The sequence below is a fragment of the Notamacropus eugenii genome, chromosome 1, assembly GCF_028372415.1.
Source record: "Notamacropus eugenii isolate mMacEug1 chromosome 1, mMacEug1.pri_v2, whole genome shotgun sequence".
In the NCBI taxonomy this organism is placed as follows: Eukaryota; Metazoa; Chordata; class Mammalia; order Diprotodontia; family Macropodidae; genus Notamacropus; species Notamacropus eugenii.
In genome coordinates this window covers 388304041-388575401 of record NC_092872.1, presented here as the reverse complement: position 1 = coordinate 388575401, position 271361 = coordinate 388304041, and the positions used below count along the sequence as shown (strand labels likewise).

The window sequence follows — 271361 nt, the reverse complement described above, 5'->3', positions numbered from 1 at the left end:
TCCGACCCTAAAATAAGAGAACAGAATGGACACCCACTATGGGCACTAGGCAGTGTTCTGAGTGCTTTACAAGTTTTATGCATCTATCAAATCTTTTTTTATAAGTTTTTATTGATATTGTCTGTTTCTTATGCTACCATTGTGTCCAATATATCCCTCCCCCTCTCCCTCAGGCATCTCTGACAAATAGTATTTTTTTTAAGAGAGAAAAAAAGTCAGCACGACTGATCAATACCTTGAAAAAGTCTGAAAACATGTACAGTGCGTAATACGTGTGGACCTCCCAGCTCTGGAAAAATGTAAGTTGGGAATCTTTTCTCATATCTCTTCATTCAAGTCCTATGTCAAGTCTCTTTTGAATAAGAAATCAAAATCCCTGGTTCCCTTCATGACACAGCTTCCCTCCCCACTGTTTCTAGTTCTGGCTTATCTTTTACTGAACCCTCTCAGGTCACGGACTCAACTCCTGGGGGAGTTGGAATACCCCTCTCTACACCACCCCCACTGCCACTTCCAGGTTCTCCCTCTACCTTTATCACTCAGTAACCTCACCTCCTCTGAGGTTTATGCTATTCATATTTACTCCTCCCCCCCATCAAAGTCCTTGTGGTTATTGTCTGCAGACCTTCAGGTTACTCTCTTCCTCCATACTTTCAGTACCTGGCTCACAATTTTACTCTCCTCCCCAACTCCTGTGCTTATAGTAGCGGACTTCAATCAATACACCTATTGACTCTCACTCAAACACCCTAACCACTCAGTTCCTCAGCCTACTCCACATGACCTATACTTCTACTCCATCTCAGCCACATGCAAAGGTCTTGTTGATGGAATCCTAATAAAGCTGCTCCCAGCCCTGATAGTCTAACTTTCTTATAGACCCCACTGAACAGCAGGCCTGCTGCCCCAGCTAGCCACTCACCCCCCCTCCACGTGTGCACAGACACACACACACACACACACACATTCATTATCCTAACCTCTTCATGTAGGCCTCACTGCTCACTTGAACAACAGGTGTGTCCACAAACTCATATTTCTGACAGAAACAGCAAGTGTGTCCATGTGATGGAATCCCTGCCGCTGCTTCTAGGCACTGTCCCTAGACTCATTCCTGATATTTCCCACAGAAACAGGTGTGTTTGTGCACTCAACCACAGCCACATCCATCTAGCCTTATACAGGACCACAATATTCAGCCAATCAGAAAGTAGCACCACCAGGATGCCCAAGCAGGATGTGGACTCCAAAACAATAGAAAGGACTTTCCCTAAGTAGACACCTGCGAAGTAATAGTAAAGAATTGACCTCCCCAGTTGATAAATAGTCAAAGGATACGAACAGGAAATTTTCAGAGGAAGAAATTAAAGATATCTATAATCATATGAAAAAATGCTCTAAATCACTTTTGATTAGAGAGATGCAAATCAAAACAACTCTGAGGCACCACATCACATCTATAAGACTGGCAAACATGACAGAGCAGGAAAATGATAAATGTTGAAGAGGATGTGGGAGAGTTGGAACACTAATTCATTGTTGGTGGAGCTATGAGCTCATCCAACCATTCTGGAGAGCAATTTGGAACTATGCCCAAAGGGCTACAAAAATGTGCATACCCTTTGATCCAACAGTATTGCTACTAGGACTGTATCCCCAAGAGATCATAAAAATGGGAAAGGGTCCCACATGTACAAAAATATTTATAGCAGCACTCTTTGTAGTTGCCAAAAACTGGAAATCAAGGGGATGCCCATCAATTGGGGAATGGCTGACTAAATTATGGTATATGAATGTAATGGAGTACTATTGCACCATAAGAAATGATGAACAAGAAGACTTCAGGGAGACCTGGAAGGACTTATATGATCTGATGCTGAGTGAAAGGAGCAGAACCAGGAGAACTTTGTGCACAGCAACGACCACAGTGTACGAGAGTTTTTTCTGGTAGACTTGGAACTTCATTATAACGCAAGAACTTAAAAAAAAAAATTCCCAAAGGTTTTCTAAGGCAAAATGCCTTCCACACTCAGACAAAGAACTATGGAATTCATTCGCATAATGTAGCACATCATGTTTGTGTGTGTGTGTGTGTGTGTATTATGTTTTGATTTGTTATATGATTTCTTCCATTTATTTTAGTTTGTCTTCATAGCATGACTATAGTGAAAACATATTCAATAGGAAAGTATATGTAGATCCTATATAGAATTGTATGCCGTCTTGGGGAGAGAGGGGGTTGGTGGGGGGTAGGTGTGGGGGGTATAAATCTAAGTTTTAATATAGTGATTGTAGAACATTAAAAAAAATAAATAAAATAATAAAAAAAAAGAATTGACCTAGTGAACTTATGACATAGAGAGGCTTATTATAATATCATTATTGTACATGCATATCGTACAACCCCATATGGGTTTTTCTGTATGCATTGTGAGTAATCACATGCACAATTCCACTGTGACTGGGACCCCTCCCCTATTACTTAATTCCTCAACAAACCTCTCCTGCCTTTTTAATATTCATAATTTCTGTTATGTAATTGCTTTTTAACCCTATAAAAATCCATCTTGCTTTCTCTGAAGTTGCTGGTTCCTTTTGGAATTTAGCTCGCTTCATGAAAGGCATCAATCTCAATAAATGCCTATATTTGGATTAGAGGTGGTCTGACTCTGAACTCTTTGAGACGGTTCCACCACAATCATGAAACTGCAACAGTTTTTAGTGTCTCTGGGTGGGTAGAGTTGAAACCACAACATTGCCATCACCTATAAAAGCACCACCTCCAAGTTCAAGAATTTTGAAATGTCTTGATCCGATCATAGTCTATTGACTTTCCACCTCTACCGTGGTCTTCCATTAACCTTATTTAATCCCCACCTTGATTTCCAGTACCTCAACCCTTCAGTTTTCTCCCAGGCTATCTTCCCTAGTCTATCTGCCCACTTTCTCCTCTGCTCCTCTTCACCTCTTGGGGAACCGGTTCAACCCTGTACCATCCTGTTCTCTTGAGTTCCTTGTCCCTTTAAATCACCCAATGTGCCTTGCCAAACCTTAGCCTTGGATCACTAACACCATCTGTCACCTTCATTTCTATGCATGTCCTGAATGTAGGTGGAGAAAATCATGTAACCAGTCTAACTGGGTCACTCTATATTTGTTACATAACCTCAAATGAGTCCTCTCTGCTGCTTAGGCAGTCCTACACTTCTCTTATGAACTCACTATCCCACTCTCCCTAGGGGCTCTTCTAAACCTTTTTATCCCTCCTCAGACTTCCCATGGCTTCCCCTCTCCACACTCTCTCAGCTGAAAACCTTGCTTCATATTTTGCAGAAAAAAATTGACATCATTTACCATATGCTTCCTGTTTTCTCTTCTTCATCTCATATCTCACTCTGATACTTCCTGCTACTAACACCTCCCTCACCCCTATCTCCCACCTGCAGAAACAATCTCATTCTATCCCTTCTCCTCCAACAGACCTCCCCCTGTGTAATTTCCATTCTGTTATTTATCTTCCATCCCTCACTGCCTACGGGCTCATTCCCTACTGCCGACAAACATACTCATGTCTCCCCCATCCTCAAAAAACCCTCACTGATGCCTCCATCCCCACTAGCCAGCATCCTATATCTCTTCTGCCCTTTGTGGCTAAACCCCTTGAAAAAGGTATCTACAATAGGTGCCTCCACTTTCTGTCATCTCATTTCTTCATCCCTTAAACCTCATCCTTCCACCAAAACTGCTCTCTCCAAAGTTACTAATTATCTCTCAATTGCCAAATCCAATGGATTCTTCTCAATCTTCTTCTTCCTAAACTCTGCAAACTTTGACACTGTTGATCACCCTGTTCTCCTTGATAGTCTCTTCTGAGTTTTCTGGGCACCACTCTCTCCTGGTTCTCTTATCTATCTGACCTGTCCTCAGAGCTTTTGCTGGATCCTTATCCAGGTCATGCCCTCCAAACATAGATATTCCACAGGTTTCGACCTGAGCTGCCTTCTCTTCTCCTTTCATACTACTTTACATCTCTTCACTTCCCATGGATTTAATTACCATCTCTATGGTGATGATATACACATCTTGCCCTAACCTCCCAGCTGCCTCCAATCTCGAATTTCCGCTGCTTTTCAGACATTTCAAACTGGATATCCAATAGACATCTTAACATGTATAAAACCAAACTCATTATTTTCCACTTAAACCCTCCCCACCTCCTAACTTCCCTGTTACTGTAATGGTGTCATGACAACACCATCTTTTCAATCCCTTAAGCTTGTAACCTAGGTGTTATCATTGACTCTTCTTTATCAATTCCCATCTCTAGTCTTTTGCCAAGGCCTATCAATTTCACATTTGCAATATGTCTTGAATATCCCCCTTTCTGTCCTCTGACACTGCCACCACCTTGATGCAGGTCCTCATCACCTCACAATTAGATTATTGCAATAGCCTGCTGATGGATCTGTCTGCTTCAAGTCTCTCCCCACTCCAATCTATCCTGTGTTCAGCCACCAAAATGATTTTTTCTGAAGTGCAGGTCTGACTATGTCATTCCCCCCCACCCCCAACCCCAATAAACTCCAATGATTTCAGGCACCCCCAGGATCAAATGTAAAATCTGCTTGGTATTCAAAGACCTCATAATTTACTCCCCTCCTACACACATACCTTTTCAATTTTCTCATACTTTAATCCCTGAAACATACTCTTTGATCCAGTAATGCTGACCTCCTTATTGTTTGACACTCCATCTCTCAGGTTCAGAGATGTTAAGTGTTGCTTAATATCTGGGCATTTTCTCTATCCTCCATATCCAGAATACACTCTCTCAACTCTGCCTACTGTCTTCCCTGGCTTCCTTCAAGTCTCAAATAAAGTCCCATCTTTTATAGGAATCCTTTCCTAACCCTTCTTAATTTTTGTGTCTCCTCTCTTCTAAATAGTTCCTATTTTTTTCTGTTTGCAGCTTATTTGCTTGTTGTCACCCCCTTTATATTGTAAGCTCCTTGAAAGCAAAGACTATTCTTTCCCCTTTCGTTGTAGCACAGGGCCTGGCATGGTTTTGTTTTGTTTTGTTTTGTTTTTTTCTGTTTATTTTTTCCTGGAATGTTTTTGTTGTTCAGTCATTTCAGCTGTGCTAAACGCTTCTTGACCTCATTTAAGATTTTCTTGGCAAAGGTACATTTGTAATTTTCTTATCCAGTAGCCCATTTTACAGATGAGGAAACTGAGGCAAACAAGGTTAAGTGACTTGCCTAGGGTCACATAGCTAGTAAGTGCCTGAGACCAGATTTTAACTCAGATCTTGCTATCTCCAGGCACCTAGCTGCCTTCCTGGCATATGCCAGGCACTAAATAAATGTTTGTTGACTGACTAAATTACTTACACATCTGCTGGTTGAATTATTTGGCTACTTTATTGGATACAACATTTGATTTCAGGGTGCTCTGTTCTAGAGGAAGTATCACAGATAAGCTTTGAATCTCTGATTTTGGAACAACTGCTCATTCCATTGTACTATACTGCCTCCTTTGTGTTGGGTACCATGTTAGATTTTGGACATACAAGAACAAAAATGGAACAGCTCCAGTCTTCAAAACACTTGCAGTCCATTGTTGAAGGTTGGGGATGGGGTAGGAAAGCAACATGTATAGTAGTGACTAAATATAAAATATTTCCTCAGTGATTTTGCATTGGTCACCCATCAACAAGCATCAAATACCTACCACCTACTAGGTACTGTGTTAGATGGTGAAGATACAATGATAAAGATGAAATAGTCCCTTCCCTCAGTGAACTAACATGCTCATTTATAACTTACATGTTACAGATGTGCCTAGGGTACTTAAGTTACATAGCAAGTCTATGACATTAGTGGGGCTTCAACACAGGTCATCTTCATACGAAAACAGATATTACATTTCCTAGGTTAAGCAGCCTCCCCAACTACTGAAACTGACTTATCTGCTATTGAACTTTTAAAAAGTAAAGAGAGATAGGAATATTTTCAAGCTTAATGAATATACATTATTTGTAAATAGAATTGTACATTTTTACAGTAGAATATGTGCTGCATGTCATGTACTTACGGCTTACTAGGAAGAAAAACCAAAAAAAAAAAATGGTACTAGTACCAACTCATTATTTCAGTGGTATAAGCAATTCCTGGTGAGGGGACTATTATAAATCAACAACTATTCTGCAACTTTTAGACTTAGATTATATTTTAGCACACTGAGATTTTAAGTGATTTCCCTTAGGTAAATGTCAGAAGGAGAACTTGAAACCAGATCTTACTAATTCTCATGTTGTCACTGTTCCAGTCTACTTCTTATATAATACTTAATATTTGCAAAGTGCCATACAGTAATATTCCTAAGAAATTATTTTAATTCTTCCAAGTACCCATGATTTGATCAGCATATTCTATCCACTAAAGTATATCACAACTCTTCTCCACCAAAGTAGATAGTTTTCACGAGTTTTTCTAGACAAGAAGAACATTACCTGGTGACCTGACTTCTGGTGATGAACCTTTCCAACCAATCTGTAGACAACATAAAGGCTGCCACTTGGTCAATATTCAAAACATTTCCAGGTTTGACAGAACCTGCTATTTACTTGTAGTTAGTTCACTGTCACAGCTGCCAAATCAAAGAATTGCTTCCATAGGCATAAAGCACTGAAGGAGCAATATATGTGGTTCATCTAATGATATGGTAAATAATACCATTGGCTATCACACATCTCTTTTGTCAGTTTCTCCTTCTGTCTGTGTTTAGCAAAGCTTTTTAAAAGCAAAGCTATTTTAGGAATAGAAACAATAATGTAGTGAAAAATACAATTAGAATAAGAGAACAGGGTTTATGGTACATAGGCGGGAATGCAAAGTGGATAAAAGGTCCCAAGGTACCATGCAGCTGTTAACAAGAGAGAAGTGAAGGCAATGCTGCCCTGGTTGCACTACTCCCCTAGAGCCTCTGATCATTTGTAGAAGATGCTCAGCATGTGCCTCCCTCCCACTCTTCCACTGGGAATTCCCTGTGGGAAAACACAAATAATGTGGTGGAGGAAGCTTGGGAGTTCCTCCCTAGAGTCTGGAGCAGGTTCTTGGCTCTAAGATTGAACCTTGTCAAGAAAGGTAAAAAACATTGTACAGAATCAGGTAATGAACCATGTTTACAATGATAATACCATACTTTACATATATAAAGATGATTCTACTGATCCACTATTAATAAAATGTGAAGTTTGAGTCTTTTTTCCATTAGTTGTAATGGCTCTCTTCATTTATATTCTTGTTTTCTGCTCTTCCTCTTGACCTAATGCATTTGCCAGATAGCTGGATGGGGCTAGCACACCATTTTTAATCATAAAGAAATCATTTTAAGTTCGAAATATTAATCTCATTAGAAAAATGATTACTTCCTTGAAATTATTTTCCTCTCCCAGCTACTTGGGTTTCTTTTTTTTATGCTTTAAAATATCAAATGTTTTGCCAGCAGAGATTACTCAAAGCTGAATATGGTATTTTGGCCTTGCCCAGCCATGCCAAGCAAAGATTAAACCTACATACGTAAATCCGTGCTTTCTGCCTCTAGCTGGGAAAGTAATTGGTAATTCTATTTTTGTTTGTCTCCCTAAACTTGCCTGTGTGTCTTGTGCATGGTAAGTGCATCTTAAATGTTTGTTGAATGATTTACACTCCTGCACATACTCTTCTGCCTTTTTCTAGTTGCCTCTCACCCCCCCTCTCCTCAGCTTGATATCCCATTTGAATCCATGCACCCAAATACTGTTCTTTGGAAGAACTGGAAAACTACTCCAGGTTCTAGAGAGGAATATCTAGTCACTCTTAACCACTGAATTGAATTATTCCTCATAGTTCCTGAGGGCAAAGGAGTAAAAGAATGGCACAGGCACATACTTTCCAGAAATTAGAAACATACAGTAAGATTACAATAGCTACCCGGTTAGCTGTACAAGTTATAAGCTCCTTCTCTTGGTTCAGACCTGAAACTCAGAAGAAATCCTAAATTTAACATTGTTTCAAGTACTTTTAAATCATTTTCCTCAGTTAGTTTTCAAGTCACAATTATATGCTGTTGAAACTATTTAGTGAACTCAAGGCTACTAGATTTTTAACTCTTTACTAGGTGCTCGACTCTGAGCTGAGAGCTGGGGATACAAAGAAATGCAAATACAGACCCTGCCCTCAAGGAGCTCATATTGCAATTGGAAAGGCAAGAGATCAAGCACTATGCACATGCAAGGCATATTTAGAGTAAATTGGAGGTAATCTGAGGGGGGAAGGCACCACAGTTAAGGAGGAGAGGACAAGGGAGGAGAGAAAAGGGAAGGAAAAGGAAAAATAGAGAGCGGAGTGAATGTCAGAAAAGGCTTCTTGCAGAAGGTGGAATTTGAGCTGTCTTGAAAGAAGCCAGGAGGCAGAAATGAAAAAGAACCAAGTGAAAAGAGAGAAGTATGAGGCTGAATATTGTGTGAGAAATGGCAAAAAGGCCAGTGTCACTAGTTCACAGAGTACTTGGAAGGAAGTAACTCATACTAAGACTGAAAAAAGTAGGCAGGGTCCAGGTTGTGAAGGAGTTTAAAGGCAAAACAGGTTGTTTTTTTTTTTTGACCCTAGAAGTAACAGGGAGCCTCTAAAGTTTATTGAATAGGGGAGTGGTAAGCAACATAGGTTTAAAACATTACTGTTTTAGGAAAATTAGGAAATTTATAACATCTCAGTTTCTCCAAACTTGCTATATAAAATTATGGTATTATACAATTTTAGAGCTGGAAGGAACTTTGGAGATCATATAATTCAAAGTCTGCAACCCAACTTCTCATAACAAGGTAACAACTCAGAATGAAGCACTGTTCTTTTTAAGTTGGAAATGGAAATAATTGAGTTGATGAAGATAACTGGTGGTGTTAAACTAGATCACCTAGTGGTGTTACACCAGATGACCTGATTTTAGAATGAAAATATCAAAGGAAAAAGTAAAGGGAAAATTCTTCAGTAAATAAGGCCTAAAGGCATAATTGCAAGCAAAGGCAGGCATGGGAGATAGTTTATTCTTCCTCTTTCCTCAGAGATAAGCAAGAAAGGAAAGGCTTCTGGGCTCTGTTTTTCTCTTTTATAGTGGATAGTGAAACAAGAAGCCCTTTTCCCAGATCTCCTTTATGCTCAAGTGAACAACGGTTTCTTAGCCCATCTTATTCCCTTCCCCTTTGAGCTGAGAGGTACTAGCTGCATCTGGTTAAGTTCCTAACTAGTCCTTCTTGCTATCTCTTGACCTCCTTCACAGTGAGCAGAGGAGGCCAGCACTGGGTATTCCAGACTTTCTGCTTCTATTGATGGACATGGTAGAAGGCTTCAGACTGACTCTTCTCAGGTGGGAACATGAAAGGCCCCTCTGGGTCTAGATCAGACTCCAGATCCTCTCTGGCTAAATTTGTTAGACCCTGTGTATGCAACCAGAACTTACTTATTGGAGTCTAGGTGAGCTTCACCCTGAATGAGGGGAAACTTTGAATATCTATAAGATATCTGAACCTCAGAACACCAAATATACTAGAGGACCTGAGATTTGGAGACTCATAAGTTAGGAGCTAATTACTTCTTGCATATGTGGGATGTCTTCTAATCACTTGCCATCTTAGGAAGGCTGTTTCATTGGATCCTATATTTTGCGGACCCTGCCTGATCAACTGGTTCCTTTGTCCTTGTCCTTACTGCTTCCTTTCTACCTCTCCCTTAAATCCTATCCACTTCAGGCTTATAGGTTCTTAGTTAATATTGTCCTCAGTGCTTCTATTTCATTGGCTCTCTAGATCTCCAGATATATATATATATATATATATATATATATATAGAGAGAGAGAGAGAGAGAGAGAGAGAGAGAGAGAGAGAGAGAGAGAGAGAGAGAGAGAGGTGATGATGATGATGGATGTATATGTGTGTTTGTGTGTATATACACACACACATACACAAATGTTTTCAATGTGTGCTATATATCTCTTAATCTCATACTCTTTCCATTTTCTGGTATTCAGGGAAGACTGACTTCCTGCAGAATATATAGACTGATTACCTTTTCCAATACTAGTTGCTTCTTTTCTCATGTTAATTCCTATTCCATAGCCACCTATATCCAAATACTCAAGACTAACAGGAGGAGTGGACATATTCCTTATTCTTTTCTGACACTTTTGAAGTTTATTACCATCACTCAGTAACCTCTCCTCCATTGATATGAATTCCATCCATTTATGTCAACTAGTCCTGACCCTTGTTATGTTCCACCTTCCCTCTCATCTCACCTGCATTAATCCTGTGGTTGACCAGTTTAACCATATATTTTTTTCTTTATTCTTAAATTCCATTTACCCCTTTGTTCTGTTTCATTTCAGGCCTTTGCAAACTTTAACATCCACTGGCCTCCTATAAGAGGGAAGATCTGTTCTGCCCTAATTATGCCAATTGTAGGGTAACGTACCCTCCAAGAGAATATTGACATACTGAAGAAAGAGGCGTCTATGCCAGCTTAGTTATTAGTGCATTTTATTAGAGTTAATCAGGTTAATTGGGGGAGTTTACTCAGAAGAGGCCAGTCATCCTGGGTGTCAGCAGGAGAAAGGAACATCATTTATCCTCCCACCAACCCCATGTCTGGCCAGGTATTACACAGAAACAGAACAAAGAAGGCATAGTGCCAGGGATGGCCCAGGGTCACATGCAAGTTTTCCCAAGGGATAGTTGGAGCTTCTTTTACGTTTACCTTTAATTAGGGTAATTTACATTCTTCTGTGGAGTCACAGATCATGTTCCTACTCTGGCTATCACTACACCTCCATATCATTTTCCCTTCTTTTTTCAAAGAGTTCAGCAACTTGTTCCTAATCTTTCTTTCCATCCCAACCCCTGTCCTCATACTTTGGAACTTAAACATATATGTTGCCCTCTTGAATATGTCCTCCTAATTTATGAACTTCCTCAACTCGCATGGCCTACATCTTTATTCTACCTTATTTACACACAGGAATGTTTATATTTTAGATCTTGCCATCGCTATAAATATGTTACCTCCAAGATCTTGAGTTCTGAACTTCCCCTTTCTGATCTTAACCTATCTTTCCTTCTCTCCCTTTTCCCTCACTCCTCATAAACCTATTCTTTGTTTTCACTGGAACCTCTACTTTCTCCACCCTTCTCTGTTTTCCTAGTATATCCCCCTACTCTGGCCTCACTTTCCTATCACCACAATCTTAATCTTACAGCTGACCAGTTCACCCACATATTATCATCTATCCTTAAATTCTTTTATCTTGTTCTGATTAAGCCCAGACCTTTGTAAATGCTAACCCTGAATTACCCTCACTCTCCTCCTTCTCTGTTCCTTCATTGAAGCTGAAAGCTATTTAAACAGTCAACTATGCCCATAGGTCCACTACAGATTTATGTCATTGTAGGCCAAATTATCTTCAATATGATCCTTAAAAGCTACACCCAGAATCAAAATATTCTTTATGAATCTGTTCAAATCCACAGCTCACAAATCCTCTGCTGATGTTCCCCTTTGGCAGATCAAATCAGATTATACATTAATTTATAACAAAAGGCATTGATGTAGACAGAATTTTTAAAAAAAGATTTAAAAAAAGGGAAAATCCCAGCCCTCATAAACCTAAGGAAATCAGTGCCAATGAGACAGGGAATAATCCTCCCTAGAAAACTCAATCCCAAAGCAGTCATTTGTACAGAACAGCTGTTGTGCCATGCTGTTGAGCTGCTTTCTCTGCGGCGCCTCCTCTACAGAATAATTGCTGTGTACTACTTCTCTGAAGATTACTACTATCTTCTGTTCAATACTTTTGCTAATGTTTCATCTCCCACTAGTGGGCTTGGCTAAAAGAGTGGCTCAGTGTGCTATATCTAGTCAAACTATTGCATGGTAATCTAAGGTGGATGTGTACAAGCCCCTTTTTATGGGCACATGCAAAAGAATCTGTCCAACTCCCAACTTTAAGATGTCAGTTTACTCACTCTAGTTGCACAAATAACATCAGCCATCTAGGCTTTCAACCTTTATTTACTCCTTGTTGATCACACATAAGGATATTCTCATAATATGTGGTTCATAATTCACTTGACTTCTTGCCCTCACATAGGGATCCCAATCTTTTTCCCTACTCAACATGACCTCCAAAGAATCAATATTTAAATGAAAATACATTTACTACATAGACAAAAAAAAATATATAATGACAGACCTTTGAAGGGAAGAATTTTTAAGCATCCTCTCCTCCATCTCCCATGCATATCATTGTTAAAGAGGGAAATTTGACTGACCAAACTTCAGCTCCCCTTACCCTTTTGCATGACCTGTGTTTAATGATCTCTGCTTTCTAGCTGGCAGTCAGGGATCTCTGTGGGATAATACTTTGGCTGCTGATCCTGGGAAAATTCCTACCTAGGCATTTTGTGTTATCACCTCCCTTCTCCATGTCCGTTCATTACATGTAGCCAATGTTGCTAGAAACAGAGGCAAGTCATTTACTAGGCACTTCCATGAATTGGCTCTGGAAAAACTCTTCTCTTTGAGCCAACCACATAATCAGAATGCTGAGTCTTTCCTATTCTTTTAGCTTCAACCCCAGGAATACCCATCAACAAAAAAATAACCAAATGAAATAATATTTACAAAGTGTTTAGTATGATGCCTGGCACATGGTAGACACTACATAGATACTCTTTTTTTAAATCATAAATAAGGCATAAGAAGCATGCCCTAAGGGCATAATCAACACCCAGTTAAACATTGTACCAGACCTCCCAACCTGGCAGAAATCTGATACCTATCTTTTGTGATTAGCCCAACAGGTCTTCAGCTATCAACTTCCATATCTCTTTGGTACCCAAATACTTGAAAACTGAACAGGCAAAAACCAGATTACTTGCTTCCCAGTGGGAAACACTTTTAGCAATTTGTTACATCTGCATTTCTTCTAAATCACTGCCACCAGAACTACTTCTTCCCCACAGGGAGTGGGTATAGTTCTTTGGAGGAGGTAGCTTATAGTTCTACCTATTTTAGTTCTTTGGTGCATCAGGGCCACAGCCTCATCCAGCCAAGATGGCAAAAAAAAAAAAAGTCCTTTAGGTCAAGTCTGTCTATGTGGCAACTTTGCTCCACTTCAGTGGAAACTCCTCTAGGCCTGCTTTATATTTGAGCTGGAGTGAGTAAATTCATTTTAAATATAACTATTCTCTTAGCAGCTAGTTCCAAGGTTATTCAACTAATTTGCCCTGGAACTTCACTTAGCAGCAGAGAAAGGGAGGAATTTATAAGCTTACTCCTGAATTTCTATGCCCAAGTTACTGGACTTACTCTGAACTGAGCCACCACTGCTTTATGGGAATCCTGATTCTTAATGGATAAACAAACTCACCATGGTGGCTATTCCAAACTTTCCTTTTCCCTCTGAAGTCCCCTACATGATTGCCTCCTCTCTCCCTCTCAACAAATGATCTCCCTTACTTTACTGGGAAAATAGAGATCATCTTTCCTACAAATCCCCTTTTCTCCCCTACTCCACACCTAAAACCCTCTCTCTTTCTTATTCCCTAAATCTCTATTCCTTTTTTCCTGTATCTGAGGAAAGCATAATCTTTCCCTTTGCCAATGCCAGCACTTCTTCTTGCACATTTGGTTTCATCCCCCTCACTTCTCGTCCCATAGAAGCCCTTTTGGTGATCCCCTTTCTCTCTCTTTCATTCCCAATCTCTCCTTTTCTACTAACTATTTCTCTGCTAAGTGTAAACATGCTCAGTTCTTATACTCCTTTTTTTTGTAAGGGAGATTTATTTTTTATTTTAATGTTTATTGACACCTTTTGTTTTGACATAGCTGTTTTTTTTAACTTCTAATTTATTTCTTTTAAATATTCTTTTCTTTTCAAATTTGGAATTACAAATTCTTTCCCTCTGTCCCACTCTTCCTCACTCACTGAAAAGGCAAGCAAAATGTTATCAACTGTGCACGTGAAATCATGCAGAACATTTCCATGTTAGTCATATTTCAAAAAAAAAAAGCAAACATAATAAGAAAGTGAGAAAATTATACTTCAGTTTGCACTTCAGAATTCATCAATTATCTCTCTGGAGGTAGATAGCATTTCTTCATCATGAGTCCTTTGAAATTGTCTTGAATCATACAATAAAAATAAATCTCCGTTTTAAAAAAAAGAGTGTAAGAACTGCGCATGTAAAAATTGGGGAATGGCTCTTATTTTTATAAATTTGACTCAGTTCTATATTCAGCATATATTGAAAATGAAATCTTTATCAGAGAAACTGGCTGTAAAATTGTTTTGTGTTACTTCATCATCTATAGTACCTTTTAGTAAAATATAATTTTTCTGATTATCTCTTTTAATTAGGTCTATTTTTGCTTTTGTTTTGTCTGAGATCATGATTGCTGCCTCTACCTCTTTTACTTCAGCTAAAGAATACTAGATTCTGCTTCAGCCCTTTATTTCAATACTGTAAATATCTTTCTGTTTCCAGTGTATCTCTTGTAAACTCCATATTGCTGCATTCTGGTTTCATATCTCTTCTGCCATCTCCTTCCATTTTATGGTGAGGTCATCCCATTCACATTCCTAGTTGGGATTACTGTATATTTTCTTCCATTTCCTCCAATCATCCTATCATCTGTGCGCTCTCTCTCTCTCTCTCTCTTTCTCTCTCTCTCTCTCTCTCTCTCTCTCTCTCTCTCTCTCTCTCTCTCTTTCTCCCCCCGTACTTTTTCAAAAGTCTGTTTTGCTTCTCACCACTGCTTCCCTTCATCCACCCCAACTTTATCATCCTCTCCTTTCTTTTCTCTCTTTCCCCTCCAATTTTCCTATTAAATTACATTTCTATACATAACTGAATGTGCATAAGTAATCTTTCTTTGAGCCAATTCTGATGAGAGTAAGATTCAAGTATTGCCTGCCACTACCTGCCCCTCCCTGCCATTTTCACCTCCATTGTAAAAACTCTCCATTGTGTGCCTCTTTTATGTGATTATAGTCTATGTCTCCCTTCCCTCTTCAACTAGTGCATCCCTTTCTCACACTTCCATTTTTTGTGAGGAGAGTATTCCAATACAATTAACTTATACCCATGCCCTCTGTCTATGTAAACTCCTTTAAATTGCTGTAATAATGATAAAGTTCTGAGGAGTTACATGAATCATTTTTCCATATAGAAATATAAACAGTTTAACTTTATTGAGTCCCTAATGATTACTCCTTTCATGTTTACCTTTTTATGCTTCTCTTGAGTCTCTGTTTGTATGTCAAATTTTCTATTCAACTTTGATCTTTTCATCAGGAAACTTGAAAGTCCTCTATTTCATTAAATATCCATTTTTCCCCTTGAAGGATTAATTACTCAATTTTGCTGTGTAGGTGATTTTTTATTGTAACCCTTACCAGAATATCATATTCCATGCCCTCCAATCCTTTAATATGGAAGCCACTAAATCCTATGTGACCTTGTCTGTGGCACCACAATATCTGAATTGTTTCTTTCTGGCTTCTTGAAGTATTTCCTCTTTGATCTGGGAAGTCTAAAATTTTTCTATAATAATCCTAGGAGTTTTATTTTAGGATCCCTTTAAGGAGGTGAATCAGCAGATTCTTTCAATTTCTATTCTACCCTCTGAATCTAAGATATCAGAACAACTTTCCTTGATAGTTTTTTGAAAAATTATGTCTAGGCTTTTCTTTGATTATGACTTTCAGCTAATCTAAGAATACTTAAATTACCTCTCTTCTATTCATTTTCCAGGTCAATTATTTTTCTATGAGATATTTCACATTTTTTTCTATTTTTTTGACTTTGTTTTATTGTTTCTTATTGGCTTCCATTAATTTTTAAGGAATTATTTTCTTCGGTAAGATTTTGTACCTCTTTTTCCACTTGACCAAATCTGTTTTTTAAGGAGTTCTTTTCTTCCGTGAATTTTTGTGCCTCTTTTACTCTTAGGCTAATTCTGCTTTTTAAGGTATTATTTCCTTCCATAATTTTTGTGCCTTTTTTTTTTTTTGCCAAGCTGTTCATTCTCTTTTCCTAATTAAGAAAATTATTTTATTTCTTTTCCCAATTTTTTCTACCATTCTTATCTCTTTCTTTAACTCATCCAGAAATTCTTGTTGGGCTTAGGTCTGATTAGCATATTTCTATGAGGCTTTTTTTAGTTACTATCACATTGTTGTCTTCTTCTGAGTTTACATCTTGTTCTTTCCTGTCACCATAGAGACAAACAAGAAACAATTAGTAGCTTTTCATGGCCAAATTCCTTTGTTGTTGTTGTTGTTCTTGCTGCTGCTGCTTGCTTGTTCATTTTCCTAGTCTGTTTCCTCACTTTGAAATGCATGTTAAAGTTGAGTTCTGCTCCCCTTAGAGTGGGAAAAGACTACCCTTAGCTTTGGGCTTTTTCCATACTGCTGTTTTCAGAGCTAGTTCTGGAAGTCTGCAGGTTTGGGGGCCTTCCAAGGTAGGATATGTATGATCCCTGGTCTCCTGCTCTGCACTCTGGTCTTTACCAAGGAAGGGCCCCTGGTCCCCAACAGTTGCATGTGCTAGTTTTGGTAGCTTCTGTTTTGGTACCATGACAAGGTCTCTTGCTCCATTGTAACCAAACACCAACATTCTTCTCCACCTTGAAACTGCTACCCAGAACTGTATAGGGGCAATAGAGTTGCCAGTCAGTGCCAGTTGTACCCAGTGTAATCTCTTTCTGAGCATTTGCCTGACCCCCTCATGTATCTGAGCTGAAAACTCCCAAAGCTGCTGCTGCTGCTGTAGCTACTATTGATGCTATCCAGTGTGGGGGCTCCAGACAGACCTCCACCCTGGTATTACAGACTTCTTCTGTCTACCTCTTAAGTTTTCTTAGATCTGATGTCTTTTGGTTCTGCTGCTCCAAAATTTTCTTTGAGGCATTATTTTAAAGTTGTTTGGAGGGGAATGTTACACAAGTTCAGCTGGGTGGCTGCCCCTAAGCCACCATCTTGGCTCTGCCCTCTCAGTCCAGTCTTAAAAAAAACCCAAAACCAAAAACCCTTCATTTGATGCTTTCACTTCAAACTATCATCTTATACCTCCTTTTCCTTTCAAATTCAGACTCTGAGAAAGTCTTTAAAAATCATTGGCTCAATTTCCTAACTTCTCACTTATTTCTCACCTACTTGCTATCTGACTCCTTACTACTGGACTAAATTATTCTTTCCAAAATTACCACCAGTTAATGAACTAATAAACAGTAGTGTTTTCTAAGACTTCAGACTAGTTGATCACTACGCATCTTTTGACAATGTCAGTCATTCACTCTTCCTGTGTACTGCTTTTTTAAACTAATTTTTTTTCCATTTAATGAGGATTCATTTTTTCCCTTCCTCCCACCCAATTCCCACCACCTCCCCCCAATTCAACAACAAAAACAAAAATGAAACACTCAGAAAAATTTTCACACTAAGGAAAAGTAAATTCTTTCTTCCTTGTCCAAAAAATGTACATCTCATTCTGCATCCCAAATCTACCATCTCCCTGTCAGAATAGCATACTAATATTCCTGTCTGGATAGCATGCTTCATTTCTGATCCTCTGGAAGCATGATTTGCCATCTAATTGATCAGAGTGCTCTCCAAAGTTAGCAATAACCTCTCAGTCTTTTCTCAGTTCTCATTCTCCTTGACCTTTCCACAGCCTTTGCCATTGTTGATCATCCTCTTCTCCTTATTACCCTTTTCTCTCTAGATTTTCAGGGCACCTATCTTCATCCAGATCATGCCCTCTAACTGTAAGCATCCCATAGGATTCTGTCCCTGGCCCTCTTCTTCCTCTGTATACTACAGCATTGGTGATTTTATCAAGCATCCATAATATACCCCCTTGTCTCTCCTTTGACACTGTCACTACCTTGGTGCAGATCTTTATCACCTCACACTTGGACTATTGCAATAGCCTGCTGGTGGATCTCCTGCCTCAAGTCTCTCCCCACTCTAATCCAGCCTCCATTCATCCACCAAAGTAATTTTCCTAAAGTATAGGTCTGATCATGTCACTCCACCCCCATCATCACTCAGTAAACTACAGTGTTTCCCTTTTGACTTTGGGATCAAATGCAAAATCTCATTTGGCATAACTTCCCCCCCAAAAATCCCTTTTTCAGTTTTCTTACACCTTTTCCTCACCTTCAGTCCAGTGATACTGGCCTCCTTGCTGTTCCTCAACCAAGGTACTCCATCTTCTGACTCTGGGCACTTTCTCTGGCTACACCCCCCATGCATGAATATTCTCCCTCCTCATCTCTGCTTCCTGTCTTCCTTGGCCTCCTTTTAAGTCCCAACTAAAATCTCCTGAAAGCTTTTCCCAGTCACTCTTAATTCTAGTCCATTCCTTCTCTTAATTATTTCTTATTTATCCTAAATATAGCTTGTTTGTACACATTTATTTGCTAGGGCAAGGACTATCTTTTGACTCTTTTTATATCCCCAGTGCTTACTTAGCACAGTGCCTGGCTGGCATATAGTGGGCACTTAACGTTTATTGACTGAGTTCTAAAGTCTGTCAAAGTTGTTTTTCTTTAGAATGTTTTTATCATTGTATAAATTGAAATTATCCTCCTGGTTCTACTCAGTTCATTCTGCTCAGTTCATCCAGGTCTTCCTACTTTTCTCTGAAACTGTCCATTTCACCATTTTGCATGTTGCAGTAATATTACATTACATTCATATGTCATAATTTGTTTAGCCATTCCCCAACAGGTGGGGTACCATGTTAGTTTCAAGTTTTTGCTACTATGAAAAGAGCTGCTATAAATATTTTTATACATATGGGTCCTTTTTCTCTTTCTTTGAATTCTTGGATAATTAGGCCTAGCAGTGTTATTACTGGATCAAAGGGTATGCACATTTTATCGACTTGTTTTTTTGAACATAGCTCTAAATTGCTTTTCAGAATGACTGAGTCAATTCACTATTTTTTTCTGACTACTCTTCAGTCTTTTATATTAAATCATCTTTTACTTCCAGACAACCAAATGTGGGTTTCCCCTAAGCTCTGTCCTAGATCCTTTCCTTTTCTCTTTTGGTGATCTTACCAGTTCCTATGAGTCAATTTCTATCATCTCTATGTAGATGACTTCCAGATCTATACACCTGTCTCTTGCTGAATTTTCACATCACCAATTTCCTGATGTTAATTCTGCATCTGTATGTCCCATTGGTATCTCAAACTCAATATATCTTAATAGAGAACTCCCTATCTTCCCCTAAATAAACCCTCCTCCAGACTTCCCTATTTCTACTGAAGGCACCTCTGTACTTCTAGGCAGCCAACCATTTCACAGCCTCAAAATCATACACCATTCTTCCCTCTCCCTTACCTCACTCCTATATTCAATTAATTTCCAAGTCTTTAGATTCAACTTTTACAATACCTTTCCATTCTCATGGTGACAACTTTAGTTCAGGTCCCCATTTTGTCTTGCCTAGACCATTGCCTATTAATTGGTTTCCCCTTTTCCTGTCTCTCCCTCCTCTAATCCTTCCTCCACATAGGAGCCAAATTACTTGTAAAACACAAGTCCTCGGATTATCAAACTGCTTCTGAAACTATACTTTAAATCTAATATGTAAGGAGGACATGGACTTTGACAGGATTGGTAGTTAGAAAGACCAATGACAAGGGGTATACGTATGTAAGAGTGGGACTGATTACGTCAAATCAAATCAAATCAACCTGCTGCACTCCAACACTTACTTCAAGTAAATTACAAGATTCCTGGATACCTTAAGGAAGTCTCAATCAATCTCAGTCATAGGTTTGAGTTTCAATCAGTCAGTCATAGGTTTTAAGCCAAGTGCCACTCTAGTTGGAGTTCAGTTTGTTGCGTTCAGATTGGTTGTAGAAAATTTGTCATTTCCTAAGATGTATCTATAAATTATTAAACCAGTTTAAGACTGGGATTATCAGAGAGACTCCACATAACCACTGGATGAGTCGTTTGTCCTCCTCCTTTCAGAGGACCAATAGCATCACAGATGATGTCTTCACTTCAGTGTGAATTGGATTGAAGTGAGGCAGAGTTGCACAAAGTCATCAGCCTCACTCTCTCTTCCTAGGTCATCAAAGTCCAGTGGCAAGGCAAAAGTCAGGATGATTGGCCATGGCCCAGGATGCAATGGTTGACATCATCTTTGATGTCTGACCACACTCTTAGTACTCCACAGTGCCTGCTTCAGTCACCTTCATGACCATTGGAACAAACTGTTCTCATCTACCTCTTCTGCAGGTGGAAGTCTTCACGTGCTTGGGATAGACTCACCAACAAAGTCCTGTCAGTTACCCTGAAGCTGCTTCAGCCTTTTTGCCCAGACAGTTTTACCACGTGTGCCTCTGTGCATGCTACAGCCTCTTGGAGCCACAGGTGAGAGTTGGGTGAATCAGCTAGACACCAAAGTTAGATGTGGCAAACCCTCACACCAAAGGGTCTAATCCTCCAGAACACCCCACACGCTGCACTGGATGAATATGCATCTATCTTAACTGGGCCTGGCTTCTGCTCCTCAGGGCTGCAGTGATGCCTCTGCTGATAGGAAACTGACCCAGACTTCCATCTCTAGACTTGTGGTACGTCACTCCCTTACTCTTTTATCAAATCTCTTTGACAAAAGTTCACAAAGTCATAACTGTCTCTAATACCCTTTCACCTGCAAGTGGAAAGAACAAATGCAAAGAGGCAAAGAACAGAGAGGCCTGTATTCCTGGGCCACATATCTTACCTGGACAGGTAGAAAGGACCTGAGGTTTCTTTCCATCTGGAGGCTTTTACTTAAACACAACCAGGTAAGAAAGAGGAAACCCCTTGGCCTGTTAGTGCTTTTTGAAGGCATGTCTGTTTATGACTCAGAAGCTGGTCTCTTAATTACTTGGTTAACAAAAGGCTGAAATCAATACCTGCCTGCTCTCCCAAGTCCATATAGGTGATGCCTCTAGTCAAGCATACTGCACACGCTCTAAGAGCTACAATCTCCTTGGTCCAGGAGGTGCTGTCTTTGTGGGAAGTATCCTATCTACATACATCCTGAGGTGGGAAATAAGTAAATAGAATTCAGGTACCCTAATGAGTTAGGGACAATCCACTGAATGTTTAACACATGGGAATCTTACGATGTGGAAGCTTTACATCTGCCTAAGGAGTCCTACTGTGTGTCATCATGATGGGGCTTAGGGGCTAACAATAAGAATTGTTAGCATTCCAGCACTTCAGAGTGTAAGTTTTGTAGGAATCTGCTCCTTAAGACCTAACCCATCCTCTGCTGACATTTGTCTATTGAAAACTACTCTCATCTCTGTATGAGTGGGAGAAATAAGGTTAAAATTATTCTATTGCTTGACATGTGCCTATTATTTATTTGACTATTCTATCCCAATTAAATTTTATATTTGCTTTATGTAAATACTGTTTGTTGTATTATTATAATAGGCATTAGAGAGGCTTTATTATCCCAAGGCTGAGCCCAAGGTGAATATAATGCACGTATTATGTTTGTGAGTAGTCCTGTTGGATATTTAAGGATATTAATACTTAATTATTTTATTAATTATTAATTAATATTGGAGCAAGTCAACACTACTTCATTGTATATTTTGTTTGACTATTTCAAGGATCCTTTGAATATTTTTTCTTCTCTATAACCAGACTTAAATTTGACCCATTTTTTCCCTCTTAGACTTCACTGATAATACTTTGAAACTAGTTTTACTTCCTTTCTTATTTTCTTTAGTCAGTGAAATTACTTTCCTCCCTTGCACTAAAATAATCAATCTGTTGGGAATCAATAATCAATCTAGAGGGAAAGAATGATAAAAGATCTAAGTGCTGTTTCCATGTAAACTTTCACAAAAGTTTATAGTTTTATTCTTATTTTTCTTTAAAACAAATTCTACAGAGTGGTACCCCAGAAATTACCAAGATATTTTATCATTTATAAAAACATTCAAACCACAATTTGGAAATTCACAGTAGAGAAATTATATTTTAGTCACAAATTTAGTCTCTTAGTTAATGATGTCATAAATTTCTGCAGACTGGGGGAAAGATTGCCTTTCTTCTCACCTGTGTTTTTTGTCTGCCTCTCCACCTTGACTAGAGTTAGAAAAGGAGAGAGAAAGTACCTCTTTCTGAAGACTTTGAAAATTTCGCAGAAAAGATTTCACTCTTTACACCCTTTGCCTTTGGCTAATCAGATCACAGATTCAAAGTGTTCACATAAAAAATAGACTCAAACTTAAAGATCATTGTTATTGAGGTATATGTATAAGTTAGCATGTGGTCAAAGTAATTAGCCATTGGTGATACTGCATGGTATGTAAGCTGACAAACAGTACTATGTGCCAAGTGCTTTACAGTTATTATCTCATTTGATCCTCACAACAACCCTAGGAAATAGGTGTTGCTATTATCCCCATTTTATAAATGAGGAAATTGAAGCAAATGGAGACTTAAGTGACTTGCCCAGGGCCACACAGTAACTGTTTGAGGCCAGATTTAAACTTCAGAAGAGGAGTCTTCCTGACTCCAAGTTCAGCTCTCTATCTATCACACCACCTAGCTGTGCCCTAATATGTGCATATTTATTCTTAAGGGACATGAATTATTTTCTTAACCAACTATAAGATGTTTTCTGTGTGCGTCAGTGGCCTTCATTCAATGGCCAATGTCCTCTGTCTCTCAAATTCATTAAAGATTCATTCACACTTTGTTGTGGGGTTGTAGGAAAATCCTTTAATACGTACTCTCTGGACCCTTCTTGATCACATCAATCAAAAGGAGGAGGGAATCTTCTTCCTTTACATAAGATTGGTCAAGGGAATCTAAGGTTGACAGTGGTAGACAGAGAAAGTGACTGGAAGTGATAAATATCAGCCTGTATCATTAGCTGTGGTCTATAGAGACCAAAAGAGAGCCCAAGCAGATGTCATTGAAGAAACTCAAGAGAAGTCTGCTGGAGATTAGATCAGTATACAGAGCCACCCCTCCCAGAAGGGGCTTGGGACGTGAAGTAGAAGAGATCTGCTCAAGGAAGAACAAAAATAGACTATAATGAAAAAAAAATTGTATTTTGCTAAAATAGCTCACTTTCTGACCCATCAGTATTTCCTGAGTTTTTCCTACTTGAATTCAAAGGACTATGTGAAACAGAGAGAGGTTTGAGGATAGAAGGTGTAAGTTGTCTTGCTGTTCTGGATAGTGGATCCCATATGACAATTATAGTCTATATATTTTATCCAAATATTTTATATTTTGCAAAGGATTTTTGTGACACATACCTCCAAAGCAAAGGTTCTTACCCTTTTTGGTGTCATAAACTCCTTTGGTAGACTAGTGAAACCTATAGATAGACCCTTTCTCAGATTAATATTTTTAAATGTATGAAATACATAAAGTTACAAAGGGAAATAATTATATTGAAATACAGTTACCAAGATAAAAAAAAATCAAATTCATGAACCCCAGGTTAAGAACCCTTGATTCTATGCAGGGCCTAGGCATCTTTGGACTATGTGAGCACTACTCATAGATAAGTTGTCTCATAATGAATCATTGTACGTGTATCAACCTAGTAGTTGCCTAATAAATGCTTGGAGACTGATTGACCCATAGTAGGTACTTAATAAATGTTGAGTGATTAATTGAAGTGTGGAGTGATCAAGAAAGTAAGTATAGTACTGAAACCTCAAAATCCAACAAGTTTATAGCATCATTTTAGTAGAATTATATGCATACACCAGAAAAGACATGTCCAGACCCATTGAGCATTGCGATCAGGTAAGTGTCCTTCAGGCTAGAGTTTCAACATTAATTGAGACCCACTCTAGCCTATTCAGAGTTCTTGCAGATTACTGCATGTAGTGCGTGGGGCTTCCTCAGTACTTATATACCTGTTCAGAAACTTAAGGTAACATGCTGGCTGATGCTAGCAGATAACATCAAGAAAGTAGTTAACATTCCAGCTCAAGGGGGAACCTAGAGTTGTTTGGGTCAAAGTTTGACTTTGAAGACTCTCCATTGCCTCTGGAATATAAGGATCATGTGAATTTAAAAAAAAATTCAGCTGGTGTATTATCAGTGTATATTCAGGATGTACCCTCAATATGACCCATACAATCCCTCTCAACAACTCATGATATTTTTGAAAGTGATGTTAGAAAATTCTCCATCAGAGCTCATTAGAAGATTTATAGTTTGTGCCACAGTAGTAAGATAGAATTCTACTGAAAAGATTTAGATATGGATTATTATGGATTTAGATATGTGGATTCTCAGGCTTTGGATAAGAAGACTGAAGTAGATCAATATATTGCATCAAGAATTCAAGATTCCTTGAACTACCTATTGAGCAATCTGCTGGTTTTCAGTTTTGGTCCTTCACAGTGGTTATTTTCAGATTCCCACGGTAGAAGAAGATAAGGAAAAAACTGGATTCCAATGACATTCTACCAATTTGTTTACATGTCCTGTGAGTCTTGAAGCTTTTTAGCAGATCATAGAAAAATGAATTGGTGACATAAATGACAGACTTTCTGGTTTATCTGGATATGTTCAATGTATTTGGAAGGATGTAGGAAGACTGTGAGGATAGATTACTGAAAATATTAGATGAACTATAGTAGAAGTCTCTGGTTTAAAGTTATAAGTTGACAAATGCCAGTTCTTCCATTCCTTTTAAGAACACAAGTTATCTATAGAATCTTAGTAAGGAATGAGCACCAATCCTGAGGAAATAGAAATGTTCTTTATCTGGCCACAACCAAAACATTATCTAGACCTGAAGACTTCCCTGGGATTCTGTGGCCACTATAGTCATTTGTGAAGAACTGTACCACTGGAACTTTTCTCTGGGGCCCCTTTTCCTCTGACGCGAATGAGAGCCAGGATTGTGCTTACTTAGGAAAGAAACTTGGAGTTTGGGAGGAAGCAGGGAGAAAGCAGACATTAACATAAGGAAAGTGATGTCAGATGGAAATGATATGCAAATCTGGGAAAAAAGGACATGGGCAAAGAAAGGGAAATAGGGTATTCATTCTAGGGCATGAGAACCATGCTCTTGCACTCAGTGTAAAGGAGAACAGTTAAGGGAAAAGCAGTAGGATCACGTGTCCAAGATGTCTTAGAGTACCCAGAGAGAGTCAGACTGGAAGGTAGGTGGTTAACAATCTCTTCTTTCAGTATCAGCTAGGGGAGATATCTGAAGGAAAAGGACTGCTACAGAATGAGCCGGGAGAATTACACCATCATTGAAAAATCAACAATCTCACTCTTGGGCATATGACTGAGAAGAACCAGACATAGACGAGAAGGAAGAAATGTCTTGCCTGAAGCTTCTAGTACCAATTAAATATCTTTGGAATGGAAGGCAATGGAAAGAGAACTCGCTCTTTTGTTAGAGGACCAGGATTCAAGTACTGCCTCTGATATTACCAATGAGACCTGGGTACTCCATTTCCTTATCTGTAAAATATGGGGATTGGATGAGTTGATCTCTGAGGTTCTTTCCAACTCTAAATCCATGAGCTTATGAGAATGTGAACTTTTAAGGATTTGGTTAATTGCCTTATATGTGTCCAGTGTGGGCTTTTGTCAAACTAAGTAAGCCTTTTTACTTTACAACAGCCCAGAGAGTTTGAGAACAGTTTTATATTATAAGATACCTGACTTCTGGGTAACAGAAGTCTATTGAAAATGGAAACAAAGGATTTTTTTAAAAGTGAGATTCATAATCCCATTCATAAATTGGAGTTTTGGGCTTTAAATATGGCTGATGCTGATAGGTTCTAAGACTATGTGTATAAAGATTGATTCCAAATATGAACAGACAATAATCCACTAACATTCTGATAAGCACTAATTTGGATCTCACCAGCGAGAGATTGATATCAGTCCTTACCAACTCTGAGTTCAGCATTAGTTATCTGACAGACATGAAAAACATGTATATAGATGACTTATCCCACGGGCCTCATTGATGAGAAGTAATCAATCAACAAGCATTTATTAAGCATTTAATAAATGCCAGACACTGTGCTAAGTATTAGAGATACAAAGTCAAAAACTAAATTGTCCCTGCCCTCAAGAAGCTTACATCTTAACAGAGAAGAAAACAAGTATACAGATAGGTATAGACAAAACACATACAAATCAGTTACAATTTGACTCCAGAAGGAAAGGTAGCAGTAGATGGGAGAACTAGGAAAGGCCTCATGTAGGAAGGAAGGAAGTAAACGCAAAATTCCAGGAGGTGGAGATGGGGTAGAAGAGCTGATGTTAAAAAGATGGGTTTCTATTTCTGGGAGTATTTTGGGATTTTTGAAAATACAATCAGGTCCATTCTTTTTTTCTGCTAAATCTGGATCTATCTCATTGCCCATGTGATAATAGGTAAAAACCTTAAAGAACTGTACAAATACTATTTATAATAGCTGTTAACACTATTAATTATTACTATCACCTTTAATGCCTATTAAATACCTACATGTTGATGAAATTAATGATACTCCTATCAAACCATATGTCGTATGCTGGATAATAGCATTCTTCCTTCATTTGGTGGGTCATTGTGTAGGCATGAAGCACTTAACACATAGCGAGGCTAGATTAACATACATGTTTATCAAATTGAATTAAGTTCCTATGTGGGTTGTCAGGTCTATTTCTTTTTTGAGTGGCCACGTGTCTCACTGAAGAGGTCTGACAGCATGTTGACGCAATCGTTTTGATGTTATCTGCCAACAGGAGCATTTAGAGATTTCACTGTCTACAGGTATTCCTTCTTCATGATGACTAGTCAATGGATGATAGAAGAGGCAGCAAGAGAGCAGCTAGATTTCATCATCTACAGGGGTTCCCACTTCCAAAATGACTAGTAAATGAATAATGGAATGGTTAACACATTATACTTCTGTGGTAATAATGATTGTAAAAACAGTCTAAGCACTTGCTGCGTAGTAAGGCATGTCTTTGATCAGTAGTTTGCTGTTTATAATATAGGCTACAGTTGTTTTATTAGCTGCATTTCAAAATGAATTTCTTTATGAGTAGCTGGGTGATATAAATGGTTAGAGCACTGGTTTTTACTGGAGTCAGGAAGACCTGAGTTCAAATCCAAACTTAGACCCTTTAAGTGTATGATGCTGGGCAAGTCACTTAATCTTATCATCCTAAGTTTTCCCCATATAAAAATAGCAACTATTTCAAAAGACTGTTGTAAGGATAAAATGAAATTATACACACACACACACACACACACACATACACACACACTATATGGAAATATATACAAACATACATAAATGATATATTTACATTCTATAATATAAAAATAATTATATAGATATCTTATTCAAATATAAAATATATTACATAAATGTATGCTTGTTTAGAAATATAAATACCATTTAATAAAAATAAATTTAAGGAAATTTAAAATTTAAGAAATAATGGAAATAAATTTAAGCATAAAATATATTATTCATAATATATTATATATGAATTTGTATATTTGCATTAAAATATATGTATATATTATGTAAATTATACATATATACATGGTTTCATATGTTTATATGTTACATATACTGTTGTGTATTATGCTGTATAATATGTATTTTCTACAAATAATGTACTTATATTCATAAATTCATGTTTTATATAAACATATAGTCATATATGTATATAATATGATATAACGTGTTCTATGAAACCTTAGATGCTATATAAAGGTTAGCTATTATTATTTAAAAAATAACATTAGCTCAAAGAGCATTGCACAAGAAATTAAGATCTCTGGGTTCTAATCCTAATTCTTCCACAAACTAGGCCTTAACTCTATTCAAATAATTTTACCTGCCTTGGCTTTAACCATCTCATATATAAAATTAGGATTCATGGATTCAGAGCTGGATGGGACTTTAAAGAACATCTAGTCCAGTGGTATAAAACTCAAATAGAAATTGCTTAACTTAGAAAAGCATAAATCAATATTACCGATATTGTACTGCATTTTTAATTTATTTTGTTAAACATTACCCAACTATATTTTAATCTGGTTCAGACTGCACTTGGGAGTTTTACTGCCCTTTGGGGCTGGAACCTATTACCTCAATTCTAATCTGATCCTTCACTTTACAGAGAGGTGAAGTGACCAACCCATGGTCTCAGAGTTAGAAAATAATTGGACTTGGCTTTGCATCCAGCTTCTCTTTTCTTCTTATTTTTTTTTAATTTGAGTTCCAAATTCTCTCCCTCCCTCTTGCCTCTTCCCTACCCTTTGAGAAAGTAAGCAATATGGTAGCAATTATACATGTGAAGTCATGCAAAATTTATTTCCATATTTATTTCCATAATAATTTCCATACAAAAAAAAAGGAAGAAAGTAAAGTGAGAGAAAGTATGCTTCAATATGCATAGAGTTCATCAGTTTTCTCTCTGGAAGTGAGTAGCATTTTTCATCCTGAGTCCTTTGGGATTTTCTTGGATCATTGTATTGATTAGAGTAGCTATCTTTCACAGCTGATCATCATTACAATATTGCTGTTACTCTGTATCATGTTCTGATTCTGCTCACTTCACTTTGTATCAGGTCATATAAATCTTTTCAGGTTTTTCAGAAACTATCTCCCTTGTCATTTCTTATGGTGCAATAGTATTCTATCACAATCATAGGTCACATCTTATTCATCTATTCCCTAACTGAGGGCATCCCTTCAATTTCCAATTCTTTGCTACCACAAAAAGAGCTGCCATAAATACTTTTATGCAAATAAGCCCTTTTCCCTTTTCTTTGATCTCTTAGAGTTATACACCTAGTAGTGGTATTACAGGATCAAAGGGTTTTATAGCCCTTTGGCCATAGTTCCAAATTGTTGTCCAGAACATAATATCACCAAACAGTACATTAGTGTTATTATTTTTTCACATCCCCTTCAACATTTGTCATTTTCCTTTTTTGTCATAGTAGCCAATCTGATTAGTGTAAAGTGAATCTCAGAGTTATTTTAATTTGCATTTCTCTGCAATGGTAATATATATACATACATACACACACATATATAACTATAAATAACTTTGACTTCTTCTTCTGAAAATTGACTCTTCATATCATTTGACCATTTTTTCACAGGGGAATGATTGAATCCAGTTCCTTTTCAAAGTTAGTAAGCTTTTCACAGTGTGACGATTGGCTAGATTTAATGATCTCAAAAGTCATTTGTGACTGAAAAGTTCTATAGGTCTATGAAATATTTCATACTTAAATTGTACGATTCTTTAATTCCAAAGAGTATTTACTGAATCACCAATGAGCATTCTAAAGATACTGATAGGACCTAGATGGTCCTCTATGAAATGACGTGATTTTTTATTCTAAAACTGTTATATTTATATGGGACCACTGTCAAATATAAAGTTGACCTTGACCTGTAAAGGATAACTAAACACCCTTCCTGCTACATGGGGGATGAAAACTTTTTAACTGTTCTTACCTAGCTTTGTATATAACGATCTAAAACCTTCATTCCATACACAAATAAAATAAGGCAAGGTAGATTGTGATGAAGGCAAAGGAAAAATCCAAAGTATAGACATTTTAAGCTGAGGATTAAAAGGAACTGGAACTTTGCTCGGGGCTGTCCCCGAGCAGTCACCTGGTTACTTACTGTTCCTGTAAGCCTACCGATTTCCTGGTCTTCGGACATCTCCGGCCCCTCCTGTGGGGGAGGGGAATGACCAAACAGTGCACCCCAGGAGGCTGTTTCCTTCACTTTATTGCTTACATCCGTCCTCTCGACCTTCCCTTGCTGCCCCCTATATACCCTGCTGGGGCTCCTCCCATGTTCCGCCCTGGAGGCAGAGCTCAGCTCCGTAAGGTGTGTTCCCAGCACCCAAAGGCGCGTTCTCACCCCCGGGCGTCTCCGGGCTCACCAGGGGGCCACGGTCCAGAGCTTGGCCCTCTACAACTCCCCCTTTTTGTTTAAACAGGGGTGGTGTCCTGCATGTCGGGGAGTTTCGGGGATGCAAGGAGCGAACGTAGGTCAGCCTTCGCTTCTAGGATAGCTCGCCTGATCATAGCGCAGATACATCACAGCAAGTAGGGGAGGCAGATGCAGGTCACTATCAGGAACGCAGCAGGAACCATAAAGGTGGTGAGCCATTGAAAGTTCACCAGTCTATCAAGCCAGTGGGTGAGCTCATCAGCTTCTCAAATGCGCTATCGTTGGAACTCGGCACTGGTGTTTTGTAGCTCCTTAATGAACAGAGCCAATTGATGTATGTCCCCAGTCATGTTCTCCGGAAGAAGGATGCCTTGCAGCGCAGCACGTAATCTGTCCCAGTCGCCAGGAAATGAGGTGTTGGTTACATTAAGGGGTAATGGAGTAACACAGAGAGGGGCGTATTTATAATGGCATTGCAGGTGCATGTAAAGCTGAGTAAGCTGAAGAGTATCTCCAAGCCACAGGACTGTGGTGGCAAGGGCTCTGATGGAAAGCTGGAAGTGGGTATTGATGGAATTTTGGACAGCCCAAGAGCCCAGTTCTTCTTGCATAAAGGTTTGAAGAGTGGATGCCAAGACGTCTAAGCTCTGTTGCAGTTCCTGGATCTGGAACTCCTCATAGATCTCAATAGCAAGGTTCATAAGTCCTAATATTGTCCCATCTGCACCTCAGCGAGTGTGGGTCAAAGGGGCTGTTGGGGGTTTTTGGGCGATGCGTTGCCACAGTTCGTCAGTCAGCGTAAGAGCAAAGGGTTCAGCTTTGACCGGGAGTAATTGATAGGGGACTCGCCGCTCTAGGATGATTAGATGGTCTTTATACTGGAAGTCAACATTGTCAGTCAGGGTTGCATTGAAGCAGGTGACATTATATCTGGGCAACCCCGCTGATGGTGACATTGGCATGATAGAGGTGTTTTCAGGATGGCAGAGAAGGAAAGCTTCATCTGGTGGGGTGTGAACGGAAGCGTGAAACTGGTAACAAAGTGAGTCCTTGCCCTCGTTACGATGATGGCATGTACTGTTGGAGTTTCCAAACACCACCTTCCAAGTGGTCCATGTAAGGTCGTGGCAGTGGGTCAGGTCTTTCGTGGAGTTAAAACATGGCCATATCTCCACTGATGTGTTTGTGGGGGCGAAGGCAAGGCCCACTTTCCAGATTTCTGAGTGTAAAGTCCCATAGGGGGAGGCTACAGGGGCAGGGGCTGGTAGCTGTCGGTACCTCTTACATTTGGCTACATGATCCCAGAAATGGAGTGACACATTGCCTACAGTTGGTCCGCAAGAGAACACACCGGTGGAACAAGCCTTGTAGGGTTCCCATACGTCTCCGTTTCCTTCTAGACAAGGGGCTGGGGCATGGGTGTGATTGAAATACGTAGAATACTGGTGATATGACTGGCTCTGGGTCCAGGTACAGTTGATAGAGTGAGGTATTGCTAGCAGAGATACATTAAATCGAGCGGTATGGTTGTATATGTTGGGAGCGAAGTGCGGATTAGAAGTAACGGTGAATGTTTGCAGCTGTAAGCAGTATGCGGTGAGGTTGGCCACCATGAGGCAAATAGGTTGTATATAGGCTACAAAGGTCATGGGGTGCCGGAAGGTGTGTGAAGTGGCCTCAGGAGTTCCCATCCGGGCGCCCTGCTGGATGTAATCTGAGGGGCTGTCTCCCACTAACTTAGAGGCATTGCCTCTGACAAAGAGTTTCAAGGGTCCATTCCCCCATCCCAGCACTCTCACTGTCAGAGGGTCTTTCATTACTGCCCAATAGTGATGGCCTTGTTCATCCGCTTGTCGTCTTTGGGGGCTGGCGAGGTTATACCATTTGGAGTGCGCAGCTGAGGCTTGGGTCGTGGAGAGACTGAGTGTCAAGAGAAACAGCTCAGCCATTTTCTGCGCCCATTTCCTCCTTCTCCTGGTGCGCGCTGTGGGTCGGCGGCAGCGCCCCCGACGAAGTCACCTCGTCTTCTGCTCCAGTTGCTGCCGGTCCTCCGAGCTTTCCTGGTTGGAGTTCTGCTGCCCATCAGGTTGGGACCCACCGTTGGTCAGCCTCTGTTCCGCCATCTGGTAAAATACAAAGATGACCCTGTCCTCTAATGACAACTGTGCCAGGGCCTTCCCAGCCCCCGGTTGGTGACTTCCACATCACCTGCGCACCTGTTAAGCAGGTGGAGGGGTGGGGGTCAGAGAGGGATAATTTGGTCTTTGGTCTAGAGGGGACAAAGAAGCGCAAAGCTGGCGTGGTGTTGTCATCCCGAAATGTCAAATAATTATATGTGAACACTGCCTGAGCCAGCACAGCTCCGGAGAGGCATCCCCCAGGTCCCCCTTTTTGTTTCACGAGGAGAGACTTGAGGGTGAGATTGGCACGCTCCACAATGGCCTAGCCCTGGGGATTATAGGGAATGCCAGTAACATGGGAAACGGAGAACTCCGAACAGAAATGCGCAAAGGTGCGGGAGGTGTAAGAGGGACCATTGTTGGTCTTAAGGACTCTGGGGGGTCCAGCGAGGGCAAAGCAGTGAAGGAGGTGCGCTCTAATGTGACGGGCCGCTTCGCCAGGTTGTAAAGAAGCGAAAAGAAAATTGGAAAAAGTATCAACCGTCACATGTATGAGGGATGAGCCAAAATGAGTGACATCCATATGTCACACCTCATTGGGGTAGGTACCATGAGGATTAATAGCGTGATCCCGTGGAGGTGGGCGAAAGGGGACGCAGGAGGTACAGTGCTTGACAAGGGCATGAGCCTCATCTTTGGATAAGCCATAGAGGAGGCGTAAGGAACAGGGGGACAAATGGAATTTGGAATGGGCTTGTTGGGCGTTGGTCATCATGGGGCAAACTAAGGCCTTGTCCACCACATCATTACCATGATAAATAGGACCAGAAAGACTCAAGTGAGAGCAAACGTGAAGAACGTAAATAGGTTGAGCGCAAGCGTAGAGAAGGGTTTGTGCATCAACAAGCAAAGAGGCCACCAGAGACAGGCGGGGATTGATAGCTGCAGATGGCAAGGCAGAAAGGGCCACAGCACAATACAGGCTGTCGGTTATAAGGTTGAATGGGATGGCTGGAAAAAGCTGAAGAGCTTGGCAAATGGCATAGAGCTCGTTTTTCTGGGCAGACGTGTGAGGAGTGGAGTAGACCTTAAGCAGCTTACAGTATGGGGCAGAGACAGCAGCGCAGCCATTCTTTGTCACATCCGTAAAAAACACTGGGGCCTGAGACGGGCTGGGAAGACACGACACAAGAGGGAGGAGATAAAGGTAGCGCAGTCCACCCCCGAAAGGAATGGTGGCAAAAGTAACAAGACAAAAACACACACAGACAGGAGAACGGCCCATTCTTCATGGCGATCTGCATAAAGGCGGAGGACCTCCTCGCCAGTGGGAAAATTAAATTGTGGGTATATCCCAAAGATTTGGAGACCGTGTTGAGCAATGTCTAAACAATATTGTGCCAAAAGGAGGTACTTATCCGGAAGGCTTCTCTTCGCCTTCTTTGGGTACATCCACTCTATTGCCCCGTGTCGTTGGTAAAGACAGGCAATAAGGCAGTCAGGGTTAAGTATGATGGCATAAATGGGTCTAATAGGGTCATACTGTACAATATAGCCGTCAGATCAATGTTGGATTTCTGAAAGGGCCTTCTTTGCCGTGGGAGTCCACTCTCTGGGGGAGGTAAGGTCACTATTCCCCCTTAGGATGTCATACAATGGTGTCATGAGGTTCTCGGGGATGGGCGTTGTGGCCCGCAACCACTGGAGAGAACCGATTAATTTTTGGAAATCATTTAAGGTACAGACCTTTCGAATGTTGATAGTGGGTGGCTGCTGTGAAGCATGACCATTCTGAAGGGTGTGGCCCAGATAAAGGTATGGGGCAGTATTTTGTATCTTATGTGGCGCCACCTGGAGGCCATACTCCACCAGACATTGCAGTGTCTGCTCTAATAGAGCTGTTAATTTGGTCGCGTCTGGGGAGGCTAGGAGAATATCATCCATATAATGAAGGATGATGGTGTCTGGGGAGGTTTCTCTTATTGGGGCTATGACAGCCGCTACATAAGTTTGGCACATTGTGGGGCTGTTGGCCATCCCTTGAGGAAGGACTTTGAACTGGTATCTGTGAGAGGGACCTTGGAAATTAAGGCCAGGAACCGAAAAGGCAAATTTATAGTGGTCCTTGGGATGTAAAGGGATGGAATAAAAGCAGACTTTAATATCTATAATCTGTACATGATAATTCTTTGGTATAAAGGCCAGGGATGGAAGACCAGTTTGTAAAGGGCCCATGGGCCTCATGCATTGATTGATGGCACGTAGGTCTATTAACATCCTCCATGTGCCATTCTTTTTCTTAATCACAAATACGGGAGAATTAAAGTTACTTGTGGTAGGTTCTATATGGCCTGATTCTAGTAATCCCTGCACTATATGTTCTAAAGAGGTGAGCTTTTCTGCACTCAGGGGCCACTGTTCTACCCACACAGGGAGTCGGGAAGTCCATTCAATTTGTGGGCATCTCACCACACGAGTGGCCCCAATCAGTTTTTTGCCGGATGGTCTGGGGTGACTAGGTGTACCTGCATTTGTTCAAGAACATCTCGGCCCCAGAGGGCAGACAACAGCCCTGCTCTCCTTAAAGGCCTAAATAATCCAGTTTGTTCTGCATGATTCCAAGTCAAGTGTCTGGCTGCCTTTCTGGCTATCTGGTCTCCTCCTACTCCAGTGACCGTGAGAGATAAAGGCTCAAGAGGCCATGAGGGAGCCCATTGTTCAGCATTTATCACGGAGAGATCTGCTCCGGTGTCTAACATGCCGAGAACAGGGCATCCTTCTACCATAAGGGTCATCATAGGCTTCTGCTTATCTACAACTTGGCACCAATTTATGTCCAGGGTGTTCTCTTCGACCCATGGGAGGGCAATGCCATGCCCAATGGGCATCCCTGGGGGTAAAGTAACAGGGTAGCAGTGGGGGTTGGTGATGTAGATAGTGGAGCCCCCTGCCGGAAGTAATTTTGTGTGTACTATGCCAGGAAAATATCGGGTAGGCCACACTACTAACCAGGGGAAGGAGGCTGAAGGGACATGGACTGCCACCGTGTCCCATGACTTAATTACTACATCTTGCTCCTCTCCTTCCCCCTCCGATGAGGTACATGTTAGTACCTCAGTTGTTGCAACTCTCGGCGATATCTTTCGCCCAAGTCTGTTGGAAGTGGCTGAGGTCCCATCGGCAACTCTGGGGCTACTTGGATGGGATAGCTTTGAGGGTTCCGGGGTTGGGGGCCCCCACCAGGAGGGCCCCCTCTCCCATTTCGCGATACCACAGCCCTATAGTGTACCCTGCTATGGCAATGTTTGGCAATGTGCCCCCTTTGTCCACAGGAATAGCATTTAGGGTTAGGGTTAGGTTAGGGTTAGGTGTTGTACTTGTCCCAGACCTGCATTCCCTGCTATAATGCCTGGGGCTGCCACAGCGGAAGCAGTTTCTGGCATCTCTCCTTCCTTTAAGGCCAGAGGCCACCCCTTGAGCTATGGCGGTAGCCATAGTGGTTAGCTTGGGGTCCTCGCTGGGCGTATTAAAGAGGCGGTCCACCACCACGTCTGCCAGAGAGGCGGTTGCACTGAGACTGGCCAGTGCCTTTTGATATGGGCCTCTAAGCTACTCCTTCACAATTTGGGTGATGACTAATTCAGTGCCTGCTCCCTGGCCCAGGAGGCGCTGTACAGTTGTTTGGAACCTACTGACAGAATCGGTGGGGTTTTCGTCAGGCCACTTCAGGCCTGTGAGCCTGGAGCAGCTTTCTCCTTGGGCCTCTAACTTGGAAAAGGCCCGCAGAGCGCAGGCTGTTACCCCTGCGAACACTAACAGGTGATAGTCATTTTGTCTCTGAGGATCTTTCCACTTCCCAGTGCCGGTGAGCATCTCATAGGCGTCATCGGCATTAGTGATGTCCTTTTCTTCAATGTATAGGTCGGCCTCTCTTTTGCACAATGCCTCCCACGTTATTTACTGGCCGGGGGTAAGAACTGTTTGTGCTACATCCTTCCAATCTGTGGGGGTCCATGGCCAGGTGGAAGTGGCCTTCTTAAGTAATTGGGAGGTATATGGGGCCGAAGGGCCATATTTCGCCACAGCTTCCTTTAAGTCTTTGAGTAATTTGAATGGTACTGGCTCATGGGTTCGTTGTCCCCCCGGGGAGTCTCTTACTGGGAATATCCAGAGTATGGTGTCCCATCCTTCCAGGGTCTCCCCCTTCCTCACAGCCTCCTGGAGGCTCGTAGCCACTACACCCCCTCCAGGAGGCCTACCGCCATGCCCAAAGAACAATTGTGGTTCACTGGGCATTGCTAACGTGGCCAGATAGGCAGCAGCAGCCTCCACCTCTTCCTCTCTGGGGTGGTGTTTCACTGGTTTGGGTCTTGCGCCAGCGCCGGTGGTACTTCCGGGTTGTTTTGGGTGCTGTGCAAGGAGGCTGGGCGGTGTGCCAAGCTCAGGAGGGAGAATTCCAGGCTGGACTTTGTGCTGCGCCACAGCTCTAGGCCGTGCGCCATCTTGCTGCACCACAGCCCTAGGCCATGCGCCATCTTGCTGTGCCACAGCACCCGAAGGACACCAGCATGGTGGGGGTTCGGTCAGCTTGGGCCTCCCTTCCTCCTCAGATGTTTCCCCTAGGGAGTCCCCCACTTGGGTTGCACACTTTGCTGCCATGGCAGGGCACGGCGCGCCTTGGAGGACTATCTTTATCAGGCCGTACATGGTGAAATCCATGTCTGTTAACATACCGGACGTGATCTTTTCACAGGACGCCATCTGTTGGCCTACTAACATCCAATTGTTCTTTGTAATCCCCGAATATTCTAGCCATGGGGAAATCTTCCAAATATGCTCAACAAAATCATGGCAGTGGCTCAAGTGGGACTTAATCCTTTCTTTCTTGCAAAGCTTATACAAATGGCTAGCGAGCACTGCCTTCTCCTTGGGCTTGATCAGCGGCATACTATACCCCTGACACATACTGGCTGCTGACTACCAGCGAGCCCTTCTTCCCGCTGACCAACAGCAAGCTATAACTCACCCTTCTTCCCGCTGACGAACAGAGAGGCTGTTTGGTCCTTCTCCCCAGCTACGGGGAGGCCAGGAGGGTTCCCTGACTACGGTCCCTATTTGGGCTCCAGCTGCTCCAGGCTGTCCCCGAGCAGTCTCTTACCGTTCCTGTAATCCTACCGATTTCCTGGTCTTTGGACATCTCCCGCCCCTCCTGTGGGGGAGAGGAATGACCAAACAGTGCACCCCAGGAGGCTGTTTCCTTCACTTTATTGCTTACATCCGTCCTCCCAACCTTCCCTTGCTCCCCCCTATGTACCCTGCTGGGGCTCCTCCCATGTTCCGCCCTGGAGGCAGACCTAGCTCTGTAAGGGGCGTTCCCAGCACCCGAAGGTGGGTTCTCACCCCCTGGCATCTCCGGGCTCACCAGGGGGCCACGGTCCAGCGCTCGGCCCTCTACAGAACCTGAACTGAGCCTTGGAGGAAAGAAAGGTTTCAGCAGGTGATATCTAATCACAGGTAATTTTTCTTGCTACTCTAAATTCCCATGCTTCAGACTGTAAAGTTCTGTTAAACTGTATATTTACCCATAGCTCTTTACCTACATAGAAAAATTACATTCTCTTCTCTTTTGAGGGGTGGGTAGGGTGGGTATTGTCCACTAATGTGATCTCAATATATCTCTCACTGGATGTCTAGTAGTGAATCGCTGAAACTACCTACTATCTTCATGCAATTTCTAGTTTTACCATTTGCATGAATTTTAAATAATAAATAGCCTCTATGTAGCACTTTAAAAAAAAATTATCTCATTTTATCCTTAGAACAAACCTAGGAGGCAGGTGCAATTATTATCCACATTTTACAGATAAGGAAACTGAGGCAGACAAAGATTAAGTAATTTTTTTTTTTACCCAGAATCACAGAGTTAGGCAGGCTTTGGGAAGAGTTTAGTACTCCACCTTCCAGTCCTCCAAGAAAGGTGGTATTCAAGTCCTGAGTTATTAGAAATGATGAATTTATCCTAGAATGGGATGAAACCCAGGAGATGAAACCACACACAGTTGCCTATACAAAGTGATTCCATAGTAATTTCAATTTGCTCACTAGTCTAACATCTTAAATATTCTATATTTTCTATGAAATTGAATTTCCCTATTAACTATTTCTCAATCCTTTTGATCTCTAAACTTGATAGCATTGTTATATCTCCAATTTTAACATTAACAACTAGACCATATCCTTTGTTACATTGATCTCAGAGTAATCTATAGCTCATCTTTTGTTCAGTAGCTATCTTTCAGTCAGAAGGAAAATTAATTGAATGCTGTATCATTTTATTTTTAATCTTAATCTGTAATACTTCCTTTTTGGTTTAAATCTCCCCCACTTCTTAGCCTAGCTCAAAAGAGACCTCTCCCATTCTATCTGAGGAAAATAATCAGCTCTGAGCCCCCAAAGCACCTGCTGTTAATCAGTTTGGGGTGGGGGCCACCCAAATGAGACTCTATCTTTTTTTGTTCTGTAAAAAGAGGCCAAACTGAGCTGGTTGATGCTACCAAAAAAGATTCATATGCCTTGGGTTTTGTTAGTTTGGGGTGACCTGGCTCATGAAGAAGAAATAAAACCAAAGAGAACCTGATCAGGCTGCCCAGATTGCTAGAGGGAGTTCAAAAGTCATTATCAAGCTCCTTTCTCAGCTAACCTCCTTCCCTCAATAATGCGATAATCCAAAGGGGCTGAGAGCTCTTGGCCACTTCCTCATTAAGGGTCTACTAAGTTTGGTTGCCTTTTTCTGGTAAGGGGAGGGTCCAATAATGTGCTGTCAGGAAGATGGGGCATTTAAGATGATCCAAGACCTTGCATCTCAGTCTTTGGTTACCAAGAGAAGCCATGGACTGTCAATTTATTGATTATTGGCTAGCCTAATTAATAAACTGATTTTTATTACTTTGCCTCTTGGAATCTTTACTTGCCCTACTAGCATCCTTTTTTGAGGATATTCCTTTATGGCTCTCTTGGAATAAGGGCATTTTAGAACTAAAAGGGTCCTTAGTCATAATAAACCCTTCAAATTATAGATGGATTTTTGTTTTACTTGTGAGGAAATTCTGATGTTGAGTCATTTTCAACTCTTTGTGACCCCATTGGAGGTTTTCTTGGCAAAGATACTGAAGTGGTTTGCCATTTCCTTCTCTAGCTCATTTTACACAGGAGGCAAATAGGGGTGGCTTGCCAGTAAGTGTTTGAGGCCAAATTTGAACTCGGGGAGATGAGTCTTCCTGACTCTAGGCCTACCAACTCTATTGACTGTGCCACCTAGTAAGTTGTCCACAACTGGTAGAGACTCTCTCCAGGATCCTTCAGATCCTTCTGTTTCCTTCAGTACTCCATTGGCAGTTCAGCATACTTACTTGGTTCCGGTGCTATTTGTCTCCAGGATGCTGCATGGATACAGCAACTTTCAGAGCAGGTCTTTCTACAGGGCTACATGCAGCTCAGTGTCTTTCAAATACCAATTTCTATCTGCCTTGTGATAATGTTTAATATAAAATTTTGGAATAATCTCTTTGTTCTCTCTGAAGTAAACTCAGAGAGTGCCTCTTCCTATGTCAGCAAAAGCCAGCCAAGGCCAACTCTACACTCCTTAAGCAGACCTTTAACCTAAGACACTATATCTTGAATAATGAGACTTTCCTTTGAATCTTATTATCTGTAGACACATACTATGTTATGGCATATCTTGAATAATGGGACTTTCCTTTGTATCTATTATCTATAGACATATACTATGTTATGGCATATTAATGGTAAAGAAAATATAGACATCTTAGGTCGTAATTTCTATTGAACATTGTTTACCCTTTCCTATGTCAATTATCTGTTTAGGGGAGGAAGCCTGCCACTTACTAGTGGTGGGGTTTCTTTCCTTATCACCAAGACATATGCTTACCCAGCCTGAAATCCCAAGGCCTGACTAACATTGCTTTGTTAATTGTCCTGTCTTACTGAATTTATGATTTGCTTAATCAGGAGAGTTTCTTTCTCATGGCAAAATGTACTTAAGACAGATGTTCTCTGTACTAAGTAGTCAGAGTCACCTCTGACTCCATAGCGCTATGTAACTGTTATCTTTATGGGGAATTGATTAATTAATTAAATCATAAAATGTATGCATTTAGCCTGTTGCCTTTTCTTCAACAAGTTTTCAGGTCAACACTTGTTACTACCTCTAGGTCTGTGCCCTCTCCCCTATCTGGCACTCACATAGAAACAGTTCCTCTGTGGAGTCTCTTTAGCATAATGTTATTGGGGAGGAGGGGTAGAGGGGAGACAAAGAGGATTGCGGGAGAGTATCAGTTCCTTCTGGCCCATTCCCATTATGTAACTGCTCTCCAAACATTCTGAAACTGTTTATTACCATCACATTTAATCTGTAGAAAGCATAAGGGAAGTGGGTTTTTGTTTGTTTGATTGTCTTTAATAGGTTATTTAAAGTTCAGAGGCTGAACAGAAGTTTAATTACCTGCTTTATCCAAGATATCCTCACACCAGGAGATCTCAAAGGCTGATCATTATGTACTCTACATGGTACTTACTTCCTGCTTAAGACTCAAGGGATCTCTTTTTGAGGCTGCCTGATTTTAAAGATATATTTTCTCAGCATCAGGTGTAAGGATAAATGCCTGGAAGTCAGAGGACCCAAATACCTAAGGATTTGTGCAAAAAGGGCCTTAAGAATAGTATTTTCATTCTGATCAGTTTTCATAAGCTATCTGGGGAAGAAAAGAAAATTAGTTTAAAGCAGTTTACTTTAAAACTCTGGAGTACTAGGTTCCTATGCTAACCCATTTAAAATAAACTTTCCAACATTAACACAACTGCCAGTCATTTTAAAATCTCTTAAAAATACATACCTGCAGCTAAATGTATGTGTTCTTACTCAACCTAATACCAGGACTGAAGGTATGGAAATTAGATTATGAAGATCTTTTGTGTTTGTAGAGACAGTATGTAAAAAAGCTATTTATCTTTCAGATAAATGTTTACTCAAAGAGGAAATCTTTTTGAAAGATCTTTAAGCAAATCACTGTCCTTGCTTAATTACTGTCGACTGCTTATACATTGTTTGTTGGGGTGTGTCTGTTTAAACTCTGAACAGAAACCAAGGCTAGTTACAATTAGTGAGAAATGTGAGAAATTCAACCCTGATTTTGGTTAACAGGGTTATACCATTGATGATGCAATTTCAAGATTGAAAAGTTGACAATCTATCATGAAAATCTTTCATTCTGCCATTTTTAATGAAGACATTTATGTTATTTGTTTAAAAGTACCAGATACCTATACTTCTTTTGACCCCATGCCCGCCAGAGGACTTTCTGAAAATTCTACCTAAATAGGCACGAATTCCTCTAAGTATAGTCTATTTTTGTCTGATTAAATTGCTAAAAGAGTAAAATATAAAAAAAGATATTGACTCAAGAAATTCCATTCTGTAGGTAAGGTCACTGCTTGCCTGTATCTGCCCTTGTGTCTGTGTCTTCAGCATACTATGCTTCACAAGGTCTTCTGTCTACAGCAACTCAAAAAAAGTGTTTTCCTTGAAAGTCCTCTTCCTTGCTATTGTGCTATAAGAAATGATGAACAGGAAGACTTCAGAGAGATCTGGAAACACCTATATGAACTGATGCTGAGTGAAAGAAGCAGAACCAGGAGAACTTTGTACACAGCAACAACCACAGTACGTGAGGAATTTTTCTGGTAGACAGTCCTTCGTAGCAATGCAAGGACCTAAAAAATTCCCAATGGACTTCTGAGGCAAAACGCCTTCCACAACCAGAGAAAGAGTTATGCTATTGGATTGCAGAATGAAGCAGGCCATTTTTTGTTTGTATTATGTTCTGTTTTGTTTTATGGTTTCTCCCATTCATTTTAATTCTTCTATTCAACGTGACTAATGTGAAAATGTATTTAATAGAAATGTATGTGTAGAACCTATATAAGACTGCATACCATCACGGGGAGGCAGTGGGGAGGGAGGAAGTAAAGAGGGGGAGGGAGGGGGAAAAATCTAAGCAGTATGGAAATGATTGCAGGACACTGAAATCAAATAAAAAAACAAAATAATACAAAATAATAAAATGCACTAGAAATTAAATACCAAAAAAAATAAAGTCCTCTTCCTTTGGCTATGATATGTCTGAATGCTCACTGAAGACACTCTGACATAACTGGCAAAAAAGCTATAAGAACCAATAACTATAATTAAAGAGTCACAATGAGGTAGGGTTTTTTCACTGTGAGAAGCCTCAATCCTAAACCTTTACAAAGAATGTGAAGCAGAAAATTTGGCCAAGTTAATAAATATGTTTGTTAGTCCCTAATTCCTAAGTTACATTTCCAAAAGCAAACAAAAAATAATAGTTTTGAATTTTTGAAGTAAGAATAATAGGTGGTTTCCCAAGTTTAGAATTTCTCTTTGCTTCTGTAATTGGTTTTTCCTGTAGAGCTACTTTGTTTCCCACAGTGGTAGTGTGCAAAATGCCTCAGTTGCAAGGATAAAAGAGCTGCAAGATCCCAGCAGTTCTAAAATGGACTTTGTTCTTGAAACATGGTGTCATCTCTTAAAAATGTATTTGAAGAGTACAGGATTACTATAAGATCAGAATCGGCAGACACCTTGAACGTCTTTTAGTCTGACCTTCTCATTTTATGTATGAGGAAACTGAATCCAAAAAGGCAGTATGTACAGTGGCTAGATCTTCAGATTTAGAATTAAGAAAGCCCTGGTTTGAAATCCTGCCTCTGATAAAAGTTAGCTGGGTGATCATGAGCAAGTAACTTAGCCCCTCTTAGTGTCAGTTTGCTCCTCTGTGAATTGAGAATAGTATTTGGTGGGGTTACTGTGAGCAGAAAATAATATATGTAAAGTTCTTTGTAAACCTTAAGGCTATCTAAATGTCAGTCCTTATTGCATAAAATGAGACACATAGATAGGTAGTGTGACTGGGATTAGAACCCAGGTACTCTGTACGCAAATCTGATGTTCTGTCCACGATATCACATGAACTTTAAAAAAATCTATTCTAAATTAAAGTTTAAGTTTAAATTAAAGATGGCTTTAGCTTTTACATCAGTCTTCTGCATATACCACCCACCTACCAAACCGGTCAGCCTTCATTATATCAAGTATGACAGAAAGTTAGCCCATAGGATCCCAGTCCTTTGAACTTAGAGCGTGTGTTCTACTGACTGACAACCCATGTGGGGAACTTTGAGACTCTGGGTATGTATAATGGAGGGCCCTGCCCAGAGGTATGTTGGAGACCACTCTAGGTTGGGAGAGAACCCATCGCTAAAATTTCATCCCAGAAATCAGCTTTTACTGCAAATCAGGACTTGATTTACTATTGATTGACTAGACTTTAAAAAAGTGTTAATAATGCAGATTAAACTTAAAAGGTGTGCATACATTTCCTACCACAACCACCCCAACCACACACACACAAACACCCATAGTTTGTTAAACATTTACTAGCTCTATGAGCATGACTTGAGCTCAGCAGGAGCAATGTAGAAGGCTCAGGGGGAAAAATAATTATCAGAGTGGAGACCTGGTGACTACATGATTATGTAACATCACCATCAGCACCAACATCATCACAGTAATAATAATAATAAACATATTTATATAATCTTTTAAGGTTTTCAAAGTGCTTTATGCTCTTTATTTTATCTAAGCTTCACAACACCCCTGGTCCTCCCACCCCCTCTTTAGAAAATGCTTAGGTATTCGGTAAACATGTCCTATTTGATTACTATATGGTGATGAAAAAGCTTTTGGTTTCTGAGGCAGATCTGAGTGCCTACAAAAGGCTCCAGTGAAAGAATTTGACCTTTCTCTCTTTCATGGTGGTAAGCCTTCAGTGGGGAGAGAGGAAAGAGTCACTGCTACCAGCAACTTTATTTCTGTACCTGGCCTTCCATGTGACCGTGAATGCATGGCATTTCTACTGTGTCTCTGTGTGTTTCTGTTCTGATGTTAGGTAAAAGAATATTGGGGGAGGAATAGACCACCTGATCTAGTGATCTCTGAGAGGTCAGAACATCCATCAGTGGTCTAGCTTTGGAAGTCCCTATACCTGTAGCCTCAGCAGCTAAACTCTATGAGGAGTCAGCCCTGACTATAATCCAGATCATCTGAGGATCAACTAGGAAGCCAAGATGCTATGTCCTTTAAGAAAGAGAGTAATTAACTCATCATTTGTCTGTGGTGTATCCAAAAATGGGTGGGAGAAATGCTTTGTAGCTATACCTTTTAAGTTTGAGCTCCAGGGATTGTTGTTTAAAGAAAAGAATTACCCTGGTGCAGGGGAATGGTTTTATTAATGGTTCAATTGATATTGAGGCATTAATAACTGATTACATGACCTTGAAGAGATAAGTGGTTAATTACTATTGGGGAAATACACTGAATGGAGGTTGATGAGTTACAGAATTAGAAGAATCACCCCCAACCCTTCGGGGTTACCCTCTCTCCTGGGGAGATTTCAGGGAGCTCTGAGGAATCAGTTCTCCAGTGTGAGTATGGGTTGGGAGAGCGATCCCAGAGCTTATACACATTACACAAAGAAAAACATTTAAGCAAACTCTACCAACATACCAAGTGTAGAAAGAAAACTGAGTATTCTATATCCATAGTCTCTTACCTCTCCAAACAAAGAAGGGAATACACTTCATTTTTTTCTCTGGGGCTGAAGTTAGTCAACACAAGGACACAGTACTTGTAAGATTTTAGCACTCCATGCATTTTAACAAAGCATAATTTTTAAAAGCCCCTGAAAGTATACATAGCTATAAGTTGTTCCATTCATCCTATAAAATTCAGGTAAAAGGACAACAAATTTAGTTACTCCTATAACAGGAATTCGTAAATAATCTTGTTAAATTAATTACAGAAGTAGTATGATATAGGGAACAACTCTGAACTCAGACTGAGCAGAGCTGCATTTAAAGCAGGACTCTGTCACTTATTAGCTGAGTGACCTTAAGAAAATCTCTTAACTTTATAGACTCTGTTTTCTCATCTGTAAATTGCATATAATTCTTGCCCTGTCTATATCAGGGGTTCCTTGTGAATATCATATGAAATAATAAACTCAAAACATCTTATAACCATAAAGCATGCTATAAATATGAGTTGTCATAACTTCAGGAAAATAGTGGAATGACTTACAAGAAATGTAGTGCTGAGTCTAAAATATAATACCAGATAAGTTTAAAAACTCTTCAAGTTGAAAAGATAAATGTGACTATGTTCCAAGGAATCAGTCAAAAATATGACCTTGGTCTCCTCCCCTGCCCCCCAAAAAGAGCAATTATTCTAACAACAATAACAACATGTATTTACTAAGACAATTATATACAAGACCCCGGGAATACAGAGATCATAAGAAAACAAAAACCTCTCTGTCCTCAGGGAAGTTATAGATACTATGAAGCAGTAAGTAGAGCATGGAACTTCAGCTCAAATTCTGCCTCTGGTACCCGTAGTGAAAGTATGCATTGGCATATGATCCTTTGAAGCTTGTTAGACTCCATTTTGTAAGCTGGGATCGATCTTGTTATTCTGATTTGTAATAGTTTTAATTTGCTGTGGAAACTTACTAGCTGGCTTGCTGAACTCTCTTGCCCCGCTTTCCCCTACATATACCTTGACCTTCCCTGGCCATGTATCCTGATAAGTGACCATCTCCTACCCTGTTTCTTGGCATAAAGTCATTATCACCTGAGACAATCAAGGTCAGAACACTGAATGGGTTTTTGCTTACTCCACACTCCGAGAACCCCTTCTCCTTCCTCCCTCTTCCACCTGAGATTCTGTTGTAGGAATAGTTCCCAGCTCCCTCTTAGCTCAGTTTCTGTTTCACTGTTAGGATAAAATGAAAATTTTTGAGTCACTGGATAATGGAGGTACCTTTGTTCAAACACAGCAAGGACATACAGCAAGAATACAGTGGTGCTTCGGTTCTCTAGACTTGACCCTCTTTTCTCCATCTGGAAATACATCTGGTCAGTAGGTCCATCAGGGCATGGTGACTCATATGGTCCTAGGGAACCAAGTCCAAGAGGCACTAGCACATATCGTTGAAGAAAGAGATGGAAGAGCTGGTTCAAAATGTGAATAAATTCACTTAGACCTTCTCTGTAGCCATTGGGGGCTTTATGGACACAAAAGCAACAGGCCTGAGATTTAGCAAGGAGCTAAACAAAGGTAATGGTATAGGAATAGGGTCAAATTTATATAGCATGATTTTAGGGTTTCTTTGAGGGGGGTTGCACATCTAGGGTAAGTCTTGCAAGCTACAGAAATCTTGCAAGATAAAGGCACAGGGTGGGACTATGAATGACACAAGATAAAGAAATCCCATTCCCCAGGAGGAGGGGTGGAACAGGGAATTTTATGCTTCCCTAGGATGAGAGGTAGGGACAGCGAATGTTATGGTCCAGGATAAGGGGAAGTTGTGGTAAGGGGAGACTTTAGGTCACCAAGGGCTTCACAGAGTCAATCAATATTATTTTTAACTCTTAGGGAACTGTTTCTATCCACATCATTTCCCCTCTCAACCACTAGGTAGGAGAATTCTTTCGGGGGGGAAAAGGGGCAAAGGTCATTGTCTTCAGTAGCTGCTTCCTGCTGAACAGGGACGAAAAGTCCACTTCAGGGGCCAGAATAGGTTGTGGGGGTAATCAGTGTGGGGTGCAGAATGCAGTGCCAACTGAGTCCAGGGTGGAGAGAGGCAAGCCACTTGGTGACATCAAGGGCAGGGACTGGTATCCTAAAAGTTTCTGTGGGTGAGAAGACACAAATCAAACCAGGAGTATAAGCACAAGCACAAACCAAGTATAAGAGCAAGTAAAATGACCAATAACGGTCACAACGAGGGAAGTAAGGGAGAGAAACCACGACCCCTAGGAGTGGATAGGGAGAAGATATCAGGCTGGAGTGGATGTCTTACATCCAAGAGGTTGCCTGTAATATCTTTTGTGTGCTCAAAGGAAAAATTCCATGCAAGACCTTTAGGGAATAAAGGGGAAGAGCCATTGGGAATAAGCTAGTATCCTGGGCATGATGGTGACACACCCAGCAATCATTCCCCCATTTCAATTAGATTTCCAGTGCTGAGGAAGCGGGTCTAACCCTCGGCATAGGGTGGGAATCAGGAATCAGTTGGGTTAGGAACAGAAGTGGTTCAAGGTGGGACCCAGAATACAAGTCCCCAAGGTGAGGGGCTTCAATGAATAGTCTTCTTTGATCACTTTTCTGGATAGTCATACCCTGCATCTTATCTCACATCTGCCTCCTGCTTGCTTCTCTGCCTCAGCACTGCTGTCTGCTTCACCATCCAACCCAAATGCTTTTGGGAGAAGGACAAAGGCACTGTCCCTGCCTGAGCAGGGGTGGGGAGGAGAGTAAAATGAGGCTGAAGCAGCGTCCAGGGGATGAGGAGAGTGTAGAACAGGTATCCTTGTTGCATGACCATCTGCAGGTGGACAGCACAGTCTAAGAGACACAAATCTGACCAACAAGTTCAATACGCAGGCCCCAAACAGAAGGAGCATTAAAAGTGATGTCAGAAAAGAGAAAAAACAAAGAAAGAAACCAAGAGCCCCGTGATATTATCATTTACTTTTGACATACAGTATTTCCCGATCTTGTTATTTTCTCAAAAGTTTTCACTCTGATTCCAATTCTTTTAGGAGGATCAGATGCTATTGAGGATCAAATTCTATACATGTAAATATAAGTAACAACACTTTGCAGGTAGAAACTTTCTACCCTTGAGCTTAATAGTTATACAAATGAATTTACTTACAAGAAATTGACTTTAACTCTAGTTACCATAACAGACTTGGGAGGACCCATAAGTAATTAATTCCAAAGTAGTGCATAGTAATAAGTTGCTTATAATAAAACATGTTTGTACCACAGAACACAGAACACACAGTGTCAACAGGTATTATTTCCACTATAGTAACACAATTTGAATGAAGTTGACTTTTCCATTAATACAAAAATATTCCATGTTACCTCCCTCTAGGAAAATTGCACTGAAATTCTTTTCCTCAAATTGAAGATGTTTCTGATCTAGTTGTTTTTTTTTTCCAGTAATTAATAGAGTAGCAGGCAGGTGCCTCAATGAGTTGTACGTTATGTTAACATCATTTTGAAACATTTAAGTACCTTATTACATATAGACATATACCTATTAATAGGCAGATGACTAGGTCAAATATCCTTTTATTAAGTTGTTTAAGGGTATAAAAAGGAATATAATCTTAAGCTGAATAGCCCAGACCTTAAACACACACTTTATCGTAGTAGCTCAGATGTATCCCAGACTTAGCCTATGGGATAAAGATTTAACATTGTGTTTGTCCCTTCATTTCACAAATTTCTTTCCCTTCTGTATATAATTATTTCCATAGCATTCAGACAGAATGTTCTTTTAATTTTTCACATGGCTATGTAAGAGTACTAATTTAGCCAACTGGGGTATAGAATAACCACCCATTCAGACTGACCACTTGCTTTGATTACAGAAATTTACTATAAAAAGAAAAAGCAAGGACATCAGCAAATAAAACATCACAGTTTTGCAAACATGTAGTATCAATTCCACCTCACAGCCAGACTCAGGAATACTCAGGTGGGAAACATTTCTTTTCAAAGTAATGCAATAGGGAAACTGAGCCAGGAGGATCCCCTCCTATGCAGAGGCTAGAATTGTCCTCTCAGCTGTTCCAGAGGAATATCCCCACCTGTAATGGTCTCTTAGCTTGTGGCATTTCTCTCAGATGGTGGATTACTGACTATTGATTATTGATGGATTTTTATGATCTGTCAGATAACTCAAAACAGTTCATTACAGTCCCCAAAACTTTTACCTCAGATGGTAAGTTCCACTAGTCAAAAATTTACCAGGACTCACATCTCAAATTTTAAAATAGTCCTGGTGCAAAAAGCCAATTACTAGAGATCATTTGTATATATTTTCAAATTCTCACCAAAATAAGTGCCTTCTTTAGGAACTCCATGAATCAAACAAGTTCCTTAGAGTTGCTGGGGCTGTACTTTTTCCTTCCCACACATATTCACGAAGTGTACCAACTTTAGGTTTTAATATTAAAACTATAACTGGCAAACTTAAAATTTTCATAAGTGAGAACCAAATTGTTTTAGCTGTAAGCACAAACAATAAACTTCAGATGACATCAGTTGCATTTCCATATCATGTAAAAATTATAAGGATGGGCTATCTTACCAAGTGCAGACACTGACTGGCTGGCTTCTTTTTCTTGACCCCATTCTCCTTCATTCACCCTCTTGACTCAAGGGAAGGGAGTGGGGTAACAGAGTGACTAGGGTTGTAAGGAGGTGTTTCAAAATTCCTTAATGATCAATGACAAAACCTGCTAAGATTCTAACTTTTCACTTTTATGTTCATCCCTTAAAAATTTAGAGTGGGGCATTGAAACTTTCAGACTGACATTCACAAGAGTGCCCTTTCTTAGGATACCTGAAGCATGAACCAGTGACTTGTTTCTCTGAAGGCACCTATTTAAGGACACAACAAATCTAGCAGTGAAACTTAGAAAACTCACAGTCGGCTTGTACATAATTGTTATCAGTATCAAGTAATCGAAACAAATTAGCTTGCAAATGGAATTTAGTAGGTCTTTAGAATCACACAAAGAGATTTTGCAAACCATTTCTTCGTAAAAAATATTTCCCTTTCCAAAAAAGCTCACAATTCATGATAAAAGGGATAATGACTAAACTTTCATAAAGTAAATTAGTTGAAAACCTTAAAGACTGAGATGTATGGAAACCAAGTGGGTTCAAAATATCTTATAAGTATCACAAATCCCCAAAATGCCATAAAACCAAAATTCTCAATAATCACAAATTCCTAAGTACCAAAAGGTGTTTTACCTTGGGGAGGAAGTTCAGTTTTTTCCTAAGACAAGAATCAAACTGGCCTTATCACGATAAGTGTACCAGGCCTTTAGAAATTTACTCAGTAGGAACTCTACTACACAGAAGACTACATAGGCTTGATTAGATTTTATAACTAGATAGTTCCAAAAATCCTTGTTTTAGTTAACAACCTCATAATCTGATAGCAATTCTTAATCTAACAAGATCTAGATTATAAGAGAAATTGCTTTTCTAACAACATAGGTAATACAAAATTACACAATAAGAAAATTCAGAAATATAACCATACAACAAGCACGTATTTAAAACTTGAAATAGAACCAATTAATTATCAATCAAGTAATTTAATTGAATGAGCAAATCAAATCTGGATTCATAATCACTAATGGTAACATTTTAATTTCTAAGGCCCAATGCTCTTAGCACTTTAAAAGAAAAGATTACTATTCATAAATTCATGTTTTTTGCTAACCTAGGGGCAACTTGCAGGGAAGTCCTGCTGAGTCCTGCTGCAAAGATCTGGCGGCTAGCAGACCAGGAGCGAAGGATGATCCTGTAGGCATGGGCGTGGGGACAAGGAGTATTGGGATGCAGAAAGAAGGGAGTACCCGCAGTTTTCTCAGTTCCCTAGCAAAGAGAGAAATGAGGTAATTGGACTTACCCTTCCAGATAGGGCTTTGGAAGTTGTGTCCAGGTCCATGGCCTCCAACTGCAGGACCCAGAGCCTTCCACTCTTGGCTGGAGAGATGCTGTAGTTCCTTGTCTCTTTTACCTTTGAGATTTAGACTAGAAAATGCATATCCCACAGGGAGGGGAAGAAAAGGTTAGGGACAGAGAGAAAGCTTACATCTAGGCAGTAAATCAGGTGCAGAGGCCCACAGGGCAGAGACCCTGAAACCAGGGTGCAGGAACCCCCAAAGAAAACCAGATGCAGAGGCCTACCTACTCACCTCCTTCAACGTCCCACGGGGGAGGGGAAGGAACAACATAAGGTAAACAACATAAGGTAAAAAGTCTGCTCAAGCAGAGCAAGGTGACTTTTCTTTAAGTTTTGGAGACCAAAATTTCTTACTAAGTTTAGAAACCCCCTTCACAAATTACTTTTCTGGATTATATGGAGGTCAGGCTATGTTACCATGGAACATTAGTCACTTTTCCTTAAGATCTCCTCCCAGCAGTCTCCAAGCAGCCTCTCACCACTTTTCCCAGCGTCCCAGGAAGAGCAGAGAACAAAATGTGACCGACCCAGTGCAAGGGTGTCCCCTTATAGGAGGGTCCACAGTCCAACTGACCTCCCAGAAGTCGGAGGAGCTACAAATGCCCCTGGCAGTGTCTGGGCACCCCAGGGGTCCCACTGCTAGGGAGACAGTGGGAACAGAAAGGTCTGGGGAAGAAAGCAAAGAAAAGAGCACTTACCTCTCATCCCAGTGGCTAGGAGAAGATCATCGAAGTCCAATTATTTGAACTCCTGGGTTTTGGCACTGTTATGTTGAAGAGACAGAGAGATGGGAGAGCTGGTGCAAAATGTGAATGAATTCACTTAGACCTTCTCTGTAGCCATTGGGAGCTTTATGGACACAAAAGCAACAGGCCTGAGATTTAGCAAGGAGCTAAACAAAGGCAATGATATAGGAATATGGTCAAACTTATACAGGATGATTTTAGGGTTTCTTTGTGGGGGTTGCACATCTAGGGTAAGTCATGCAAGACAAAGAAATCTTGCAAGATAAAGGCACAGGATGAGGACTATTGCCCGGGGCGACTCCCGGGCCTTCGCCTTCTACTTACCTATCCCCGGTCTTCGGACGTCTCCGGACCCTCTCCTGGTTGGGGGAGGGGAATTCCCTCTCCCTGTTGGGGGAGGGGAATAAACAGGCAGAGCACCCGAAAGGAGTTGCAGCCAGCAAGCTTTATTGCGTTTCTTCTCTCTCCAGCTCTCGTGGTCATCCCCTTTTATTATCCCCTGTCTCCTCCCCCGTACCTCCCATGGGCGGGCGAGCTCCTCCCAAGTGCCTCCCCGTGGGTGGAGCCAGCCTGTTACCAGGGCCATCCCAGTACCCCGTGGCTTGCTAGAACAGCTAGCCTGCCACGTAAGCAGGTTCGGACCCTCAGGCGTCTCACGGTCCTCACGGGGGACCCCGGTCCAGAGCTGTCCCCCAACAGACTATGAATGACACAAGATAAAGAAATCCCATTCCCCAGGAGGAGGGGTGAGGACAGGGAATGTTATGGTCAAGGATAGTTGAGATAAGGGGAGAACTTTAGGGCACCAAGGGCTTCACAAAGTCAATCCATATTATTCTTAACTTTTAGGGCACTGTTTCTATCCACATCATTTCCCCACTCAACCTCTAGGTAGGAGAATTCTTTCAGGGAAAAGGGGCAAAGGTTAAATAAATAATCATTTTAAAACATATCAGAATTCCTGTGTTCAATACCTGTGCCCCAGTGGAAGATTTTTTTTCCTGTCATGGTCAAAAGTTTGTACCCTTATCAATAGAGGAACATACTCCCTAATTATGTGACCCTGAACAAGTTACAGACTCCTTAAACCTTGATTTCTTCATCTGAAAAATGAAGACAATATCTGCAGAGCTTACCTCACTGAGTTGTTTTGAAGCTCTAATGAGACAACACACATAATGTGCTTTACAAATCTTAAAGCACTATATAATATGTATATATATATATATAAAGGACTATATGCTATTTATTATCATTGAGGGTACACAATATTTTTCAGAACACTAAAGTATACACAAAATAATACAAAGTAACTTCAAGAGATTAAGACTTAATTGGGGAATTCGGAATATTCCTCATGTAGGAGGCAACACCTAAGATGTGTCTTGAAAGAGACTTCTGGAGGTGGAGCCAAGATGGTAGAGCAGAGAAAGTCAAGCTCTCCCAACATTCCCCTTTAACATAATGCCTCAAATTGAATTCTGGAGTGGCAGAGACAACAAAAAGTCAGAGTGAGACATTTTTCCTGCTCAAGACAACCTAAGAGGTTGGAAAGAGAGATGTGTGACATGGGGGAGGAGGCTGGTCCACATAAAGGAAACACCAGCAGTGGAACTAGATGGTGAAGACAGAAGCAGTAGAAGCTTTAGGACATGGTAAAAGCATTTGACAGCTGGTCAGAAAGACATTACAGGGTTCAGAGTACAGGTTATAGTGCCATGATGGCACTGGATGCAAGACCAAATACTGTGAGGCAACTTTCTTGCCTATGCCCACTTCTGGGTTGTAGTTCAAGGGCAAAGAGCAGCACTTTTGGTCAAGAGGGAGTGAAAACACTGAGGGGAAGTATCACTTCTAGCCCCCAAGGAAAAGGTGCACTGGGGAGCAGTATCATTTGCAATTTGAATGGATCAGGGGCCCTTGTTGGGTAAAGACAAGAGTGCTGACCAAGAGAGCAATGACTACATCTCTCTCAGATCACACCACTTCGGAAATCTTTCAAAATCCCAAGAACTAACTCTGAAAATATCAGTTTGAAAAACCTTGAAGCTTATGACAAGGCCTCCCCCACCAGGAACAGAGCCCAAGATTAACAAAAAGTTCCAAATCAAGAAATAGAATGGAAAAATGAGTAAACCATAAAAAAAAGAACTTGACTATAAAAAGCTGTTATGATGGCAGGGAAGATCAAGACACAAACTCAGAAGACAATGAAGTCAACATAGCTACAAGCAAAGTCTCAAAGCAAAAAATCTACAGTAAACACAAACCCATAAAAAATTTCTGGAAGAGATAAAAAAAAATTTTCAAACTCAAATATGAGTGGTAGAGGAAAATTTAGGCAAAGAAATAAAAGAAAAGGAAGAAAATTATGAAAAGACATGTAACAGTTTGGTAAAAGAAGTGCAAAGAGTGCTGGAGAAAATAACACCTTAAAGAACAGAATTGGACAAATGGAAAAAGAGGCAAAAAAAGCTCACTAAAGAAAATAAGTCTTTAAAAATAAGAATTGGACAAGTGGATGCTAATGACTTCATGACATCAAGAAACAATAAAACAAAATCAAAAGAATGAAAAAAATAGAAGAAAATGTAAAATATCTCATGGGAAAAACAACTAACATGGAAAACAGATCAAGGAGAGATAACTTAAGAATTATTAGATTACGTGAAAGCCATGATCAAAGAAAGAGTTTATACATCTTATTTCATTTTGGGAATCTCAGGAGGTGATTGGTGGATTCTTTCAATTTCTGTTTTATCCTCTGATTCTAGAATATCATGGCAGTTTCCCCTGATAATTTCTTAAAAGATCATGTTTTTTTGATCATTGCTTTCAGGAAGTCCAAAAATATTAAAATTATCTCTCCTGGATCTATATTTCAGGTCAGTGTTTTTCTGTTGAGATATATCACATTGTTTTCTACTTTTTCATTCTTTTGGTTTTGTTTTATTGTTCCTTTGTTGCTTATAATGTCATTAGCTTCTATTTTCATTTTTAAGGAATTATTTTCTTCTTTTAAAAAATATTAATTTATTTGTTTTTTGTTTTCAACAACCACTTCCATAAGTTTAAATTTTTCTCCCCTCCATCCCCCCTCTCTTCCTGAGATGGCATGCAATCTTCTGTGGGCTGTGTTGACCTCATTGTTGTTTGCCTGTGAAACATGGACAGTCTACCAGTGCCATGCCAGGAAACTTCATAGCTTCCATTTGAACTGTGTTAGGAAGATTCTGAGGATCACCTGGCAGGATAAGACACTGTAAGACACTGAAGTCCTTGCTTGAGCTGAACTGCCAAGCATTCAAACTATGCTTCAGCGATCACAGCTCCAATGGGCTGGCCACGCTGTTCAAATGCAAAATGTACGCTTGCCAAAAAGACCACTTTATGGAAAATTCAGATGGGGCAGGCGATCACATGGTGGTCAGAAGAAGCGATACAGGGATACTTTCAAGGTCTCTCTCAAGAACTTTGAATTTGACTGTGCAACATGGGAGACACTGGCACAGAACCATTCAGTATGGTGTGCCCACATTAGAAAGGATACTGTGCTCTATGAGCAAAGCAGAATTGAGATAGCACAAAGTAAACATAGGATGCGCAAATTTGGAGTATCCACCCCCAAAATTGATATGGACTATCTGTGTCCAACCTGTGATAGAGCATTCTGAGCTTGTATTGGTCTGATCAGCCACAGTTGGACACACTGAAACTTCACTTTATCATGGTGATGTCATTTTGGTCCTCTTCGAAAATGAAGGACAACAACTAATACCACAACTTGTTCAGCCATTCCCCAATTGATGGGCATCCCCTCAATTTCTTGTTCTTGGTCACCACAAAAAGAGCTGCTAGAAATATTTTTTGTACATGTGGGTTCTTTCTCCATTTTTATGATCTCTTTGGGATATAGCTTCAGAAGTGGTATTGCTGGGTCAAAGGGTATACACATTTTTATAACCTTTCAGGCATAGTTCCAAATTGTTCTCCAGAATGGTTAGATCAGCTCACAGATCCAACAAGGAATTAGCGCTCTAACTCTCCTACATCTTCTCCAACATATATCATTTTCTTGTTTTGTCATGTTAGCCAATCTGTGATACCTTGGAGTTGTTTTAATTTGCATCTCTCTAATCAATAGTGATTTAGAGCATTTTTTCATATGACTACAGATAGCTTTAATTTCTTCCTCTAAAAATTGCCTGTTCATATCCTTTGACCATTTGTCAATTGGGGAATGACTTGTATTCTTGTGAATTTGACTCAGTTCTCTATATTTTAGAAATGAGGCACCTATCAGATTGGCAAACATAACAGAATAGGAAGATGATAGATGTTGGGGAGGATGTAGGAGAGTTGGAATGCTAATTTATTGTTGGTGGAGCTGTGAGCTGATCCAACCATTCTGGAGAGCAATTTGGAACTATGTCCAAAGGGCCATAAAAATATGCATACCCTTTGACCCAGCAATATTGCTTCTAGGACTGTAACCCCAAGAGATCACAAAAATGGGAAAGGGCCCCAAATGTACAAAAGTATTTATAGCAACACTCTTTGTGGTGGCCAAAAACTGGAAATCAAGGGGATGCCCACCAATTGGGGAATGGCTGAATAAATCATGGTATAGGAATGTAATGGAATACTATTGTGCTATAACATATTATGAACAGAAAGACTTCAGAGAGGTCTGGAAAGACTTATATGACCTGATGCTGAGTGAAAGAAGCAGAACCAGGAGAACTTTGTGCACAGCAACAACCATAGTGTATGACAGTTTCTTCTGGTAGACTTGGAACTTCACTGCAATGCAAGGACTTAAAAAAATTTCCAATGACCTTTTAAGGCAAAATGCCTTCCACATCCAAAGAAAGAGCTATGGAATTCAATCATAAAATGTAGCAGATCTTTTTTTTGCGTGTGTGTATTACATTTTGGTTTGTTATATGATTTTTCCCATTCATTTTAATTCTTCTGAACAGCATGACAATAGTGAAAATGTATTTAATAGGAATGTATGTGTAGAACCTATATAAAAGTGTATGCCATCTTGGGGAGGGAGGGAGGGAAAAAGATCTAAGTTATATGGTAGTTATTGTAGAATACTAAAAATAAATAAAATAAATAAAAAAAAAAAAGGAAATGAGGCCTTTATCATAGATATCAGTTGTAAAGATTCTTTTCCAGTTTTCTACTTTCCTCCTAATCTTGGTTGCATTGGCTTTGTTTGTGTAAAACCTTTTCAATTTAATGTAATCAGAACTATCCATTTTGCATTTCATAATGCTTTCTCATTTGGTCATAAATTCCTCTGTTCTCCAAAAATCTGACAAATAAATTATTCCATGCTTTCCTAATTTGTTTATAGTATCAACCTTTACATCTAACTTGTGTACCCATTTGGACTTTATTCTTGTATACAGTGTCAGGCATTGGTCTATGTCCAGTTTCTGCCACACTATTTTCCAGTTTTCTCAGTAGTTTTGGTCAAAAAGTGAGTTCATATTCCAGAAGCTGGGGTCCCTGGGTTTGTCAAACAGTAGTCAAAGGGAATTACTTTCTTCATCGAGCTTTTGAACCTCCATTTCCATTTTGCCAATTCTGCTATTTAAGGTATTCTTCTCTTCATTAACTTTTTGGACCTCTTTTATCATTTGGCCTAGTCTGTTTTTTAAGGTATTATTTTCTTCAGTATGTTTTTATGTCTCCTTTACTAAGCTGCTAACTCATTTTTCATGATTTTGCATCACTCTCATTTCTCTTCCCAGTTTTTCTTCTACCTCTCTTACTTGATTTTCAAAACCCTTTTTGAGCTCTTGCCTGACCTGAGGGCAATTCATATTTTTCTTGGAGGCTTTGGGTGTAGGAACTTTGATTTTGTTTTCTTCTGAGTGTGTGTTTTGATCTTTCTTGTCACTGTAGTAACTTTCAATAGTCAAAGTTTTATTTCCCATTGATTGCTTATTTTCCCAATCTATTAGTTGATTTATAACTCTTTGTTAAAGTAGGGTTCTTCTTCCAGGGTAGTGGGAGCACTATCTCAAGCTTCAGGGGTTTTATGTAATTGTTTCCAGAGATACTTCTAGGTACCTGTAAGTTTTCACTTTTTCCAAAGTAGTATTTTCCTGGCCTGTGCTCTAGTCTTGTTTATGAGTGAACACAAGTATTCTTTTCTTCTTTCGAACTGTAGGAGGGACTCCCTCTGCTGTGACCACAAGCTCTGCTAGTGCTCCTCCTCATCCTTGGACTGCCACCCAGGACTGCAATCCAGATCTGAGTATGGGCAAAGCAACATTCCTGCCTCAGTGCTAGTAAAAAGACCCCTATAATCTCCTTCTGATAAGCTGTTTGACCCCTCCTTTTACCATCTGTGAACTGAGTGCTCTGGAATCAGACACTACTGCTGTTGATTCAGTCACTCCCAAGACCTGCTCCTGGTTTGCTAGGGTCTAGGCTGCACTGCTGTGGCCTGCATTGGACTGCACTCCTTTCTCACCCTGATGCAACAGAACTTTCCTGTTGACTTTCCAAGTTATCTTGGAGTGGAAATTTGTTTCAATCCATCTTTTTGTGGGTTCTGGTGTACTAGAATTTATTTAGAGTCATTTTTTAAAGATATTTGGAGGAGAGCTCAGGCTAGTCCCTGTCTTTACTCTGCTATCTTGACCAATTACTCTGACACCTTATTTCAAGAAATTATCAAGAAAAACTAGTCAAATACCCTTGAACCAGGGGTAAAATAGAAACTGAAAGAATCTACTAATCACCACCCAAAAGAGGTCCCAAAATGACAACTCCCCGGAATATTATAGTCAAATTTCAGATCTTCTAGATCAGAGAATATACTTTAAGCCAGGAGAAAATACTTCAAGCTGCCAAAAAACAAGAACTCAAATAACATGGAACTACAGTCAGAATCATACAGGATTTAGTAGCTTCCACATTAAAGGATTGGAGGACTTGAAATATGATATTTTGGAAAACAAAGGAACTAGAATTACAACAAGGAATTGCCTACCCAGCAAAACTAAGTATTTAATTCTTCAGGGGAAAAAATGGATATTTAATTAAATAAAGACTTTCAAGTATTCCTGATGAAAAAACCAGAGCTGAATAGAACATGTAACATTCAAACAGAAACCTCAAGAGAAGCATTAAAAAAGGTAAACATAAAAGAGTAATCATAAAGGATTCAATAAGGTTAAACTGCTTATATTCTTATATGGGAAGATGGTAATTGTAACTTCGAAGAAGTCTATCATTATTAGAGCAATTAAAAGGAGTTAAGACAGACAGAAGGCATCGATGTGAGTCGTTTACATTAGAATGCTCTCCATAAAGAAATTAAGGGCTGAGAAAGGAATACACTGGGAGAAAGAGTAAGGAAGAGGTAAAATAGGAAAGTTTTTCTCTCATAGAAGAGGTATACAAGGAAGAGTTTTTAAGATGGAGAGGATAATTGGGGTGGGGGGGACTGGCAGGCAAGGCTTGAATCTCACTCTCATCAGAATTGGCTCAAAGAAGGAAGAATACACACACAATTGTGTATAAAATATGTTACCCAATAGGAAAATAGGAGGGGAAGGGGATAAGAGAAATGAGAGAGATGATAAAAGGGAGAGCAGGTTAAGTGAGGTAGTGGGGGGCAAAATAGGGTTTTGAAAACTGGGAGAAAGAAAGAGAGAGAGAGAGAGAGAGAGAGAGAGAGAGAGAGAAGATAATGAAGAGGGAAATACCCAGTTAGTAATCATAACTGTGAATGTGAATGGGATGAGCTCACCCATAAAAATGGAAGCACATAGAAAAATGGATTAGAAACCAGAATCCAACAATATCTTGTTTACAAGAAACACACTTGAAATGGAAACACATACACAGAGGTAAAATAAAAGGATGAAGTGAAATCTAATATATTTCAGCTGAAGTAAAAAAGGCAAGGGTAGCAATCATGATATTAGTTAAAGCAAAAGCAAAAATAGACCTAACAAAAAGAGATAATCAGGGAAACTATATTTTGCTAAAAGGTACCATAGACAATGAAATATATCAAAAATTTTTTACAGTAATTCTTTGATAAAGATCTCATATATACTGTGTATAGAATGGAGTCATATTTATAAAAATAAGAACCATTCCCCAAATGATAAATGGTTGAAGGATACAAATATGCAAAGAAGAAGAAATCATCTATAGTCCTATGAAAAATGCTCTGAATCAGTGTTGCAGAGAAATAAAAATTAAAACAAATCTGAGATATCGCTGCACACCTATCAAAAATAGGTGAACTCTTGGTGAAGTAATGAACTGACCCAAGCATTCTGGAGAATGATCTGGAAACTATGCCCAAAGGACTATAAAACTGCATACCCATTGACCCAGCAATACCACTATCACCCAAAATGATCAAAGAAAAGGGAAAAATAATATTTATAGCAGCTCCTTTTGTGTGGCAAACAAGTTGTGGCTTACAATTGTGATAAAATACTATTGTGCTATAAGAAATAACTAGCAGGATGGTTTCAGAAAAACCTGGGAAGATTTACATGAACTGATGCAAAGTGAAATGATTAGAACCAGGAGAACATTTTACACAGTAACAGCCATACTGTACAATGATCAACTGTGTATCTCAGCTATTTTCAGAAGATGCTATCCATTTCCTGAGAAATAATAGAGTCTGATGCATATTTAAGCATCCTTTTTTCCCTTTATTTTTCTTGACTTTTAAAAAATCTGTGTATTCTTTTGTAACATGGCTAATATGGAAATGTTCTGCATGTTTGCACACGTTTAATTTAGATCAAATTGCTTATCTTCTCAAGGAGGAAGGTGGGGAGATAGGGAGAGAATATGGAACTCAAAATTTTAAAAAAATGAATGTTAAAAATTTTTGTTTACATGTAATTGAGAAAAAATAAAATAAAATTTAGATGTAAAAAGAATATTACTTTAAAGCAGGGTACAGATAGAACATCTCACAATTTTGTTTTCTGTCCTATGTGTTTTAAGTGTGCCTGCTTTATTTGTCAAGCATTTCAAGAGCCTTTTAAAGTTCTACCTTATTCTGATTCCCATTACCATTTTTACCTCTTGGTTTGACTGAATTAAACAATAACTGAATTTCAAATACTCAATCAGGAAGAGTCACCTCAGAAACAAAAGCTCTGTTGAGTCCTAAAGAATTTCTTACATTGGAGTATCTCATTAGAATTTTGAAAAGCTTTTCCATAATTATGGATTCTGCAGAATTAGGGCAGCAATGGTTGGAGAAAAGCCATCGCCTTAAATTAGATATGTGGAAAGTTCGAATAAAGGGTTTTTGTTGTTGTTTTTAGAGTATTAGAAAAAGTCAGGCAGATCTTCCATGAATGTTTTGCGACTAAAAAACAAACAAACTGATGTTCAAATAAAAAAATAACACCATAAAGAATTTAACACAGTATATTCTCTGTACCAAGATATAACAAATAACACTTTTGATCAGATGCTTTCTCAATAGGACTTTACATTTTCAGTAAGTAATCATTGTTAATGCTCAATGCCATTTTGTGAAGGGAAGGATTATTTTGTTGCACAAATGTAAATTGCCTGGATTTTGTCAATTCAACAAACATGTATTAATTATTTATTACTAGATATCATATCTGTACTAGGCACTGAAGATATAAAAAAGAAACAAAATAGCTCCTGCTCCCCACCTAAGAAGTTATAGTACTGACACATGTAGATTATCATTAAGATTGATACAGAACAGAGCCAAACAGTTGAAAAGACAAAACAGCCTGACCTTGACTGGTTTCTAAATACCAAACTCAGTGCATGTTCCCATTCCCCTCCCTGCTTTTAGGTAGGACAAGTAGTTGTATACTAAACTAAACTCTGTCCTTAGGGCTGGTAAATCCTAGTATTTTGAACTTTTAAGTAATAGATTCCATGGTCAAGTGTTCAACTCTAATACCTTTTTTCTCTGTTTCAACCCTATTTTTTTTGAAACTAGAAAGCCACAGTTAAGGCATCCTTTTCATTTCTTTTTTTTTTTTTTTCAGTTTTCATTCCAGAGTGATTGATGATTTTGCTACAGGACACTTTTTAGATCAGCCTATGAAATACATAGTTCCTGTTTCTCATGTCCTTAGCATAATTATTTATCTCCATCTCCATATATTTATTAAGCAAGCACAGTGTGGTACACATTGTGATGATCATAAAAATAGATGCAATCTGTGCCCTCAGAGAAGAAACTACGAGGGAAGAAGGGAAAGGAAGAAGGAAGATAGCACACATAGAAACAACTACATCTATACTTTAAAGAAAAGTCTCCATCACAATATTCCTTTTCTGATGACTTTTGCTGTTATTCTTTCAGTCAGTGCACACTGTACTTTGGTGTGTTTACAGGAGGTAGGATTATCTGTGGAAAGAATGATTCACCCCTGTGGTGTGTAAATATGGTTTGTGCCATCTCAGGCTCTTGCAAAATGCCTGATGATTCAAAAGACCTGCTTCCTCCAGAAATATTCAGGTACTATGTTTGGAGTATTATTTTAAAATAATCATTAGCAATAATATATTTTTTCTGGTGAGGTAGCATGGCCTAATAGTCAAATTGCATGCCAGAGAGTAAAAGATTTAAAAGTTAATTATTTGATTTTCTGTAGCAGGTGTATTAAAACACTTTTTAGGTAAAGACTTCTAATTCTTTATAACTTACTTGCCTTATGGCTTTTGGTAGCTAGTGTAGCTGGAAAAAATAATTCTTTTTTTTTTAAAGGAAGACATTTCAAGCATATTATTAAATACACAGTGTCCTAAGTGTGAACAGCACTAAAATCTTCTTCTGTTGGTAGTCCAAAGGTGAATCTGGTCCCTATAATGCCACCATCCTTCCAGGCACTCAGGCTCACAATCATACAAGATTTGTATAGAGAGATATACATACAAGATATGTAAGAAGACATGTAATGTACACACAAGATATGTATGTCTTATATGTACATGTATCTGTATATAACTCATATGTATGTAGTTAATTACATGTTGTCTTTTCTATTAGAATGTAATTTCCTTGAGGGTAGGGATGATGTTTTTGCCTTTCTTTGTATCCCCAGTGCTTAGCACATAGTAAGTGTTTAATAAATGGTTGTTGACAGATAATTCCAGAGGAATGTAAGCTTTAGTAGATCTTTCCATTCTGGAGGTGTTTTCAGTACAAACCTAGTGACAGACCATACATCCTTCATTTGAGGACCACCATAACTAAGTCCACAGACTGGGTGCAGAAAGATGAATTTTCTTCACTTAATCATAGAAGAATTGTGCTATGAGTTTGTAAAAGGTTTACCTGTGCTAATTCAATCAGGTTTCAAAGTAGATGAAACTATGAGCTAGGCTAGGCCATGTAGGGTTACCCAAGATGGATAGGCCATAGTGCAGAATTCTGACAAAAGATGGATCCCCTGGAGAAGGACATGGCAAACCATTCCAGTATCCTTGCCAGGAAAACCCCATGAACATTATTAGAAGCAATGATATGAGCTTGGAAAGACTCCAAGAGATAGTGGAGGACAGAAGAATCTGGTGTGCTGTGGTCCAGGGGTAGTAAAGAGTTGGACATGACTGAACTACTGAACAACAACAAAATTAAAATGGAAGTTGAAGAAATTTTAGTTTTGAAGCAATAAGTAAACATTGTAGTGTGTAGAATAAAAACATGTTCCCATCCTTGCAGTCATACTTGATTCTTACTTTCCTTTTACTTTATCTAGCCAAAAATTTACCTGGAAGATAGGTGGGAACAAATTGTGGATGGCTTTGAATGCCAAGCTGGGAATTTTGTGTTTAATCATAAAAACAATGGGAAAACATTTATTATTACTATTTTTGAGAAGGGAGATGACATAGTCATACCTCTGTTTTACAGTTATCGATTTGGCAGTTGTGGGGGGAACAGATTATACAGGAGAAAGACTTGAATCAGGGACACCAATCAGGAGGCTATTGCAAATTTAGGAGAAAGTCAATCAGATGTTAATTAAGGTAGAGTCTGTGTGTAGACAGAAGAGGATTCATATAAGAGATGTCATAGAGATAGAAACAATAAAATCTGATAAGTGATTTTTGTGAACAAGAGAATGGAGTTCCAAAGGGCACAATACAAAGACAGGATAGAGTGGGATACAGCTGACATGGATGGATATGAGGGCATTGGGAGCCCAGGCGACCAAGGAAAAGAGCCTATACAACCTACAAAAAGAATCATAAGATAGTAGATCGTCATGCCTTTTACAGAAGCAATGGTAATGTTAATTTGATTTTCTAGATTGATTTGGCATTTCTAGAGCAAGAAACAGAAAGATGGATGTGAAGAATAGGTCAAACAGAAGACAAATCCATAGTCCTGTTTGGTGATCAAAGTATGGATGAATGGAGTCCTGAAGCCTTTGTGGTTTTAGAAGAGTATTTTATATACTCATTCTATAGTCACCAATTGTATTAGTTCTATCCCAAGGCTCATTCTATGCTTAACCTAGGGAGAAGTTTTCTGGATGGTCTCTAGTCCTGGATAGGTGGCCAAGGTAGAGGGGGAAAGGGGAGAAGTTCCTCCTACCAATATAGATCATCCATGGTTCTTCAATTTATAGTTATATGTACACATAAGCATGTGTTTATGCACACATATGTGTGTGCATATATTAAATGTATTTATGTATACCTATACATACATATATATGCATATATATATTTATATACACTTATATGTATATGTGTATGTATATGTATATGACTAGGTGGTTGTTGTATTTGTCCTTCATTTTTAAAGAAGTCTGTGACATCAGGGAGATAACATGACTTGCAGTTGACTTGGACTTGAGTGAGGGAGCGCTGTGCAAGGTCACTAGCCTCACTTTCTCCTCCTGAACCATTTGGATCCAGTGACCAGATATTCATCAAGATGACTGGAGATGACCCAGGATGCAATGGGAGACCCATTTTTCCTAATTAAAGGGGCTATCCCCTTGACTCTCTTCTTAAAGAGGCCTATTCATGGAATGAGCATTACCTCACTGTCAGTATATGATTGGGTACAGGCTCTGGGAACCCCCTTGAACTCTCCTTGAATCTTCCCACTTGATTTGGCATTCACCTGAGGCTATAAGCCTTTCATTATAGCTATGCCCAATTCTCTGTTACCCTAAACCTAGCCTAGTCCTCCATTGTCTTATCTCCAGATAGCCTTTGGCTATTTTCCACCCTTAATCCCATTCTCTTGGTTCTTAGTCTCCAACTTCTATTGGCTACTGTAATGCCAATGTGATATTCAAAGCAACTGCTATGAATATGAATATATATTTCCAGTAAGCTCTCTTCATTCAAGACTAAACCAAAACATTTATTCTGAACATCACTAGTGAGATACCAAGAAGGCAAAGCTTAATAAAGTCACAAAAATATTTCCACACATTACCAATTCAGGGAGCACTGACATCTAAAGCATTTTTTCTGTCTAGATAGGAGGCCAAGGTAGAGGGGGAAAGGGAGAAGTTCCTCTTACCAATATAGGTCATCCATTGTTCTTCAATTTATAGTTATATGTACACATAAGCATGTGTTCATGCACACATATGTGTGTATATATATTGAATGTATGTGTGTGTACCTATACATACATATGTGTGCATATATACACACATGTATATGTATATGTTGCTGGTAATAAGTCTCCCCATAATCAAGTTCCCCCTAAGTGAGTTCCTCCCTCCTCAGTTCCTCTATCTCCAAGCAATATATTTGGTTTTCAAACAAAGACTTGGTACCTAATTGACTTGCTGCAGAGAAGTTTGAAAATCAGCACTTAGTTGGAAAGTCCCATGGCCCAGGGCCTGATAGGCTATGTCAGGGCTATATGTGACTCAGGATGTGTCACAGCTGTGAACTGCACTAGAGTTCAAAGCAGTAAGATATCCGTAATTGAAATACCTATGTACCTTGAGACCTGGGAACATGGCCCATGTTCCAAGGGAGAAAAGGAACACATGTGGTCACATAGGCCTGCCAGGCCTAGAGGCCTGTGGGCTACCCGAGTCTTCCCTTACCTCTATCGGAGGTCTTCGGTTGGCCAAACCGGATGCTCGTATGAGAGAAAGGACGTTCCAGAGTCGAACAAGGGTTGAGCTTTATTTCAGGGTCTAGTTACAAGTGCAGGGGAATTCTTCCTTAGGAGGGAGCGAAGAATCTCCCAAGGAGGCAAAGATCTTACAATAAGAGATTGGAAGTAGAAGTATAAGTGGGGAGAGAGGGGGAGGGGAGAGAGGAGAGAGGAAAAGCAGAGCCTTGTTGTCCTCACACGTGGCCCCTCCGCCCAAGAGAACTTTCAGGCTTTTCTGATCCTACTTAAGCTCTCCAGCCGCTTAGTTTGCATCTGAATACCGTGCTGTTAGGTGTACCCAGATCCGGGACAATCTCGAGGGTGGGGAGAGCTCTCTCCCATCACGTCTCTCACGGGAAGAGGCGGAAATACACGAGATAGCTCGGTTCACCTCGATTCCCAGTCGTTTCCTGGGGGGGCCTCGTGAGAACTCTAAGATTTAGAAGTTCCCACCTTTACCCGCCCGAGACTGTCCACATGGAATTGAGCTTCCATCCCCAGCATAGGCCTATTAATGGACAGGGAAGATCTTATATTCCATTAACCCTACAGCCACTCCCATCAAGATCCTCTGTGTACTCCTCCTCCAGTCACCCCAAACTACTTGGCCACTCCTAGACCCCTCCCATACTTTTTCTGTATATAAGATCCATCCTGTTTCCATGAAAGTGTTCAGATTCAATCTGGCCCACTTGTATTAGCTTACAAATGTTCAGATTCCTTAAGAGTCTACCTAATATGGTGGATCTTTTTTTTTTATTATTAAATTTATTTATTTAACTTTTAACATTCATTTTCACAAAATTTTGGGTTACAAATTTTCTCCCCTTTTATCCCCTCCCCCCACAAACACCAAGCATTCTAATTGCCCTTATGACCAATCTGCTCTCTCTTCTATCATCCCTCTCTGCCCTTGTCTCCGTCTTCTCTTTTGTCCTGTAGGGCCAGATAGCTTTCTATACCCCTTTACCTGTATTTCTTATTTCCTAGTGGCAAGAACATTACTCGACAGTTGATCCTAACACTTTGAGTTCCACCTTCTTTACCTCTCTCCCTCTCCACCCCTTCCCTTTGGAAGGCAAGCAATTCAATATAGGCCAAATCTGTGTAGTTTTGCAAATGACTTCCATAATAGTTGTGTTGTATAGGACTAACTATATTTCCCTCCATCCTATCCTGTCCCCCATTACTTCTATTCTCTTTTAATCCTATCCCTCCCCATGAGTGTCGACCTCAAATTGCACTCTCCTCCCCATGCCCTCCCTTCTATCATCCCCCCCACCCTGCTTGTCCCCTTATCCCCCACTTTCCTGTATTGTGAGATAGGTTTTCATACCAAAATGAGTGTGCATTTTATTCTTTCCTTTAGTGGAATGTGATGAGAGTAGACTTCATGTTTTTCTCTCACCTTCCCTCTTTATCCCTCCACTAATGAGTCTTTTGCTTGCCTCTTTTATGAGAGATAATTTGCCCCATTCCATTTCTCCCTTTCTCCTCCCAATATATTTCTCTCTCACTGCTTGATTTCATTTTTTTTTTTAAGATATGATCCCATCCTCTTCAATTCACTCTGTGCACTCTGTCTCTATGTATGTGTGCATGTGTGCATGTGTGTGCGTGTAATCCCACCCAGTACCCAGATACTAAAATGTTTCAAGAGTTACAAATATTGTCTTTCCATGTAGGAATGTAAACAGTTCAGCTTTAGTAAGTCCCTTATGACTTCTTTTTGCTGTTCACCTTTTCATGGTTCTCTTCATTCTTGTGTTTGAAAGTCAAATTTTCTTTTCAGCTCTGGTCTTTTCATCAAGAAAATTTGAAAATCCTCTATTTCATTGAAAGACCAATTTTTCCCCGGAAGTATTATACTCAGTTTTGCTGGGTAGGTGATTCTTGGTTTTAGTCTTAGTTCCTTTGACTTCTGGAATATCCTATTCCATGCCCTTTGACTCCTTAATGTAGAGGCTGCTAGATCTTGTGTTATCCTGATTGTATTTCCACAATACTTGAATTGTTTCTTGCTAGCTGCTTGCAATATTTTCTCCTTGACCTGGGAACTCTGGAATTTGGCCACAATGTTCCTAGGAGTTTCTCTTTTTGGATCTCTTTCAGGTGGTGTTCTGTGGATTCCTTGAATATTTATTTTGCCCTCTGGTTCTAGAATCTCAGGGCAGTTTTCCTTGATAATTTCATGAAAGATGATGTCTAGGCTCTTCTTTTGATCATGGCTTTCAGGTAGTCCCATAATTTTTAAATTGTCTCTCCTGGATCTATTTTCCAGGTCTGTTGTTTTTCCAATGAGATATTTCACATTATCTTCCATTTTTCCATTCTTCTGGCTTTGTTCTGTGATTTCTTGCTTTCTCATAAAGTCCTTAGCCTCCATCTGTGCCATTTTAATTTTGAAAGAATTATTTTCTTCAGTGAGCTTTTGAATTTCCTTTTCCATTTGGCTAATTCTGCTTTTGAAAGCATTCTTCTTCTCATTGGCTTTTTGAACCTCTTTTGCCAATTGAGTTAGGCTAGTTTTCAAGGTGTTAATTTCTTCAACATTTTTTTGGGTCTCCTTTAGCAGGGAACTGATCTGCTTTTCATGCTTTTCTTTCATCTCTCTCATTTCTCTTCCCAGTTTTTCCTCCACCTCTCTAACTTGATTTTCAAAATTCTTTTTGAGCTCTTCCATGGCCTGAGCCCATTGGGTGGGCTGGGACACAGAAGCCTTGATTTCTGTGTCTTTGCCTGATGGTAAGCATTGTTCTTCCTCATCAGAAAGAAAGGGAGGAAATGTCTGTTCTCCAAGAAAGTAACCTTCTATTGTCTTATTTCTTTTCCCTTTTCTGGGCATTTTCCCAGCCAGTGACTTGACCTCTGAATATTCTCCTCACAGCCACCTCGCCTCCTGATCCTCCCAGCCAGCATTTGGGGTCTGAGATTCAAATGCTGCTTCCAGCCTTAGGGCTTTTGGCGGGGGCAGGGCTGCTATTCAGTGTGAGATTAAGTTCAGGTGGTCAGGTCAGGGCAGGGCCGCCTCTCAGGCTCAGTTCCCTCAGGGGGTTTATGCACAGACCTTCCACAATGGATTCAGGCTCCCGCCCGCTTGGGGAGCCCTGGTCTGCAGCCGCCTCTCAGCTTCTACCTCCGGGGGGGGGGGCCTGAATTATGGGGGCACCCCACTCCCCTCTTGACCTGCCAAAGAGACTCTCTCACCGACCCCCATCACCTGTGGGTGGAGGTACTTGTGCAGCAGCTGGAGATCCTGTCCCTGAAGCTTGCTCGGATCTTTTCCTCTCGGTGCCGCGGCCGCTGCAAGGCTGCACTCAGCTCCCAGTCCCGGCGCCCAGTCCGCAGCGCGAAGGACCTTTTGCGAGAGGTTTGCAGGTCTCTCCGGAACAGAAATCTCCCTCGCTCCAATGTTCCGTGGCCTCTGGGTGCAGAATTCGCCGTGAGTTACTTTCTTGTAACCGTTCTATGTGTTGTGGGTTCGGAGCTATGTGTATGTGCGTCTTTCTACTCCGCCATCTTGGCTCCGCCCCCTGGATCTTTAATAAACTTTATTTTTCTTTGGCTGAAAGAAGGCTTGCATTGAATTCATTCAGGTAGGATCCTGCATGTCACTGTTTTGGGGTCCTAGCACCCCTAAACGTCAACATATACACATATATAAACACATACATATACATACATACATATGTGTCTATTATATATATAGTTATAGTAAGTACCCTTGACACTACATGATAATTTTGTACTATAATAAAAAAAAAATGACAGTAATATCATAATACTTTTAGAGTTAGAAGGAATTTGTGGGATTATTTACTAAAATGGAGGCCTGGAGAGGAAAGTAAGGTCCTGTAGCTGCTGGGTCACACAGGTAGGTCTAGAAATCCTAGACCTTTTCTCCATAACATTCTTCATTATTTTGTATTTGTTGAATTTGTTCTTCAACAAATGTGGTCTTCAGTTGTTTTAGATAAATGCATTCTAATAAGATCATAGAAAGTGTCTTTTTGTCTTTTGTTTCCTATAAGAATACCTGTATAGTGTAGATATCCAATTCATATTCATGACTGGCTGATTTAGGTTTGAGTCCTATTCTATTAGAGAATAGTTAAGTCACAAACCCAATTAGCCCAAACCATGAAGAGATTGCTTTTAAAGACACTCTTCTGAAAACAGGGGCCCGGATCTATTTTTCTAATTTTTATGGTACCATTACAGATTTCAAACAGATCTAACTAAGAAGGTGTCTGAAATGTTACTCATTGTTCTGCTGTTTTATGATTGAGGATTAGTAACAATGAATACTGATGCATTATAGAAAAGAGAGAAAGCCATCAAAACTTGGATTTTGGATACAATGTCACATCTGCTTGAGCAACCTCTCCCCATTACTACGCCTACCTTGAATTGATGACTCATCAAATTTTAGAGAAGGAAATTGAAAAGATTACCTAGTTCCCTTATTTATAAATGGGAAAATTCCTTGAATTCTTTTTCTCCCTTCTGTTCTCCTTATTCTTTACATGCTTTCCAAAGACTTTGGGCACATGTATTCCTGGTTTGGTAATGTATAGAAACAGATTGGATTTCAGTTACATGAAGTCAGATCTGAAAAGCATACTTTGACACACCTGACCGTCTCTGGTTTTTGCTGTCCATGGCAAAAAAGTATCAAAGAAATTTTCGTTGTAGTGCAGGACCGAGGAACTGCATCGAGATATTGAAAAAGGGCTTGAAATTAAGCAAGGGAGCAGAGGCTGCTGCTGCTGAAGAAAACTCCTTTATTTTTAGACAGCCAATGTGGGAATTTGTTTTGCTTGACTACTTATATTTGTTAAAAGGTTTTTTCCTGTTTTTTTTTTTTTCAATTTGAGTTTCAGAGGGGAGGGAAAAATATGGATAAGGAAGCTAAAAAAAATGTAAAGGAGAAGAAAAGAAAAAAGGAAAAGAAGGTCACTGAAGCATTAAAAAAAACCGCAATAAATGTTTGAAAATGGAAGGAAGGCCAGAAAGACTCCCAGACAGGCAGGGCAGTTTTAAAAGTTATATGTTGCAATTATTGCACTAAGTATTATATTTAAAATGAAAAGCTAGTTGTGCATAATAGAAAGTTCAATTTTACATATCAACCTTTTTTTTTTTTTAAATGCTCTACCATGTGTATGGAGAGGCCTGTTTTTATCAGTTAGGGTGTATTCTGCATATACTCCCCAACCCCAAAGTCTTAGGGCATACATTTTCAAAACTAGACAGTTTCTTGTGACATACCTAGTTTCTTCTATTATTTATTGCCATAGTTTTCAACCATTCAATTAACAGAATTAAAAAGGAAAATGTACTTTCACAAGTAAAAGTTCATGCTGCTGGTTTCCAACTTGGGAGACAGACTTAATCAATAGATATTAATTGAGAATTTACTCTGTTTATGATGCTGTGCTATGTGGTTTAATATACACAGATAATAGACATATATTAATGATTTTTAGTGTATCTGCATAAAAAATTTAAGGAACTGGTAAAACAAAAGGTAGAAAAGGTAGAAAAAAAAGAAATCTATTAGAGCAGTGGTGTCAAACTCAAATAGAAATGAGGGTTACTATACCATACGGATAACTATGGTCCACATGTGACTTTATATTATTTTTAATATGTCAAAATGTTCAAATCAGATAGAACTACCTTTTAATCTGGTTCAGACTACATTCAGGAGTGTTGTGGGCTGCATGGTTGATACCTCTGTATTAGAGACTTTTCTAAAAGAGAAGATTTTATTTTCTGGTGCAGATAAAAAGTAATGGAAATGTGACTGACATATATTTCCAAAAGCAAGATATTTTTGAATATTACTAGGAAGCTGTTACATAATCTCTATCTTGAGTAGAACAGAGATTGTCAATGGTACATTACAGAAATAAGACTATAGTTTGCAGTGTACAGCACAGTGCCTATCTAATGGTTCTTATATGCAGAAAGAGCTTCAAAGATTTGAATTGAATTAATACGATGAATTCATTTAATTTCATTTGATTCATAAAATTTATTCAATTCAGTGAACTGAAATTAAGTTGAATTATGTGTTAAAAGTATGCGTGTTTGCAGTAGGGGGCAGAACCACATGAGATAACATCTAAAGCACTATGTAGATGCTAGTTTTTATTCATACAAGTTTTTATTCTCAATAAATCAGAAAATAACCTGCAGTATTTCAAAATATAACATTCAGGGCTATCATCCCAAAATAAACAAAAGTACATTGAACAATGCAAAGGATATTGAATTTAGAGTCAGGGAACTTAAGTTGATGTCTTGGCTTTGCTACTTAGTAGCTGTATAAACCTTGGACATATCACTTAAACTCTTGGGATGTCTGTTTCCTCACTAGTAGAATAATGGGTTGGAGACAATCTCTCAGGTCTCTTGTAGGTTTAAAATCTATATGAAAAAAATTTTTTTTTGTCTAGACCTGTGATCTCACTTGAAAATAAAACTCTCAGTGAAGGGAGGCAACACAGTACAGTGGGAAGATAATTGGATTTAGAATCAGAACCCAAGTTCAAATTTCACCCTGTTGTTTACATAGTCTGAGTGATCATGGGCAAATAACTTAACTTCCCTGTCCTGTTTCCTCATCTGACTTCAGATGTTTTTTGTTATTCTAAATTCACCAGTTAAAAAGGAAACACTCTATCAGTATAGACTAGACCCTTCTCTGTAATTTCCAGTTTTATAAAGTTGTTAAGTGACTCGTTCATGGTCAGACTGATAACATGTGCCTGTAGTACAATATGAGTCTAGTTCTTCCAGTCTCCAAAGCTAGCCTTCTATCTCTTATGCCAGGCTGCCTCTAACAAGTCTCATTACTGTGTTAAATTGGATCTATCAGCCCAGTGCTTTGCATACCATAAGCACTTAGTAAATGTTTGCTGAATGAAGAAAAATTGGCCTTTTCCCCAAATCTTCAAGGTCACATATCCAAATTCTCTCAACAACCTGACTCCATTATATGATGTACCACGAGAAGTCTGTTATAGGAAATACTGCCAGAACCAGATGACAGTGCATAATAGACTAAAGGTCAATTATCTCAGACAGAATTTGTTACAAAGGGCTTTTTCTCTGTGATCATGCCATTAGCAATAGTCAGTTTTATATGGAAAGGAGAAAGCCTTTCTGAATGGGGCTTGATTCGCTGAAACAAATACACTTTCTCTAAACTTGGTTGCAATTTACAGCTTGATTTTACAATCACTTAGTGTATGGGGTGTTAAGGTTTGAAGCCTGAAAGTGTCTACCCTTTAACCTTTCTCTTCTCTCCATATAGCACCTTGGGGCATTTTATTTGAGATAAATGTTTTAGCTTTCTTTTTCCTAGAACTTTATTGAGGAGCCAGTAACAAAGAAAATTTTCTTTTTCAAGCTTTCCTTTATAACATGTTGGTCAGTGGGTATGGCAGTCATCAAAATATCTGAGAAATTAAGATTGTACCCTTTCATGATGAGTTCTGTACCCCCTCTCTCATCCAGTTTTTGCTTTCTCATTCTTTCTTTTTTTTTTTTTTTTTAATAGTTTGAGTTGGTTATGTCCTCCTGAAGATAAGGAGTCTTTGAATAACCAGATTGGCAGCAATGTAATGGTAGTAACTCTTTCATTACACACTTCAGGGTCATTTTCCTAGCTTGCTGTTTTGAACTTCAGCATTTCACATATATAGGTAGCAGCTATGAAAATAAAAGGTGAAAAAAGACACATGACCTTTTCATGTTTTACAAGTGCAGTTTTATGATGGTGGGAATTATAGGGCTCTGATGTTTTTTTCTCCTTAAAAAAATGTTTACAGTTTATGAAGTACTTTCTATGAGGTGGTAGTTAACCCCTTACACATTTAGAAAGATATTTAACAATAGAATTTCAGTAATTTTATAACATTATCTCTCTGGTTTAGTGGGGAAGAGTAAATCCAATTGAAATACAGAGTAATATGGATTGTGTGTCTTTTATAGTTGTCTTTTGTGTCATTTCATTTTCTTACCAGAGTGAGTACTAAAGTTGTCATAAGAGAACAGCCAAAAAGATTATACTTTTTAATCTTGCCGTTTTTTTCTGGTGGAGCCTATTTGCCGTGAGATATTTCTACTTGGTTGAATATGTGGTATGTTGGACTACTTGACTGGAATACTACTGGTCGGAAGATTTATATTTGGGGGGATCTTAGAAAACTTTTCGTCCAACCTCTCCTCCCTACACCTTCCCCCCTCCTTTACAGATAAGAAAACTGAGACCTGGAAATGGACATCATAATAATAGCTAGTATTTATGTGGTACCTTAAGGTTTGCAAAGAGATTTACAAATATCACCTCACTTAATCCTCACAACAACCCTCAGAGATAGGTGCTATTCTTATCTCCATTTTAGAGTAATCAATAAACCTTTACTAATTAAGTGCCAAGCACTGTGCTAAGCCCTGAGAGTACAAAGAAAGGCAAAAGACAGTTCCTGATTTCCAAGGGGGAGACAACATGCAAACAACTATGTACAAACAAGACACATACATAAATTAAAGGTAATTAATAAAGGGGAGGCACCAGAATTAAGGAGGGGGTGCTGAAAAGGCTTCTTGTGGAAGGTGGGATTTTAGTTGAGACATGAAAGAAGCCACGGAAGAGAAGAGGTGGAGATGAGGAAGAAGGCATTTTAAGTGTGGACAACAATAGAAAATGCCAGGAATTGGGAGATGAAGTATCTTGTTCAAGAAACAGCAAGGAGGCCAGTGTCACTGGATCAGAGATGTAAAGTATAGAAAATTAGAAGATGTGTGTGTGTGTGTGTGTGTGTGTGTGTGTGTGTGTGTGTGTGTTATGAAGGGCTCTGAATGCCAAATACAAGATTTTGTATTTGATCCTGGAGGTGACAGGGAACTACTGGAGTTATTTGAGTAGTCGTACTTGCCCTTTAGGAAGGTCACTTTGAAAGCTGAGTGGAGGACTGGCTGAAGTGGGGAAAGACTAGTGCAGAGAGACCAACTAGCAGGTCTCAACAACAGCCAAGATGTTAGGTGATGAAGGCCTGTAACAGGGATGTGGCTTTGTCAGAGAAGAGAATGGTGCACATATGAGAGATGTTAGTAAAGTATCAATAGGACTTGACAACAGATTGGATATGGGAGCTGAGAGAGACAGATGAGGAAACTGAGGCAGAGGTAAGCAGCTTACCCAGGGTCACACAACTAGTATGAGGCAGTATTTGAAATCATGTCTTTCTAACTTCAGGTACAATGCTCTTATCTACTGTGTCACCTAGCTGTGTAAGTAAGTGAATTACCCAAGTTCATATAACTACTGAATAGCAGAGCCAGAATTTGAACCCAGAATCTATCTCACTTGGTAATTATTTAAAACTTACTTTCCACAGAGCTTTCCACTGCACACTACCATTATTTTCAGGTGGTATTAACACTAATGGAAGCAAGGATCTTTTGAAGCACTGAAGTTTGAATTAGATCCATAACGGCCTCCTGTTCTAGGGTAAATCCTTTTTTTCCTCTCAGTTGCTATAGCATTAAGATGAGTGAGGCATTGTAGTAGGACTGGAGTGCAGAACTTGCAGCCTTGAGGCCACATGTGGCCCTTGAGGTCCTCAAGTATAGTCCTTTGACTGAATTCAAACTTTACAGTTTGTATTTTTGTTGTTGTTGTTGTGTGAAGTTTGGATTCAGTCAAAGAGCTGCACTTGAGGACCTAGAGGAACAAATGTGGCTTCAAGGCTGTAGGTTCCCCACCCCTGGGGTAGGATTTAGTGGAAAAGTTTCAAACAAATCTTTGTACTTTTAGCTAGACTAGGTGAGCATGGTTCTCTGTCATTATTACAGTAATGGAATGTTGGAGACTATGGGATAATCATTTTTAAAAAGAAGTCAAAGATCTGAAATTTTAACAAAATAGCTTCAAACTCCTAAAACAAGTCAATCAATACACACTATGCCTCACTTATAACTTTAGAAGTTCCATGAAATTTAAATCACCTATACATGGGGATCAATAAGCAAGGCAAATTTAGATTTTTCGTAGACATGAACTCAAGAGTCACAGGTCCTGAGTTTGAATCTTGACTTTGACCTATGTGTCCCTGGGAAAGTTATTTAACTTTTTTGATTCAATTTCCTCATGTGTAAAATAAGGGGGTTGGACTAAATAACAGCCAAAATCCCTTTCAGCTCTGGCTCTATGATCCTATTTACTAAGGCAGAATGTTCTAGGAGAGAAAGGGCCAGCCTCCTTGTCAGAAGTCCTGGGTTCACTGTCTGTCTCAGACAAATACATATATGCGACCTGGGGTAATGGAACTCCCTAAATTGCTCTTGTCAGCGAAGGGAGTTTTAACAGTAGGAGTTCTACACATTGATGAACTCACCATATGCCTTTTTATAGTGGGTCTGAATCTATACCATCCATGCCACTCATAATTTCTGAAATATAAAGTGGGTCACATTTCTGAAATAAAGATTTTTGAATATACCCTTCAATTCACTTTATTGACTTCTTTGAATAATATGTAGGTTATCACACCTATTCTGGATAAAAGTAGAAACTTTTGTAAAACCTCCCTATCTCAAAGGCAGAGAAGGGTTTTTTAAATTTCACTTTCTTCTTTCCTTCCTTCCTTTCTTCCTTCTTCCTTTTTTTCTAGGATTAACCAAAGATGTAAAACAATTAAACCAGCACTTTCCAACTCTGAAGTTCTGGGAATAATGTTGAAACTTGTATTTCTTTTGCTAGCAGAAAAATGGGGTTGTGAAAAACTTTTAGCACTAGCACCCTCATCCTCATTATCAATTAATACCGAACTCTCAGTTTGTTTCAGGCTAAATTGTAGAACGAACCTAAAGACAACATCCAGAAGGTGTTAGCTACCATTCCATTTCAACTAAAGCAGGATTCTCAGAGGAAAAATGGTGACTTCATGACAAGAATGATCGATGAGCTGCAACCAAATACAAGATTTTTTTGGTTGTGGTTGTTGTTTCCTCCAATAATCCCGTGATCCTATTCCCCCCCAGAAATTAATGAACCTCAACAAAGGCAGAAAATCAAAATATTCTTCTACCAGACCTTTCCTGCAGCTCATGTCGCTGCTTTTTTGCATGTGTGTACGCGTTATGTGTCGGGTCCAGGAACATAGGCAAGCTCAAGTCAGTGTGCGCCAGCTCCAGCGATAGAGGTGGGGGGTGGGGGACACGCGGGGGGGGGGGTGGGGGGATAGAAGGGAAGTCGGGAATTGTGTCCACGTGTCATTGTTGTGTGCTCCACAACTCCACGGATGCGCTACGCATCCTGGCTTGTGTATCAGGGGTTGTTCATATACCTGTAGCAACACCGTGGGTGGGAGCGCAGCATCTCGCTGCGCCCCGTGGTGGGGGAGGGGGTAAAGGAGAAGAGATGAGGGGGCAGGGGAGTTAGGGAGAGGGCGAGGACTCTGGGGAGGAGAGGGGGTGGGGGAGGGGCTCGTCGGGGGCTTGGCTTGTCGGCGCGCAGGCGCAGTAGGAGGCAGGAGGTAGGGAAGGAGGCTGGAGCCGCCGCCGCCGCCACCGCAGAGCCTGGAGGGGGAGGGGGAGGGGGGGAAACGGGAGGGAGCCAGTGAGCCGAGGAGCCGACGCGCCGGGAGGCACCGGCTATGGCCGCGGCCGTCTGCTGATGGGCCCGGCCCGGGAGTGCAGGGTCAGCGGCAGCGGAGGATGGTGACCACCGGGCTCATGCCGCGGCCCAAGAAGGAGCAGCCGAGGCCGGGTGAGGAGCCGCCTCTTTGAACCGAGCCCGGACCCGCCGCCGCCGCCCCCTCTTCCTCAGACCGACCGAGACCCGGGGAGGGAGCCCGAGAGCCCGCGGGCGGCGTCGCTGCTGCCGCCCCCTCCCCCCAGAGCCAGCGGCCCAGAGGTGACTGAAGCCCCGCCGCCCTCCTCATCCCGCTGCCCCTCCTCCCCTCCCCCTTGGAAATCCCCGCAGTGTCTCCTTCCCCCCGGCCGGGGCCCTCCTCCGCCCCCCTCCCCTCTCCTCATTTTCCTTAGCATCTTCTCCCCTCCCCCCGCGTCCGCGAGCCGCCCCCCGCCTGGCCTTCCCTCCCTTCCCCAGGCTCCATCTCCTTCCTGCCCCCACGGCCCCAGCCCAGCTTCAGGGGCCAGCTCCCTTCATCCCGCATCCCTCTCCGAATCGCCTCCAGCCCCTCCCGGCTCTGCCCCCGGCCTCAGGCCTCCCCTGGCCATCTGGAGCCCTGACCCCTGCGCCGCCCTCTCCCTCCTCCCTCTGAATGTTGGGATTTGGGGTAGAAAGAGGGTCAGGCCGGGGGCGCTTTCTAAAGGAGACTTTCCTCCTCAGCCCTCTTCTCGAGGTCCTTTTATGTGGCATGGGGGTATCTTTTTTTCCAGTCCTTTTTTTTATACCCACTCTTTACAGCCTCCCCCACCCCTTTTTAAACCTACTCAAACCAGTTTTCTCAAATCCCCTTCCAACTCCTGCCTCTCCCACCGAGGGCCTCTCGCCTTCCCATCAGGAGAGATACCCTTCTCCGGAGAGGGGAAGAGGATGATGGAGATGGGGAGGAGAGAGTTGAGTTTTTTAGGCAGAGCTCCCCACTAAAACCCTTTACTGCAACTGGAGAAAGGAGAGTTTGGGGTGTGCAGTAGTGAAGGCTCTACGGTTGATGATTGGGTTCCAGGGTTTCCTCCCCTCGCCCAGGTTTACCGTGCGTAATCCCCCAACCCCGAGGCGGCTGCGCCGCCTCCTTTGCAGCTCTAGCTTTGCTAGGGGTTACTGGAGTTCAAACGCAGCTGAGATCAGCGAGCCTAGAGGGAGGTGTGGGAAGAGGAAGGGGGCTTTGCAGTGTTGTGGCATCAAAGATTAATGGTTGGTTTAGTTTTGCAACCGAGTTGTAAACAGGAAACTAGTTTGGTTTGAAAGGGAAGGAGGGGATTGTGTGTGCGTCTCTCTCTTCTTAATACTGTACGGAGTTTGGTGCCAGAAGTGACTCTTGACTCCAGCCCCAAAGATGAGCTCTTGGCTCTGCAGCCGTGACCCAGGCTGATGACTCTGTGGTAGAGATAGTAATATTTCTATTTCCCTGTGTGTCTCCTTGAGTTAAAAAAAAATCCTGCAGCTCAGAGAGAAGTAGAATCATTTAAAGAAATTATTTCGGAAGAGATTATGAAAAGCGATAGAATTATAGTAGTCGATGTGTTCAGGTACTTTCTAAGTTAGCATGTGCAGAAGTTTATGCAAGATGTGAGCCTCTTCTGGGTTCTTTGGATTTGCCGCCGAGTTGACTTACAGCCTTTGTTTAAAAAAATAAAAAGGAAAAGAAAAGAGAAAAAAAGAAAAATTCCCCTCCTATTTGAATCCTTAGGATTTACAGTGTAAAATATTTTGACAGATGAACGGCTATAAAAACTGCTTCTTAAGGGATTTACTTTGTAAGTAGGTGGATTTTTTATGATTGGACGGGGAAAATACATCGAGGAGTTAATAGGTGAAAACAATTTACTTTGTAACAGCAATTCAGTTACTGTTACTGTACAGAGATAGGTGTAGACTTTGAAAGATATATGTTATGTTTTCTTTTTGCAAGTTTTTTTAAATAGCAAAAATGAGTATTGAAGTTAGAACTTCTAATTAAACAGGTTAATGATTTAGTAAAATCTAAATTTTTATTTAACAAAATGATGTGACATTTCAAAATAAATATCCAGTTAAGAAAACACAGTCTAAACTCAGGTCTCTCATCCTCATTTTTCAAATCAAAAGAGATATTTGTAAAGTGCTTAGCATAAGGTTTGGCACATCCTAGGTGCGCATATAAATACTTCCCTTCACCTCCCCTTCCTCTGGAACCATATGACATTATGATTTGTACCTGAGAAATGTTAGGTGCTGTTAGGTTGTGCTAAATTATTTGTATTTTTATGGAAACAGTCACAGTATTTGTAAGTAGTAATGACTACCTCACTTACTACAGGCATATGAAACACATTTAATGTAGTTTAGGAATCATATCCTTGGTTACTTTTGTATATTTTGAGATGAAAAAATCTTGATTCTTCTGCTATTTTGTAATGTAAAATATCTATATTGGCATCACAAAATTGTTTAATATTTCTTGCAGAATTCATAGGTTTTTTTTTTCGTTTTAAAGAGGAACTTTCAAGAGATACAAAATAAAGTCTATCTAAGTTTTGATAGGGCAGGAATCTGTGTATTTGGTTTTTGTTTACTGATCCCTGTTTTCTTTCTTTTCATAGATTTGCTTTGGTCCATAGTCCTCTTGCTCATTTCTGAAATGTTTGAATGCTTTGCTTTTAGAAAGTTTTAAGGTACTTCTCAGTGAGTTAAATGATACTTACTAGCACTATCCTGCAGTCATTATAGATGAAAGATTACTTAGGTTTAAAACCTATTTCAGAAAAAAAAGATATTGATAACATTTACTCAGGAACAGAAAAAATAGTTCTCACTTAGGAAAAATGTTCTGGGAGATTTTGACTAGAGGACTTAGGTTCTCCAACTTTAGTGGTGACTTAAATATAAAATTGGTTTTAGTTAGTCTGTTTTGAAAACCCCAGAATCATTTAAAACTTTTTCAATCTGTAGTCTTAGAATATATGTGACTTGGTAATATGAATACATTATATAATATTTGACTGGGATAGCTTATCATCAACAGACATAGCCAGTTCAGTTCAATAATTCATTTATTTATTGCCTGCTGTGCCCAAACTTTTGTGCTGGGCCCTGGGGATAAAAGAAAAAAGTAGAGGAAACTCTGCCCATATTCTACTAGAGGTAGTAGCAACACATAAATTGATAAGAAAAGACAAGATGATCTGAGAAGAAAGCACTAATGATCAGAGGAGATTTGTAAGAGATTTACTTTAAGGTGGTACCTACACTGAGCTCTTCAAGAAAGCTTAAGATTGAGAGGCCAAGTAGAAGGGGGGCAGGGAGAAGAACCACATTCAAGGGGTGGAGAATGCTGGGATAAAAGCAGGGAAGCTGGAGATGGAATGCTTTGGAACATTGAGTACATGGAGGAGAATAGTATGAAATAAGTCTACACAGGTAGCCAAATTTTAGAAGGCTTTTAAATGTAAAAAATAAAGTGTTAGAATAAGCAGTTATTCATAAGTATTAGTAGGGAAAGTACTCTACATATTTTTTATTTAATAATATTCTTTAGGATTGATTCTTTAGGATTTATGCTTAGGTATTTGAATGAAGAGTATTCGTTAATTTTTAAAAAAAATTTTTAATTTATTTTTTTAATGTTTATTTATTTTTAGTTTTCAACATTCATTTCCACAAAATTTTGAGTTCCAAATTTTCTCCCCATTTCTCCCCTTTCCCCACCCCATAATGCCTTGCATTCTAATTACCCCTTCCTTCAATATGCCCTCCCTTCTATCAGACCCCTCCCTTCCCTTACCCCCATCTTCTCTTTTTTTCTTGTAGGGCCAGATAGATTTTTATACCCGTTACCTGTATTCTTATTTCCCAGTTGTATGCACAAACAATTCTCCACCCTTAGTTCCTAATACTTTGAATTCCAACTTCTCTCCCTTCCTCCCTCCCCACCCATCCCCACCAAGAAGGTACACAGTTCAATATAGGCTGTATATGTGTAGTTTTGCTAAAGACTTCCAAAATAGACATGTTGTGAAAGACTATTTATATTTCCCTCTATCCCATCCTGCCCCCCATTTATTCTATTCTCTCTTTTGACCCAAAAGTGTTTACTTCTAATTACTCCCTCCTCCCATTTGCCCTCCCTTCCATCATCTCCCTCACCCCACTGATCCCCTTCTCCCCTACTTTCCTGTAGTGTAAGATAGATTTTCATACCAAATTGAGTGAGGGTTATTCCCTCCTTAAGCCAAATATGAAGAGAGTAAGCTTCACTTTTTCCCTCTCACTTCCTCCCTTTTCTCCTCCATTGAAAAAGCTTTTCCTTGCCTCTTTTATGAGATAATTTGCCCCATTCCATTTCTCCCTTTCTCCTCCCAATATATTCCTCTCTTACCCCTTAATTTTATTTTATTTTTTAGATATCATCCCTTCTTATTCAACTCAACCTGTGTTCTCTGTCTATATGTGTGTGTGTATAAAGAGTATTAAAAAAAAAAATTTAAAGGCATGCTATGTAGGTAGTCAACAGGTATCTAGCTTTTCTTAAGCACTTATGTTCCATGCACTGTATTAAGGGATAGGGATTGAAGAACAAGCAAAAAAGAAAGTACATGCCTTCAAGTCGCTTACATTTTAATGGGGGAAGAATACATGCAAAAGGGAGCCAAAAGTGGAGGAAAGTGATGGTATAGGATGGGGAGAGGAGAGAGTCAGAAGCACAACTCTGTGGGCAATGAATATTGGTTGTCCTAGGCCCTTCCTCACCAGTGGGAGAAGGGAGAATTGGACTGCTATGGTAAAGGATGTTCCAGGATGGAGGGCTGTAGAGGTGGATATTTCAGGGTAGTGTGAGAATGTAGCTTTGGCACTGGTCCAAGTCTGGAAAGTCAGAAGGGGAATGGTAATTATCCTTTTGGCTAAGCATAACTTGGTCTAGTTGATTAACAACCCTGGACCTCAGTTTCCTCATTTTTATGATGATGAAGTTGGACTAGATGGCCTCTGAAGTCCTTTGCAACTTTAGATCTTCATCCTATGATTGTGATACATGGAAAATATGGACTTTTAGACAACTAAAGTATAATCATGGCATCTTGTGGCCGTATATTCTAATTGTAGGTGAAGTACTTAAAAACAAACCACCTTTTGAGAGCTGAGTTGTCCCTCAAAGAAAGAGTAAATGCTGTAATTTGCAATTGTACATGCCTCAAACAGCAAACCAAGTTGCACTGAATTTGGAGTCAGCAGACTGGAACCATGGTAGAATCAGCAAGCATTTGTGAAGTAGGTGGGAAAAGAAATTGAAGATTTAAATTTGGTAGGATTCTGAATACCTTATTTTTTCTTTCTCTTTTTATAGTACTTTGTGGGTAATTTTTTGCTTGGCTTTGTGTGGATAAAATTTGTCTTTTTTCTCCACTCTTGTTCACGAAACTTTCAGATAACCCTCTCAAGTACCAGGAAATATTTGCTTTGTTATAGGTGTATTATAAAATGTGCATACTGTGCTTTATTGAAGATCATTCTTCCTGTATTTATGACATTTACATCATCAGTGTATAATATTAGTCTTATTTTCTCTTCTGGACATTACTTTCTTATTTTGTCTATAATTTTGACAAAATCAGTATTGATCATTTTGAAAACTGATAATTTGCTTGTTCTATCTGCTGTAGGTAGTGATTATAGTAATAGTGATAATATTAAAAGGTTAGCATTCTGAGTTGACCTTCTATAATAAGCGTGATCTTCTGTATGATTGGGAGAAGGAAGACTTCATTACTTCTTGAACATTAAATTCTTGATTTCTTATTGTTTTTCTCAATAGATAATAATTACAACGAAGCAAAAAACTTTTTATATTTAATTATGCTGTCATGTTGACTAATAATAGTACCTGATATGATTAAAGTGTTAAAGCCGAAGTGACAACCAAAAATGAGTAGGTGATATAGTAAAATACTGAAAACAGATGAAGACCAGTTTGGTGTATAGTGTTAAGAGCACAGGCTCTGAAGTCAGAGGAACCTGAGTTTAAATCCCACCTCTGATCCTTAACTACCTGAGTGATCTTGTATAAGTGACTTTAATATTGAGCCTCAAATTCCTCATCTGTAAAATAAAGAAATTGGACTAGATGGACTCTGAAGTGCCTTCTAACTCTTGATGTAGGATTCTCCAATTCCCTTAGCCAATTGGAGATGCCACTAAAATAAACATAAGCAATCATTGATAACCTTCAAGCAGTATTAATTGCCATCTGTTTCTAATCCTTTTTTTTTTTGGAAATTGTAAGATATTCTAGAATATGGAAAAAACTTTTCAAATTTTCCGTTTTAATAAAAATCAGGAAATAGCATAAAATGTTTATGTTTCAATATATAGTGATTTTTCACTCTGACTTCATATGTTAATAAGAAAATCTATTGCACTTTGAAAATAAATTTCATGGTGCATACTATTCAGTTTCCATTTTGGCTGGCTAGTAGAGTAAGAAGTTTTTCTTCATCTATTTTTAAGTGTCGTAGATAGCTTTGACATCAGCATATATGTAGAAATACTGTATGGCAGGTAAAATCTACCACTAGGAGTTTTGAAAAATCCAGATGAGTTCCTTATATCTGCCAGAAAGATGAATTAAGGGATATTTAGGGGCTACTTTAGTTTTTAATTTTCCAGCTTTTGATTTGGATCAAAACTATTTGACTTTGCTTTGTTGCTGGTATTATTTTCACCTTATTGGGGCATGGGGAAGGAGAGCTGGTAATGCATTAAGGAATCTTACATTTAAAATAATTGGGACAGTGATATTCAGCATTGAATTATTGGTAATGTGGATCTGTAGTAATTTCTAGTTCTGCCTCCCCAGATACAGTATAATATAACAACCAGAAAAGTTTCATTAAATGTATACCAACTTTAATTCTGTTTAAACTGAGTAAACTTTGAAAATTAGAGCATGTGTTAGAACTTCTGACAAATATTTATCATAGCATTGCAATCTGTTACTCTGTAATATTGCTCAGAAATATTTCTGTTTCCTTTGTAAATTCTGGAGTTATTTCCAAAGTTACAAATGTGTTCAACGTTCTCACCAAAAATATCAAAGGGGTACTACAAGAGTTGATGGGTCAGACTTATCTTCATTTTTAAAATTACCTATTTATGTTAGTTTTAGTCATTTTTTCCTTTCTTCACCCTTCTTCCTCTTTCTCTAATTCCTTCAGTGAAGTAGATTGGAACTTTCAAGTATTTCTTCCATTTAAAGCTAATATATTTCATTGAGTAGTTTTTTGTTTAGAAAATAGACAAACTTGCTTGTACTCAGCTATTCTCATTTACATTTTTTATTATTTCTTCTCTACAAGTAGCCATTCATTTTTTTGCAACTCTTCATTCTTTTTATAACTTTAACTTTTCCCCTCTTCCCCATCCTACACGAAAGAAACAGAGGTAGGATCATATGTCATGCGAGCTCACAGACATACACCTGACTTACCTTGTGCCATTAGCATGTCCGCATGGAGGAAAGTTATTTGACGGGAATCTTATTTTTACGTGATTGCAGAGGTGTCAGAGATTTTAGTAAATATAGAACTAAAAAAATTGTTAATAGTACAGGAAAACAACATTGTAAAGAGCTTTTCTTTTTGTATTCATGAATTCTATAACCATAAGTTACAACTTAAAAATTGATTGTAGAAGGAGCTTTTGGAAGAACTAAACAAAAAATAACTTACAATAGCCCTTTATTGAGCAGCTTAATTTTTGTGCATTAAAATAACTTTTGAATTAGCAACTTTTTCAATATCCAAATGAATCTGAAATGATTATATAGGAATACATTTTTATATCAAATTAAATTTGAGAGCATGGCATTTATTGCATTTTTATTACTAGATTTAGCACCAGTGGGCTTTTGGACATAGTTTTGAATCACAGATTTAATCAGAATAGAAAATGTTGAAAGAAAGGAAAAAAAGTCACAATGGAAGCTAGCTTATGTCGTGAATCTCTGAAAACAGTTTTCTTTTTCAACAAACATATAATATTCGTTATGGGACTGTATTTACAAATCCACACCTTAAAGATGTACTGGCTAATTTTTTTTGTATGTATCTTTTATGAATTTTAGATTTGTCCTGACTCTACTCAAAAGAAAAAATATGGCTGCAAGAGAGAAATTGGAGGCAGTGTTAAATGTGGCCCTGAGGGTCCCAAGCATCATGCTTTTGGATGTCTTGTACAGATGGGATGTCAGCTCTTTTTTCCAGCAGATCCAAAGGAGTAGCCTCAATAACAACCCTCTCTTCCAGTATAAGTATTTGGCTCTTAATATGCATTATGTGGGTAAGTGTTTTCTCCATTTATTTTTTATCCTTAAAATGGATTTCTTAGTGTACTTAATATCTATCTTTTTGAATGTGCAAAAATTGTTAACATGATTTGGTCACATTGATGTGGCTGGCATAGTCATAGAAGAATACTTTAATAATGTAGTTTAGCTGTTTTTTTAAATACAGATGAATTATGTCTTACTTTGACTTGGGGGAATAAAGCTGGAAATGGGAGAATGTTTTTTTAGCAGAGTTTAGGTAAATTGAAGACAGTATTTTCCATTACTGTACCTTATTTCCTCTTGGTAGTTGAACTGATTGTCACTAAAAATGAAGAAGGATTTGTTTCTTTTTGCCTAAAATATATTTTCTCTCTTGTTTGTGTACTTCAGAGTTCCCTAATATACAGAACAAAAACACCCACGTCAATTCAAGAGAAAATATTCCCTTCAAATAAATGTGATGGTAGTGTTACGTGAAATAGTGTCATAATAAAAATCCCCATATGAGAAGAAGAAAAAAATGACCGAACCCAGTTCTGGAACTGTAATTGTTATGAAGTGATAATAGTGGTAGTGTTTAGAAGAATCAAAGAACTCTCAGACGAAAACTAATATTGTACATTGTACTTGTAGAATATTAGAATTGGGATCAGATAGTAACTTGGAGCAGTGAGTGATCTTTAACTTATACATAGCTCATAAGTAATGATAATAAAAATGCATTTTTCTTTATATATAAAGATGGTAATTCATACCTACTTTCAGTGGAACATGAATTTGAGTTGCTTTTCAGCATTTGTAATGAGTTTCTGTAGAGTTGGGATGTCAAACTCAAATAGAAATGCATCTCTGTAGACAGCATATTTATTGACTTAGAAAACCTCAAGTTAGCATTACCTATGTTGTATTGTATTTTTATTTATTTTGCTAAACATTTCCCAATTACATTCTAATCTAGTTCCCCTCTTCCTTAATTTGGATTTTGAGGCCCCAGGCTTCAAGTTTAATACATGCCGAAGAACATCTAATCCTCTTTCTTAACAAAATTGTGCTTTTTTTAATGTAAAGATAGGTTATATAGCTAGACCCATATAATCTGGAGTTCTGTGTCTTGGGATGTATTTTCTAAGTGGATAGAACAGAATTGTACAGGGATTGGACTGAACTAATTGTCTGTGACAAGAGTAATGTCCTGCTCATTAAACTATTTCACATTTCCTTTTATTTGTCTCAGTTGGCTTGGACTTCATTCTTAGCTCGATGATATACATATAGTCTTTTATATAATAATATACTACTGACCCACTGTCACTAAGAAATTGTTTATTTCATTGTTACTGCAAGGGTTTTATTGCATCATCTATGAGTTTGTCAATAATTTATTAAGCATACACTTTGAATTTTTTCCTTAGATTGTAAGTACCACAAGGGCAGACATGAACTAACACATGTTTTAACATCAGAAACCACCATGGCATTATTGATGAAAATGACATTTAAAGTGATGCGTTATTATTAGCTTTGCTGCTATACCTTAAGGCCCATTGGGATTTTTTATTTTGTCTGATTTGTAGCTGTAATTTTCCACGTGTGTTGTTTTTTCCTATTAGAATGTGAAGAGTAGGAACCATCTTGCTTTTTTCTTTGTATCCCCAGTGTTTTACATATAGTAAATGCTTTTTCTCGCAGTCAGTTTTATGTTCAGTTCTGGGTCCCATATTGTAAGGCAAATGTTTATAAATTAGAATATGGTCAAAGGATAATAGCTTGGATGATAAAAGAGTTTATTAGCCATGTTCTATGAAGAATGAAGGAAATGATTAGCTTGCTGATAAAAATACTTAGGAAGAAACATGATAACTGTCTTAATTTTTGAAGGTCTGATACCTGGTTGATGACTTAGATTGATTAGTTCTTTATAGCTCCAGGGATTAGGGTTGGGGCCACTGAAATGAAGTTACAGGGAAGCACACTAAAACTCATGTAAATAAAAACTTTTTATCTGGTAGAATTATCCAAAAATGGAATGTGCTTTTTTAGTGAGGGAGCTGGTTTTTGATCATTGGAAATTTTAAAGGCTCTGACAGGGGTGTTATAGAAAATTTCCTGCATTGATTGGGAGCTTTGATTTAATGACATTTAAGGTACCATCTAATTCCAAGATTCTGTATCATGCTAGAAGTGTATAATCTGGGGGCTACCTGGGAGTCTGTTGCATAATTTAGCAGCTTTGACTCTGTTTCTTCTTATAGCAGCCTGCTGATCAGGAGACCAAAGCAAATTGGTTGGATTGTGGCAAAGTGTTAAAAACAAGAAAAAAGTAGAAACTAATTCCAGTTTTTGTCAGTGCTTATAGGAACATATATAATAAAAAAAAACTAAAGGAAAAAATGAGAGAATTTTTCCATATAGATTTTCCAGAAATGTGCCAGTAGGTACACCCTGACTAACTTTATTAAATGGTTCTATGAAAAATTGATGGTAGATAAAACAGCATTTCAGAGAGCAGTTTCATAGTTATAATTGATCATATGACTGAATGATTTGATAGTGGGATCTCAGGGTATGAACTGGGATTTGATGATAATGTATTAATAGTCTTGTAAAATCCAAGAAATATTGGTTTAAAAGTATAGGATGTGGTGTATGTTATATATATTGATAGGCATTTTGCCTTTTTAGGAGAAAGCTACATTGGGAATCAGTTAAATAAAATATTCAAACCCACTTCATTATGGAGTTGGATGGTGGAATTCTATGGTGCTTATTTGTTGTCTTGGGACTTTATTATGATAATTTCTATGGTGCTTTGAAATTTTTAAGCACTTTACTTTGATGTATATGTGATTTTGTCAGTGTTAGTATTCCCTCAGTGGTTCAGGTTGAAACATGTATAGAACTTTCTTACCCTTCTCATTGTTTGTATCTTTCTGTATATTTTCTACGTATTATCTGTCCAGTATTTTGGAGGCCTTCCTTTGGGTTTTTTGCTGTTTCATGGTATACTGGTACAATACTTGAGCTGTTCAGCTGTTCTTCTTCAGTCAGGCTCTAGTCACCATATATTCTTTTCTGCTAATCTATTGTTATTAGGAGTGCAATAATCTGACCTCTTCCCCAGTGTGAGTAAGGGCAATTTTCCTTAAAAGTCATTCAGATTATCCTCAAATCTTGATTGGCACAAGACCCTAAAATTTCAGACTGTTGACATCACTTCCTGGTTGCCAGGGTACACGTTGGTCATGAAGAGGTCCATGAGCTCTCTGATGTTTTGCTGATGGATCATTATGGACAAGGCAGACAAGGAAGCTTTGCTCAACTTAATTAGCTGAGGGAAATAGCTCTACTATAGATTCTTGTTGAATCTGTGGCTAAGTAAATCTTTTTTTTGTTAACTGTTGAATGACCTATAAGTGTCTTATTTTGTTCCAGTACCAAACCTAAGTTATCAGTGAATTAGTCTGAGTCTGGCCTAGTCCAGAACTTCTTGATGATATGTTTTATGTTACTTCTATGATGCGAGTCATGATTAGTAGTATACCTTTTTAAAACCATGTGTCTTTCCAATGCTCTTGGGGGAAGCTGCAATTTTTAATATTTCTTTTGAGATTGTGTTCCATGATTTGTAGCCATTTAGCGTAACTGGGTGAGTGTTGGTCAGTCAGTCAACAAGCATTAATAAAGTACTTACTAAGTGCCAGGCATTTTGCTGAGTGTTGGGGATCCAAAGAAAAGCCAAAGATATTCTAGCACTTAGCACAGTGTATGGCATATTATGTGCTTAATAAATGCTTACTCATGGACTACCTTTAAGGAGCTCACTATATAATGAGGGAGACAGCATGCAAACAACTATGTCCAAGCAAGATATATACAAGATTAGTTGGAGATAACCTATAGAGGGGAAGCAGTAACTTTAAGGAGGATCAAGAACGATAGAAAGTGGTGTTTTAGCTGAGACTTGAAGGAAGCCAGGAGGCTTAGATGAAAAGGAGCGCAATTACAGGCATGGAGGAAAGCCAGTGAAACTGCTTGGAGTCGGTAGATGGGATTCTTGGGCAAGAAATATCAAGGAGGTCAATGTCCTGGATTAGAGAACACATAGTGGAGAGTAAGATGTAAGAAGGGGGCATGTTCTGAGGGGCTTGAAAAAATTAACAGGATTTTAAATTTCATCCTGGAGGTGACAGGAGAGCTGTTGGATTTTGTTATGGTGTGTTTGTGTGATGTGACTTGGTTAAGCCTGTTCTTTGAGAAGATCATTTTGACAGCTGAGTGGGGAATGCACTGGATTACAGAGAGAGTTGAGAAGATAGACCACACTCAGATATGTCCAGGTGTGACATGGTAAGAGCCTGAACCAGGTTGGTAGCTGTGTCAGAGGAGAGAAGGGGCCATATGAGAGGTGTTAGGAAGGTTAAATTGACAGGTTTTGGCAATAGATTATAGCTAAGGGGTGATAAAATATTGAATCAGAGGTGAAACATTGGTTGTGGGCCTGGGTGACTGGGAAGGATGGTGGTTTCTCTGACAGCAACAGAAAGTGAAAAGGGGTGAAGGTTTTTGAGGAAAGGTAATGAATTCAGTTTTAGAAATGTTGAGTTTAAGATTTGTTTTGAGATATTCAGTTTGTGATTTTTAATAGGCATTTGCTTATGTGAGATTGGAGCTCAGGAGAGAAGTTAGGACTAGATGAGTAGATTTGAGAATCATCAGTCTAGAGATGATAATTGATTTCATGGGAGATGATGTGATCAAAAAATAAAATAGCATAGAGAGGGAAGAGAATAGGACCCAGGATAGAGTCTTGGGAATACCTCTTGTTCGCAAGTTATGATCTGGCTGTAGATCTAGCAAAGGAGACTGGAAATGAGCAGTCTTACAGGTCCGAGGAGAACCAGGATAGAGTAGTGTCCTGGAAAAAGAAGAGACTATCATGATCATCAGTGTCAAAGGTTGCATAGAAGGATGAGGATTCAGAAATGCCAATTAGATTTAGCAATTAGAAGATCATTGGTAGTTTTTGGAGAATGGATAGTACAGTTTTAGGAGAATGATGGGATTGAAAGATTACAGTGTTAAGAAGAAAGAAGAAAGGAAATGATAGTATTCCATTGATTGCAGACAGCTTTCTCAAGGAGTTTTGCCACAAAAGGGAGGAGAGATGAGACGACTGCTAGTGGGGATGGTTCAAAAGAAAGACCTTTGAGGATGAGAGAGACCTGGACATATTTATAGACAGGGAAGCAATCAGTGGACAGGGAGAGACTGAAGATAAAAGAGAGAATGGTGATGATGAATGGGGCAGTCTTCTGGAAAAGACCGGTTGTAATGGGGTCACTTGTGCATGTAGAAAAGTTTCCTGTAGCAAGGGGGGGGAACGACACTTTTTCACGTGAGACAGGCTAGATGGTTGTATAAGGCATCTGAGTAATGAGAGTTAAGAAGGGGAGAAGGAACTTCTCAGTGAATGGCCTTGAAATCAGTGAAATGTTGGGGCAAATTTCTCAGCTGAAACGGTGGGAAGAGGGGAGAGCTATGGGAGATTGGGAAGGGAAGAAAAGGTTTGGAAAAGCTTGCTGTGGTGAGTAGGATAGTGCCTTGCCCCCTTGAGGGCTCAGATGAAATTATGTAACAGATTTGTAATGGATCCTGTCAGAATGACTTCCTAATTTTTCTCCAGCTTCAATTACGATCATCTGAGTAGGAGTGAAAGTAACAGTTAATGGTGGTAGTAATACAAGGCTGGGACTTGACAGATCAAAATCTGAGTTAGAATAAGGGAACAAAAGACTTAAAAAAAAAAAAGCAATTTTGTGGCAGAGAACAACTTAGGATCATAGAAAGTGCTGTACATTTTTCCAAATTTGATCAATCTCAGTTACTGTTCATTTATATTTCAGCTTGATATGGGGGTAAAAGGAGGTGAGAAGGGAAAGGAACAAGCATTAAACACCTACTATGTGCTAGACACTATTGCCAAATACTTTACATGTGTGATCTCACTTAGTATTCTCAGTAACCCTATTAGGTGTGATTATCTTCATTTTACAGTGGAGGAAACTAAGGTGGATAGGTTAAATACTTGCCCAGGGTCAAGTAACAAGATGTAATTGAGGTCACATTTGAACTCAGGTCTTCTAGACTCCAGGCTCACCACTCATTCCACTGCTTCACCTAGCTGCCTGTGTACATCTGCAGATATAGATACTGATGTACTGACTTCATGGATTGGTGATAAGATTGCATGTAATAATCCAGCTGTTTTTCATCTGCTACATTTTCTTTGATGGTTAACTAGTTTGATCTCTTTTGAAAGATCTTGGACCTCATTGAGGAAACTATAGTATGATTTAAACTAAGATCTTACATTGAATACCAACAGTTAATTTAAAATTTTAGGTGGCCAAAGAAAAAGGTCACTGCTCATGCTGAAGTAGACTATATACAACTTTTAAAAATTAGTTTTATGGGTAACCATCACCAAAGAATTCATCACCTAGTGGCCAACCTTCTGGTGATAAACTTATCTTTGTACTTAGATAATCTGGTTCTTGAACCACTGTGCAATCTTTTTCTGGAAATATTAAAATTAAAACTAGTAGTAATTCCAGTGTAGTTCTTGGGCAGTGATCTTGATCATTTAATGCATCATTTGGTAATGTAAACATATAATTCTCTGTCTTATCATGTTATATAGCTCTTTGTTCTCGAATTATCCTTTGGAAGGTTAATATTGATCTTTCACCATTATTTTATTTTGTTGATTATATTTTTATTGTGATCACAAAAGCATTGCTATTACTTTATCTAAATCCCAATAAGAGGGTTAATTGTTTATTTTGTAAAATTCATTTGCTTCACATCTTAAAACCAAATTACCATATTTCATAAAATATTTTGCTGTTTGTGAGAAATTGCATATGTGTTTAAATTGGTTCATGTTAGTACTTTCATTTATGTTTTTTTCTACTTCATCTCTCACCTTCTGAGTTTGTATAATCTAAAGTCAGAGTGACTCTCCCTCTCTCCCCAATGCAAAGAGCAATGCAGTAGTAACAGAATGCTCTTTTTCAGGAGTGGAAGATTTTTTTTTTTCTATTACAGGACACTGATCTATAAAAACTATCAAATAAGGACCATGTATAATAAGAGTAATTTGTAGCCAGCTTTAGGGGTTTTTGCTATCAATTAAAGGCCATGACAATAACAGTAATTTACAACTAACTTTTAGGGGTTTTATTTAAAAAAAAATTTATTGATAGCTTTTGTTTTTACGTTACCTAAGTCAGTCAGTTGGTAAACATTAAGTATCTGCTGTGTGCTAGGCACCATGCTAAGCTACATCCCTTGCTGGCTTTATTTCAGAGAAATATTTAATGTTCAATCGTATTTCTAAAAAAAGTATAGGAAATATAAGACTTTTTTAAAAAGTAAGATAGGCAATATGCATCAGGGACATACAGTTTCAAATTATTGCCAGTTATATGTAGTAAAAATAAATAAAGGGAGACAGGGAAAAAAGATGGAATTCAGTGAGAGAAGATGGAAGGAATGAAAAAAGATTCCAAGTCTAGTCTGCTGACTCAAGCTTTCCCTCTCTTTCTGCCCTCCACAATTGTCCCCTCCCAAAACAAACGAACAGACATAAAAAAAATCCTGGAAAAAGCTGGTCAAAATTCTGTACTATATATGAAGTACTTCCTGAGTATACATGAATTTTAGCAATCTCCTCAGCTTCTTAACTGTGTTGTTTTGTATTTGGACCATTTCCTGACTCTCCAATGATAGAACTACCTGCCAGATGCTTCTGGTAGTTTGCCTAAATGTCTTTTACTTCTAGTGAAAATACAGGCTCACGGTGAAGTACAAAGTTGAGGGTACTTCTTTGTCAGATGTTGGGACCAGTTTCTTAAACAGGAAATTTCAGATAAAAATAAAGTTTGTTAATTTTAAGATGAGGGAGGCAGCATCAGAAGATGCTTGTAAAAGTATTGAATGATAAGGGATAGGGAGTTTGTTTTGGGTTATGGGATAAACATTTTCTTCATGCATATGCAACATTGTCTACATAGATCTTCCTATGTTTCAGATGGAAGCAATTAACTTTAAACAATATATGTACACCATACTTTACAGTCAAAACTCCATTGAATCAAATTGGAAAATTCCAAAGGGGGAAAAAAACCCCAGTTATTGAAAGGTAGTTCAGCATAAATCCATATTTTTGTAACTGCTTTATTAAAACATACCAGATTGATATTATTTTGAAAATACTGCTATTTAGTAATAAGATGAGAAAACTAGGTGATAAGTAATATTCTTTGTAGAGGAAAGGGAGGAGAATTTGAGGTTTAAAATTGTTTTAAAATTATTAATCAAGAGATATTTATTAAGTGCCAAGCACTGTATTAGGTGCTGGGGATCCATATAAAAAAGATTAAACAATACCAATGTTAATGAGCTTATTTTCTAATGGGAGAGACAGTAGGTACATATAAAATACATACAGCACAAACTTAAATGAATATAAATATGTACAAAGAATTAAGTAGAAGATAGTTTGGGAAGGAGGGCCCTAGCAGTTGAGGGGATCAGGAAAGGCTTCATTGCAAAAGATGATACTTATATTGTTCTTCCTTTGTGCTTAAAGAGGATCATGACATCAGGGAGGTGATGTCATGTCATGACATGAAAGTGAATTGGATTTAAGTGAGGGAGAGCTGTGCAAAGTCATCAGCCTCACTTTCTCTTTTGGAGCCGTTTGGCTCTGGTGGTGAGATATAGATAGGATGGCTGGAGATAGCCCTGGATGCAGTGGGAGACCTTGGCTTTTTTAAGCTAAGGTTTTAACAGGTTTTAGTTTGGTCAAGTTGCATCTTAAAGAAAGAGCAGAATTCTCTTAAGTGCTTTCTGAGGGGAGTGCTTTTTGAGTGTATAGGATGACCAGTGTTAAAGCATGGGGAGTAGAAATAGAGTGTCCTGTGAGAGATAGAGTATAGTGAATAAGGGCATTGGACTTGGAGTCAAAAATTTATTTTTTATTTCTGTTAAAAATAATTTTGAAGTTGTTTTTATATGGTTGTCTCTTATATATCTTGATAAGTTAATGCCTGATTTTTAAGTCCGTTTTGCTCTTATGATCTTAAATCTTGGTGGTGACATATAGAAATGCAGTTGATTTTTGAGGTTTTTATATTCATAAAATCATAATATTTTATAGTTATAAGGGGCCTCATATGCCATGTAGTTCATCCCATGCATAAAAGGGAATCCAAGACCTTCACTGATTGGAATGTATGACCTGTGTCCTTAGTTGGACATTTCACTCTTGGACAGTTCTAGTAGTTAAGAATTTTCTCTTAATGCAAAACCTAAATTGACTTCTTTGCAATTTCTACCCTTTTCTCCTGGTTCTGTCTGCTGGAACCAGAGGTAAAAAGACTAGTTTCCTCTTTTATATGCCAGCCCTTTAGCTGAAGTACCAGAAGGCACATCATATTTCTTTTTCCTACAGGTTAAAACATCCCCAGTTCCTTCAGCTGGTCCTTATTCAAGTCAATAAACATTTATTAAGTTCCTGCTTATGTGCCAGGCTCTGTGCTAATTGCTGGGGGATATAAAAAGAGGCAAAAGACAGTCCTTGCCCTCAAGGAAGTTACAATCTAATGAGGGAGGCAACAAGCAGACAAATATATACAAAGCAAGATATATACAGGATTATTAGGAAATAATTAAAAGAGGGAAAGCACTGGAATTAAGGGGAGTTGGGGAAGGTGTCCTGTAGAATGTAGGACTTCAATTGGAACTTAAAGGAATCCAAGGTTAGTAGTCAGAGTGGAGGAGGGAGAGTGTTCCAAGGATGAGGGACAGCTAGAGAAAATGCCAGGAGCCTCAAGATGGAGAATCTTGTTTGTGAAACATCCAGGAGGTCAGTGTTACTGAGTTGAAGAGTATCTGTCAGGAATAAGGTGTAAGAAGAATTGAAAAGTAGGAGGGGGGTAGGTCATGAAGGGCTTTGAATGCCAAACATAGCATTTTGTAAATGCTCCTTGAATAGGAAGTCACTGGAATTTACTGAAGAGAAGAATGACACGATCAGACCTACATTTAAGAAAATCACTATAGTGGCTAAATGGAGGATGGATTGGAGTAGGGGGAGATGAGTCAGGCAGACGCATTAGACAGACCCATCAGTAGGCTATTGCATAGTCCAGGTGTGAGGTGATGGCATAGTCAGAGGAGGGAAGAGAGCCTATTTGAGAGATATTGTAGAGGTGAAATCAGCAGGTCTTGACAGCAGATTGAATATGGTGGTTAAGAGATAGTGAGGCGATCAGAAAGACTCCTAGGTTGTGAGCCTGTCACTGAAGGCCCTTAAACATCCTGGTTGCCATCCTCTGAATGCACTTAAGTTTACCAATGGCCTTTCTGAACTATATTGACCAGACTGAAGATAAATTTCCATATGTGCTTTGATTAGGGTAGAGTACAGGAGGTCTGTCACCTCTTTTCCAGAAGCTATGATTCTCTCAATATAGCCGCAAATGACGTTAGCGTTTTTTGGTTACAGTATCATGCTGCTGACTCATGTCAAGTTTGTAGTTCACTGAATCCCTACAGCTTGTTCAGACAAATAGCTGTCTAACCTTGTCCTCCCACATTTTGTACTTTAGAAGTTGAATTTTTGAACCCCAAATGTAAGATTACACATTTATCCTTGTTGAATTTCTTTTGTTGGATTTAGCTCAGTGCTCTAGCCTGTTAAGACCATTTTGGATTCTGATTTTGTCATTCTCTGTGTTAACTGTGCCTCCTAGCTTTGTCACTTATAAATTTAATGAGTATGCCATAAAAATATTAAACAGCATAGGGCCAAGAACAGATCCATGGGGCACTTGACTATAGACCAAATTGACATTCAACAATAGGTGGTTTCTTTTTCCTGACAAGTACCTAATCAACATTGTTGCATTATTGCCTAAGCTTATTTAGGAAATATTTTTTTTATCAAATCTGTATGGCATTCTGTTGATTCTGTCAAACAAGGAAATAAGGTTTTTCTGGCATTACCTGTTCTTAATGAAGTCATGCTGTCTCTTTATAATTACTGTTCTTTTTCTAGATGTTCATTAAGTATTTTTTAAATGTTCCATTCTAGAATTTTACTAGAAATCTTTTATTCTATTACTCCACTTAAGTTGTTTATTGTTGCATTTCATTTTTGGGGAAATGGAAAGATATTTTATTAATGTGGGCAAACTACCTTGACTCTTTTCATGCCCAGTTAGTATTGAGATCACAGATTTTTTTTTTACAACTGCTTTTAATGGGAAGTTTCCTACTTTCTTCTCCATTGTATATAATATTAATATGTAGTTTTGAATAGATAATCATAATAATAGTGGAGCTTTTTATTCCTTGCTTTAAATAAAAAAAAATTTATTTTGTCAATAACATTTTTGTATCCAATGATATGTGATATTTAAAAATTTGATTTATGTTGTTTATTTTACTGGTATTCTTGTATTATGGTGATATTGTTGAGTTGTTTGTTCCATCTGACTCTCTTAAGTGACCCAGTTGGGATTTTCTTGGCAAAAATATTAGAGTGGTTTGCCATTTCCTTCTTCAACTCATTTTACAGATGAGGAACTGAGGTAAAAAGGGTTAAGTGACTTGCATAGGGTCATACAGCTAGTAAATGTCTGAGGCTGGATTTGAGCTCAGGTCCTCCTGAATAAGGTTGGTATCACCTGGCTGCCTAGATTTTTATCATTACTTACCAATTTTGTTCTTTCAAAATAATTCTTAGATTTATTTATCATTTGTTTGCTTCTTTTTAGTTGCATTAGTATCAGCTCTATTACTGGTTATTTCTCGTTTAGCTGGGTATGAAGTATTCTTGAAACATCTTATTTTGATTCACCTTGTTTTAAGGAATGTGACTTGTTTTAACTACAGTACTTTTGGCTCAGTGACTTGGTGGTTTCTTAGATTTCTTTTTAGTGCATATCTCTGCAAATTTTTCTGTCTGAATGCTTATTGAGTATCTTTCTTTGATATAGCATACTAAATTGTGTTAAGTAGATAATTCTGGGTTCATGCACTATATTTCTTTTTTTCTCTCAGAAAAATATAAATTTAATTTTCAGTTCTGAATTCTTTCCCTCTCCCTTTCCACTGAGAAGAAAAACAAAACTCATTATAAATACATAGTCATGTAATAGTGAAATGGATGGTAAGGCTTAGAGATCTTTAAGCTACCTGTAAGATATGTCAGGTGATAGTGCTGAGAGATTGCATGACATAGAGCCAGGGCACATGGTGAGCCCTAGTGGTCTTCTATATCATTGAAAGGAACAGAGTTGGTGAAACTCATCTAACCCCTGTAATCAGTTAAACACCCTGGGTTAAGTGGGAAGGCAAATACTAGTATTAGAGCCAGAATTTGAACTCGGGTCCTCTGACTCCAAATTCGGCATTCTTTCAACAATGTTGCTCTACCACAACATAGTGCGTTGCATGTAGTTGATGTTTTATACTAGGAGGACCAGGCATGCTACACACAAAATACACAAAAATAACAACTTTCTTTCAAATAAAAATTTTCATCCTACTATTAATTTTCTTTGCCTTATGATTTAAAAAATGCACTATGTCTTAGGCAGAACACTAAGGCAGAACTCTGTTGCTTTGCCCATACTTGGGTCAGGTCACAATCTTGGGTGGTAGTCCCAGGGTGAGGAGGACAACTAACATAGCATAGCAGGCCACAGGGGAGGGGGTACCCTTCTCACAGTTTCAGGGCAGAAAAGAATGCTTGTGCTCACTTACAGACAAGAGCACAAGCCAGGAAGATAGTAAACACATCTCCTTAGCTCATACCACCTTGAAGAAACTGAAAACTTACAGGTCCCTAGAAGTATCTGTGAAAGTAGCTGCATAAATCCCTAAAACTTGGGACAGTGCTCCTTCCACCCTGGAAGCAGAGCCCTACTTTAACAAAGAGTTAAAAATCAAGGGAAAATGAGTAAACAATGGAAAAAACAACTATATAAAGTTACTATGGTGACAAGGAAGAATAAAACACACACTCAGAAGAAGACAGCAAAGTCAAAGCTCATAATACATCCACAGCCTCCAAGAAAAATATGAATTGGTCTCAGGCCATGGAAAAAGCTCAAAAAGGATTTTGAAAATCAGGTAGGAGAAGTAGAATAAAAATTGAGAAGAGAAATGAGAATGATGCAAGAAAATCATGAAAAACAAGTTGACAGTTTGGTAAAGAAGACACAAAAACATATTGACAAAAATAACACCTTAAATGACACCTTAGAAATAGACTAGGCCAAATGGTAAAAGGTCCAGAAAGCCAATGAGAAGAACAATGTGTTAAATAGCAGAACTGGCCAAATGGAAAAGGAGGTCCAAAAACTGAAGAAAATATATTTCTTAAAAATTAGAATGGAGCAAATGGAAGCTAATGACTTTATGAGAAGTCAAGAAATAATAAGACAAAACCAAAAAAATGAAGGAAAAGACAATGAAAAACTGGAAAAATAACTAAGCTGGAAAATAGATCCAGGAGAGATAATTTGGGTACTTGATAATTTGAAAGTTATTGGACTAACTGGAAGCATTATAAAAAAAAAGAGCCTAGACATGCTTTCAAGAAATTCTCAAGGAAAATTGCCCTGATTCTAGAACCAGGTGGTAAAATAGAAATTGAAAGAATCTGCCAATCACTTCCTGAAAGAGATCCCAAAATGAAAACTTCCAGGAATATGATGACTAGGTGAAGGGGCAAATGTTGCAAACAGTCAGAAAGAATTCAAGTATGATGGAGCCACAGTCAGGATAACACAAAATTTAACAGCATCTACATTAAAGGATTGTAGGGCCTGGAATATGATATTCCAGAGGGCAGAGGAGCCAGTATTACAACCAAGAATCACTTCCCCAACAAAGCTGAGTGTAATCAGGAAAAAAATGGACATTCAGTGAGATAAAGGATTTTTGAGCATTCTTGATGAAAAGACCAGAGCTGAATAGAAAATTTGACTTTCAAATTATAGGACTCAAAAGAAGCATAAGAAGTTAAAAAGGAAAGGGAAATTATAAGGGACCTATAAGGTTAAACTGTTTACATTCCTACATGGGAAGATGATAAATTTGTTATTCATTATTAAGATAGTTAAAAAGAGTATATATAGTCAGAGGGCACAGCTGTCAGTTGAATATGAAGGGATGATATCTAAAAAATAAAATTAAGGAGTGAAAGAGAGGAGAATGAGAAAGGGTAAGGTAGAATGGGGTAAATTATCTCGCATAAAAGAGGCAAGAAAACACTTGTAGAGTGGAAGGGAAAAGGGGAGGAGGTGAGGGTGAGGGAGAGTGAGTGAACGAACCTTAACTCTCATCAGAATTGGCTCAGAAAGGGAATAATGTACACGTTCAGTTGGGTATAGAAATCTACCTTACCCTACAGGAAAGTAGGAGGGGAACAGAATAAGAGAAGGAAAGATGGTAAAAAAGGGGAGGGCAGATTGCGGAAGTGGGTAGTCAGATGCAAAACACTTTTGAGGAGGGACAGGGTGAAAAGAGAGAGAGAATAGAATAAACGGGGGGGGAGCGGATAGAGAGAAATACAATTAGCAATAGTAACTGAAAAAAATCTTTTAAGCAAATTTCTGTGATAACAGGCCTCATTTCTCAAACATATAGATAACTGAGTTAAATTTATAAAAGTAAGCTGTTCTTCAATTGATGATCAAAAGAGATGCCCAGTTTTCAGATGAAGTAACCAGTGCTGTCTATAGCCATGAAAAAATGCTCTAACTCACTATTGATTGGAGAAACATAAATTAAAACAATAATATGGTACTATCTCATACCCATTAGATTGGCTAATAGGACAGAAAAGGTAAAAGACAAATGTTGGGAGGTGGGAAAAATGAGATATTAATGCACTGTTGGTGAAATTATGAACTGATTCTGTAGAGCAATTTGGAACTATACCCAACAGTCTATAAAACCATGCATACCTTCTGACCTGGCAATACCACTCCTAAGGCTGTATCCCAAAAGAGATAACAAAAAGGAAAAGCACCTATAGGTACACAAATATTTATAGCAGCTCTTTTAGGAGGGCAAAGGATTAGAAATTGAGGGGATGCCCATCAATTGAGGAATGGCTAAAGAAATTGTGGCATATGATTATGATGTAATACTATTGTACTGTAATAAATGATGAGCAGCATGCTCTCAGAGAAACCTGGAAAGACTTGCATGGACTGATGTAAAGTGAAATTATTGTGTACAAAGACAGCAGTATTGTAAGAAGATTAGCTGTGAATGACTTAGCTATTGTCAGCAATACAACGATCCAAGATGACTGGCTATCCATCCCCAGAGAAAGAACTGATGGTGTCTGAATACAGATTGAAGCATACTTTTTTTTACTTTCTTTTTCTTGAGGTTTTTTTTTTGTCTGTTTTCTTTTACAGCATGACTATTATGGATATGTTTTTCAAGACTACACATGTACTTAACCTATACTGAACAGCTTACCTTCTCAGTGGGGGCTGAGGGTAGGGAGGGAGGGAGGGAGAGCATTTGGAACTCAAAGTTTTTAAAATGAATGTTGAAAATTGTGTTTCTTTTTACATGTATCTGGGGAAAAATAAAAAATATAATAACTAAAAAATGCACTGTCAGTTGAAGCAGATTGGTCCTTCATTTCTTAAATCTTGTCCTTCTACAGTTAATTTTCATTACATTTTTTTTAAGTACCTTCTATGTACAAGACATTGTGTTAGACACTAAAGTTAGAAAGATAAAAAATAGCCCCTCATGAATATTCTAATGGAGGAGAGCACAGAGACATAAGACAGGTCCACAAGTGTAATACAGTGTAGCCTGGGATAGGGGAAGAGGAGAGGCATGCAAGATGCTAGGAGAAATTTGAAGAGGGAGAGTAAGTTTAATTTGGGACTGGGTAAAGTGGTCAGGAATTGGACCCTTAAGGAAATGAGGGACTTCAGGTGGAGATGAAAGGGAAAGCACTGGGTGTAATATGAGTAAACAAGTGGAATATGGAAAATACTTGATAATAACCAGGGATAGAGTGTTTGAAACTTATGATACACGAAGGAGAGGAATATAAGATAAGTTGGAGAAGGTAGGTATGTTGAAAATAGATTTGAATGTCAGCATGGGAAATTTAAATTTTATTTTGTAGGCAGTGGGCAGCCACTGAAGAGTTTCAGTGGAAAGAGCAATTGGTTTTAAGTTAATGGACTTGGGTTCAAATATATATCCTATTTGCTTTTGTGATTCTGAACAAGTCACTTAATCTCTCTGGGCCTCCAATTCCTTATTAATAAAAGGAGGAGGTTGGACTAGATGGTCTCTGAGGTCCCTTCTAATTTTAGATCTGTGATTCTGTGATTAATTTTTTTAACTCCTTTTTTTTTCAATCAAAGAGTTCTCTTCTCCTTTCCATCCCTTCCCATCTCCCTTCTAATTGAGAAAGACAAGAAGAAGGAAAAACAACCACTGTTACAAACATGTACGGTCAAACAAAACAAATATCTGCATTGGTCGTATTTTTTAAAAAATCTCATTCTGTGTTGAATCCTTCACCTCTTATCAGGAACTGCATAGAATACTTCATCATAAATCATTTAGAATCATGGTTGTTCATTATACTGATCAGAATTCTAAGCCTTTCAGAGGTGTTTATCATGTTGTTATTTTATTAATTGTTCTGGTTCTACTCACTTCACTAAGTATCAGTTTTTACAAGTCTCTCTAGGTTTCTCTGAAACCATAGCCTTTATCATTTGTTAACAGTACAATAGTATTCCATCACATTCATGTACTTGTTCAGACATTCCCCTATTGATTAATGACCCCTCAGTTTCCAACTCTTTGCCACTGCAGAAAGAGCTATAAATACGTTGAATTTTGTTTTGTGTAGGACTAATCCTTCTTTAATATATTCCTTCTCTTTTGCCCCTCTTCTCTCTTTTACCTTTTCTCTCATGTTTTCCTGTTGAGTGACACATTTCACTATCCAACTCTGTGTGTGTATTTTCCTTCCTCCTTTGACCAGTTCAGATGAGAATGAGGAAATGAAGTTCTGGTATCAACTGCTTTTACTACCCCTCCCCTCCTTGTTTGTAGAGACCTCTAGGTGGTGCAGTGCATAGAATGCTGGCCATAGATTCAGGAGGACCTGAGTTCAAATGTGACCTCAGACATACACTAACTATGTGACCCTGTGCAAGTCATTGAACTGTTTGCCTCCAGCTCACATATGAGCTGGAGAAGGAAATGGCAACCACTCCACTATTCCCCCCCCACCAAAAAAAAACCCAAAAAAGGTCACAAAGAATCAGACAGTAATGAAAACCACTGAACAACTACTTCTTCAAAGACTCTTGATTTTCTTGACCTTTTGTTCTTCAGTTGAATTTTGTTATTTTTTTCTAGCTCTGTAATCTAATTATTTGGTAGTTTGGTGTGGCACTAAATAAGTAGGTAGTATTGTAACTTTTATTATATTGACTTGACCTACCCATGAGTAACTAATATTTCTCCAGTTATTTGGATGTCTTTATTTGTGTTCATATAGTTCCTTGGTGTGTCTTGGCATGTAGGCTCCCAAGTATTTTGTATTGTCTACAGTTATTTTGAATTAACTTCCTCTTTTTTTTTGTTGATACTCTGTAATGATGCTGATCATTTGTGGGGGTATATTTTATATCCTACAAATTTGCTGACTTTGTTAATTATTTAGGCTAGTTCTTTAGTTCAGTCTCTAGGGTTCTCTAAGTAAACCATCATATCATTTGCAAAAAGTGAATATTTCTGTTTCCTTATTACCTATGCTTATTCCTTCTATTTCTTTTTCTTGTCTTATTGCTATAGCTAACATTTCTAGTATAATATCAAATAATTACTTTTAGCTCAATAGTGGAGGCAAGGGAATTAGAATATTCCTTGTTTCCTATTGCTGCTTCCAGATTCTCCCTCTCCCTTCATCATTCAGTAATCTGTCTTCTTTTGAGGTTCATGCGGCTAATTAAAATTAAAATCCTGGTAGGTACTGTATACAGACCCCCGGGATACTCCTCTTTTTTCCTCAATACATGACTCATAGTTTTTCTCTTCTGCCCGGGTTCTACTTTCATACTCAGAGACGTCAGCATACATATTACTCTCCCTCAAACACCCTAACCACTCAGTTCTTCAGCCTTTTCAATTCCCACAGACTGTTCTTCTACCTGATGTCAGCCACACACAAAGATGGTCATAACTCCTGATTTGCCATTACCATAAATACACCACTTCTGTGCTCAAGAATTTTGAAATCCCTATATCTGACCATAATCTATTGGCTTTTCACCTCTCCCTGTGCCTTTCCTTATAAAACCCTACTCTCTGTACCTTGACCTCCAATCCCTTGACCCCTTATTTCTCTCCCATGCCATCATCTCCTCTGCACTAACCACTCTTTCCTTATCTTGACCTTTTGGTGAACCAGTTCATTTCTACATTGTCTTCCTTTCTCGAATCCCTATCTCCTTTATAATATCCTTATTTCCAGCCAAGTTTCAACTTTAATCACTCCCACCATTCTCTGTCTTTACTCCTACACATCTTGCTGAATGAAATTGAAGAAAATCACACAACTGTTTTGATTGGATTCATTATATGTTTATGTTACACTAACTTAACTGGGTCCTCACTGCTACAGGGCAATTCTGCTGTACCTCTTTTATAAATTCACTATTTGCCTTGAGCTCCCTCTTCTCTTCCCTTCTTCATCTCATATAGTTCAGATGCCTTCTGCCACTATTTGCTCCTTTACCCCAGTTTCACATGATGAAGTGGTTGTACTTCTTACTAAGGCTAACCATTCTACTTATTCTAGTATTCCCATTCTATCCCATCTCTTCCAGTAGATGCTGCCTCTGTTATCTCTTCTCTTTCACTTACTTGTAATCTTTTCTTGTCTACTGGCTTACAGCCACATTTCTATAACTTCTTTCTTACTTATATAGGCAGGACCCCTGCTGCCTTGTGTCTGACTTCAGTAGCTCTTCTCTGCCCTGGAACTATTTATTTATTTATTTTGCAGAGGATACAATTTTATTGGCAACAAAGACTTCTAAATACAATATTGCACAAATTTATAAATGGATTAATAAAATTATATGAACTACATAAGTTACTAGCACTTACATAATATCACTTGTTAAAGTTTTGCGTGTATTGTGCGTCAGGTTCCTGTGAACAGGATGCAAGTGAGTAGGATATGGACATGACAGTCATATTTAAAGGAACTCAAAATTACTTCAGTTCTGAAAGAGTTAACTTTCAAACACAAAGCACAGATACTACCACACAAAACAAAGCATTCAATATGTCAAACCCTGCAGAATCGAGAACTAGGATATAAAATGAACATTGTGAGAGAAAACTGTGGATATGAGAATTAGTTCACATTCATTTTAAAAAAGACTATTCCTTTCATCTTCCAGCAATTGGTTAGGATTCAGAAAATAGTAAATTTGAAACTTTAGAAAAGAAAACCCTAATGTACTAAAGGGGAGCATAACAGCTATAGTAGTTATACCAATTTTTTAAAAAAGAATTTTCAGGTTGCTGCATTACTCACCCTTTTTGACTTTTGGAACTGCGGTTGTAGACCTGGAACTATTTAGTTCATGCGCACTAAATGTGTGTATTTCCATAAAGGTCTGTTCTAGGCCTTCTATGCTTCTTTTTCTCTGTACTCTCATGATGAACTCATTAGTTCCCATAGGTTCTCTGTGCCAATAACTCCCAGATCTATGTATATCTAGCCTCAATCTTTCCCATGATCTTCAGTCCTTTATTACCATTTGCCTGTCTCGGAGACATCTCAAACTTATCATGTCCAAAATATATTTTATCTTTACCCCTAAACCCAATCCTCTCTCAGATTTCCCTCTTTCTGTTTGAAGTATCACTGTTATTCTAATGTTTCATATTTGTAATCTTGGCCTTCTCTTTCATTCCTTATTCTCCCCTCATTCCACATATCCATTCAGTTGTCATGTGTTACCTCCATGTTTCTTACCACCTTTCTGCACTCAAATAATATCTTAGTTAAATTCGTCATTGCTTCTGTATTAAATTATTGCAACCACCATTTCATTGGTTCCCTGCCTCAAGTCCCTCACTATTCCCTCCTACACCCTCTTTTCCTTACGTAAAGATCTGACCATGTCACTCCTCTACTCAGTCAACTTCTTTTGCATCTAGTGTAAGATATAAATGTCTCTATTTAGCTTTTAAAGCCCTATGCAACCTGGCACCCACGTGTCTTTCCCATACCACTGAACCTTTCTTGTCTTCCTTCACTCTGTGATACAGTCAAAATGTCTTTCTTTTTGTTCCTCACAGAAGACAATGCATCTGCTGTTTTTGTGCCTTTTCACTGGCTGTCCCCTATGCTGTAAACTTTGTGTCAGATAATCCCTCTGTCCCTTCAAGAGGCAACTCAAGTACTCTCTTCTACAGGAAGCATTTCCTGATTTCCTTAACTGCTAATAAATACCCTCCCAACTAACATTGATTTACTTTGTAGTTACTTGTATTCTTTCTCTTTATATTTATTTTGATTGTAAATATATGTACATTTGTGTCTATATATATACTATATATAAACACGTGTGTATATGTATACACACACATATACATATATACACAGAGTGTTACAAAAGTCTTAGTGTAGTTTTAAGCTTTAATAGCTTAACCCTGTGTTATGTGTGTGTTTGTATTAGGTATATCCTTGTAAGGATATAATCTTCTTGTAAATAAAAATTATTACATTGTTTTTATTTGTAATCTAGTGGCCTGGCACATAGTGCTTGGCATATAATACTTCTTGATTGCTAGGTAATTTACTTTCTATATGAACAATCTTTACATAGCAATAATTGCTACTTTGTACTACTGGCTGCTGGAACCATCTCTCAAATGTAATTCTGGAATGACCTTACCCCTGTAATCCCCATAAACACAGCATATTGTGTCGAAAGTCCTGCCTCAGGGCTCTGACATACTTGGGGCTCAGGATTCATAAAAGTGTTGGTTCTATGGTTTAGCTTCCTTATATTTTTTTTTTAGGGGGGGGGGGAGGCAGTTGGGGTTAAGTGACTTGCCCAGGGTCACACAGCTAGTAAGTGTCAGGCCTGCTTTGAACTCAGGTTCTCCTGACTCTTGGACCAGTGCTCTGTCTGCTGCACCTAGTTTGCCATCCCCCCTTACATTTAAAAAAAATATAATGTTTTATTTTCACCCCAATTACAAGTTAGAACAATTTTTTAACATTTTAAAATTTGAATTACATGCCTAATCATGTAAAACATTCTAATCATGTAAAACGTAGTTTTGTATGAGAAGACTCAAAAGAAATGAAAGAAAGTGAAAGAAAGTGAAAATATGCTTCAGTCTCTGTATAAATAGTGTCACTTCTTTATCTGGAAGTAGATGGCATGTTTTATCCTGAGTCCTTTGGGATTGTCTTGAATCATTGCATTGCTGAAAATAATTAAGTCATTCACAGTTCTTCCTATGCTATTACTGTAACTGTGTATAATGTTCTTCTGGTTCTGCTTACTTTGTATCAGTTCATGTAAGTCTTTCCAGGTTTTTCTAAAATCATCCTGCTTGTCATTTCTTATAGCACAATAATATTCCATCGTAATCATATACCACAGCTTGTTTAGCAGTTCTGCAATTGATGGACATCCTCTTGATTTCCCATTCTTAACCACCACAAAAAAGATCTGCTATAAATATTTTTGTACAAATAGTTCTTTCCCCTCACCCCACCCTTTTTTTTTTTTTTTAAAATGTCTTTGAGATATAGACCTAGCAGTGGTATTACTGGATCAAAGGATAGGCACCATTTTATAGGTCTTTGGGCATAGTTCCAAGTTGCTTTCCAGAGTGGTTGAATTAGTTCACTACCTTACCAACAGTGCATTAGTGTCCCAGTTTTCTCAAACCCTCTCCAACATTTATCATTTTTCTTTTTTGTCATGTTAGCCAATCTGATAGGTATGAGGTGGTACCTCCAAGTTGTTTTAATTTGCATTTCTCTAATCAATAGTGATTTAGAGCATTTTTCATATAATTATAGATAGCTTTGATTTCTTTGTCTGAAAATTGGCAGTTCATATCCTTTGACGATGTATTAATTGGAGAATTACTTGTATTTTTTATAAATTTGACCCTGTTCTTTATATATTTGAGAAATGAGGCTTTTATTAGAGATATTTACTGCAAAAAATTGCCTGCCCCCCAGTTTTCTGCTTTCCTTTTAACTTAGGTTTACATTGGGTTTTTTTGTGCAAAATCTTTTTTAATTTTATATCATCAAAACTGTCTCTTTTACATTTTGTAATGCTGTCTGTATTTTCTTTGGTTCTAAATTCTTCCCTTATCCATCGATCTGACAAACTATTCATGCTCTTCTGATTTGCTTAAAATATGACCCGTTTACATGTAAATTGTGTACCTATTTTGACCTTATCTTGGCATATGGTGTGAGATGTTGGTCTTTGTCTAGTTTCTGCCACACTGTTTCCCAGTTTTCCCAGGAGATTTTGTCAAATAATGAGCTTTGGTTCCAAAATCTTGTATCTTTGGGTTTATCATATACTAGATTACTATAATGCAATGTGTACCAATCTGTTCTACTGATCGACCACTCTTTCTTAGCCAGTACCCTTCCTTTCATCTTAAAGAAGCATTTGTGAGCTTGTCTGGGAAGCCGAGTCATATATTTATAACATTGTACCTATGGGGAATCATATCTTGAATTCTAAATTAACAGGCTAAATATGAAATTAACTAGTCATGGATGGTGTCATTGGTGTAGTTACTGCTTCCACTGACATATTGTAATCTTCTGGTCTTTGAGCGTTGAAGTGACTGAAAAAAACAAATTACCCAGAGATTTCCAGAGATGAACCTTCCCAAGTATAGGTTATACTTGGAAGACAGATGTATAGTTTGTCACCAGACCTATATTTAAGGCTTTTATAATTTGCTAGGATTGCAGAGAGATTTGTCTCTGCTGGCTTTTAATTTTTGAAAATTCAAGTCCACTTCGGTACCAAAATAAGGTGCCAGAACAGAATTTTTTTTTTGCATAGGTTGCAAAATCATGCCACTGATAGTTTGAAATTCTAGTAGTAATTTTTTTCTTTCAGTTATTGTTGTTTGAAGGTTGTTAGATGCTAAGTGGTAAGTATACCCTTTACTAGCTCAGTTGGTAGAGCAGAGGACTGTGGTATGTTTGTCTCTTGGAATCCTTAGGTCTTTGTTTTGATTCTGTCTTGAAGGAGGGCTGATATTTTGGAGGCAGTGGGATGGTTCAGTGGATAGAGCACTGGGCCTGGAGTCAGGAAGACCTGAGTTCAAATCCAGCCTTAGCACTTACTAGTTGTTTGAGTGTGGGCAGGTAACTTAATCTCTGCCTTAATCTGCTGGAAATGGAAAACCACTCCATTATCTGCCAAGAAAACCCCAAGGCCTGTTCTCCACAGAGGCACAGAGTCAGACACCACTAAACAACTGAACAATAACAACAAAGTGGCAAGGCAGTAAATATAAATATAAATCCATTGAGTTTGTATATCATAGTCATTTAGAAAATCCAACGTGTCAGTAATTTGGTGCTTCAAGCAATTAATACCTGACTAATGCAGGAATTAATTTAGGGGTTCGTAAATTTCCTTAAAAATATTTTGATAACTTTTAATTTAACCTTTTTGAAGTTATATGTATTTTATTTTATGCATTTTGAAATTGTATATATTTTATGCATTTAAAAACATTATTCTGAGAATAGGTTCGTAGACTTCATCAGACTTTAAAATAGAGTCCATCACACAAAAAGGTCAAGGATCTCTGTTCTTTTTTTTCATTATATTATTTTTAAAAATTTAATTAATTTATTTGTTTTCAGTTTTCAACAATCACTTCTATAAATTTTAAATTTTGTCCCCCTCACTCCTTCCCCAAGACAGTATTCAATCTTACATGGGTTCTACACATACATTCTTATTAAACACATTTTCATATTACTCATGTTGCATAGAAGTATTAAAATGAATGGGAGAAACTGAGAAAAACCAAACCAAAACAAAATATAACATGAGATAATAGTCTGCTTCATTCTGCATTCTGATTCCATACTTCTTTCTCTGGATGTCAGTGACATTTTGCATCAGGAGTCCTTTGGGAAGGTTTTAGGAAAAACCCCGTTCTAATGAATTTTTTTGTTTTTGTTTTTGCATTACAGTGGTAACCTTTACCGTACTTAAAGTCCTTATATATAAGTCAGTCCTTAGAAAACTACTTTTTTTTGATTTCAGAGATTGAGGGCTAGTTCATGTATCATTTGGATAATCCTTTTTACTTGTTTTAGAGGAAAGACATATAAATGTAATTTGGAAATACTGTGGATGTTATTATTTTGGATGTATGCTATGTTTACCATTCTTAGTTTTTAATTTTACTTAAGCTTTCTTGCATATTATAGCCAAAAGTGTCTTCCCTTCTGCTAAATTTCTGTAGGTCATTATCTGTATCATGCATTTGGCTTAGCTGGTCTGCTCATTGTCTTGTGATATGACTTGTTTTGTTATTTAAACGTCTCATGAACATTTTATCTCCTAAGATGGATAGAGACTAGGGTTGGGGACTAGGATCATGTGTTATATTATTTTATATAGAAAGAAGGAAGCATGGTGGAATAAAAAGAGCATTGAACTCAGGAAGTCTTAGGTTTAAATCTTGGATTCCCCCACATAGTGGTTGTGTGATCTTGGACAAGTTGCTATTAAACTACTTTTGGCCTCCATTTCCTTATAGTTAAAGGCAGATGATAACATATGTTCCATTTGCTCCCTCTAGGTTGTTGTTAAGGAGAGTGCTTCATAAACTGGAAAGTGTTAGCATGGGAATGAATGAATGAATGAGTGTAAAAGCACTTATTAAGGTGCTGTGTGCTGGACACTGTGTTAAGTGCTGGTGATACAAAAGAAGACAAAAAGGAGTTTTTCCTTTTGAGGAGTTCATATTCCAAAGTCATGACAATATGAAAATAATGTACATATGAGTTGGATTCATTGTAAAAGGAACTTAACGTTAGAGGGAAGGTATTAGATCAGGGGGTCTTAATCAGGGGTCTCTGAATAGAGATTTCAAGAAATCCTTGAATTTGGAGAGGGGAGGTACATCTTTATTTGCATTAAGCCCTAACTGAAATTTAGCATTTCTTTCAATTATGAATTAAAAAAGAAAACCAATCACATTATTTTGAGATAGTCTATAAGTTTCACCAGACTGCTAAAAGGGTGTATGGCAGGAAAAAGATTAATGGTTGCTCTTAAGTGTTGGAGGTGAGTGAGTGGAAAGACTAAGAAAGGTGATCTGTAAAAGATATCTGTGCAGTTTTAGGAGAATTTGAGAAAGGTTGTGGACCTTCTGTAACTAATTAAAAAAAACCTCCAAACTCACAGACAGATCTGGGTTGGTCCAAGCTATGGAATAATTGAAATCTGCATCCTGGGAGGGAATAAGCATATTTTTGGCGTTATTGGAGTATTGGAGTAAAATAAACAAAAGATGTGTATAGTAATTTTTAACAATGTATATTTAACATTGATTTTGCTATTGTTTAATATTGTCTATTTTATTTACTTTTTTTAGTCAGTTTATATTTTTCTTTTATTTCTGATTTGTTTACTCACTGTCATTTTGTTTTCCTATATATATGTCTTTGAATTCTTCATTTTCATAATTCCTTAGGGCTCAATGTTTTGTTATTTTTCTATATCCTCTTTAGTTGAGCCCCATAAGTGATACTAGGGATATACTAGGCATACCCTTTTCCCCCCTTCTGTTAGGATCATTCTTGGTTGATAAACTCTAGTGAAATTATGGGATAAAAACATATTAATGTTTTTATAAATTTTATTGTATAATTCAATACTTTCCAAAGAAATTGAGCAAATTTATAGTTCTACTAGCATCATTTGTTATCAAGCTAGTTATTTATTCCATAGCCTTACCTGTTTTTTAATTTTGTCATCTTTTCCTAACTTGACCAGTTTCATGAGTATAAAGTCATAGGATCATAAAATTAGAATTGTCTCAAGGATTATCTAATTTTCTTTTATATATGAGGAAACTAAGGCCTAGTGAGATGAAGTAATTTAACCAGGGACATAAAAGCAGAATCAGGGATTAGAACTTACTCTTTCTGTTTATCATGTTTTACCTCATAGTCTTTATATATTTTATTTCTGTGATCATTATGATCTCAAACACTTTTTTAGATGATTGTTGATAGTTTCTGCTTCTTCTTTTGAGAATTGTCTGTTCTCATCCTTTTGACCCTATTGAAGATTGCAGATTGGCTTTTAACCAGAAATGTTCAAGGCAACAATTTTTTCATGTCTGTATCTTTACTTATTCTACATACCTTGCTTTTACTTGTGTTACACCATTTTTAAATGATAGCATTTATCTAAGAATTTTCCCTGTCTACTTTTGCAAAAGAAATAGTTTTCCATATTTTTAATTTTTATGTTGTGATTTAATATGTCATTAAAATACTTTGAATTTATTGAAGTGTATGCTGCAAGAGCCTTGTCTGTTCCCATATTTCTCATTTCTCACCCTTAACTTCTCTGAAGCATTTGCTGCTGTTGACTCCCCTCCCTGCATATTCTGCTGTTACTCAGATTTTGGGACATTACTCATTCTCATTTATCTGTTTACTCAACTGGCCATTCTTTAGCCTCCTTTGCCAAATCATTATCTATAGCATATCCCCTAACTTGGGTTTCTCTAAAGCTCTTCCTAGATCTCTCTCTCTCTGTCTATCTGTCTGTCTCTCCCCTCTCCCCAGCTATCTCTCCCTTTCTTCTCTTCTTCAGTTTTAAGTACCACCTTCTACATGAAGCCTTTCATGATTTCTTTAGTTTCTATTTCATTTCCTATTAAAACTGTGTATTTATTTTGTTTATAGTCTACATATACTCATCTATGTACACATTAATTTTTTCTGATTGAATACAAGCTTTTTAAGGGCAGGGACTATTTCATTTTTGTTTTTATATCCTCAGTGCCTGACATAGTGCTTGCCACATAGCAGGAGCTTAATAGTTGTATGTTGATTGGATTTTGCAAAAATATGCAATTTTCCAAGCAGTTATAGTTGAATAATGAATTTCTTCCTTAGTGATTTGTGTTCTTGGGTTTATTGAGTACTAGATCAATTAATCAGTTTAAGTTAATTTAATCAATTCAATTCAATTCAATAAATATTTATTAGATGCGTGCTATGTGCCATGTACTATGCTAAGCTGTGGGGATACAAAAAGAGGCAAAAGATAGCCTCTGCCTTCATGTAGCTTTAATGGGCGGAGGGGGAATAACACCATACAAACAAATATATACAGTTCATTCTATGTACAGGATAAATCGGAAATAGTTAACAGAGGGAAGACACTGGAATTGAGAGGGTTTGAGGAAGGTTTTCTTTAGAGGGTGGGATTTTAGTTGGGACTTAAAGGAATCTACATAAAATCTGTTTTTATGAAATGAGTTCAAACTCAGCCTTAGATATTTACTAACTGTTGTGTGACCCTGGGCAAGCCACTTAACCTCTTTCTGCCCCAGTTTCTTCATCTGTAAAATGGGGATAATAATAGCACCTTCCTAAAGGTTGTTGTGAAGATCAAATGAGATATCAGTACAGAACTCAGTGCAGTGCCGGACACATAGTAACTGCTTAATAAATGCTTATTTTCTTCCTTTCTACCAGATTGTTTTGATGATTGGTTTTATAGTATAATTCCAGATTAGTCTGGGCAAGTCAATCACTCTTGCTTCTTTTTTTCCCTCTTTTCCCTTCATAATCTTGACTGTTCTTTCATATGAATTTTATTTATCTTATTCTAGGAGCTACCCTACTGATATTTTAACTAGTTTAGCATTAAACATAGAACTTTCTTCTTTCTGTTCTGTTGTCAATCTTATTTCTGTCTTCACAGCTCATCATTCATGTCCCTTCTCATCATTCATGCTGACACCATTCTGGTGCTTGCCTTCATTTCTTCAGTCTTGAACTATCACAGTAGTCTTCTGGTTACTCATCTTAAGTCTCTCTACTTCAAACCATTTCACATTCAGCTGCCAAAGTGATTTTCCTGAAGTGCATATCTGACCATATTATCCTTTACTTAGTAAACTTTGGCGGTTCTAGGAACTGCTGTAAAATTGTTCTGTTTGGCATTTAAAGTCCTTCACAACCTACTTTCTATCTTTCCAGTCTTCTTACTGCCTTCTACATACTCTGTTACTCCCATAGGACTTTCCTTCTCCAGATTCCATCCTTCTGCATTGGCTATTAATAACCATGCCTAGAATACTCTTCTTCACTTCTCCCTTTTATTAGCTTATCTGATTTCCTTCAAGAGTTAGCTCAAATCCCATCTTCTTCAGGAGGCATTTCTCAGTCCTGCTTGTGTTTCCTGTCTATTGTCTATATGTCTTGAGATACCTTTTATGAATAAATGATTGATAAAGCATTATTAAGTGATGTGAAAATCACTGTGCTAAGTGCTGAGAATACAAGTAGGAAAGATAGTCCCCTACTCTTAGGGAGTTCTCATTCTAATAGGAGCAGACTTCATGTGTAGGAGATTACAGCTTTAAATCAGATAGAAATTACTGTGGTCTTTAGGATATAGTGGCAAAACAGATGGTAGTGACAGATTTTTTGATGTCATTTCCATTAATAAAGTCATATTGGTTTCTGATGTTGAATTATTTGATAATGCCAAGGACTTTGGTGATAATTTTCTTTGCTAAGTATTCAGTAACTGTGGCTGTTAAGATGGGAGCTGCAACACCTGCAGGGGAAATTCCAAGGGTGCATGAGATTTTCACCTAGACTTTGGCTGTATGGTCAGGCTGGAAGTAGATTTAGTGGTCTGGAGGTTGCCACTGTTCATTAACTTTTGGGCTTAACTAGCCTGTCAGTGACATTTGACTGGTTGATGAATAAGTAGCAAGGATGTCTGATTCCTTTCCTTGGCTGTGTGAACTAGGCTGTGCCATTCTCAGGGTCCTTGAACTCAGGGTTCTGAGCTGTTTCTACTAAGGTTGAAGGACAGGTGATGATGTTTTGACCTGCTTAGCATTTATTGCCTCCTTTCTTTCTTCAGGGCAAATGCCAGAGCAGTTTCTGTCTACTAAGTATGTGTCTTTATATACCTAGTTATTTACATGTTGTCTTCACCATTAGAATGTGAGCTTCTTGAGGGCAAGGAGAGTGATTTTCCTTTTCTTGTATCCCCAGAACTTACCTAGCACATGTACCTGGTGTACAGTAGATGTTTAAGATGTGTGTTGACCACTGGGCATTGCTGTCATATGGAGCATCATGGTATCATGGGAAAATCAATGAACCTGGAGTCATGGGACCTAAGTTTTATTCCCTACTCTCAAGGTCACTAGTGTGACCTTATGCAAGTCAATTAACTTTTCTGGGCCATCATAAAAAGAGGGAGTTGGACTAAATCATTTCTAAGGTCCCCGTGATCTTGTGGTCTTGCATCAGCCTCTTATGATTATTTGCCCATACTATTCTGATAGCTTCCTGATTTATCTTTGTTCTCCATTCCAATCCTGCATACATTGCTGCCAAATTAATATGCCTATGTTATGAATCTTGACCTTGTCACCTCTCTCTGGTTTGTTGAAGTAGTTTTGGGACTTGGAGACTTCCAGAAAGGTCTGTAATGTTTTTTTGTTTTTTTTAATCACTGGTGCTTTTTAACTCACATGAGAAAAATTTTAGACTTTGCTTGAGTGGTATTGGAGTGTGCATTAGGGAAAGGTAGGATTCTAGTATACCTAGTGGTAAAGTATACCACTGGATCTCAGTTGCTTGAGGGAGAATTTTATAATCAAGTTTCAGTTGTCAGGCATATTGACAGGAGGAGGAAGAGAATGTAGAGATGAATCCCATGAGAATAGATGAAAAAGTATTTATTAAGGGCTTACAGTATGCTAAAGACTTAATGCTGCCCTTAGGTACACCAAGCTTGCCCTAATCTTTCTTCACCATGTCTACAAGGTGTTGGGTAGAATGACTAAGCCCTTTGTTATCTCCACCTTAGAATAGTTTAGTGACTCAGAGAAAGTGCTGTGAATTTTTTCCTTATTTCTTTTTAGAGAAGGGTAAGTCAGTTATATCTTATTGTTTCCCCATATCTCAGTTTGCAACCAGAATTTGGCAAATGATGACCCTATTTTAGAAGTGTGACACTTGGAAGTTTTCAGGCTGAATTCCAATAATTAACAGGGATGGGTAGGTGGGTGGATATTGAGTTCAAATCTGGCCTCAGATACTTTCTAGTTGTGTGACTAACAAGTCATTGAGCCCTTCAGTTTCTCACCTGAAAAATGAGCTGGAGAAGGAAATTGCAAACCACTCCAATATCATTGCCAAAAAAACCCCAATCCAAATGGCATCATGAAGAGTTGGACACAATTGAAAAATGACTGAACAGCAATCTTCCTTCAAAGATTGACCTACGTACCACTTTTTCCATGAAGGTTTCTCTTATCCTCTAAACTGAAAACATTTTGTCACTCTTCATATATCCCTAGCTCACCTTGTCTGGGTCTCTCATTTGCCCCCATTACTTCTGCTTTGTATTATACTTCTTGTGTAGTATTCTTCCATTCTGCACCTTCTCAAATCCCCCCAAAACTAAAGTCAGCTTTATTAAACAATCAGTTTTCAAATACCTCTCTTAATAGAAGAAAATGTATAATAACATTAAGCAAAATCCCAAGATGTCATAAAATTACACACTCTACATACATATTTAGTAAGCTGAGGCCATAGCCTTATTCCATTCTGTTCTTGTGTCTTCGCTTCCTAGCATATTACCTTATACGTAATAGATACCTAATATTTCTTTAATTAAGCCTTGACATTGCATTTGTGTAATTTCCCCATATTTTAAATATACTGATGACCACATAGGACACTTCATTTTGTACCTAGCAAATAATTACATATACTATTTGATGACAGGTTTTAAACTTAAGGAGATAGTCTTTACACAAGGTCTGAAAATGTTTAAAGACTCTACAGGGGTTGCCCATAAATAGTGAAAATGCATTAAAATATGTGGAGAGCTTAAATATTAAAGTAATGAAATTATAGTTTCATTAACTAAAATGTTTAATGTGAGAAAATAGATGAAAATATGAGGGCATGGAGTTTGCTTGGTTATTAGGCAATGTGAAATATAGGTTATCTTTTAAGGTCATACATGAGGTAGAATTGGGAAAAAGGAGAAAACATCTTTGTAGTGTTTTTTATTTCACCTAAAGAGTTATTTGAATTACAAGAAGAATGTGTTTAAAGTTGAAGTCTTCTGCCACCTCTTTTTAAAAAAACAATTATTTTATTTGTTTTCAGTGTTCTATAATCACTTCCATATATCTTTGATTTTTTCCTCTCCCTCTCCTGTTTTCCCCCCTCCCTCCCCACTCCCTCCCTGAGATGGATTGCCATCTTATATAGGTTCTACACATACATTCCTATTAAATACAATTGCACTACAGTCATGTTGAATAGAAGAATTAAAATGAATGGGAGAAACCATGAAACAAAACAAGACAAAACATAACCCAAAAGAAAATGATCTGCTTCATTCTGCGATCCAATTCCATAGTTCTTTCTCTGAATGTGGAAGGCGTCCATTGGGAATTTTTTAGGTCCTTGCATTGCTATGAAGGACTAAGTCTACCAGAAACATTCCTCACACACTGTGGTTATTGCTGTGGTCAAAATTCTCCTGGTTCTGCTTCTTTCACTCAGCATCAGTTCATATACGTCTTTCCAGGCCTCTCTGAAGTCTTCCTGTTCATCATTTCTTATAGCACAATAGTATTCCATTACATTCATATACCACAACTTGTTCAGCCATTCCCCAATTGATGGGCATCCTTTTGATTTCCAGTTTTTGGCTACCACAAAGAGAGCTGCTATAAATACTTTTGTACATATGGGACCCTTTCCCATTTTTACGATCTCTTTGGGGTACAGTTCCAGAAGCGATATTGCTGGGTCAAAGGGTATGCACATTCTTGGAGCCCTTGGGGCATAGTTCCAAATTGCTCTCCAGAATGGTTGGATCAGCTCCATCAACAATGAATTAGTGTTCCAACTTTCTCATATCTTCTCCAGTATTTATCATCTTCCTGTTTTGTCATGTTAGCTAATCTGACAAGTGTGATGGGGTACCTCAGAGTTGTTTAATTTGCATCTCTTGAATCAATAGTGATTTAGAGCATTTTTTTATATGACTATAGATAGCTTTAATTTCTTCCTCTAAAAACTACCTATTCATATTCTCTCCTTTGGCCATTTATCAGTTGGGGAGTGACTTGTATTGTACATTTGACTCAGTTCTCTGTATGTTTTAGAAATGAGGCCTTTATCACAGACACTAGTTGCAAAAATTCTTTCCCAGTTTTCTGCTTCTCTCCTAATCTTGGTTGCATTGGGTTTTTGTGCAAAACTGTTTCAGTTTAACATAATCAAAATTGTTCATTTTGCACTTCATAATGTTTTCTATCTCTTGTTTAGTCAAGAATTCTGCCACCTCTTAATGTCTAAAAGTAATGTGATAATGTCTTTCCTAAATCCCAAATCCAACAAATGCCTAAAAATGTGAATTGACAGTTAATTGAAAATGGAAAAGTCAAACCCTCTTCTTTATCCTCTTTTCCCCTAAGCACAGTTAGATTAGGTCCCCTAGGTTGGATGCGTATGAGTTCTGCAGCTGCTCTAGGGAATACCATACTTTGTGTTGGGGGTTGAGGGGTGGTTCATATAAAATAATAAAACTAGATATGAGCACACTTTAGGAATAAACATGGTTTGACCTATTTAAATTCTTCCAGCTTCTTAGCTCAGGTGACTAGGAGAATTATGGTGCTGGTCTTAATAGTAAAGTGAGATGAGAGGTGGTTTGGAAGGGAGTGAAGGAGATGAGTTATATTTGGTCACACTAAACATGGATGGGACCCCCTGGGACATCTAAATGAAATGTTCAAGCAGATGGATACACAGGCCCAGAACCTAGATGAGGTTAGGACGAGAGATAAATGCACACAACTTGAACATAGTAAACATTTGATAAATGTATATGATGAATTAATCAACAGGTACTTAGCAAAGTGCCTATTATTTGCTAGTTACTTTGTACTTACACAAGCACAAAGAGTGAAATCCCACTTTTAAGCAGCTTACATTCTAATGGGGGAGAAAACAAACACATAAAAAGATATATACAGCATAAATATAAAATGAATAAAACCAAGTACATACAAAGTAGTTAAATGTGAGATAGTTTGGGAGAGAAGACACTAGCTATTAGGAGAATCACCACAGGTTTCATGAAGAAGATAGTGCTTAAGCTGCATTTTTAAAGGTTGAGGTAGACGTAAGAAGGGAGTGCATTTCTGGCATAGGGAACAACCAGTGCAGAGACATGGAGACTCAAAATGGAGTATCATGTGAAGAATAAAGAAGGCCAATTTAGCTGAATCTCAGAGGTGTAATGTCTAGTGATATTGGAAAGACAGGTTGGTGCTAAGTTGTGTATGGCTTTAAAAACTAAATAGAGGCAAAGATATCTTATCCTAGAGGCAGTAGGTGTTGATTGAATAGGAATGTAACTTGGTCACATCTTTACTTAAAGAAATTTACTTTGGCAGTGGTGTGTAGGATGAGCTGGAATTGTGAGGGACTTGAGGCAAGGAGACCAATGAGGAAGCTTTTAAAATAATGTAGGTGGGAGATGATGAGAGTCTGAACTGAGGTGGTAGCTCTGAGTGGAGAAAAGTGGTCAGATGACTAAGATGTTATGAAAGCAAAAACAGCAAGGTTTGGCAGTTGGATACATGGGATAGGAAGGAAGACTAGAGGATAATGCTGAGGTTTTGGACTTAGAAGAATAGTGGACAAAAATGGGGAGGGTTGGGAGAGGAGGAAAAGATTGAGGAGGAAAGATGATGAATTATGTTTTAGACTTCTTGAGTTAAGATGTTTTTGGTGTTTCCAGTTTGATATGTCCAATAGATAATTGGTGATATTGGACTGAAGCTCAGAGGAGAGATTGGGTCTGGATATATGGGTCTGGGAGTCATCTGTATAGAGATGATATTTAAACCCAATGGGAGCTTATGATGTTACCAAGAGAAAGTTGTAAAGGGAGAAGAGAAGAGGCCCTGGACAGAACTTTGGGGAACATCTACTGTGAGGGACCATTATAAGTTAGTATGTGTATAGATTTTATCACTTAGAAAAAAATTTGAAAACATGAAAATTGATGAGTAGTTCCTTAAGGGAGACAATTTAGGGGCAAGAGCTTGGTTGTTCACTTTTTACTCCCAGCTCCAGCAGGGAGTAAAGAGCTAGGACTGGTTTTTGCCTTTTTTTGTGTCTTTGATGGATAATTCTCTGGTAGTGAACATCTTTGACCTTTGCACCTATAATGGAGAATATGTTTTTGCCTTTCTTTGTGCTTTGCACAGTTCTTGAAATATAGCCTGGCAACTAGGTAGTACAGTGGATAGAGTTCTGGAACTGGATTCAGGAAGACTTGAGATCAAATTTAGCCTCAGATACTTACTAGCTGTGTGACCCTGGGCAAGTCAATTAATTCATTTGCCCCAGTTTCTTCTTATGTAAAATGGGGATGATAATAATAGCACATACTTCCCATGGTTGTGAAGATCAAATCAAATATTATCAAATGAGATCATAATTGTAAAATGTTTAGCATGATACCTAGCACATAGTAAGTACTATATAAATATGAAGTGCTTGTTAAATGATTAAATTTAAATTATAACCGAAGAGGTCACCAAACATAATACATGTGAAATATGTATTAGTAGATGTGAGGATTAGGAAAGACTTCATGCCAGTGATGGCACTTTAGCTGAGTCTTAAAGGAAATTAGAGACTTTAAGAAGCAGATTGAAGAGGGCATGCATTTCAGTCTTGGGTATGGGCAGTCTTTGCAAAGGCAGGATGTCTGAAGATTAGTGTTTATGTGTGAGGATTAAGGAAATAGGGAGAGTTTGGAAGGACTTGGAGATGTTATGAAGGAAAGGACTGTGTAATAAGGCTGTGAAGGGAGGTTGAGGCCAGATTTTGTGATAAGCTTTAAACATTTAATTACTAAATTATATAATTACTAAATAGTAATTGTTTATCTTTTACCCAGGAACCCTGAGGGTCTTCCCCTCCCAGTTTGTTTGTTTTTTTTAATTAAAGGGGCCATCCTTTGAGTAACTACTTAAAGAAACCTGTTAATTGAATGGGTGTATCTCACTCAAAGTGAGAATGTGATAAGATCTTAGCCTGAAAGAGCCAGGGTCTCCCATTGCATCCTGGGCCATCTCCAGTTGTACTGATGAATATCAGGCCACTGGACCCAGAAGGCTCAGGAGAAGAAAGTGAGGTTGGTGATCTTGCACAGCCCTCCCTCACATCCAAGTCAACTGCAAGACATCTTGCTGTCATGGGCCTCTTCGAGAATGAAGAACAAACACAACGGTAACAACAAATATAAGCCAGAAGAGTTTGTATTTCATTAAGGAAGTTATAGAGCAATAGAATTAATAGTGTGAGAATAGTATGATCAGATGTGTACTTTCTGAAAATCAGTTTGGCAGCTATGTGTAGTGTGGATTGGAGTGGGAAGATACTAGAATTTGAGAAATTAGGAGTCTCTTGCTCAAGTCTGATAGTGATGCAGTAAGAGCCAAAATTAATATGGTGTTGATGGGAATGAAGAGAAGCCTATGGGAATGAAGAGAAGCCTATGTGGGGATAAATAGTAAGATTTGGCAACTGAGTATACATGTGGGGTGAATGAGAGCAAAGAGTAAGGAATGAAACCAAGATAACAATCTGGGTGGCTAGAAGGGTGATTTGGCCTTGATGGGTGGGGAAGTTTGAAGGAGCAATGCATTTTTGGGGAAAGAGAATGAGTTCTGTTTTAGATGTGTTGAGTTTGAGATGCCTTTGGGACATCTCATTTGGCATGTCCAAAAACCTGTTCTTAAGAAAGATAATTTTAGTGGCTAAATAGAGGATAGATTGGAGGAGGGAGAGACTTGAAGCAGGCAGAATCACCCGCAGGCTATTGTAGTCATCTAGGCATGAGTGAATGAGGACCTGCACTAGAGTGGTGGCAGTGTCAGAAGAGAGAAAGGGTTAAGAGCTGTTGTAAAGGTGAAATCAGCAGTTCTTAGCAACAGACTGGTATGAAATGTGAGGGTAGTGAGAAGTCAAAAGATGACAGACACCTATATTGTAAGCCTGAGGGACTAGGGTGGGGAACCTGCAGCCTTGAGGCCACATGTGGCTTCTAGGTCCTCAGGTGTGGCTCTTTGATTAAATCCAAAATACGCAGAACAGATACCCTTAATAAAAGGATTTGTTCTGTGAAGTTCGGTTTCAGTCAAAGTTACAGGCCGAGAGTCACTAGGAGAATGGTGTTTCTCTCTACAGTAATAGATAGGAGGCAGGGCATATGGGGGAAAAGATAGTGAGTTCAGTTTTGAATATGTTAAATTCAAGATGTCTATTGGATATCCAGTTTTAGATGTCTCAAAGTCTGAAAGTTGAAGATGTGAGATTGGGAATCAGCAGAGGGACTGGGCCAGGATTGGTAGATGTGGCAATCAACATCATAAATTAATTAAATCCATGGTAGCTAATGGGATCACCAAGTAAAGTAGGATAGATGGAGAAGAGAACCCTGTTCAGGACAGAACCCTGAGGGATACCTGTGGTGAGTGTGATCTGGATGGGGATCCAGCAAGAGAGAGAGAGAAAAAGAGGGAGAGGGAGAGGGAGGGAAGGAGGGAGACGAGGGGAGGAGATTCAGTGCGATGATAAGGTTGGAAGGAAGATTGTAAAGTTAAAGAGAGTGAGAGGAGAGAAAGTACAAGCACCTATTTTAGACCTTTTCAAGGAGTTTAGCTACAAAGGGCAGGATAAAAATAGAGCAAAGAGGGTTTTTTTTTAAGTTTAAAAAATAAAATCTTTAGCCATTTCTCTCTTTGATCTCTTAGAGGGTAGGTATAGGCCTGGTTAGGGATATTGCTGGGTCAAAGGGTCAGCAGTTTAGTAGCTTTGGGGACATAATTTCAAATTACTTTACAGAATAGCTAGACCAGTTGACAATTCCACCTAGAGCGATTTTAATGTGCCTGTTTTCCTTTAACCCCTCTAAAAAGTGTTATTTACCAGTCTAGTGTGTGTAAGATTGCTTTAATTGCTTAAAATTGCTTTAATTTGCATTTTTTTAATTTTTAGCGTTTTGAAACATTTTTTCATATGGTTGTTGATTTCTTCCTTTGAAAATTGCTGTTCCTATTATGTAAATAACATGGTGATAGAATGGCCATATACTTTTTCCCCCTTGATAAAAACATTAACAGTGACTTAAGAAAACTCAGAGTTTTGACTTTAACACTTTAAGAAGACTTAGCTACTTTAAAATGGTGTTAAATTAAACTAAGAGTGAATTAATATTACATTTTGCTTGAAATTTTATTTTTATTTCTCCTACAGGTTATATTTTAAGTGTTGTGCTCCTTACCTTACCTAGACAGCATCTGGTTCAGCTTTACCTATATTTTCTTACTGCACTGTTGCTTTATGCTGGCCATCAGATCTCCAGGTAAGAGTGCAATATCATTTTTTTATATATATAGTTTGAATTTTTGAGGTTTATTCTTAGAAATAAAATACTTTGTAGGGGTCCAGACCTATGATTTCACTTGTGAACTCACAACTTGTTTGTTGGAAAAATAAATGCTTTTGGGGGAATATATGAGAGAGAGAGAGAGAGAGAGAGAAGGAGAGAGACTTTGTAAAAGAAAAGCCCTGTACAGGGTTAATATTTAAAATTATACTCAAATTTTGTTCCTACTTTATGATAAAATAATTTTACTACTTTGTAAGGAAGGGAGTATAGTAGTAAGTAGAAAGGACACTAACTTAGGAGTTAGGGGATCAGAATTCAAATATCACCTCTGATGCTTGTAATCTTTCAGACCTTCAGTGAATCATTTAACCTTGTTGATCCTCTATTTCCTTATTTGTAAAATGAATAATTTGGATTAGATCTGTTTATTCTAAGTTTAGATTTATGACCCTCTTACTGTCTTAATAAAATTAGGTACAATAAGTTTACTTGTGTAAACAGGTAATGTTTCAGTGCTTATAGAAATGTTGGGGAACTTTTTGCCTCTTTTAATGGAGAGAATTACATAGACAAATTATGTGTAAGAGAACTCTTATTTTCCCTTTTTTCTTTGTCTGTCAGGATAGAGTGATAGGAACATAATTGACAGTGATGAACCTGCAGACAGTCATTATTGGAAATCACCTTGAAAGCTATAGCAGTCTATATACACATGACCATGTGGAATGATTGCTTAATATATTCCACTTAATCACAATACTGTTGTTTCATAATTTGATAGAATTTTTTACAATATACAAAATATCGACACATCTAGGAAGAATATCTATTTGAACTTAGAGCAAGGAGTAGTTGCCTATTAGTAAAGGTAAGTGTTGTGTGTTATTAAGGTGAAGACTCTTTTTATGCTAAAATGTTTTGTGGGTCTTAGTGGCCAGAAAACTCATTACTTAGTGGGAAGCCTATTGGTAATAAACCTCTCCATATTTAGAACTAGACTGGTCCTCTGAAAAGTCTGTCTTTGGAATTGTACTTGAAACCTATTGTAGAACTTCTAGAGTTTGTGCTCTGTAAAGAACTTAGCTCTTTATGTGGACAGCCTTTGAGATCTTGGATCCAATGGAGTAGTGAAATGTGTTAAAATCAACATTAACAAAAACAGTAATGCTGTCTTTTCCTCCAGATGTGAACTCCAAGTAAAAATAGAATTTTGGTGATGATTGAAACCGTGACAGCCACAACATTTATGTAATATAGTTATGTATTATTCATACTTTTCCAGAGAGGGCAAAAATTATGCTTTTAGAGGATGAGAAACTGAGAGCAAGGTAGTACCAAATGAAAATAAGTATTTTCTGGCAGTCATTTTTTATTTGAAGTTTCAGTGCTTTACTCCATGGATTTATTTTTCTAATATTTAAAAAAATCCTTTTTCTTGTTGGAGAGGGGCAAAGGTTTATTTTTATTTTAAACAAAAATGTACTTTAGATAAGATGCATTTAATTATTCATATTGCAATACATCTGTAAAATATTAAGGATACATGATCTTTGAAAAATACAATAGTTTATACTTAGCATCTATCTTTTCAAGAGTTAAAATTTTTGAAAAGTCAGGATTCGTTGTAAGAAATTTAAGAACTTTGACCCCATTTTTCTTTTTTCTTTGAAAAAGCAAACATTTTTATGATGCCTTTTGTTGCTACATCACGTTTATTTCCCTGTCCTTAAAAAAAATCTTTACTTGTCCCCCTCTTAGCTATCATCCTGTATCTCACCTTTCCATTGTGACTAAAATCCTTGAAAACCCCTTGGTCAATGCCGTTATGTCCTCTCAGTCTCTTCTAATTCCTCAATTAGAAGGAATTCTTCTAACCTCAACATTCAGCCAAAATTATTCTTATTTTGATATTTATTTCTATTATAATAATCACAAACATTTGCATATAGTACATATGTAGCACTTACTACATGCCAGGTACATATTTGATATAAAGATTCTCCCACCCCCAGTATTTAACTGCTTCCCTTCTTAACCTAGGTGCTTTAATTCTGCTTGTGCAGAAGCTTTTCAGTTTCATGTCATCAGAATTGTTGTTTACTTTTTGTAATTACCTCTATTCCTTGTTTGGCTAAGAATAAATCTCCTACCCAGAGATATAAGAGATATATGACCTGCTTCTATTCTCTTTTTAAAAATAATGTGATTTTTGGTATTAAAGTCATGTTTTTCCTTTTAGAATGTATCTAATCAATGATCTGACTGACATACTTGTACAATCAATGTACTTGGCTTCCTGTTCCCTGCTACTGCAAAAAAGTGCTACCGTGAATATCTCTTTCTGGGATTTGTGTGGCACTGAGATCTGTGTCAAAGATTGTTGATATTCATCGAGTTTTTTTTTTTTTTTAAGGGTAATTCCCAATTGCTTTCCAGAATGGTTAGTTTAACTAACAGTGTATTATTCATGTGCCTATTTTGCAGCCCCTCCAGCTTTGCCTATTCTCATCTTTTTGTCATTTTGACTGATTTTTTTTTATTTTCTAACTTTTAAAATTTTAGATAAATCCTAAAACTAAAATACATAAGAAAAAAGAAACATAAATATAAAATAAAAAGAAAGAAAAATATCAGAACATAGGAAAAGATTTAGAATATGTAGCAATAACTTATTTCAAGAAAGCCTATATGTTAAATTTTGTTCTTTATGTCAAAGCTGTCCATCTTTGTGTCCTTGTCGGGTTTTTTTGTTTTCTGCTGTACATGTTTTACTTTGTCCTTTTTTACCCCCTTCTTTCCCTCTATCCGCCACCTCAAGGCTACAGTTTTGACTGATTTTCAATGTGTAAGGTAAAACCTAGCATAGTTTTTATTTGTACTTCTCTTATTAATTATTTAGAGCAGTCTTTCATATTGCGAATAGTATGCAGTTCTTTTGAGAAAGATTGGTTTTCATCCTTTGACCACATTCATTGGTGAGGTGGCTCCTGGTTTTAACATATTGTATTCCATCCGCATCTAGGGTGTCCGAGTTTTATCAGAAACATTTAATGCAAATTTTTTCCCCTAATCCATGACTTTCCTTCTTACCTGAATTACTTTTTTTTTTTTTTTGTGCAAAGGTTTTCAATTTCATGAAATAGATATTTTCATCCTGTGTGATCTCCCGTGTTTGGATAAGCATTCTCCTTTTCTATACTATAAAAATATCTGATCTTGTTCTCTTCTAATTTTTTGCTATGTGAGCTTTTAAATTCAGATTATGTAACTATTTTGAGCTTATTGTCGCATTTGGTAGAAGATCATTAGTCTGTTCCCATTTAGTGCCAAATAGGTAAGAAAGCCCTTGCCCTGTGGTACGTACTGGGGATAAAAAATTTTAAAAACCCTTCTTACCCTCAGAATTTGGGGGGAGGGGCAGCATTCAGGCATTCTGTTGCGGGAGGAAACTGTGCAAGCAGATCAATAAAAACAAAATCTATGCATAGCAAATACAAAATAAAATTTTTGGGGGGAAGCACTAGCAACAACCAGCAATCATTTATATGTATCTTGTATGTGCTAATAAGTCCTGTGCTTATACAAAAAACAACAAAAAAAACCCCAAGTCATAGCATTAGATAATTTTACATTCTGATAGACATTCACATATGTAAATAAATACAGATATATGCAAGGCAGTTTTGGAATCACTGATAACTTAGGGGAATCAAGCAAGATCGTCTTTTGTAGAAGGTGGCACTTGATCTGAGCTTTGAAAGAAAGTAAAGATATTTATTATAAAATCATATGATATTATAGGACTTACATTTAGAGTTGGAAGAGAATTTAGGAATCATTCATTCTAATCCTGTCATTTTATAGATGAGGAACTTTGAGGACTGAGGAGGTTCATTTACTTGCCCAGTATCGCATGGGTAGTAAATCAGAGTTGGAATTTGAACTTAGGTCCTCTGACTCCAAATCCAGTACTGTTTTCACCATATCACATTAACTCCTTTCTTTAGTCATTTTTTTCCTTGCAGATTATTTTGAAGAAAACAATTTCAGTACATCTAACACATTCAGAAATAGCTTAAAATCAGAAGAGAGAACGAGCTATCGTGGATACTATGACTAGGTGACTAGGTTGTAGAAAGTTGTTGGGTTGGTTTTTTTTGTTTTTTGTTTTTGTTTTTTTGTTAATGCTCAACATTGCTTGCATTCTGCAGATTGCCCAAATAAGGAGATTTGGGAGGAACAAGCTATTGTTTGTTACTCAGTGAAGTAGGGTATAGGAGTTATTTTCCTCTGATAAACCTAATAATAAATGTTATTATGCAAGTCTTCTGAGCTAAAAGTTTATAATGTGATTTTGAGACATCTCATCAGTTCTTGCTTTTTAAAAAGACTGAACTTTATGAAAAAATAGAATTGAAGAATTACAGCCCCAGATTCTCTTATTCCTAGTTTAAATTATTTCAAACAGTCCTTCAGATTATACTAATAAAACATAGCTTCAGTAAAACAAGCCTCTTGTTTTTGTTGTGCTCTGTTTTGTCCTTGGGGGCTGATGAGATCACCAAATGTGATAATATAGAGGGAGAAGATATGAAAGGCCCAGCATAGACCCTTGGGAGATACCCAGTGTTAGGGAGTATGATCTGGATAAAAATCCATCAAAGCAGACTGAGACTAAGCCATCAGATAGGTAGTTTGGGGGTCAAGGAGTGTCTTGTTTATTGCTGAAAAATTACCTTAACTAAGTTTTGCAGGTCTTGTAACCCAAAGATTTTTTTTTGTGGGAGATGAGGAAGAAACTCAGGAAGGTGATCAAGGTGGATTGATCTGTATTGGTGGAGAGATTAACCCCCCACCATATAATTATAGTTCTTTTGGAGTATTTAAAAAAGCAATATCTCTAAACTGCTTTCCACTTAAAAAGAAAATCTATTCTTTGACAAGCTAGCGAGTTATCACCCAAGAGCCCACTCTTTGTTTTATTATGGTGAAATTAGTATCATTTCATTTCCTAATAGGAAGTAAATTAAAAATGTACAAAATACTATCTGAATAAATGAAAGTGTTTGAAGATTGATCTGCCTAAGAACCCAAGAAGAGAGGTGGCTAATTCTTTGTAATTCTATGTTGGGTTTTCTTTCTTTTAATCCTTCCTCTTCTTTTTTTTGAATATTTTATTGTCCCCCCAATTACATGTAAAAACAATTTTTAACATTCTTTTAAAAAATTATTTGAGTTCCAAATTCTCTCCCTCCCTCCCATTCCCCCTCGTTGAGAAGGAAAGGAATTTGATAGATTATACATGTGCAATCATGCAAAACATATTTCCTTATTAGTCATGCTATGAAAGAAAACAGACCCCCCCCAAAAAAAAATGAAAAAAAAGGGAAAAATAATATGCTTCATTCTACATTCAGACTTCATCAATTTTTTTCTCTGGAGGTATATAGCATTTTTGGAATTGACTCGGATCATCGTATTGCTGAGAACAGCTAAGTCATTCACAGTTGATCATCCACACGATTTTGCTGTTACTATGTATATTTCTTCTGCACTTCACTTTGCATTAGTTCATGTAAATCATACTAAGATTTTCTGAAATCGTCCGTCTCGTTATTTCTTATAGCGCAATTAGTATTCCATTACAGTCATATGCCATACCCCAGTTGATGGACATCCCCTAGATTTCCAATTCTTTGCCACCACAAAAAGAGCTACTATAAATATTTTTGTACAGATTGATCCTTTTCTGTATGGGGTTTTCTTGGCAAAGATACTGGAGTGGTTTGCCATTTCCTTCTCCAGGGATAAAGACGGACAAAGATTAAAAGTGATTTGCCCAGGGTCAGTGGGTGAGTGTAGGAGGCTGAATTTGAACTCAGATCTTCCTGATTCCAGGCCCACTGCTCTATCCACTGAGCCATCTAGCTTCCTCCACTTATCAATAATGTTAATTTGTGGTTTTCTAAACAGCATGAGGCCTGCTAGCATCTTTTTTATTTGAGTTTGATGCTAAGCCCTGTAGTACTCTAGAAAAGTGGTATCAAACTGCATCCTGTGAGGCACATTCCACTACACAATATACTCCCACCTGGGAAACATTTAACAGTAAATAAAAATACAACAAAACTAAGTCAATGTGTTGGTGATAGGGATCTTTATGTGCGGAGTACTGGCTTGCTTTCTATTTGAGTTTGATACATCTGCTCTAGAGTACCTAGCAGTAAGAAGGCTGTCTAATAACTGTTTGAAAGTGGAAGAGATATTTTCCTCCCAAAGGAAGCTTGGATACAACAGATTGTTTTTTGAAAGGAAAAATTAAGTCCCATCTTCCTAGTTCAATGTCCAAAGATTTTTCTGCTTTTTAAGTTTGTCTAACCCATAAGGTATAAAATTAAATGACCTAGATTTTTCTGATTCAAAGAAAATAAAGACTATATTTTAATATACATGTAATTTTCAATTCGAAACTGATCCTCTGATTTATGACTTCTTTTATATTAAAGTGGGCTGAATATACTTAATTTTTTAATTTCCGAATTTAAATACTAAATGAATTTTTCATATATATTGTTGAAGAGGAGATAATTATATATGAAATTGTGAATCTGTTATGTAAAATCTATTTTTCTTTTAAACTATGTAGTGCATTCAACATGTAATTTTCAAAGATCTTCTGCTTATCTGTGTTTGTTTTTGGTCTTTCCTTTTATTCTCTTTTTCTACAGTAAGGAATCACTATCCCTTTTCCTCTCTATCTTTCTCTCCCCCATTGGAAAAAAAGGAAAATAAAACCCTTGCAACAAATACATATAATCAAGTAAAACATGACCACATTGGCTGCAGCCAAAAACATACGTCTCATTCTGCATCTCCAGTTGATCACCTCTCAGTCATAGTAATGTACTTCACCATCTGAAATTTTGGCCATTTCATTGATCAGAATTCTTTAAATTTGCAAAAATACTCTCGAACCAAATCATGCAATTTTTGGTTAAACAAATGTTTTCTTGTTATATGCAAATTTATTTGTGTGGTTACTTTGATATGTAAATAATAGACTGGAAGAGAGGCAGAAACAGAGAACTTTTTTTGGAGGTGGGGGCTGGGGCTAGAAGAGAGTAGAAAGGGAGGACTAATTATTGTTGTTATTGTTATTTGTAGTAGTAGTAGTAGTGGTGGTGGTGGTGGTGGTGGTGGTGGTGGTGATCCAAATGTATAGGAAGACAAGTTGCTTTTTTACTGTACAAAACCTGTGAGGGGAGAATAAAATTTCTACTGAAATATTGTGAAGGTAACTACAAGCTAACTCTCACTCTTCCTGCTTTTACTCCCTGAAATAATAAAATTAAGTTCCAATATATTATGTGGCAAGTATGGGGGAATGCAAGAAGAAAAGGTCATTTCCAAAAAAATGCATTATTCTAGAGTCTTATGAATTGGTTGATTGGTTGTTGTGCTTCGTTCTTGAAGAGGACTGAAATATCATCACTATCTTACAGTCAAGTTACAGTGTGTCTGACTGTGGCTGATCAGACCAATATGAGCTTGGACTGCTGCGCCTAACAGGGTATGCAAAAGAATTTTACTAGCATAATCTAATTTTGTAAGGAAATTGTCTGTCTAAGCTATGGAATGGAGTTTTACCTTTCTCAATTTCCCTTCCCTTCTTCATCGCAGTCATGTTCTTGGAATGTACATAAAAGTAAAATTTCATTATTTGGACATTTTAGGGATTATGTTAGAAGTGAACTGGAGTCAGCCTATGAAGGACCAATGTACTTAGAGCCTTTGTCCATGAATCGTTTCACCACAGCCCTAATAGGTAAGTGCAATTAGCAAAACCAGGTAAGATGATAGATAAGAATTTACTTAGGGAGTAATGAACATTATATATTAGGAATCTTTTCTCTCTTGAGAAGATGGATTCTTGATTTTAATGAGCTATTTTAGTTTTTATGTTTTAAGGTTTCTTTATAATTATAAGTGAGATGTGATAGGCCCAGGGTGGGGAACCTGGGACTTTGAAGTCACATGTGGCCTTTTACATCCGTGGGTGTGGTCTTTGGACTGAGTCCAGGTGTTACAGAACAATTCCTTTTTGTTCTGGAAGTTTGGATTCCTTCAAAGGACTGCACTTGAGAACCTGGAGGGCCACATATGGCCTAAAGGCCTCAGGTTCTCCATGCCTATGCTAGGTTAATGGTTAGAAGGGAAGAAACAGCATGTTGGAGTGGGTAGAGTGTCAGATTTGGAGTCAGAAAGACCTGAGTTCACATGTCTGTAATGCTGTGTGACCATGAGCAAGTTATTTAACTTAATATGTATGGTAACCACCTCATAGGGCTTTTGTGAGGCTTACATGGGATAATATTCTTTGCAGACTTTAAAGCTCTGTATCAGTCAGTTTTTATTTATAGGTTGTCTAGAGATCACTGCCTGTTATAATAAAAGTGGGTTGTCTAGAGATCACTGCCTGTTATAATAAAAGTGCTAGAATAGAATTCTTAACACCTGGGTTGTGGTCCTGGTATAACTAAACTAGCTGCTTTTATAACTATACAGGACTTACTTCTGTGAACTTCTGTTTCCTCATTTGTAAAATTAGGGATTATAAGACCTCTCCATCTACTTAACAGAGCTGTTGTGAGGATCAAATGAAATAGTATGTAAAAAAACCCTTTCTAATAAGTGCTATAGAAATATGATATCATTGTCTGTCATTGTCTGTCATCATTGTGCTTGGAAAAGTCTTCATTTCATTTATATATTTGAAAATTACAAGCTAAAACTATAGTTTTATATATAAAATGTGTAAGATATTTTATATATATAATGTGTATTTCTACAAAATATGTCAAAGCATTTTTATGCTTTTTATGCTTATTTTTATGCTTATCTCACTGGTGGGAATGGAGGGGCAAGATTGATTTTTAAATAAAGCAGTTTACCTTACTGGATTGAATTGTAACTCTAGGTTTAAGTCTGTATATATTTGCAATCAGTTTGCTTCAGATTGTTGTAGATAATTATAAACTTTTAGAACAGTGAATTGGTTCTTTTTTTTTTCCTGGAAGATCTAAAAATTTATTTTCAAAATCAAATAAGAGCAGTGGATATAAAATTAGATATGGAAATGAAAGCAAAGGAATAAAATTATGGAAAAACAATTAATGACCTGGTTTAAAAAATATTGAATAAATTAACACCTCAAAAAGCAGAATTGACCCAGACTCTTAAGTTAAGAACCTGGAGACATAGAAACATAATCTTAATTAAAATGCTGTGAGTTTACTATTTATAGGAATGGTTTGTGTTTTCATCATGCCTGTCATCTCAACTTAAATGCTTGTCTTACCTTTTCTATGATGACACTAAAGTTACTTTTTCTTTTTGTTTACATTTATTTATTTTAAGTTTTCAACATTCATTTCCACAAAATTTTGAGTTCTAAATATTCTCCCCATCCTTCCCCTCCCCCCACCCCAAAATGCCAAGCATTCTAATTACCCCTACCACCAATCTGCCTTTCCTTCTAACATCTTGTCCCCATCTTCTGTTTTGTTCTGTAGGGCAAGATAATTTTCTATACCCCATTACCTGTATTTCTTATTTCCCAGTTGTATGCAAGAACAGTACTCAACAGTTGTTCCTAAAACTTTGGGTTCCATCTTCTCTTCCTTCCTCCCTCTCCACCCATCCCCATTGAGAAGGCAAGCAATTCAACATAGGCTATATATGTGTAGTTTTGTAAGTGACTTCCATAATAGTCATGTTGTGTAAGATTGACTATATTTCCCTCCATCCTATCCTGCCCCCCATTGCTTCTGACTATATTTCCCTCTATCCTATCCTGCCCCCCATTGCTTCTATTCTCTCTTTTAACCTTGTCCCTCCCCAAGAGTGTTGACTGCTAATTGCTCCCTCTTCCCATTGCCCTCCCTTCCATCATCCCCCCCTGTTTATCCCCTTCTCCCCCACTTTCCTGTAAGATTGGTTTTCATACCAAAATGAGTGTGCATTTTATTCCTTCCTTGAGCCAAATGTGATGAGAGTAAGCGTCACATTTTTCCTTTCACCTCCCCACTTTTTTCCCTCCATTGAAAAGTCTTTTTCTTGCCTCTTTTATGAGAGATAATTTGTCCCATTCCATTTCTCCCTTTCTCCTCTCAATATATTCCTCTCTCACCCCTTAATTTTATTTTTTCAGATATGATCCCTTCCTGTTCAACTCACCCTGTGCGCTCTGTGTGTGTGTGTGTCTCTGTGTGTGTGTGTGTGTAATCCCACCAACTACCCAGATACTGAAAAAAAGTTTCAAGAGTTACAAATATTGTCTTTCCATGTAGGAATGTAAACAGTTCAACTTTAGTAATTCCCTTAGGATTTCCCTTTCCTGTTGACCTTTACATGCTTCTCTTGATTCTTGTGTTTGAAAATCAAATTTTCTATTCAACTCTGGTCTTTTCATCAAGAATGCTTAAACATCCTTCATTGAATGACTATTTTTTTCCCCTGAAGTATTATACTCAGTTTTTCTGGGTAGGTGATTTGTGGTTTTAATCCTAGTTCCTTTGACTTCTGGAATATCATGTTCCACTCCCTTCGATCCCTTAATGTAAAGCTGCTAGATCTTGTTATCCTAATTGTATTTCCACAATACTCAAATTGTTTCTTTCTAGCTGATTGCAATATTTTCTCCTTGACCTGGTAACTCTGGAATTTGGCTACAATGTTCCTAGGAGTTTCTTTTTTTAGATCTCTTTCAGGAGGTGATCCGTGGATTCTTTCAATATTTATTTTGCCCCCTGGTTCTAGAATGTCAGGACAGTTTTTCTTGATAATTTCATGAAAGGTGATGTCTAGGCTCTTTTTTTGATCATGGCTTTCAGGTAGTCCCATAATTTTTAAATTGTCTCTCCTAGATCTGTTTTCCAGGTCAGTTGTTTTTCCAATGAGATATTTCACATTATCTTCCATTTTTTCATTCTTTTGGTTTTGTTTTATAATTTCTTGGTTTCTCATAAATTCATTAGCCTCCATCTGTTCCATTCTAATTTTTAAAAAACTATTTTCTTCAGCTTTTGAACCTCCTTTTCCATTTGGCTAATTCTGCTTTTTAAAGCATTCTTTTCCTCATTGACTTTTTGAACCTCTTTTTCCAATTGAATTAGCCTATTTTTAAAGGTATTATTTTCTTCAGCATTTTTTTGGGTCTCCTTTAGCAAGTTGTTGACTCGTTTTTCATGATTTTCTTGTATCCCTCTCATTTCTCTTCCTAATTTTTCCTCTACCTCTCTTACTTTGTTTTCAAAATCCTTTTTGAGCTCTTCCATAGCCTGAGCCCACTGAATATTTATTTTGAATGTTTGGGATACAGAAACCTTGACTTTTATGTCTTTCCCTGATGGTAAACATTGTTCTTCCCTATCAGAAAGGATGGGAGAAGATATCTGTTCATGAAGAGAGTAAACTTCTATAGTCTTATTTTTTTCCCCTTTTTTGGGCATTTTCCCAACCAGTTACTTGACTTTTGGGTCCTTTGTCAAGAGTAAGGTATTCTCTGGGGATCTGTAAGATCTCAGTTCTTCCAACGTGGCACAATCAAGCCTGTACACTAGTTTGGGAGCAACCAGAAATTTTAGTGCCCAGACTCTGCAAGTAGTAGAGTTTCTTCTCCACAGCCACCTGGCTTCCAGTTCCACCAAGCCAGCACTGGGGGTTGAGATTCAGATGAGTTGCTCAGTTCCCCAGGAGGTTTAGGTGAGGGCAGGGCCACTACACAGGGCTCAGTTCCCCCAAGGGCTTTACTATGAGGCCTTCAACAATGGATATGGGCTGCTGCCTGCCTTGGGAGCCCCTGCCTGCCTCTGCTGCTGCCACCTGAGGCCAGAGTTATGGGGACACCCTGCTCCCTTCTTGACCAGCTGAAAAAACCCTCTCACTGACTTTTGGTGCCTGTAGGTTGAGGGATCTGTGCTGCTGCTGGAGATTCTGTCTCTGCTCGGTCCAGCTCCTCCCAGTGCTGCTGGGCTGGGCTCCACTCTGTATCCTGTGCTACAGACCTTTCCCTTCAACCTTTCAGATCACCCTGGCCTAGAAATCTCCTCCGCTCCGTTGTTCTGTGGCTTCTGCTGCTCTAGAATTTGTTGGGAATCTTTCTTTGCAGGTATTTTAGAGGCTGGGGGGGAAGAGCCTAGTGTATATGTGTCTTTCTACTCCACCATCTTGATTCTGCCCCTCTGAATTGGTTCTTATGAACTCTTCAGACTCATGGAAATGTTTTGCAAGAAAAAGTCCTACTATGTCTAGTTTAAGATTTTATTTAGCATAATCCAAAGAGGTTAATAACATTACCCTAAATTTTCTGTACTGATTACTTCAGTGTTCTGCATATAGGTGTGCTTACTAAATGTTTATTAACAAAAATAATGTGAGGAATATGGGCAAAGTGAGGAAAATAGGGAAAAAAGTCCATGCCTTTTAAAATAACTACAAAGTTGTTTCACCATCTCTTTCACCTATCACTGAGGTAAACTTTAAGGGAACGTTAATTAATTTGAAAACATCAAATATTATTATAAGGTTCTTGGACATGATCTTAATAGGTGATATTACAAAATGGAAAGCTAATAATATGTAATTTTTATTCAGTGTTTAGAATAATCAGTTTGGATGTATTCACCAGAAAATAAAAGAGCTGTTTTCTTAGAGCTGGGGCGAGAAATTCCATTAGCATTGTGGCCCCTGCCTTCTTCTGCATAACAAATTATACTCTCTCAAAGAATATAGCGTATGTGAGTTATGCTCATCAATGAAAAAAGACAAATAAAACCAGTAACCCTGGGTTTCATTGCCACATTATGCTGGCATAGACTTATGGGAATTTTCTGTGCTTGCAGGAGGTTTACATCATGCTGTTATAGAGAAGCTCAAGTGTATGACAGATAGTCCATTGATTTCAGTGCATAGAAGTAGTAATAGATACTTAGGGTGCAAATAACTAGGTCTTAGAGTCCTAAAATACATTTTTGTGGCACTTCATTTCCTCTAGTTTCTAGGAATGCTTGTATTTAGCATTTTCCCTGAAAGACAGGACTGCTAATTTGATTATTGATCATAAAAACTTAGGACAATCTTGTCATACACATAAGGCCACATGCCTTTTTTCAGACTAACTGGATTTTTAAAAATGTTTTATCTGCCTCCTGTGTAAAAATGTTAAAAGCAAAACCAGATGAAACTTCTTTTATATCCTCATACTTAGGGATAAAAATCAGTATTTTTAAAGAAAAATACTTTAATGCTTTGAGTGGCTTGGAGTGATTTTATTAGTATGAACATTTCCTCCACTGATTGATGTAGATTTCCACCCTCTATAATTTTTTAGTTGTTCTTTCAGAGCTGGTGTGGCCAAAAACTCACCTAGTGGCCACTAATTTTCTAGCCAGTCTTTTGAATTTAGTTAGGCTCATCTTAGACAACAGACATAGAATTACTAAGTATGGCCTCAAGGCCTTTTCTACTTGATAAGACACTTAGGCCACCCTAGTATAATCTTTAAGAACTTGGATAATCTTCATGGCATTATGAAACAAACTAGAATTTTAGAAATTATTCTTTTAAAAACTAAATTAAAATCATCCATAGCATTTTTCAAAGTCTTATAAATTCAAGATGTATTAAATGCTTATTATGTATTATTGTAAGATATATTGATTGAGGGGATATAAAAAGAAAACAGTGTTTGCCTTCAAGGAACTTAAAATTCTACTGGAATGTAAACCAAATGTAACCTTCATGACTGAGTCATTTGGGGAGGCAGCACAATCTAATAATACTATAACTCAGACTTGAAACTTGGGCATATGAATTTTTTCCTAGGTCACTTTTATTGGTTAATCTTGAGGAGTCTGCTTTATCTCTTAACTCTACAATTTTATCCATAAAATGTGAACTGTACAATTTTACCCATCAAATGTTAAGTACATCTGAAATCATAGTTATAAAAGTAAAGTAACAATGGCATTATAATATTGAATTAGATGTTGCAAAATTTTTTTTCCACTCCTATCCTTGACTTCAACTTGGAATGTTGTTATGAAAATCAATGGAAATTAATAGCGTTAAAAAAAAAACTCAAAGAGGACAGATGGATATATGATTCATAGATAAAGTGAATATGGAATGACTGTCAAAAAGATTGGCATTTGAAGCACGTGAATATAATCCTAGAGACTGAATGCAAAAAGCATTAATTACTCTAGATTTTATTAATAAGGCATTATCTTGGTGTATAGGATTAGGTTGTGAATGTTTTCTTTTATTAAATGATGATAATTTTAGCATCTTTTTTTCCCCTTTAGGTCAATTGGTGGTGTGTACACTGTGCTCATGTGTGATGAAAACTAAACAGATATGGCTCTTTTCTGCTCACATGCTTCCTCTTCTGGCACGGCTCTGCCTTGTTCCATTGGAAACGATTGTTATCATTAACAAGTTTGCAATGATTTTTACTGGATTAGAAGTTCTCTATTTTCTTGCATCCAACCTTTTGGTCCCATATAATCTTGCCAAATCTGCATATAGGGAATTGGTCCAGGTAAGAAACACATATTTGTTTGAAATATTACCTAAGCACAAAATGCACTTGCCTTTAATTTACCATTTATCATCATTTCATAAATTTTTTAAACCAATTCTGTCTTACTGATAACATTACTTGGTGTAATTATGGTAATGATGTAAAGCTTAATTATGATTCTGGTGGGGATTTGTGTGAAATGTTGGTTACTTGATGGTCAAAATCTGGTTGTTTTCCTGAACTTTGGTTATTCTACAGAAGTAAAATGACCATGGATAAATTTCTCTCTTGTGCTAATTTATTTCAGTTGATAATGTAGGTGAAAACCAGGGCTACAGTTCTGTTCTTTTAATTAGTCTCTTAATTTGAGTCAGACTTTTGCTAATATAAATTCTTAATGTAATATAATTTCCATTATGTCAGAATGCTTCCATTTAGTGTTTTGATTCCAGATTAATTCACGTTACAAATAACAGAAATTGGAGAGGTTAATCATCTAGCTGATACTTTAAAATCATGTTTTTGAAAGTGCTAACCATGTTATGTATCAGCATCTCAGAAATATAAGTTAAATATTTAAGAAATTAATCTAGCCCACAATATCAGTTATATTCCAATTTTATCATGAATACAAAGTAAAGTGCTAAAAAGTGACCTACATATTTATTGTGTACTCTTTATTGATTTTGTGTATATGTGTATGTACATGCATGTGTATCCACTACATAAAGATACAGGAATCCCTCTTGATTTAACTGTGTCCAGAATTTATGGTATGCAAATCCCTTGCTGGCAGCCATAGAAGCATATACTATATCATGTCTTATCCTTCTACTCTCAGCCTGGATGGTTTGAAATCATGTCTCTTAGAGACTGAGGCTTCCTAAAGTACTTACATGAAGAAGAAATACATCTCCTTACATCCTTTATATGGTACCTTTTTTGGAGAACATATTATGGAGTACAAGACCTCCTGTGGCTCAGCTTACCAGGTTAGGAGCAGAGACATAGGAGTGCTAGAGAGCAGACTGACATGGAGGAATTAGAGTTGCTGAACAATTGTGGATTAGAGAATCTTTTACTCATTTGTCAATAAACATTTATTAAGCACTCACTGTGCCAAGCACAAAGAAAGGCAAGAGATAGTCCCCACCCTCAAAGAGCTCACTGTCAGAGGGGGAAGGCAACACATAAAAAGAAGCTGAAGAGCAGGTATGGGGAGGAAGGACATATCCAGCTTAGGGGCACGATAAAGTCCTGAAACCAAGTGGGAAATGCTAAAGTATCTGCCCTGGGCCTCCTTAAATAGAGATTCTGAGAGTTCTCTTCTAATCAGAAGGTAGGAGGGACCCAAGGGGATAAATATGGTACTAGGGAGATGAGACTTTGAGTTGATGTGATCTTGCAAATAAGATGAATTTCTAGAGACAATGATGAATTCCAGGTGAGTCGTGAGATGGGAAATTATGAAGTATCTGTTCTAGGTCTCCTCCTTAAATAGTCCCCAGGAATCTAGGCCTATTTTTTCTCTTGTTACTCCTATAGCATATCAAAGTAGTTGTGATTTCCATTTAGATTATATCCACCATGAAAAGGAAGAGCATCCTATGTATTCGTAGTTTATAGTTTGAGAGTAACATTGTCTTGCTGGACACTTCATTTTAGCTAGAGTAATTACTACAAGCTTTGTAGGCTCTGCACACTAGTATTTTTCATTTATAGCTGAACAAATTTCATTAATCCTATATATAACCTTCTGAAACTCAGTTCCCCTGTTATCATAATTATCAGCAATAGCTTATCCTAGAAACCAGGAAAATTAATGAATTTGAAATACTTTAGCAAGAAAAACTGAATTTGTGATTTTGCTTATTCACAAAAGCTGATTCAGTTTAACATTACTTCATGAACATTACTTCATTTTAAAGTCTTATAAATTGTGGATACAATTTATCTCACTGGAAAAGACTGTATTATTAGTATGTGTTATTCTATAATTTATGGTAATCAAAGACAGTAAAACAGTTCAAGATACGCATTTTCCCTTAAGATTTGCTTTGGTAAAATTATTCCATTTCTTTGCATACTTGAAAATCGTAAGGACTAAATCTCCATTTTCAAATATTGAATTGACTGTCTTTTTGGTTGCTATTGGATACATATTAAAACAATGGTTAGAAATAAAGTGATTTAGGTATGAGATTATGATATTTATGTCCTGGAAAAAGTTGACTAGAAAAAAATTGAAATTGTGGTTTTTGAGTGATCTTATTTTGATAAGGTAGGGTAAGATATTGTTAGTAATAGAATCATAGGCTTTTGGAGTTTGACGAACTCTTAGAAATCAGGTAGTGTAAAATTTTTATTGTGCAAATGAGGAAACTGAAATCCAGAGAGGTTAAGTGAAAATACCTGTGAAAATACTTGGCTTGAATAAAATAGTAATAAAAAGATATAGGTGATTTTTCTATTAATTATTGTGAACTGAATAGCTTATTTTATAGATTTTTAACTCATATCCAACTTTTGAAATATGAGTTTAATACTTTAAGATTATGTAATTGAATTATAAGTTAATGTCTAAAATTGTTCATATATTGGTACTAGTTTTTAGAAAAGGAATGATTTTTTTGGAAGCCATGTTATTTTTATAATGGCCTACAATCTTTTTTTTTTTTTAAACCTTATAATCTGTTGTGAAACAAAGCAAATTAAGTTTATTAAGCTCTGTACTAGGTCATAAAGGAGATCAAAGGAAGTTCTAAAGTGTCATTATGTACAGATATTTATTAAAATTAAAATATAATATCTTTATAACTGATTAAAAAATTCATTTTAGTTTATTGAAATATTGTTTTTGGCTATGACTTAAAATGTGCCAATGTGTGGGTAGTAGTTGTAAAACTGAGAAACCTGAGATTTTATAATTGTTGAGTTCCTTTAATTTTTATTAAAGAAATAAAGTGTTAAAGCAGTTTTGCAATGAAAGAAAAAGCTATACTTATTTTTCTCTGAAGCAAAATAAGTTTCTTTAGAATCTTCTCTCTTGAAATGTAATTCCATAATCACTATAATTGCTATTTTGTTTGAATATAAAATGATTTCACAAATTAATTGGTCTTGTGTTATTTCTATATTCAGGTAGTGGAAGTGTATGGCCTTTTGGCTTTGGGAATGTCGTTATGGAATCAGCTGGTTGTCCCTGTTCTTTTCATGGTCTTCTGGCTTGTCTTATTTGCTCTTCAGATTTACTCTTATTTCAGCACACGAGATCAACCTGCATCACGGGAGAGGCTTCTTTTCCTTTTTCTGACAAGGTAAGTAGCTGAAACATGATACTCTTTCCCATAGGAATACAAAATTCTAATATAGGAGTGGTAAACTTTGATGTTATTTTTTTATTTCAGCAAGTGTTTTATATCATAGAGTTGCACTAGTATTTGGCTTTTACATTTTATGGTTAGTCTTGTTATAACAGGTGAGTCTGTAATATGTTGAATATATTGTAGAAATAAGTTTAATATGAGTTTCCTACTGGGATAAGAGCACTAAATATAGCAAATTTTAAAATATTTTTATTATTCAGATTGAACTAACTTAAGAAAAACGTATTTTTTTTTCTTTTTTGGGAAAACCAAATTGCTTACCTCATGGTTAGTGAATATTTGATCCAAAGAAGTGTCAAACATTTGTAAAATCTGATTTGGGGAAAAATATTTTCCTAAATGTAACTTGTTTTCTTTCCCCAAACCAGCTACTTCTTACTAGTTTTACTATCCTACCTTTATATCTTACGTACTAGCCTGTGAATTCCCAATGTGAAGATATCCAGAACCTAGCAGGCATGTTTTTTCCTTTTGCCTGTAAGCAATTTAATAGACAAGTGAGGATCCAAGTTTGTACAGATGAAGGTTGAAAAACAAATTGTAACTTGTAACTTATTATAAAGACCAGTTGTAATTCCAGTTAATGGGTAGAAAATAAATAACTTTTTATTCATCAAATATTTGAATGCCTGCTGTGTGCTTATTACTGTGGCAAACACAAAAATAGATATTGTAGTGTAACTTAAATTGCAGAAGAGACAGGAACTGAATTTTTTATTTCATTGGTATAGGGAAATCCCAGATGCTGAAGTTCCTTTCACTAATGCAGTTCAGCAACTTTTCTTCAACTTAAAAGTTTTAGAGAATTGTCTAGAGCATTGACTTATCTAGGATCACCTAGCCTGTATGTCAGAAGTGGGACTTGAACCCAGGTTTCTCCCATCCAATCATTTCTCTCTTTTTCCTGGCCATTTTCAAACCATGTAGTCTGCATTCTGCCATCCTCCTTATTTCTGAACTAGTAGAACTTGGACTCAGTCCCTAGGACAGGGTTTTGATAGGTGAACTTTTTGCCTTATCTTGCCCTGGAACCAGGCTACTGCTTCACTTGCTGGGCATTTCCAAATGGTGCTTCGGGGTTCATACTCACGAATCCTCCCCCCAATTTCCCTTTATATGTCAAGTCTTTTCCCATTAGAATGTAAACTTGAGGCAAGGACTATATTTCTTGCTTCTGTGTGTGTAACACACACACACACAGACACACACACGTACGTTTAGGTCCTCATCAGCACCCTTCAGCACACCTACAACCTTCTTATTGGTCTTCCTCTTTTCACTCCTGCCCATCTGCTTAAATACAACCTGTATTTTGCTGTCAAAGTCTTTTTTCTACTGAATCTATTGTAGTGGTTCCTTATTGCCTCAAGGATAAAATGTAAATTCCTTTGTTTAGCTTTTAAAGCTTTTTACAAACTGGCCCCAACCTGTTTTTCCAGCTTCATTGTACATTACTCCTTCTCTAGTACTCTGTGATCTTGATAAGGTAATCTTCTTTCTTTCCTTGTATAGAATTCTCCACCTCCCATTTCTGTTTCTTTGCATTTACTACCCTCCTGACCTGAAACATGTTGTCTTCTCACTGCCACCTTGTAAATTCCTTTTCTTCCTTCAAGGCATAGTTCATGTGCCACCTTTCAGAAGAATCCATTGTTGATTTCTCCTAACGGCTAGTGCTTCCTTCCCCAAAATACCGTGTATTTAAACAGCTGTGTATCTGTTTGCATTTGTTCTCTTGATAGGCATTCTGTGTGTGTTTATTTATGTACTTGTTGTCTTCCCCATTAGAATTTTTGTTTTGTTGTCCAGTTGTTTTAGTCATATCTTACTTTTTGTTTATCCCATTTGGGTTTTTTTTTTTGACAGAGATACTGGAGTGATATTCAGTTTCCTTCTTCACCTTACGGATAAGGAAACTGAGGCAAACAAGGTTAAGTGTCTTGCCCAGGGTCATAGACCTAGTAAGTCTCTTAGGCCAGATTTGAACTCAGATGAGTCTTCCTGACTTCAGGCCTGGACTTTTATCTACTGTGACACCTAACTGCCCATTAGAATTTTAGCTCCTTGCAAATTGGAATTATTTTTTTAATTCATTGTTTTTGTATCTTCAGCACCTGGCATGTAGTAATTACTTTCTAAATGCTTGTTGATTGATTGAATGTCAAAATTATCCAATTTGTTTTCATTCGTGTGAAATAATAAAAAAAGTAAAACATGCCAAAATGTATTCATATTTTGATCAGGAGAAATTATTCTTAAAATGTACCATAAAAATAAATTTCCCTATTTTGAACAAAATAAAAGAATCCCAAAGTAGGGTTAGAAGACTGTTATAACATGGTACTTGGATTTAAAGAAAAGATATGAAAAGATGTCCATTTTCCATGTACCCTTTCTTTGCAGAGACAGGAGACTATGGGCATGGAACTGCATATAATGTCACATTTTTTCAATGTGAACTTTTTCCCTTCTTTTAAGGGATTACACTCTGGGAGGGGTAGGGGAGTCATAATGCAGTAGGATAGGTAGGTGGTCTAAATATGCAAGAAATTGTTGTATTGTGTTCATCCTTCATTGCTAAAGAAGACCATGCCATCAGAGAAATGATGACATGACTTGCACTTGACTTTGTTTTGAGTGAGGGAGGGCTGTGCAGGTCACCAGCCTCACTTCTCCTCATCTGAATCCAGTGACCAGATGTTCATCAGGATGACAGGAGATGACCCAGGATGAGGCAGTTGGGGTTAAGTGACTTGCCCAAGGTCACACAGCTAGTGAGTGTCAAGTGTCTGATGTGAGATTTGAACTCAGGTCCTTCTGACTCCTACACTGGTGTTCTATCCACTGCACCTCCTAGCTGCCCCACTCAAGAAATAAATGCAAATTTGTTAAAAAAAACAACCACTATGTTTAAAGAAGTCTACCAGTGCTAGAATTATGAGAAAAGTTGAAATGCATATGGTACCATGATAACTAGATTTCATATGCGTGCAGTGAATAGAGTATCAAGACAAAACAAATTTTAATAGCTAATTTAACATTCCTCCTCTTAACATTCCTCCTATGCTGATTCCTCCTCTTTGAATGTGGCAACCCTGGGTTCTCTAAAGTGATTGAGAAGAATACAAATTCTGGGAAATCTTCCCTAAAAAGACTTTGCATAAAGACAGTGATAGCATATTTGCCTGATATATAAAGACCAGTCTAATTATGTGAAACCTTTTCCACAAGGTTGACCACTAGGTGATGGAAAGTTTGAGTCACAGAATCCCAAGGTATAGAGTTATTGCAGTTTGCAGCAGTCGATAAAATCATAAATCTTTGGAAGGGTTAAAAAAAAAATGCCTCCTAAGCTTTAGTAATAACATCATGTTGCTTTTGAAAAAATGTTTATCTTTGGCAATTTCTATTTTTACTTCACCAATCAAACTTTAGTGTGTGCTGTGATTGTCAGGCTAATTAAGTAGGAAATAAAAATCTTTAGTGGCTTAAATCACAGAATGTCTGAGTAGAACAGAGCCACAGAGGTGATGTAGATTAACCCATACCTGAGCAAAAATTCCCTTCATAGCATCTTTACAAGTGCTCATCTAACATTTGTATAGATTCAAGACCAATGGGGAACTCCCTGTGACTGAAAATGGCCTCTCCCACTATTGGTTAGCCCTAATTACTAGGAAATTACCTTACCCATTGCTCCAGATTCTATCCTCTGGGAATAAGGAAAACAAGTCTGATCCCTCTTCTACATGACAATGATAGGGACTAGACCTGTAATTTCATTGGCATGGAGAACTTACAGACAAGAAAGCTCCTTCTACTAGCATAGGCCAATATCTGTCTACAGCTTTTTATAGACTTAGATAGTTTTTTCTTGAGCACTGAGAGGTTAAGTGACTTGCTCAGGTTCACACAGCCCACATATGTCAGAGCTGGAACTTTGGCCTAGGACCTTCTGACTTTGAGGCCAGCTTTCTCTTGACTCTACCATGCTCCTTTTGTGATTTCCAATTATCGTCTATTGCTCCTGGTTTTGTGGCCAAGTAGGATAAGACTAATTCTTCTTTTATATGGCAGTTCTTCAAATAATTGAAGACAACTTTTAGTATTCTCTTCTCCAGGCTTAACATTAGCAATTCCTTCAATGATCATATGTAGTATGATCATCTGTCCCCTTGCTACGTGATTGCTCTTGCCCCCCCAAAATTCTGATTTGTCAATGTGTGTTGCTCAGATGACCTGACCAGGGCAATAAAACAGAGGAAACCATTATTCTAAACACTTTTTCATTGCCTTTTTTATGCAACCTAAGATCAGAATAGCTACTTTAGTGCCATATCACACTTGTATTATTGACTAGATTTGAGGATTCCAACCATAAACCTATAGGACTTTTTTCTTTCCTATTTTCCATTTTCAAAACAGCTACTGTTATTTTGTCTACCATCCCTCATTATATACTTATCTTTTTTTTTTTTTTTTTTTTTACCAAGTGAAAGACTTGTATTCAGTGGATCCATGATCTTAGTGATGTGGCTACTATTTCTTTTTTTTTTTTTGCCTCCTTTTAGGGGAGTATTTATTTTTTAATTTTTTAATTTTTTTTTTAAATTAATTTATTTATTTAACTTTTAACATTCATTTTAACAAAATTTTGGGTTCCAAATTTTCTCCCCTTTTGTCCCCTCCCCCCCAAACACCAAGCATTCTAATTGCCCCTATGACCTAATTGCCCCTATGACTACTATTTCTAATGGTACAGATTGCAGCCCATTTATATATTCTCAGCTTGCATGACTTTTGTCCATGTACTTCTGTAAATCTCTTCTACAGAAGATCTCCTAATGAGTCTATGGATCATTCAGCAAGTCTCTGAAAATTACCAAATGCCTAAGTCTCACTCCAGGATTGGCCCAATTGTTTTTCTAGTTATGTATCTATTTAATTTGTATCTTTTACACCAATTCTTGTGTGTGTCATTAGTTATATGTTGCAGCTTTTTAATACACACTGTACATCACATGCACTTTTGATTATTTGGGGTTGTAGTAGTATTCATGACTCTAATCATAGATTTACTGAAAGAAATTTTGGAGTTTGAACTGGACGTCATTGTTGTAGGCAATTCCTGATGAGAAAATTTATTAAATCTGCACCTGCTTTGCAATGTGTAGTCTTAGGTAATTGCCTGGAGATACCAAGTGTTTCAAAGTTGTTTCTAATGCTACTGTCACTGTATAAATTATTCTCCTAGTTGAACCCACACCTTCCTGACTCAGGGTCTAGCACTATCTACCACCCCACTCTGTCATTGGAAGAATATTGCAATTAAAAAGATGGAGCTTTATTTCAGTTGAAAATATGGCACAGTTTCCCAGATTCATTCCAACTCACACTTCTCATTATTAATTTTGGAGCTATGCTTATTGTCCATCTGCAATATGTCTTCTGTAGATATAATGTTCTAATAGACCAGTTCAGTGGTCATAGTGTGGACAATAAAGATATATGACTTTATGTTATAGTAGGAATATTCTTGAATTCAAAGTCAAAGGAAGTGGATTTGAGCATTAACTTATTATGTGCGACCTTCAGCAATGTACTGTAACTAAACTCTTTGGGCTTCAGCTTCTTTATTTGTAAAGCAAAAAGACTGGACTAGTTGACCTCTAAGATTTCTTCCACCTCTAAATCTATGATCTACTTGTTTTTCCTGTGTTAATTGTATAATTTTTTGAGTAGTTGTGAATCTAATTTAGGAAACTATTATCACTTGAAATTGCAGTGTTATACATAAACAGGAGTGTGTGTAAAATTACTGTTTTTAGGTAATTCCCCTGCAATTTGGACTGTGCTTCATATTTTTCCTTTCAATTGCAAACACTTTTGGCAAGGATACATCTCCCTTTTCATGCTTTACTTGATATGTTAATACTCAGAGCATGTTAATCAAAATTCAAGCAGTTCTGCATGTTAATATTTGAACAAGAGACATCCAATTTGAGTAGTACTTTTAAGTTTGCATTTTGTTCTTAATTAAATACTTTTTGGTCAATAAATAAACATAATATATAGTAAATAATAATAAGCATAAACAAATCTTTTATTCTTTTCATCTTTCAGTCATTTGTGTCATCCTGAGTTGTGGTTTGCAATAGAATATCATTTGCAAGGACTTGTCAATTTCCTTCTCATAGTTCTATCAAGAATGTTCCCAATAGGTGTGTAGACTGATCTCATAGAGATTTTGTAGAGGTTGCAGTAGTAACATGCCATTATATTAATTTATGAAAATTTATTTAACCATTCTGTAATCTATGGATATTTTCAGTTCTTTGCTACTAAAAATGGTGCTATAAATATTTTGGTGTACATGCAGCCTTTCTTTTTTATCATTATCTTTTTATCATTATCTTTGCCACCATCCTCTTCTGTAATGCTTTGCAAATGAGCTTATATTCTCAACCATTGTCTTTGGTGTTACTGTGTCTCTATTTGGCGAGGATATCTGAGACTATTTTCTAGTCTCACTTGGACATTTCATTAGGGTAGTTGCCTTATTTGAGATAAATTTCTGTAAGAAATAGAACAGTACTTGACATTATTTATAACTTCATCTTCTTTCCACATTTTTGTCGTCAGTAGTTTTGTAAATGGATTAGGATGGAATTGTTTTAACTGTACATTGTCTTCTCACTTTTTTCTAATTTCCTATTTTGATAATCGATCTACCAAGTGTCAGGTATGATAATACACAGATAATTTGGTAATGCTATTTCCTATCTCCTAAGACAGTCAATTTCATTTTTTCTTTATATAATTTGGTATTTGGTATATCCACTACTTCCCACCAAAAATCATTTAGTTATTTAGCAGTAAAGTGGACTACTGTGGATTGCATATTTAATTCAATAAACATTGCATGCTACTATGTGCCACACACTGTGTTAAATGCTAGGGATACAAAAAGAGGCAAAAATAGTCTGTGCCATCAAGGCGCTTACAATGAAATGGGGGAGAGACAACATGCAAACAAATATATACAAAATTAGATCACAAATAGGAAGTAATTAAAAAAGGGAAAGCTTGGGAAGTAAGAGTTGTTAGGTGGGATACTGCTGTACTGTAAGAAATGACAGGCTGGTTTATTTTAGGAAAACCTGAGAAAATTTGCATGAAATAATGATAAGTGAAGTGAGCAGAACCAAGATAACACTGTATATAGTAGTAGCCATATTATTCAAAGATTAATTGTGCACAGATCACTGTACATACTCAAATCAACCATAAAGGACCTGTGAAGGAAAGTAAATGCTATCTACCTCCAGAGAAAGAATGTAGTATGGTTTTACATATATTTAAAAATTGATGTCAAATGGTGGCCTTCTTTAGTGAGGAGAGGAAGACAATTCAATACTTAAAATCTAACCAAAAACATAAAAGAGGAAAAAAATTTGAACAGAAAAGAGTAGTTAGGTAAAGCTTCCTGTAAAAGGTGGGATTTTAGTTGGGACTTAAAGGAAGCCAGGGAAGTCAGTAGTTGGAGCAGAAGAGGGAGAGTGTTCCAGGCATGGGATCAACCAGAGAAAATTCCCAGAGTGGAGAAATGAATTTTCTTATTTGTGGAACAGCCAGGAGGTCTGTTCACATCAAGGAGTAAGGTGTAAGAAGACTGGAAAGATGGGAGCAGGTTAGATTATTAAGGGCCTTGAATGCCAAACAGAGCGTTTTGTATTTGCTCATGGAGGCAACAGATTGATACTGGAGTTTATTGAGTGGGGGTAGTGGTAGTGACATGATCAGACCTGCCTTTTAGGAAAATCACTTTAGTGGATAAATGGAGATATATTGGAGTGGGGAGAGACTTGAGGCAGGGAGACCTAGCAGCAGGCTATTGTAATGATCTAGACATGAAATGATGAGGACCTGCAGTAGAGTGGTGAGAGTGTTGCAAGAGAGTAGGAAATGCATTCAAGAGATGTAGCAAAGATGAATTCAACAGGTCTTGGCAGTAGTTTGGATATGGGGGTGGGGTGTGAAAGAGAGTGAGGAACTGAGTGTGACTTCTAGATTTTTAGCCTGAGGGACTAGGTGAAATATTCACCTTTACAGTAATAGTGAGGTTGAGGAAGAGATTAGTGGGTCAGAAAATAATGAGTTCTGTTTTTATGGAGTTTTAAGATATCTACTGGACATCTAGTTCAAGATGTCTTGAAAGACAAGATTGGAAGTCAGTAGAAAGACTGAGGGAAAGATAAGTAGTCTGGGAATCATCATCATAGAAATGGCAGTTAAATTTATGGAAGGTGATGAGATCACCAAGTAATGAAATAATAAAGAGGACCCAGAACAGAACTCTGAGGGATACCTATGGTTAAAGGGTGTGATCTGGAGGAGGAAACAGAGTAGCTGTGAGACAGGTAGGAGGAAAACCAGGAGAGGGGAGTGTCCTACAAACCCAAAGAGAAGAAAGTATCAAGGAAGAGAGAGTGAGTCGCAGTTATCAAAGGCTGTAGAGACATCAAGGAAAATGAGGATCGAGAAAAGGCCGTTGAAGTTAACCTTAAAAACATCATTAGTAACTTTAGAAAGAGACAGATAGCAGTTTTGGTGGAATGATATGGTTGGAAGCTTGATTGTGAGGGGTTAAGAAGAGAGAAAATGGAGGCACCAATTGTAGACACCCTGTTTGAGGAGTTTAGCTACAAAAGGCAGAAGAAAAATAAGATGATAGCTGAAATGGAAGGATCAAGTGAGGGTTTTTTCATGATAGGGGAGACATGGGTGTGTTTGTAGGTAGTAGGGAATGAACCAGTAAAGAGGGAGAGACTGAAAATAAGTGAAGAAGTGGGAATATAATATAATTGTAAGTAAGTGAAAGACCTTGGGCAAGTCACTTAACCACAGTTGCCTTGCCTTGCCTTCCAAAATATATACCTCCAAAAAAAGAGAAAAGAAGTGAAAGAAGGGGCAGTCCTTTGGAGGGGAAGGGATAGAATGGGATCACTTGGACAGGCAGAGGGGTAGAGGACACTTCATGTAAAACGGGTGAAGGAGGAGAAAGGGGAAGAAGGCGTCTGAGTGATGGGAGATAAAGAAGAGGGGGAGAAAAGAGAGTTTATTGTAAAAGGGCCTCAGTTTTTTTGTAAAATATGAGGCAAGATTCTCAGCTGAAGAGAGTGAAGGGAGAGCCATGGGGGGACTTAGGAGGAATGAAAAGTTTAGGAAGAGCCTCTCTGAAGAGTAGTTTAGTGACTTGATTAGGGAGGTATAGTAGATTTGCCTAGCAGCAATGAGGGCCAGTTGAGATTATGTAACAAGTTTGTAGTGAATCCAGTCAAAACAGTTGTGTGATTTTCTCCACCTTTGTTCAGTAGCACATGTAGACATGTAGGAGCGATCCAAGATGTGTCTTGTTTGGGCATAATTGGTGCTTTTATAACAGGCTGTGGGTTCAAGAGAGAAGCACAAATGTAGAATTGGATTTGTTCGTTAAAGATTCAAGATTGGTAGAAGAAGAGAGTGGCTAGTGCTGGGGAAATGGCCTGGGAAAGAATTGAGGGATTGGAGGTCATGGTGGGGATAAAGAATTAGATTATGTGTGGGAAGGCACAGAGAGGTGAAAGGCCAGTAGATTATGGTTAGGTAAGGGGTTTTCAGAATTCCTTAATATGGAGATGGTACGTTTGTGGGTGATAGCAGGGTTGAGGGTGTGGCCATCTTTGTGCGTGATTGAGGTGTGGGATAGAGGAGTAGCTACTCGGGAGGAGAACAGGTTGAGGAACTGACTGGTTAGGGTATTTAAGGGAGAATCATATATTTTTCATTGAACTGGACAACCATTCAGAGAATTTGATATTTCAATTCAGTTCAACAAACAGTTATAGCTGACACTTATGTGGCTCCAAAGCTTGCAAAGCACTTGACATACTGTGCTCGTTGGATGTGATAAGGCAGATGCCGTTGTTATCCTAATTTTTAAAATCCAGTCGTAGAGGAATCTAAAGCATGGAGATGTTAATTGGCTTGCTCAGGATCATACCACCAGAAAGTGGCTGTAGATTGGTTTCTTTGGCCTTCCTCATGCCAAGGCCTGTGCTCACTTCATTAACAACATACTCCTTATTTAATAAGTGTCTACTATATACTGAATATTGTTCTAGGGATATGAAGACAAACAATAGCCAGCCCCCACACTAAAAAAGCTGACACCTTCTAGGAAGTTTTTTAAAGAAAATTTTGTAAATAATAGCTGGCTTTTACAAAGTATTTTTCTTTCAGTCACATGGATTAGGTAGTAATATTAGTCTCATTTCACAGATGAGAAAATGGAGGCCTAGAGAGAGTAAATAATCTAATCCAGACTTGGTAAGCCTCAGAGCTGGTATTCAAATTCAGGTTTCCTGACTCAAAGCCCATCCTTCCTATAGAAGTTATTCTTCCATGTTCATTAAGTCATTATTTCATAACTCAAACCAAAAAGTCATCATGTTTTCTGTTAATACTTAAGTTCATTTTTTTACTTTCCATATACCAAAACATAAAGTTAAAACCTTAGGTTTTAACAGTGTTCTAGGATTTAAAAAAAAAAAAAAAGCATGTTTTCTGTAATCAGAAAGAGTGACTGCATAGAAGGGAAAATGTTTTTTGTTAAGTTGAGGAAACAAAGAAACTTTATTAATTCCTCCGGTTCCTTTTTTGCTAACTTAAAGCTACGGTGTATATTTTTTTATAGTGTTTGTATTCAGCAAGACTTTCAGTACACTTCATCACAGTTCTTTTTTCCTATGAGAAAATTTATAAACTAACAAGATTTTTCTCTCAAAGCGACAAGTTCATCTTATACAATGTTGTGATTTGTAACGTTTTAACACAAAGGAAATTCAGCAGCTTGTTTAGGGGGTACTTTCTTTATGACTTAAGTATTAAATTTCTTAAACTTTTTATTTTCTTCTTCCTTCCAGTATTGCTGAATGCTGTAGCACTCCATATTCACTTTTGGGCTTGGTATTCACAGTCTCTTTTGTTGCCTTGGGTGTTTTGACACTCTGCAAGTTTTACTTGCAGGGCTATCGGGCCTTCATGAATGATCCTGCTATGAATCGGTGAGTTTAGTACTCTTAAAGAAAATCAAAGCATGTATTTAGAAACAAATACCTTATAACTTAGACATTTAAGCTCCTAGAAATGATTACTAAATTGATAAATTGTGACTTTATTTAATTAGAAACTTTTAATGGAATTTAGAAGGAAGCAAGATTGGCTTTTAAAAATGTTTTTGCGTTTAGCAAAAGGTATTAAGAAACCACAATTTTCCTGAAATAATTATATTTATTACCCATGGAACCAGAAGAATCCAAATGCCTTAAATCTTAAATTGCTTTGATATCACTGGACACTATGTGAGTTGGGAATTTTATGTTGATAGTGCTAGGTGAGAAAACTTGCTCTGTTACTTGGGAGGATGGATATATCTGTATCTATATCCATATCCATATCTATATCTGTATCCAAGAAATATTGATGTCTTATTTCTCTCCATCCTCACGAGAGATGTAGCAGATTTTCTCACCTAACTCTGTGTGTGTGTGTATGTGTGTGTATGTGTGTGTGCGCATTTTATATTCAGATATACTGTTTTTAAATGTGCAAAATACAGGCCTATGTAAGTAATATAACACAGAGAAGATCAGACAGAACTCTGAACTGATTTTTAAACTAATAAATTTAGTTTAATTTTATACACAAAGTTAAACTGGACTGCTAACCAGTATAGTGTTTCTGTCCTTTTTTGCAAAAAGAAGTAGCAAACTAATATACTATAATTGTAGTTTATCTTAACTCTGACTAATTGGAATTTAGTGACATATCTGTATTTACTAGCATTTGTTATCTAAATAGCTGTTTAATATTTCTCCACTTAATGGAAATAAACTAAAATTCTGTTTATTTTTATTTTTATTCTCTCCCTGAAAAACAATATAGGGGGATGACAGAGGGAGTTACACTCTTAATTCTGGCAGTGCAGACTGGTCTGATAGAACTGCAAGTTGTTCATCGGGCATTCCTGCTTAGTATTATACTTTTCATTGTGGTAGCTTCTATCCTTCAGTCTATGTTAGAAATTGCAGATCCCATTGTTTTGGCACTGGGAGCATCAAGAGACAAGTAAGTAAGAAATAACCTTGAAAATCTTTTGTTTTAATTTTTTTTTTTTAGCATAAATTCAGTCTGATTATTTAGAAAAAAATCAGAGCTAAAAATTGTTTTTTAATAAGGTTGAAAAATAAAAGGTAAAAATCCTTTTATCTTTTTGTGGCTTTATTATGTTGCTCATTTACCCCCTCTTCTGCTTTTTTTAATAGCCCTATTAAAAGTAGCTTTGGATCACTGACCTACCCAAAAGAAATCAGTAATAATAATTATCAAAAATCACACAAATAAAAAAATTAATATGAAGAAATATGTAAAACATTCTACTTATCCATTAAAATGAACAGGACATAAAGCAGTTCACTAAATGAATGCAAATAAAAAGTACAGTTCTCTATTTTCACCAAGTTAAGAGAGAAGCAAAAATTAGAGAAGGGGATGAGAATTAGTGAAATGAGAGAAGACAGACAGACAGAAAGAGGCAAATACTAGGAAATATAGATTGGGGATAGCAGTACTTTTTGGTCATTTAAGTAGTTATGGGTTAAAGATTATTCAAACTGCACTTTACTTGTAATCTTAGGTATTGGCACTTCCATTGAAGATCAGATGAAATTAAATGAGGAGATGGGCCCTTTCCCTGCCTGCCTTTCATAGAGGTTTTATATTGCAAAAACAGCAGAAAAAGGTTTACCAAATTATTCCTTAATTCAGCAAGGAAATAGTTTGGTTCACGTAATATAAGATTACTACAGAGCAGTTCAGGGCCAGGATAGCTTAAAGTCAAGTCTTCATACAACCTTTATTGAGATATATTTTTGAGAGGGTTTATATAGGCATTGGTTATAGAATTGTGGGAATCTGTTTTTGCATTGTAAAGGAAAGGAACTGTGACAGGTATTATTTGGAAGGACAAGTGGTTTTTTTTTTTAAATAATTAAATATTAAATAATTAAAACAATTACTTAGTAATATGCTCAGTCCTCGAGTCAATTTCAGATATCTCATTTTATCACATACATAGCTTTTTGAGTTTTAATTTTGAGGGCTGATGATTAGGAGGTAAGAAGTGAAGGGAAAGAGTCACTTCGTAACTCTGAGAGCTCTGATGGATGTCAGTTTTTTGTGGTACTTAGAGCCAAAATCAGTCCCACAGTGTTACAAACAAATGTTTAAATCATATTTTTCCATTAAAGCTAATTTTAAAAAGATTTTACCTTAAAGAGAATCCAGAACCTGGTTTATTGTCAATATAATATAATATTGGACAGAACTTCCTTCCATTGTAGCATCTAGATTCTTTTACATTTGGCCAAAACTTTTCTTTAGGTCCATAGTTCACTTCTTCACTTCTTTAGAAGTTTGTATAATACATACGTGTTAGATTTGGAACAAGGAGAAAAAGTCGGAACACTTTCCATTTTTTAGTCTTCAACTTCTGAGACAAGACCAAAGTAAACAAATGCTATTATGGAACTGCTGTTTTTTAGTTGTTTGATTATATTTGAATCCTGTACCAGAGTTGCAGGCTTAATAGTTGTTTCTTTGTGTACCTTCTGTGATTAGAAAGAAGCACATGCCAAGAAAAGTAAACAATTAACAAAATGCTTAGCTCTAATCTTTGTTAATTGTAGTTATCAGAATCTCCAGTTTGATTGATGCAAATCCCTTAGTCTTATCTCAACTAGATAAGGTTTGAGTTGTTTGTTTGGTTTTTTTGCGGGGGGGGGGGGGGGGGGGGGGGGGGGGGGGAGGTATTTTGGCATTAGTTCTCTAGTATTTCCTAAGCCATTTAAACTGCTCTGTCATATGTGTTTTCAGTAAATATTTGTTATTTGATAAGTGATCTGTAATGAATTTAGGTTCTTATTGCCACAGTGACCTTTTAATACAATTTTTGCAAGTACTTTATAAACATTAAGTTTTTATATTTTGTTATTCTTTTGATCTAGTCTTTAGACTTATAATTTCATTGGTATAGGAAACTCCCTCTTGGTATTAGAAACTTTTATCCATGCAGGTCAGCACCTGGTTTATAATTTATAGTCTAAGAAGAGTTGCATGGGGCATTGAGATTTTATGTGACTAGCCCAAAGTCACATAGCCAGTAGGTATCCAAGCAGAACTTGAACCCAAGTCTTCCTGACTCTGAGGCCACCACTTAGTGCTACCATTTTGTATTTCTTCTTTAGTCTGAATATTTGTGTAAGTGAAATTCAATTTAAAGTTAATAACAACTTACTTTTGAATGGTTAGATTTGTGGCCACCATAATTTATCAATTTGCTTTAAAATTTTTTTTTAAATTAAACCATTTTAGATGTCAAGGCCCCACATATAAAATTACGATATTAATTTTTTGAAAACCTGAAAAATTCACTCACTCTCTTCTAGTGCATAGCAAAAGTTTTTTTTTAATGTTCTGTTGTTAGAACTGAGGACTTTATGTATTTATCCAGAAAGCAATTAAAACCCAGATAAGAAAGTAGTCTTATTTTGTGTTGAATTACATTCATTTTGAAGATCCATCTTTTAGACCGTTTTAACATAAAGGCACACACACACACAAAATTAGCCTTTAACTCTTAACTTTATTGTCCGTTATGCCAGACTTCATCTTTTCTAATGGTCTGAATCAGAATGCCCCTATACCTTGCTTGATTCTAATGGGAAAAAATATGGAGATTTTAATTTGGAGATCTGAATTATCTGTTCTCAGCTTCTTCACTAACTATCTTAGGTCACTTAATCTCCTGACTGCCCTAGCTTCTACATCTAAATGAAAATATTATGTAAATAACTGTATTGCCAAGACAATATTCATAGTGGTGGCTATGAGTATGCCCATGTAGTTCTCAGTTGCAACATATAACAGACACTCCATATAAAAGGCAGAAGAAAAACATTTATTCAGACACCAGAAAGCCAAATCCCCAAACCAGAAAGCCTGAAATTGGACATAGTAACCAAGAAGTCAATACATATTAGCATTCCTGGGGACCAAGGCATTTCCAAGTCTCCCCCTTCTCCTTCCCACAAACAAACAAACAAACACTCACAAGTGTAGCAGCCTAGCTGTCTACTTGCCTGTGTCCTTCTCAGTCTGAGTAGCCTGACCAACTTCCTCCCAGCTTTGCTCCACTCTTCCTGTTCCCCTGTTCAGCAAGCTCTTCCCACCATATGTGACTTAGGTTTCCATGTGATTTAAGCAGGTCACATGAGCCTATTAATGATTGGGAAAGATTTTTCCCATTTAAATTACCATTACTATAGCCTAATTAAATAGATGAGAAGTACTTTGAAAAACACCAGTAAAATAATATTAATTGTTCCATGAATGGACAAATAATGAAGTTCTTCCCTTGGTAGAGATTATTAAGAAGGGCAGCTAGGTGGTGCAGTGGATAGAGCACCAGTGCAGGAGTCAAGAGGACCTGAGTTCAAATCTCACCTCAGACACTTGACACTCACTAGGTGTGTGACCTTGGGCAAGTCACTTAACCCCAATTGCCTCATCCTGGGTCATTTCCAGTCATCCTGATGAATAAGTCACTGGATTCAGATGGCTCTGGAAGAGAAGTGAGGCTGATGACCTGCACAGCCCTCCCTCACTCAAAAGAAAGTCAAGTGCAAGTCACGTCGTTACTTCTGTATTTCTTTGATGTCATGGTCTTCTTCTTATGAAGGCAGAATGTTGCATGTGTTGTCAGATGTGTATCCATTGCTTCTTGGGAAAAAAAGTATAGTGTAGTAGACGAGAACATTTAGATATAAGGAAGTGTGATTTATTCTTTATGTAATACCCTACCCTCCCAATTCCTCATTCTACTCAATTCCCATTGCCTTCTCCTCCATTTTATCTCTTCTACACACAGGATGGTCATTCTCTTAATCTTGCTATCACCCACAAGTATTCTATTTCCAATTTCCAAAACTATAAATTTCTATCATCTGATCATAATCTTTTATCCTTCCATTTCTCCCACTGCCTCCTAAACCTACTCTTTATGCTTATTGTGATCTATAATTCCTCCATCTCTCAGTACTTTCCTAGGCCATTATCTGTGCTCAGGCAATACTCTTTTCTTTTCCCTTTCCAGTTATGAACCCTTTGTGAGCAAGTTCAACTCTACTTTTTCCTCTTCTCTTAAATCCTCTTGTTCATTTGCCTTAGTACCAATGACACCTTGCCAGATTTCAACCCTAGGTTATTCCCAGTATCCCCTTCTTTTGCTCTTACTCACTTGCTACTGAAAAGAACTGTAGGAAATTATAAAACTCTGCTGACTGATCCACTACAACTGTCAGCTGCCCGCAGTACTCAAATCAATAAGCATTTATTAAGCTCTCTGCTATTTACTAGGCATTGTATTAAGTTCTGGGGATTCAAAGAAAGGCCAAAACAAAAGTCCCTCTTACCAAGGAACTCACTATCTACTGAGGGAGACAATATGAAAACAACTGTACTAACAAGATAGATATAGAATAAATTGGTGATAATCTGAGAAGGAACATATTAGCATCAAGGAGGATTGGGAAACATACTTCTTGTAGAAAGTCTGGTTTTAGCTGGGATTTGAAAGAAGTTGGGGAATCTATAAGACAGAGCAGAGAGAGAATCCTAATTATAGGGGTACATCATGTAAAAATTTATTGAGTTGAGAGATCATATATCATATGTGAGGGACCAAGGAGGCCAGCATCAATGGATTGTAGAGTACAAAGGGGTGAGTAAGGTGTACAAAGGCCTTTAAAAACCAAACAGTTTTATATTTGATCTTGGAAGTGATAGAGAGGCGGTGGAGTTGTTTGAGTATGAGGTAACATGGTTGGACCTGTGCTTAGGGAAGATTACTTTGACAATTTAGTAGAGATTGGATTGGAATGAGGGAAGACTTGAAGCAGAGAGACCAACCAGTGGATTGTTGCAGTAGCTCAGAAGTGAAGTAATGAGGGTCTGCTCTAGGGTGGTTTCAGTGTTAGAGAAGAAAAGGGGCATATCTGTCTTATAATGATAAAACTTGGCAACAGATTGAGTATTGTAGGTGGTGGAGAATGAGAAGTTGAGAATGACCCCTACATTGTGAGCCTGGGTGACTGGTGGTAACTTCAATAGTAATTGAGAAGCTTGGAGGAGGTCAGAGTTTTGGGGAGAAGATAATGAGTTCAATTTTGGACATGTTGAGTTTGAAATGTCTATGAAACATCCATTTTCAGACAGTTAGAGGTGACAGACTTAAAGTCAAGAAAAGTTATGACTGGCTAAGTAGATTTGAGAATCATTAACATAGAAATTGAGCCCATGGGAGCTAAGGCAACCACTAAACAAAATGGTGTAGAAGAAAAAAGAGAAAAGGGTCCAGGACAGATCATTGAGTTGGGGAGGGACAGTCATGGTTGGTGGGCATGACTTGGATGAAGATCCAATTAAGGAAACTGAGAAGGAGGTAGGAGGAAAACCAGGAGAGAACAATGTTGCAAAAATCTAAAATAGAATAAAATATCAAGAAGAGGGTGATTGACAGTGTCAAAGGCTGCAGAAATAATGACAGTTAAGGTAATTTTGGAGAGAGCAGAAAGCCAGACTGCAGAGAGTTAAGAAAAAAAGTGAGTTAGAAGCAAAATACTAATTGTAGTTAGCATTTTCAAGGAGTTTTGTCATGACAGGGAGGAGAGAGATTCCATGATAGTTAGCAGGAATCAATGGATCAAGTAAGGATTCTGTTTTGAAGGTTGGGGAGATATAGGCATGTTTTTAGGCAGTGGAAGCACCCTACAGGGAGATATTGAAGATTACTGAGAGAGCAGGATGATAGAGGAGGCAGTCTGCTGAGAAGACGGGATGAGATGTGATCACTTGTTCATGTACAAGGGTTTGCTGTGCAAGAAGGGCTACTTCTTCCTGTGAGTTGGGTGAAAGAGGAGAGAGCAGCAGAAGGCATCTGAGTGATGTGAAATGAGGAGAGGAGAGTGACCTCAGTTTTGTTCATGTTTTTATGCAGCAGTTAAGTAGCCAGGAGGCAGGGAGAGAAGAAAAAAATTGAGGGGAGAAGAGGGTGGGGGAGGCAAGGGGTGTGAACAAAAGGACAATAGTGAATATTAGAGAGAAGAGAAAAATAGTGGTGTGGGCAATTTGTTGGAGAAGGATATATGTAGAAGGGTTGACATGGGTAAGCAAATGGAACACTTTTTCACATTATCGTTATGATCACGTAAAGAAATTTACTCTGTAATTAATTCCTTACCCCATTCAACACAGCAGTGATTTAAACCTTGTCTATCCTCAGACTTCCTGACACTCCCTTCCTGGCTAAGTTAACTTGTTCTATATTTCAAGGAAGAAATTGAGGCCACTCTCTGAGACCTCTTTCTTTACTCCTTACCTCTTCATCTCTGATACCTCTGACCTCATCTGTCCCCTGCCAACTTCTTTACTTTAGTCCCTGACAAGATATTCCTTCTGTAGTGTCCATATCTGGCTGCAGGGAACCAGATTAAAATGTAATTGGGAAATGTTCAGCAAAATAATAAAAATACAGTACAATAACATGCAGTTTTCTAAGTCATTATGTGTAACCTGTAGGGATCTATTTCTGTTTGAGTTGGCTACAACTGCTCTACATATACTCTTGATCCTATCCACTCTTATCTTCTACAAATTACCCGCATCATTCTCATCACCTTCCCCAAATATCCTTTTCTCTCCTCTCTATATCTACTTACTGCTTCCCTGCTACAAACACACACAAATCTGTCCCATCCTTAAGAATCTACACTAGATCCTACTATTCCCATCAGCCAATATCTTATTCCCTTCTCAACTAAATTCCTTGGAAAAACTATCTACAATCAGTGCCCCCCATCTAGTCTTAACACTTTTCTAAAACCCTTCACAATCTAGCTTCTCATCATTCAACGGGAACTGTTCTCCAAAGTTAACCAATTTTCTCTCAGTTGCTAAATCTAGTGACCTCAGTCCTCATCCTTCTTGACCTCTTTTTAGCATTTGACTTTGGGGGCCGCCTTCTTCAGGGTACTCTTTTTCTTTTCTTGGTTTTGCTGACTCTACGATCTCCTGGTTCTTATTACTCCTCAGTCTCTTTAGCTTGGTCTTTATGTCATATCCACTGACTGTTAGTGTCCTCTGGTACTCTGTCCTGGGTGTACTTATCTTTTCTGTATATCCTCTCACTTGGTGATCTCATTGACTTTTATTGTTTCAGTTACCTCTGATGATTCCCAAATCTACTTAGTCTTCTGAGTTCTGGTCTTGCATCACTAGTTGTTTGTTGGTTATTTCAAACTACCTGTCCTGGAGTCATCTTAAGCTCAAAAAGGTCCAACCCATGATTTTGCCCTCAAACTCTTCTTTTATTATTGAGGTTGCTACCATCCTTCCAGTCACCCAGGTTTACAAGCTTGGTGAGATATCCTCAATTTTCTTCCTCAAAACACATAGCCAAGCAGTTTGTCAAACTTTGTAATTACTTTTTTTTTCTTTTAATAAACTCTCTTGCATAACATAACCATTACCCTAGTTCAGATCCTCACCTGGACTATTACATTAACTTTGTGATCGATCTCCCAGGCTTAAATCTCTCCTTGCTCCAGGTTATCCTCAACACAGCTGCCAAAGCATTTTCTTTTTTTTTTAATTATTTATTTTTAGTTTTCAATGTTCAGTTCCATAAGCTTTTGAGTTTTAAATTTTTTTCCTCTCCCTCCTTCCCCTCCACCCTTTCCAAGACATCCTGCAATGTGATATGGGCTCTACATATACATTCATATTAGACATATTTTCCCATTAGACATGTTGTGACTAAGACTTAGAACCTGTGGGAGGAACCATGAGAAAGAAGAAACAAAACAAAACAGCACAGCACAACAAAAAACAGAGCAAATAATATGTTTCAGTCTGCATTCAGACTCCATAGTTTGTTCTCTGGATGTGGACAATATTTTCCATCAGGAGTCTTTTGGAGTTATCTTAGATCCTTGCATTCTGAAAAGAGCCAAGTCTATGAAAGTTAGTCATTCCACAGTGTGATTGTTGCTGTGTACAATGTTCTTTTGGTTCTGCTCACTTCACTCAGCATCAGTTCATATAAGTCTTTCCAGGTTTTCTGAAATCTGCCTGCTCATCATTTCTTATAGCATGATAGTATTCCATTACATTCATATACCACAACTTGTTCAGCTATTCCCCAATTGATGGGCATTCCTTCAATTTCCAATTCTGGGCCACCACTAAAAGAACTGCCATAAATATTTTTCTATTTTCCTTTTTTTCATATTTTTATGAGTTCTTTTGAATGCACTCCTAATAGAGTTATTACTGGGTCAAAGGGTTTGCATAGTTTTACAACCCTTAGGGCATAGTTCCAAATTGCTCTCCAGAATGATTGGATCACTCACAGCTCCACTAACAATGAATTAGTGTTCCAACTTTCCCACATCTTCTCCAACATTTATTATCTTCCTGTTTTGTCATGTTAGCTAGTGTGATAGGTGTGATGGTGGTACCTCAGAATTGTTTTATTTTGCATCTCTGGAATCAATAGTGATTTCGAGCATTTTTTCATATGACTGTAGATAACTTTAATTTTTTCCTCTGAAAACTTCCTGTTCATATCCTTTGACCATTTATCAGTTGGGGAGTTGTTTTTATTGTTATAAATTTGACTCAGTTCTCAATATATTATAGAAATGAGGATTTTATCAGAGACACTGGCTCTAAAATTATTTCCCTGCTTTCCTTCTAATTTTGGTTGTATTGACTTTTTTGTGCAAAAACTTTTCAATTTAATGTAATCAAAATCATCTGTTTTTCATTTCATAATGTTCTCTATATCTTGGTCGGTCATAAATTTTTTCCCTTCATAGCTCTTTCAGATAAACTATTCCTTCCTTGTTTTCCTAGTTTGCTTATATTACGGTTTTTATATCTAAATCATGTAACCATTTTGACTTTATCTTGGTATAGGGTATATGATGTTGATCTTTGTCTAGTTTTCCACTATACTATTACCCAGTTTTCCCAGCAGTTTTTGTTAAATAGTGACTACTTATTCTAGAAACTGGATTCTTTGGATTTATCGAACAGTAGATTACTATAGTCATTGAGTATTATGTGTTGTGTTACCTAACCTATTCCACTGATCTACCAGTCTGTTTCTTAGCTAGTACCAAGTAGTTTTGATGATTGCTGCTTTATAATACAATTTAAGATCTGATATAGCCACCTTTCCTTGCATTTCTTTTCATTAATTCATTTGATATTCTAGAACTTTTGTTCTTCTGATGAATTTTTTTTATTTTTTTCTAGCTCTATAAAATAATTTTTTGTTAATTTGATTGATATGGCACCAAATAAATACCAAATAAGAATTGTCATTTTTATTATGTTTGCTCAGCCTACCCATGAACAACTGATATTTTTCCAGTTATTTAGATGTGACTTTATTTGTATGAAAAGTATTTTGTAATTGTGTTTCTTATAGTTCCTCACTTTATTTTGGCAGGTAGACTCCCATATATTTTATAATGTCTACAGTAACTTTAAATGAAATTTCTATTTCTATCCCTTGCTGTTGGGCTTTATTAGTAATATACAGAAATGCTGATGATTTTTGTGGGATTGTTTTATATCCTGCACCTTTGCTAAATTTGTTTATTATTTCAAGTAATTTTTTACTTGATTCGCTAGGATTCTGTAAGTATATCAGCATATCATCTGCAAAGAGTGATAACTTAGTTTCTTCTTTGCCTATTCTAATTCCTTCCATTTCTTTTTCTTCTCTTATTGTTAAAGCTAACATTTCTAGTACAATATTGAGTAACAGTAGTGATAATGGACATCCTTGTTTTACCCCCAATCTTACTGGAAATGAATCTGTCTTATCGTCATTACATGTGATGCTTGCCGATGGTTTTAGATAGATGCTACCTCTCATTTTAAGGAAGACTCCATTTATTTGTGTTTTTAATAGGAATGGGTGTTGTATTTTGTCAAAAGCTTTTTCTGCATAATCATTTAATTTCTGTTATTTTTGTTGTTGTTATGGTCAATTATGCTGATAATTTTCCCAATATTGAACCAGCCCTACATTCCTGGTATAAATCCTACTAGGTCATAGTGTACTTTTCTCGAGATAGGTTGCTATAATCTCTTTACTTTATTTAAAATTTTGCATCTATATTCATTAGGGAAATTCATTAGGGAAAATAATTTTCTTTGTCTAGTTTTACCTCTTCCTGGTTTAGATATCAGCACTATGTTTGTATCATAAAAAGAATTTGGTAGAACTCCCACTATTTTTCCAAAATAGTTTATTTAGTATTGGAATTAATTGTTCTTTAAATGTTTGATAGAATTCGCTTGTAAATCCATATGGCCCTGGAGATTTTTTTCTTAGGGAGTTCAATGATAGTTTGTTCAATTTCCTTTTCTGAAATGGGGTTATTTAAGTATTTTATTTCCTCTTCTATTAATCTGGGCAATTTAAATTTTGTAAATATTCATCCATTTCACTGAGATTGTCAGGTTTATTGGCATACAGTTGGGCAAAATAGCTCCTAATTATTGTTTTGATTTCTTCTTCATTGGTGGTAAATTCACCCTTTTCATTTTTGATACTGGTAATTTGATTTTCTTCTTTTTTTTTTTATCAGATTAACCAAAAGTTAATCTGTTTCACTGTTTGTTTGTTTTTTTCATGAAGTGAGGCTTTGTTTTATTTATTAGTTTAGTAGTTTGGTTTTCAGAATTTCTAATTTGGTATTTAATTGAAATTTTTAATTTGTTTTTTTTCTAGCTTTTTAAATTGCATGCTTAATTCATTGATCTCCTTTTTCTCTATTTTATTCTTGTAAGCATTTAGAGATATAAAATTTCCCCTAAGAACTGCTTTTGTTGCATTGCATAAGTTTTGTTATGTTGTCTCATTATTGTCATTCTCTTAAATGAAGATATTGTTTCTATGATTTATTGTTTGACCCACTCTTTCTTTAGGATTAGATTATTTAGTTTCCAATTAATTTTTAATCTATCTTTTCATGACCCTTTATTACATGTAATTTTTATTGTGTCATGATCTGAAAATGATACATTTAATCTTTCTGACTTTCAGCATTGAATCATGAGGTTTTTATGCTCTAATACATGATCAATTTTTGTGTAGGTGCCATGTATCACTGAGAAAAAAGATATGTATTTCTTTCTGTCTCCATTCAGTTTTCTTCAGAGATCTGTCATATTTAACTTTTCTAAAATTCTATTCATCACCTTAACTGTCTTGTTTATTTTTTGGTTAGATTTATCTAGTTCTGAGAGGGTAAGGTTGAGGTCCTCTGCTGGTATAGTTTTGTTGTCTGTGTCTTCATGTTATTCCTTAACTTATCCTCTGAGAATTTGGATGCTATACCACTTGGTGCATATATAGTTAGTAATGATATTACTTCATTGTCTGTGGTACCCTTTAGCAGGATGTAGTTTTCTTCCTTATCTCTTTTAATTAGATCTATTTTTGCTTTTACTTTGTCTGCAATCAAGATTGCTAGCCCTGTTTTGTTTTTTTTGTTTTTTTTACTTCTGCTGAATCATAATATATGCTACTGCTGCCTTTTACCTTTACTTTGTATGTATCCTTCTGTTTCAAATGCTGATCCTTGGTTGTAATCCAAGCTTCTGTACCTTATGGAATATCATTTTCCAAACCCTCTGATTTTTTAATGTAGAAGCTGCAGGGTCCTGCATAATTTTGGTTTCATGATATTTAAATTGTTTCTGTCTGGTTGCTTGCAGTATTTTCTCTTTCATCTGATAATTTTGGAATTTGCAACAATATTTCTTGGCATTTTCTATTTGGGATCTCTTTCAGGAGGTGATTGGTGGATTCTTTTGATGACTATTTTGCCATGTCTTTCTAGGATGTATGGGCAGTTTTCCTTGATGATTTCTTGAAAGATGCTGACCAGGCTCTTTTTTTCATCATGGCTTTTGGATAGATGGATAATTTTAAAATTACCTCTCCTGGATCTGTTTTCCAGGTCAGTTGTTTTTCTAAGAAGGTATTTTATGTTTTCTGATATTTTTTTAATTTTTAAAATTTTGTTTAACTGATTCTTGATGTCTGATGGAGTCATTATCTTCCACTTTCCCCATTCTAATTTTTAACGAATTGTTTTCTTCAATTGCATTTTGTATCTCCTTTTCTATTTGGCCCATTTTACTTTTTAAGGAGTTGTTTTCTTCAGTGAGTTTTTGTGCCTCCTTTTTCATTTCGCCAATTCTACTTTCTAAGGAATTGTTTTCTACAGTCAATTTTTGTCCTTTCTTTTCCACGCTATTGACCCTTTTTTGCATATCTCACATTTCTTTTCCCAATTTTTCTTCTACCTCTCTTATTTAAAATGCTTCTTGAGCTCTTCTAAGAAGGTTTTTTGGGCTTGAAACCAGTTTTGGATGTGGGTATACTGACGGTGTTGTCCTCTTCTGCATTTGTGTTTTGATCTTCCCTGTCCCCATAATTTGAATCTATGTTCATTGTCCATTTCTGCTTTTTGCTCATTGTGTTTGCCTATTTTCTGGCTTTTAAGGTTGATCTTTCCTGCTGGAGCACAGAGGGCACTGATCCAAACCTTTTGTGCTGGGGACTAGAGACCTGGTCTCTGGCTTTATGTGCTGGGACCTTAGCTGAGGAAGTGTAGCCCCTGAAGGAAGCCTACTTAACCTGGGCTGCTTTGAAGCACCAGAAAGTTTGACTGCTGGAGGATGCCTGCCTGCCTGGAGTTGTGCTTCCTGGAATTGTGATAAAGCACTAGGTTTGGGTGCTGGAGGGTACCTGCCTGCTGGCACATGTGTCGGTTTTCTGAGCTGGAGTCTACTGGTTCCCAGGCCTATGCCAAGGCACTTGGGGTGTCCTGTTGTTGGCACTTGCCTGTTCCACCACACCCCTGGGCTCAGTATCTTCCCTCTGGTTTGTTGAGGTGGGGCTTGCTGCTAACTTGCTGGGACACCACCCATCATGTACTGCTCCCCTTCCACCAGAGAGAGAGAGGGACCTTTTCTGTCAATCCCTCAAAGTTCTTTTAGTACAAGACTACTATACCCTGTTTTTTGCTGACTCAGCTGTTCAGGGTTTTTTCCTGTGGTGATATTTTCTGGGTTTTTAGAGTTCAGTAAGGGAGAGTGAGAGCAACTTACTTCTTATTTAGCCATGTTGGCTTCGGGAAGACCCTGTCCAGGATTTTCCTAAAGCATGGGTCTGACCATGTCACTTTCCTAACTCAGTAAACTCCAGTGATTCTCTTTTATCTCCAGAGACAGATATAAAGTCTTTTGTTTGGCATTTAAAGTTCTTTAAAATCTGTAAATTTACATTTACAAATGGCCTTTTCTACTTTGCCAGTCTTTTTATACACTTTTCCCTGTAGGTTCTATATGATGCAGCCATTACAGGCCTACTTGTTTTTTCCTGACACAATGTTGCATCTTCCTTCTCCTTGACTTTGCATTATCTATTTTCCTATGCCTTTATGTTCTGATTCCCAACTTTTCTGACTCTTAGAATCGCTGACTTCCTTCAAGACTAAGCTAAGGGCTGTCTCCTGCGGGAGACTATTCCTGATCTCTCCAGATGCTAGTGCGATTTTTTTGTAAGATAATCTTCCATCTATTCTGTGTTTATCTTGTATGTTCTGAATTATAAACGTGTGATCTATAAAAAATGTGAGCTACTTGACTATGGAGACTGTCTGTATGTTTTTTTTTGATATGTCTCTAGCACTTACCACAGTGCTTAACATAGCAAGTGCTTAATAAGTACTTGTAGATTGACTGTTGTTGTTTAAAGGGTTCAGTTCTGAAGGTTGTGTTGGATATATCCATAAATGACTGAGGTTTACAAACAAGAGAGGCATCAATAAAACTGATTTTTAAAATTATAAACAATTAGGTTTATAAATTTTATTTAGTGTATATTACTGACTCACAGGATCTCAGATTCGGAGGTGGTTTCAGATTCTATCTAAGTCAACCTTACCTGAAAAAGAAGCCATTATATTGACCATTGCTTCAGTTGAAAATGTTGAGTGCAATTTTTCCAACTTGTACATTCCCCTTTTATACAGTTCTCATGATTAGAAAGTTCTCCTTATTTCAAGCAAAATCTTCCTCTTTGCCAGGTTCATCTGTTGATCTCTTGCCTGGGACTAAGTTAAATGAAATTTATCTCTCTCCTGTGTGAAAAACTTTCATATTCTTTTTTTTTTTAATGTTTATTTATTTATTTTTTAGATTTCAACCTTCATTTCCACAAAATTTTGAGTTCCAATTTTTCTCCCCATCTCTCCCCTCTTCCCACCCCATAATACCTTGCATTCTGATTACCCCTTCCCTCAACGTGCCCTCTCTTCTATCACACCCCAACCGTCACTTATCCCCACCTTCTCTCTTTTCTTGTAGGGCAAGATAGATTTCTATACCCCATTACCTGTATTTCTTATTTCCCAGTTATATGTAATAACAATTCTCAACATTTGTTTCTAATACTTGGAATTCCAACTTCCCTTTCTCCCTCCCTCCCTACCCATCCCTACTGAGAAGGCAAGCAATTCAGTACAGGGTATATATGTGTAATCTTGCAAAAGACTTCCATATTAATCATGTTGTGTAATACTAACTATATTGCCCTCTATCCTACCCTATCCCCTCCTTTTTTTTATTCTCTCATTTTACCTTGTCCCTTCCCAAAAGTGTTTACTTGTAATTACTCCCTTCTGCCATTTTCCCTCCCTTCTATTATCCCTCTTTCCCCACTTGTCCCCTTCTCTCCTACTTTCCTGTAGTGTAAGATAGATTTTCATACCAAACTGAGTATGTTATTCCCCCCTTAAGCCATATGTGAAGAGAGTAAGCTTTACTTTTCCCCTCTCACCTCCTCCCTTTTCTCCTCCATTGAAGATTTTTCTTATCTCTTTTATGAGTGATAATTTGCCCCATTCCATTTCTCCGTTTCTCCTCCCAATATATTCCTCTCTCACCCCTTAATTTTATTTTTTTATAGATATCATCCCTTCTGATTCAACTCAACCTGTGCTCTGTGTGTGTGTGTGTGTGTGTGTGTGTGTGTGTGTGTGTGTATAATCCTTCCACCTACCCAAATACTGAGAAAAGTCTGAAGAGTTACAAATATTATCTTTCCATGTAGGAATGTAAACAGTTCAACTTTAGAAAGTCCTTTATGATTTCTCTTTACCGGGGGTGGAGCCAAGATGGCGGAGTAGAAAGACGCACATACACATAGCTCCAAACCCACAACACATAGAACAAATACAAAGAAGTAACTCACAGCGAATTCTGCACCCAGAGGCCACGGAACATTGGAGCAAGGGAGATTTCTGTTCCGGAGAGACCTGCAAACCTCTCGCAAAAGGTCCTTCGCGCTGCGGACTGGGAGCTGAGTACTGCCCGGCCGCTGCCACGGCACCGAGAGGAAAAGATCCGAGCGGGCTTCAGGGACGGGATCTCCAGCGGCCGCACAAGTCCCTCCACCCACAGGTGATGGGGGTCGGTGAGAGAGTCTCTTTGGCAGGTCGAGAGGGGAGTGGGGTGCCCCCATGGCTCGGGCCCCCTCGGGAGACAGAAGCTGAGGGGCGGCAGCAGACAGGGGCTCCCCAAGCAGGCAGGAGCCTGGATCCATTGTTGAAGGTCTGTGCATAAACTCCCTGAGGGAACTGAGCCTGAGAGGCGGCCCTGCCCAGACCTGAGCATCTGAACTTAATCTCGCACTGAATAGCAGCCCTGCCCCCGCCCAAAGCCCTGAAGCTGGAAGCAGCATTTGAATCTCAGACCCCAGACGCTGGCTGGGAGGATCAGGAGGCGAGGTGGGTGTGAGGAAAATATTCAGAGGTCAAGTCACTGGCTGGGAAAATGCCCAGAAAATGGAAAAGAAATAAGACTATAGAAGGTTACTTTCTTGGTGAACAGACATTTCCTCCCTTCCTTTCTGATGAGGAAGAACAATGCTTACCATCAGGCAAAGACACAGAAATCATGGCTTCTGTGTCCCAGCCCACCCAATGCACTCAGGCCATGGAAGAGCTCAAAAAGAATTTTGAAAATCAAGTTAGAGAGGTGGAGGAAAAGCTGGGAAGAGAAATGAGAGACATGAAGTCAAAGCATGAACAGCAGATCAGCTCTCTGCTAAAGGAGACCCCAAAACATGTTGAAGAAAATAACACCTTGAAAACTAGCCTAACTCAATTGGCAAAAGAGCTTCAAAAAGCCAACGAGGAGAAGAATGCTTTCAAAAGCAGAATTAGCCAAATGGAAAAGGAAATTCAAAAGCTCACTGAAGAAAATAGTTCTTTCAAAATTAGAATGGCACAGATGGAGGCTAAGGACTTTATGAGAAAGCAAGAAATCACAGAACAAAGCCAGAAGAATGAAAAAATGAAAGATAATGTGAAATATCTCATTGGAAAAACAACAGACCTGGAAAATAGATCCAGGAGAGACAATTTAAAAATTATGGGACTACCTGAAAGCCATGATCAAAAGAAGAGCCTAGACATCACCTTTCATGAAATTATCAAGGAAAACTGCCCTGAGATTCTAGAACCAGAGGGCAAAATAAATATTCAAGGAATCCACAGAACACCACATGAAAGAGATCCAAAAAGAGAAACTCCTAGGAACATTGTGGCCAAATTCCAGAGTTCCCAGGTCAAGGAGAAAATATTGCAAACAGCTAGAAAGAAACAATTCAAGTATTATGGAAATACAATCAGGATAACACAAGATCTAGCAGCTTCTACATTAAGGAATCAAAGGGCATGGAATAGGATATTCCAGAAGTCAAAGGAACTAGGACTAAAACCAAGAATCACCTACCCAGCAAAACTGAATATAATACTTCCGGGGAAAAATTGGTCTTTCAATGAAATAGAGGATTTTCAAGCATTCTTGATGAAAAGACCAGAGCTGAAAAGAAAATTTGACTTCCAAACACAAGAATGAAGAGAACCATGAAAAGGTGAACAGCAAGAAGTCATAAGGGACTTACTAAAGTTGAACTGTTTACATTCCTACATGGAAAGACAATATTTGTAACTCTTGAAACTATTCAGTATCTGGGTACTGGGTGGGATTACACACACACACATGCACACACGCACACATACATAGAGACAGAGTGCACAGAGTGAATTGAAGAGGATGGGATCATATCTTAAAAAAAAAATGAAATCAAGCAGTGAGAGAGAAAGATATTGGGAGGAGAAAGGAAGAAATGGAATGGGGCAAATTATCTCTCATAAAAGAGGCAAGCAAAAGACTCATTAGTGGAGGGATAAAGAGGGAAGGTGAGAGAAAAACATGAAGTCTACTCTCATCACATTCCACTAAAGGAAAGAATAAAATGCACACTCATTTTGGTATGAAAACCTATCTTACAGTACAGGAAAGTGGGGGATAAGGGGATAAGCAGGGTGGGGGGGATGATGGAAGGGAGGGCATGGGGAGGAGAGTGCAATTTGAGGTCAACACTCATGGGGAGGGATAGGATCAAAAGAGAATAGAAGTAATGGGGGACAGGATAGGATGGAGGGAAATATAGTTAGTCCTATACAACACAACTATTATGGAAGTCATTTGCAAAACTACACAGATTTGGCCTATATTGAATTGCTTGCCTTCCAAAGGGAAGGGGTAGAGAGGGAGAGAGGTAAAGAAGTTGGAACTCAAAGTGTTAGGATCAACTGTCGAGTAATGTTCTTGCCACTAGGAAATAAGAAATACAGGTAAAGGGGTATAGAAAGCTATCTGGCCCTACAGGACAAAAGAGAAGACAGAGACAAGGGCAGAGAGGGATGATAGAAGAGAGAGCAGATTGGTCATAGGGGCAATTAGAATGCTTGGTGTTTGGGGGGGGAGGGGATAAAAGGGGAGAATATTTGCAACCCAAAATTTTGTGAAAATGAATGTTAAAAGTTAAATAAAAAAAAATGATTTCTCTTTACCTTTTCATGCTTCTCTTAATTCTTGTGCTTAAAAGTCAGATTTTCTCTTCAGTTCTGGTCTTTTCATCAAGAATGCTTGAAAATCCTCTATATCATTGAATGACCATTTTCCCCCCTGAAGTATTGTACTCAGTTTTTCTGGATAGGTGATTCTTGGTTTTAGTCCTAGTTCTTTTGACTTCTGGAATATCCTATTCCAAGCCCTTAGATCCCTTAATGTAGATTATCCTGATTGTATTTCTACAATACTCAAATTGTTTCTTTCTAGCTGCTTGCAATATTTTCTCCTTGACCTGGGAACTCTGAAATTTGGCCACAATATTCCTAGGAGTTTCTCTTTTCAGATCTATTTCAGGAGGTGATCTGTGGATTCTTTCAATATTTATTTTGCCCTGTGGTTCTAGAATATCAGGGCAGTTTTCCTTGATAGTTTCATGAAAGATGATGTCTAGGCTCTTTTTTTGATCATGGCTTTCAGGTAGTCCCCTAATTTTTAAATTGTCTCTCCTGGATCTATTTTCCAGGTCAGTTGTTTTTCCAATGAGAATTTCACATTATCTTCTATTTTTTAATTCTTTTAGTTTTGTTTTGTAATTTCTTAGTTTCTCATAAAATCATTAGCTCCCATCTGCTCCACTTTCATTTTTAAAGAACTGTTTTGTTAAGTGAGCTTTTGAACTTCTTTTTCCATTTGACTAATTCTGCTTTTTAAAGCCTTCTTCTCTTCATTGACTTTTTGGACCTCTTTTTCCAATTGAGTTAGCCTATTTTTAAAGGTATTATTTTCTTCAGCATTTTTGGGGTCTCCTTTAGCAAGGTGTTAATTCACTTTTCAAGCTCTTCTATGGCCCGAGACCATTGCATATTTATTTTGGAGGTACTGATGCAGAACCCTTGACTTCCTTGGAAAGTGTGCATTGTTCTTCCTCATCTGAAAGGATGGAAGGAAATACCTGTTCACCAAGAAAGTAACCTTCTATTGTCTTATTTTTTTCCCTTTTTTGATTGTTTTCCCAGCTAGTTACTTGACTTCTGAATCCTTTGCCATGAGGAAGGTCCTAGTGCTCCTCCTCACCCCAGGACTGGGCTCAGGGCTGAGATTTGGACCAGCTGCTTCATTCCCCCATGGGCTTTAGGCAGAGGGCTTCACAAATGGATGCTGCAGCTGCCGCCTCTGCCACCAACAGTACTGTCACTACTGCTTGGGTGCTGGGGGGGAACCCTGCTCCCCTCTCACCCAGTTGGGAAGGCCCTCCCACTGACCTTTGAAGCTTTCTTTGGCACTTGTGGGTTGAGGGATCTGGGGATTCTGCCTGAGAGGCCTGTTCTGGGCCTGTTCCTCCCAGTGCTGGGAGGAACCAAGGCTGGGCTCCCCTCTGCTCTGCGTCCTGTGCGATATATATTTCCTGTTGGCCTTCCAGGTTACCTTTGCTGGAATAATGGAAGAACAATGCATATCCATCTTACAATGTGTCCAGAGCTAAAAACATGTTCCAGATATGGTCTGAGAAGAGCCTTCTGCATCATGCTGTCATGTTATAGATGGTGCTCCCGTATACTTTGCCTTTTAAAAATATAGTCTTTTGTGAGTGCTGTTTTATACTGCTGATCTGTTTTCAGTTTGTAATCTACTAAAACCTTGATCTTTTTCAGGTGAATTATTATCTAGTCAGAATTTTTCCTTGGAACCTTAATATTGTACCTGTGTAATTGATATATTTTAAAAAAAAGTGGAAGTCTACATTTTTTCTTATCAGATACCAGTTTTTTCTTAAAGAACCAGTCCAATATTCTAACCTTTTGCTATCTTTTTGGATCCTGATACCCACTGTATTAACTAGCCATCCTCCTAGTCTTTTGTGTTAATTAAAAATTTGGTAAGCATAGCATCTGTACCTTTTTCCAAGTCATTGAGCAAAATGTTGACTAACACAGGGTCAAACCCATATTCTTGAGCCATTCTGCTTTCTAGGTTGACATCACATTGTTCATGGCTACTCTCTCATTCTGGCCTTTTAGTCAGTTTCAAATTTATTTAGCTGTACTAACGTTTATCTTATATATCTCCATCCTCTTCACAATAGTGGTGTGAGACACTTTTTCTTATGTGTTACTGAAATCTCACTAAACTGTGTCTTTAATATACCTACTAGTTTAGTAACCTGAAAAAAAAATGTTTAGCCTAGAATTTCCAGTTCTTGATGAAACCATGCTCTTTTTGTGATCAGTTTCTGTTCCCTAGGTACTTGCTAATTGTCCCTTTATAACATGGAGAATTTTACCAGTATTTAAGAATACCACTTGTGTATTGATTTTGTAGACTCTACTTTTTTCCCTATTTTCCCCCTACGTTAGAATCACATATTCTCATTTTCTGTTTTTTTTTCCAAACTTCACTGGAATTGGCATAATGGTCACATCTTATAATTCTTTCAGTACTCTGGAAAGTAATTCACCTGGGCTCTTTCTATTGCCATTTAATTTTCTCCAGAGGTCTGTTATATCTAACTTTTCTAAAATTTTATTCAACTTATTTCTTTTTCTTTTTATGGTTAAATTTATATAGTTCTGAGAGGGGTAAATTGAAGTCCCCAAGTATAGTTTTTACTGTCTACTTCTGTAATTCATTTGACTTTTCCTTTAAAAATTTGGATGCTATGTCATTTGGTTTACATATGTTTAGCATTAATATTACCTCATTATCTTTGGTATCTTTTAGCAAAGTTTCCCTGGTGATCTCTTTCCTTGCTTTTTTTTTTTTTTACTTTAGCTGAAGTGTAATAACTCTGCTCCAGTCCCTTACTTTAATTCTGTGTGCGTCTTTCTGTTTTAAGTATATTTCCTGTAAACAGCATATTGTTGGACTCAAGTTTCTAGTTCATTCTGCTGTCTTCTTTTCTGCATGAGTTTATTCAATTCACATTCACAATTATGCTTGCTGAGTATTTCCTTCCATCTTACTTTGTTCAAGTTATCCTTCCTGCCTGCCATCCCCCTACTTTATTTTACTCTGTTCCTCCTCAAAAGGCTATTTTGCTTTTAGTTGCCACCTCCCTTAATCTGTGCTCCCTCTTCTCACCCCTTCCTTTTTCTTTTAGCTCCTTCCCCTCCTACTTCCATGTTGGATGAGACAGATTTCTATACCCAACTTTCCACATTTTTCCTTCCAGTATAAAAACTCATTGGCATGTACCTCTTTTATGTGAGATAATTTTCCGTGTTCTTCCTTTCCTTTCCTACTTTTCCCAGTACATCTTCCTTTCTCAACCTTCATTTTTCTTTTTTTTTTTTTTTGACATTTTTTTTTTTATTTAGCTTTTAACATTCATTTTCACAAAATTTTGGGTTACAAATTTTCTCCCCTTTTCTCCCCTCCCCCCCAAACGCCAAGCATTCTAATTGCCCCTATGACCAATCTGCTCTCTCTTCTATCATCCCTCTCTGCCCTTGTCTCTGTCTTCTCTTTTGTCCTGTAGGGCCAGATAGCTTTCTATACCCCTTTACCTGTATTTCTTATTTCCTAGTGGTAAGAACATTACAGTTGATCCTAACACTTTGAGTTCCCACTTCTTTAGCTCCCTCCCTCTCCACCCCTTCCCTTTGGAAGGCAAGCAATTCAATATAGGCCAAATCTGTGTAGTTATGCAAATGACTTCCATAATAGTTGTGTTGTATAGGACTAACTATATTTCCCTCCATCCTATCCTGTCCCCCATTACTTCTATTCTCTTTTGATCCTATCCCTCCCCATGAGTGTTGACCTCAAATTGCACTCTCCTCCCCATGCCCTCCCTTCTATCATCCCCCCCCACTCTGCTTATCCCCTTATCCTCCACTTTCCTGTGTTGTAAGATAGGTTTTCATACCAAAATGAGTGTGCATTTTATTCTTTCCTTTAGTGGAATGTGATGAGAGTAGACTTCATGTTTTTCTCTCACCTCCCCTCTTTATCCCTCCACTAATGAGTCTTTTGCTTGCCTCTTTTATGAGAGATAATTTGCCCCATTCAATTCTCCCTTTCTCCTCCCAATATCTTTCTCTCTCACTGCTTGATTTCATTTTTTTTAAGATATGATCCCATCCTCTTCAATTCACTCTGTGCACTCTGTCTCTATGTATGTGTGCGTGTGTGCATGTGTGTGTGTGTAATCCCACCCAGTACCCAGATACTGAAATGTTTCAAGAGTTACAAATATTGTCTTTCCATGTAGGAATGTAAACAGTTCAACTTTAGTAAGTCCCTTATGACTTCTCTTTGCTGTTCACCTTTTCATGGTTCTCTTCATTCTTGTGTTTGGAAGTCAAATTTTCTTTTCAGCTCTGGTCTTTTCATCAAGAATGCTTGAAAATCCTCTATTTCATTGAAAGACCAATTTTTCCCCTGAAGTATTATACTCAGTTTTGCTGGGTAGGTGATTCTTGGTTTTAGTCCTAGTTCCTTTGACTTCTGGAATATCCTATTCCATGCCCTTTGATCCCTTAATGTAGAAGCTGCTAGATCTTGTGTTATCCTGATTGTATTTCCACAATACTTGAATTGTTTCTTTCTAGCTGCTTGCAATATTTTCTCTTTCACTTGGGAGTTCTGGAATTTGGCCACAATGTTCCTAGGAGTTTCTCTTTTTGGATCTCTTTCAGGCGGTGTTCTGTGGATTCCTTGAATATTTATTTTGCCCTCTGGTTCTAGAATCTCAGGGCAGTTTTCCTTGATAATTTCATGAAAGATGATGTCTAGGCTCTTCTTTTGATCATGGCTTTCAGGTAGTCCCATAATTTTTAAATTGTCTCTCCTGGATCTATTTTCAAGGTCAGTTGTTTTTCCAATGAGATATTTCACATTATCTTCCATTTTTCCATTCCTCTGGCTTTGTTCTGTGATTTCTTGCTTTCTCATACAGTCCTTAGCCTCCATCTGTGCCATTCTAATTTTGAAAGAACTATTTTCTTCAGTGAGCTTTTGAATCTCCTTTTCCATTTGGCTAATTCTGCTTTTGAAAGCATTCTTCTCCTCATTGGCTTTTTGAACCTCTTTTGCCAATTGAGTTAGGCTAGTTTTCAAGGTGTTATTTTCTTCAACATTTTTTTGGGTCTCCTTTAGCAGGGAGCTGATTTGCTGTTCATGCTTTGACTTCATGTCTCTCATTTCTCTTCCCAGCTTTTCCTCCACCTCTCTAACTTGATTTTCAAAATTCTTTTTGAGCTCTTCCATGGCCTGAGCCCATTGAGTGGGCTGAGACACAGAAGCCTTGATTTCTGTGTCTTTGCCTGATGGTAAGCATTGTTTTTCCTCATCAGAAAGGAAGGGAGGAAATGCCTGTTCACCAAGAAAGTAACCTTCTATAGTCTTATTTCTTTTCCCTTTTCTGGGCATTTTCCCAGCCAGTGACTTGACCTCTGAATATTTTCCTCACACCCACCTCACCTCCTGATCCTCCCAGCCAGTGTTTGGGGTCTGAGATTCAAATGCTGCTTCCAGCCTCAGGGCTTTGGGCGGAGGCAGGGCTGCTATTCAGTGTGAGATTAAATTCAGATGCTCAGGTGAGGGCAGGGCTGCCTCTCAGGCTCAGTTCCCTCAGGGAGTTTATGCACAGACCTTCAACAATGGATCCAGGCTCCTGCCTGCTTGGGGAGCTCTGGTCTGCCGCTTCCCCTCAGCTTCTGTCTCCCGAGGGGGCCCGAGCCACGGGGGCACCCCACTCCCCCCTCGACCCGCCAAAGGGACTCTCTCACCGACCCCCGTCGCCTGTGGGTGGAGGTACTTGTGCGGCCGCTGGAGATCCCGTCCCTGAAGCCCGCTCGGATCTGTTCCTCTCGGTGCCGCGGCCACGGCAGGGCTGTACTCAGCTCCCAGTCCCGGCGCCCAGTCCGCAGCAGGAAGGACCTTTTACGGGAGGTTTGCAGGTCTCTCCGGAACAGAAATCTCCCTCGCTCCAATGTTCTGTGGCCTCTGGGTGCAGAATTCGCCGTGAGTTACTTCTTTGTAGTTGTTCTATGGGTTGTGGGTTCGGAGCTATGTGTATGTGCGTCTTTCTACTACGCCATCTTGGCTCCGCCCCTCATTTTTCTTTTGAGATCATTCTAACATAATATGCAGCTAGGTCATACAGTGGATGGAACACCAGTGCAGGAGTCAGGAGGACCTGAGTTCAAATCTCACATCAGACACTTGACACTCACTAGCTATGTGACTTTGGGCAAGTCACTTAACCCCAATTGCCTCATCCTGGATCCTCTCCAGTCATCCTGATGAATATCTGGTCACTGGATTCAGATGGCTCTGGAGGAGAAGTGAGACTGGTGACCTGCACAGCCCCTCCCTCACTCAAAATAAAGTCAAGTGCAAGTCATGTCATTATTTCTCTGATGGCATAGTCTAATTCGGTAACAGCAGATGAACACAACATAATAGATTCGTACCCATACCTTCTGTTTAAATAGACTCTGAATTTCCCTAATGAGTATAAAGTTTTGAGAGTTACATGTATCACCTTCCAATTTGGGAATATAAACAGTTTAACCTTACTAAATTCCTCATGATTTTTCACTCATATTTACCTTTTTATGCCTGTCTTGAACCTTATATTGGAATGTCAGATTTTCTTTTCATTAGAAATGTCTGAAAAGCCTCTTTCATTATGTGTCCATTTTTTTCTAATATAGGATTATACTTAGTTTTGCTGGGTAGGTTATTTTTTAAAACTTTTTTGTATTTTTTTTCCAGTTACATGTAATAATAGTTTTCAACATTCACTTTTATAAGATTTTAATTCCAAAATTTTCTCCTTCCCTCCACACTCCCTTTCTCAAGACAGTAAGCAATCTGATATACGTTATATGTGTACAGTCATAGTAAATATATTTCCACATTAGTCATGTTGTGAAAGAAGAATCAGAACAAAAAGAAAAACCATAGGAAAGAAAATACAAAAAAACAAGAAAAAAAGAAAATAGTATGTTTCAATCTGCATTCAGACTTCATAGTTCTTTTCTGGATATGCATAGTATTTTCCATCATGAGTCTTATGTAATTGTCTTGGATCATTGTATTGCGGAGAAGAGCTAAGTCTGTCATAGTTAATCTTTGCACAGTGTTACTGTTAACTGTGTACAGTCAGCGTTCTCCTGGTTCTGCTCACTTCACTTAGCATCAGTTCATGTAAATCTTCCTAGGTTTTTCTGAAATGTCTGCTCATCTTGTCTTATGGAAAATAGTATTCCATTATATTTGTATACCACAACTCATTCAGCTGTTGTCCAATTGATGGGCATCCCCTCAATTTCCATTTCTTTGCCACCACAAAAAGAGCTACTATAAATATTTTTATACATGTGGACCCTTTTCCCTTTTTTATGATCTCTTTGGGATACAGACCTAGTGATGGAATTGCTGCATCAAAGGATATGGTACAGTTTTTTATAGTCCTTTAAGCATAGCTCCAGATTGCTCCCCAGAATGGTTGGATCAGTTTACAACTCCTGGATAGATTATTCCTGGCTGTAATCCTGGGTTCTTTACCTTTTCAAATATCATATACTAAAGTCCTCTGCTCCTCTATCATGGTAGAGCTGCTAAATCTTTTGTAATCCTGATTGTGACTTCTGTGACATTTGATTTGGCTTAAAAAATTTTTTTTTTCTGCTTGCTGTATTTTTTTCTTGACTTGGGAGCTCCAGAATTAGGCTGTAATCTGACAGCTTTCATTTTGGTGTCTCTCTCAGGAGATGATTTGGTGGATTCTGTTAGTTTCTATTTCACCCTCTGGTTCTAAGATGGCAAGGCAGTTTTCCTTGATGATTTCTTGAAATATGATGGCTCTTTTCTAAAATCATGACTTTCAGTTAGTCCATTAATCCTTAAATTATCACTCCTTTATCTATTATCCAGGGCACTTGTTTTTCTTTTTCTTTTTTTTTTTTATGAATTAGTTTTATTTGTTTTCAGTGTTCTACAATAACTACCATATAACTTAGATTATTATTTTCCCTTTGCTCCCCTCTCCCTCCCCAAGATGGCATACAATTTTGTATAGGTTCTATGCATACATTCCTATTAAATACATTTTCACTGTAGTCATGCTGTGTTGAAAAATTAAAATGAGTGAGAGAAATCATCTAACAAACCAAGATACAGTACACACACACACACACACACACGCACACACACATACATTTATACACAAATGATCTGCCACATTCTGCAATTGAATTCCATAGTTCTTTCTCTCGATGTGGAAGGCATTTTGCCTTAGAAGACCATTGGGAATTTTTTTTAAGTCCTTGCATTGCAATGAAGTTCCATGTCTGCCAGAGAAAACTCACACACTGTGGTTGTTGGGTGTGTGCAAAGTTCTCCTGGTTCTGCTCCTTTAGCTCAGCACCAGATCAAGATCATATTAGTCTTGCCAGGCCTGTCTGAAGTCTTCCTTTTCATCATTTCTTATAGCACAATAGTATTCCATTACATTCATATACCATAATTTATTCAGCCATTCCCCAATTGATGGACATCCCCTTGATTTCCAGTTTTGGGCCACCACCACGAGTGCTGCTATAAATATTTTTGTACTTGTGGGACCCTTTCCCATTTTTATGATCTCTTGGGGATACAGTTCTAGAAGCGCTATTGGTGGGTCAAAGGGTATGCACATTTTTTTAGCTCTTTGAGCATTGTTCCAAATTACTCTCCAGAATGGTTGGATCAGCTCACAGCTCCACCAACAGTGTATTAGTGTTCCAACTCTCCCACATCCTCTCCAACATTTATCATCTTCCTGTTCTGTCATGTTTGCCAATCTGATAGGTGTGATGTGGTACCTCAGAGTTGTTTTGATTTGCATCTCTCTAATCAAAAGTGATTTAGAGAATTTTTTCATATGATTATTAATATCTTTAATTTCTTCCTCTGAAAATTGCCTGTTCATACCCTTTTGACCATTTATAAATTGGAGAATGACTTATATTTTTGTACATTTGACTCAGTTCTCTATGTATTCTAGAAATGAGGCCTTTATCACCGACATTAGCTGTAAAAATTCTTTCCCAGTTTTCTACATCCCTCCGAATTTTGATTGCTTTGGGTTTGGTTGTGCAAAAAAACTTTTCCGTTTAATGTAATCAAAATTATCCATATTGCACTTCATCATGCTTTCTGCCTCTTCCTTAGTCAAAAATCTTTCCCTTCTCCATAAGTCTGATAAATACACTATTCCTTGCTCCATCAATTTGTCGATAGTATCAATCTTTATACATCGATCCAGGTCACTTGTTTTTTCATTGAGGTATTTCAAACTTTTTCCAATTTTTTTTCATTCTTTTGACTTGTTTCTTGATGTCTCATGGACTTATTAGCTTCCGCTTGACCAATTCTGATTTTTAAGAAACTATTTATTTCAGTAAGATTTTGTACATCTTTTTCCACTTGACCATTTCTGTATCATTTTCTTCAATATTTTTTGTGCTGCTCTTAATTTTCTTTTCGTGATTTTTTTGCTCTCATTTCTTTCTCTAATTTTTCCTCTACTGCTATTATTTTATTTTTAAGGTAATATTTTTGCTCTTTTCTTACCTCTTTATTTACCTCTTCTAGGAATCCTTCTTTGGGCTTGTGTCCAGTCTGCATTTTGATTTTAAGATTTGCTTGTATTTGTTTTCATATTGTCTTTTTCTGAGTTTGTATCTTGAGTTTCCCTGTCACCACAGTAGTTTTTTACTGTCAAGATTCTTTATTTGCTTTTGCTTATTTTTCCAGTCTATTTCTTAAGTTTGGACTTTATATAAGAGTTAGGCTCTGTGCTCACCGGGTAGGTGGTGGAGTCACTTTTCCAAGCTTCAGGCTTTTTTGCCTTGCTATTTTCACGTCTGGTTCTGAGGATCTGTAAGTTTCCAGTGCTTCCAAGGTAGTGGTGGTCTGGGGAAAGGTATGGTCACTGCTTTTCCGATCTGTGTCTGGTCCTTCCCCAAATAGTGCCATTACTTACTGGTGATCAAAATTTCTTTCCTTTCTGATATTTTGACCCATGCCAGTAGAGACCCTTCTCCTTTGCAACTGATCACAAACACTCCTCTCTGCTGTGGAACTAGGGTCCGTACACCCTCCCAACTGCAAGCACTCTTTTTCTGCCCTAGAACTATAACCTACAACTAGGTAAATAGGTGCCACATGGCACCTGATCCTGTACCCAGTGCTTGCAACAGAGTTCTTCTGTAATCTTTTTCTGACCAGATGTTCAATCTCTGGGCATTGTGTGCTTCTGGGGCAGAAACTGATGCCACCACCACCACTGCCTCCAAGGCCCATAGATAAGAGTCACAGCTATACTGTGCTCTTGGCCAGCCCTAATGTCAGTGTCATTAATCTCTTTTTCTGACCTCCTCAATTGACCTGAGCTGGAAAGTTTCTCACCCTGACCTATGGTTAGTTATATGCTTTAGCATTCTGTATGACACATTTTTAAAAGTTGTTCAGACAGGAATGTTGACAGGACTTATAGACTGCTCCCTTCACTCCTACATCTTGGTGCCTCCTCTCTTTCTTACATTCTTAAAAGGATCACATTACATGCTTGTATTAGTCCCTCATATCCTCTCCTGCACCCATTTTCTGTATTTGTCCTTTTGAAATATTTGTAAGACTTTGCATTCATATTTATATCTTGTCAATTTCCCTTCTTCCTTTTATTAAACTTTTTGCTCTTTGTGTTTTTAGAAATTTCTTTGTGAGAACTTTCCATACCTCCTGGGAAGACTTCTTTCTATGGCATTTTAGTCCATGGTATCCTGCTTGTTCTATTCTACTTAATCCACAGCATCGTAACTTTTCTTATGAATCTGTTCTCCTAAAATCTAAGGTCTATATCATGCAAAGCATGGTTCCTTTCCTTCCTTTCCGTATCATAAATTTTAAGGTAGTATGGTCACTTTTCCCCAAGGTTCATATAATTTCTGCCATATCAACTAGTTTTTGCTTGCTGGTGAGGATCAGGTCCAAAATACACATTTCTTTTATTGTTTGCACCTCTTTTTAAAATATGCAATTATCATTAAGACAAATCAAGAAGTTATTAGCTGGGAACTCCAGCAGATGTATGGATAGTCAACAGCTTTTTTTCTCACTGCCATATTATCCTTCCATCGTGGGCTTGTGATTTTTTTCTTCAAACTTCTTATCTGTTTACTTTTTTTTTACAATTTGGGGAGTCCTTAGTTCTTGATTAGCATTAATTTTGTATCTACCTTTGTTACTTTTCACTCAGATGTTCTCATATTCTTGGATTTTCTCATACAATTATATTTTCTTAAATATACTCCTACCCTTCTTCCCCGTACCTATTTGTCCTTCTTTCTTCTTGAGGTGTTGCCTTGGATTCTCTAGACTTTTTCTCTACCGTGACTCATCAGTTTTCTATCCTAGAAGATTACTCTTCCCCAGCAACATTCTTAACCTGAAAAATCTCTCTACCCTCTCTCTGCCCCTTCAGCCTCCTTTCTCTGATGATAATTTATCCCCTGAATCTCTATTTTAAGGAGATGCCTTCATTCCTCTCCATACTCTGCTTCTGACTCTCCAAAGTTCTTTCTCCCCCATGCTCCCAGTACCTTGTCCCATCCCTCACTTTAAGCTTTCTTTTAATGTGTAGTCTTCCCTCTTTAGAGTGTAAAATCCTTGAGGACATGAACTGCCTTTTTTCCTCCCTAGTATTCATTTGCCCATTTGGGAGTCGACCATCTTTCTTTTTCATTATATGGTTATTCCCTGCATTTACCCTGTGCTTGGCAACGTGAATTAGCGACAAGCATTTATTAAATAGATTTCTAGACGAGCTGAAACTGCCATGCTGCGTACCTCCCAACACCCTCAGTCCACTTCTCTCCCAACCCATCATGTTCAGCTCCAGCATCACCACAGTTAATTGCATCACCAGAGCCACCACCTGGGGCCCAGTTGCCAGCCTCCTTCAGGATGGCTGGAATGGTCTTAGTCATTAGGCTTTTCAAATATTTCAAGGTGAGACTATGCATCAGAGGCAATCAAAGGGGCTATTACTGGTATTGATTTGGGTACAATTAACTCCTTTGTGGCAGTAATGAAAGGGAATCAGGCAAAGGTTTTGGAGAATGCTAAAGGTACCAGAAACATTCTCTCAGCCATGGTCTTCATAGTAGACAGTGAGTGCCTTGTTGGCATTGCCACCCAAACGGCAGGCAGTCAACAATCCGAGCAAACATTTTATCTCACCAAGTACCTTTTTGATCGTTGATTTGATGATCCAGAAATGCAGAAAGATATTAAAAATATCCCCTCCAAAACTGTCTTATAGTGATGCCTATGTAGAAGCCCATAGGAAGCTTATTCCTATTCAACACCAATGCTGTTACCTCTGTGCTTGCTTATTTCAATGATTCTCAGCAACCAAAGATGCTGGTCAAGTATCTGGTCTAAATATAGTTTGAGTGAAATGAGCCCATTAGCTGCTACCTTGGCTAATGGCGTATACAATATGAAGGCAAAATCATTACTATGTATAACTTAGGTGGTAGAATTTTGATATTTCTATCCTGGAAATTCTGAAAGGTTTATGTGAGGTGAAATCTGCCAAAAGGGATACTTTTCTAGGTAGTGAAGATTTTGACCAGGTCTTGTTACAGCACATTGTGAAGGAGTTCGAGAGATAGGACTCGACCTGACCAAAGACATTGCAGCTCTTCAGTGAGTATGGAAAGTCTCTGAGAAGGCCATCTGTGAGCTTTCTTCTGCTGTGCAGACTGATATCCACTTAATTTGACTATGAAGGTTTCTGTGCCCAGAATGTGTGAATGTGAAGGCTAACCTGAGCTCAGTCAGAGAGGATCATCACTGATCTCAGCAGGAGAGCTATTACCCCCTGCCAGAAGGCCATGCAAGATGCTGAGTCAGAAGGAGTGACACTGGAGGATCATCCTTGATGGTGCATGGACATACTCAAGGATCAGCAGATAGTGCAAGAACTCTGGCTGAGTCCCTAGTAAAGCTGTCAGTCCCGATGAGGCCATGGCTATCGGAACTGCCATTCAGGGAGGTGTGTAGCTGGTGTAACTGCAGATGTGCTACTTTATGTGTGTGTCTGTGTGTGCGTACAACAACTTTTTTGAAGAGTGTTCTTTGACTGGAATTCCACCAGCTCTGCATGAAGTTCCACAGACTTAAGACCATTTAGCCTTGGTGGTATAGGGATTATGGTATGCATGTTTCTGAAAAACTTGAAGGGACTAGATGTGAACAACAAGTTGTGTTCCAGTCTTCTAATTGGTTAAGCAAAGATAACATTGAGAATATGGTTCAGAATGCAGAGAAATATGCCAAGGAAGACAAGAGAAAGAAAGAACATGTAGAAGCTGTCAATATGGCAGAAGTGATTATTCATGATACTGAAACAAAGATGCAAGAATTCAAAGACCAGCTTCCAGCAGATGAGTGTGACAAACTAAAAGAAGAAATCTCTAAAATGAGAGTACTTCTACCTGACAAAGATAGTGAAATGAGAAAACATCAATCTGGCAGCACCTACCCTCCAACAAGCATCATTAAAGCTCTTTGAAGTAGTATATGAAAAAGATGACATCTGAGTGAGAAGTCTATGGAAATTGTACTTCTGGAGAACTGTAGGACAGAAGGAAGATCAGAAGGAAAGGAAACAATAATATCTTCACTCAACTAAAACAGAAATTGGGAAAAGACTTGTGAAGCTTGGAAATAAAGGGGTGCAAGGACCTTCCTGAGTAGAAATGGACAAACCAGAATTAACTATTTTTGCAGTATTCTTTATTTAATTTCCTTCATGTGTAAACCTAGGGAGTGTATTAGCTAATATCATTTGACAGGTAATTATAGTCATACAAAATTCTAAATGTTTACTCTCAGCCTATTTTTATTTTCTAGTTGCATGTAAATGGCTGTGGGGTATGGGTTGGTTAGGATTCCCTGACCGTTATAAAAGTTCAACACAATTTTATGCAGCAGTGACTATAATTCCAGGGAGTGAAACAAAACTATGTCATGAAATTGAGGGTTGGGAGCCATAATCCTTAAAAGACTCAGTAAGGACAGATCCTGCTAGTTAGCCAAGTACTTATCTTCTGTGACTAGAGGACTCCCTTATCCATTGCCCATGCATGGCCTGCTGCTAGAGAAGGAGAAGCTATATTGAAAGAGATGTGTTTCCTTTGTTTTATCTAAAAGTATTCTTTTGAAATAAGGTGTGATTAGTGAGGCTCTTTAACTTACTTAAGCCATCCTGTTTTCTCCACCTTCTAGCCTTTGCTTTAGGTACCTGCTTCCTTAGTAATTGTTCTTTTGATGCATTCTAGATTTTTTCTGAAAAATAAATATAAAAAAGAAAAACTAAGCACTTATTAAGCATGAAGTGCTTGGCACAGTGAGTTCTTAATAGATGTTTGTTGACTTGACTTTTAAATAAGTTATACCCTCTCAGAACCATATTGCAGTCATATATCCCATCATACCCATTCTCAGTTATATCTGTGTTGACAGATTTGCCTTAGTCCTTGCATGGTAATCTTTAGTCTTGCTTATTACTCATTACTTGCTTATTACTGCATTTGTGCGTAGCTAACTGTCTGGTGCCATGTATTTTATTAATGGCTCCCTTATATTTTTGCTTCCTATGAATTTCTACATGTAGTTATTCTGTTATTTAACTTCATGGACATAGATAGATGAGGGGAGGGGGAAGAAGTTTTCTCTTCCTCCCCCATTTCCTTTTCAATGTAAAGATTCATAAGATTCCAGATAAATAGATTTCTTATCAGCCCTTATTATATTTTATCCTGACTATGGGTCTTATTGTTCCTATATTTTTATCTGTGGCCTGGAAATCCAAATCCTGATCTCAATACTCTATCTTTTTAACCAGCCTAAGCACTTAGAAAATCTGCTCTTTTCTTCTAATGCTCTTCCTTTGGCTGCTCTGGTAAAAAATGCTGCCTAATGTTTTCAGTGTTTTGCTCTGAAATTCAGATTTCTTAACAGTGTTTTCTAGATTCCTTATTGTGCTATTTGTCCTCACATAAATTGTCAGAGGGAAGTTCTTAGGTTGGACAAATCTCATAGCCCTCTTTGTCATATTCCCAACTATGTCCTCTGGGAATATAGTGAACCTCTGTTCATTTCATGTTGATAAATAGCCAATTCAGTACCCTTCAGCAATGAATCTGCAGCATGCCTTTCCTCTTTCTCTGGTCGTTCCTGAAAGGCCTCTTTCTTATGACACCTATGAATTCATCCCATTCTTTGTAGCACAAGAAATTCCTTATTCTTGAGAGGCTTCAACTCCTCTCTACAGAGAAAAGTTCATATGTATTACTTAACTCTAAAAGTTTGATGGTCCTTCTTTACTTTTTTAGTGTAACATTCTCCAACTGACTAATGTTCTAACAAAAGTTAGGATTCCTCTATAGCTCTTCAGGTGGTTTTTCTTTATTTCTTATTTGAAGTTCTTGACATTCTTTTAAGAAAACCTCCTTTTCTCCAGTAACCTGAAGAAGTAGAGCTTATTATCCCCATCTTTAAAGAACCTGTGCTTGGTTCACTGCTCTACTTAAACTTTCATCTTATCTGTATCTCTTCTCTTTTTTCACAGCCAGATTCTTAGTCAAAGGTCATATAAACTCTATCTCTTCATCTCTTGTTTACTTTCCAGCCTTTTGCTATCTGGCTTTTTATCCCATAAATCTACTGAAATTACTCTCTTCAGCCTTACAAAAGATCTCAGCTGCTAAATCTAATGGCCTTTTCATACTTCTTATTTTAATTGCCATCCCTACAATTTTCAGTATTGTTGAATACCCCTGCTTTCTGGAGACTTTTCCTCCCTCATCTTCTGTGACAATCTCTCTTAGTTCTCCTTCTTCCTGCCTGACCATTCTGTCTTAGTTTTCTTGGATAGATTGAGATCCTCCTCCTGTTCATTAAGTGTGGACATCCTTTAAGGCACTGTCCTAAACCCTGATGGCCCTGCCCTCTTCTCTCTTATTGGTTCTGAGGAGTTTAGTAATTATCTCAATGAAGAGACTTTCAGATCTATATATTCATCCTATATGTATCCTGAACTTCACTTTTGTGTTGTCAACTGCTCTCTGGACATCTTTACCTGCACATCCTGATGACTTTCTACATCTCAAACTCAGGATATCCAAAGTAACACTACTCTTATTTTCTTCCAAACCTCTCCCTTTTCCAGACTTCATCATTTCTGTTGAAGACAACATCATCCTTCCATTCACCCAGGTTCACAACCTTAGACTTCCTTTCTCCCTCACTTCCAGTGTGTAGTTAGCTTCAAAATATTGTCAGTTGTACTTACACAAATGTCTTCCTGGAAAAATTCCCATTTTTTCCACAGAAACCTCTAGTCTAAGTCCTCATCACCTCTTCTCTAAATGATTACCATAGTCTCCTAATTGATCTTCCTGCTTCCAGTCTTTCCCCTCTGCAGTCCAGCCACCACACAACTGCCCGGATAATCTTCCTGCAATACAGGTTGAATCTGGTTAGCTTAGAGCATAAAAATTTTCATTAGTTCCCTTTTACCTGTAAGATGAAGTATAAAAGCCTCAGCCTAGCTTTAAAGCCTGCTGCAATCTCTTGGGACCCTTTTCAATTTTTTTTCGTGTTATTATGCTTTACAAGACCTCTATTTGAGTCCACCTGGACTACTGACTGTTCCTTGACTGTGACATTTTGTTTCCTGACCCTATCTTTGTATCTTGGCCTCCTTATCTGAAATGTATGCCTTCACCACTTCTCTTAAAATCTTTATCTTACTTCAAGACATTGCCCAAGTTTCACCTTTTCTGTTTCTACCTGTATTCCCTAATGTTAATTTTGTTTTGTTCTTTAAATTACTTTGTATTTTTATATAGTTTATATTTACTTATGTGTGTTCAGATTGTTATACCTTCTTCCCTGCCCAAGGATGTTAGCTTCTTAATAGTAGAGACCAATTTTATTTCTGTATCCAGAGTGCCTAATTCAAGGCTGTTCATGTAGTTAGCACATAATAAATGTTCATTGAATTGAATTGAATTTCACCTTATATTCTCTAGGAATAAATATCATCTTGTTTTTCTTGCTTATGTGGCTGTTACTTGGTACTGGCAGAAATAATTATTTATATTTTCTGCAAATCCCTAAATAATTCCTTCCCCTCCCTCTTACCTTACCTCATACTTGTTAGAAGAAAGATACTCAGTGGGTTATTGGTAGCTCTTGTACTTAAATGGGTATTAATTATACTGGCAGTTCCTGAGCAAGGCTCAGTTTCATATTGAATAACCCCTCTCCCCCCTCCTTTTTTTATATGAAGCTGACTTGCCTTGATTGGTGATTAGCACTTACTATCAAATCCTAATGGAAACAGACACTTGGCCTGAGATCCTCAAACAAAAACTGAATCATAAGCAAGGCTCTGTTTTAATTGTCTGATTATATACCTCCTTTCCACTTTTCATGATAAAGGGCAGAACTTCCTTATTTTTCTCAGGATACTTCAGTCGATATGATATGCTATATTATGTATAATACCAAGGTGGTACAATGGATAGAGTGCCGGGCTTGGAGTTAGGAAGACCTGAGTTCAGATTCTACCCCAGACATTAACTAACTTTGTGATCATGGGCATGTCATTTAACCTCTCTTAGTTTTCCTTTTCTCGTGTGTAAAGTACGAAAAATGAATATGAATTTAGTGACCTCTCAGGTCCCTTCCAACTTGAAATTTGTGATTGTATGGTTACCTGAAGCTAAGGAATATATACTGTACTTAAGGAGATAAGACATAACAAATAATGTAGTACAATGCATTTAAGTGTCATGTGAATTATATGTAGAGATTACTATAGGATTGACTTTCAAAGAAGTAGTTCTTGTCTAGATTTTATAACATCTTCATGGGTAACAAAGAGCACATTTTAGGAAGGAGGACTGCAAACATCATATTGAGAAAATAGACTGTACTGGCCAACATAGAGATTTAATATTGAGGAGAAAAGGAAATTAGAAAATTAGGCTTGAGTTCATAGGGTGGATGCATCGTCTATGGTATGTTAAAAGCAAATGGAAATCCACTAAGGAATTTTGGGGGAAGCATGATAATGAAGAAAATTTTGTATTATGAAAATTATCTAGCAGCAGTATGCTGATCGAATTGGAGTATGGAGGAGCATTATAAAAAATAAAGTTATCAATTAGAAGAGCATTATAATAATCTAGGTTTAAAGAGACAAAAACCCATTCTCAGATTGGCAGTGGGGAAAGGGAGTAAAGTATAAGTCGAGATAGTACTAAAATGTAGAGCATCTAATGAGTTTTAGATGGCGGGGGAGGGAGAGGAATAAAAAAATGACTCTGAAATACCAACCATTACATTGATAGAAACAAGAAAGTTAGAAGGATAAGTACTGTACAATAGTTACATTACATTATAGTTACTATTGATAAATTTAAAATACTAAATGGCAGATATCTTATGAAAAGTGTATTTTTTTTTCTGTAGGAGCTTATGGAAACACTTCCGTGCTGTCAGCCTTTGTTTATTTTTACTAGTGTTCCCTGCTTACATGGCTTACATGATATGCCAGTTTTTCCACATGGATTTTTGGCTTCTTATCATTATTTCCAGCAGCATCCTCACTTCTCTTCAGGTAAGCTCAAAAAATAGATCAACTGAACATTTTACTTGATTTTTTTCTCTTTTGAAGTAAAGGAATGAATTTCCTTTAGGTTACTTATTGTAGATGGTTTAGTTATCATGTAAGTTACCATTCTTTTGCATTTTAGTCATTTTAATTACAACAGCTGGAATATTTGATGCTAGTGTTCTGATTCTACTGCCATTGTATTCTTCTTAAGTAGGTCTCCTCTTCCCCTTTCTTTCCCCCTGTATTTCCATTTCTGTTTTTCTAAATGGCATGATACAGAGCTTCCATGTAAAACAGAGAAAGAAAAACCCTTGAAAAAATCAGTGTTTTCAGTGATTTTTAATTTGTTTTTTTTTTCAGGATTTTAGCAACAAATATGACATTGCAAAAAGACATTTGTAATTAGAAACATTGTTAATTTTTAAGCATTCTGCTTCTAGGCTAATAATATATCAGTATATGTTAAACATAGCCTTTTAAGACATTTTTCAAGCTCAGTTTGAACACCTAAATGCCAGGAGCTTCCCTGAACCCTCTTGGGAGCTTCTACTTTCCTTCTGCCAGTATGGTGACATCCATCCACTACTAGTAGCTGATCAATGATTATTGACCTCTATTTCTAGGTTACACTTAGGGTACAGGGAGCAGTAGCCAGGTATCCTAAAGCAAATATTCAGAATTTCTAGCTATCATCAAGAACTAGGAAACAGAGATCAGACTCATATATATGGGAATCACAAATATCATGGAGCGGCTAAGATGAGATAGCCTTCATCTCTCATTTCACTTCTAAGATTTTCCATATCTTTGTTAAGAAGATAGAGTAACATTAGTGACTTTGAAAAAAAATATAAACCCTTTTATTTTGAATGTTCTAACAGTTTGTTTTCCTTCCTCTTTCTGTCTTCCCCTTCTCAACATATAATCTATAATAATAGAAGAGAAGGTGATAAGAATTTGCATTTTAAGTAGTTAGGAATGACCTAGGTTACTTAAAAAAAAAAAAGTCCAAAAACTGCTTGTAGAAAGGTTTGTTTTGGTAAGGAGCCCCCTAAACTTGTCTTCTTCAGTTGCCATATTTTCCAGAAACATGGACCCAGAGTATTAAGGAGGCCCTGAACATGTCGAAGTTGACGTCCCCCTGAGCTGACCTAATATGTTGTTTGCATCTTTGGGAGTCAAGACAGGCACTAGTCAGTCTACACTAGACTGAAAAACTGCTTGTGTAGCTGGGACCATTGTAGATAAGTAGACCATTCTAACTTCATGGTCTAGCAGTTCCCATGGATAAAGAATATTGCTTTTGCCATCTCCTTTCTCTTCCCTTTCAGGGGGAGATTAGTCGTTTCCTTACCCCTACTGCCCTTTTCCTCCTCCTTTGCCACTTCCATTTAGGAGGAAATTTCTGTCCTTCCTCCCTTTGTTGCAATGTTACAAATATGCAAGCTTCGATTTGGAACTCCTTGCCTCTGAAGTTCCACATGCATGTTCATTTCTCTTGTAATAAATCCAATTGCAATGCACATTTTATGGACTTGTGATGTATTTTTTTTGGTTGACAGTTTATATTGCTGCAGGCTTAAGATTTACTGCCCTTCTAAGATTTTCTTCCTTTGCATACGCTTTACATCAACCAAATTGTTCTTTGAACCTTTTCAGAAGCTCCAACAGCTGTTTTTCATGAGTAGATGCTTACCATAATGTTTTTACCTGATAGTTTATGTCCCAGATCGCCACATAATGTTACCATTTTAACAATTTATCATTTTATTGTTTTTTGCTTGGAAGAATTTTCATGATTGTTCATGTTTTAGTCAGTCTAAAATGAATGATTTATACAGAGGACCAAATCAGCCTATCAAAATCTTGAGAACTCTTACTGTTGCCTTTTATAATAAAATGTCAGCTCTTGAATTTGCCATAGTTTTTTTTAAAAAACTGGATAGTAACAGTCAACTATTTGCATTTTTGTGTATTAATTACTTGATGTAATAAAGTTTATTAATAAGCAATTTTTATTGAAAAACACTACCTTTTAAGCTTCTGAGATTATAGTTTAGTAGTTGTTATACCGTATTTATTTAGTAGCCTCATTATGGCACAGAGATCCATATTTACTAAAAGACAGTTTCTAGTACACTATAATATTTATGTACATGAAATGTATTTCCAAATGTCTTTCACTGTTAAATAGTTCAGACAAATGGTTTTTTCCCATCTTTTTTATTTTCATTACCACCTACTCCTTCCAAAAGTGCTTATAATCTTTTACGTTAAATTTTGTTTTGACATAGGACACACAAACCACTAACACACTGTATTGCCTGAAAACAGTTAAGAAAGGAAGCATAAGACAATGATGGTAGATATAGCAAGTATTGTTTTGTAATTTACTGTTTGTTGTGAGGAATGGGAAAGGTCTGTCCTTTAAGTTAGTACCAGCATTATCCATTGTATTTGGCCAAGGTATTATTCCTGTTTAATGTTATCTTCATTTATGTGACTGTAATCGTTATGTTGTATTATTCTTTTACATTTACCTTCTCAACCACATCACTTTATACCAGTCTTCCCTTATTACTTTCGGTTTTTACCTGTCATTCTTTATGGCACAATAATATTCTCAAGTATTAAAATTTCATAATTTATTTAACTATTCTCCAGTAACTGGACAAGTAGTGTCTGACTTTTTGCTTTGAATGTTTTTAAAAGACAGATCTTTACTTTTTAAAAGTATCTTATTGTATTAGAAAGTATAAGTAACTTTGTAGCTTTTCTTGTAGAATTCCAAATTGCCTTCTAAAATTGTTAGATTGATTCATCATTCTAAGACAGCAAATTAACCTTAAAAATTGATAAATTGATAAATATGTGCAATATTTTACATCCCTAATTTTCCACTGAAACACCTGTCTCAAAGATTGCCACTAGTGACTATTTTCTTGTAGCATCAAATGTTCTTTTATTTCATCTCATTCTGTTTTACCTGTTGATATTCTTTTCTCCCTGGGCTTCTGTACATACTGTTTACCTGGTTTTTCTCTCAACCCGGTGAACATTACTTCTCAGTCTTCTTCACTGGATTCATTGTTATTCTTACTCCATGTGTGTTCTCTGAGGTTCAGTCCTTGTACAGTAATCTCTCTGTATACTCTTCTTTAAAGGGTTCATCCATACTTGTGGCTTTCACTACTTTCATAAGCCCATGGTTCAACCTTCCTTGATCTTCATCTCAGAATACTCAAGATTTTTCTGGCAAAATGTGGCACTTTAATGATTCATTATGTTGTCTAATAGTGTTACTGGTTTTCTTGGCATGCAAACTGTGGCTTAGTAAGCTTTTTTGGTAGTAGGCCCTTTATACCTTTTTCTGTAACTGTGTTCTTTACTATACTAAACACATGTTAGACTAACTCAATAAATATTAGTTGGTTGATTAATTGGTACAATCCCCATCTCACTCAAAACTAAAATTAGTTGAAAAGACATCCTTCAAAGAATTTGGAATTTTTTTTCTTTTTTTGAAGGTTTGTGGAAAATTGCCTTTGTTTGAATTTTTGCCTGCCATTTTTTCTGTTATCTTACTATTCTCCTAACTATCCAAAATCTTTGTATTTGGCAAAAAACCAAATTTTACACTATTATGTTTTAGATATTAGTAAGCTACGCATTTATTTTTCCATGTATAATTTTATTAACACATAATTTAACATCAAGAGCAGCACTCATTTTAAGCAATGTAGCATTTCTTGTCAGAAGACGAAATGTGGCAACCTACAAACAATAAGAAAGATTGTTGCTGCTTCTTCTTTGTATTCAGCGAACAAAATTTTTCAGCATTTATACTTTGTGCTTTCAGGTTCTGGGTACACTTTTTATTTATGTCTTATTTATGGTTGAAGAATTCAGAAAAGAGCCAGTGGATAACATGGATGATGTCATCTACTATGTGAATGGCACTTATCGTCTGCTGGAATTTCTTGTGGCACTCTGCGTTGTAGCATATGGTGTTTCAGAGACCATCTTTGGAGAATGGACTGTGATGGGCTCCATGATCATCTTTATTCATTCCTACTACAATGTGTGGCTTCGGGCCCAGCTGGGTTGGAAGAGCTTTCTTCTCCGCAGGGATGCTGTGAATAAAATAAAATCACTGCCCATTGCTACAAAAGAGCAACTAGAGAAACACAATGATATTTGTGCCATCTGTTATCAGGTACCCAGCACAATATAAAAATCTAAGTGGTTGGGGAAATGTGGTATAGTTACTCTTGGGGTTTTTATTAAAATCCATTTAATTTAAATTCCCAAGAAGAAATGAATATCTCCTAAGCAACTAAATGACTCTAAGCACCTTAAACAACTTTTAGGAAATACTTTGTCTTTTTAAAGATATTTAAGTTTAACATTTGGCCACTGTGATACTAATACGTTGTTGTTATTGTTTTCAATACTTATTGTGCACCCACAAATGAAGGAAAAACAGGTCAGATGTATATTATATTCACTCATGAGTGCATATACTATAGATCAGGGATTGGGAACTTTGGAAAAATGGTATTTGCCAAGGTTCTGACCCCCCTTTCCTTCTGGTGTGCTGGGGGCTGAGGAAATATGTAATTTCACAGGAGGGATGTTGGTGAGAACATGCCAACTTCTGATACTTCTAGTGGGTAGTTGGTGACCCTCACAAATTTTTTCCCTCCTAACTTTTCTCCCTTCAGGGAAGCGCATGATGCTAGCAGTCACTTTGCATGCCAGTGAAAATAGGCTTGTCTGCCATCTTTGGCATTTTGTGCTGTAAGTTGCTGGCTCCTGCTGTAGATAAATTAAAGTTAATGTTGAAATCAGCTTTGCCATGGAAAACAGACTCAACTTAATCATGCATACAACAGAGTACCTTATATACACAACATTGCACCAGGGAGAGTAGTTGAGGTTACCATTTGAGAATGGGTTATATTTCAAATTATATTGCTCTTTCTAAGCTGCTAATAGTATAAAGGGGAGGAGGTGGAAACAGGCATGCATGGCATATGCTTTTTTTCTCCAGAGTTGTTTTAAAATATAATCGAAGTGCATTGGCCTTTATTCAGTTTTTTCTTATAATAAATGGAAACATCATGCTTCCTACAACTTGGATATGTTTCTAAAATTGTATTTTTCAAATTGTTAGTAGTTATGGTTGGGGGAGAAGGTGGTAGAAAATGTACAAAAAGTTACATATCAGAGATTTTGATTTAAGTACTACTTTTAACTTTCTTAGTTACTAGAAATAAGTGCAGTATCATGCACCAAATATTATTCCTTTCTGCACATATTTAGGAAAAAGATTCAGTAGTAGCCCTCTGTAGACATTCTTGACATTCCATTAGAATGGTTTAGGTTTCCCCTTTTCTTGCTTGTCATTTTAATGTTGAGAGACTCAAATCAACTGCTGATAACACAGAAAGTGGATAAGCTACTGCTTAAGCTTCCTATTTGCTGCTTTTTTTGTATGACTTTCAGCTTTCAAGTTACTCCAGGTGTTACCAGCTCTTGGTATAGAGGATCGATTGGACTAGTTCTGGCGCTTTTAAAAAATATTTATTATATTTCTATTAACAATAACAAAAAAAAATTTGGGAACTATTCAACAGCATAGATTGTTACAGGTTTTCGTTTCATACCTTCAACTCATTCTTCCAAAAGAATTAATATCCAGAGTGAATGGCTTTGTGTGTAGACAGAGCCTTGAAAACTATTCCATGGCCTACTGTGGTCCTCATGAAATCCAACAAATCCATCACTTTTTCTCCCAATATTCTGTTGTTATGGTTGTAGTTATAAGCAAATTCCTTATAAATGATTTTAGCCCCTTGGAAAAAAATCCATTATTTTAAGTCTATTTTCAGTACTGTAATGGAGGTATGCAGATATTTCTGATTTTTAAAAATTATAATTTCATTGACATAATAGTGCTGAAATTAGTTAGCCATTCAGTTGTAGGCTAAGACAGAATTCATTTTAGAAAGTTTTAAAAGACATTGTAATTCCATTTCTTTTTGTTTCTGTATACATTTAAAATTACTCTATACAGCTCTTTTATTGGTATGAGGGGCCCTCTGGTGGTGAAAAGATTACTTACATAAGAAGTATTCTATCCCACGTCCTGATTACTCCACATTCTAATTCATTTTAATGATGTGGGAAGGGAAATTTTGGAATCAAAGATACTTTGAAGTAGCACCAAAGACATATAAATTTTGAACAGTTATCTAATGTCTCCTTTCCTTCTCACATAGGACATGAAATCTGCTGTGATAACGCCATGCAGCCATTTCTTCCATGCAGGTTGCCTTAAGAAATGGTTGTATGTACAAGAGACTTGCCCTCTGTGCCACTGCCACCTTAAAAATTCCTCCCATCCTCCAGGATTAGGACCAGAACCAGCTCCACCACCAAACCCTGGAACAGAGCAAAATATTGTGGTTCAAGAGGGAACTGACCCCTCAGCTCAAGAGCACCCTGCAGGGGCCAGTTTGAAAGAAGACCCCAGAGACAGTAATGAACAAGTGACCAGAGTGATAGGTCACCAGGAGGGGACTTTTGAAACCCAGGCACATCTTTCAAACCCCCATATTGAGATGTGCTCTATTGTGGTCAGCCAAGAAGATCTGAAGACAGAAGAACAACCTGGAGTTTTAGAGGAAGATTTAATTCAAGACGGAAGTCATGTCTAGATTTTAGGAACATGTGATGGGTATACAGCAAAGAGAGACATTCCAGGGATCCAAGATAATCTTTTCTCAGTAGAGACCGTCGGCTTTTACAAACCCTAGGCATCGAGAGAGAGTTTTGGCAATCTTATAATAATCAAAAAATATATATATCTATGTCCCATGCTGATATTTTGTAAAAGTTTGCCAAGGAAAGTCAATCTCAACTTGAGAAACTGCCACTGAATTGAGAGGATAAATCAGATAGAAATTTGAGTATTTTCTGAGGGCTAAGGAAAGGAAAATAAAATCATAAAGAAGGCATGGGAAGAAACTGAATGGACATTTTACTTTATATGGGGAAAATCAGTCTTTTCCCAGAGTATCAGAGAGTTATTTGCCCTTCTACTGTCCCCTTTTTTTTCTCAAATGGAACTCAGTCAGGTGATTATTGAATTTTGTATAGCACTGAAGCAAAATCAAAGATGTAAAAAAGAGTTGATTGTTTTGAAAAAACTGAAGCACGCGAATACATCATATGTGCTTTAGGCATTTGTGGAAGCGGGGTGGGCATGAGGGCATTGCGATTTGCATTCATGTAATCTGTGACTCTTGAACTTTATGATGGAGTCATTAATATTTTGATGTATATGAAACTTTTGTTAATATACTGTATACTGTGTTGCCTGTGTGAAGTAAACTAAAGCACTAATGAACACTTTGGAGTCCTCCATAGTTCAGGGGCTCAAAGTGGGATGAGCTTTAGGGAACAGATAAAGGCCCTAGGTGTACTTTTCAATCCTGTGTAATGTTTAATTCTTGCAACTGAAATCAAAACAGTGTTAAATTCTGGCAATATTTGCACTTTGGGAATGAGTACATAATTAATTGTATGATCAAATGCCGCAAATGCCACTTTTAAAGCTGTTGATAGACTTTGCACCTTTTCTTTGACAAGGTTGTGTCATATTTAAATTTTTACATTCATCATGGCTTCCGGTAGAACTGGGGTGGGGGGATTGGCAATTTTTTTATGTGAATTTTGATATGAAAAGAAACTAGTCATTTATTTATACAATAGGCTTGGCTCAAAAAAGTGTTTTTCAGAGTTGGTATTCCTAATGTGAGATGTGACATTATTTTATTTTTAGTAATGGATGTAGACTGACAGACATAGCTGAATGTCTTAATAAATTTAAATTTGAAGATTTTATGTTTTGCTCATGTGATTTATTGCTACCAAGCATTTTGTTGAGTTAGGTTTTTAAAAATTCTCTGTTTTTCAGAAATAAAATTGTCAGGAGTTTATTTCACTTTCTAATAAATATTTGTTTGTTGACTCATTGTAATGAGTAAATTCACCTAGCGCTGATTTCTTCTGCCCCCACCCCTTCATTTCAGCCAATGTTTATCATGGTTCAGATTAACCCGAAAGGAGTATTCCTTTGTCACAATTTGAGCCTTTCAAATCTTAGTGTTACTTTGTAATTTGTTAGAATAGAGGCATTGACTAATGTAATTCTTTTAGACTTAGAAAATTTGGCACACTTAATGTTTATTGGCTCTTAACAAACTATCTGATTTTCTGCATCTACACAGTGCTTTTCTTTGAAGATTATTCATTTTATCTTAAGTGAGAATAGTAAATCATTCTAGATGCCTTCGCCTTTTAAACCACGTTGCTTTCTTTATAACATACTTACCACTTTGTGGTGGGTCATAGGATTCCACTAAATTTTCCCTGTACCTCATCAGGGCATAGATTCGGAATTTTATTACTCAGTTAAAGATCTGCCTGTGACCCTGATTTTTGAAGGCTATGGAAGGAGAGTATAAGCTTTGTTAAGTACTGCTGAGCTGGCAAGTCTTTTGAGATGTCCAAAGCTCGATTGTCTGGCTGCCATCTAAGGACTAGGTAAACTTCCCTCAGAGGGGCTCATCATTAGAGTGTTGGCTGATTAAGTTTTTGGGGTGCACCAACTCATGAAGATGTGGAGAAGGTTTTGGCCTGCCCTGGTGGGGTAAGCTTCTCCATTGATGAAACCATTGCATTTCAAAAGTATTTGAAGTAAACAACCACTTTTATAACTAAGACATTTGGTGTAAATTCTTTATCTGAGACAGATGAAAGTTGACTTCACTATGCTGTTACTTTTCAGTCCATGAAACTGTGGCCTCGCTCGTCTAAGTTTCGTGTAGGGTTTTATTTTCTTAACACGAGTGTATATGATTTTTAAATACTTGCTTTATGAAGCTCCTGTCCATTCTTTTTATCTTGTGTTAGCTCTGCTCATTGGCTTGTGCTGTACTCCAGAACGGTCATGCTCTAGCAGGGACTGTGTATTTCCTTTTAAATGATGAAGTTTGCTTTTTACTACCTGTTTAAGACAGGAAAGATGATGTTGTCCAAAGGAGAGGTAAGTCAGATTGTGAATTTAACTGATAGTTTTGAAACATTTTGGCTTTGCATAGTAGAAAAGAGAACTTCTTAAGCTGTAAATAAATGGTGTATCTATTATAAACAAAGTAGCTTTTAAAAAGAAAATATAATTTTTGTGAGTCAGCTGACTTGAATTTCAATCTTAACAAAGTCCCTGCTTCGGGCATTATGGGAAGGGAATATGTGAATTCCAAAAGTGTAATTTTATGTTGGGTTGTATTTTTAATGCATATTTTAAACTTCTTAACACCAGTGACCCATGAAGAGTAGTAATTTTCACTTCTTCTTTTAGAATCTACTGTCTATTGTCCCTGAATTTCAAATATGTTTTCTCAATAGTTTTGTAATTTAGCAGATTTCAAATCAATTTCGCCCACTTTGAACATAGAGTAACATTTCATATTTACAATAAACCTAGGAGCTAAACAGCTAGTCAGAATACTCAAACATTTCATTATAGTAATAATAATCTGGATTTACATAGTATTTTAAGGTTAAAATCACTATCAGCAGTACTCTGAGCTATATATGTTATTCCCATTTTATAGATTGAGAAATAGATTAATAGAATTTAAATGATTTATCCTAGATTACACAATTGTAAGATCTTGAGCACATGGTCAGCTAGGTGGCACAATGGATAGAGTGCTAGACCTGGAGTCAGGAAGACCTGAGTTCTAATTTGGCCTCAGACATTTAATAGCTATGTGACACTGGACGAATCACTTCAGCTCTGTTTATCTCAGTTATTTCCTCTGTAAAATGGGGATAATAATAGCACCTTTTGCCCACAGTTGTGAGGATCAATTGAGAAAATAATTGTGAAGTGCTTAGGACAGTGCCTTACACGTAATAAATGCTATAAAAATGGTGGATATAATTACAACCAATTCTTCTTTCTTTACAACATTCTTCTTGGAATCTTGTACTGACATGACCACTCATTTGCCAAAAAATTTCCTGTTTTCTTTTTTTCACTCTCCATGCTCCAGCAATTGTGCTTTCCTTTTCAGTATTACAGATACTCAGAGCAAAAGGAGAATGTTCACCCTAGGATTAAATCACCCTAATATTATATAAATTTCCATCTAGAGACACACACACATTTTCCTAATTGTTGTTTATGGTGAATTTACCACGTAGCAAAACAAAGTGGATTATATATGAAATTGAGTAAGTAGTGTACTATAAATTCCACATTACTTTAAAAATTATCCTGCTTTTGGATGCTTCCATCTGAACTTCCTTCTTTTCCTTCTGTGCATTAAAAAAGTTTCAGTGGTCCTCTTTTCACTTTTGCTACCTCACACCTCCTCATTAAAATCTAAGAAAGGGAAAAAAAGACCTTAAATAAATATAACCAATGATTGGATGAATCCATATGGTGACCTTGCCCAAAAAAGAAAAGAAAAAGTCTTTTCCTGCATTCTGAGTCCATTACCTATGGGAAATGAGTAACATACTTCCTCGTAAGTTCTCAGAACACATATTTGGTTATTGCATTAATTAAAGTCTTTTATTTAAAAAGAAAGTTCCATATATTATAATATTATAATAATATCAATTATTCTGGTTCTCCTTACTTCACTGAGTCAGTTCATGCTACCCAGAATTCTGTGTAATTGTCTTTCGTTTCTTGCAGTATAATCATATTCAATTACATAAATATACCACTATTTGTTCAAACATTCCCTTAATTGATGGGTAGCATTGTTTTCTTTCCTTTTCTCCCACTTAATATCCCTTTAAGTATCAGGACATTTGTTTGTGACTGTTCCTTCTCTGTTGTTATGCCCTCCCATCTTTTCTTATTTCTCTGATGAGAAATAAGCAAACTCTTTGTTAACCCTCCTTAGTATTAGATAAGAATGAGATTCTTCTGATGCTTCCCAAACCTCTCCTTCATGTTTCTATACTTTTGTGCAGTTATAATATGAGCAATGATAAGTTCTGGCCCTCTTTTCTACACTATTCTTTTTTAACCCTCCCTTTCCCTGCTTAAAAATCCTTAGAATCATTCCACCTTCAGATCCTCTCTTTTTCTTATTTAACTTCTTAAAAATAGTCTTTGAAAACAGTAAGGACATAAAAATTCTGAAGGGACACTTGTTTCTTCTCCCTTTATTAGAATGTTAACACTACTTAGTATACCACTTTTTATGAAATTAATTTACCTTTCTCTGTTTCTCTTGACTGGGGTTTATATTTCAGAATTTCTACTCAGATGTGGTCTTTTGTTCAGAAAAGCTTGAAAGTCCATTAAAGAAATTTGATTAAAGATCCATTGTTTTTCATGTAGAATTATGCTTAGCATTTAAGTGTAAATTATTCTTCATTGTAAGCCTATAGCCTTTGCTTTGGGGGATATTGTATTCCAAGACCACCTCTTATTTTTCCGAAAAGCTGTCAAATCTTGTGTGAACCTGACTGTGGTTCCTTGTTATGCAAACTGCCCCTTTTTGGGCAGGCTATACTTGTCTGGCTGTGGTGGTAGGCTACTGACTTGTTTGTTTATGCTGGTATTAGCTTTCTTGGTGTCAGGTGCCCTTTCCTATTATCCCATAGCTTCTGACTGACTTTTTATATAATTCTGTAGTGGAAAGATCACTTACTGTAAGTTCTCTTTGGATTTCTTGATCATTATTTGGTCTAATGCAAATTAGACCAAATTTCAAGTTTCTGCTTAAATAGTAGGCATGTGGAAGTTAGGCCATCTGCCTTCATTCAGACAGCCATATTGGCCATAAGTGCTCATTGATAGTGAATCTTGGTGTCTTTTCATAGGACTGTTTGGATACTTGAGTATCAGACCTTATGAGAAGTCTAAAGCACTCCTTTGATTTGCAACTTGCCATTTTCAAATTACTTCTAAACAACCCTAAGAAGAATAATTTTAATGTGTGCAAGAGCAATATAGAAATTCTGATGTGACCGATATCATCGGGCCAGCATGGTGCAATGTGTGTATTGAAGGAGACAGTGTGTAAGATGAAGAATATACAGGATAAATAACAAAATAAACACTAAGTTTAAGGGTGAAGAACACCAGCATCTGCAGTCAGAAAAGGGGCTTAGTGTTGGAGGATGTGGTTGAACTGTACCTTGAAGGAAGGGAAGGATTCCCAGATATGGGTGAGGAGGAAGGGCTCTCCTAATTTGGAGAAGCTTCACATAAAAAGTAGTACTTGGGCTTTGATGGGAATTGGAGATTCAATGAGAAGTGAGGAGGGACAGCCAAGATAGAAAGTTTTAGGAAGACAAGGAAGTTAATTTACCTGTAGCATGTGTAAAAGGGAGACATGAGAGAAGGAGCATGGTATAGAGCATGGGACTCAGATTCAGGAGGCCTTAATTCAAGTTCCAGTTGGCACTAGCCATGTAACCCATGTGCAAATCATTTCATCTCTTTGTTTCTAGAACAAAATGTTTTATTCACTGTCTACATAAGCAAGTTTGCCAAATTGAATTAGATTCAACTGGCCTGAGATTCTGTCTGATAGTGGCATCACAAAAGTCTTGTGTAAGGTTGTGTTTGTCATTCTTAATATCGACTTCAAAGTTCACCTTTGAGATGTAAAGATTTATCCTAAAACACCCTAATTTCTCGTGTAGCTCTCTCACAAGTTTTGAGAGCATGATGTAGCAGAAATTCAACAAACATTGAATTTCTACTTTCTGCAATGGCAGTTCTAGGTGCTGGAGTTGCAAATGGAAAATGGAAAACTATCTGCCCTCAAGATTATATTCTACTGAGGAATAAATACATAAATAAGTATAAATACAAGACAATTTGAGGAGGAAGGCAGCATTGGTAGCTATGGGGAAATGGGAAAGACTTGGTCCATTGATACTGTAACTGAATTATGAAGGAAGCTAAGGATTCTATGATACTGTGGTGAATAGGGAGTGCTATCAGGCAAGGGAGATTGGCTATGTGAAAACAGAAAGATGGAGAGGGAATGTTGAGTTCTGGGAATAGTAGGTAGTCTAATTTTGTTGGAATGCATAGTATATAAAAGGGAGTAATAGGAATAAATCTGGAAAGGTAGATTGGAGCCAGACTGGAGGACTGAATGTGGCTGAAGAGATTCTATTTTACGCGGGTGATAGGGAAACACTGAAGTTGTTTGTGTAAGAATTGACTTCATCTGACTTGTGCTTTAGGACTATTGCTTTGGCAGAAATGAGAATGATGAGTGTTGAGATAAAAAGCAAGGAGACCAGTTAAAAAGCTATTGCAGCAGTCAAAAAAAAGAAGTAATAAAACCTGCTCGAGGGTAGATATAAATTGTGTGAGTAGAAGAAAAGGGGATGTAGTGGAAGAATTGACAATAGGTGACAAGCTAATTGGATACGGGGGTGGGGTGGGGGTGGGGGTGGGAGGGGGAGAGAAAAGAAAGATGACTTCAAGGATAGCTGGAAAGATGATGGTGGTGTCCTAACAGAGAAAAAGTTTGGAAGAAATAGTTCTGCCTGTGCAATGAACTTGCCATGTGGTATCAAACAGGTTTACTCAATCTTTCTGGATTTCAGTCTCATCAATAAAATTGAGGTGAATAGATAAGTTTGAAGGTCCCATCTAGTTTACAATTGTAGAACTCTTTGAGTCTGCATTTTTAGGCTTTACATGTTTCCTATGTACTGTGTGGAAAAAAAGTATTTCCTTTATTGTAAACTTAACTCTCAAATTGCAAGGTTTCCCTTCCTTATTACAATATTCTGGGACTTGGACAAATCAGTATTTACCCTATTTATATAATTCAACATATATTAAAGCTTAGAGTGTTTAATAATCTTTCATCTTTGCCATCATCTTTCCAGAAAAAAAAGTTTATCTCTGATTTTTAAAGAATGCTATTCCTGGAAGGTGTTGCTTGGAGCAATCTTTTATGTCCATTATTGGAAATGAAGTTGCTAATTGTTGTGTTGTACAGGAAACTTAATAGTAGGATCAAAGTCCTTTTCAGTTCTTAAATTCTGTGATTGTGTGTGTGTGTGTGTGTGTTTGACTTGTACTTTGTTTCTGGATCCTATTTCATCTACCCTCAAAAAGACTTGAAGTAGCTTAAGGAAACCAGGTAAAACACAATGACAAAATATAAAAGAGGGACTTCCTGAAGGAAGTTGAAGGAATAAATATTTTGAGGCACCTTAACTAAATGGATGACCGTATCTGGCTCTAAGTTTTCTGGCAGGAAAAATAAAAAAGGGAAATATTGGGGTTGTAGGATTTTTCTGACAATAGAAAACACACAAATTTATCTACGGAAGAATTTTTCCTAGAACTAAAGTAGGGATTTGTCATGTGATTCTTTAATGTATAAGAGGTATTCAAGAATTTAGTGGGTAGTACCTTCAACATATTTATAAATTATACAGAGATACTCTCCAACCAAATGATTCTCATATTGACTTTATATAAAACTAGGAAATATAGCATTACATTGTGACTGTTAATAAGATGTTTCTGTGAAGGTTCGAGGTGATGTTATACAGGCACTTTCCTTTCCTTAGTTCAACAGTACAGGGATAGAATTCATAAAATGTTTATGGAAGGATCATTAAAATACCCACTATACCTTTCTCAAGTGTCAGATTCCTAAGTTAGCTTTGAACAGGTGTTCATTTAATTTTCAAATATTCTAATTAAAAACCAAAATGTACACGCTCTTTTTGTATAAGTTTTAGCTAACAAAAGCAGGAAGTAAAACTGATGAGTGTAATTTAATTGGTGTTGATACTTCGTTAAGAGAACAAATAAAATTATTTTAAAAAATACTAAAATAAAAAAGAAGGGTTATAAGACAATAACTCATGGAGCAGCTAGATGGTAAAGTCAATAGAGTCCTGGGCCTGGAGTCAGGGTGATCTAAATTCAAATCCAGCCTCAGACATTTACAAGCTATGTGACCCTGGGCAAGTCACTTAACTTCTGTTTGCCTCAATCTCCTCTTTTATAAAATGAGAATAATGAGGATCAAGTAAGTTATTATAAACTGCTTGGCACATAGTTCAATGCAAATGTTAATTGTTATTAAATAAATTGTTCACCTTAAAAAATAAAACAGATCAAAACCCTTTTTCACAGAACAGCAGAATCACAGAATCTGAGAGTTGGTGGGGACCTCAATGGCCATTTATTCAGACCCACATAGGAAAGTAATCTTTACTATGACAGACCTTCTAAGTAGTTGTCAAGTGTCTGCTTCAAAACTTCCAAGGAGAGGGAACCCATCACCTCTCAAGGTAGTCCATCATACTTTTGAATTACTTTTAATTGTTAGAAAGTTGTTTGTTTGTTTTTTTCCCCTTAAAACAAAAAACCTAATTGCCTCTTACCTCTGCACTTTCCTCCTGATGCTCCTGGTTCTGCCCTCTGGGGCCCTCCTCCACATGAAAGTCCTTCAAATTCCTGTGATGGCTGTTGTGTCCCCTTAAATCATCTCTAAGCTAAAGATAAGTTCACCATCCTAATTCCTCTCTTTTGGATACTCTCCAACTTGTCAGTGTCCTTAAATTCCAGTTTCCAGAACTGAAGGCAATATTTCACTTGATGCATAATGAGGACAGATTATGGTGAGATTATCACTTCCTTCTTCCTGGAAACTCTTCTTCTTAGTTTCCTTAGTTTTTGGCTGCCACATTACACTGCTGACTTATACTGAGCTTGCAATTCACTAAAATCCCCAGATAAGCCATGTAAGCAAGCATCTATTATCTCGTACTTGTGAAGCTGATTTTTTTGTACCTGTGTGCCAAGGGGCAGCTAAGTGGTACATTGGGTAGAGCACCAGACTTGAAAACAAGAAGACTCATCTTCGTGAGTTCAAATCTGGCCTCAGACACAAGCTGTGTGACCCTGGGCAAGTCACTTAACCCTGTTTGCCTCAGCTCCTTATCTGGAAAATGAAGGAAGGAAATGGCAAATCAGAGCTTTGCCATGAAAATCCCCAATGGGGCAGCAGTAAGACTTTTCATTTATTTCTATTGAATTTCAAATCATTAGATTCAAGACTGTTATTTACTCTGTTAAGATCTTCTGCATCTTGATAGTCTTCCAGTGTTTTAAATATATTTCCTAGCTTTGTATCTTTCATGAATTTGGCAAGTATACCGTCTGTGCACTTATCCAAGTTATTTATAAACTTGTTAAACAGCATAGGGCTAAACACAGATTCTCTGGAAACTTGCTGCCATGTTGAAAGTAAACCATTAAACAACCACTCTTTGAGTTTGGCCATCCATCCAGTTCCTAATGCATCTAATTATGTTATTATCTAATCTATCTTCCCCTCAAAAATAGTATGAATTATTTTCTCAAAGGTTTTGATAAATCTAGGTAACTATCATCTTATTACTTTAGTAATTCTGTCAGAAAAACAAATGAGGTTAGTCTGGCCTGACCATTTCTTGGTGAAACTGTGCTGGTCCTTTATGACTACTGATTCCCCTTCTACATCTTCACCAAACATTTCTTTAATGATCTATTCTAGAATTTTCCCAAGAACCAAAGTTTCTCCCAACAACCGCCAACCCCCCCCCCCCCCCAAACAACTTTAAAATGATACTTCAAATAAGATTTTGGAGTGGCAGAGTCAACAAAAAGTCAGGGTAAGAAATTTTTCTGGCCTAAGAAAACTTAAGAGGTCAGCAAAACAGGTCTGTGGGATGGGGGTGGAGGCCTGTTGAGAGCCCACACAACTTGTGATGGCAACCGCAGCAGCAAGTTTGGGAGCTCACACCTCAGAGATGGTAAAGAGTTGGACAACTGGTCAGAAAGAAAGATTACAGGGGACCCTTTGATGGCACTGGGTAAGCTGGTGGCGATTGGCAACTCTTTCGCCCATATGCCGTTCGGGGTTGCAGTTCCAGGGCAGAGAGGAGTGCTGGTAGTCAATCATAAGGGAACAGGGTTCCTGGTTACGGTTCCAAGGTAAAGATGAGTGCTAGCACTTGTGGCTGCAGGGGACCAGGGGTCCTTCCTGGGCAAAATCCAGAGTGCAGACTAGGGGAGCAGTAACCATATTTCTCCCAGGATCACATCATCATGAAAGCACCCAAAACTTGTAGACCTCCAGAACTAGCTCTGAAACAGCAGCATGAAAAAACTAAAGCTTGGCACAGTGCCTTCCCAACCCCCCCCCCCCCCCCCCGCTTCCCGGTGAGCAGATCCCAACTTGAGCATAAAGTTCAAACTCAAGAAATGGGCTGGGGAAAATGAGCAAATGACAACAAAAGAGAATTTGACAATAAAAAGCTATTACAGTGGCAGAGAAGAGCAGGACAGAAACTCAGAAGAAAACAATGTGAAAATAGCTGCCTCCCCCAAAGCCTCAAAAATGTTAGTTGGATCCCAAATCAACAAGAATTCCTAGAAGAGTTAATGAAAGAGATAAAGAGTAGTAGAGTACAAATTGGGAAAAAAAATGAGAGTGATGCAAAAAAAAAAAAAATTACGAAAAGAGAATTAACAGCTTGGTAAAAGAGGCACAAAAAATACTAAAGAATATAATACCTTAAAAATGGAATTGACCACATGGTAAAAGAGAAATCCCCTGAAGAGAATTCCTTAAAGAGCAGAATAGACCAAATGGAAAAGTAGATACAAAAATTCACTGAAGAAAATAACACCTTAAAAGGCAGAATTGGCCAAATGAAAAAAGTTGTGCAAAAGTTCACTGAAGAAAATAATTCCTTAAAAATTAGAATTGGGCAAATGGAAACTAATGATTCCATGAAACATCAAGAAACAATAAAACAAAGTCATAAGAATAAAAAAAAAGAAAAATGTGAATTTTCTCATTGGAAAAACAACTGACCTGAAAAATAGACCCAGGAGAAATAATTTAAGAATTATTGGACTACCTGAAAGTCATGAGCAAAGAAAGAGCTAAGACATCATCTTTCAAGAAATTATCAAGGAAAACTTCCCCAATATCTAGAACCAGAAGGTAAAATAAAAATTGAGAAAAAAATTCACTGATTACTGCCTGGAAGAGATCCCAAGATGAAAATTCTCAGGAATATTATAGTCAAATTCCAGAGCTCCCCAATCAAATTGAAAGTATCAAAGAATCATAGTTAGGATCACACAAAGCAAGGTGAAGGAGAAAGAGAAGGAGAAGAGGAAGAAGAAGATGATGAAGGAAACAAAGAAGACAATGGAGAAGAAATGGAGGGAAATATACAATTAGCAATCATAACTATGAATGTGAATGGGATGAGTTCATCCATAAAACATAAAGCATAAAAATTCTGCAGATAGCAGAATAAATTAGAAACCAGAATCCAACAAATGTTGTTAGCATAGTTTGTCACTGCTCCCCCTTTCTTTTATTCCTTTCCCCTCCTATTTTTCTATTGGGTAAGTTGCATTTCTATACACAATTAAATGTGTATATATAGATAGGTATTTGTGTAAGTGTATAATTCCCTCTTTGAATTAATTCTGATGAGAGTAAGGTTCAAGCATTGCCCACTACCCCCTGTATATCCCCCTCCATTGTGAAAGTTCTTTTATGCACGTCTTGTTTATGTGAGAAATTTTTTTTTAACAATATACTATTTACTTGAAACAGAAAGACACACACAGAATTAAAATAAAAGGCTAGAGCAGAATCTAAAATGCTTCAGCTGAAGTAAAAAAAGTAGTAATCACAATCTAAGATAATGCAAAAGCAAAAATAAACCCAATTAAAAGATATTATCAAGAAAACTACATTATGCTAAAAGGTAACAGGCAATTAAAGAGGCATTTTTGAGAAGAAAAAATCAAAACTATAATCATGCAAAAATGCTCTAAATCACTATTGATCAGAAAAATGCAAATTAAGATACTTCTCAGTTACCACCTCACACCTATTAAAAAAACCCAAAAGCTAGAGAGGATAAGGGAAAAATAGGTACACTAATGAACTACTAGTGGAGTAATGAACTGGTTCAGCCTTTCCAGAGAACAATTTTGAACTATGCTCAAAGGGCTATAAAACTATGCATACCCTTTGACCCAGCAATACTACTACTAGGTCTGCATCCCAAAGAGATCAAAGAAAAAAATAATCTATACGTACAGAAATATTTATAGCAGCTCTTTTTGTGGTGGCAAAGAATTGGAAATTGAGAGGATGCCCATCAGTTGGAGAATGGCTGAACAGTTTGTGACATATGATTGTGACAGAGTATTTTTGTACTATAATAAATGACAAGAGAGATGCTTTCAGAAAAACATGGCAAAACCTATATGAACTAGTGAAAAATGAAGTGAGAAAAATGGGGAGATCATTGTGCAGAGTAACATCAATGTTGTAATGATGATTAGCTGTGAAAGACTTGGCTATTTTGATGAATACAATGATCCTGGAGTCCTAAACAATCCCAAAGGATTCATGATGAAAAAAACGTTATCTACCTCCAGAGAGAAAAGTGATGAACTCTAAGTGCGAACTGAAGTATAATTTTCTTACTTTATTTTTCTTGATTTAGAAAAAAATATGGCTACTATAGAAATGTTTTGTATGATTTCACATATATAATTGATATCATATCATTTGCCTTCTCAGTGGAAAGGGGAGGGGTGGAGGGAGGGAGAGAATTTGGAACTGAAAGTTTAAAAAGAAAAGAATGTTTAAAATAAACAATAACTTAGAAAAATAAAATAACTGCAAAAAAGGCACAGAGTAGAACAGCTTGTAGAATAGCATTAATAGAAAACAACTACATTTGATGACATTTCGATACTGTACTTAGCTAAATTATATGTTTGGCAAAATGGATTGAATAAATACTCTCTCAAAAAAAATTGGGGCATTTGCCCTTCTCCAATCGTGTGGTGCCTCTTGTGTTTTTTATTATCTCTCAAATCACATCTTTTAGGACCTGAGGCTGTGATTCATTTGGGCTAGCTAACTTGCACTAATTAAGGGCATCTAGATGGTGCTTATGTATCTTGGGTATCAACTCTTTGTCAATCATTTTTTGTTCTTTAAGTTCTAGTGGGACTCTCAGTGGCCAAGAAAACAGAAGCAAAGTATGAATTGAGCTGTTCTACTTTCTCTCTAGTGTTAACATTTACGAATCACTTAAGCAAAGGCTCTATCCCTTCTTTAAAGTCCCTTTTTTCTCCCAATGTAATTAAAAGTGTTGTTGTTTCCTTGAATACCCTTGTCAGTTTCATCTCATTATATAATTTAGTATCCTTGACACTTTTTACAGGATTATTCCATGCTTTTAGATTCATCCTCTATTATATGGCTTTGCCATCCTCTGCACATTTCTTTTTAAAATTTAGTTTAGTTGGTGATCTCCCTGTGTAGTCACTCTGGTCTCCAGACAAATCCCATTTTCTTCTTACAACTTGGTTGTTTTTATGAATTGTTCTTGCTGGAAAATTCATCATACTGCAGCCAAATTGATGACTAGGCACTCTAAATTTTGCTGTTCCTGTTCTCTGACATCAGACATGTCAATCACCAGGCTTTTTCAGGATGCATCAGTATTTCCTAGCCACAATGAATTAAAGTCTTAAACTAGAATATGAACAGAGGCAGCAAATATTTTCCCTTAATATCAGTGAGAGTGGTATATTTTTAAGGGGGTGGGAAAGTTAATTAGTGACAAAGCATTACACTTGATTATATTTTTAATTTGAGTCTACCATTAGTGGGTCCAAACTTGTATGACGCCAAGGCTAGGTGGATGAACCTAGAACAACATAGCTGTTTTAATGGGAGAAAGTTCTCTGTATTGATTGGAACCAACCATTGTACAAAGAAAGCCTGGCAGTGGAGAGATACTCGTGAAGACTTTTGTCCCTGAGGGATTCTTGTGGTTAAGTACTGTGGCACATGTGAAAACTTAGAACATTTCTGAAGTGAAGAATCTAAGAACAGTAGACATTTACATGTGCAGGTGTGAATGTGAGAGAACTGAATTAGTCTTCTTGCTTTGGTTGATTGCCCATGTAGAAATGTCCGGAACTGACTTTATATTTGAAAGTAAATGACTGCTACCTTTCTCCTCATATACATAAATAATTTTGGAATGACTGTAAGGAAAAGGACTCTAGAGAATGTCTACCATCTCTCTTCTTCCCTCCTTTCTCATTTTTCAGAGAAGAAAACTGAGGCTTAGAGAGTTTAACTGGTCTGTCTGAAATTTCACAAGTTAGTTGGATGTGTGGTTGCCATAGGAACCCAACCAATCAATCAGTAAACACTAATAATTGCCTATTATGAGCCATACCCTGTAAGAGGTACTGCAAGTGTGATGCCCAGGCCAGTGTTTTCCCTATTTCATCAGGTTGTTTTCAAATATGTCAAATTTTTGCACTTTGTGCAAGCAGTTCTATTAGGTCTGAAAGAGTTACTTGTGAGTTATATCAAGAAGAAAAAAAAAGTGAATACTGTCCTGATGGTGGAAGATAGTTAAAAATGAGGGATTCCACTCAAATTAGTATAGGGAAAAACCAAGAGGGGAGGAGGAAGAGAAATTGGTCTTTTTTTGGCGGCCAAAAGCCATTGGAAAATGAAAGTCAAAACTTGACTATTGTGTAACTTTCTTATATCCTTCATTATTAAAACAGCTCTATGAGGGTGATACCATAGATTCTTACTATTATCATTGTCAGCTGCAAATGTCTTTAGTTGTAGGGACTATATGATCACACTGTTTTGGAGGAACAGATGTGAAGTGTTTGAGACTGGGGAGCAGTTAAATTCTTGGTTTAGAGGAGTTTAAAATGTGAAACTGCTTCCGTAGAAGAATAGGCATTAAATCACTCTAATAGGCCGTCATAGGAAACACACACACACACACACACACACACACACACACACACACACACGCATATGGTTTTTTTAAAGGCAGATATAAATAATTTCTTTTCTCATTTAGTTGTTTAATAATGCTAGAAATGTTACTGCTCTTCTCTAAAGTTAAACCCCAGCACCTCTTGAAAAAAAGTTAGAATATTAGATGTTGGGTTTAATTGTATTTATTTTGTGTTTCGCAGAGTACTGTACAACTCAGGGGTGTTCTTGGAGGAAGGGGTCTTCCATTAAATGATTTCAAACTTTATTTGCTTTGGGGGTAGGGAGAAGAGGGAGTCAGCATAAATCTCGCAGAGCCAGTAGTATTAAGAAGCATGCATTGACAACTGATGGAAAATGAGTGATTGGAGCCAGTTAACTAAGAGGCTCATTTTTTATAATAACATTTTTAAAGTCTTAAATCGGAGTTGGTTTATGTTAGATGCATATAACCTCCACACAAACGCAGTTTATCTTACTTTGTTGCTTTACATTTTTATAGCTGCTTCCAGATTGAACAAAATGAAACTCAACCAGCACTGTAAGGAAACCATACCTATGAAATGTGTCTGCTCTAGGGTAGAAAGCAGCAGTGAAAGGGGCTTTGGGGAATTAGGAAAAGAACAAGGATCTCTTGTTTTTCCTTTTATATAGACCAAGAGTAAGATCCATGATACAGCTAAGGTGCCTGAAGACTTTTAAAATATATGTTATAGAGCAGACACATTTTTTTTTTAAAGATACAGATACTATTTCACCTTTTCCCCATCATGTACACATTGAGACAGTTTGGTAAAAGCACTAGATTGCATGTCAGGAGACTTGGGTTCTGGTCCTGTCTCTGCCAACTTATTAGCTGAGGGAAGCTTGAACAAAGCTTGAACAAACCAAGTTTGTTCAAGGGGTGGATGAGATTATCTTTGAGGTTTCTTCTAGCCTCCAATGCTCTGTGCCTTGCCTTATTCACACAAGCACTTTGTAAACAGAGACCAGATTTCCTGATTCACATTCCAGGGGTCTCTCAGTCATTGTGGCCTTTCTACATTCTAAATTTGGAACAATCAGAGATAGTCATGGCATTGTAGATTTGGAGCTGCAAGAGATAGCAAAGGTCATTTAATCCAGCCCTCTGATTTTATAGATGTGGAAACAGGTTTAGAAAGGGAAAGTGACTTGCCCAGTGTCATAGATGTAGGAAACAGCAGAAATGGAATTGGAACCCAGATCCTCTGACTCAAAATAGAGTGCTCTTTCCTCTATACCACACTGCTGGGGAAGGCAGTGTTATTCCAAAACCCAAATCTTGGTTTTATGCCTATTATTTATTCTTCTAATTAACACACACACACACACACATACTTGTTAGTCTTTTATGCATGATAAGAGTGAATTTTTGAATGATTTGAATGACTGAGGATTTTCTTAGATTCCTGGGGAATTTTAATTAGCAGTTTACAGTAGAATTTCTTGATGCTGAAAGGGGAGAACCTGTAAACCAATAAATAAAGCAGGACATCGTCTCAAACTATGGAATATTAGAAAGAAACTATTAGTTGAGATTTCAAATTTCATAATCTCTAGGTGCCATGTGAGCCTTCCCCAGTTTAGTCTTGCACGATTTTTCTGTGTGTAAAGGAAAAAAAAAAAAACAGTAACAAAAAACAAAGCAAAACAAAAGCCAGTTCAGTTCATTACCAGTTTGCCTAAATGAAAGCATGCACTGTTAGAAAAGACCACTGGATGTCACTATGGTTTTGAAGATTGAGACCTGAATTTTCCATGCCATCAATAAGTGTATAAAACCCTTTGCAAAAAATTGATAAGGGCTCTATGCTGCACGTTGACCAGTTGGGGATAGAGCTCATTTGCCCAAACCCAGTACAAAAACTCTTGAGAATCCCATATATTAAGAAGTAGATAGAATCCTAATTTTGCTTTAACATATAGTCAGGAATACTAGCTGTTAGTAGCTTGGTCACTGGCTAATTTTATGACCTTGGTCAAAACATTTTAATTTTCTGGGTATCAGTTTTCTTGTCTGATTAACCTTGATGAACTCTATTGGAACCACGCGAAGGGGCCCTTCTGCTCCGGACCCAAGCATGAAGTTTGATGGTGTCCAGTCCTGGGGAAACTTGACTTCTAATGAGAAAGGTTAGACTCCCTTTTCCCTCACTTCTCAACTCATTAACCACTGCCCCCCCGCCCCCCATTGCCTCAGGAACAAATTTACTTGTAGCTTAGGTTATGGTTCATGTCTAGAGTTCCTCCCAAAAAAAGGGAAGCAAAAAGGTACTCTGTACAATATGAATCCAGTATAGGACAGGTAATTTATTTCTACACACTAAGGACATACTAAGCATAAAAGACAGCGGTCATTAACAGAATGACAACATAAGATTTAGTAACTTAACTTATAATTATTGTTATAATCTGCTGGGAAACTGATCCTTAAACTTCATTAGAACATAAAGCAGTCTGCAGGACTGTTAATCAGGCATTTGATATTTTACCTCCAGTTCCTCACTGACTACTCAAACAACCCCCAGTACATGTGTGCTAGTAAAAAGTTGGGAGGCTTAGGCCAGTCTTCTTGTTGGCAGCCTCTCCAAGAAGAATGAAATACTTGCCTTAGACTCCTACCATTATTCAGCTCCAGCCCAAGGACAACCAGAACCTTGGCTTTTCAAACTCACAAGGTTATCTCGAAGCTTGGAAGGACATGTCCATCCTGGAATAGATACTCATTTTTCTAAGATCAGGAAAGAACAAACACAAAAAGAGGAGAAGACAGCTAGGAGCACAGGCACAAGCTCATCTAACTCAGTTTTGTATCAGTTACTAGATGGGTAACGTCACTATAATACTAAAGTGGAAAGAACCAGTCCTTTTCCTCCCTTCACCAAGCAAAAGAGTTCAGCTGTCATGGGGGAGGACCAAAGGACCACTTAGCATTTTGCTTTAAAAAAAAAAAACAAACAAACCGCCCTTTCAGTGCTGGGTCATAATATGGCCAGAAATTGGATCTCAAAAGTTCCTACATTGTTCATCAGAACCAAGAAGGGCAATCCTGAGTAGATTTCACAAATTGACCCTTACTATATCTGTAAAAAAATGGTGGTGAGCTGAGTGATCTCTTAGATTCCTTCCAACTTTTATAAATACTATAGTCCTATCATTCTAAATGATACCTACCCTTAATATCTATTCATTGTGTGAGGCAGCATAGTAGAGTAGAAAGAACATTGTTTTGAAGTCAGAAGGCCCTGAGTTCAAATTCCAGTTTTGCTATTTACTTCTCTATGTGACCATGGGCTCTGAACTCTGGATCTCAGTTTCCTTATCTGTAAAATTAGAGTGTTGGGCTAGATAACCTTTAAAGCCCCCTTTAACTCTAAATAAGTGATCCTATAATCTCTATTTTTATCCTGGTCTTTTAGAATTACAAATACTAACAAATAGCATTATTTTGAATCTTAGTTATTGCTAACAATTCAGGAACACTATAAATTTAAATATTAAATCAATTTGAATTTGCTTTAACATCTTACAATTTTGCTTTAATACAAAAGTGATTTAAAATTTGGTCTTTCCCCTTCTGTTTCAAACACTTTTTTTTAAAACACAGAAAATGATGATGTATACCTCTCTGCTGTCAATGTCGAAGCAATTATAAGTCACCAAATGGTCCATTATTAGGTATGCCCTAGTGATAAAGGTTTCTGATAGATATGATATGGCAGAGGTCAAGAATTCTGCCGAGTATAACCTGAGGGGATTTTCTGCATTGCTTGACTTCTATCCAACTCCCTCAGGACACAATCAGCAAACTGTTCCCCTGCAGTTTTGGTCCAAGGCTTTTTTCTTCATTCTTCAGAGAGGTTCAGAGCGAAGTCATGCAAGGGAGAGTCGTGCATCCCCATCTAATTGTAGCCTCTACTGTATAACACTCACTATTTTATTCTGCATTCTCTTTGGGTAATTTGTTATAATTACTCATTTGCCCACTGCAATTAGCATAGGGGCTTTTTTTATAGACACAAATTGAATTTCTTAGCTACCTAATTTTACTAAATGATTTCGAAGGAGGAACACAAAGAGTTTCCATCTGCATGTCTCTGGTTTTCTTAAGACCAGGGCTGGCATTCAGGAAAACTATATCTCTGACAATATGTTCTAGAAACAGTCAATTTCCACATTATATAGTCTTTTTTCCCTGGAGGTGCAATGGATTTTATTTGTTATTAATTAGTAGTTAAAAAGCTGAAAAACTAAAAAAGGAAACAATTTTGAAAGGTGCTACTGACTGTTCAGTCTTACGCTGACCTGTCTTGCATTCAGCTTTTGCATTGGCTGCATCCTGCATCAAGAGTAGACTGCCACCACATCTTTACATAATGGTGTTTTTCTCTTCCTTTGAGGCCTCTTTTAAGCACCAGTGTCATTCCTTTATCCTCTCCCTCTATTTCCCCAGCCATAAGGAATTATTTCTTCTTTGAATTGTTTATGCTTGGACATCTCTATCTCTATTTAATTTTTATCATATATATGTCTTATCTCCTTGCCCCAACTCCACTGAGCTATAAGCCCCCTGAGGCCAGGGACAGTGTGTGTGTGTGTGTGTGTGTGTGTTCATTTCTATACTCTCAGCAATGAACTTCAGGAATGGTACATGTTAAATGCTAAACTCATTTCACTGGCATTGAACTGATCGTGGAATATAGGATTGAAATATGGAAGAGCCTTTAGAAATCATCCCATTCAACACTTTCATTTTTACAGATGAGAAAACTGAGGTTTAAAGAGGTGATGAGGCATGCCTATGATCACAAATACGTTCAGTATGGAAATAGGAAAATTGAAAACCTCATGTTTTTTAACTGACACTAAGCTGCCAGTCAGCCACTAGATACTAGAACCTATTTTAATCAACAAATGATTTTTTTCTAATGCTAAAGAACAATTCACATTGTCTGAAAACTTCAGAGAAATCTTTCATACTTAGGAGCAAACTATAGGGTGTTTAGGAATCCAGAAAACATAATTGTTGCTGCTGCTGCTTTTAATGTACAGCAAGGCAGTAATCACACTGGGGCATCTAAGGGCATTACCGCATTAGGGAATGCCTGGCTCCACTGAAAAGTCCCTCCGATCCCTTCCCACTTTGAGTTACTTAAATTTTTATGTGCCCCATAACCATTTCTGGGGCCCCATTAGTTCATAATTGCTGCATACAACCTTGATTCATACCAAATTATGAAAAGTTCATTTCCTCTCTTGCCCCCATCAAGTATGTATTGCCTTCAAAGCACAAACAATAAAACAAAAAGCTATTTTTAGTCACTTTTCAATCCCTGGAACTGTGTTCCTATTTAAACTAGTTTGAACTGAATTTTTTTTTACAAGATTTCATAAAGTATATCAAATGCTCCAATAAAAAGCCAAAATAAAACATTGATTGTATTCTATTTAGCCAACTATTCAGGACTCTTTTAAAGAATCCTCCAGGTTTATCTAGAATAGTATGTTCCTTATTCAGATTAATGTTTATTATTCCATTAGCCTTTCCTGTTTATAGATTTCCCCTCTCTGAACATTTGCTCCATTGTTATATTACATGCTAACATCAAAATTAATAGTGGATGATGTCCTTGGCACATATATGCCCCTTCCCTTTTCAGAATATTTTTACAAAGCTTATTTTATGCTAAAGGTGAGAATATACCCCAAAGCTGCAAATTATACTTAATATCATACTATTAAAAGTACCATTACCAGAAAAAAAGACATTGAAGATACTGATCCAAGTATTGCATTCTTATGCCCAATGTCTCCAACTGTTGATTACTAAGGAAGAAAGCACAAATATAGTGGTGGTTCAACTCTATATTTATGTGTATAAACATGTGCATTATGTGAAAATATCAGACTATAGACTGGTACACAGCAAAAAAAATCAATTAAATTCAATAAATATTTATTAAATATCTACTATGTACCAGGCACTGGGTTTGTCAAAATGGTTAGATACTGAAGCAAAAAATGAAAGCAGTTCTTGCCTTCACTCCATGGAGGATGCCAGGGACAAAGGGAATAACGTAAGTAAATGCATGATATAGACAGAATAAATACAAAGTAACTTAGGGAAAGGGTAGTAGCATTAGGGGTATGTTGATAAATGTTTAACATCTGGCTCTCAAAAAAATGTATGCCAAACATTTTCAAATTAAATCTGCATTAGCATTTTCTCTATCATTTTCTTAAGCCTAGATAATCAAAAAAACAATAAATCAAACCTTGATTTTTAGCATTTGCTGATACTCACCGCCAAAAATTTAAGTCAGCTGCCGAGCAGCATTTGAGCTAGCTAGTTCCCATATACCTCTAAATAGCATTTGCCATTGAAAATATCAAGAAAAGTCTTTTGTAGAGTTACCTGAACCAAGACCTAAAGGTGCAAGAAATTACAGCAGGCAGTAGTGAAGGGAGAAAGAATTCCAGAACTTGGGGTGCAGTCTATCAAAGGTGGAGAGAAAAAACGATTTAGGGTAGATTAGTTCTCTCAGCAAACATTGGGTGTCTACAACACAAGGATGAATATGATGTGGCTGCTACCTTTAGCATCTTAGAGTCTGATAAGGGAGTGTTTCAAGTAGTCTTGAAACAATTCCAACTGTATCAATGATTCAACTGATTAATATGTATCTTAAGTAACAGAGCTGGACCAAAGAATATGTTGCTGGATTTGCTAATAGAAAAGAGTAGCTATTTTAAAAAAAGATGCAGGGAGGGTCATGTACTCCTTGGACAGTACAGTCACCCAGTCCTAGGCCCCCATGACCTCTTAACTCTGATATATGCAGGAGCATAGCTATTAGTGGTGTGTTTACCAACTGGGGAATGAACAGGTAAAGTTCAGGGCTGCTGCCCTTGTAGGAGGGTCAAGGATGATTGCAGAGGAACGAATGGGCTTTCTATGAACTAAGTACCATGATTGAGTGCAAATCTATCAATCAATTCACAGCATTGAGGAATGAACTGATATGGGGAAGGAAGGGAATGAGCATCTATAGACCTTCTTCCATGTGTCAGGCACCATGCTAAGTAGTTTTTACAAATATTATCTCATTTGATATTCACAACAACCCTGTGAAGGAGGGACAGACAATTCTTGCTTTATGTAAATTTGCCGTATGCAATTTCAACTTTATGTAAAGAATTCTGAAAGAAATCCACATTTAAAAAACAAAACGAAGCAAAATCCAAATCCCACCTATATTAACTTTATGGTCCCATACTGTGTTCTTGCAGCTGCTGCCCCTCCTCTAGGTGCTCCTCCATCTTCCACCACTTCCACCCCCACCAAAAAAACCAAAAACCCAAATCCCTAAAAACAAAGAAAAAAACCCCTTTAAAAAAATGAAAACAATCTCTCCAAGTAAAAGCAGAAGAATTTGTGGAGACACTCCTACCTGGCATTGGCCCCACTGCAGCCAGGATAGAAGTCTTCATCTGAGACCTCTAGTGGGACAGAGGAGAAATTGCCCCACCTTGTGTGTGTTTTCTGTCTGTCCCAGTGTGTTGCCTATCCTCTGTCCAGCCCCCATATGTCTATCCCAATACCCCTGCCCTCATGTTCCTCCTCCTGTTCTTAGTTCTCTGTCCCTGGGCCCCAGGTGTCCTTGAACTGTGTGCTGGCTCCTTCATCCTATGGGCTGGCCATCTTCCTACCTACCTCCTTCCCATCTCCAACTCATGCCAATTCACATTGCACAAGGGTCCCCTTATGTAAAGTGAGAGCAGTCTGTACTATTATTATCCTCATTTTGCAGTTGAGAAAACGGAGACAAATGGGTGAAATGACTTGCCTAGGGTCACACAGCTAGTAAGTATCTGAGGCTGGATTTGAATTCAGGTCTTCTGAACTCCAGGTGCAGCTCACTGTCCACTGTGCCACCAGCTGCCTTGCTAAAGCACAAACATTGCAGTGTTTGCCTCAGGGCCATTAGGATGTTAGGGCTTGAGCAGTCACAGCTAGGAAATCAAGTCCTGCAATCTTGGTCTTATAATTACATGAGATACAAGGTAAATGGTTGTGAAACAAGTTTCCTTGGTAATCTGTTGTGAATGATTCACACAGTTCTCCAAGGTCTATGATATTTAGATACCTTGGACAACTACAAGGGTACAAAAATAAATACAACACCTATTTCTGACAGTCTCTTGTGAGCCATGAGTACCTGGTATTTTTCCTCTTTGCTATCCACATCCTTAATATGGACAAAGAGATAGGCAGTTTGGGGATTTTTAATGGAGTGCTTAAGATTATGACAACATTCTGCTATGGAGGCCATGTCAGTGGGGCAAAACTTTTATATCTCTCTGATTCACTATCCCACCCATTTACAGGGGCTTTTCCAGACCTTTTCATCTCTCCTCTACCTTGCCATATCACCTTCCTCAACCCTTTTAGCTGAGAATGTTGCCTAACACTTCATAAAAAAATGAAGTTCCCATTTTTCTCCTTTTTCTCATTTCACATAACTGAAATGCCTTCCTTCACTATTTCCTCTTTCACCCCTTTCACACATGAAGAGATGGCCATTCTTTACGTCAAGGCAAAGACATGCACATGGATTTCCATCCCATCCCATATTCTCTAGGAGATTATCTCTTCTTTCAAACCTATTTCTGACCAGTCTTTCCATACCTATTACTTCCCTTTTTCCCATGAACATGTCCATGTCTTTTCCCCTCACCCATTCTTAAAAAATTAGATTGATTGGACCATCCTATGGCTTTACTCCCCTCTATGGCTAAACTCTTTGAAGAAAGCCATCTGTACTATGTGCCTCCACTCTTCTAAATTTTCTTCAGTCTGGCTTCCAATCTCATCATTCAACTGAAACTGCTACCTCAAAAAATGCAAATGATCTCTTCATTGCTAAGTATGATGGTTTTTTCTCAACCCTTACTATTCTTGATTCTCTTTGAAACCTTTGGAACTGTTGATCACCTTTTTCTCTTGGATACACTTTCTTCTCTAGGTTTTCATGATATTACTATCTCCTGACTCTCCTCCTATCTGTCTGACTTCTCTTCCTCATTATCCCTTATTAAATCTTCAAGTCATTTCTTCTACCAGTGGTGTCTCCCAAGGCTCTGTACTGGGCCTCTTCTTTTCTCCCTCTATGCCATCTCACTTAGTGCTTTCAGTACCCATTGGTTCAATTATCATCTCTATGCAAATGATTCCCAGATCTACATATCCAGCCCTATTCTATCTCCTGAGCTCTAGCCTTGCATCACCAACTGATCCCTAGACATCTCAAATTTGATGTCCTGTGAGCAATTCAAACTCAACATATTCAAAAGATAAACAATTATCTTTTCCCTCAAACTCTGCCCCCTTTTGAACTTTATTACTGTTAAGGTTACTATCTTCCTCCCAGTTATCCAAACTCACAATCTCAGGGCTATATGCAAATCCTCACTCATACCTACCCCAGATATCTGATCTGTTGCCAGCTTTTGCCAACTTCACAACATTTCTTGCATATGTCTCTACTCACACAGTATCATCCTGGAGCAAGCCCTCATTGCCTCTCACCTAGATTACTGCAACAATCTGGTCGGTCTCCCTGACTCAAGTCTCTTTTTAGTACAGTACATCCTACGCTTAGTTACCAAAGTTATTTTCCTAAAGCATATGTCTGACTATGTCATTCCTTCTCCCCTTCTATTGCTCAATAAATTCCAGCAATTCTCTGTTATTTCCAGAATCAAATATAAAATCTTCTGCTTGGTATTTAACAACCCTCAAAACTTTTCCCCTTCCAACCTTTCCAGTCATCTTACTTTTTACTCTTCTCCAGGTACTTTACAACTGATCTATACTGGCCAAAGTGCAGTTCCTCAAACATGAGACTCCATCTCATGACTCAGTGACTCTTCATTGGCTGTCTTCTATGTCTGGAATACTCTCCCTCTTCATCTTGTTGGTGTCCCTGGCTTCCCTCAAGGCTCAGCTTAAATCTTAACCTCTTCCTGGTTTCCCTTACTACCCATGCCTTTTTTTCCTGGGATGGCTTCCCATTTATACTGTACATATATTCCATGTATAATTATGTGCATATTGTCTACTCATTAAAATGTTGATCCTTGAAGATTAGGGCCCATCTTTTGCCTTCCTTGCATTCTTGGCATTTAAGATAGTGATAGCACATTAAGTGCTTAATAAATGCTTATTGACTGTCTGACTACAGTCAGATTAAAGAATCTGAGATCTCAGATTATGCCCAAGATCGACCCTTCAATTCCAGACCTCTCATGCTGTACATTGTTAATTTCCATTCTGATTTAACAAAGTGTTCTAGATCTTACTATCCATGCATATAAACATATTTGCATATGCACACACATGTGTACAAATACATAGGTATTTCATATCATGAGATTTAATTGCTATAGGAAACTTATTGATATGAAAGCTTTCTCCAGTGATGCAGATCAAAACATAAATCATAGTCTTAGTATCTGAGGCACTGAAAGTTGATATACCTACTAGTATATGTCAGGGACAAGACAAACCCAAGTCCTTCTGATTGTGAGACTAGCTACAGAGTCACGCTGCCTCTTTTTAAAAAAAAATTATATGTATACATATATACACATATGTAGACACATATGTGCATATATTCGAGTAAATTCTTTTAGGTTAGATGAAATTGGAGAAAATGGTAGAAACTCAATGGGATGGGGGCTAAGCCATGAGATATTTATGAATTATTGTGCAATCATAATTTATTTCTCAAACTAGAAATCCAGACTGGGGTACTGAAAAAAACCTAGCTAAAATGTCCATAATCTTTGATATTGAGGTTCCACTGCAAGAGATATAACCCAAACAGGTCATGGATAAGAAAAAAGGTTCCATATGGACCAAAATATTTATAGTAGCACTTTCTGAAGTGAAGAACTGAAAATGCATAGATACCCATGAATTTGGGGAAACAAATTTGTGGTACATGTTTGTAATATTGCTGTTATAAGAAAAAATGAATATAATGAATACAGAGAGCCATGGAAAGACATAAGAACTGATGCAAACTGAAGTAAGCAAAGCCAGGATGACAACATGCTCAATGACTATAACAACGTAAATGGAAAAAACAACAATTATCACCAAACAACTGAAGATGAATGTTGAAGAATTATAAACAACAAGCGTGTCCTCATAAAGAAGATACCTCCCGTCACTCCTTCACAGAGGTGGTGATGAGGGGGGCAAAAATGTAGAACAAGATATATGTAATATCACATTTTTTCAATGTATTGATGAGTTTTGTTGAATTTTTATCGTTCTATTTGTCTTTTTAAAAAATTTGTTATAAGGGATGACCATCTGGGGAAGGATTCTAGGCAATGCAAAAGCAAAAGATATCAATAAAAATCTATTCTCTTTTAAAAAGGATGCCCACTCCCCTTCCTTCATGTTTGGATTCTCTTCTCATGTACTTCAGTTATAAGAAAATAGAAATTCTATCCCTTACTTCCTCCTTTTTACAGTGATGTATTCCTACTTTTATTCTCCCTTTAAGGGGGAGTTTTAAACCCTCAGAACAGAACCAATCTACCCCCTCCCCAGTCTCTGTTTTTCTTAACTCCATAAAATACCATTTTAAGACATTCAAGTTTTGAAGGAACACTTATTTCTTCTCTCTTGGTACAATATAAGCATTACATCATCATACAGCTTTTTCCAGTTGCTCAAATAAATTTCCCCTTCTAAGTTTCTCTGGATTTTGTATTTGTATTTCAAAATTCCTACTCAGCTCCAGTCTTTTCATCAGAAATGCTTGAAAGTCCTCTATTCTATTAAAAATCCATTGTTTCCCCTGTAAGATTATACTCCAATTTGTGGGGCAAGTTGTTTTTGGTTGTAAGCCTATATCTTTTGTCTTTTGGAATACTGTATTATAAAATCTTTTTTTAGTGGAATCTGTAGGGTCTTGTGTGACCCTGATCATAGCTCCTTGATACTTGAACAGTTTCTTTCTGGGTACTTGTAGTATTTTTTCTTTGACATGGGAGATTTTTTTTTTTTTTGGCTGACATTCCTGGGACTTTCCATTTTTTGGTTCCTTTCAAGGGGTGATTACTGAGTTCTTTCTATCTTCACTTTGCCCTCTGGTTCTAATAAATCTGGACAGTTTTTATATACGACTTCTTGAAGTATAGCAGCAAAGTTTTTTTTTTTTAAATCACACTTTTCAGGGACTCTAGTGATCCTTAAATTGTCTCTCCTTGACCTGTTTTCCAGACCAGTTATTTTTGATATCAGATATATGGTTTTCTATTTTTTCAGTCTTTTGATTTTGTTCCAATACTTCTTGCCATCTCACAAAGCTATTGATTTCTGCTTGGTCTATTCTAGTTTTCAGGTATTCTAGTTCTTGGTTAAGTCAGACCACTTTCTCTTCTAAACTATTTATTCTCCTTCTAATTCTTTCCTCAAGAGCTTTTATTTCATGTTTATCTCTTACTTCATTTCTTTTAGGTATTCATGTGATTCTTGTGGAAATCAATTTTTTCCTTTAAATCTCTCCTTGCAGTGGTTATGGAGTTAGATATGCAATCCTTTTCTTAAATACTGATTGGTATTTTCTTTGATGTACTCAACCTTTCCAGCTTATTTCTTGAATTGGGGCTTTATGGCCAGGGTACACTTCTTGATCAGAGGCATGCTGATAAGTATTTAAAAACTATCTCAAAAAAAATACTGTGAGCCACTTGTAAGTTTATTTTTCCTTATTATAACATTTTCACTTTCTTAAATCTTTACAATCAATAGATCAAGTCCTGGTTTGTAGTACTTGCTGATTTCTAAGGGGTAAATGCTTACTCTGAAAATTAAACAACTGGCCCTTCAGAGACTGTATAAACTGGCACTAGCATAAACCTTGTCCCTGATGCATTTATGGGTGGGGTGATTGACTTGACTTGGTTTCCTGGGCTGTTGTACTGAATGCTACCTCGTTGGGGTTAAAACCACGTGGTTCTTTGAAGTTCAGAATTCTAGATTCTCATAGACCTCTTTGGCCTTTCATGGTAGAATGTTAGGGACCTCAGAGCCCCTGGATCTTGAATTTCCTAGTCTGAGCATTGTGTCACAGCTGCTGGCACACACTGGTCATTGCTTGCTGCAGCTCCCCAGGGGCTTCTATGGTCTCTTCCTTAGAACTTTCTCATTGTCCTTGGACTTTCTCAGAGAAGCCCTTCTCTCATGCTCCCTCCTGACAGATTCTTTCAGGCTGTAAGTGCTCAATCTCTGAGTGCCCTGGCACTCAGAAACACTGGAAGGACCCCCTTTCCTATTTTCTGTGAGGTGGTTACCTTTCTGTCTAGTTATTGGGTAGAACTACTTACTGTAGTTTCTTATTATATTTCTTGGTTAGGAGCCAAGATAGTGGAGTAGAAAGATGCATATACTCTAGCACTTCCCCCACAGCCCAAAAAATACCTGTAAAAAAATGACTCTCAACAAATTCTAGAGCAGTAGAAGCCACAGAACAACAGAGTGAAAGAAGTTTCCAGCCAAAGGTAACTTGAAAAGCCAACAGAAAATATCTATCTCACAGGATGCTGAGTGAAGCAGAGCCCAGCCCTGGTTGAGTGACACTGGGAGGAACAGGACCTGAACAGACCTCCAGGGCAGAATTCCCAACAGGGAGGGTCCCAGATTCCTCAGCCCACAAGCACCAAAGAAAGCTCCAAAGGTCAGTGTGAGAGGGCTTTCCAAGCTGGGTGAGAGGGGAATGGGGTTCCCCTAGCACTAGCTCCAGGCGGCAGCAGCAGCAGCAGTGTGAGGCAGGTGGCTATGGTGGTGTGGAAGCAGCCTGGGTCCATTGTCCAGGCAACTCAGCTTAAAGCCTCTGGGGGAATTGAGCAGCTGATCTGAACCTCAGCCCTCAGTGGTGGCCCTGCCCCCACCCAAAGCCCCTGGAGGAGTTGAGCAGCTGATCTGAATCTCAGCCTTGAGCATGGTACTGGGAAGAGGAGGAGCACTGGGCCCCTCCTCTTGACAAAGGATTCAGAAGTCAAGTAACTGGCTGGGCAAAAAAGGGAAAAAAAAGACCATAGAAGGTTACTTTCTTGGTGAACAGGTGTCTCCTTCCATCCTTTCAGATGAGGAAGAACAAGGTATACTGTCAGAGGAAGTCAAGGTCTCTGCCCCCAGTTCCTCCAAAATGAATATGAAATGGGCTCAGGCCATAGAAGAGCTTGAAAAGCATGCCAGCAGCCTGCTAAAGGAGAACCAAAAAATGCTGAGGAAAATAACATCTTTAAATAGAGGCTAACTCAATTGGAAAAAGAGGTTCAAAAAGCAGAAGGAGAAGGAGAAGGAGGCTTTAAAAAGCAGAATTAGCCAAATGGAAAAGAAGGTTCAAAAGTTCACTGAACAAAATAGTTCTTTAAAAGAGAGAATCAAGTTCAGAGAAGCTAATGACTATGAGATAAACCAAGAAGTTAGAAAACAAAACCAAAAGTTTGAAAAAATAGAAGATAATGTGAAACATCTCATTGGAAAAACAACTAACCTGGAAAATAGATCCAGGAGAGAAAATTTAAAAATTATGGGACTACCTGAAAGCCATGATCAAAAAAAGAGCCTAGACATTATCTTCCATGAAATTATCAAGGAAAACTTCCCTGAGATTCTAGAACCAGAGGGTAAAATAAATATTGAAAGAATCCACCAATCACCTCCTGAAAGAGACTTGAAAAGAGAAACTCCTAGGAATATTGTGGCCAAATTTCAGAGTTACCAGGTCAAGGAGAAAATATTGAAAGCAGTTAGAAAGAAACAATTTGAGTATTGTGGAAATACAATCAGGATAACACAGGATCTGGCAGCTTCTACATTAATGGATTGAAGGGCTTGGAACAGGGTATTCCAGAAGTCAAAGGAACTGGGATTAAAACCAAGAATCACCTACCCAGAAAAACTGAGTATAATACTTCAAGGGAATAAATGGTCATTCAATGATATAGAGGACTTTCAAGCATTCTTGATGAAAAGACCAGAGCTGAAAAGAAAATTTGACTTTCAAACACAAGAATCAAGAGAAGCATGAAAAGGAAAACAGGAAAGAGAAATCCTAAAAGACTTTCTAAAGCTGAACTGTTTGCATTCCTACATGGAAAGATAATATTTGTAACTCTTGAGATTTTTCTCAGTATTTGGGTAGGTGGAGGGATTATACACACACACACACACACACACACACACACACACACACACACACATGCACACACAGATAGTAAGTACAGGTTGAGTTGCATCAGAAGAGATGATACATATAAAAAATAAATAAAATAAAAATTAAGGGGTGAGGGAGGAAAATACTGGGAGGAGAAAGGAAGAAATGGAATGGGGCAGGCTGTAACTCATAAAAGAGAAAAGAAAAGTCTTGTTCAGTGGAGGAGAAAAGGGAGAGGGTGAGAGGGGAAAAGTGAAGCTTAGTCTCTTCACATATGGCTTAAGGAGGGAACAACATGCTCACTAAATTTGGTATGAAAATCTATCTTACACTACAGGAAAGTAGGGGAGAAGTGGACAAGTGGGGTGAGGGAGATGAGAGAAGGGAGGGCAAATGGGAGAAAGGAGTAACTAGAAGTAAACACTTTCAGGAAGGGACAAGGTCAAATGAGAGAATAAAAAAAGGAGGGGATAGGGTAGGATAGAGGGTGATATAGTTAGTATTACACAACATGATTAATATGGAAGTCTTTTGCAAGATTACACATATATACCCTGTACTGAATTGCTTGCCTTCTCAGTGGGGCTGGGTAGAGAGGGAGGGAGAAAGGGAAGTTGGAATTCAAAGTATTATAAATGAATGTTGCGAATTATTATTGCACATAATTGGGAAATAAGAAACACAGGTAATGGGGTATAGAAATTTATCTTTCCCTACAAGAAAAGAGAGAAGATGGGGATAAGGGAAGGGTGGGGTGTGATAGAAGGGAGGGCATATTGAAGGAAAGGGTAATCAGAATGCAAGGTATTATGGGGTGGGGGGAGGGGAGAGATAGGGAGAAAAATTGGAACTCAAAATTTTGTGGAAATGAATGTCAAAATCTAAAAATAAATAAATAAATACAATAAAAAAATAAAAATATTTCTTGGTCAATTTTCAGTATGATGCAAACTTCATAGTTTAGCTGGTATAGATTTGGGGAACTGGGTAGCCTCCCTTCTCTCTGGATAGCCATCTTGGCAAGAAGATGCAAGAGAAATAATCTTGAAAAACTTAGGAACTCTCATCAATTCAATGGTCCATTATAACTTCAGAGGACTGCTTATGGTCTCTGTTACCCACTTCCTGACAGAGTAGGATTCAATATGCAGAATGAGCCAGGCATTTTTAGACGTGGACAATATGGGAATTTTTTTTTGTTTGACTGTTCATGCTAGTTACAAAGACTTTTGTTTTTCTAAAAAATGGGGTGGGGGAAGTAGGTGGGAGAGAGAGAATGAATGATTGCTAATTGAAAAATAACTTAAAATGAAAAAAATTTAACAGTCCCACCAACAAGGTGTCTCTCCATGTCAAAATTATACAAGATTCATGGAAATATGTAACAAAAATTTAGCTTTGTTCAATGACCATCTAAAAATCAACAACAAGTAAGGCATAAAACAGGAAGACATATACTTGTCAAAGGTATTCACCATTGAAATGGAGGACATGTAGCATTAAACATAGTGGAAATACAGGGTTCACTACTGTCCTGGAGGAAAATTCAAGATGAGAAGGGGTTCCCCATAGATAGTGATTGTGAATCTCAATTAAAAGGCTATGCCATGCTGTGGAGCTTCGTCCAATTTGCAAGATGCCATCCACAAACAGGAGCATCTGGAAAGCCTTACCATCTATAAGGAATCTTTCTTCCTTTTGTGTGTGTATATGGGTGTACACACAAACACATACACATAAGTCCCTAACATAATATTTGCAAATGGGCAATGAATTTCTGGATCCAGAATTGAACAGGGGGAGGAACAGAATGTGCTTTTGGAAAATATCAAGGATCTTTTCAATAACCCTAAGCTTTTCTTTGAAACAGAGGCCCATCTTTTTATTATTGAATTTGTTGCTGTGATATTATATGGCTGCAAGTTATGGAACATTGTATTCTCCAAAGAATGATAGCTGTGGATGACCCAAAGGGTAGTGAAGAGGCTCTGTAGTAGGTGTGACTGGGATGTAACACATTGCAAACAATGAACTGTGAAGTAGCTGACTGGCTGACTGGGGGAGATGTAAGGAAGACTTGAGTTCCCATCCTAGCTCTGAAATTTAGTAGGGACATGATGCTGGACAAGTCACTTGCCATCTTTGGGTTTCAATTTCCCCATGTGTAAAAGGAGGGGATGGTTGAACAAATCATGGCATATGAATATAATAGAATAGTATTACGCTGCAAGAAATCAAAAAGGAGATGGTTTAGAAGATGTAAAGGTGAACTGATGCAGAGTAAAGTAAGCAGAACCCAAAGAACAACTTATGCTATAATATCACTATGCTATAATGCCCATATAGGGCAGCTAGAGGGTGCGGTGGGAAGAGCCATGGGCTCGGAGTCAAGAAGACCTGAGTTCAGATCTGGCCACACACTTACTAGCCATGTGACCCTGTGCAAGTTACTTAATCAACCCTGTTTGCCTGAGTATCCTTATCTGTAAAATGAGCTGGAGAAGGAAATGGCAAACCACTCCACTTTGCAAAAACACAACAAAAAAACCAAACAGGGTCATGAAGAGTTTGACATGACTGAAACAATTAAACAACACCATCACTGTAAATGTTTTCCACCACATTATGGAAAGGACTAATATGCAGAATGAGTAATGCATTTTTAGATGTGGCCAGTGTGACCATGCTTATGTGTTACAGGGATTTTGTATTTCTTTTTTGCCCCCTGGGGGCATGTGGGAAGGGAAGGAGGTAGATATTTCATAATTGTTAAAAAGAAAAAAATATGAGAAAGAAAAAGTAAACATAGATCCATATATCTTATATAAAACAAAAATAGTAAATGACAATGACATGGTGTGGAGCAAACAAGGTTTTGGATCATGCATTGCCAAATTTAGAGGCTGAATGTGAAGATTTGTTCCAAAATCTATTTCTTTCCTCTTTTGAAGGTTTTGGGAAAGTGAGAATGAGTCCTCATAGAGAAAGGATAGGACTGCGAATGATCTTGGTTTCTTTGGCAAAGGAGATCCTACTGAGCTTTGTGAAAGGCTCCATCAGTCTAGATGAGGGTCTTTTTCTCCATTCTCTCCTGGACTCTACACTCTGGTGTTAAGACATTGACTTCTGCCAACCTTAACAATCATTCCTTCCACCTCCTGATCAGGTCACGACCGGGCGGACATAGAGGTAGGTGTTCAGCCCAGGTTGATGCCACTGCCTTGGTAAGTTCTATCTTGAATTCTATTTTTGCCTTGAGGGTTGGTACCGGATCTTCACTATCCTCTTTCTGGGGCTGTTTTCATCCACCAATGAGCCAAAAGCAAGAGACAGCTACTAAGGGTTAGGTTGGCATAGAAAAGGGGATGTGAAGTCATAGAGGGGAGAGACAAATGGGTGAAGAAAGATATTAAACTTCACTTACCCTATGGCCATCCAATTAAAACCACAGTCTTGAGAACAGGCATTCTTTACCCTTTTGAATTCTTAAAACCTATTTTATTAAACTTTAATGTCCCTTGACAAATATATTTCAATGCACAAACAAACACAAAGGCATATTGTACATGGTACCAAATGAGATAATGTGTGTGCAACAAGAGTGAGTCACACTTGTGTAGTGAGGCCTACTTGTGTTGAGGACTGTCATTGTGTAGCTTGAAGGGAGGCAGAATAAACATCTCTAACTTCTTTTCCTCCAAAGTTTCTCAAAGGGAGATTTTCATTCCTGCCAGGATGGGGCACAACTTTGCACTCCTTAGAGAGAGAGAGAGTACCTGGCTAGAATTACATCTATCTGCTCCCTTAAATATTTATTCTAGGGGGGTATAATCCAGTTCAGTCAAGTGTCTAATCACTATGGGTGTTTCTGGCTTCTAACTTCAAGAGGGAAGATGGAGGAGGCCGACCCCACTGAAGGTTCTGAAGGAAAAGATTCTGGGAAGATGTGAAAGGAGATGGTGGCTTCCATCATGTCCTTATTCCAACCTTGCTACTCTAGAGACTTCCAGGAGTTTTCCCCTGGGTGAGATCAAGGACGCTCTGTCTTCATTGAGCTGAGTTATCTTGCTCCCAATGGGAGAGCTACTTCATTCTGTATTGTCTGGTATATATTCTCTTATATAAACCTCTGATTTCTGTTTTGCCATGATTTGGATAAATGGGTTTCTTTGCTATAGGTGGTTATTATGGAACTGGTTTTTGGTGGGAAAGAGGTCAAGCCTTGGATATAGAGCTTGGGGTATCCTTCTCCCAATAATAATGGGAGACATTATCTGACAGAGTGATCAGAAGTTAGATTGAACCTGATCATATACCCCTTGTTGATGTTCAATTGTGTCTGACTTTTTGTGACCCAGTTTGGGGTTTTCTTGCAGATACTGGAGTGGTTTGCCATTTCCTTCTCTAGTTCATTTTACAGATGAGGAAACTGAGGCAAACAGGGTTAAGTGACTTGCCCAGAGTCACACTGCTAGTAAATCTCTGAGGCCAGATTTGAACTCAGTAATAGGAGTTTTCTTATCTCTGGACCTAGCATTCTATCACTGCTCCACTTATCTGCCCCCACACCCTCCTAGGTGGACAATATTTAAGGGACCAGATAGACACAATTTTAGACCAGTATCTCCTCTCTCTGAGGAGAGCAGAGTGGTGTCTAGACCCAGCTTCTTACTTCCCCTCCTGGAAGGAGGAAAGTCTTCCTAGGAGAAGGGTGGGGAAGAAGAGGCCAGAGATGTCTATTCTGTCTCCCTTTGAGCCACCCAATGACAGTGAGAGCCACATATGTAAAGCACTTTGTAAACCTGAAAGTGCTATATAAATGCTAGCTCTCACTGTTATTACATTAATCAATAAACTTTCATCATTCGCAGCTTCCGTTTTTAAGTGCTTATTAACTTAAATGAAGTAACACAATAATTCTGTTTGTTTGCATGTCCCAATTTGTTGGTATTTATCCTGAGTTTGTGGCTGCCCTTGTAATTCACATCAGTGTCTGTGCTGCTCTTTTGCTTCTGTCTTTCACTTTATCACTTCAAGGGTTCTCCCAAACTTCTTCAAATTCTTTATAATTGCCATTCCTTGTAGCATAATAATATTCCACTATGTTAGTATCATACAGTTCGCCGGGGAGTTCCCCAATTTTTGGACACAAAGGTTGTTGCCAGTGTTTTATTTTTATTAATAGCGTTACTACAAATATGATGTGTAGAAATAGACCTTTTTTCTCCAGCTAGCAAAATCTTTAGAGATCAGTCCTAAGGAAACCAATAACCTGGAGAGGGGTCTAGAGGGTGGGGAAGGACTTTGAATTTATACCATATGAGGACTTTGAAGAAACAGTGGGTGTCTTAACTTGGAGGAAAAGAAATTGAGGGGGAAGAGGGGGTCATGATCGTTGTCTTCAAGTATTTGAAGAGGAATTGGATTTGTACTCTTTGGCCCTATGGCATAGAACCAGGAGTAGTGTATAGAAATTGCAAAGAAGCAACTTTAGATTTGATGTCAGGAAAACCTTCCTAACCATTGCGGGTTGGTGAACAGAAGAGAATGGAATAAGCTATTTACTGAGTAGCTAATACATGGTAAGCCTTGTACTAAGTGCTTTACAAATATCTCATTTGATCCTCACAACAACCCTGTAATATAGGTCCTATCATTATTATTTCTATTTTACAGATGAGGAAACTGAGGAAGACGGAGGTTAAGTGACTTACCCAGGGGCACAAAACTAGTAAGTGTCCAAGACTAGATTTGAACTCAGGGCTTCCTGAAGGTGCAGTGCTCTATCCATTGGGCCACATAGCTACCCCATGAAATAAGAGCTATTCATTAGTGGAATGGGCTGCTTCAGAACATAGTGGATTCTCCCTTATTGAAAGTCCTTGAGCAGACTGGATGGCCATTTGTTTGAAGTGTTATAGTGGCAATTCCTTTTCAAGTATAGGTTGGATTAGATTGCCTTTGAGATTCCTTTCATTTCTAAAATTGACTCCTATAAGTGGAATCACTGGATAGAGGGTTATAAATGGTTTTGCAGTTTTTATTGTATAATACCATATTGTTTCCTCAAAAGATTTTATTCACCATTTTGTAGTTCCACTTGAAGTAACACACTGTAACTTTATTTCCACAGTTATTCCAGCACTGGATTTTATTGTTTTTGATTTCACCATTAAGTGATGGTTAAGGTGGCATCTCAGAATAAAAAAAAAAAATTTCACATGGCTATTCATATTTTGCATTTCTTCCTTCAAGAGATGCTTTTTAATTCTTTGACTACTTATCTATTGTAGGATTGAACATACTTTTACAAGTTTGTATTTGATATTTATGGACTTTGCATGTCATGTTTATAACAAGTGGTCACTGAAATTTTTTTTCTTTTTTCTTTTTTTTAAAATTAATTAATTTATTTAACTTTTAACATTCATTTTCACAAAATTTTGGGTTCCAAATTTTCTCCCCTTTTGTCCCCTCCCCCCACCCCAAAACACCGAGCATTCTAATTGCCCCTATCACCAATCTGCCCTCTCTTCTATCATCCCTCCCTTCCCTTGTCCCCATCTTCTCTTTTGTCCTGTAGGGCCAGATAACTTTCTATACCCTGTTACCTGTATTTCTTATTTCCTAGTTGTATGCAAGAACAATACTCAACAGTTGTTCCTAAAACTTTGAGTTCCAACTTCTCTTCATCCCTCCCTCCCTACCCATTCCCTTTGGAAGGCAAGCAATTCAATATAGGCAATATCTGTGTAGTTTTGCAAATGACTTCCATAATAGTCGTGTTGTGTAAGACTAACTATATTTCCCTCCATCCTATCCTGCCCCCCATTGCTTCTATTCTCTCTTTTGATCCTGTCCCTCCCCAAGAGTGTTGACTTCAAATTGCTCCCTCCTCCCATTGCCCTCCCTTCCATCATCCCCCCCACCCAGCTTATCCCCTTCTCCCCCACATTCCTGTATTGTAAGATAGGTTTTCATACCAAAATGAGTGTGCATTTTATTCCTTCCTTTAGTGGAATGTGATGAGAGTAAACTTCATGTTTTTCTCTCACCTCCCCTCTTTATCCCTCCACTAATAAGTCTTTTGCTTGCCTCTTTTATGAGAGATAATTTGCCCCATTCCATTTCTCCCTTTCTCCCCCCAATATATTTCTCTCTCACTGCTTGATTTCATTTTTTTAAGATATGATCCCATCCTCTTCAATTCACTCTGTGCACTCTGTCTCTATGTGTGTGTGTATGTGTGCATGTGTGTGTGTGTAATTCCACCCAGTACCCAGATACTGAAAAGTTTCAAGAGTTACAAATATTGTCTTTCCATGTAGGAATGTAAACAGTTCAACTTTAGTAAGTCCCTTATTACTTCTCTTTGCTGTTTACCTTTTCATGCTTCTCTTCATTCTTCTGTTTGAAAGTCAAATTTTCTTTTCAGCTCTGGTCTTTTCATCAAGAATGCTTGAAAGTCCTCTATTTCATTGAAAGACCATTTTTCCCCTGAAGTATTGTACTCAGTTTTGCTGGATAGGTGATTCTTGGTTTTAGTCCTAGTTCCTTTGACTTCTGGAATATCATATTCCGCACCCTTCAATCCCTTAATGTAGAAGCTACTAGATCTTGTGTTATCCTGATTGTATTTCCACAATACCTGAATTGTTTCTTTCTAGCTGCTTGCAATATTTTCTCCTTGACCAGGGAACTCTGGAATTTGACCACAATGTTCCTAAGAGTTTCTCTCTTTAGATCTCTTTCAGGTGGTGATTGGTGGATTCCTTGAATACTTATTTTGCCCTCTGGTTCTAGAATATCAGGGCAGTTTTCCTTGATAATTTCATGAAAGATGATGTCTAGGCTCTTTTTTTGATCATGGCTTTCAGGTAGTCCCATAATTTTTAAATTTTCTCTCCTGGATCTATTTTCCAGGTCAGTTGTTTTTCCAATGAGATATTTCACATTATCTTCCATTTTTTCATTCTTTTGGTTTTGTTTTGTGATTTCTTGGTTTCTCATAAAGTCATTAGCCTCCATCTGTTCCATTCTAATTTTGAAAGAACTATTTTCTTCAGTGAGCTTTTGAACCTCCTTTTCCATTTGGCTAATTCTGCTTTCTAAAGCATTCTTGTCCTCGTTGGCTTTTTGAACCTCTTTTGCCAATTGAGTTAGCCTATTTTTCAAGGTGTTATTTCTTCAGCATTTTTTTGGCTCTCCTTTAGCAAGGTGTTGACCTGCTTTTCATGCTTTTCTTGCATCTCTCTCATTTCTCTTCCCAGTTTTTCCTCCACCTCTCTCACTTGATTTTCAAAATCCTTTTTGAGCTCTTCCATGGCCTGAGACCATTGAATATTTATTTTGCCTGTTTGGGAAACAGAAGCCTTGATTTCTATGTCTTTCCCTGATGGTAAGCATTGTTCTTCCTCATCTGAAAGGAAGGGAGGAGATATCTGTTCACCAAGAAAGTAACCTTCTATGGTCTTATTTTTTTTCCCTTTTCTGGGCATTTTCCCAGCCAGTGACTTGACTTCTGAGCTTCCTCTTCACACCTCTAGATCTGCCCAGCCAGCTCTTGGGGTCTGAGATTCAAATGCTGCTTCCCAGCCTCAGGGCTTTGGGCGGGGGCAGGGCTGCTATTCAGTGTGAGATTAAGTTCAGGTGCTCAGGTCGGGGCAGGGCCACCACATGGGGCTCAGTTCCCTCAGGGGGTTTATGCAGAGACCTTCAACAATGGATCTGAGTTCCTGCCTGCTTTGGGAGACCTTGTCTGCTGCCACCTCCGCTGCTGCCTCCCGAGGGGGCCTGAGTTATGGGGACACACCACTCCCCTCTCGGCCACCCAAAAAGACTCTCTCACTGACCTTTGTCACCTGTGGGTGGAGGGACCTGCACAGGTGCTGGAGATTCCATCCCTGAAGCCTGCTCAGATCTGCTCCTCTTGGTGCCACTGGGCCAAGGCAGGCCTGGGCTCTGCTCCAGGTCTGGTGCGCAGTGGACCTTTTGGGTCAGTTTTTCAGGTCTCTCTGGAACAGAAATCTCCTCCACTCTGTTGTTCTGTGGCTTCTGCTGCTCCAGAATTTGTTGGGAGTTCTTCTTTACAGGTAATTTATGGGCTGTGGGTTTGGAGCTAGCATATGTGTGTCTTTCTACTCCACCATCTTGGCTCCTCTCCTGAAATTTTTCTATTCTTTTTCTTTTCTGGATGTATTGTTGTAGGGTTTTTGGTTGTTGTGTTATTTTATTGTTCTTTATTTTAAGATAATGTGATTCATCTGTTTTCTATTTTATATTTCCATCTATGTGATGAACATATAAGAATTTTTTACTTTCCTACAATTTTATAAGATTAAATTGTGCATTCTGTTCTATTGATATTGTTTTCCATTTTTTAAAAAGCCTACACCAGATAGCTTTGAAAATTAGTGGGTTTTGGTATAAGTTAAATGTGTCCATATAAGCCATCCTTCCTTAATTTTTTTGTTTCATAATTTCTCTGGGAAGTTTTGAAGTTTTCTTCTTTCAGACTAATTTTCTTATTGTTTTATTTAATTTTTATGAAGAATCCTGTTTGATACTTTGATATTATGGTAAATATATAGATTAATTTCAGCAGTATTAGCATTTTTACTCAACCTAACCATGGATATCCACCAGCTTTTTTAATTTAAATTAAAATTATTTTGCAGTTTTATTTATATAGCTATAGTGTATGTGTTCATAGTTTGAAGTCCAAGTTATACAAAGCAAATATTACAGTCTGACAATGCATACAACATTCTGTCCTTATGATCCCTAACCTTTCTGTCAAGAGAAATATATTCCATCATCTTTTCTTTGGGATCAAGATTAGTTACTACAATTACTCAGAGTAAGATTTCTTTTCATTTACATTGTTATAAATATTATATTACATTATATTATAAGCAGTTTTTATTGGTTTTACTTACTTCATAGTGATAGGCAAATATTTGAGATAATAATGGTAAAGCACTTAGCGCAGTGCCTGGCAAACTGTAGGTACTTAATAAAAATGCTTACTATTAATGATAAATGACCAAGAATGACCTTTTCTTCAGAACAACCATAGCTACCAAAGTAAAAAAAAAAAATATTGTGCAAAGCAGCAATTATCTGTGGTATATGTCCCAAATTCATCAATTTAGAGCTGGGAGGGGACATTAGAAGTCATATATTCCAACTCCCTCATTTTACATATGAGCAAATGGGGCCCAAAGAAGTTATGTGGGAAGTTCAAGGTTGCCAAGTAAAAAATGGTATAGCTGGTATTCAAAATCAAGTTTCTTAGCTATTAATTTGTAGTTCCAAGTACAATGCTGTTTCTTGACCTCTATGATAAAAAAAACTTAAACCCCTAATGTCTTCATATAATAATATAAACAGCTAACTTTTGTGTAGTGCTTACTATGTGCAAGGCATTTAACAAATATCTCATTTGTTCCTCATGACTATTCTAGGTGGTAGGCGCTATTGTTATCCCCATTGTAAAGGTGAGAAAACTGAGGAAAACAGAGGTTAGGTGACTTGCCCAGGATCACACAGACAGTAAGTATCAGAGGCTGGATTTGAACGCAGATTTTTCCTGACTATAGTATCCACTACATCACCTAGCTCTTCTCTGTGATCCATAGGGCTCATTTGTGCCAACTTATCCCTCTTCTGAACATGCCTGCTCTCCCAAACTTTTCTAGAAATTTCCTTATCCTAAGTTTGTGTAACCTCATAGGTCATGTAGCAAGTTAAGATGTATAGGAAGTCTAATTTTTCTCAGTTGGAAAGAAGGATCATGAGAGATGAAAGCTGATTGAAAACAGAGGTAGAGATGAGAGAGGCCCAGGACAAATGGGTCTCAGCAGAGAGCTGATGCCAAGTAGTGCAGCACTTTGCCAAACTGAATGTCACGGAGAGCAGGTGGAGGTTTATCTGGCTTATTGATCCACTTAAGGAGTGATCTGCCTGCACAGGATTTGCTGTTTTCTGAGTGGACTTGTTTGCAGCTCTGTGGGGCAAAGTGAAGCTATTCCCTCTCTAGTTTTTCTCCCTGGCCTCACTGGGCCCCGACTAGCCTGGTATCTCTGCCCTTGGGGTTTGCTGCTCTATTTAAACCTCGTTTATTTGCTCCTATACTTCTAGAAGGGGTTTCTGTTGCATTCTTAGTATGTGTCTGCTATAAAGGAGTGGAATATGCAAAGGTCAAAAGGAAACCTGAAACTATTTACCTCAACCTTAACTGAGTCAAACTTAAAGCTGGCCTCAGTCAAGGACTACAGAAAGAGAAGTTTTGATTGTTTTTCTTGTTTCATTTACTAGATAGTCCCTAACATCCCCTTGTATCTGTGTTATAAGACAGCACACTAATTAGCCTCATTTGACTAAGAACCTACCTGTTTTCCAGAAAAAAAAAAGCAACTACACCCTCATCTACATCAGCAAGCTGCCCTAATGTAGAGTAAATAAAGGCTGCAGACATCTCACATACCAAGTAGCAATAAAACTTGGGAAAATTGAGTATAGTAAGTTCAAGGCAGCCTTTCTGAAGTAGCATCATTCACCTCTGTCCCTGTGATGTAGAGGTCCTTCATTCTTTTTATGTGATGAACCCTTTGGCAGTCTGGTGAAGCATTATTCTCAGAATAATGTTTTTACATGAATAAGATAAATGGAAGGAAATACAAAATTTCAGTTTGAGATTAATAAAAATAAAGCTGTATCCTCTGAAATCTATCTACAGACACTTTGGGGGTCCATAGACTCCAGATTAAGAACCCGTGTCCTATTAACTGAGTCCCAAGTATGTGTTCTCTTTATTTGCCTCTGTGCCCCATGACTCTTGGTGTCTCATATTAAGTCTTGGGCCTTCTCTGGTGTGAGTTAAAATGCTCCATAATGAAGGCCTATTACTGCCATACACATTATTAGCCTGGTCTGATTCCTCTAGTTCTCAAATTGAATGTGATATTTTATCCCAGGTGCAAGGAAGTCACTGGGAGATTTTTAAACACTTTCCATTCTGCCCTAGAAACATTGATGCCAAATAAGAGGGCCCCGTCTAACCCTATTCTCATCCTCCAAATAATACTGATGACTCAAATATTCCTTTTCACTTGAGAATAAAAGAGGAGTACTTGTTGGAGAAGTAGAAAAGGAGATTCTTGCTCCATGTAGGGATAGGAGTAAATAACCCAGAGGTCCTTTCTAACTCTATGGTTCTTTGAATTTCTTATGGGACTAGCACTGACTTGTTGTCAGCCTAAATCAGTAGTTAGATGAAAATATTGGATCTGGAAGAGTCTTTAGAAATCATCTAATTTATCTTCCTTATGCTGCAGAATAAGAAATAGATTTAGAAAGGTGAAATACCTTGCTCAAACCTAAGTGCAGTCAAAAAAACACTAGGTTTCAGGACTTGAGTTCAAATCCAGCCTCAGATACTTACTAGCTGTGTGATCCTGGGCAAGTCATTAATATCTGTCTGCCTCAGTCTTCTCATCTGTGAAATAAGGATAATGATAGCACCTCCATTCAGGGTAGTCATGAGGATAAGGTGAAATATCTATAATAAACTTTGCAAACTTCAAAGCACTGCATAAACGCTAGCTATTATTATTATCATATATTTAAGACTGGATGGGGTCAAACAGATCATCTAGTCTACCCGACCTCGCTGCGCAAATGACGACACTGAGATCCAGAGAGAGAAAGTGATAATGAACCTGGTCATTAATATACAGTGAATATCTGAGGCAGGATTTGAACTCAGGTCTTCCTGACTCTGGGATTCATACTGCATCCACTGTGTCACCAGTTACTATGATCCTAAAATCCTAGACCACTACCTGGAAGAAGCCAGAACTAGAAGCCAGATTGTTTGCATTTTAAAGCAGAGCTCTTGCCTTCCCACTAGCTTATGAGAGTAAAATATAGTAGTCAAGTGTTCAAGTAAGTGATAATCACACCCCATCCATACCCCTCTGTAGGATTCTTTTCTATGCCATCCCATAATTATCATAGTGGGTAGAGAAATAAACCTTTTTATCCACATATGACTACTGAACCATGCAGTTTCAATTCATGTTGTATGGAAACCTCCCTGTTGTGTAATCTACGAGCTTCCCTATGGCATATCTGCCAGCTGCTTGTGAGGTCCAGCAAGGATTCTGAGGTTCCTGTCAATCATTTCTGAAATTCAGTTGTGTCAATCAGTTCTGGTTTTACCAAATCATGTTTTGACCCTAGAGAAGGGTGTGCATGTGTGTGTGCGTGTGTGTGTGTGTGTGTGTGTGTGTGTCTGCGAGACAGAGAGATAAAGAGAAGGAGGGAGGAGGGGAGACAGAGACAGAGAAAGACTGTGAGACACAGAGAAAGACAGAGAAGTGGAAGGAGGTGCACACTGGTTAGGCTTAAATCTTAAATGAATCTTAAATCTGAAATGTTTAATTGTCCAGTTTTTTGAAAGTTCTGTGGGGGTGGGGTGGGGAGAGGAATCTTCAACTGTTACTCAGAGAGAAGAAATATTACTTGTTCACAAAAGAGAAATTAACATTGAATTAACTTCCTAGGCATTAAAAAAGAAAACCGAAGAACAGACACTGAAATATTTAAAATTAAATGGTTGGTAGCTTACACCTTCCATATGAATAAAGTTCCCAAAAAGGGATAATAAAACATCTGTCAGTTTTACAATGAAATCTGCTTAACACATGAATTTGCACGAAGGAGTTCACTGAAGTTATGACTTTATCTTTCTTCACAAATAAGTATTCTATGAAATGGGAGTTAGATTCTAGAGACCTAAACAGAAGAGCTTGAGGTTGGGGGACTGGGGACATTGGGGGTGATGGCAGCTGGGAAGGAGGACATTTAAGGTAGTTTTCATTTGTATGGGAGTCTCTGGATAGGAATGGCTTGACAATATTTATTAGTCATTGGAGTCTAGCGGAAAACCAGTGACAGAAACGAAACCTTCATGATCAGCCCCGCAGAAAAGTTCATTTTGACTTAAATGGTCTTTTAGAAGCCACAAGAGAAATATTTTAATGTACAACTCCAACCAGGGGCCCCATCTCTTGAAAAAAGCACCTTTTCTTGAAAGGTTTGAAGGTCTCTAAACAGACTCCATTTGCTCCTTTCATTTTGGTATAATCATTGTTTATGGATTTTTTTCCCCAAAGACACTTTCAGGTTAATAGTAGCAAGCAGGATTCTTAAGATAAACAGAACACAAACGAGATCATATTCCTTCCAACCCCCATACAGACCTTTGGACAGAATAAATAGCATTTTTACTTCTTCTGTTAACTTTCCTTTTTTAAAAAAAAAGTCAAGAAGAAGAAAGAAAAGAAGGGCAAAGTACATTAATTTAAGGTTGTTGTTTTTTTTTTCTAAGAGGCTTATTATTCACATTCTAACTATGAACTGCTAGGTGTATTTTTGTACGTATTTTGTGTACAATAAAGCCAAAGGTCACTGAAAAAAATATAAACAGGGTCAGGTGTTTTCTAACTGTAGAGTCCAGAAGAGTATAGATCTATTGAACAAATAATAGAAGTTTAGATCTAGGGGAGATCTTCTCTGGCTTCACTTTCCTTATTTGTAAAATAAGGGACTTACATGCATAACCTGAATCCCAAAGCCAATTGGCATGAGACTCTCTCCTTATTGGCAGAGATCAGTGACCCATGTTGGCATGAGGGGCAATGTGGAGTTGTCAAGAGTGGAAAATGAGTTCAATTAAGGGAACATTGTTTGTAGTAATAGCAATATTGTTTTAAGAATGTCTTTGAATGAATGAGTTATTTTGATTATTATAAATACCCAAATCAACCATAAAGAACATATGAAGACACTATCTGCATCCAGAGAAAGAACTGATAAATAGAAGTATACATAGAATAATTTTACACACAGATATATACCCATATACATATATACATGCATACATACATACACACACCTATTTGTGTCAAATGGTAGCCATTCTAGGGAGAGGAAGGGTAGGGAAGAAAAAATAATTGCATGATAATTTCGCTGTATATTTGAAAGGAATAGCAAGTTCTGCATAGCAGATTTTCAGTTTCATGTACAATCATCCTTTTTGTTGTACTATGTTATAGAAATGCTTTATTTCTTAAATTGAAAATAAAATAATTTTTTTTAAAGTGGAAAAGGCAAGGAATCCAGACTCTTCATTCTGTCTGGGTTATCTGGTTTCTTTAAAGGCTTCTGCCCTCCAGCATCCAGAAAGAAGACAGGTGGTATTCCAACCCTCTCTTCAAGCATATGAAAGGAAGACCCTGGGAAGAAGCTGATGTGACAGGAATTGGCAGTCTCCATCATGTTCCTATCCTCAGCTTGTCAAACTCGACTTCAGGGAATTTTTCCCTTGGATGATCTCTGGGACTCTCTCTGTTGGCTGATAGTATCTCAATACTTTTGCTCCCAATGGAAGAGATCCTTCATTCCGTGCTGTCGGTTATATATTTTCATATGCATATCTTCTCTGACTTCTGTTTTGCTATTGATTTAGATAAATGGTTTCTTTGCTCTATTCTATTTTTATGATCATTGTGGAACTGGTATTTGGTGAGAAGGAAGTTGAGCCTGGGGGTCCTTTCCCCATGAATGAATATTGATCTGTAGTTTAACTTGCATCTGAAAACTATATCACCTGGACTAATATTTAAGGGAACATATAGATTGCCTGGTGCCCTCTATCTAAGGAGATCCGAGTGCGTTCCCTTTCATCCCAATGTCTTGCTTCCTTTCCTGGCAGGAATGGAAGATTCCTTTAGAGAAGGATGGGAAGAATAAAAGCTAGAGATGTATTTATTTCTGCCTTTCTTCAAGCCACATATTGAGACAGCCTCAGTTCATATGAGATGACTTCTAAGATCATTTGCTACTCTAAATTTATGATCCTATGATTCTGAAGATGAGGAAACTGAGGCCCAGCAAGGTGAAATGATTTACTTCAGGTCACTCAACCAGCTAATGCAGAATCATTGGATAACAGATTATAGGATCATAAATTTAGAACTGGAAGAGGTCTTATAAATCATCTAGTCCAACTGCCTCATTTTGAAGATGAGATCCTCAGTGGCTGAGTCCAAGAGATCGTTCCATATGCCCCCAGCAGTGGCATAGGTTATACTATTATATATAGTATGATATATATTATATATATATATATATAAAACATATGCACTGTGTTAGTTAATACGAACATAGGTTAGTATTACTTTAATTACTTGATATTACAAGAGAAGTCACTGTGGCAACATTGCCATTCAGACTAGCCAATAAATGCTGTATCTATTCAGTTCCAATTTAGGAAGACCTTGTAGCCTTCAAAGGTCTGGACTAGACCAATGATTCTCACACTTTTTGATCTTAGCACCCATTTACACTCAAAAAATTGCTAACCTTAAGATTTTTAAAATGGAATTTTAAACTAAAATTAAATTTAAATTTATTTTTTTTTAAATTTAAAGAGTTTTTGTTGGTGTGGGTTATATCCAGGGCTATGCAAAAATGCATGACAGACTTTTAAGTTTAAACTGAACTATTAATATTTTGGGGGGAGGGCAGGGTAGAGGAAGATAGTGCTAAGATGATGGAGAAAAGGCAAGGACTTACATGAGCTCCCCCAAATCCCCTCCAAACAACTTTAAAATAATGGCTCAAGACGAATTCTGGAGTGCAGAACCAATAGAAGGGTGTGGTAAAAAGTTTTCCAGCTGAAGACAACTTAGAAGGTTGGCAGGAAAGGTCTGTCACACCAGGGTGAAAGTGGAGTGTAGTTCAAGGCAGGCTATGTTGGCAAGCCAGAAGTAGATCTTGGGGGCAACTGAATCAGCAGCTGCTGCCAGAGCTCTCAGTCCACAGAGAGGAGTGCTGTTGGACAACCAGAAAGAGAATATAGTAGTCTCTTTGCTGGCACTGGGTAGAAGACTCTGTTGCACTGTCCATACATGGATCTGGGTTGCAGTCTTGGGTCACAGTTCCAGGGCAAAGTGAAATACTAGCACCCCAGAGCTTGCAGCTGCAGGGAGTGGAGACCCTGGTCACAGTTCCAGGGTGGAAAAGAGTACTTTGTAGGCACTGATAGATCAGAGTAAAGGTTATGAGAGCAGTGATCACACATCTTCTTACATCATTCCACCTTGAAAGAACCAAAAACCTGAAGACCCCCAGAATTAACTCTGAAAGCAGTTACACAAAAAAACCTGAAGCTTGAGACAGTGCCCTCTCCACCTTGGGAACAGAGCCCAACTTTAACATAAAGTTGAAAGTCAAGAAATAGGCTGGAAAAATAGGCAAACAACAAAAAAGAACCTAACCACAGAAAGTTACTATGCTGACAGAGAAAGTCCAAACATAAACTCTGAAAAAAAGACAACAAAGTCAAAGATTCTATATACAAAGCCTCAAAGAAAAATGTTAATTGATCTCAGGCCCCCAAAAGAATTCCTGGCAGACCTCAAAAAGGATTTTAAAAATCAAATAAGAACTTTTTGGAAAAATAGGTGAAAAAGGAGTCCTACCAAATTCCTTTTATGACACAAATATGGTGTCATATAACCAGGAAGAGTCAAAACAGAGAAAGAAAAAAATAGACTAATTGTCCTAATGAATATTGATGCAAAAATTTTAAATAAAGATAGCAAAGAGATTACAGCAATATACCACAAGGATCATAAACTGTGACCAGATGGAATTCATACAAGAAAGACAGGGCTGGTTCGATATTAGAAAAAATTATCAGCATAATTGACCACATCAATAATATAACCAACAGAAATCGTATCATTATTTCAACAGATGCAGAAGAAACTCTTGACAAAATACGACACCCATTTCTATCAAAAACACTGAAGAGCATAGAAATAAATGGGGCTTTCCTTAAAATGATAAGTAATATCTATCTAAAACTATCAGCAAGCATCATCTGTAATGGGGATAAGTTAGAAGACTTCCCAGTAAGATGAGGGATGAGGCAAGGATGTCCATTATTGGCACTATTATTCAATATTGTACTAAACATGCTAGCTGAAGCAATAATAAAGGAAAAAGAAATTGAAGAAATTAGAACAGACAATGAAGAAACAAAACTCATTGCAGATGATATGATGGTATATTTACAGAATCCACTAAAAAACTAGTTGAAATATTTAATAATTTTAGCAAAATTGCAAGATACAAAATCAACCCACATAAATTATTGGCATTTCTACATATTACCTGCAAAATCTAGAAGTAAGAGATAGAAAGAGAAATTCCATTTAAAATAAGCAAAGACAATAAAAAATACTTGGGAGTCTACCTGCCAAGACAAACCCAGGAACTATATCAACAAATTTACAGAACATTTTTTACACAAATAAAGTCAGATCTAAATAATAGAAAAATTATTAATTGCTCATGGGTATGCTGAGTCAATATAATAAAAATGACAATTCTATCTAAATTAATTTACTTATTCAGCACCATACCAAAAAAAAAAACCTACCAAAAATTATTTTACAGAACCATGAAAAACTTAGTAAAATTCACCTGAAAGAACAAAACTGCAAGAATGTCAAGGGAATCAGTAAAAAAAAAAAGTAGGAAGAAAGGTGGCTTAGCCATACCAGATTTCAAACTGTATTATAAAGTGGTAATCATCAAAACAATTTGGTACTGGCTAAGAAATAGAGTGGTGGATGAGTGGAATAGATTAGGTACACAATACATTACAACATTACCATAGTAACTTAGTGTTAGATAAACACAAAGATCCAAGTTTTGGGGACAAAAATTCACTATTTGACAAAAACTGCTCGAAACACTGGAAAACAGGATGGCAGAAGCTAGGTATAGACCAATATCTATCTCACACTACATACGAAGATAAGACAAAAATAGGTACATGATTTAGACAAAAGGGTGATACCCTGAGTAAACTGGGGGAGTGTAATGGTGTATCTGTCATATCTATGGATAAGAGAAGAATTTAGGACCAAACAAGAGATAGAGAACATTACAAAATATAAACTGGGTAATTTTGATTATATTGAATTGAAAAGTTTTTATACAAATAAACCCAATGTAACCAAGATTAGAAGCAAAGCAGAAAATGAAGAAACACTCATTTCAGCAAGTATCTCTGACAAAGGCCTCATTTCTTAAATCTATAGAGACCTTAGTCAAATTCATAGGAATATAAGTCATTCTCCAATCGATAAATGGTCAAAGGATATGAACAGGAAGTTTTCATCATCTGAAATCAATTTTCTTCATCAGAAATCAAATCTACCTATAGTTATATAAAAAATGCTCTAAATAACTACTGAGTAGAGAAATACAAATTAACAACTCCGAAGTATTTCCTCACACCTATCAGACTGACTAATACGATAAAAAAGGAAAATGATAAATGTTGGAGGGGATATGGGAAAACTAGGACACCAATGCACTCTTGGGGGAGTTGTGAACTGACACAACCATTCTGGAGAGCAATTTGGAACTATGCCCCAAAATCATGTATAACTTTTGACTCATCAATATCGCTACTAGGCCTATCCACCAAAGAGATTTTTCTTTTTAAAAAGGAAAAGGACTTCTTTATACAAGGGTATTTATAGCAACTTTTTGTGGTGGCTTAGAACTGGAAACAAACTCAGAAGAAGACAACAAAGTCAAAACTGCCACATGGAAAGCTTCAAAGAAAAAATGTGAATTGGACTTAGGTCATAAAAGAGCTCAAAAACTTTTAAAGAATCAAATAAGAGGGATAGAGGAAAAATTGGGAAAAGAAATGAGAGTGGTGCAAGAAAATCATGGAAAAAAAGAATTAAGAGCTTGGTAGAAGAGGCACCAAAAATACTGAAGAAAATAATACCTTTAAAAAAAACAACAGAATATGTCAAATGGTAAAAAGAATCACAAAAATCCACTGAAGAGAACTCTTTAAAAAAGCAGAACTGGAAAAATGTACAAGTAATAAAAACTCACTGAAGAAAATAATTCATTAAAAATTAGAATTGAGCAAGTAGAATCTAATGATTCCATAAGATATCAAGAAAAAAACAAAAGAACAAAATTAAAGGATGAAAAAATAGAAGAAAATTTGAACTATCTCATTAGAAAAACAACTGACCTGCAAAATAAATTGAAGAGGGATAGTTTAAGAATTATTGGACTACCTGAAAGCCACAAAAAAGATCCTAGACATTATCTTTCAGGAAATTATCAAGAAAAACTGCCCTGTTATTCTAGAATCAGAGAGTAAAGTAGAAATTGAAAGAATCCACTGATTATCTCCTTAAAGAGATCTCAAAATGAAAACTTCAAGAAATATTATAGCCAAATTTCAGAGCTCCCAGATCAAGGAGAAAATATTGCAAACAGCCAAAAAGAAACAACTCAAATATCATGGAGTTAAAATCAGGGTCACATAAGATTCAGCAACTTCTACATTAAAGGATTAGAGGGCTTAGAATATGTTCTGGAAAGTAAAGGACCTAGGATTACAACCAAAAATCACCTATACAGCAAAACTGAGTATAATCCTTTGGGGAAAAATGGATATTTAATGAAATAGAGGAATTTAAAGCATTCCTGATGAAAAGACGAGAGCTGAACAGAAAATTTAACTTTCAAATACAAGACTCAAAAAAAGCATAAAAGTGTAAACAGGAAATAGAAATCATAAGGGATTCAACTCCCAGTGCATCTTGGGTCATCTCCAGTCATCCTGATGAATATCTGGTCACTGGATTCAGATGGCTCTGGAGGAGAAGTGAGGCTGGTGACCTGCACAGCCCTCCCTCACTCAAAACAAAGTCAAGTGCAAGTCATGTCATCGCTTCTCTGATGGCATGGTCTTCTTTGGCAAGGAAAGATGAACACAATAATACACTATTTACATTTCTCCCTGGGAAGATGATATTTGTCATTCCTAAGCATTTTATTATTGTTCGTATAGTTAGAAGGAGTATACATAGAGAGATGACATGGATGTGAGAGGAATATGGATATCTAAAAAACATAAAATGAAGACATTGGGAGACGGGAAGGGGAGAAGTAGAATGGGATAAATTATCACATCTACATGGAATGCAAACGAGTCCTTACACTGGAGGGGAAGCTGAAGGCAGTACGTGTGGGGGCTCTTGAACCTTACCCTCGTTGTAATTGGAACAAAGAAGAAATAACACGCACACTCAGCTGGGTATAAAAATCTATCATCCCACAGGAATGCAAGAAGAGAAGGGGATAAAGAATGGGAGGTGGGGTGCTTATAGAAGGGAGGGCAGATTAGGGGAGGTGGGAGTCAGAAGCAATACACTTTTGAGGATAGACAAGGTAAAAGGAGAGAGAGAGTAGGGTAAATGGGGGAAATAGGACAGAAGGAAATATATTATTAGTAATTACAAATCTGAAAAATAATTTTTATAGCAAATTTTTTGATAAGTCTCATTTCTCAAATATATAGAGAACTGAGTCAAATTTATAAAAAAAAAATGTCATTCCCTAATTGAGAAATGTTCAAAGGATATGAACAGTCAGTTTTCAGATGAAGAAATAAAATCTATAGTTATATGAAAAATGCTCTAAATCACTATTGATTAGAGAAATGCAAATTAAAACAACTGTGAGGTACCACTAGAAAAGGAAAGTGATAAATATTGGAGAGAATGTGGAAAAATTGGGATGCTAATGTACTGTTGGTGGAACTATGAACTGATCCAACCATTTTGGAGGGCAATTTGGATCTGTGCTCAAAAGGCAATTAAACTGTGCAGATCTTCTGACCCAGCAATACCACTACTAGTCTTGTTCATCAAAGAGATCATAAAAAGCGGAAAGGACCTACATGTACAAAAATATTTATAGCAGCTCTTTTTTTTTTGTGATGGCAAAAATTGGAAGTTGAGGGTATGCTCATCAATTGGAGAATGGCTGAGTGAGTTGTGGTATATGATCGTGATGGAATACTATTGTGTATAAGAAATGATGAGCAGGATACTCTCAGAAAAATCTGGAAAGACTTACATGAACTGATGCAGAATGAAGTGTGAAGAACCAGGAGAAAATTGTAAACAGTAACAACAATACTGTGTGATGACCAACTGTGAATGACTTAGCTATTCTCAGTCCAAGACAATTCCAAAGGACTTATGATGAAAAATGCTGTCTGCCTCCAGAGAAAGAATTGATGGAGTCTAAAGGTAGATTGAAGCATATTTTTTTTTACTTTCTTATTTATTTTTGGTTTATGTTTTCTTTCACAATATGACTAATATGGAAATATGTTTTACAAAACTGCATATGTAAAACCTACATAAATTGTTTACTGTCTCAGGGAGGGGAGAGAGAGAATTTGGAACTTGAAATTTTAAAAAATGTTAAAAATTGGGTTATTTTTTACATGTAATTGGGGGAAAATAAAACATTAAATCACAGATTGTAAAACAAACCAAAAAATCACTTTCATAAATCTAGACAATCAATAAAACAACAAATCAAACCATGCCTCTGGAGCGAATAAACAGCTCACATTCAAAGAGAATGATAAGTAATGATGGGATACAGAAGTGAATGAGTTGCAAAAGGTGACCAGAAAGTTGATGCTATGGTAAGAGCATTTGAATTCCAAGTAAGGAAAACTAAATTTCAGTCCTAACTCTGGTACTCACTGGCGGGTTGATCTTAGTCAAATCACTTAATCTTTATTTACTTATTTTTTTCACTTTTTTTCATTCATTTATTTACTTTCACTTATTTATTCACTTCTACTTCAATGTTGCAAAGATCTATGATTTCCTTAGAGAAAGTATTCCTAATGCAAATCCAGCTCCTCTCTGTGTGTCTTACTGGCATAGTTTTTGAGATCATATAGTTATCTCCATGTCATGAAGAGGCATTATGTCTTCTGTTCTAAATAGGGATGGCGATATTTGTGCTACCTACTGTGCTATGAAGATCAGATGAGATGCTCTTATAGAAAACCCTCTGTAAACTGAAAAGTGTTATATAAATGTCAGGTGATGAGAGGGATTAGATGCTAATAGGTCCTTTTAAGCTCCTGCGTTGCAAGTTGTGATGAGTGTATAAATGACCGAATCCGATCTCGGGTTCAAATTCAGGTCTTCAGACTTTTCAGGACAGGACTCTTTCCACACCATTGAAGCTATTAGAATAATACCAGCATACCAACATCTTCCATGTTTTTCTGTCTTCTCCTAGTACCTAGCCCAATGCATTTTCCCCAGTAGTCACGTAAAAAATGTTCAATGAAATGAACAAATTCAAGTAGTATTTTCATTATCATGTAGCTAGATAATGCAATGGATAGAGTTTAGCACTTGGAGTCAGGTTGTGAGTTCAAAAATCTGCCTCAGTCACTTACCTAACTGTGTGATCCTGGGCGAAGGTTCTCTTCTCCTCTTTCCTCCCTGCCCCCGCCCCCGCCCTTCAGTTTCCTCTTCTGTAAAATGGGGATAAAAATAGCACTTACTTTAGAGAGTGGTGAAAATCAAATCACCATGTTAAGCTCAAATTCTATAGGAACGTTTGCTGTTATCCTCCTCCTCCCTATCTGCCAGTTCTGATTGTGAGCTCCTTATCTTTTGAAATTAAGTTATGTCAACCAATTCACGTCTTACTAAACGTTGCTTTGATCTAGGGGAATATTTCATTCCTTTTAACAGAGTGTGCTTAGAGAATAAAAGGTCAAACACAACGACTGGTAGCTAACTAACCTTAAAGGTTTGGATGGAGAGTGGAGCGCACAAAGAGTGTGAGGGGCTCCCGTTGTCCACGAGGTGTCGCTGTGGTTCTACGCAAACAAGATTCCCCCGTCACGTTTCCCCACTTAAGTTTTTGGATTGGAAAAGCTGACTCCAAGGGAAGGTTTCTGGGGACTGATCTTTTCAGTGGCCTGGCACAGTTTTAATTGCGATTCCGAAAATAAATAAATAAACAAACAAGTAACCCAAGAAAGCTTTCCTTTAAGAAGCATAAGCATCAATAATCAGAAACTGTCCGGGAGGAACAATTAATACCCCGGAACTGTCCAGCAGGGACGATTATAAGCACATTCAGCATAATATATTAAAGGCAAAGAAGGGGCTTTTAGAAAGGGAAAGCTACGGAGCCCGTGTGAGGGGCGAGCCCTGCGCCTTCCGGGCTCCGTTCTGGCGGCTGCCCCCGGCCGAGCGGACGCCTCTCACTCTGCCTGCATTCCTCGCGGCCCGGCTGGGGCCAGGAAGAGCGTGACCTTGCCGCACCTTGCCAGACCTGATTCTTGGCTTCTCCTCGACTCCCAGATCGCGTGCCTTGCCTTTGGCCCATTAGTTTCCTTCAAATCTGAATATTTCTTTGCATTTTAAAAATGAATGCACATGACGCCTGGCACAGATACTTTAGTTTCACATTCGACTGGGTTCAGTGGGAGAATATCTGCCCATCTTTCTCTAGCTCAGATTCCTGTCATTCCAGTCATTGACTCTCCAGTCATTTTCCCAGCCCGAACCAAAGGTGTCCAAAGACAGACCTGTTAATAGCATCCGAGATGTCTACATCCCGACACCCGGGACCCTGTTTCTACTGACTGTGTAGGGGGATGGATCGCTTTTCAAGTTTGAAACTCAATTAGTGTGGGGTGATAGCATCTTCAGAGACAAATTCGGGACATCTGTTCTAACCCATGGACTTGGCTCTTATCGTGATTCGCCTTTCTCATTCTCTTTCTCCACTCTTCATTTCTGTCCCTTTAGTGGGGCTGTTTTGTGGCTCTCCTCCGCCCCCTCCCCAGCCTCCCAACTCTAAAAGGACTCTGGGTGTCACCTGCCCCCCTTTCTTGATTAATTCCCATTGAGTGCCGGGCTCCGAATGCAAACACAATCACTTGCTAAATAAGGACACGGGAAACAAATCCAATTAGCGCTCTCGCTAATGACTACGCTCTGCGTGACGGCAGGGTCACTCGACAATGACTGGAAGCCCGGTGGGCGGGTGGCGGGTGGCGGGGCTCTTTATTTATGGGGGGTATGTGCCCAGAGCCTCAAGAACTGAGACCGCTCGCTATTGGTATGCGTCAAGGTAACTGAGCTATAGAAACCAAAAGCATTAACTTGAATAATACGCTAAGAGACGGTGCTATTGTTCCTAGCCCTCGCAATCACCCAGAGCTTTGGAAAAATCACTTGGAAAAAGCCTGTTTGCCTCCCCCCTCTCTCTCCTCTATTTTCCCTCTTCTTTCCTTTCCTTTTTCTTTTCATCTTTTTCCTTGCTCCCCTCCTTTTCTTCCCCTTTCATCTTTTCTCTCTTTCTTTTCAACTTTCTCTTTCTTTCTTTCCTTCCAAAATCACCACATATACGTATTTCTTCCCCACAGAAAGAGTGTGGCCTGGAGGTTCTTTATACGTACGAGTATCTTAAAGTTCCTTTCTCCCAAATTAGATACAGTGCTCTACAGAATTCTCTTTTGCTTATTTCAAGCAAATAAACAGATTACCCACTATGAAACTAATTCAAGAAAGAGGAACATTTTCTAGATGCAGACACACAATTGTATTTTCACCCCTCCCCTTATATTTGTGTATATGTATGAGTGTGAGACACCGTCTTAGAAAAGAGTAACTTAGAAAAGAATTTCTTCGCTGAACTAGTAGTATAACTTGCACTACTAGAGGTGTTTTACACAGATCTTTACTCACACCCTCCCCGTGAGGAAGGCAATATACATTAATTTTATAGATTGAGGAAAGTGAAGCTTTCGGAGGCAAAGTGACTAACCCATGGCCTCACGGGTCATAAGTGACCAAGGCAGACTCGAACCCTGTCTTCTGATTCCACTTCTAGGGCTCCTTCTACTACATCACAGAACTGCTTCTTCGTTACACCTCTCTCCTCCACTCCATCCCTGGACCCTCAGTCCGGACTTTTTTGTGTCCGCCGGTACAATCTCTAAGTCTCTACTTGCTGAGGCCACCAGCGGTCCCCTTCACTTTCTAACCTCAAAACCCTGCCTACGCAAGTAAGCGTCCTTGTAATTCATACCCTTCCAAGTAATCACTTTTCCTACTAGAGTAACTCGCTCGCTTCTGCTGCTTGCAAGGGGGTTTGGGCAGGGGGGCAGCGGCGCAGAGCTTGGTTCTGTTAGGGACTGCCAGGTGCTGTCCTCATTTAGACTACAAATGTATCGTAACTCTGTACCCACCTCATATTCAAAATCACGATTCATTCTTTGTCTATCAAAGGAACAGCGGCGCTGTTGCAAGACCGTTAGTTAGCACTTTTAAAAAGAATGCTTAATACTCCAAACCTTGCCCTACCACCTTTGCAACTCCAGAAAGCTCTCTCTTTTTTGGCTAGCTTTGGTTGAGCGAAGGGTTTGGATTTTCAAAGTGCAGTTCGGGACAAAGATCCCTTCTAAACAGGAGATAAGAGAAAGTCCCATCCAAAGGCATTAGATCAGGCGCACGTAATGGACATGGGATGCGATGCGGGGTTGAGAAGGACTGTGGATGTAGACACTTTGTTTCAGAGACGCACAACAAATTCAGCAACTTTGGGGGCAGTCACTTCATGGAAAAAAAAACTGGGCTCAGCCCTGGTCATTATTCCCTCTTGGTCAGCGACCCCAGTTCCCTTCTCTCCAGACCCTCAATCTCAGGGAGAACCGAAAAAAAAAATTAGACAGAGATTTAGAATCAAAGAATATTAAAGCTGGAAGAGACCTTAGGAACCAGCTAGTCTAACCCCCTCACTTTGTACGTGGGGAAACTGGGGCCCACCCAGATGTAAAATAACTCGCCAGAGTCCACACAGCTGCTTTATAAGACAAACAAAAACATTTTACTTTTTGGGTTGGAATTTCTAACTGTCGAAGGTCGAAGTGGAGAAATCTTAAAGAAAGAAACATTGAAGGGAAATTCATTTTAAGTTCTTGAGGCTGGGGTTTGAGCTTAGAAAGCGAGAGGCCAATCGATCCCTGAATTTCCCAGACTTATGGGCAAGGACTGGGAGAGGAAGATTAGGAGCGGGGTTTTTGGGACTGAAGTCTCCTGAAATCGGGACTCCGTGATGAATTATGAATGTGAACGATTGTGTGTGTGCTTCCAAATGTTTCGTGGAATGCTCCAAGGTGGAAAAGATGGTCTGGGATGAGGGGCCCCGGGACGGGTCGAGGCCTCTTTCCCTGGGGAGCAGAGAGCCTGGGCTAGCAGTTGTGTTATGGGGTCATACAGGTGACGGGTTAATTTCCCCTGTTGGTTGGGGTAGGGTAGAGGAGGAGAGGGTACTGTTTCTCGCCTTTAATTCCCGTTGGAATCTGGACATACGGAAGGAAAGTGCCTTAGAGGATGCTAGAAGGGATGGCTTGAATTTGTCCTATCGTAGGAGCTTCGTTTCCCTTCCTTTCCTTTCCCTTTGGGAAAGATGCACCAAGTGTCTCTGTCTTCTCCTGGGAGAAGTTCCGGAAGGCGCGTAGAACTCATTCTAGGCTTGCGTAGGTGCCTAGCTCTGGTTCCCCGCACCCTCCCCTCTCCCTCCCCCCCCCCCCCCCCCCAATAGGCGGCTTCAGGTCTCAGGACTGCTGGCATTTCCAGGAGCTTGGTGTCCGATGCAAGTTCACTGCTCGTTTGACACAGAGCCCCAAGGGAAATCTTGCTCGTAGTTGAAAAGCAGTCAGTGAAACTGCCCTGCATCCCCCTGGGTCCCAGAAAAAGCGTGGCACCCAGAACCATTTGCCACTCCCTTCTTCCTTCCCCCCAGGGACCAGCTCACTGTCCTACGGTTGTTGACTGGGCTGCTTTTCACTCCTATTCAGATCTCTTCCCCTGCCACAGTCCTCACTTTCCCCTTTCCCTGCTCTCCTCTAGACTGGAGGCAGCCAAGCGAGAAGATTCTATCCCCAGTTTGCTGAATTCCTGCTCCCTCTCCTGAGTATTTTCTGTATGCTGACTTTGGGTAGCTTCAGATTGATGGGTTAGGTCTTGTGCATTTCATCATCTTCCTCGGTCCCTGAAATCCCGACCTCTCTGCTTTCCTCCTTTCCCATCTTTCCTCTGCCCCCTTTCTCTCAAAACATTCAAGAAAGGATGTCTTTACCTCACCCCAAATATCTCCCTTGCCATCCTCTTTCCCCCCAAACTGCTCATTCTCTAGAAATATACTCCTAACATTACATCTCACCCCATTCATCTTCCCCTGGAATAAGGAAAAGAGGATAGGATTCACCATGGAACTTACTTTCATGGTTGAAATCTCTATGGGAATAAAAAGGGTAAGAAAAGGCTTTTGGTTAGAAGGCACAGAGCTGGCCTGTAGCTGAGCATGAAGAGATAGGTAAGGGGATTTTTTTTTTCCTTCAGCAGAATGTTTTCATTTGTTTCTGTCTAGCCTTATTTATTTACTATTTAGGCTAAATATTTCATAGATAGTGACTAAGAGGCCAATTTGATGGAAACCTGAAATAAAGGCAATTTAACATAAGATATGTAATTTGGAAGGAAGTAGAAACTGGAGATTTCAAAATAGTGCTTCCCTGAGGGAAGGTGACCAGTTTCCTCCAGGGTACTGGTAACCTGGGAATACTCTCACAGCTCTATAGGGCAGACCAGCTCTGCTCAGTTCAGCTTTACTTTGCTCAGTCATCCCTTGAGATTTCTGGGCTATTGTATGTGTCAGTTGTGGGGGAAGTGCTAATTCACCTATAACTTCTGAAGAAACTCCAAAGGAAAGACACTGCTGATCAGAGATCAGGCCTTTCCTACATACTGACTTACTCAGGTTTCTTTATTCCCCAGGGTTCTTGGTCTTCCTCAGTATCTCTCTCTCTCTCTCTCTCTCTCTCTCTCTCTCTCTCTCTCTCTCTCTCTCTCCATTGTCATATATAAAACATTCTGTACGTATACATATGTTAGACACAGTAAATATTGGTAATCTCCTCTATATGGATGCTCTCCCCATCACTGTAGACTGAAACCTATCCATATCTTCTCATTCTGTGTGATTCTTACCTATTTAGTCTCATAAATCTTCATTAAAGGATCCACCCAGAATGCTGGAAGCCTTCTCTAGAATTTCTAACATTCTGTGGGTACTACTGTAGTATTAGGTCAACCCATATGTCTTCTACTACATAACTGACCCACTTCTTTTTCCTGTTATATATTTCATATATGTATGTATGAGTATATATGTATACATACATACACACACATATATAGCCACCATATAAGATCTTTCATGCTTTACAAAGGATATTACAAAAGTGTTAGTGCAGTTTTAACCTATTATGCTTAAAAATGCACTAAGATTGTTGGAACACTCTGTATAACATCTTTTTTTCCCTTCTCTGATTTCATGGTTATCAGGAATGGTTATAAGAAATTTAGTAGTGGTTCATTCTACTAAAGCACATCAGAAACTGGTTTGCAACTTATAGTTTTAGACAGTTGCCAGTAGAGCACTGAGAGATTGTAACTCCCTCAGGGTCACACAGTCAATGTATGTCAGAAGGAGGATTTGAACTCTAAGGCAGACTACGGGACTTGAAGTCAGAAAAACTAGGGTTCAAAATCTCAGAAACTTACTAGCTGGCAAGTCAGTCCAGTTCTTAGAGTCTTAGTTTCCTTTATTGGTCAAATGGTGTTAATAATACTTGTATCACTTACCTCACAGATAGTTTGTGTATGAGGAAAATAGTTGGTAAACTTAAAACATTATGCAAATGAGTTATTATTAACCACGCAAGTAAAGTAAAATGAATAACTTTTAAGCTTTTTATTGTAATTATCACTAGTAAGGTTGCAGTAGGTAGTTCAATAGCCTGTTAAAATTCATGGGAAAGAAGAACTTTTTCTAAGATCTTTCTGATTAAAGCCTATCATAGAGACACTTTCAGTTTTCCGTCCTTTTCTATCCCTCCCTTAGATACTTATTACAGTGAGAAGCAATCCAGATTAAAGGCACAAGGATGCCCAGGAGCAAAGCTGTGAACAAATTTGGCAGTCAAGTCTTCCCTGGTTATATAGAACAAAACATACTCTCACTCTTTATAAAGTATAGAGATATGACAATTTCTATAAAGAAACTGATTTTTTTTTCAAGATTTCTCCCTGCATCGTAAGAAAATTCTTTTCTCCCTATTGTTTAAATATACAAATAATCACCCTCCAAGCTTATCTTTCAAATTTACATGGATAACCTGGGGGAGAGAGGACTAGGATGTAGAGGTTATATCTTCTCACTTTTTTTTCTCTCTTACTTCTGGGTTGCTGGAGATTTATTAGGAGCCAATAGAATGCAAACTTCTTGAGGGTAAAAGCTGTTTTTTTCTTTGTATTCTCAACCTCTAGAATTGAACTGAAAAATTAAAGCGATATTTCCTGCTGACTGACTCCTTCAAAAATGCTCTTCTCAGATTTTGGCATGCTTTCTGACTCTGAGTCTCAGTCCTGTTCTTGTCGCCTATTCTACGGATATGGCAAGGGCTTGGAAATTTTGAGTCTTTCCTCCTTTCTCCTTGTGTTAATCATTCAGCCTCAGCAAGTTGTGGTATATTCTCTCTTATGAGTCTCCCACTGAAAGAACAAAACAATACCCAAGCCAGTACTTGGTATAACCTGAAGAGGAAAAGGATGCCCAGACAGCTTAGAGCTGTGGGGCTGTGGTGCAAGAGCCAGGTCAGTGTTTGCCTGCAGTTAGGACACCAGCAACTGAAAGTCAGGACAATGGGTGCTGCTCATTGAGACAGCTCCTGGGAGCAATTATTCCCCATATATTCCTGTTTTCCTGAGTCTCAGGTGGATCTGAAAACTCTGGCCAAGGTAATACAATCAAGAAGGAGGGGGAAAGGATATGCTCCTCCTCTCAAGCTGGATGAGTATTCCCAAACTCTGCTCAGGGATTCATTTGGGGCATGAGAGAGAAGAAAGAGAGGGAAAGAGAGGCATGCGCGTGCACACACACAGAGAAAGAGAGACACAAAGGCAGAGGAGGGAGAGAAAGGAGATACAGAGAGAGAAAAAGACATAAAACTGCTCAATACTCCTAAATATGTTTATAAATTCTCTAATAAATTCCTATCCCAATGTCTCAGCATGGTGGTTAGTAATCCCAGGTTCCAGAGTGCAAGCCATTGTGTTCAACCAAGAAGGAAAGGCTCATAGCAAGAACTGTCATTGACTTTGTATTTTGAAAGGACCAGCATAGTTATATTCAGATGAGCTTATCATAAGGTTGGACATGGGGTGATGAATTCTTGGACCACTGTGAATCTCAAATACCATTCATTAAGTTATTGAATGTTTTTGATTGGTAGAAGAAGTATACACATTAACTACAGCTCCTGGAAGTATGAGGCTGGTATACCTTCAAATACTCCCCTTAGTGGATTTCCAAACCAAAGGCTGAAGTAAGAAAAAGGAAGTAAACTTGGATTTCAGGGTCCTCATTTTGTTCAGCAGAAGCCAGAAAGGTCTGGAATAATTCTTGAAGAAGTCATGAAACCCTTGTAGTCTTCATTGTTCATTCGAGGTTATTCTTTTAATATTTCACTCCAAATCTGTGATTTCATTAATGTGGTTACCACCTACACCAACAAAGATTTTTAACATGAATAAGCTAAATTTAGTAGACTGTATTCAAATTAGAGAGACCAAAAGAAATCCTTAATTGGTGACTGGCCTTCTAGGCTGGTCATCAGAGAACAGACGTCTAGTCAATTGCCACATGGCCCAACTGGAAGCTTTTCCAGCTTAATGGAACCTGCCAGAAATTTTGCTCTGGTGGCATAGCATACTTTGAAAATTTAGAGTCACCTCCAGGGGTCAATGAGGCATAGGGTGAGGGAGGACTTGAGTGGCAGATTAGAGATTATATATAGCTAAAAAATCACGAAGAACATTACAGGGGAATAACACATCTACTGCACTAATACTTTTCTCATTCTGCTTGCCAGTCCCATACATTCAGGAGACTCATTTAGGAGACAATGAACCTCACTCTTTTTGACATATGGCAGGAGCAGGAGTTGGCGTGGGTTTGTTTATTTGTCTCTTTTAAGAAAGGGGGAGGGGAAATCCATCTACCAAATAAACAAACAATGAGGGCTTATTGTTGTGGTTGTTACACTCCAGAACAGTTAACTGAGGCGGGGGTGGGGTGGGGGAGGGAAGAGAGGGTGGGAATGGACCTGGAGGAAATAAACTCTCTCCAGCATTTCATGATTCATAAACGCTGGAGATTGCTCAACAGAACTGTGTGTGTGTGTGTGTGTGTGTGTGTGTGCATGTGTGTGTGTGTGTGCTCGCGTGTATAGATGTGTGAAATGAGCCCGGGGCCAAGAGCCCGAAAACGTGACCATAAGACTGGAGAGCAGGAGGCATTCTTTACCGGGTTTAAAGGAAGCAGCCTCCGCTGCTCCTGATAGGGTCCAACTACACCACATTCATCAGTCCCAGAATTTGCTTAAATAGAAAAGAGTTTTATTTCCATGAGCATTCAGCCTAGCCAGAAGGGAGAGAGGCAGCTTCGACCCACCAAGCCCCAGACCGGCCCCTTCGTAGATGCCCTTTCTCCTGTCTCTTCTTTGCTCCATCCCCCAAAGCGCGAACATCTCCCCCACCCCCAACAGAGAAGGGACAAGGGGAAGAAAGAGGGGCGAAGAGGGACCAGGGGTGCGCACAGTCAACTTCAGGAAGGAAAGTCAGGCTAGCAGATAGGCTTGCGCTCTACGCTCCAGTTTACTTTGCACCCGATTCCCCTTGAATGGTCAAAGCACTAACCAGCACCCACCGAAGAGAGATGCAGTTTCTCCGCCTCCGAGCGAGTCTTCACCGTTACATCGCGAGGGGTGGGCGAGAAGAGAGGGGACTGTGCATATTAAGCATATTTTAGCTAGTGGCCCTGATGGGCTTTTCCATGGCAAAGGAAACGCTGTTATAATCATCCCCTTCTCCTCCCTGAAGCCCCTCTTGTAGCCCTCCCCGACTTTACTCCCTCCACTCCCCCACCCCGCTGCCCGGCCTTCTTCCCCACCCCCTCCTGCCTGCGGTCACCGGCCTAGCAGCCTGCGTGGTTCGCTCGGCACTTTGGGTGCAACTTTCGCAGATCTCCCCTGAGGTCCAGAGGAGGAGATGTTAATGAGGGGGGTGTTACCCGGCGTGGCGTCAAAGCGGAGCCAGGAGCTGCGATTGGCTGTGATTGGGCGGAAGGATGACGCTATGCAAATAGCGAGGCGGTACTGCGAAGCTGGAACCACGCCTCCTCCCCATTGGGGTTAGTGTGCTTGTGTTTAGCTCTGGGGAGAGTCAAACTGGATTCCATAGGGAAAGACTGCAAATCACTTCTATTTTAGCAAGGAAAAAACAGAATCTCCATCCACCAGGGTCCACCCCTCTCTTTCTTTCTCTCTCTCTCTCTCTCTCTCCTTTCTTTTCTCTCCCTCTCTCCCTCTCTGTCTGTCTCCCTCTCTCTCTTCTTCCCTCCCCCTTTCTCTATCCTTCTTTCTCTCTCTTTCTCTGGTGTCTCTCGCTGTCTCTAGCAACCGGCGTCCTCCTCATCCACACGCTTTGAAAGGAGAGAAAGATCTTTGGTTGGGAGAGGAGAGGAAAAAAAAAGAAAAGAGAGAGAAAAAAACTTGCCTGTTGTCTGTGGAAAATGACACTTGATGTAGCCAAGCCTGCAGCAGCTCCAGTTCAGCCTATTGTTTCTTAAACTGCCATCAGAGGGGTTTTTTTTTTGCCTGCTTCTTCAAGTGAAGGGTACCTCTACAAAAGGAAACTCCAGCCCCTCAAGTGCTCCACCGTCTTGTGATCACTACAAAAAAACAAAAAACAAAAAACAAACAAATCAAAAACCAAAAAATCCACTCCTAACCAAAACCAACCGATCCAACAGCAACAACCCCCCAACAATCAAACGTACAACTCGTTTTTTCTTTTTTCTTTTGGTCTTTGCCTTTTCATTGGAATTTTTCCTTTTTTTTTTTTAAATTGCTGTGTTGTTTTTTTTAATTTAAAATTTGCTTTCAACTCGCTTTGATCCGGTGTGAGTTCATCTTCTCAGAAAAAAAAAATTTCTGGCTGGCGATTTTCTTTCTTTTTTTTCCCTTCCCCTCCCCCTTAATTTTTTTTTTTTCTGACGGGAGAGGAGATTTTCCCCCAAAAAAGGTTGTTTTCATGTTTGGGATCCAGGAAAGCATCCAAAGGAGTGGAAGCAGTATGAAGGAAGAACCGCTAGGCAGTGGAATGAACGCTGTGCGGACGTGGATGCAGGGAGCCGGGGTCCTGGATGCAAACACAGCCGCTCAGAGGTAGGTAGAGGCTTTTGCAACAGCATCGGTGGCTTTCTCTCCTCTCCCCTTTCCCTCCGGCGTAGTTTATCTCGCTGTTCTGCGGTGGGCAAGATGATAGCTTCTCCGAAGGGTCCAATTCGGGCACTTTCCCTCCCATCTCTGTTTTTGTTTTTATTTTGATTTGGTACCGAAGAAACGTTTCACTAGAATGTGAGATGTCTGAGCTTTCATTCGGCTTCCTTCTTTCCTTTTTCTTTCTTTCCTTCTTTCTTGTTCTTTTTTTTATCTTTCTTCCCCTTTTCTCTTTCTTTCCTTCTTTCTCCTTCCTTTCTTCTCGGTCTTGTTTTTCTTTTTTCACTTCTCTTTCCTTTCTTTTTTTCCATTTTTCTTTCTTTTCTTTTTTCAACTCAATTTCCTCTCCTCTTTCCACCTCCTTTTTCTTACTTCCAATTTTCTACCTCTTCACTCCTTCCTTCCTTCCTTCTTTCCTTCCTTCCTTCTTTCTTCCCTCCCTTTCTCCATCATTCTGGTCAATACCAGCTCCCAATCTGAATTGTGACATCTTCTAATTGTCTTCCAGTGTTCTCTTCCAAATCAGAGTAGTCCCCTCTTCCTATTCCTACCTCCAGCTCAGAGGGATGGAAAGTAATGATTGCAGGCTAGGACCCAAACATAGCTGAAACAACTGAAGTTTCCCATGTCCTTTCTTTGGGATGTTGGTCTCATGTGAGAAGTGGCCTGCTTTTTCTCCTCTTTTTTTTTTAAAGTAAGGCCACTAGCCTGGCACGGAAGGACATGGCAGGCCCAAGCAGAGTCCAAGGGTGGAGGGTGTGTGTGTGTGTGTGTGTGTGTGTGTGTGTGTGTGTGTGTATGAGGGGAAGGAAGAGATGGCAAAAGGTAAGGTCAGGCCAAGTACTGGGAACTTTGCCTTACAAAGCTGTTCCCATCATCTATCTAAGAGGGGTAGGTGGGGAGGAGAGGGTCTAGAGAAGGTCAGGAAGAGTATGAGTAATCAAGGTAAATTGAATGGGAAGCGAAAGTATATTTGTTTATGTATTTAGGGGTGGGGTGAGGGAGGTGAAGCTGGAGATATGAACCCAGAGTGCACTCTTCCATATCTCCAGTGTTTTTTGGGGTGCAGTACACAGGAACTTTAAGCTTATCTAGGTGTTCCTGAAGGAATCAGATTTTATTACTTCAGGAATGTTGATGTGTGGATTGCAATGGAATAAACTTTGGCAGGACAGCAGTACTGGGGCTTCCAAATTCTGTAACTTTCTGGGGGCCTATTTTTGGAGACAATTTGATTTGTGGTCCGGAATGGCTCCATGGACTGAAAAATGGGGGCGGGGGGTGGAACTGGATTATGCGGGGATATCTGTCAAAAGGTAGGCTGACCCGAGATCTGGTGTAGTTGAAGTCTATCTCTTCATCCATTCCCATCTTCCACCAGAGCGGGAGATGGAATGTCTCTGGGGCCGAAAGAGAAAGGGAGAAAGAGATTTATATTTAAGCTTCCCATCTTACCCACAATATGAGATGTGTTCCCTGAACCTTGACATAAACCCTCCACTTCTGCTTCTTTTTCTACCCCAATTTACCTTAGGAGAAGAGGTGTTTTTTTTTTTTTTAAAGTAACTTTTCATGACATGCATACACACATACACCTTTCATTCCTCTTTGACAAGTTCGGGAAAGATCTCTGAGCTGGGGATAAAACCTGTGGCTAAAAAATAATGCCAAACTCCCCAAGGTAAATCCGGGGCGGAGGGAAACTCCTTTACGTTTTGGAAGTGGGAGACTGTGTTAGGGAGGTCGGTACTCATTTCTTCCCCAGGGGGTGAAAGTGGGGTAGGTTGCAGGGCTCCCACTTGGGCATTTCGGCGTAGATCAGTGTGTGAATGTTGGGGGGCAAATGGCTAGTGGGCTGTGGGTGAAGATTGCGGTTGTGTCAGACTTGGCTTCGCTCTCTAATCTCTCGGTCTCTTTGGCCACAGTGGGGTGGGGCTGGCCCGGGCTCACTTTGAGAAGCAGCCGCCCTCCAATCTGAGGAAATCCAACTTCTTCCACTTTGTCCTGGCCCTCTATGACAGACAGGGGCAACCCGTGGAGATCGAGAGAACCGCCTTTGTGGGGTTCGTGGAGAAGGAAAAAGTAAGTGGGGCGCAAAGGCGCATAGCCAGCCCGACTGGTTGCGTTAATCCTTTTTCTGCCGCATCCCTTATCCCCGTGCCGGAGGAAGCGTCTCCTTCGCCTCCAGAAGCCCCACTCCACGATCCTTTGGAGGTTAAATTCAATCACTCAATGCATTACAGAGCAAGGCCCACAAAGTTTCCCTTCCCTCCTGTGATACTGCTCCTATTCGAAATAATAAGCCCGGGCATTCAATATAGTGTCTCTTTCAGCAAAGTTATCCAGCCGTTACCCCAAGTTGAGGAACGCGGTGTCCTGTTAAAGGCGATGTCACCTAGTGTTTCCTCTGCCTTCCACTATGATCAGTTCTGAAGCTGCCCAAGTAGCTGGAGAAAAAGGGAAAGGGAAAGAAGGGAACGATTTTAGGAAGCCCTTTTTCACTCCTGGCTTCTGAGTAGGACGATTATTGTGCCCTCGAGGCTCAGATCATTTATCCAGTAGCCTGAGCCTGGAGAGATTTGCCCTCTTTTGGAAGGTGGAAGAAAAAGTGAAGGCGGTGGGGACTGACAGTGTGGAGACCCTTGTGTTTGTACCTCTGTTTCCCTTCCTCCAGTTCCCCTTGGGTATCTCCGCCACCTTCTCCCGGGTTGATCCAAGCCAGGAAAAGTAGAGCAAGTGACCTGGAGTTAGGCAAATGGTTCTAGTTGTGGTCTCTCACCCTCAACCCCAATTTTTCCCCCCTGTTTGTGCGTCTTGTGGAAATCTAGGAAGCCAACAGCGAAAAGACCAATAATGGGATCCATTACCGACTCCAGCTCCTCTACAGCAACGGTGAGGCCCTCAGCACGTTCCAGGAACACCCCCCTCTCCCCCCGCCCCAGTCATTCTCCTTTACCCCTTTCCCAAGGTTTCATATTCAGGTCAGGAGCTCCTTGGAGCCTGAGAGCCCCAGGAGTAGGGTAGCTGGCCAGAGAAAGTCCCAGCCCATCAGGTTCATCCCTTTAGCTTTCTTTTCTATTTTAGTTTCCCATACTGACCGCTTCTCCCCCACCCCCAAACATCCCTAGGTTCTTATACCTAGCTCCAGGGGAGCTTAAGTAGGCAAGTAGAGATGGCAGTCTGCTGCCAGTCTCCAATTCCCTCCTTCCATCCTGGTCAATGGGAGCATTTTCTCTGGAGCGGTTCAACTCCAAGATTATCGAGGTCCTTAGGGGCCCTGGTTTGTCACTCCTTCTGGGCCACACTCCCTTTCACTCCCCATACTCTGGGGTGTCCCTTTCCCCCTAAATCCAATAGGGCCTCCCAACATTGGGGAGCAAGGCAAGACTCACTCGTTGCCCCGTCCAGTAGCTTTTCAGGTCTCCAGCCCACCTCTGCGGGTCCAGGGCCTGGGGCTCTTGTTTTAAACCCCTATGGAGATTATCTCCCGGCTCTCTCTCTTGGTACCAGGTTCTTTGACGCCTTGGAGTTTCCTAGGGGGAATCAGTGGTAAAAAGTGAGGGTGAACAGCCCTGGGTTTGGGGGGGTGATGGTGTTGAATTTGGTGGCAACAGAGGGGCTTCACGCCAGATCCTCTGTGAAGGGTTAAGGGAAGGTCTCAAACCATTCAGAATAATTCCTATTCCTTTTCTTGAGTTAAAAAGAAGAATTTACAAACTTAATTTTGTCCCTTCCCGCCCCTCCTTCCCCCCCCATTCCCCTTTTCGGTTTGTTTCAGGTATAAGAACAGAGCAGGATTTCTACGTCCGCCTTATAGACTCCATGACTAAACAGGTAAGTTGGCTTCTTAATTTTATGGTGCAAGCCGCCTCTCTATACTGCATGCCTGTGTGCTAAGCCGCCCGCTGCTCCTTGACCTGGTCTTGGGCTCAGTAGTAAGGAGCCGCGGCTGGAGGGATGGATGATGGGATTGGTGATATGAGGTGATGGTTGGGAGATCTCTGGTCAAATTTTGCATTGGGGAGCAATTTAGGCTTAGCAAGGAGGGGCGAGAGGGAATGTGTATCCAAGCTTCTTTCTTTTTCGTCAGGGATTTTCTTTTCCCTCGGGGAAGTCACAAAGCTAGGCACCTAAGGACTTGAATTTGCCAGTTCTGTATTCCATCTCCTCTTCTCGGCCCCCTCGCGCCTCCCCACCCCCCAATCCCGGGAGGGAGCTAGCAAGCTAGGGGCGGGGCCACCTGCGGCCACTCCGAGTATCCCACCTGCGGGAGTGGGGGTGGAGGAGGGCTGCGGCGGCTTGAGGGGCAAATGCCAGGTGCAGGTGATGAGGGGGGCCGCAGTCTCTTGGGATGTCCAGAGGCCCCTCCCCTGAACGCGCGTCTCGGCCTCTTTAATTAGGTGCCATTAGTTGCCGAGCCAGGGCAGCCGGGGGAACTAAAGGGCTGAACTTTCTCTGACCCAGCCTGGGCATAGCTGGGGGAGCAAAGTAGGGGCTTTTCCGAGGGGGACCCGAGGTCTGTGTGATCCTTGGTCTCCTTCCGGTTCTGAGGAGAGTTGACTGAATGGCATCCCGAGATGAGGGCAAGCATCAGGCTCTCCTTTGCAAGTTCAGATGAGGGAGGCCAGGGAGCCTCAATTGTACGGGCATATTCTGAAGAAAAATCCTCCAGCTCTTCGATTGGCAGAAAGCCAGGCAGCATGAGCGAGCTTGTGGTCTTAAAGGTGCATAAGCTGCATTTCTTTAAGTTTTCCAACACGCGAGTGTCAAACAGTCCACATTAAGGCTGAGTTATGGCTTAAAAGGTACAATTATGAGCACAGTCACAAAAGGAGGCCTGGTGTTTTAATTAGGCACGGGAGCTCTCTCGTTAGAGAAAAAGTTTTAGTTTCAGAATTAAACAGCTGGTTCGGTACCAGAGAAGGGGCTTTGGTATCAGAAAAGACAGGGAAGGAAAGCTTTGTTTATTTGGAGGTGTGTGTGTGGGGGGAACAAAAGGACAAAGAGGGAAAGTTATCCATCTTACATCAGTCAGTAGTGCAGTGGGATATTTATCATTTATTTACAGTATTTGTGGTCTCTTTATGGTAGCCTTCTTAAAAGGGAATGTGGTTTGCCCTATCCTGTATCCAAGAGTTTCAGATCGTTGTAGATTTGTTTGATGGGAGAAAACAAATCTTTGTTTTTAGACAGAGTATACACCTTGCATGTGTGTTTTATTTTTAGTCTGGTAAGATGTTGAAATAAATTCCAATTATTCATTAAGGATTAATTTAATAACAGCTCATTTGATTGACATCGTTTCCCAAATAGAAAACATGAGTATAATATTCTTATCTACACGGTAAATTGTGTTTTGAATTTGAAACTCTTATGAATCCTTATTGAAATTTATCTTTAAAATAGATTTGTTGAAGATTCAGTTATTATTCGATTTAGGGTTAGGATTAGTAAATCCAACTCATATAGATTTAAACTTGGACCTGTGTTCTTTAATTCAAGTTCTTTCATCAGATGGATTAGCCTCTTTCTTTTTGAGATTGTTTTGTTTTCCAAAAAAGGCAAAAGCATACCCCTGAAAAACAAAAAACAAAACAAAATAAAAACCTCTCAAAACCCCAAATCCTGCCTTTCTGACAACAAAAATAATCTCTTGTGAAGTTTTGTTCTTGAAAACTGTCTTTGATACTCCTGAATATCTTTTTTTCTGACATTCTAACTGCAGGGGCAAAAGAAGAGAAACATGAGACATCATACATAAGCTAAACATATTCATTAGAATTTAATTAGTTACTGACTTAATACGTAGTATGAAACTATAAGCTCACAAATATTTAACAAAATTCAGTGTGGCCCTGAAGATCTTGTTCCTCCCCCCTTGAGAATAAATCTGCGTATGTTCAAAATAATTTCTTTGACTCAGAAATAACCACAACAACATTCGATTTTGCCCCTCATCATAGTGTATGATAAGCTACAAATACAAAGAAAGTCATCAAGAATTTATCCACATATGATTTTTACAAAAAACCATAACAGCAGTTAACTTTGAAACTAGTTTAAAACATGAAACCTTTGATTTCTGTAGGACAATGAACCCAGATTCATTTTCTTAACAAGGTTATTGTGGCTAAGAAAAATCTTGACTATGGCATTGTTTGACCTCTTGATTTTTCATCTGCAACCATTAGCCTGTTGGGAGAAAGTTATAGTTTCTCTTAAAAACGCAACATCCGTATGATGAAGTACTTGTGGTAGAGAGAGAAATATTCACATGAGATTAAAACTACTAATTGAAATTAATTAAGATTTTTGGGAGAAGCAACAAAGAACTGTAAAATTAATCATCAATACCTATTTTAACTTTCTGAATTTAGTTTGACATCAAGAAAAAGGCAATTTGTAGTAAGCCACCTGTTTGCTTTCATATCAGATACACAAACAATAGTACACTTGCTGAAATTTTCTCCTTGGAAGGTAATACCTGCATAGCATCTAGTGGATTTTTGATTACATAGAATAACAGCAACTATCTTGGAAGCAGTTACAGTTAATGTAACAGTATCTAGAAAGTACAATATAATGATGAAGTATAACCTTTCACAAATGTGACAATATAATTTATATTTTAGCTTTAATGAGTAACACAGAAAATTTTCATTTACCTTCAAAATATCCAGTCATAATTAAACACTAAGTCTGACTTGATATTTGTTAAATTTTAATTCAAGTTAAATATACAATGGCCCTCCAGTCAGATATTCTGTATTCTAATAGCAGACTTGAAATAAGCAGGCTAATTAAATGATTACATTTAAGTTAAGCTCTTTTAAGTAGATCAGGTTTTTTTTGATGCTAGAAGCACATATTTGCATTCATGATAATGTAATTATAATGATATAAGGAGTTCTGGTAACACCACAAAGTATCAATGATCAGGATGACATCCTGACCATCCTTGTGTACCCTAATAATTGTCTTGTTCCTCTTTACACTTGCTCATTTCACAGTTGCATTTTTTCACATGTGTGAAGTCACATCCCTGATTCACAAAGCTAAGATGAACTCAAAGGGACATTTTAAGGAAATTAAACCCGTTGCTAATCAGGCTCTCTTCATGTTCACATAGAAGGCTTTTGAGCTAGAGTCTGCCTCCTTAGAGCGATGAGACCAACCAAGAATAAATTCAACCAACCAAGAAGTACTGATATGACACAATAAATTCACACTTTTCAAAGTGTCTCATTAAGCTAGTTGGGGGCAGAGACTTTAATATTGGACCAAAAAAAGAGAGAGAAAATTAGAAGGTTTATTATAGGCCAACATGTATAATGAGACCCCACCTTTCCTCTCCTAGTCATGAAATAATATTTTTCAAAACCCCCTTCCCTTTTCCAAATAGAACATACTGGAGAGGGTCACTTCAGGGAGAGTTATTCAAATCAAGTTTAGCAGGACTAAAAATAGGTTGTTTTTTGTGTCATTGCAGTTTTCCGTGTTCCATTAGAGAGTATGCATAACCCTGCAGGATCCAAAAGTTTGTAGCTGTTGCTCACAGAAACAGCCATCATCTACTGCAGAAGTGCAAATGAACCTTGTAGGGGAGGTCTGAGGGTTAAATGTGCTTCATGCTTTCATGCTGCATTCTGAAATGTGACTAGGAGAGCTTCAGTAAGTCACTTAGCTTAAAAAAAAATCATTTGCCACCCCCCCACTTCCTCCTCCCATCTTGCTTTTTTTTTTTTTAAACAGTGACAGTTTGCTATGAGGAGATAGTGAACAAAAAATCTAGTGAAAACACAAGGGGTGCGTCTTAAGAATTTCATCTACTACGGTTCCCTTTTCTGTGTGCGTATGGATATTAAGACAGGTGATGAGGTTGAGTTCTAAAAAAGTCCAGCTACAGTGGGAGTTCCAAGCTATAGTAATGAGAAACCTTGTCAGATTTCTCCTTCCAGTTAAACTATCTTTTCTAAATTTGTTTTGACTTCCCCAATACTTTAAACTATTGATGCAAGTGCATTTTTTTCTATTGATTGCTTCATTATATCCTGCCACGTTCGCATAGATTTGATTAACAGCCTTTCAGCACATAGTTCATTGGTTGATAAGCACATTTTTGTTCTATCAATAAGTTCTATAGGAATTCAGTAGACAGAGAGGTTGATTTCAAATGTAAAAAATGACAGGGCAAGTGTACAGGGAGCCAGATTTTCACAGTTTTCTCATCCCTTGGTGATATGTCAAAAACACAGGTGATTTTAATTTTCTTGCACATAGAGGAATGAAGAAGTTTGGAATTTTTATGCATGATCAGGACCTGTGTTTGGGAAAATGTAAACTCATCACAGTGGAAAATGTGTTGTTTGGAGTCTGGGGGTGAAAACAAAGCTGATGATTTTGGAGAGACTGCCGGAGCCAGATGGCCTAGTGCATTCCCAGTCTGGCAGTCCAACTGCTCCCTCCTGTATAATATACAGCCATTTGTTCGGGGATATTTACGCTAGAGCTGTTTCCATGTGAATGTTTGAACAGCATTAAAAATGAACATATTAGGAATAATACATTTATTGAGTTTGTATGGATACATTGATAGCTTTACCTATAACAGAAAGTGATAAACAGAGTTGGGATAATGGTGAATTTTGTTTATAGTTGTTAAACAAGAAGCTATTTGGAATTTGATTCTAGATGGCATATCGCTAACTTATTGTGATATTAGATGCATGGAACCAAGTGGATATATTCACATAGATTTAAATATACTTATGGTATGGATAAAATCCTGTTGTTTCTTCTCAGGAAAGAAATTTGGTGACCCTCTAGATGAAAGACATTCTTTTCTTCTGATACTTATAGGATACTTAGTTTTTTGAAATATAAACGATGTATCCTAAAGTCACATACTTTAAAATCAGTGCTGTGATGTGACTGAGCAATGAACTGAATATATTATTCCTTTGCTACTTTGCTAATTCAGTTCTGAAAACAGGCCTGCTTAGATGCTAAGCTGAAATTTCATCTTTGCAATTTGTCTACCACTGGTCGAGTGAATGAGTGGGGGAAAAAACTTTTAAAATATTCTTTCTATAATGAATGTTGGAAATACCATTTGAAATTATTGTTTAGAAAAAAAATGTTTGATTTGTTGGTTTCTTTCCTGGTGCAAATCAAGCTGTAGCCAGAACCCCTGTTTCCTTCTCTCTATATTTTCTAGGCCTGCATTATAACTACATCTTTAATGATG

At 38.1% G+C, this 271361-nt stretch overlaps 2 protein-coding genes and 1 long non-coding RNA gene across 12 annotated transcripts in view; 2 read left to right on the top strand and 1 right to left on the bottom strand.

Moving 5' to 3' along the window:
• Positions 1-77423: 77423 nt before the first annotated feature.
• RNF145 (ring finger protein 145) lies at positions 77424-198446 on the top strand. Of its 2 annotated transcripts, none has more exons than XM_072630867.1 (11): positions 77424-77722; positions 85593-85807; positions 123565-123673; positions 131434-131525; positions 138067-138302; positions 141426-141601; positions 152635-152775; positions 153656-153838; positions 190391-190538; positions 194395-194751; positions 196820-198446. In XM_072630867.1, the coding sequence occupies exons 2-11, from the start codon at positions 85624-85626 to the stop codon at positions 197255-197257; spliced, it is 2064 nt and encodes a 687-aa protein (XP_072486968.1). In that variant the 5' UTR covers positions 77424-77722; positions 85593-85623; the 3' UTR covers positions 197258-198446. The 2 variants fall into 2 exon arrangements, with proteins under 2 accessions (XP_072486968.1, XP_072486969.1); XM_072630868.1 differs by having other exon boundaries at positions 77449-77575.
• Positions 198447-258921: 60475 nt separating this feature from the next.
• LOC140518579 (uncharacterized) lies at positions 258922-260659 on the bottom strand. Its single transcript, XR_011971960.1, has 2 exons — positions 260542-260659; positions 258922-259336 (listed from the first exon to the last, which is right to left on the bottom strand). It is a non-coding gene; the product is annotated as an uncharacterized lncRNA (long non-coding RNA).
• Positions 260660-261020: 361 nt separating this feature from the next.
• Positions 261021-271361, top strand: part of EBF1 (EBF transcription factor 1) — a 449651-nt gene continuing 439310 nt past the window's right edge. For 4 of the 9 annotated variants that reach the window (XM_072630860.1, XM_072630859.1, XM_072630858.1 and 1 more), the window contains exons 1-4: positions 261077-262060; positions 264040-264196; positions 264943-265006; positions 265893-265948. In XM_072630860.1, coding sequence (XP_072486961.1) covers positions 261927-262060; positions 264040-264196; positions 264943-265006; positions 265893-265948 — 411 coding nt within the window. In that variant the 5' untranslated portion in view covers positions 261077-261926. Of the gene's footprint in view, positions 262061-263705; positions 263796-264039; positions 264197-264942; positions 265007-265892; positions 265949-271361 lie in introns of those variants that run through there. The other 5 variants (XM_072630862.1, XM_072630861.1, XM_072630865.1 and 2 more) reach the window with 4 other exon arrangements.

What these genes read in the sequence shown, in the direction of transcription:
- RNF145 (XM_072630867.1), top strand. Translation starts at nt 85,624, where the DNA reads ATGGCTGCAAGAGAGAAATTGGAGGCAGTGTTAAATGTGGCCCTGAGG. An exon ending in GCTGGCCATCAGATCTCCAG is followed by an intron (nt 123,674 to 131,433) that starts GTAAGAGTGCAA and finishes TGGACATTTTAG; the next exon opens with GGATTATGTTAGAAGTGAAC. An exon ending in CTTTTCCTTTTTCTGACAAG is followed by an intron (nt 141,602 to 152,634) that starts GTAAGTAGCTGA and finishes TCTTCCTTCCAG; the next exon opens with TATTGCTGAATGCTGTAGCA.